This window comes from Arachis hypogaea, chromosome 10, assembly GCF_003086295.3.
Source record: "Arachis hypogaea cultivar Tifrunner chromosome 10, arahy.Tifrunner.gnm2.J5K5, whole genome shotgun sequence".
NCBI lineage: Eukaryota > Viridiplantae > Streptophyta > Magnoliopsida > Fabales > Fabaceae > Arachis > Arachis hypogaea.
This window is the reverse complement of record NC_092045.1, coordinates 106,056,849-106,345,206: the sequence shown is the minus strand read 5'-3', so window position 1 is coordinate 106,345,206 and position 288,358 is coordinate 106,056,849. Positions and strand designations below refer to the sequence as shown.

The window sequence follows — 288,358 nt, the reverse complement described above, 5'->3', positions numbered from 1 at the left end:
TTGAATATTTTGATTAATTTTTTATCAAAATCAATACAAAATTAATGATTAGTCACTTTGTAAAACATAATTCTTTTTTTATAGGTACAAAATTAGTTTTATTATTTTATAATTAGTTTTGTCAACGTTTGAATCATACTCTATTTGTAAAATTGTTACTCGAAATTCTAATTCTCTATCCATGATATTCATGGGAAAAAAAGAAATGATTTTGTTTGATATTATTTTTGTCAAAGCGAAGGTAATTGTATTACTTTAAAAAAGTGATACAAAGTTTAAAGTGAGACTAAAGAAATAGCAGCGAAATTCTCCCAATTGAAGCCATAAGTGGCTACCGTAATAACCAATAAACCAAAGAAAGGAAAATAGTAAAATACATTAAGAAATTAGGAAACTTGTCTTCTATTCATCTCCTAGCAGATCTTTCTTGATGAGTTCGAGATCTGTTGGACAGGGGTCTTTTCAGTTTCAAACACTTCTTTATTATGTGCTTTCCACAATACCTAATAAAGAGCAGTAAAAATGTTGAGGGCGTCATCACCTTCTCTCCCACTTCCAGCACCTAATAGTACCTGAGTCCACCATTCTACAAAGAAAAAATACTTTGCAGTGGCAGCACCAACTTCAGATCAACTGCTCCCCATACCTCTTGAGCCGGGCTGCACCATCGAAGGCAGTGGATGATGGTGTCCGGGCTAATCTGCATCTGCGACACAAAAGTGGAGTCGACTGAAAATGCTAGTAGATGAGACTTAGTACAGATAATCTTTCATGCACAGCTCTCCACAAAAAGATTTTTATCTTTGTTGGTAATTGTAAGCCTCAAATTTTTCTCCAGCATCTTGAGTTTTGCATGATTACAGGTACTTGATTGGTCATCCCATGCGCAAAGTCATACACAGCCACATATCTAAACACTACAGCATATTGCTTTTTGGAATTCAAGGCCCAAATCAGAGAGTCCTTGCTATTATTATTCAACTCTATAGAGAGGATGCGTGTACTTACTTCAGGGAAAAAGATTAATTGGATAAACTCTTTGTTCCATCTTCTTCCTGTGGCCAATAAGTCCTTTACTCTATTAATTGTTGAAAACATATTGTTGCTGGATTGATTGTTGAGACTAATATGAGGGCGGTAGCTAGAGTTCTTGCCAAACATTAACATCATCTCCTGATCCTATGCTCCACAACAAACTTTTTTCCACCATTTTTCTACCCTCTAAGAGACTTTGCTAGCCCCAAAAAGGGTTAGTTCCTTTGTCTACCGTCAAAGAAGACTTATACCTAAAATACTTATCCTTTAACATTTTGCTAAGTAGTGCATTAGGATTAATAGCCAATCTCGAAAATTATTTTTCAACCAGAGCCAAATTTTGTGCACGCAGGTCTTTAAAATCTAATCCTCCTTCTCTTTTGGGTCTTGTCATTTTGTCCCAACTAATTCATGACATTCTTCTCCTTTCAGTGCCTTTTTGGCCCCACCAGAATTGTGTTAAAATCCTGTGAATCACATCTACAAGTGAATAAGATAGCTTAAAACAGGATAGAGTATACACAGGAATTGCTTCTCTAATAGCCTTAATTAGGACATGTCTTTCCCCTACTGACAATAAATTTCTTTCAAGATTGTACCTTCTTTTGTATTTAGTCTTTGATAACTCCAAATGTGCATTTTTTTAGATCTTTATAGAGTTGATGGGAGGTCTAGGTATTTATCTTGGGCCCTTATATGGCTAATATTCAGAATTTTTGTTCATTGATTTCTAATGTGGAGCTGAGTGTTATGACTGAAGAAGACTGCTGACTTGCTTAAATTGATTTTTTGTCCACTAACCATCTTATAGTCATAGAGTAGAATCAAGATATTAGCACATGATTCTTTTTATGCTTTACAGAATAAAATGGAGTCATCTGCAAAGAGAAAGTAGTTAACAACCAGACTTTTTTTATGAATCTGAATTTTTTGAATAACCATGTTTTGCTCTATCTTATGTAGCAGAAAGAAAAGTTCTTTTGCACAAAAGAAAAAAAGATACGGTAATAGGAGATTTTCTTGACAGATATTTCTGGTTGGCCTAAAAAAAATCAAAAGATTGATCCTCCACAAGTACAGAATAAAAAACAGTAGAAATCAGTTATTTGATCCATGCTATTCATCTAGCATCAAAACCCATCCTCTCCATAGTGAATCATATAAAATACTACTTCACTCTATCATAGGCCTTATTCATATTTAATTTTAGAGCTATTTCATTTACCAAATCTGATATTTTGACTTAAGATAATACATGCACTCATAAACTATTAAATATTATCAAATATTAACCTTTAAAAAAAAAAAACACTTTAGTTAGTACTCACAATGTTATTCATAAATGATTGTAATCTATGAACAAATATTTTTTATATAATCTTATAAAAAGATTGATGAAAGACTTGAGAACTTGAATATTAATTTTACAAATACCATGTGTTTTTCTTTAAATTAAAGTAATAGATAACGTTGATATTTATAAATTATTATGTATTTTGTATAATATATATTATTTAATTTATTTTTAATATATATTTTATATTTTAATATATATTTTATAAAATAATAAATTTGAGACCGAATTTTTGTTTAAACCTAATATAGTTGCTAACTAATTATTAGCTCAATGTTTAAAAAAGGAAAACTAATATAGTTGCTAATAACTAATTATACTTAGTTATTAGCACAATATTTAAAAAAAAATAAAAAATTAACTTGATATTTTTGTTTACGTATCTGAAGGATTAATTCCATCTATATTTTCTTTCATAAAACAGAATTGAATATTGAATATCTTAAAATAAAGTGCTTTTAGTAAACGTAACTGACTTAAATAAAATATATTTATTCTTAAATCAATAAAAAAATCAAGATTATAGTTTATGATTAAATAATTATGTGGTAATTAAGAGTGCTTTATTTACTTTCTTAATTGAAACAAATTAATTTAAAGAAAGTTTTGAGTTGATTATATTAGTGGTTTTGGTTGAATCTGTTATCTGTGACCTAATTTGATTTTAAGTGAAATTCTAGAAATACAGATTCCTGGATCTTGTGGTGTAGAGAAGAATCTATAGATGTGGCTGTTTCTCGAATTCCCAACCTCACAACGCACTTATTCTAAAATCAGAAAACTGAATCATATCTTTCTTGAGGAACAAAAACAGTAGCTAACGACAGAAAGCTTATTCCATGTGAATTAATTATGTTCCAAATAAAGGATTCTTTAAAAAAAAATCATATTTTTAATAATATGCATTTTTAAAATATTTATATCTTTATATATTTTGTTAATCATACAAACTAAATAAATATACATATATATATATATTTACAATATAAACGAGATATTTTTATGATAAAATCTATATATAATTTATTATATTTTAAATTACATCGGTTTGGTTTTTTATTTTTTTATTTAATTCAATTTTATTAATATGATTGTAATTTAAATTGTATCGATTTTGATTTATTTTGTAATCAAATTCAATTCAAACTATTGTGATTTAAATTAAATAAAATTATGTTAGATTGAAAAATGACATAAATAACAAAATTTTTATTATTTATTTTGTTTATACTGTAAATAAGATATATATTATTTGTAATAACATGATATATATTAAATAAAAAACAAAAACAATATTAAAAACGTATATATGTAAAAACAAGTTCGTATTTATTTTTAATTGAACAAATACTTTAAACATATATTAGATCTATTAGTATTTCTTTTGGTGTAAGTAGAAGGTGAGATTGTAATTGCCTCAACTTTTATATCAATAATACTTATATACACTAAAAATGACATTATTTTACCACTTACTAAATATCATAGGCTGTTTGAAAAATTTATATAATTAAAATCTTTAAGAATTAGAATTAAGTTAATAAAATATTGAAGTTATTCTATACTTTTTGTGCAAGATAATAAAACCAAAATTAAATTTGTATAAATAGTATAGATCAGATAAAAAGAGACTCTTAGAGACAATAGCATATAATTTTAAAGTTATAAATTCAAGTCATATAAAAAATTACTAATTAATATATAATTATTAAGTTAGTTGTATACATTACAATTTTTAGCTGTAATTCTATTTCAGTCTTACGTTAACACAAGATACTTGTGAAAAACAAAAAAGCACACTATACTGTCATTTTATAAATAGTATAAGAAATTTAACGTAGATCATTTTACTTGAATTAGGATATGACTTCAAACTTTTTAAATATTTACAAAAATAGTGGTAAATTACTTATTAAATGAGTTTTTAGATTATAATAAAGAAAGATAAAGTTGGTCTAAATTAATTTGGATTGGTAAAGTTGCTAATTCACTCGTTCACTTAAATAAGTGTTACGGTCTTACGACTTCAAATATAATTGTGTATTAATTCATTAATCAACAACAAACTTTTAAATAAAATTTAAATTAGTCATAAATTTGTCCTTTGCACAGAAATTAGAAAAAAAGAAATCAAAGTTTGTCTTTAGAGAGAGATTATTCAAATCTATTTCTCACCAATGATACAAACTAATCTCCACATATCCTCAATCATTGAAACCAAACCTATAACTGAAACAAAAATCCAAGAAGTGAAAAAGAAAACATATCCAATATATATGATCTGTCTTCTCCAATCTCCACACATAGATTGCATCCTCTTGTGAGCTTCCTTCCTCCATTTGGTAGCTGCATCTCTCATATACCTCCTTACTTCTTTATTACATTATTGCATTTAATTTGCTTTTCATTGAAACGTTATTTGGTATGAATTATATTGTCTATCCAACAATAATCTTGTGGTGGATGTAACCTCATAATTTGGCATACTGTGTTTTTTTCTAAGTATTCCCACTTTCCATACAATGTGATCAAAGATTTCAGTCTTCTTATCATGACATCTATTATTTAATTAGCTAACACAATTCCACATTAAAAGAAAAATATATGTCATATTAAGCACTAAATAACAATAAATGATACCCACAATTCATTCATTTCAATTCTTACTGAGCTTGAACTTTTTTTTCTTTTTTTAATTTTAAAAAAATGAAATATATAATTAATTAATAATAATTATGTTTTATTCAGATATAAATAATTTTTGGTCTATGAATAATATTTTTTTTCATAAAAATAAGAAAATAACATAAGATTGCATTTTATTCCTTAGTTCCCCTATACAAATTTTTGCCGTTAAAATAAATGTTTAAATTAATATATTTAATTGAATTATCTAACTATTTATAATATTATGTTTACGGTAAAAATATTTTTATAGAAATAACCATCCCTATGCATCTTCTGTTTCCTTATTATTTAAGGATGATCTCACTAGTATAGCGCACCCTAAAATAACAGAAATGTTTGGTAACAAAAGAAAATCAGCTAAAAACAGCCATAATTTGTCTTATTTAATATTTATTAATTGTTGCGACAATTAATAAACGTTAAATAAAATAAGTTCTGGCTATTTTTTTTTCTCCCTAGCATTATCCTAAAATAAAATAGACCCTAGTTTCATTGTTGATAAAAATAAAGATTGAAAAAATATATAATTATGTTGATGGTATCATTTTTCTATATTAATATATGGCTTAGAAAAAAAAATTAGGATATACCAAAAAATGTTCCTCCTAGCTAGGGTTTGTTCTCTTATCATAACATTTGAAGAAAATGTGAATATCATTTTGTAGCTAAATAACAAATTAACGATGGAGGAAAATTCCAATTATTTTTAATTGAAAACATTAACAAGATCATCATTCGTTATAATTTCAATCTTCCCATTTCACTTTCGAAGGGATTGTTCTTTGGACAATCATTTCAAAGGAATTTATTAATCATGATTATGGTCACTTTAATAAGACTCTTTTTGGCCGTCCAATATATAATATTATAATCATCTGATAGGGTTTAATAATAAAAACAAGTATCACTTTAATAAGACTCTTTTGGGCCGTCTAATATATAATCATGTTATGAGGATTAATAATTAAACAAAAAATCTCCTGTCTTATCTTTCTTTTTTTTTTAAGAAATAAAACTTTTATTTGTTAAAAAGTCAAACGGTAGTTAGAGATCACATAAAAAAATATAAAACTTATATTTAACATAAAAGATAAATATTCATGAACTATTATTTGATAAGAAGCACAATATTTGATTTTAAAAAATTTTAATGAATAAAAGTAGACTCAAATTCAATTTTTTTATTCTAAATCTAGACGAATATGTTGTATCACAATAGAATAAATATGAATACTTTTCAATTAAATTTGTAACAATTTTCATGAACAATAAGTTTTTTTTGTATGATCTTTTTTTTTTTTTGCAAACAAGAGCTTCTAAGCCCTGACAAAAAAAAAATTACATTCCATAAAGATATTATATTCTATAACTATCAGCAACCAGATTTAATGTCACTTTTTCAGAAGGGTGCTCAAGCTAAGAAACACCTCTTCTTTATCTCTCTCCAATATGAGTTCGCTAAGGTGTAGGCTACTTTATTCGCCTCTCTCATTACATGAACCACCTTTACTCTCCAGTTCATTTCCATCATCTTTCGAATTCTACAAATAGGTCTAGTCAGTTCTGGATGAGTTTTCAAAGGATTTTTGATCAGGTTCACAGCCCCCTTTTGAATCTGTCTCCACTATAATATGCTTGATTCTTTTCCTCCACGCGATTTTCAATCCTATTTTAATAGCATAGATCTCTATTTCTATGGCCTTCTTCATCCCTAATTTTCTTGCAAATTCCCAAACCCATACTCCAACCTCATTCCTGAGCAACCCTCTAATACTTGTCGTGCCTCGGTTTTCTCTCGAAGTACCATCTGTGTTGAACTTAGTCCAATTTTGTGGTGGGACTTCCCACCCTATCAGTCTTGTAGATTTTTTACCAATCCTGATCTTTTTTTGTATTGCTCTGCTACACTTTTCATCTACCATTTTAATTTTTATCTTTTTCACTCTCTCCGGATCGTTTCTGTTTGAGTAGATATATTCATTTCTAAATTTTTAAATTGTCCATGCGATAATTATGAAGTAACTCTTTTAATCCATCCCATTAGTATTTTCAATCTCTTGTGAGAGGTTTAAATTTATCTAATCCTTTGCATCCAAAGTAAAAAATTGGTTTGTATATTGAATTTTGACTAGAAAAATCCAGATAGCTGACGCTGTTGAACAATCTTTTATAGCATGGAAAGTTGTTTCCTCTTCAGCATTACAACTCATACATAAGGTCCCTCTCGTCTAAACAGTAGTTTCACTGTGAGTTAAGAGGCTATTATGAACTACTTGCCAAATGAAGATTTAACTTATTGCATCCCTTTCTAGTCTCATATCTTCCTCCATACATGATTATTTTTATGATGTTGATTATCCAGACACTTGTAGGTATGCTTAATGGTGAATTTTCTATTTGGGTTTGGTCTCCAAATAATTCTGTCCATCCCATCCTCCCTAACAGAAGGGGCAACCCTCACAATCTTGTCAACTAAGTGGTTTGGGAGGAGGGTATCAAGTCTTCTAATGTCCCAATTTTTATTTCTGTCTAAACATTTGTTGACACTCCAACTATATTTGTCTTGTGTGATCATTGAAGAAGTCCAATTTTACAATTTTAGTCCATGTTCAAAATCCACTCATTTTTTCAAAATTTAGTTCTTCTTTCACCATACACATTGGAAGGACATGCATCATAGAATGACTCTTCTTCATAGTGCATTGGTGGAGGTTGTTGCCATGAGGATTGATCATACGCATATGACTCCTCCCACCTTTGAGTATCCCATCCTTAATACATCTCTTCATTGTAGCTCCCATTTCCTACAACATAATTGTAATCAAGCTCATTGCCAAAGTGAGAATCCATGATGAAAAGAGAAAATAAGAAATAAACCTAATAAGAAATAATGAAACAAAGTCCTAAAGCTAGCAAAAACTAACAAACAATCCAAAAATCAAGCTATTCATAATATTCACATATATACAATAACCAATAACACAACACCATTGCAATTCCCCGGCAACAGCGCCATTTTGATGATTAGATTTTTGACGGTTTAGAATTTCACAAATGAAGTCTCGTTGTAAAGTATAGTTTCTAAACCAACAATAATCCTTTCATGCAAAAATTTGTTTGTAACTAGTACAAACCCCTAAATTTATAAACCAAAGTATTGAACCTCGGGTCGTTCTCCCTAGGAATTACAATAAAGTGTCTTGTTATTGGTTATGAGTTATTTTGGGATTTTTGAGATTTTAGACAAGAAATATAAATGGCAAAGAAAATAAACTAACAACTAACAAAGCTCTTGACAAGATATGAGAACTAGAAGTCCTATCCTAGTTATCCTCCTCAATTGTGACAACAAATTGTCCATTGCTCCCACTTAGTTAACCTCTAACCATGGAGGAAAGTCAAGTGGATGAATCAATTTGATTCCTCAAGTCCTAATCAACTCCCAAGGGAAAGACTAGCTTTAGAGGCATTCAAATCAATTAGCAACTTCTAATTATCAATCAACAAAGGAATTAGATAACTCAAGAGTCACTAATCACTCAACCAAAGTCAAGAGGAACAAAATCTATACTAAAATCCAACCAAGCATTTCATCAAACACTTGGAAGGTACAAAAGAAAAGCAAAGCAAATTGACAACAAGAATAGAATCTAACAACAATTATTGCAAGGAATTAACAACAACAATCAAAAGAAACACAATTATTATGAATTACCTCAAATTGAATTGAAAGAAAATAGAAGGAACAAGAGTAGAACTACAACAAAGCATAGGAACAACATAAAGAAAATTACAACAAAATAATATAAAAAGAATGAATGTAACAACAAAGAATTGAGAAGTAGAAGAAAGCATGAATCTAAATCTAGATCTAAGAACTAAACCTAATCCTAATCCTAATTCTAGAGAGAAGTGAGAGCTTCTCTCTTTAAAACTAACTCTAAACTAATCCTAATGAGTGTGAAATGATCCAAAGTCCTTTTGCTCTTCAATTCTTGGCTTTAAATAGCATCTTTGGTGCCAAAGTTGGTTGGAATTCGGCCCCACAACTCCTGAGAATTCGCTGGAGGCGAATTCACTTAAAAATCAAGTATCAGCATCGACGCGTACGCGCATAGCACGTGTACGCGTCCATGGACCATTTCGCAAGGTGCGCGTAAGCGCCTGGTGTGCACGCGCGTCCATGGGCGAGTTCAATTCTTTGGCTTTTTATGATTTCTCCACTTTGCATTCTTTCCTCTTCACTCCTTTGATCCATTCCTATTCTTTTCAATCTGAAATCACTAACAAACACATCAAGGCATCTAGTGGAATCAAAGGAAGATTAAGATCATCAAGTTAAAGGCCTAAAAAGCATGTTTTCACATCTAAGCACAAATAAGGAGACAATCACAAAATCATAATAATTCATTGAATAAATATGGGTAAAATGTGTTAAAATCTCCTAAAATCAATACAAGATAAACCCTACAAATGGGGTTTATCAGGCTTTGAGATCCCCAATACTAAAAATGACTCTTTTAATATCTCCCGTATCTGGGCTCTTGAGGGAATTTATCACAACATCTTCATTGACCATGAGAAAGGATTTTGAACACTGAATTAGGCCTTTATAAACTCTTTCTTCATTGAAAAGCTCCTTAAAATACTGGACAGTCATCTGTTGCAAGTTATCTTGATGCTCCTCCTAACTACCATCTTCCTTTCGAAGACAGGAGATTTTATTCCTTCTCCTCCTAATTATGGTCTTAAGATGGTAGTACTTTGTATTTCTATCCCATCCTGGACCTATTTAGCTCTTGATTTTTGAACCCAAAGAGTCTCATCTTGTTGTAATGTTTTATCTAATTGTCTCTGTAGGTTCCTTTCCAATTCGTCCAATCTTCTATTTCTTCCATAAGACTTGCACCTTTAGATGCCTCCAATTCTAGTTTAGAGATGCTTCTTTCTCTTGAAAATATCTCCAAAGATCTCCTTCTTCCAAACATCTATTTCTTCCTTCATGGTTTTAATTTTTTGAAAAAATAGTTACCGTCTCCTTTTTAACTATTACAAAGCACCTTCTTAAAATCTTAATGTTGCATCTAAAATGATTCAAACTGGTACGGTCTGTTAGAAGGTTTATTCAAGATGCTCTCAGTATTCCCCAAGAGAGGATGGTGATCAGAATGGGCTCTAGTTAACACAGTGATTTTTACTTCTGAAAAAATCAGTTTTCAGTCCACATTGCACAGTCCCTTGTCCAGGTGCTCAAAAACTTCATCTCTGTCATCCCTCATAGCTCCCATCTAAGTAAATTTTGACATTTTAACTCTCATGTCAATAAAATTGCATTAAGAGATCCAACTAGCAAATTTTTGTCACTTTTTGCTATCCATTGGAACACCTCCTTTTTCCTCGATGGGACTAGTAATGGCATTAAAATCACCTATAACCATCCAAGGAGCATTAACATTCTTAGAAATATCCCTTAATTTCCTCCAACCTTCCTTCCTTTCAGATTCTCCTGGACTACTGTACACTATTGTAAGAAGCCACATCTGTTTATTCCTTTCTTCAACTGATGCATGGATAAATTGGTCCGTAAGATTGATGGGCCTTATGTAAATATCATTTCTATCCCACATAAGCCAAATTCATTCATTGAATCCTTTAGCCTCCACAATAATAGAATTATTGAAACCCAACGGTCTAATAACTCTATAGACCTACTCTCCTTCACATCTAGTCTCCTAAAGGGCTATTATATCGAGTCTATTGTTTCGAATATATTCTCTACAACTTCTATTAAAGGGACACCTAGCAGCGCCTCTAGAGTTCCACACAAAAATAATCATGGATAACAACGAATAAAGCAAGGAATCAAATTAAACCTGCATGTGGTCTCCCTCCTCTACGGAGTCAGCCCATCTTCCCTCTTCTTGCATATGTTTTTCTCCATTCATTTGTTTGATCTGCCAAATTTCATATTGACCCAATTCAGGCCCACAATCTCCTTCAGTGATTTCGATATCTAGTGGCTTTGGTTCTTGGGTCATTCTTTCCACAATAGGCTTTACTTCCATTTCTCCCACATTTCCTAAACCATTTCTTTTGTTATTCCTTATGGGACCCTCATCAATGATTAGTTGTATCCTGATATTATCCTTTCCCTCCACCTCTCTGCTTTCGTACGCCTTCCTCAGCCTCGTATCCCCATTCGCTTTCAGAGGTGTCTTTGACACACACTCATTGGTGTCTTGGGAGTTATTCCTACAATCACTTATTTGCATAACCATTTTTTCACGTTCTCGATGCATTTGGCTTCCTGTTAAAAATTTTCTTTTATATATTATGCATGTTCTTTCCTCCAATGTGGTTTGTTAGATCAACATTTTATTGGCGCTAATTTGGCGCGTCTTTTTCAGCCCCTCTAAGAGAATCAAATCTTGATCATCAAACATTGTCATCTTTCTTTTCCTCTTCAGTAGTAGTAATTATCTTCTTACCCCTCTTTGACTTCTGCATTATCATCCATTCTCCGTACAGTGGTGTTTGTTGCTTGGAGAGTTTGAGCTCTTTGATTTCTATCATCGTCAGCACCTGTATTTTCTTTCACTATCTGCTACTTCGCCCCTTCACATCTTTTGTGTGTTCACTTCTTCTGCAATTAAAGCATATAGTAGTATGAATGCCTTTATATTCAATGAACACATTCCTCCTTTTGATTCTGAACTTTGATCTAAGAGGTTTTGTGAGATCGATTTTGACACAGATCCTCGCAAATCTTCCTCTTGCCTGTTCTGCCATATTATAATCTATTTTTAGGGTCTTTCCAATCACCTCCCAGATAGTCTTCAAAATCCATCTATCATAGTATTCTATTGGCAAATCGGAAATCCTTACCCATGCAGTAATCTTGGTTAACTCCTCGACGTTAGGATTGAAATCTGGCCTCCACCTTTGAACTGCTAGGTAATGGTAAAAAATCATCCATGGTCCTTCTTTCAAAACCATCTCATAATCTTCTTTTGCTGTGAACCTTGCTAAGAAGAATTTATTTCCTACATCAATTAAGTTGATGGTTCCTTCCTTAGACCACAAACTATCCAGTCTCTTCTTCAATACACCATACCCAATTCTCCTCCCGAGCAACTTAACAATTAAGGTATGGCTCCAAAATTTATTTAGCATCTTCTGTTCCACTTTATTAATGATGAGGTTGGGATATCCATCTTCATCCCATATGATTTTTCTCTTTGACAGCATCCTTCTAGCTCTCCAATCCTCACTTTCTTGGACTTCGTCTTCTTTCTTGGAGTATTCAAATCCTGAGTCAGGGTCTGCCTCATCGTCTTCATCACTTAGTTTCCCTTCCTCATCCTTAGATTCCATGTCCTCCTCATATGTAAAGTCTAGGTCTTTAACCATGCTAGCATATGAATGCTTTGGGAGTTGTCCTCTTGTTCTATTCATCTCGTTGTTTGCTATTATTTTTTCTTGCGTTCTTCGCTACCATTCTCGTTAGCCTCCTTCACCTTTTCATTCTGTAGTTTACATTTGTTTTTTCTCAGGCTGTCTGCCGTCTCTGTAGAAGGTGGCTCCTCCACTCTTTCATCAGACGTGCTAGGAATCTCACTCAATATTCAGTTATGAATTTTTTTATTTTTAACACATTATAGAGTTGGAATGCTTGACATAACTATTTCTTATGATCTTTCTCTTAAACCTGTAAAAATTGTACTACCAAAATTATAATAGTAAAAAAAAAACCATTATCACCACAAAAAAAACCACCGGTGGATTATTTTGATCTAGAATAAAAAAATAAAATAAAAAAACTAAAAATAAAAAATCTAGATAGAGAAACCAAAACAGCAAAAATAAAAAAATAAGATAAAAAAAAACAGAAAATCAAAGACAAAAAATGAAGAAATAAAAGTGTATAAAAAATAGGTGGTAAAGAGGAGGTGGCTGAAGAGGTGACACGAGAGTGATGATGATGCAATTTGAAGTTAGTAAAGAAGTAAGCTAAAGCTAAGTTAGTGATCATTCTCAAAGAGAGTAGTTTTACTCACCATTATTCTCCAATCTTATCCTTCAACACTATTCTTTTGGGTGCCAAAAAAATAAAAATTCTCTAATAAAAATTTAAAAAAAAAATAAAAAAAAAACAGATAAAGCGAGATTTTTCACTTTAAGTAAAATAAAAAACATATAAAAAATATGAAATAATACTTGACAAAATAATTAAGAGACAAAATTAAAAGAATCAATTCCCCCTATTAACACAAGAAACTACAAAAACCCAAGATTATTTATAGCTGTAGTCTATCAGTCCATGCATGAGAAGATGAGATTGGTGGAATTGCTTTAGGTGAGCAAAATTGTTGCAATCCAAATTTAATTAACCTTGTATGGTGATGATACTGATTTGCACTTATTTTCGTAAGTGTGTGTATAAACTTAACAAAAATCCTAAATTAATTACTATTTTTTTTACTATAAATAATTCACATATGCTTTCAGCAAAAGAATTAACTACCAAAAATTAAAAGTTGTATAAACATACAAAAATAGGTACCACATTAAATTTGTACTATATATTTTAATTTGTATTTTGATTATAAATATAAATATAATTTTACTATATTATTTATAAAATTTGATAATAAACATGAATTGCGGTTGATAATATTCCTAATAAAATTTTATTGTAAACGTGAATTTAGTTTGATTTATTTAAAATTTGATTATATAAATGTGAATGTAAAATTAATCCATATGCTATTATATAGGTAATTAATTTCCAGTATCCTTATATTATGTGGCTGTAAATTTAATGTGTTATATTTGTGCTCACAAAAAAATATTTTAAGATTATTATAGTTAAACAGAAAATATTCACATTTTTAGTAACAATATAATCACTAAGAATTAAGTTTTAAAATGATTCTTAAGATTAACATCATGCATTAAAATATTTTTTAAAATTATAATTGTATTAATTATATCTTTAAAATTAATAAAAATATACTACGTTAGTGTCTTATCTATTTTTCATTAACAGCGTACTAATATAGTTTGACGACATAAAACGTTAATGACATATATTGCTTTATAGTTTAACCACGCATAATAATATGATGATAGATCGATTAGTGACATATGGCATAACGACATGAACGGTTGTGCCACTTGTCACAATACTATTTGGCTATGTGTCAGCTTGTGTCACATATTGCAACATTGTTCGTACATGTGTCATCTATTATGTCATTGTTATAAATGTACTAAATTGGTCTATCACTTTCCATTAAGTCACTCATTTTAGTATGTGAAATCGAATATCGTGCACTAAACTAGTCTCTTTACCAGTTCTTTTTAATTTTTTTTTATAAATTCAAAATTTTCAATATCTTTATATGCACTAATTTCAATTTTATTTTTTTACTATAAATGCTTTTATAAAATATTTTTGAAATTTTAATTTTAGTTATACAATTTTTTTATACAATAATTTAACACTGATACAAGACGTACCTGAAATCAGTTGTGTGTAAATGGGCAAGATAAAAGAGGTCAAAGATGGTAATAAGAGTGCTTAAAGTATCTTAAGATGGCGGTTGGGGTATGTACAAGGAACTCCAATACTTAAGTTAGCAAGAATTTAAGCTACTTTATATGAGAATTGGTTTGAGAAATATCTTAGTTTGTTGGGGGTATTTATGGGGAGAGATAATCATCTAAGTTGATAATATTATCTAAAGTGAGTTTGTAATTTTTTCTGTTATTGCATGAGATGTTAGTCCACGTTGCGTAGTTATCAGTATTAAATTATTATGGAAAAAATTTGTATAATTAAAACTAAAATTTTAAAAATATTTATCAAAAGTACTTGTATTTAAATATGTGAAAAAATAAAATTAAAACTAATGCATTCAAATTAAAGATATTTCGAATTTTGAATTTAAAAAAAAAAGAAAAAATAATAAAGGAACTAATTTGGTGCACTGACATTCAATTTCAGGAACTAAAATTAGTCATTTAGTACAAGTTCAAGTACCAATTTAGTATATCTATATAATAATGTTGACATAGTGGATGACACGTGGATAAATAATGTTGTGACACGTAATATAAGCGAACACATGGCTAAGTAACATTGTGACACGTGGCATAAATGTTTACGTCAACATGTCATATGTCACTGATCGACACATTATCATGTCATTACACATGGCCAAATTATGAAGTGACATGTGTTATTAATGATTCACATCAGCAAATTACATCAACACACTATCAAGTATTAACAGAAAATAAGTTAGAGACTATCGTAGCTGTAGCTCCTTAGTTCAAGTCAAACCTGAATTTTTCAGCATTGGTGAAGTTGAAAATTTACTCCTGTCCCGTGAGGACATCATTGAAAAGTTTCGACAATCCTCTTTTTCAATTGCACAAGCTAATCTTGCTTAATCAAATCCATCTGATTCAAGATTCAATTTTTGAAGCTTTGGAGGAAGAAGGGGTGACAGATTTGGAAGATTTTTTTGTGGAGGTCACATCTCACAAATTTTCCAGCATACTCTTCCCAACTCAAAAAGCTTCTCTTAATCTCCCAAATCCAACTCAACAACCTTGCTTTTACCTCAGAGTTACTTTGTAATTGGAGGTTGCTAGCTAACTCACTTTTTACTGACTCTAATCCTTCCTTAGAAACGGATTAGGACTTGTGAACCAGAATTAGTGTTACCCATTTTGTGACAGTAATGACACTCAAAATTCTTGTATCTTGACTTGGATTTACTCCTGCTTTTATTTCTACCCTTTTATCACTTTCTTGTTAAAATAAATATGTTGTTGTCACCGTAATGGCTAACGATGAGTTAACTTGGATTCGGATTATTATGAGCGAGAGTGATGTCTAACTTTTAAATTCTAATCTATAATAATTTAGTTGACGCAGGAATTTTGGTATGTTTTTCTTCTCCTTCCCCCTGTTGTGTTGCTGCTTCTGCTGCGTTTGAAGAAAAAAATGAGCTTTAAGCTAATTGTAGTATATTTTTGCTAATATTAGAAATGTAATTGACGCAATTATAATATTAAAAACAATTTTGATGTATGACACAAATCTCAAAATTATCTTAGAGTTTAACTCTACCTATTATTGTAACACCCTACCATATAGAGTCTTATACTTAAGTCATAATTCAGAGATGGCAAGATATTACGGCCTCTAAAATAAAAATTTAGTATGTATAGTAGTATGAATGATTGATTATAACTAGGAGCCTTTGTAGAAAAAGGGATAAACAAAAATCACAACTCAAAAGCGCAACACTCCGATCGATAATGTAACGAACAAGGATAAACCAACGCGAGATTATATATATACAAAGAATTGTCAAAAACAGGAATATCAAGACTCAAAATTCGGCTGCGAAGATAACCGGTCCGAGCATATAGCAGTATATACATATGATAAAATAAGGAAACCTCAAAGGAAACCCAAAGGGACACAAAATACAGAAAACTTATTCTCCAAAATCTCCTCTAAGAGAAGTCATCACAGTTTGTATTATTCAATGGAGATAAAAGTATCTAAACAAAACAGATAAACCAAAACAGAGTCCCGAGAACAAGGGATCTTCGCTAATCCAGAAGTCTTCAGCATGTCTCAGCGAGAAACCTCACGTCCTGCATCTGAAAATCACAAAATCCGCATGGGTGAGAACCAGAGGTTCCCAGCATGGTAACATCTTCCACATATATAATACATAATAATAGAGGAGAGCCGAAACCAATTCTAGAACTTCCTCCAGATAATTCAAAGCTTATAAACAAGCTAAACCATAAAGGGTATCTGACTAAAGATCCTTCAGTCTAACTAATACTTCCCTTTCCAATTCCTTCAGACCTCCCAACCACCAGCAGGAGTATAATATAGCAAACACAATTATTTCAAACAAGATATATACAAATAGGAACAGATAAGGCATTTAGACAACTAGCAAGTAATATGCAGTCAAATAAGCAGTCTCAAACAATTCACATAGTATGCATATGATGAATGCCTGTCCCTAATGGCTGATGATATCATCTGTCAGTTATAGAGCCAACCCGACAAGTCCTGGTAGCTAACCATTGGACTGTCCCTCTATCGCGCATCCCCAACTCGAGTTATACTCATCATAAACTTGATCATAATCATGATCTATATCCATCACCTTCACTGGTGAATATTTACGGGGGCAAGCTCATCTGGAGGCTTTCACAGTTCCCGACCACCCTTACGACATAGGGTCAAAAGAGCTTCGAGTCTCAACCTAGAGCACGTGGTGGCTAGCCACTGCTTCCTTCCAGGAAAACTCTCATCTCCAACAGTGGAAGTGCAACATTCACAATTCATTCAATAGCATATATGCATTTATACTTAGCCATAATCATGGCTCTGCCGTAACACGGCAATAATCTGGCCATCCGGCTCACAGTTAAATCCATAATCAGTCATCCGGCTCAATATTAAATCCATAACCAGCATCTCATTAACAATTACGGCCTTTCGGCCCAAGGCATAACAAGCACTTTCACCGCCATCCTCCGCCTCTCACATAATCATCTTTGATCCTCATTGATCATTCATTTTTCCCTTGCTTCACTCGCAAGTTACCACATCCCTTAGCTCCTTTTCTCATTGCTAGGTATATCATAATGATTTAAGACACAAGTGGTGAGATCGGAGGCTTTGAAGTATGAAATTTGGCTTTTAAAACTCAAAAATCAACTTTGGGATGAAAATAGGGCCACGCGTACGTGCACTCCACGCGCACGCGTGGATGGCCACAAAACTCATCGACGCGTAAGCGTCATGCATGCTAACGTGTGGATTGAAAAATAGCCAAGCTACCCGTAAGCGTCAGCCACGCGTACGCGTGGGTGCTCTCGTGCCCCAGGCACAAATCTGGCACAGTTCTGGCACAACTCTCTGGAAAATGGCTGGGCATTGGGTGCAGCACATCGGCGCGCTCGCGCACACCACGCGCACGCGTAGCTGGCGTTTTCTGAAAGAACGGCGCGTACGCGCCAAGTGCGCCTACGCGCGAGGGGTCATTCTGCTAAAAATTTTCTAAGTTAAAAGCTGCAGAATTCACAAATTCAACACCCAATCTTCCAACAGACACAACTTTCTCATTTTAAATCGTTTTTCACCCGTTCTTCGAACAGCATGGACATCCCGGATCTAATTTCATTTCTAAACAGATTTGGCACAAAACAGAGATCCGTAGTCCAAGTTATGTCCCGTAAAAGTATGCCCAAAAACCATGTTTTTCATACAAAACCACAAAGTGCCATTTTCAAACAAGCCATTTTCATCTCTTTTCAAAATCAATCAAAACATGCCAATTTCATCCCTTTTCATTGAAATCATTCAAAATATATCAAATTCAACATCAAGCCTCCTCAACTCACACATTGACACTTTACCACAATTCTCTAAAATCACTATCCCATCATTTAACCCACTTCACCCAAGTGGCTCAAACTCAAACACATTGACATATCATATACTCTTCCTCATGCCAATTTTCAACAACACCAATTCTATTAAATCATCATTGTACACAATCAATATCATACTCACCATCAACATGGTTCCACCCACAATTCAACCATAATCAATCATCAAGCTTATATCACAACATGCATATTTCTCATACATCATACCATCAAGGCATCAATAATCATCATCACATATATGACCACATCATATATCTCAATCATTCAAAAACATCAACCATTCAATGCCTATCTTAGGGCCTCTAGCCTAAGTATTTCCTACCATATTACGTATTAGATACGAGAAACCGAAATCATACCTTAGCCGATTTTCCAAGCTCAACTGGAGCACTTCCAAACCACTTTTCCTCAAGCTCTCAAGGTCTCAACACCTTCAAGAACATATTTTTGACCACCAAATCCCTTTTCAAGCTTTTCAATATCACTAATCAAGCTCCAATATTCACACATACACAACCTAAGCCACAATCATCATACCCATACACAACATCTCAATACCCAAACATCATAAAACAACAAATTACACTAGGATTGAGAATCTTACCACATCCAAGGTCTAAGGAGACAAGATTAACCTTCTCATTCAAGAGAGTTGGGTCCTATAACATCAAAGAGCCCAAAATCTTAACATTTTTGCTCATGAAACTCGAATTCAAAGCTGGAATTTCGAAGAGCAAAACGTAGCTTACCTCAAGATTAATTGTATGGGTTTTGTAGAGCTCTCCGCGGTGAATATGTGGCCGCAAACGGTGCGGCAATCGGAGCTCTAGATCAAAAGTTATGGTGGTTTGAAGATCAAGGGAGAGATAGAACTTGAGAGAGTGTTCTTCCCCCCTCCATCTCAATTTTCAGCGTGTGTGAGTGATAAGTGGGAAGAGAGAATGCTGAAAACTAGGGTTTTAGGGTTTAGTTATGTTGGGCTAAGGGCCCACTTTGGGTCCGGTTGGCCCGGTTTGGTCCGTTCGGTCTAATCTTGGTCCGAATTCTATAAAATTGGTGCCGAAATTCTCGTCTCAATCTCCTCTATCACATTTAGCCATAAAAATCACATTTTGGACTTTCTAGAATAAATTCTCATTTATGGGTTAATTAGCCGTTAATTAACCGGGTCTTACATTCTACCCACCTAATTGGGAATTTTGCCCACAAAATTCAAATGCAATTACCTGAGAATAAGTGCGGATAATCCGTTCGCATCTCCGACTCAAGTTCCCAAGTGTGTTCCTCAACACCGCCTCGACTCCAAGCCACTTTGACTAATGAAACCTCTTTTTCACGCAACCGTTTGATACTAGTATCATCAATTCTAACAGGAGCCACTGGAAGTGTCAAATCTTCTCTTAACTGAACGGATTCAGGTTCCAACACATCGCTAGCATCAGGGGTGTACTTCCAAAGCTGCGACACGTGAAATACGTCATGCAGGTTTGAAAGATGAGGTGGTAGAGCCATCCGATACGCCACCGGTCCGACCCTCTCCAGGATCTGAAATGGACCAATGTATCGAGGGTTCAACTTCTTGGCTTTAATCGCCCTACCTACTCCCGTGGTCGGAGTAACCTTAAGGAAAACATGGTCTCCTTCCTCAAATTCTAAGGGCTTTTGCCTCTGATCGGCGTAACTCTTTTGACGACTCTGCGCCGTAAGTATCCTATCTCAGATTTTCTTGACTTGTTCAGTGGTCTCAGCTATCATCTCCGGCCCAACAAGCCTTTCTCTCCAGCTTCATACCAACATAGTGGAGATTGACATTTCCTCCCATACAAGGCCTCATACGGAGCCATTCCGATGCTCGCATGGTAACTATTATTGTATGCAAACTCCACTAATGGCATATACCGATCCCAACTCGCCGGTTGGTCCAAGACACAAGCTCTCAACATATCCTCTAGTGTTTGGATCGTCCTCTCGGATTGACCATCTGTTTGAGGATGGTAAGCCGTGTTCAAGCTTAGTCGGGTTCCAAAAGCTTTCTAAAATGCACCCCAAAACCTTGAAGTGAAACGAGGATCTCTATCAGAGATTATAGTAGCAGGTACACCATGAAGTCTCACAATCTCCTTTATGTATAACCGTGCTAGCTCCTCAAGGGTGTAAGTCATACGAACGGGTAAAAAGTGAGCTGACTTCGTCAGTCGGTCCACAATCACCCAAATAGCATCAAAACCAGCCCTAGTCCTTGGCAATCCCGACACAAAGTCCATTGCAATACTTTCCCACTTCCATTGCGGAACCTCTGAAGGTTGTAACATCCCGGAAGGTCTTTGATGTTTAATCTTTACCTTTTGACAAGTTAAGCACTTTGAAACATATTCCGCCACATCATTCTTCATACCCGGCCACCAAAACGTCGCCTTTAAATCATGGTACATCTTAGTACTTCCCGGGTGAATGGAGAATCCACTTTTGTGTGCCTCCTTTAAGATATCCTGCCTCAAAGTGCCAACATCCGGCACAACGATTCTACCCTTGAATATCCATAACCCATCTTTTTCTTCTGACACTCTCCACTGTTTTTCTTGCTCAATGGCTGGTAACACCTTCGACAATGCGCCATCATCCTCACGAGCCTTCAGGAGTTCGGACTTAAAGTCACTCGAGATTTGTAATCGACTCAAACACAGAGTCCCAGACACTTCTTGAACACCAATTTTCAGGCTCTCAAACTCCTTGAGCAATTTTTCTTCTTGAAGTGTCATCCAAGCAGCATACAGCGACTTTCGACTCAACGCATCTGCTACTATGTTCGCCTTTCCCGGATGGTAATGCAACTCAAAGTCGTAGTCCTTCAGCAATTCCATCTACCTCATCTGCCTCATATTAAGCTCTTTCTGATCAAAGAGGTACTTCAAGCTCTTATGATCAGAGAAAACTTGGAACTTAACCCCATAGAGGTAATGCCTCCACACCTTCAAGGCAAACACAACCGCAGCAAGCTCCAAATCGTGCGTAGGATAATTAACTTCATGCGGTCTCAACTGCCGTGAGGCATACGCTACCACATTATGATGCTGCATCAGCACGCACCCTTTAATGAGGCATCACAGTACACCTCAAACGGCTCGTTCGGCTCAGGTAACACTAACACAGGTGCAGTTGTCAACTTTTTCTTCAATGCCTGAAAGCTCTCCTCGCACTCAGGAGTCCACACAAATGGAGTGTCTTTGCGGGTTAACTTTGTCATTGGCAAAGCTATCTGTGAAAAGCCCTTGATAAACCTTCGGTAATAGCCAGCTAAGCCCAGAAAACTCCTTATCTCCGTTACGGTGGTTGGTTGCTTCCAATCCATCACAGCCTCCAACTTAGTTGGATCTACGGCTATTCCCTTCTTACTCACCACGTGGCCCAAAACTTCACCTCACTCTTCCAAAACTCACACTTAGACAGTTTTGCATAGAGTTTTTTCTCCTTTAGAATCTGTAACACGGTCCTCAAGTGTTCCACATGCTCTTCTTCAGTCTTGGAATAAATCAGTATGTCATTAATGAAGACAACAACGAATTTATCCAGAAACGGATGGAAAACTCTATTCATGTAATCCATAAACACTGCAGGAGCGTTTGTCAATCCAAAAGACATTACAGTGTACTCGTAATGACCATAACGAGTCCTGAAAGCGGTCTTAGGGATATCCTCACCCCTCACCCTTATCTGGTGATAACCGGATCGCAAATCGATCTTGGAGAAAACTCCAGCTCCTTGTAACTGATCCATGAGATCATCAATTCTCGGCAATGGGTACTTATTCTTTATTATGACCATGTTCAGCTGCCTGTAATCCACATAGAGCCGCATACTCCCATCCTTCTTCTTTACCAGTAGCACTGGCGCACCCCACAGAGAGACACTTGGTCGTATAAAATTCTTACCCAACAAATCCTCCAACTGAAACTTTAGCTCGTCCATCTCTAACGGTGACATCCTATAAGGAGCACTTGAGATTGGTCCCGCCCCAGACACCAATTCAATAGCAAACTCGACCTCTCGGTTAGGTGGAAACTCGTCAATATCATCGGGAAACACTTCCAGAAACTCACACACAACCGGAATCTGTTCCAACCTTTGATCATCATTCGAAACACCCGCGGTTAACAACAGGATACCCAAACATTCGGTTCCGGAACAGTTTACCATCATCGAATTCAAGTAATAATTATTCACCACGACCGGCCCTTCTGTATCCTCCGGCATAAAGTACACCGACTTTGTAGAACAATCAAGCAGGACATGGTTCTCGGATAACCAGTCCAATCCCAAGATAAGATCAAGATCGATCATCGGCAAGCAGACTAAATTATGAACAAAATCGCGCTGCTTGAACCTAAAGGAAACTTTCGGGCATCCTAGCCTAGTTACCATAGCCTCATTGGTAGCATTATACACTTTTAGGTCATAACCTAAGGTTACAATCTTCAATCCTAACTCATGGGCTTTCTCAAATGCAATGAATGAATGCGATGCTCTCGAATCAAATAAAGCATTTAAAGTTTGACCAGCCATTTCACAGTTACCTCGAATGAGTGTCTCGGATCCCTCGGCACCTATAGCTGAGGTGGTGAACACCCGACCAGTTTGTTGTGCTTTCCCAGCACCATGTTTCTGCTTCTCCGGACAGCTTGCGGCTTTATGCCCCGCCTTTCCACAATTGTAGCATAAACCCCATCCGACCTTGCATGGTGCTCCCGGATGGTGACTCCCACACCTAGCACAAGCTTGCTCATTCTGTGGCTGCTTCCCAAACCTTTTTTCTTGGGAGTTGTTGTTGTTGGGCCTCCTAAAGGAACCTCCCCTCTTGAAAGGCGGACCTCTAGCTGCAAAGCTCTTCCCTCGATTCTGTATCCTTTGTGACTTCCTTTCTCAGTGGCTGCTCTCTTCACACACTCTTCAGCAACCCTACACTTGTTCACTAATTCGGAGAAAGTTCTGATCTCCATTGGTCCCACTGAGCTGAAGATATCGCTCCGGAGTCCTCTTTCATACTTAATACACTTTCATTCCTCAAACTCCACCGGAGTCCCTTGACACATACGAGAGAACCTGAACAGCTCTTCAAACCTGTCCGTATACTCAGATACGGACATGATACCCTGCTTCAGCTGCAGTAACTCAAGTTCCTTAGCCGTCCTGGCAGAAGTCGGAAAGTACTTCTTATAGAACTCCTCTTGGAAGACATTCCAGGTGATATAGTCATCACCCTGCTGCAGAAGACGTCAGATACCTTGCCACCAATGCGACGCTTCACCAGTGAGCAAATAGGTAGCGAACTCGACACGCTGTCCTTCAGGTACCACTTACGCTTGTAGTGCTCGCTCCATAGCCTGAAACCATGTATCAGCCTCTGTCGAACTAGTAGTTCCCTTGAACTTAGGTGGATTAACCTTCAAAAAGTTTGTCAGTGTCATCGGGCCCAGAACTCCACCTCCATCATTACCATGGTTGTTCATCTGTTGACTAAGAGCCTCAGCAGTGGCTTGCATAGCAGCTGCCATGTTCTCCAACGCAGTCATAAAGTTCACCAGGTCATTAGGGTTATTCTCCGGTGCACGAGCATTCGTACGACCTCTTCCACGGCCTCCACCGCATCCACGAGGCGCCATCTGGTCCCTATACACACCAAACAATCGATATTAAGTTGATCAGTTTCAATATCGGAAGTCTAGTGCTTCAAAGTCCCAAATGCATGCTCATGAACGTTTATGCCAATTATATCAAGCAGATATACTAGTAGCACATAACACACATACAGAGAATGCACAGAAGCATAGTCAGTTCGTCCCTCAGGCTCTACAGGAACGAACTGCTCTGATACCATAATGTAATACCCTACCATACAGAGTCTTATGCTTAAGTCATAATTCGGAGATGGCAAGGTATTACGACCTCTAAAATAAAAATTTAGTACGTATAGTAGTATGAATGATTGATTATAACTAGGAGCCTTTGTAGAAAAAAGGGTAAACAAAAATCGCAACTCAAAAGCGCAACACTCCGATCGATAACGTAACGAACAAGGATAAACCAACGCGAGATTATATATACAAAGGAGTGTCAAAAATAGGAATATCAAGACTCAAAATCTGGCTGCGAAGATAACCGGTCCGAGCATATAGCAATGTATACATATGATAAAATAAGGAAACCCAAAGGGACACAAAATACAGAAAATCTATTCTCCAAAATCTCCTCTAAGAGAAGTCATCACAGTTTGTATTATTCAATGGAAATAAAAGTATCTAAACAAAACAGATAAACTAAAACAGAGTCCCGAGAACAAGGGATCTTCGCTAGTCCAGAAGTCTCCAGCATGTCTCAGCGAGAAACCTCACGTCCTGCATCTGAAAACCACAAAATTCGCATGGGTGAGAACCAGAGGTTCCCAGCATGGTAACAACTTCCACATATATAATACATAATAATAGAGGAAAGCCGAAGGCAATCCTAGAACTTTCTCCAGATAATTCAAAGCTTATAAACAAGCTAAACCATAAAGGGTATCTGACTAAAGATCCTTCAGTCTAACTAATACTTTCCTTTCCAATTCCTTCAGACCTCCCAACCACCAGCAGGAGTATAATATAGCAAACACAATTATTTCAAACAAGAGATATACAAATAGGAACAGATAAGGCATTTAGACAACTAGCAAGTAATATGCAGTCAAATAAGCAGTCTCAAACAATTCACATAGTATGCATATGATGAATGCCTGTCCCTAATGACTGATGATATCATCTGTCGATTATAGAGCCAACCCGACAAGTCCTGGTAGCTAACCATTGGACTGTCCCTCTGTCGCGCATCCCCAACTCGAGTTATACTCATCATAAACTTGATCATAATCATGATCTATATCCATCACCTTCACTGGTGAATATTTACGGGGGCGAGCTCATCCGGGGCTTTCACAGTGCCCGGCCACCCTTACGACATAGGGTCAAAAGAGCTTCGAGTTGCAACCTGGAGCACGTGGTGGCTAGCCACTGCTTCCTTCCAGGGAAACTCTCATCTCTAACAGTGGAAGTGCAACATTTACAATTCATTCAACAACATATATGCATTTATACTTATCCATAATCATGGCTCCGCCGTAACACGGCAATAATCTAGCCATCCGGCTCACGGTTAAATCCATCACCAGCCATCCGGCTCACGGTTAAATCCATAACCAGCCATCTCATTAACAATTACGGCCTTTCGGCACATGGCATAACAACCACTTCCACCGCCATCCTCTGCCTCTCACATAATCATCTTTGATCCTCATTGATCATTCATTTTTCCCTTGCTTCACTCGCAAGTTACCACATCCCCTAGCTCCTTTTTCTCATTGCTAGGCATATCATAATGATTTAAGACACAAGTGGTGAGATCAGAGGCTTTGAAGTATGAAATTTGGCTTTTAAAACTTAAAAATCAACTTTGGGATGAAAACAGGGCCACGCGTACGCGCACTCCACGCGCACGCGTGGATGGCCACAAAACTCATCGACGCGTAAGCGTCATGCATGCTAACGCGTGGATTGAAAAATAGCCAAGTTACGCGTACGCATCAGCCACGCGTACGCGTGGGTGCTCTCGTGCCCCAGGCACAAATCTGGCACAGTTCTGGCACAACTCTCTGAAAAATGGCTGGACATTGGGTGCAGCACATCGGCGCACCCGCGCACACCACACGCACGCGTGGATGGCATTTTCTGAAAGAACGGCGCGTACGCGCCAAGTGCGTCTACGCGCGAGGGGTCATTCTGCTAAAAATTTTCTAAGTTAAAAGTTGCAGAATTCACAAATTCAACCCCCAATCTTCCAACGAACACAACTTTCTCATTTTAAATCGTTTTTCACCCGTTCTTCGAACAACATGGACATCCCGGATCCAATTTCATTTCTAAACAGATTTGGCACAAAACAGAGATCCGTAGTCCAAGTTATGTCCCATCAAAGTATGCCCAAAAATCATGTTTTTCATACAAAACCACAAAGTGCCATTTTCAAACAAGCCATTTTCATCTCTTTTCAAAATCAATCAAAACATGCCAATTTCATCCCTTTTCATTGAAATCATTCAAAATATATCAAATTCAACATCAAGCCTCCTTAACTCACATATTGACACTTTACCACAATTCACCAAAATCACTATCCCATCATTTTAACCCACTTCACCCAAGTGGCTCAAACTCAAACACATTGACATATCATATACTCTTCCTCATGCCAATTTTCAACAACTCTAATTCTATTAAATCATCATTGTATACAATCAATATCATACTCACCATCCACATGGTTCCACCCACAATTCAACCATAATCAATCATCAAGCATATATCACAACATGCATATTTCTCATACATCATACCATCAAGGCATCAATAATCATCATCACATATATGACCACATCATATATCTCAATCATTCAACAACATCAACCATTCAATGCCTATCTTAGGGCCTCTAGCCTAAGTATTTCCTACCATATTACGTATTAGATACGAGAAACCGAAACCATACCTTAGCCGATTTTCCAAGCTCAACCAGAGCACTTCCAAACCACTTTTCCTCAAGCTTTCAAGGCCTCAACACCTCCAAGAACAGATTTTTTACCGCCAAATCCTTTTTCAAGCTTTTCAATATCACTAATCAAGCTCCAATATTCACATATACACAACCTAAGCCACAATCATCATACCCAGACACAACATCTCAATACCCAAACATCATAAAACAATAAATTACACTAGGGTTGAGAATCTTACCACACCCAGGGTCCAAGGAGACAAGATTAACCTTCTTCTTCAAGAGAGTTGGGTCCTATAACATCAAAGAGCCCAAAATCTCAATATTTTTGCTCATGAAACTCGAATTCAAAGCTGGAAATTCGAAAAGAAAAACATGGCTTACTGACAAACCCCATTTTGAGGGTTTATCTTGTGCTAATTTCAAAGGGGTTTATCAATGATTTCACACACTTTCTGCATGAAAATACAAGGAATTGCATTCTTTTCCTAGTTTTGCCTCATGAATGAAAACATGCTTATTTTGCACTAAAATAGATACATTTCTAATCTTCTCTTGATGTCATTCGATGCCGTGACTTGTGTGTTAAGTGGTTTCAGGATATAGAGTAGGAATGGACAGGAAAAGAAAAGGAAGACGGGTGCAAAAGGAAGAAAGCATGAGAATGAGGCTTTGGAAATTTCCACATGGGCGCGTGCGCGCACCTGGCGCGCCCGCGCGGATGAGAGCAACGTGAAGCCGAGACCAAGAGCCAAGCCACGAGCCAGTTTGAGCGGCGGCTAAGCCAGGACCCTCAGGGATGCGCACGCGTACATCACGCCTCCGCGCACAATACAAGACGCCTCAACAGGCGCGTACGCGTACCTTGCGCGTGCGCGCCGATTTGCGAATGTGTTTTTTTTAAGAAATCACGTGACTTAAGCATAGAGTTAGTTGAGGATCCCACTTTTGGGAAAATGCTTTGGCGGGAAAAGGCTTAAGAGGACCAAGGGGGCAAGGGTAAAGGACACTTAGTTCATTTTCTAGTTTTGAGATATTTTTTGGGGGAGAGAGGAGAGAGGACTCAAGTTCTTACTAGGGTTCTTCTTCATCAAAATTCTGGATTTTTACCCATTCCTTGGTGAGATCCATTGCAACTTTCATTCCACTTTGTTCATGTAATAGGTTTTCTTTTCCAATTTCAAGTTGTAGTTGTAATTGTTAAAATTCCTTGGATCTAGGATTCAACTTTATGATTTTTGGATTCCATTGATGTTTTGAGATTTTGATCCTCATTATTGCTCCTTGACAATTGTTTGTTGTTAATTCCTTGTATTGCAATATCTTTAATTCTACTTTTCTCTTCATTTTACTATGACCTTCCTTCTTGCTCATTACGTGTTTGATAAAATGTCAACACTAGCTATGGAGTAGAATTTTTACACTTGACATAGGGTTTGGTCATTGGAATAAGTTGAATAGTTGTGTCAATGGTTGATTTGGAGTTAGGGATTGCCAATTGACTTGGAGTGCACTAAAGCTAGATTCCCATGAGGTGAAGCTGGAACTTGTGACTCAAGTTGATCGTTTTCATTTGATTTTCCTCTACACTTGGGGGATAACTAAATGGAGCAAGACCTAATTGTTGTCAACATTGAGTGGACTATAATGATAAGATTTATAATGCCAACCCTAAGTCAAGTCCTTTTGATAATTGATTGTTTGTTTCTCATTACTTTGCTAAGACCTTCAAAGAACTCAAACAAGGCTTACTAAATCAATAAGATGCACACTTTGGCAATTCCAAGGGAGAACGACTCGGGAGACTAGTACTCTCGGATATAGATTGTAGATTTGTTTGATGATGGATTTTGCGTTGGTTTAGACTATACTACGATTGATCACTTGATAAATTCTATACCGACAAAAATTCATTCGTCAAAATGGCGCTGTTGCCGGGGAATTTGCTTAGTGTGCCATGTTATTGTTTGGATTAAGCGTGTATATATGTACATAGTTGCACTTCATTGTAAATAATTCAAGTGACTAACCCCTCATTCGTTACAATGAATTTCATTTCTCCTTCATTGCATGACGCGTTCACAACCGAATCCGAGCTTAGTCCCTTTTGATCCAGAAATAGAACGGACTTTGTTTCATATTAGACAAGCTCGGAGGCGGCTTAAGCTTGGAAAAGGGGAAGAGGCTTTCACCACCTCAACCACCTTATTAGAAGTGAACATTGAACCGTCACTCAAAGAAGGCATTAATCCTACTTCCATCAATTTCACTAACAAATCTTCTTTTGTTCTAGGTACTAATACCATGGATGCTCCGAGGAGAGTTACCATCAAGGAAGCGGGTGCACCGGATTATGTTCTTCAACCCCTTCACGTAACTCACCCCAACTTGAATGCGAACTTCGAATTGAAGACCGCTTTGATCAACCTCCTACCCAAGTTTCATGGGCTTCCCGCACAAGACCCTATTCGACATCTCAAGGACTTCCATCGCATATGCTCGACTACTAGACGGGAAGGGTCCGATGAAGTTGCTATATGGTTGTTTGCTTTCCCTTTCTCTCTCGAGGACAAGGCTAAAGAATGGTTCTACACCCTCTCGAGTGAAGTTACCTCCGATTGGGACTTACTTAGAAGGGGATTCTTGGATAAATTCCTACCTCCGGAAAAGATGGATAGGCTAAGGAAGGAAATGTCTTGTATTGTGCAAGGTGAGACGGAACCACTCTATGAGTATTGGGAACGGTTTCGCAAACTACTAGATGCGTGCCCTAATCACATGATCGACACTCAAGTATTGCTTGGATACATATGTCAAGGGATGCGAGAGCAAGATAGAACCCTCTTGGACACTTCTAGCAATGGTTCTTTGTCCAAATATAAAACCGCGGAGGAGGCATGGCAACTTATTATTGACTTAGCCGAATCCAATCAACATATGAGGCGAAGAGTCAACCGTCCAAGGACCGTGAATGAGGTATCAACTAGTAGTGAAATCACCGCTCTAACTCAATCCTTGAATGAGATGACATCCATCTTGAAGCAACTCCAATTGAACCAACAACAACCACAACCTCAATCATACCAACAACAACACCCTCCACCACCTCAACAACACAACCAACAATTGGTCCCTCAAAGAGTATGTGGCATTTGCTCTTGCTACTCTCACTACACGGATGAGTGCCCAAGCCTTCAAGAAGACAATACCTTGGCGGCTACCCACAATTTCTATGACCGCCCCAATCAAGGGTACTACCAAGGCGGTAATCCTAACCAAGGGTACTCTTATCAAGGAGGAGGAAGCTACAACCAAGGAAGTGGACACAATAATCAAAATTGGAGAGACAACCATCAACAAGGGAATAGGGACAACAACAACAATGGAGGAGGTCAAAGATGGGGTAACAACTCACAAAACTTCTCACAAAACCGACCATACAATTCACAAAATCAACCATACAATCAACAAAACCCACAAAGAAACTACCAAGCATATCAACCACCACATCAAAGATCACCACCCAACCAATCACAAGCTCCTCAACTCACATACAACCACCACCTCCAACCAAGATGAAACACTCCGAACCATTATCCAAGGTCAAAAGGAACTACAAAACACACTTGCTTCCGGTCTCACCGGCCTCACCTCTACACTACAAGCTCTTCTTGCACGCATGGATACACCATCAACTCCCACTCCTCAACCCCCAATCCAAAGTGTCATTCCCTCTCAACCTCAACCAAATCCAAAGGGGGCATCAATGCCATCACCCTTAGATCCGGTACGCAACTAAAAGAGAAGGAAGCAAAGGACTCAAGCCCTATCACAACCACTCAAGAAGAGGAGGAAATAAATATAGAAGAAGTAGTGGAAGAGGAGACACCACAAGCCATAGTTGAGGATGAAGCCCAACCAACAAGGGAGACAACCAAGGCCAAAAGAACCTTGGAAGAAGAAGTTGCTCAACCACTTCCATTTCCAACACTTGCGAAGAAAGCTAAAAAGCGCATAGAACTCGACCCCAAAATGGTAGAAATGTTCAAGAAAGTTGAGGTAACCATCCCCCTCTTTGATGCTATCCATCAAGTTCCTAGATATGCCAAATTCCTCAAGGACTTATGCATACATAAGGATAGAATTCTTGAATTGGAAACCATCCCATTGGGAAGCTCTATTTCCGCGTTAATGGGAACACTGCCCGAGAAGTGTGATGATCCGGGCCCTTGTATGGTCACTTGCACAGTCAATGGAGTTCAATTTAGAGATTGTATGTGTGACCTCGGAGCATGTGTTAGCATCATGCCGCTCTCCGTCTACCGGGTATTGAAGTTGCCACCACTAAAAAGGTCGACGGCAAGATTCGTCCTAGCGGATAAAAGCATAATAACCGTAGCGGGTGTCGCGGAAGATGTGTTGGTGAACATAAAAGGGTTGGTGTTTCCGATTGACTTCTATGTCCTTGAAATGCCATCAAGCGAAACCGAGAGAGTATCGTCTATCCTACTTGGAAGACCATTCTTGAGAACTTCTAGATTTAAACTTGATGCTTACTCGGGGACCTACTCATTTGAAATAGATGGGAGAATTGTAAGCTTTAACCTAGAGGAAGTAATGAAGCATCCACCGGAGAACCACTCTTTATTTCGGTGTGATCCAATCGATAACATAGTGGCCGAAGTGCATCTAGCAAAGTTAGATGAGAAGTATATGGTTGAAGAAGCAAATGAAAAGTCAAGTGAACTAAATACCACACATCATACAAACCATCCGGAAACTCAAACTTCAAAGAATGACAAGAAGATGGAATTGAAGCCACTACCACCTCACTTAAGGTATTCATACCTTGATGAAGCCCAAGGGCTACCCGTGATAATTGCACAAGAGCTAACCCCTCAACAAGAAGAGAAATTGCTAAATGTATTGAGAAAAAACAAAAGGGCAATCGGGTGGAGTTTGGCGGATCTAGTGGGAATAAGCCCCAAAGTATGCGAGCACCGCATATTCCTTGAAGAAGGAGCAAGACCGGTCCGACAACCTCAAAGGAGACTTAATCCAACCATTCTTGAGGTGGTAAAGAAAGAAGTCACTAAGCTACTTGAAGCAAACATCATCTACCCTATCTCGGATAGCGAATGGGTAAGCCCGGTCCAAGTGGTGCCCAAAACGTCCGGAGTGACAACAATCAAAAACGAAAGTGGTGAACTTATAGCAACAAGAGTGCAAAATTCTTGGAGAGTATGCATAGACTACCAAAGATTGAACGCGGCCACAAGAAAAGATCACTTCCCATTACCATTTATTGATCAAATGCTTGATCGATTAGCCGGTAAATCATATTATTGTTTTCTTGATGGCTACTCCGGATACTTCCAAATTCATATTGCTCTAGAGGACCAAGAAAAAACCACATTTACTTGCCCCTTTGGGACGTATGCTTACAAGCGTATGCCATTTGGCCTATGCAATGCACCGGCAACGTTCCAAAGATGCATGATGAGCCTATTTGCGGACTTTCTAGAGCAATCAATGGAAGTTTTCATGGATGACTTTAGTGTGTATGGTGATTCATTTGAGCATTGTTTAGGTAACCTTGAAAAAGTCTTAGAGAGATGCACCAAAACAAACCTTGTCTTAAATTTTGAAAAATGTCATTTCATGGTCAAACAAGGCATTGTTTTGGGACACATAGTATCAAAGGAGGGCATCTCCGTAGATCCGGCAAAGATAAATGTCATATCCAGTTTACCTTACCCCTCCTCCGAGAGGGAAGTCCGTTCTTTTCTTGGACATGCAGGATTTTACCGGAGATTCATCAAAGACTTTAGCAAGGTGGCCTTACCTCTCTCTCGATTACTACAAAAAGACACCGAATTTGAGCTAAGCAAGGAATGTATGGAAGCATATGACAAACTCAAAGTAGCATTGACACAAGCTCCTATAGTGCGAGGCCCCAATTGGACTCAACCTTTTGAAATCATGTGTGATGCTTCGAACTATGCGATAGGAGCCGCGTTAGCACAACGCGAAGGTAAGATTCCCTATGTCATAGCTTATGCTTCCAAAACATTAGATGGAGCCCAATCCAACTACACTACTACCGAAAAGGAACTACTAGCTATTGTTTTTGCTTTGGACAAGTTCCGGGCCTATCTTCTTGGTTCCAAGGTTGTAGTGTACTCGGATCATGCGGCACTAAAGTACTTGTTGGCCAAAAAGGAATCAAAACCAAGATTAATTCGTTGGGTGCTTTTGTTACAAGAATTTGACTTGGAGATCAAAGATAGGAATGGTTCCCAAAACCTAGTGGCGGACCATTTAAGTCGCCTCGAACACACAAAAGGCGACACCACTCCTATCAATGACTCTTTTCCTTTGGATGCTTTGCACGCAATCTCGGAAGTGATTCCTTGGTATGCCCCAATCGCAAACTATTTGGTTTCACACACTTTCCCTCCTAATCTCGATAAAAACAAGAGGGATAAGCTGAAAAGCGAATCCAAATACTATATTTGGGATGACCCCTATTTGTGGAGGTGTGGAGCGGACCAAATAGTGCGACGGTGCATACCTCAAACCGAATTCCAAGCAATCTTGGATGCTTGCCATGCTTCCGAAGGAGGTGGTCACTATGGGCCCCAAAGAACGGCAAGAAAAGTCCTTGATTGCGGATTTTGGTGGCCAACTCTTCTCAAGGATGCGTCTCTCTATTGCAAATCTTGCCCCCAATGTATTAGGACTGGAGATATTTCCAAGAAGGACGAAATTCCCCAACAAAATATGCTTTTTTATGAAATCTTTGACGTATGGGGAATCGACTTCATGGGACCATTTCCAAAATCCAATGGCTTTCTCTACATCTTGTTAGCCGTCGATTATGTGTCAAAATGGGTGGAGGCAATCCCCACCCGAACGGATGACGCTAATGTTGTGTACTCTTTTGTGAGGAACAATATCATTTGCCGCTTTGGCGCCCCAAGGGCAATCATAAGTGACCAAGGATCACACTTTTGCAACAAAAAAATAGACGGCCTCATGAGAAAATATGGCATCATCCACAAAGTCGCCACGGCTTACCACCCTCAGACAAACGGCCAAGCTGAAGTCTCTAATCGGGAAATCAAGCATGTCTTAGAAAGAATTGTAAAGCCGAATAGGAAAGATTGGAGCATTAAACTCTCCGATGCACTTTGGGCCTATCGGACGGCTTACAAGACACCGATCGGCATGAGCCCCTTCCGGCTTGTATATGGTAAAGCATGCCACTTACCGGTGGAGATCGAACACAAAGCGTATTGGGCCGTAAAGGAGTGTAATATGAGCTTGGGTGGGGCCAGAGTAGAGAGAAAGCTTCAATTGGCGGAATTGAAATGTTTAAGATTAGAAGCTTACGACAACGCTAGGCTCTATAAGGAAAAATTGAAAGCCATCCATGACAAGAACATTAGGAGAAGAGAGTTTCAACCCGGTGACCTAGTTCTTCTCTACAATTCAAGGTTGAGATTACTACCCGAAAAGCTCAGATCAAGGTGGGATGGACCCTACCAAGTGGAGAAAGTAGAACCTTATGGGGTCTACCACTTGCGCCACCCAACAAGCCCGGACATCTTCAAGGTAAACGGGCACCGTCTCAAATTGTATCATGGTGAGCAAAGAAAGAACTCCAAGGAATTTGAAGTATTCCTCTTGAGGGATGCAACTCTTGAACAAGCACTATGAGCCACAGCAAGTCCAACTTAAGGACGTTAAACAAAAGTGCTAGGTGGGAGACACCCCACCATGGTAAGATCTTCCTTTGAGCTTTGTACATAGACACTTGACTTCATGTTTGTTAGATAGATTTTAATGTCGATTCCCCGTTTTTCTTTCTTGTTTTGTGTTAAATTCATTGATGGCTTACCGAGCAAAATGCCCTGTTATAGTGCTTAAGCAGCTGTTTGGAGGGGGGAAGTTGAAATATCAAAAGAGATGTAAACACATGCAAATTTAGGAAAAGCAACCCCTTCCGCGCGTGCGCGCACCTGGCGCGTACGCGCCCTTAAGGCACTCGACGATCACCCACGCGGACGCGCACCGTGCGCGGACGCGTGGATTGCGAATAACAGCCCTCCATACATTTACCCGAGACTTCCGCCCACACCATGCCAGGACCATGCCTGAAGCACATGAAGCTCGCGCGCGCGCACATGGCGCGTCCGCGCACTTGGGCGAAATCTGCCAATCGACGCGCAAGCGTACTGTGCGCGTCCGCGCCGATCGCCCTGCTGCACTCCTGGTACATATTCCAGAGAGTTAAGCCATTCTCAGGCCTATATCAAGCCACCAGCCCAAAACCTCTGCCGCGTGCGCGCACCTGGCGCGCACGCGTCCATTCACTGCGAGCACAAGATGCGCGCGCGCGCCATAGCCGCGCACGCGCCCTTTGATCCTGCACTCCTCTCTGAGCCATTTCACAGAGAGTTGAGCCCCCTCCAGGCCCTTCTCATGCTTGGGGCACAACCGCGTTGACGCGTACGCGCACTGTGCGCGCGCGCGCCAAAGGTCCTGAAGCAATCTCTGGTACTGCGTCCAGAGAGTTGTGCCACCCCTGTGCCTCCCTTGTGCCCCCAGCCCAAGCGCATGGACGCGCACGCGCAACACGCGCGCGCGCGCCCCTTTCTACCTCGCCTCCCTGCGCGAGCGCGCACTGCGCGCGCACGCGCGGATGATCGACGCCAATGTAAGAAGGGGCACACTCACCCCTTCACATTCACTTCACATTTTCTTCCCCCTCCCATACCTTCTACTACACATCCAACTTGAAAAAGGGGCACACCCCCCTTTCACCCTCATCCCTCCATTCCCTCTCCTACACTACCTTCTACCACTTACTACCTTCTCCACCACTCCCCATCAACCCACACCACAACCTCATCTCCCATTTTCTTCATCATTTCACAAGGTACTATACTAAGCCACCATTTCTTGTGATTTTTATTCATTTAGTCTCACCTTCTTTTAGTTAGCTTCTTTCTTCTTCTATTTTAGTTACCTCTTTAGGAATTTTTTGTTTTTGTTTTCTTTTTTCCTTTTTCCTCTCCCTCAAATTAACTCTTCATGGGCGTTTGGGTCTCCACTTCACTTGCATTAAGTAGATGAGCTGTGTTGCTTGCTTTTCTTACAATCACTGTGCACTGTCATCATTAATAGTGGATTGTGAATTACTACATTGCTTTCACCATCCTCTAATCACACACTACAAAAGGATGCACACCACGTGTTCGACGAAAGGCATACTTGACTTTTGAGCCCACTTTGACTAAATTGCCTCTCAACTTATCACTTAGGGCGCATCCCCATTTACTCCATTCCATCCAATCACATTTTTCCTAACTTGCTTTCCATTTGTGGTCCTTAAGGGTATGTGCTTCTCATGCTTCCTACTTGCATGCCTAAATTACCCTTACACCACACGAATATGATTTGCCTTGCTCTTCCCATGTTATCTTAGTTACATGTTGCAGCTGTCATGTGACAATGACACCCATATTCTACGGCATAACTTTTCATTGCATAATCGCATTTACTTCCACTTATTTGGATTTGATGTTTTCCCTTTCTTTACTCTCATAGGATGGTCATCAAAAAGAACAAAGGGAAAGCTCCCAAGAAGCCAACTTCCAATAAAGCGCACCACGACTTAACGGCCAAGCCACTCTTAAAGAAGACTAAGGGCCCCGTTGATGTTTTCGAGAAGGACAACCCTCCTAAGGATTCGAACAAGTTTCCCAACCGTTACTGCGAACTTGTTTACTCAAGAATGATCGAAAGGAATTATCATCCGGAACCCCTCCTAGTCCTACCGGCTCACCTCCATCCGATTGTGATGCCACACATTGACCGGAGGCAATGGAGGTTCCTCTTGAGGCAACCAAGGGAGGCCAATCTCTCATGGGTAGTGGAATTTTACTCCAACTACCACTCCCCCCTTCTCACATCAATATTTGTGCGCCGAAAGCAAGTGTCGGTCACAGTGGAAACCATCCAAGAAGTCCTTGGGATTGAACCATCATCGGATGTATATGACGCCTACGAAGAAGCCTTGGCTACATGCGATGACCGTGCATTCGATTGGAGCGCGATCCTCCGCGTCATTGCTTTACCCGACGCATATTGGATTCGGGGACCATAAAGCAAAGACCCAAGGGTTTAGATGTCCGCCACCTCACTCAAGAAGCCACGGCATGGGCCCAAATTCTAGCTCACTATGTGCTCCCAATTACACATGGGTCATCCATCACCGCCGAGTTGGCCTTATTGATATGGTGCATCTTAACCGAGAAGCCGGTCAACATTTCGCATGCCATCCGCCAATCCATGGGACGCATTCATGCCAAAGGCAATCTACCATTCCCCGCTTTGGTGACAGAATTGGTTGCAAAAGCCGGCGTCAACCGAGAGGCTAAAGATAGGAGAACCTCAATTCTGGTCGTTGGTGATATAATTCTGACCAAGAGATGCCTCAAGCCTCCGGAAGCCGCCAAGGACATCGGACTACCCACACCAACTCGCAACACCACCACTTCATCTACATCACAAAAATCGGCCGCCCAACGCCTTGAAGACCTTCACAAGAAATTGGACCGTTATGAGAGGCGCAACCAACGCCGTTATGCTCATGTGAAGAGACTTCTAAGCATAGTCACCCCACCTATGGAGGAACCCGATATCTCCACATCTACCGCAACTTCAAGCGGAGAAAGCGATGACATCGGAGATGTGGGACACTCGGAGCTCAACCACCCACTGCGCCTAACCTATAGCACGGAGGACCGTGCTAAGTTTTAAGTGTGGGGAGGTCGGCCGACCGATCTCCGTAGGTAACATCTGAATAAATCTGAATACATTAGGATAGGTTGCATGATTAGGTCTTAGTTGGCACCATTCGCATGATAAGTTTACTTGGTTGGAACAATGAAATTCTTTCTTAGAAAACCAATACTTTGGGGCAACCATGGGGCATTGCAAATTTTAAATGCTTTAATGCCAAAATTGCATGAAGAATTATATTTTGGAACATGGTTTTGAGCTAAGAACACAAGCAAGTGAGTTTTGAGCCTAATGGTATGGTTACATCTTATAACCACTTATTTTCCTTCTTGTGTGCACTATTCTTCTCCATGATTGCAATCTTTGATTTGTTTGATCCTTTATGTCCATTATTTTGTGCATACATGCATTTATGTGATTGAGGCCATCATTTCTTTAGCTCACTTATCCAAATAGCCAACCCTTTTATATTCCTTTGTTAGCCAATTTGAGCCTACGATTAACCCGCTTGTTCTTAATTTTAGCACACTACAAGCCTTAAAGCGGAAAACAATAAATATCCTTATTTGGATCTTTGATTAGCTTAGGCTAGTGTGAGTGAGAATCGTTCAAGTGTGAGAGCCTTGGGACATTGGGTGCATAAAAGGGTAGTTTTGTATTTTCTATTGAAAATGTTGGGAATTGGGTACATGCTCATGTATTGATCAAATGTATAGACCTTATGCATTGATGCTCTTGTATGAAGAAAGAAAAAAAATTGAGAAAGAGAAAAGAAAAATAATATGGAAAAAAAAATTTATAGAAAAAAAAAGAAAAAAAAGAAAGAGAAAAGCAATAAAGGGGACAAAATGCCCCAAAGTAAAGTTCAATTAAGATCAATGCATAAGTGTTGTGAAATGAATAGAAAATACATTAGTATGTGAAAAAGTGAGGAATGGGTAGTTAGATTAGCACTTAATTGTATAGGTCATTATATAGGTTAGGTGGAAAAGTTTAAGCTTATCAAAGATTCAAAATTCAAGCTCACTTAACCATATATGCATCCTACCTTAACCTTAACCCCATTACAACCTAAGGAGAAGACCTCATGATAGATGTATGCATGCATGAAATATATGTTGATTGTTAGAAGAAGAACAAATCTTGGAAAGCATGATTAGGGGAGAATTGAGAGAATCAACCCTAAACACTTGAGCGACCAGAGCGCAAACACTTCCGGTGAGGGTTCGATGCTCAATCCTTTGATCCCCGGCTCTCGCGAGCATTCCTCATGCAAGGTTGTATATATTGCATTTGATACTTAGAAATTGGCAAGTCCTATGCATTGACCATCATCGTGTCCCATGTGCTCGCATATGTCATAAGAAAGCTGATTTGTTCCTAACCAAGTAGATAACAGCACTAGTCGTAGTTGCATGCATATGAGTAGGTTGCATTTCGTGAGTCCTATGCGTTTGTGACCCCTCGGTCTTCTGTGTTTCTTTGCATTTTCCTAAGCATGAGGACATGCTAGAATCTAAGTGTGGGGAGGTTGACAAACCCCATTTTGAGGGTTTATCTTGTGCTAATTTCAAAGGGGTTTATCAATGATTTCACACACTTTCTGCATGAAAATACAAGGAATTGCATTCTTTTCCTAGTTTTGCCTCATGAATGAAAACATGCTTATTTTGCACTAAAATAGATACATTTCTAATCTTCTCTTGATGCCATTCGATGCCGTGACTTGTGTGTTAAGTGGTTTCAGGATATAGAGTAGGAATGGACAGGAAAAGAAAAGGAAGACGGGTGCAAAAGGAAGAAAGCATGAGAATGAGGCTTTGGAAATTTCCACATGGGCGCGTGCGCGCACTTGGCGCGCCCGCGCGGATGAGAGCAACGTGAAGCCGAGACCAAGAGCCAAGCCACGAGCCGGTTTGAGTGGCGGCTAAGCCAGGACCCTCAGGGATGCGCACGCGTACATCACGCCTCCGCGCACAATACAAGACGCCTCAACAGGCGCGTACGCGTACCTTGCGCGTGCGCACCGATTTGCGAATGTGTTTTTTTTAAGAAATCACGTGACTTAAGCATAGAGTTAGTTGAGGATCCCACTTTTGGGAAAATGCTTTGGCGGGAAAAGGCTTAAGAGGACCAAGGGGGCAAGGGTAAAGGACACTTAGTTCATTTTCTAGTTTTGAGATATTTTTTGGGGGAGAGAGGAGAGAGGACTCAAGTTCTTACTAGGGTTCTTCTTCATCAAAATTCTGGATTTTTACCCATTCCTTGGTGAGATCCATTGCAACTTTCATTCCACTTTGTTCATGTAATAGGTTTTCTTTTCTAATTTCAAGTTGTAGTTGTAATTGCTAAAATTCCTTGGATCTAGGATTCAACTTTATGATTTTTGGATTCCATTGATGTTTTGAGATTTTGATCCTCATTATTGCTCCTTGACAATTGTTTGTTGTTAATTCCTTGTATTGCAATATCTTTAATTCTACTTTTCTCTTCATTTTACTATGACCTTCCTTCTTGCTCATTACATGTTTGATAAAATGTCAACACTAGCTATGGAGTAGAATTTTTACACTTGGCATAGGGTTTGGTCATTGGAATAAGTTGAATAGTTGTGTCAATGGTTGATTTGGGGTTAGGGATTGCCAATTGACTTGGAGTGCACTAAAGCTAGATTCCCATGAGGTGAAGCTGGAACTTGTGACTCAAGTTGATCGTTTTCATTTGATTTTCCTCTACACTTGGGGGATAACTAAATGGAGCAAGACCTAATTGTTGTCAACATTGAGTGGACTATAATGATAAGATTTCTAATGCCAACCCTAAGTCAAGTCCTTTTGATAATTGATTGTTTGTTTCTCATTACTTTGCTAATACCTTCAAAGAACTCAAACAAGGCTTACTAAATCAATAAGATGCACACTTTGGCAATTCCAAGGGAGAACGACTCGGGAGACTAGTACTCTCGGATATAGATTGTAGATTTGTTTGATGATGGATTTTGCGTTGGTTTAGACTATACTACGATTGATCACTTGATAAATTCTATACCGACAAAAATTCATTCGTCACTTACCTCAAGATTAATTGTATGGGTTTTGTAGAGCTCTCCGCGGTGAACGCGTGGCCGCAAATAGTGTTGCAATCGGAGCCCTAGATCAAAAGTTATGGTGGTTTGAAGATCAAAAGAGAGATAGAACTTGAGAGAGTGTTCTTTCCCCCTCCATCTCAATTTTCAGCGTGTGTGAGTGATAAGTAAGGAGAGAGAATGCTGAAAACTAGGGTTTCAGGGTTTAGTTATGTTGGGCCAAGGGCCCACTTTGGGTCTGGTTGGCCCAGTTTGGCTCGTTCGGTCCAATCTTGGTCCGAATTCTATAAAATTGGTACCGAAATTCTCGTCTTAATCTCCTCTATCACATTTAGCCATAAAAATCACATTTTTGACTTTTTAGAATAAATTCTCATTTATGAGTTAATTAGCCATTAATTAACCGGGTCTTACAATTATTTTGTTTAAAATTCGCTGATATTTTATTTATTATTCTTGAATAAGACTTAAACTCTTAATTTATAAATTGAATCTAGATAATTTAATAGTAAGTAAAATATAAGTTGTCACGTTAGTTATCTAACTATGTATATGCTGGTTTTAACATAACCATCTAGCTATATTCTTAGAATTTGATGAACTTAGTTTTCTAATTCATATATAATTCCTTTTTTTAGGTGTCTTGTGTATTTTTTGGTGTCTTAATGCCTATATAAAATAGAACAAATTAAATTGTATATTTACAAACAACTATAACTTTTAATTTCGTGATAAAAACAAAAAAACAAAAAACACGATCCGATGCCTAGTATGTACTAAAACAAAAAAAAATAAAATGGAACTCAAATTCACGATAAATTAATCCTCGACTTTTCGAATTTGGGAATACCGTAGCAAATTAAAAAATAAAAAAATAAAAAACAAAATCACAGGTTTAATTAAATTTTCCAACCAAAATTGAAGAGAGATTATTAGCTTTGATTCAAACAGCATAAAACTCTATAAAATTATTTATAAAAAAATTATAAAAATTACAACTTACAATACCTCAGCTAGAGAAGGGACGTAGGGAGAACTATCGTTTTAAGAGAAAATGATTTTGAGTTGGGGAACAAAAACTATGCATCTAAGGTAGGTCCCAATTCGTTTTTTTTGGATCTAAATAATATTGTAAATAATATTGATAATAATATATGAGATGATTATGGGATTTTTTTATTCAAATTAAATAATTATATAATTTATCAATATACATAAACCGTAGAATAATTACTTAAATAAATAACGTACTACATTTTAACTATTCTGAGCTCAATATAAATATGAGCGTATCTCAAACTATGACGTGTGAAGAATTTAATATGTTCAGAATGCATCTGAGCGAGATATGTTGTAGGCCAAAAAATGGGTATTGAGTATCTAAAATGCGTTCAAAAGCTGATTTTGGTAACATCATCCGAGATACGGTCAAAACAGGAGTTAGGGTTACAGCATCCAAAATACGTGCAGATACAATTTCAAGTAAATTTTAAATTAGACCAAATACAAAAATAATTTAAAATTGATCTTTTTTAATAAAAATTAATTAAATTAATAAATAAAAATTAAATAAATATTATTTAAATAGTAATAAATTATACTAATTTTAAAAATATTAAAATTAGTAAATAATTAAATTTTGAATTGGTTCAGTGTTAATCCAATTCTACTCCAAACCGTTGACACCTAGAATTAAGGTAAAATTAATAACCACTTCTAATTCCAATCATCTGCTCCTCCAAACAAGTACACTTTTAATTCACGTTGGAAATGTCAGTCAGTCAGACAAAATTCGTCATGAACTGTGGATGACTCCAATTATTCATCATGATGGGTGATGATTGGATTTTTGACGGTTTAGAATTTCACTAATGAAATCTCGTTGTAAAGTATAGTCTCTAAACCAACAATAATCCTTTCATACAAAAATTTGTTTGTCACAAGTACAAACTCCTAAAATCTATAAACCGAAGTATTTAAACCTCGGGTCGTCTCTCAAAGGACTTGCAGGGTAGTGTTCTTGTTATTGGTTATGGACTTGTTTATTTTGGGATTTTGGATGAGAAATATGAATAGTAAATGGTAAGAAAACTTTATTAACAAAATGGTCTTGGCAAGGTTTGGTTGTCAAGGGTCTTCATCATTATCACTAGCCACAAGTATGGTAGTTGCAAGGATTAATCCCACTTAGTCATCCTTAAATCAATTAACAAAGGAAAGTCAAGTGAGTTATATCAATCCTAGTCCATAAATCCTAGCTTTCCACTAATTGGATTAATGAAGGCTAGAGTTAATGGCTATCAACTATCAATCAATTGGACACTAGTGACTCAAGAAATCCTAAGTTACCTTCTCAAGCCAAGAACATAGAATTCTACTCTAACATCCTCTCAAGCATTTCATCAAACACTTGGAGGGTAATGAAAGAAAGCATTTTTATTTGTAAGAATAAAAGGAATCAACAACTAACAATTACAAAGAATTAACAAAACAACAATCAACAACATCACAATCACATGAATTATCTCAAATTGCATTATTAAAAGAAAACAAAAGAACAAAAATATCTCAATTACAAAACCTAGAAACAAAATAAGAGAAATTACAACAAGAGGATAGGGATAGAAAGAAGAACCAAAGTGTAGCAATCATCAATTGAAGGTAGAAGTAGAAGGAGACTTGAATTAAACCTAGAACTACGAGATCCTAATCTAACCCTAATTCCTAATCCTAATTCTAGAGAGAAGAGAGAGCTTCTCTCTTTAACTCTAACTACTTCTAAAACTAAACTATGACTAATGATTAAAAGTATGTTGATTCCTCTTCAATCCTTGGCTTAAATAGCATCAGAAATGAGTTGGATTGGGCCCACAAGGCTTCTAAAATCGCTGGCCACGTATTGCATTAAGTGGGTCATGTGCCACCATCGGCGCGTCCGCGTACTGTGTGCGTGCGCGCCCCTATGCGCGATGCAACTATGGCAAATCTTATATCGTTTCGAAGCCCCCGGATGTTAGCTTTCCAACCCAACTATAACCGCATCATTTGGACATCTGTAGCTCAAGTTATAGTCGTTTAAGTGCCAAGAGGTCAGGCTTGACAGCTTTCCGGTTCCATCATTTCTTCATGAGTTCTCCAACTTTACATGCTTTTTCTTCATTCCCTTGATCCAATCTTTGCCTCCTAAATCTGAAATCACTTAACAAACATATCAAGGCATCTAATAGAATCAAGGTGAATTAAATTTATCTATTTTGAGTCCTAAAAAGCATGTTTTCACTCTTAAGCACAATTAAAGGAGAATATACAAAACCATGCTATTTCATTGAATAAATGTGGGTAAAAGGTTATAAAATCCCCTAAATCAAGCACAAGATAAACTTTACAAATGGGGTTTATCAACCTCCCCACACTTAAACCAAGCATGTCCCCATGCTTAAGCCAAGAGAGAAACAAAGGGTATCAACATTTATTCAATGTAAATAAACTATATGCAACCTAAACTATATGGAATTATCTAAATGGATGCAACTAAATGCAAAAATGGTTTTACCTACTTGGTTAAAAATAAATCATTCCTCCAAGGCATACATGCACAAGTAAGGCCAAGATCATATAACGATTCATGAGTCCTACCAATTGAAGTATAAACATGAAGTTCACATAGACTTGCAAGAAGAACGCTCGTGAAAGTTGGGAATCAAGGAATTGAGCATCGAACCCTCACCGGAAGTGTTTGCACTCTAGTCGCTCAAGTGTGTAGGGTCAATTCTCTCAATTCTCCCCTAATCATGCTTTCTAAGATTTGTTTTTCTTCTAACAATCAACATATATTTCATGCATGCATACAAATATCATGAGGTCTTTTCTTTAGGTTATAATGGGGCTAGGGTCAAGGTAGGGTGCATATTTGGTCAAGTGAGCTTAAAATTTGAATCTTTGATAAGCTTAAACTTTCCACCTAACCTATGACATCCTATACAATTAAATTCTAACCTAACTACCCATTCTTCACTTTTCCACATACTCATGCATTCTCTTTTTCATTTCACAACACATATGCATTGACTTTTATTTGAGCTTTACTTTGGGGCATTTTGTCCCCTTTTTTATTTCTTTCTTTTTCTTCTTTTTCTTTCTTTTTCTAAATTTTTTTTCTTTCCTTTTCCATATTATTTTTCTCTTTTTTTTCTTTTTCTTTTGTTTTTTTTTCTTTCTTCCTATATACAAGAGCATCAATGCATAAGGCTTTACAATTGATCAATACATGAGCATGTACCCAATTTCCAATAATTTCAATAAAGACACAAAACTACCCTTTTATTCACCCAATGTCCCAAGGTTCCCACACTTGAATGATACTCACACACACTAGCCTAAGCCAATCAAGGATCCAAATTAAGGACATTTATTGTTTTTCGCTTTAAGGCTTGTAATGTGCTAAATTAAGAACAAAGTGGGTTAATCATAGGCTCAAATTTGGCTAACAAAGGAAGATAAAAGGTAAGGCTATTTGGATAAGTGAGCTAAATGAAATGATGGCCTCAATCATATAAATGCATGAATACACAAAATAATGGACATAAAGAATCAAACAAATCAAAGATTACAATCATAGGAAGAGAATAATGCACACAAGAAGGACGATAAGTGGTTATAAGATGTAACCACACCATTAGGCTCGAATCTCGCAAGCTTGTGTTCTTAGCTCAAAAACCATGTTTCAAAATAAATTCTTTCAAGCAAGTTCCACAAATTTTCTTTTTCAAATTGGTAGGGTGCCCTAAAACAGTTTCTTGGAAAGAAAATCATCACCCTAACCAAGTAGTCCTAATAAGAAAGAAGTGGTAAAAATATGTACAAATTCTAACTAACATGCAACCTATCATGCAATGCAATAACTAATCTAACAAAGAAAACTAAGAATTGGTGTTGGACAAGGAAATTGTTACCCATGGAGATCGGTCAGACGACCTCCCCACACTTGAAGATTGCACCGTACTCGATGCATGCAAAGAAGAGCAAGGTGGACGGGTTGCTACAATTGATGAGCTTCTTCACAAGGTTGTGCGGAAGACTTGTTTGTTGCCCCATTTAAAAGCTTTTCCTTTCTCCCTCCTTGGTGGCCAACCTAAAAGGATAGAAAAGGAAAGGAATATTAAGCCTATGACAAAGATATCAAAGCAAATAGAACATAGGCGGGGGCTAATGCCAAATAAAGGTATGGTTCTCTACTACATGGTAGCTACAACATGTAGAGGAGGAAACAATAAGAGAAAATGGCATATCAATGATACTTGATGCAAGAGTAAGGTCAAAGCATGAAGAGCATGATGAGCATCAAGTTTGAACAGAGAGAGTGGGCCATGAAAGACAATATAAGGTCATAGCAATGCACAAAGAACACAAGTGCATAAAAGATTGAGCATTGATTTGAAGAAAAACATCACCCAACAATATGAAACAAGCCAAGAGGCACCAAAGTAATGCAAAGAATCCTCAACAATTGAGTAGGAAGATGCAACACCATTATTAAAATGTCTTAAAAAAAACGAAAACATGCTACAAAAACTAAATGAAAATGGGAAGAGTAGAAGTATGCGAATGTGATAAGCAAAAGAAAATGGAAGGGGAGAAAAAAAACTCTTTTTTTTTTTACCAACGCGTGTGCGTCATGCACGTTTACGCGTCAATGGGCAAATTGGTTGAAGGACGCGTACGCGCCAGGTACGCGCACGTGTGCGTCGAGTTAGGCCGGAGGCATAGTGTCGGCCCAAGTCTGGCACAGCTCTCGGGTAAAAGTACCGGGGGTGCAGATTGTGCAATCGACGCGCGCGCGCACAGTGTGCGTGCGCGTGCAATGCCAATTTAAGATCATGTGCGCATACGCGCCAGGTGCGCGCACGCGTGCACAGACTTGTGCCTTAGGCCTAATGTTCGCACAGTGCAGGCCTAACTCTCGGGTTTTTTGGCTGGGGTCGAATTTTTTTGCATCCACGCGTACGCGTACAGTGCGCGTCCGCGTGGATGGTGTTATGTTTTTCAAAATTTTTTCTAAGTTCTTACACCAATCCATGCCTTTCAATCCTCCAAACAGCTACCAAAACACCCTAGAACCTTATTCAATATACTATACTACTAAATAAACTCAATAAAACAATAAAAACAAGAAATTAAACTAATTCTACCAATATTTACAAAAGAGAAAATGAAAAGATTTTACCATGGTGGGGTGTCTCCCACCTAGCACTTTTGTTTATTGTCCTTAAGTTGGACTTATGGGGAGCTCCTCATCAAGGTGGCTTGTTCTTGTACTCATCTTGGAACTCCCAAGGATCTTTGCCTCTCAATTGGTTGACAGAATTTCCAACCATCTTCATCGAGCTTGGGTAGAGTTCTACCCAAGATATACGTTCCCATAGTTCTTCACATAGCGAACCGGGATCCTATATCTTATCTTCACACCCATCCGTGAGTTGAGTTTCATGATTTTTCCGTACGGGTGGTTGACAAAAGGGCGGTTGACACATAGAATTCTCTTTACTCCACCGATGCTTCCTTCTAGACCCATACAAAGTGATTCTTGTCCCAACATCATCCCTATACCTTAAAGCTTTGACCTTAGTGAGCTTTATACCAAATTTCCAACCACTACACAATTCTCTTTTTCCTTTAAGTCCACAAAGAGCTCTAAGTTGTCCATCCATTTCAATCAAACTATATTCAAGTGAGAAAGTAAAGCTTAGGGATAAGAATTTTACCCACTTGAATGTTGTGTTGGATGGTGACTTGGGGAGGGAGACCTCCCCACACTTAGACAATGCAAGGTCCACTTCTTTAGGCTCTTCTTTGGTTGTTTCCACCTCTTTGCGAGCTTCCTCAATTTCAACCTTTCCCCTTTTATCACATGGCTTGGTGTTGTCTTCAAGAACTTTGATTTCTTGCCTAATGGGAGGTGATTCAATTTTGGATAGAAATTCATTGATGAATAAATCCATTTCTTGGTCAACCTCTTCATATTCTTCAATTTCGATATACACCATGCCAACGTTTTCCTCTTGGTAGCTCTCTTTCTCATTGCTCACCAAGGGTATGGGAGGTTGTGCACACTCTTCTATAATTTCAACTCCATGTCCAATGGGAGAGGATTCGATTGTAGATAGAAATTCATCCATGATTGAATCCATCTCTTGATAAGCCTCTTCCAAGTCTTCAACTATGACATGCCTTGGAGGTTGCGCACCCTCTTCAACATCAATATCAAGCTTCTTGGAAGAGTTCTCCATGATGCTACATTCCCATGGACTTTCAACATCTCCTAAATCTTCAACCACTTCTTCCTTTTCTTCAATGATCATAGGCTCTTCCAAATGTTCTAACACAAAATTTGATTCCTCCTTCTCCACCGGATTTTCCAATTTCTCCTTCATGCTTTGCTCTTCTTTTAACCTTTCACATGTGGTCACGGAAGTACCTTGAGTCTTCAAACATTGGTAGGCTAAAGTATGCACCACCTTGGTCAAATTGGTCACAAACTCAAATGTATCCCGCTTCATGGCTTCTTGCCCTTGAAGTAACAAAGTGAGAGAATCGTTCATTGCGGCTTGGGGTGAGTAGGAAGGTTCATTATTTTGGAGAGAGGATTCATGGTAGGAAGATGGTTCCTCTTGATAAAATTGTGGAGATGGTGTGTATTGAGGTGGTTCTTGGGAGTAATCTTGATAGGGTTGTGATGGTCCTAAAGGTTCTTGCTCATAATGGTCATAAGAATATGGCATGGATGATTGGTCATATGGTGGATATGGATCATAGGAAGGTGCTTAATGTGGAAAGGCTTGTGAGTATGGTTGAGGTTCATGTTGAGGATAAGGTTCATAGGCGTATGGTGGTGGTTGATTATCATAAAAGGAATCACCACAGCCATTGAATTGACATGCATTAGGATGGTGATTATACCTATTAGTGTCCGGAGGTTGTTGCCAATAGGAGTGATCAATTCCTTGAGGCTCCTCCCATCTTTGATGGTTCCATCCATAATGAGTGTTATCATTGAAGTGCACATTTCCTACAACACAATTAGAACCAAACTCATAGCCGAAGTGAGAATTCATAGTGGAAAAACAAAATAAAACTAACAAAAACTAGAAAAACAAGCAAAAGACAATCCTATTCACACTATTCACATATGTACAATAACCAATAACATAACACCATTGCAACTCCCCGGCAACGGCGCCATTTTGATGATTGGATTTTTGACGGTTTAGAATTTCACTAATGAAATCTCGTTGTAAAGTATAGTCTCTAAACCAACAATAATCCCTTCATACAAAAATTTGTTTGTCACAAGTACAAACCCCTAAAATCTATAAACCGAAGTATTTAAACCTCGGGTCGTCTCTCAAAGGACTTGCAGGGTAGTGTTCTTGTTATTGGTTATGGACTTGTTTATTTTGGGGTTTTGGATGAGAAATATGAATAGTAAATGGTAAGAAAACTTTATTAACAAAATGGTCTTGGCAAGGTTTGGTTGTCAAGGGTCTTCATCATTATCACTAGCCACAAGTATGGTAGTTGCAAGGATTAATCCCACTTAGTCATCCTTAAATCAATTAACAAAGGAAAGTCAAGTGAGTTATATCAATCCTAGTCCATAAATCCTAGCTTTCCACTAATTGGATTAACGAAGGCTAGAGTTAATGGCTATCAACTATCAATCAATTGGACACTAGTGACTCAAGAAATCCTAAGTTACCTTCTCAAGCCAAGAACATAGAATTCTACTCTAACATCCTCTCAAGCATTTCATCAAACACTTGGAGGGTAATGAAAGAAAGCATTTTTATTTGTAAGAATAAAAGGAATCAACAACTAACAATTACAAAGAATTAACAAAACAACAATCAACAACATCACAATCACATGAATTATCTCAAATTGCATTATTAAAAGAAAACAAAAGAACAAAAATATCTCAATTACAAAACCTAGAAAAAAAATAAGAGAAATTACAACAAGAGGATAGGGATAGAAAGAAGAACCAAAGTGTAGCAATCATCAATTGAAGGTAGAAGTAGAAGGAGACTTGAATTAAACCTAGAACTACGAGATCCTAATCTAACCCTAATTCCTAGTCCTAATTCTAGAGAGAAGAGAGAGCTTCTCTCTCTAACTCTAACTACTTCTAAAACTAAATTATGACTAACGATTAAAAGTATGTTGATTCCTCTTCAATCCTTGGCTTAAATAGCATCAGAAATGAGTTGGATTGGACCCACAAGGCTTCTAAAATTGCTGGCCACGTATTGCATTAAGTGGGTCATGTGCCACCATCGGCGCGTCCGCGTACTGTGCGTGTGCGCGCTCCTATGCGCGATGCAACTATGGTAAATCTTATATCGTTTCGAATCCCCGAATGTTAGCTTTCCAACCCAACTGGAACCGCATCATTTGGACATCTGTAGCTCAAGTTATGATCGTTTAAGTGCCAAGAGGTCCGGCTTGACAGCTTTTCGGTTCCATCATTTCTTCATGAGTTCTCCAACTTTACATGCTTTTTCTTCATTCCCTTGATCCAGTCTTTGCCTCCTAAATCTGAAATCACTTAACAAACATATCAAGGCATCTAATAGAATCAAGGTGAATTAAATTTATCTATTTTGAGTCCTAAAAAGCATGTTTTCACTCTTAAGCACAATTAAAGGAGAATATACAAAACCATGCTATTTCATTGAATAAATGTGGGTAAAAGGTTATAAAATCTCCTAAATCAAGCACAAGATAAACCTTACAAATGGGGTTTATCAATGGGGCCTGCGGGTTTCTTCATCTTGTTGGGAGGAGGAAGCGCGTCCATGTCATCGTCAAATTTGCCGTTGTCATAGTCCTCATCATCCTCATTAAACTCGTCGTCTAATTCGTCATTCGTGAAATCCTCCTCGTCTTCAGGCATGACGAACTTAGTAGCCTTAGCAGCATATGGGTTCTGATGAAGGGGAAGCTTCATGTCCTTGAATTGAGGAAGCTTCAGATCTTGGAATCCTTTTATCTACTGAAGTTGCTGAAGCTGCTGTTGTAGCTGTTGTTGTCTCTGAATTTGTTGTTGTAGCTGTTGTTGCTGCTGTTAATGGGGATTTGGCCCTTGCTGACCAACACCATCACCACCACTACCACACCCTTGGGTGGATGCTGGTTGTTTCCTCCACCCTTTTGGTTTTGCTGACTTTTGTTGTTGTTTCCTCCTCCGTCACCGCACCTTTGGTGTAAATTTGCATTTTGTTGAAGTGGTTAGGGAGATGGCTGTTCTGATTTTGATTGTTGTTAGGCTTGGGTGCAGCACAGAGCTTGGCATATTTGCCTGATTTTGAAAGGTTCTTGATGAGAACGTTGGGGTCTACATTCTCTGAAACCGTCACCTTCCCCTGCTCTGCATCTATCTCAGTTGTAAACACCCTTGATAAATATCATTCAACCTCTCAGATTCATCAAATTTTTCTTTTTCCTCTTCTCAACTATAATAAATGAAAAAGCACAACATTTTCTTTTCTTTTATCTGAATCAGTGTGTAATTAGCATAAGAGAATAGCAATACCATCAATTTTCTGTAGGATTTTCTTTACTTTCTGCTTGCACCTATCACAGTGTATGTTCACTTTAAAAACACATTTATGCATGCACAAGCAATCCCAACAGCATACAACAACTTAAGATAGGTTTTAATTATGAAATAAAAACAAACGGCGGAACCAAAAGAAAAGGAAAAACTTTTACTTTATTAGAAATGTACAAACTACAAAGCAAATAAACCACACCAATTAACAAGTGCATAAATGCTTCTAAACTAATTGTTGAAATTTTCTTTTTGTAACAACAAAGACAGAGGCTTTGAACATGAACAAGTACCTGTATTTTCAAAAATTCTTCTTTACTACTCATTCTTTACACATCATGGCCCATCAAGTTTTGGCACACAGCAACATTCTCCACATTTCTCAACCTTGAATTTGAAAGCCATCGGCCAATCGTCGGATGTAGATCCTACCTTTGGGGGGGTCAAGGATTGCATAATGGAATCGCTCCTATAGAATTTCAGATTGGCTAATCTTTCCAGAGTAAAGAAGAAGTTGTGTTGAGTGCAAAGGATTATATCATCCGTTGTGGAGTTGAGTATAGGGTATTAGAGTCAGATCATTTTAAGTACCATGAGAGATGTAAGGAGTTTGGTAAAGGTTGTACGTGGTTGATTCACATCACACTTCGGCAATGAAAGAGTAACTAAAAGGTTAGAAGGTACAATGGACGTCACACTTGCTTGGCTACATCAATTTCAAGTGATCACCGGCAGCTTGATTATCATATCATTTGTGCGAGGATCTTCCTTTTGGTTAGAGCCAATGCTGCGATTATGATAAAGGTGTTGCAACAAGCTACAAAAGGAACCTATGGATTCAGGCCTACTTACAGGAAGATTTGGCTAGCAAAGCAGAAGGCAACAACACATATCTATGGTGATTGGAAAGAGTCTGATGGCGAGTTGCCCCATTGGATGCTTAGTGTGTAGTCCACCATGGAAGGAACCATTGCACTGTTGAATACTTCTCCGATTAGAGTTGGTGATCAGGTTGATGAATTTACCGTGTACTTTCATCGTCTTTTCTAGACATTTCTTCCTTGTGTTGAGGCATTTCGACATTACAAACTATTGGTTAAAATTACAATACTAGATCTACAACAAAATATAAGAACAACATAAAGGAAATTACAGTAAAAGAATAGAAGAAGATTGAATGTAACTACAAGGAATTGAGAAGATAGAAGTAGAAGAAGATGAATCTAAATCTAGATCTAAGAACTAAACCTAATCCTAATCCTAATTCTAGAGAGAAGTGAGAGCTTCTCTCTCTAGAAACTACTCCTAAAACTAACTATCTATCTAATTATCCCCTAATTAGTCTATGGATGTGAATGTGTGTCAATGTATATCAATCCCCTTCAATCTTTGGCTCTTATATGCATTTTGGCGCCAAAGTTGGTTGCTGAAAACCTTCCAAAATCGCCAGGCACGTGTTACATTAATGAAGTCATGTGCCACCATCGGCACGTGGGCGCACGGTACGCGTGCGCGTCCTTGGCCTGTTTCGTAATGTGCGCGCGAGCGCCTTGTGCGCGTACGCGTGCTTGGTCGAAATCAACTCTTTGGCTTTTTGTGCTTCTCTCCACTTGCATGCTTCCTTCCTTGCTTCCTTTGATCCATGCCTAGCCTATTTCAATCCTGTAATTACTAGCAAACACATCAAGGCATCTTATGGAATCAAAGAGAAATCAAAATAAGGATTGAAAAGCATGTTTTTACACTTAAGCACAAATATGGGAGAGATAACAAAACCATGCTAATTCATAGGCTAAATGTGACAAAAGGTTATCAAAAATACTCTAAATTCAATACCAAACAAACCGTCAAATTGGGGTTTGTCAAGCATCGATGGTACTCACTTGTATGGTAAGTATGGAGTTACTTTACTTTTGGCTATCGCACAAGATGGAAACTCGAATATATTTTCCATTGTGTTTGCACTTGTGGAAGGAAAAAATGCGGAGCCCTGGTCTTTTTTCTTGGCCAATCTGCGACAATACGTGACTCCACAAGAGAGTATTCTGGTGATCTCTGACAGACATAATGGCATCAAGACTGCATTGAAGGCACTTAATAGTGGTTGGCTACCTCCTCATGCATATCAAGCATTCTACATTCGTCATATTGCAGCTAATTTCTCCATCGGTTTCAAGGGGCAAGATGCAAAAAGGCTACTTGTGAATGCTACTTATGCAAAGACTGAGGCTAAGTTTGACTATTGGTTTGATATTTTGAGGACTAAAAATCTGGCTATATGTGATTAGGCAAACAAAATGGAATATGATAAGTGGACCTAGCACCAGGACAATGGCAGACGCTTCGGTCACATCACCACCAACATATCTAAGTGTGTTAATTCTGTTTTGAAGGGCACAAGGAATCTTCCAGTCACTTCATTGGTAAAGTCCACATACAGACAACTTGCAGAGCTGTTTGTGATTCGAGGACAGACGATAGAGGCGCAATTGGGGACGGGGCATCAGTTTTGCCAGGCGCTGGTGAAAGCAATAGAGCACAACTTGAGATATTCAAGATGCTTCATTGTCACTCTGTTTGGCAGGCATCAGTCTGAGTATACTGTGGTTGAGACGACTCCTACTACTAACTTCTCGCTGGGTACGTATCGAGTTTTTCTTAGGGATTATACCTCCGATTGTGGCTTCTTTCAAGCTCTCCATTACCCATGTTGCCATGCGATCGCGCTGTGTTCAGTCGCGATTGAACTGGGCTACATATGTTGATGATGTTTACAGCATGACCAAGGTGTTCAACGTACAATGGATAGGGTTTTCACGGCCTATCCAGAAGAACTTTGGCTGCTATATGACAGTCCAACTGTCATTCTTGATCCTAATATGAGACGTGCAAGAGAAAGGCGATCGAGGTTCACCAGAATTCGTAATACCATAGATGAGGTTGATCCTACTGGACCGAAGCGTTGTGGCCTCTACAGACAGCCCGAGCACACTCGCAGGAATTGCTCTAAAAGAGGCTCAATGGCCGGAGGTGATGCATAGATGTTAAGATGTCTTTCTTTTAGTTTGTGTTGTTCTTATTGTTGTCGTTTTATCTTTATTTGAGGTAGTATGAAATAGTGTACTGGTTTAAAAATCATGTAGGTAGCGTTTGGAAGAGAGACATAGACTGAGAGATTGAGACTGAGAGGCAGAGATTGAGAGACAACGATTGAAATAAATCTTAATATTGTGTTTGGTGTAAAGTAGGAGAAAGAGACTAAAATAAGAATGAAGCTCTAATTTAATTTTCACAAAGAGTAAAGTTGAAATTAATTAATTGAAATGGGGGTATTTTAGGTATAAAATGTTATTATAGTTTCAATCTCTGTCTCTGAAAATTTTAGTCTCCTGTGTCTCCATTTTTTGGAGGTACTGAAATACTGAACTTTTGGGGATAGAGACTGAATTTTAATACCAATCTCTGTGCCAGCAAATATGATATTGAGTCCCAGTCTCTCAGACTCCGTCCCAATACCTCAAAACAAACGCTACCGTATGGATTCATGTTTTGCTCTGTGGACTTGATCTTTTGGTTTTTCGTTAATTTGATTCCTTTTAGATAGAAAAGATGCAAAAAAAAGTGACCTAAAAGGTGTACATCTAAATGTAAATATAGAAGGCGTACACATAAATAAAAATAGTCATACAGATAAACATACATAAGCGGGATACATATAAACAAAAACACACATACAAATAAACATACATAAGCGGGATATTCCTGTTGGTGATCCAACGTGGGGAACCACTAGAAGATCCAAGACTATAGTAGCTAAAGAGGACCAGCCAAGTTGGTGACATTCTTATCGACAACTCGACACATGCATATATACAACCATGCCAACCCCAGCTGTAACTGCCCATCTCATCAAGCTTTACCACAAATGGCAACCACCGAAGGTGAATTCGATTTGCACTCTTGTCACGAAACAGTTGTGTGGATAGCAGCATCCTGATGTACGCACGTGTGTATATGCAAATAGTAACATCACTCACATCGGCTGGTAGCACCCTAAACCTCTCATGAAACCATGTGAAGTAGACTGTCATCTGCTTGACTTTAGTCGGTGGCGACAGCTCACCGAATAACTCTTGAAATCACTCACAAGCTGGTCTGCCATCCTCCATAAAGTATTCGAAGTCAGTGAGCCACCCACTCACAGTCTTCCCATCCACAGGCAACCCCAGCTGATGCGCCACATCCTGCAGCGTGATTGTGCACTCTCTGAACGACATGTGAAAGGTGTGCATCTCAGGACGCCACTTCTCAATGAATGCGCTCAGTCGCTCACCATAGGCTCATCCAACAAGAACCAATGACTGTTCAACCTAACCAAGTGATACAAGCCAGCGCTTTCTAAATAAGGTATGATCTTATCATGCAATGACATATTCTATTGTCTCCGAACGTTGTAAATATACCTACTTGGATGCATCATATAATAAAAATAACTACACTCTAATTAAATTCTTATACATACAATCCCAAACCATAAATTATTACTAAAAATGACCTAATCCGGTGCAAAAACCACATAGTTGTTATCTAACTAATCTTTTAGAAGTGAGAATAAAAAACATAAAAATTCTAATATATTAAAGCCTAATCAATAAATTACTCTTAAAAAAAATTCTAATCAAAATTCATATACACGAATGTGTGTTATCTATCCAATCTTTTAAATACGAAAAAACACCAAAAATATTACGTAACAAAAAAATTTAATTCCACTTACATATTTAATAATTGCGTAAAAGGTATTCTAATCCGGTGCAAAAACTACATAGCTATTATCCGACTAATCTTTTAGAAGTGATAATAAAAGACATAAAATTTCTAATATATTAAAGCCTAATCAATAAATTACCAATAAAAAAAATTCTAATCAAACTTCACGTACACGAATGTGTGTTATCTATCCCATCTTTTAAATGCACAAAATCTCCAAAAATATTACGTAACAAAAAAATTTTAATTCCACCTACATATTTAAACAGCTACAACTCTTATAGTTAAAAGAAAACAAACCTCTTCATTGATGCTTTCGGCGGCGGCATGTGCAACTCATTGAGCCGGTACAAACGATTTTCGTCCACCATGGTATGATCTCTCTAAATTTCCCAAATTCTCTCCCAGTCTCCTCCCTCTCTCAAACTACAATTTTCTCTCTCAAACCAAATGTTTCCTCTATAACAAATCAAGAATCCATTGTTGGCTATCGCAGTTTTAGCCAGCATACACGTAAACCGCTGCACCTTCCAGCAGATTAGGATAACCGCTACATGAATCGTTGGACCCTATAATGATTTATACATTGTTGGATTTCCTTCAAAAACTGTAACATTTGATAGCCATTTCTGCATGGCATAAAATGTAACATAATTCGTGCTACCTTGGTCCTTGGAGCAGATTACGGGCGAGTGTAGCAGTTTACATAAAATTAAAATAGGACAAAGATGTAATCTATTTTAGAAAGTTGCAATTGCGTAAATTCGAAACCAATTTGATTTATTTATATAACTAGTCCAAAAAATATTTTTATATTATTGTACCAATCATAATAGATAAAATATTTTTTTCATAAAACATAAATTACTTTTATTTTAAAAAAAAAATAAAAAATAATTGAAAAAAAAATTTAAATTCTGATCTTTTATGGTTTTTTGGGCAACACAGTTGTAGTCTGGTCTTCCCATTGATCCTAAACCCCAACACACGTTCGATCCCACCACCACTATCAATCATCATCATCATCATCGAAGACGTAGAACACACACATCGTAGAACTCACCAAATCCAAAACCTTGTTTTTCTGTCGTTCCTTCTCTTCTGTTTTCATCAGAATCCAACCATAGATCCCCATTTCATGTAAAAACGAAAAAAAAATCACTTTTTTTGTTTTGTTTTTTTCCATCTTCCAAACATGGCCTTCAGCAGCAGACGCAGTGGAAGCTGGGGCCAATCGATTCTTCCATCATCAAATCCAAAATCAAAAGTACCCAGAAAGCAAAGAAGAAGAGCACAGCTCAAAGATTTCATCTTTTCCAATTTCTTCACCATTGGTCTTGTTTTCTCCTTCGCCCTATTCCTCATAATCCTCCTCCGATTTGGGGTTCCCAAACCCATCACATCACACTTCAGGGGTCGTTCTTCTCGATACAGAAAACCCTTAAGCAGAAAACCGGTTCTTCTCAAAGGAAACAGCAATGTTAACTACACTGCCATGGCTGCAAGTGTTGATATCACTACCAAAGCTCTCTATGACAAGATTGAGTTCTTGGATGTTGATGGTGGCGCTTGGAAGCAAGGTTGGAGTGTTACTTATAAAGGGAATGAGTGGGATAATGAGAAACTGAAGGTTTTTGTTGTTCCTCATTCGCATAATGATCCTGGTTGGAAGCTCACTGTGGAGGAGTATTATGATCGCCAATCGCGGCATATACTTGATACCATTGTTGAAGCACTTAGAAAGGTGGCAAAGAAAAAGAAAAACTCTGATCCTTTTGTTTTATTTTATTTTTGTGTTCTTGTATTTCCATTGTTGCTTGGCTCTATAACATTATAGTATCGTTTGATGCATGTAATAGACACTACTTAGTAGGATAAAGTTTAGCTTATGTATAGTTGTTTGTTGCTTGTATTAAAATATAGGTTTAGAAGATGGTGAATTTTGATACACCGAAGGTATAAACTTTTTTGCATTCTCATATGAATATGATCATATTGTTGCTCTATGTGTGATTCTTGAGGTAACAATAAGTGATTAGGTGAACGTGTGAAAGTGGCAATGTTATGTTAACAAGCATTAGTCTAACCAGCAATTTCCGATTTTCAACAGCTTAGCTAGCTATATAGCATGTACTTACCAAAAAAGCGGTTATAGTGTTGTTGGTTGAATAAGTTTGACTTTTGGTTAATATGAAGTGATATGAACTATGTCTATGAATTACTATATTTTCTTGAATAATTTGGAGTGGCTGAATAAGTGTGTATCTAGAATTCTACTTGGAACTCCAAAACCCTGGTTTTGATGCTTCATGATGGGAAATGAAACATCGATGTATGTTGGTGTTCTGAGAGGGGGATTGATAAGGGCAAAATTTTGTTGATTGTAAGCCCCTCTATTCCATATATGGTTCTGTTTTCAGTTGACTCCTCCAGTTCGTGCTTGCTGTCATGCTGGCGCAGGGCTTTGGTCCTTACCATTGTTAACCATCTTTAGTCTTCAGTTTGAAAGGAACCTGAATTTTGAGATTGACTAGGTAATTTGGATATGCAGGATTCTCGCCGGAAGTTCATATGGGAAGAGATGTCATACTTAGAGAGATGGTGGAGGGATGCCTCGAATGAGATGAAGGAAGCATTCACCAATTTAGTAAATAACGGGCAACTAGAAATTGTTGGAGGTGGCTGGGTGATGAATGACGAGGTAATTTATTTTGATTTAACTCTGAATATAGCTTCATTCCTATCAATAAAGTGCATGCTCTAGAAACATTCCTGATTTCTTTTTTTATTAAATAGAAAAGGGAGCGTAATTCTCGATGGAATATTTAAGTTTAAATAATAATCTCTTTAAAAACTTCTCCATCGTTAAAGTCCTAACGTGGATTTTCAGAATCTAACTTTTTATGTTTATTCTCCTCTATGCAGGCGAATTCCCATTATTATGCTATAATTGAACAGGTATGCTGAAAGATTTATCTTCTTTATGCTTGCATATATGTGGTGTTGTATTGATGTATTTTTTTTCGTTGATCATTATTCATTATTTCAATAATAGGAACAGTCCAATATGCTTTCCTACTAACTTCTTATGCTTCCCCACTTTTTAGCTGATTCAGTTAAGTCACTGAGTAAATGGTTCTTTATTTAGGAATGCAACAAGTGATCTATTATATGCCTAAATATACTACTGATGATCAAATTTAAAGTCATTATGTTTCTCTTTTGTGCTTATTAATAATTTATTTGGGCATCATAATGTGATATGAAGTTTAATGAAATATATGTTTGAGATGTATCTTTTCCTCCTCAACCAAATAAGTTTTTATTGATGCTTTTAAATATTTTTACTATCAATCTTTTAACGAAGGTTTCTTTTTGTATTTTAGCAAAAATATTATCTTAGTTGGTGTTTTACCCACCCATTATTTGGATAAAACAGTCTTATATTTATTTTAAGATTCTATGGTCTGTGATGTATTTTCATAAGTTTTATCTATCAAAATGGCATCTAAGATATAGTGCTGTTGCAATTAGTAACGCTAAATAAGTTTCAACTCTTCCTAACCCAATAATACTGTGTATCTTGGTCATGTCAACTTATATAAATCTTAACTCTTTGCAATACAATCGAACTCAGTGTCAATGGAATACGTTTTCTATTTGGGTTTGTCGATGTACTTAGTACTCATTTATCAGAATAACTTGTTTCCATTGTTCAATCTGTCAATCATGTGATTTCATGTTCGTGTCAAACTACAACATTTAGCTCTAGAGATTTGTTATTCGATGCTGGTACTTAATCTTTGTAAAATTATGTATCAGGTGACAGAAGGCAATCTGTGGTTGAATGAAACCCTTGGATTCATTCCAAAAAATTCTTGGGCGATAGATCCATTTGGTTATTCAGCTACCATGGCATACCTTTTGCGTCGTATGGGTTTCGACAACATGCTTATCCAGAGGACCCATTACGAGCTGAAGAAAGAACTTGCATGGCATAAGAATTTAGAATACATATGGCGTCAGAGCTGGGATGCAGAGGAAACAACTGATATTTTTGTCCACATGATGCCCTTTTATTCATATGATATACCTCATACATGTGGCCCCGAGCCTGCAATTTGTTGTCAATTTGACTTTGCTCGCATGCCCGGTTTTCCTTATGAACAGTGCCCATGGAGAATAAATCCTGAGGAAACCACTCAGGATAATGTTCAGGAGAGAGCACTTAAGCTCCTGGATCAATATAAGAAAAAATCTACTTTGTACCGAACCAACACTCTTCTTATTCCTCTTGGTGATGATTTTCGCTATATTAATATTGAGGAAGCAGAAGCCCAATTCAGGAATTACCAAAGTTTATTTGATTATATTAATTCAAATCCCAGTCTGAATGCAGAGGCAAAATTCGGCACTTTGGATGATTACTTTCAAACCCTGCGTGAGGAGTCAGAGAGAATAAATTATACTGTTCGCGGTGAAATAGGGTCTAGTATAGTTGAAGGTTTTCCTTCTCTGTCAGGTGATTTTTTTACCTATGCTGATCGGGAAAAAGATTACTGGAGTGGTTATTATGTTTCACGGCCCTTCTTCAAGGCTGTGGATAGGGTACTAGAGCAGACACTTCGCGCCACAGAAATGATGGTAGCCCTAGTACTCGGAATATGTCATAGATCAAATTGTGAGAAACTGGGAACGGGGTTTTCATATAAGTTAACTGCGGCAAGAAGGAACTTGGCTCTTTTTCAGCATCATGATGGGGTAACTGGTACTGCTAAAGATCATGTGGTTATGGACTATGGTATGCGGATGCACACTTCATTACAGGACCTGCAGCTTTTTATGTCGAAGGCCATTGAGCCTCTTCTCGGTATCCGCTTTGAGAAATTAGATGTAACTCCGGCTCAGTTTGAGCCGTCATTGGTGAGAACTAAATATGATGCTCAGCCATTGCATAAAGTGATTGGTATTCGGGAGGGTGTTTACCAAACAGTGGTACTTTTCAATCCTTTGGAGCAAACCAGAGAAGAAGTTGTAATGGTGGTTGTTGACAGTCCTGATGTTACTGTAGTTGATTCTAACTGGAGTTGCATTCAAAGCCAAATTTCTCCGGATTTGCAGCATCATAATAGCAAGATCTTTACTGGGAAGCATCGACTTCACTGGGAGGTCTCCATTCCTGCAATGGGGTTGGAGACTTATTACATTTCGCATGGTTTTGATGGCTGTGCAAAGGCAGTGCCTGCAAAATTGAAAATTTCCTCCAAATCTGGTTCCGTTCCCTGTCTTACTCCGTACTCTTGCTCAGAAATACAAGGTGATGTGGCTGAAATTGAGAATCAGCATAAAAAACTTACCTTTGATGTGAGGAATGGTTTGTTGCAGAAGATATCCTTGAAACATGGTTCTCCAACTACTGTAAATGAGGAAATCGGTATGTATACTAGTTCGGGTGGAGCATACTTGTTCAAACCTAGGGGTCATGCTCAGTCTATTATCGAAGAAGGTGGACAATTGCTGATCTCAGAAGGCCCTTTGATGCAGGAAGTATACTCGTATCCGAAAACAGGTTGGGCGGATTCTCCCATTTCTCATAGCACTCGCCTATATAATGGAGAGAATACAGTCCAAGGGTTTGTTGTTGAAAAGGAATATCATGTGGAGATGAATAGCCATGCTTTCAATGATAGAGAGATGATAGTTAGATACAAAACAGATGTTGATAATAACAGGATATTTTATTCTGATTTGAATGGATTTCAGATGAGCCGACGGGAAACTTATGATAAGATCCCCTTGCAAGGCAATTTCTACCCTATGCCGTCTCTTGCATTCATTCAAGGATCCAGTGGCTCACGGTTTTCTGTCCATTCTCGGCAATCACTGGGTGCAGCAAGCCTTCAAGATGGATGGCTAGAGATAATGCTTGACCGTCGCCTGCCGAGAGATGATGGTCGTGGTCTCGGCCAAGGAGTGACGGATAACCGTGTGATGAATGTTGTCTTCCACATAACTTTGGAACGTAACGTTTCTGCCGTCACAAATTTGGGTTCCAGCTCTTTTGCTTTTAGCCCTTCTCTTTTCTCTCACCGAGCCGGTTCTCACTTGAACTATCCACTACATGCATTCATTTCCAAGAAGGCTCTGGACCTATCCGCGAAGCCACCACCTAGATCATTTTCTCCTCTGGCTGCTCCATTGCCATGCGATTTGCACATAGTAAACTTAAAGATTCCCAGGCCCCTAAAGTTTTTGCAGCAAACACCGGAAGGTTCTAGATTTTCCATAATTCTGCACAGGAGACATTGGGATTCTTCATACTGCCGGAAGGGAAGATCACAATGCACCAACCTGGCCGAAGACCCTGTGAACCTGTTCTCCATGTTCAAAGATCTTGCAGTCGTGAAGGTCAAAGCAACTTCCTTGAATCTTCTCCATGAGGACCCGGAAATAATGGGATTCACGGAGCAGTTTGGAGATCTTGCGCAAGAGGGGCACGTTGTCATGTCGCCCATGGAACTGCAAGCATACAAGTTGGATCTGCGGCCACCACTACAATAGAATCCTCATCACTAAGCCTTTTTGCCGCTGATTTAAGCCGAATTGCAAGGAATGGTAAGAATGAACTATTCTCAAACCGCTTTCTCATGTAACCATTGTGTTTAAGGCAGTGCAGGTGAAAACACAATTTAAGGTAAAATTCAAGGAAAGAGCAACGGATTCGGCCGAGGAAGTGTGACCGGAGACTTTTGTAGATTGCCTCTTAGTAACAATGTATGAGCTGATAGCACCTTGCGGCTTCTTGTTTGTTCAGTATGTTTCTGTAGCATTTATGTTTCTGTTTTCTTGAACTTAGTTTAAAACAAAAAGGGTGAATTTTGCTTTATTGGCTTGCATGTTATTGTAGAACACTTCTCTTAGAGGGAGGTTAGTGATACATGTACAGATCTAATACCTCTATGTATGCTAAAGCAGTTAGTTCTTTCTTTGGTTGTAGGCTCAAGAAGTTAGCAATGTTGAACATTGACATGATTGTAGTTTTTGACTCTTCATTCATGATGAGCACTATGAATGATGCTTGAACATTATGAATGATGTTCTGTTTAGAATTTCATTGCAACACAAATTGGTTGTAGCCACTAGCCACACAGCAACAAGTAGATTGAAATGCTTTAAAATACATGATGAAGACATTGAATTAAAATTATTCTATCCAAATGACATTGCAAGCTATAGAGCTAAATGATTATGCTTCTTGAACCTACAATATGTTTTTTCCCTTCAACAATCAAACACAGGTATCTCAATTGGATATGAATGGATTATACCAGACCATGCATTCCTTTCATTTGGATCAATGTCAGCAATGCATTTCCATGCTGCACTGTTACACTTGAATCCACTTCCAAATCCAATTTGCCAAACCCTATCTCCTTTCTTTACCTTTCCTTTTGCCTCCAAATAGCACAGTTCATACCATACAGAAGAAGATGAAGTGTTGCCGAATCTATACAACGCCATCCTAGACGCTTCTCCGTCTTCCTTCTGCAGCTTCAAACTCTCTTCTATGGCGTCAATAACCGATTTGCCCCCTGCATGAATGCAAAAATGCTGGAACGCCTTCCTGAAATTCGGTAGATAGATTTTTTTCTGGTCTCCTGATGGCAAGAGTTTTGTTTGAATTGCTGACCATACGTAGCGAAGCAGCTCCGAATATGGTAGGACAAGAGGGCCTAGCTCTCTCATGTTGGTCCTCAAAGCCGACCCAGCAACGCGAAGAAGCTCACGTGACAAGGAAACACCAACGACACCATCTTTATCAGGATCCTGGTACACAGATTTGTATGCTTTTTCGTCTGATCCTAAATGGGTTCTCACAAGATGTTGAAGTTCATACTTGGCGATTTTCTTGTCCTGTTTTCTGTTAGAAATTAAGATCGCTGCTCCCCCCATTCGGAATAACACGTTCGTCATAATCTTGGACTTCGATTTCCCTTGGTATCCATTCGGAGCTATAGCCTCCGTGGTTAGAACCAAAGCCAATGAGTTCTTATAAACTCTGAGAAGATCTTTCACCAAGCTTATCGACAATATTCCGGCGCTGCAGCCCATTCCGCTGAGGTTGAAACTCTTTATGTTGCTTCTGAGTCCAAATCTGTTAATGATCATGGATGGAATTGAGGGTGTGGGACAGAACAAGCTGCAATTTGAGACAAGGATATCAATGCTTTTGGGATGAACATTGTGCTTGGACAAAAGGTCTTTAACAATTTCGAAAAGAACCATTTCCATCTCTGCAACTCCATTCCTCAAAGAACAATTTGGTGGGATTTCATGAACTGGTGGTGGCATGCATGACTCATCTCCAATCCCTGATCTTTCCAACACTCTCATTTCAAAGTCTAAGATATCTTGGTCAAAGTTGCAAAATTCAGAGTGTTCTACGAAATGGGAGTGAGGAACTCTTAAATGATTAGGAGGTGAATAACAAACATAGTCAACAAGGTAGACACCATTGGATCTCAAATAAAAGAAAAGGGATATCAAAATTATTGATACAATTGCAAAGTATTGTGTCACATAGATTGAACCATCACATATGAGAGAAAAATATTTGCATACAAGAGTTTCCATGGTCATAATAAGCTTATAATAATTTTGTGTGTTTGATATATTATTACTTCAAATGTAAAGAACCACTTCATTTTAGTAAGTAAGAAAGAAGTTTTGTTTTGTTGTTATTCAAGAAAGTGGTTTCAAAATGCAACTACTCTTATCTCCTTAGTCTTTTCTCATGCAAATTGGCATCCCGTTTGCGTGACCTAAATTTCATACAGCAAAAAATAATCATAACATTCGTGTTGCATTCCATTTTCTAGGGAAATTGACCCTAATATGTGATAGTCACAATGTTTGTGTGACACTTTGAGCTAACCATATAACATTAAAAATGGAGTAAATGATAGAACTAACCTTAGTTGAGTTCGTATGGTTAAACCCTAAACACTAAATCATAAGTTCTAAATTTCAATTTTAAACCCTAAATTTTGTATTTGACAAAGTATTTGTGTATTTAACCCAAATCTTTGTGAAAATATTTGGATAATTATTTAAAAAATATGTAAAAAATACCAATGTCTCATTTTTTAATTTTTTTGAGAATATATATTTAATATCTAATAATCTTTATAACATTTTTAAATCTTTCAAAAATTTATTTGCCAACCGTATCTTTCGAGATAATTTTTTCCAGCAATATAAAGTTTTGTACTATTTTAATAACTTATTCATAATTTTATATATCGAAGTCTTCCATATTTCTCAAATATATATATATATATATATATATATATATATATATATATATATATATATATATCATGGCAACAAAAATAATTTTCTTTTTTATTAATTTCATAAAATGTATATTCAGAAAAACAAATATAATTAAATAACTTAATAAAAAAATTTAAACTATTAATACATCCAAATTAAACTCTAAAACTAAAGAAATCAACAAAGTTTATGGGATTGGAATTTTCTCATTGTTCTTAAGGGTAAACGTTATCCTATTCCTCATGCATCTAGGTTTTTCCTCTCCAATCTTTCTTTTGCATGTGCTTGAACTAACTCACTTTTTGTGACATATGCTCATAGATAAGATATGAGTGGTTTCGTATTTGTTCATTCGAATACTTGAAAAATCTTGATCATGTGAGCGGTGTTTATACCACACATACACCAAATAACATGAAAAACAAAACTTCCCCTGCTAATGCTTTCATCATAAATAAGATTTAACAAAAATCTAAAATTTTCTTCCTTAGTGTTTCGGACATGTCTATCTTCTCTTGTTAATTTTTTAAGTTGAATTAACTTCTCCATGCAATTGCCAAATCCCGTTGGTCCAAAGCTGCTAATATCTAGAAAGACCATTTCTATTACAACTTTTAATATTATTCTTCCTTTTTTTTATGTGTACATCAACTTTTACTATTCTACTATATGATTACTTTAGCACATATAATACAGTCTTTTGCTTTTCTAGGCACACACTTTAGCATAATCTTGTTATCCAAGTTTGTGCCGTGTGAGACCCACACGATACTGCAAAATAAATAAAAAATAAAATAAAAAACAAACTCTGTCAATTTAGGCTGCATTAGCAATTTAGCACACCATATTCATATGCAAAATTTGCTAAGCACACCCATCATCCTTCTAATTACTTGTGCCGATTGTGTCGCCAATGCCGCAAATATAGATTTATGCTGATTTTATAAGAAACCTAAATATCGTTAATTATATTACTATCATTATCATATGATACAGTCATTATAGGCTTCTCTAATAAGAAATCCTTCTGTGAGTTGGCACATGAAAAAGTAAACCCATATACTGGCCATCCTTCTTTTGCTGAAATCCACTATATCATGTCATGTGTGTGCCGATTCAATTCCAAACAAACCCCACCAATCCATTATCGTTAATTTCTCCTAGAAAATCATAACTCATAGGAAATTAAAAGGTTTAATATATGAATAAATTATATAATCTCAAGTAAGTCACAATTCACAAAACATTTCTTTCATGCTTGTCACAACATACTTGTTACCTAAAATACAATTAAAATTACAATATTATAAATTATATAATATATGCAAATATTAAAAAGAATTATACGTTAAATCTAAATCTATCTCATATTCTTATTAAATATTAGTTATTAGCAGTATACTATGTCATTAAATTACCAAAAAAAATCGTATTAACATGGTGAGACCCTCAGCAAAAAGTAGGGGAAAAAACAAACAAAAAATATTACATAATTTGATAACCAAATTCATAAAATAAAAAAATAAAATAATACTCTAAATAGTTAAATATCATTAAAATTGATATTAAAAGGGGTGCAAATTACGACCAACCCCATTGACATTTGCGAAAATTCCAATCAACTCCTGCCTATACGGAAACACCGACTTCCTACCGCTCTTTCCATCACGCTCCACCGACGCGCCGCCGTAACCGTCACCAGATCCCGCCTTCGCTGCCGCAACCTTGCTTGTCCTCTTGCTCGTAACTCCAAACACAAAATCACGCTTCTTATCAAGATCACTACCACTACCACCGTCACCGTTACCGTTACCACTGGTACTACCCCTATTCTTGTTACCCTTTCCATCGCTGTGGCTCCTAAGAAGAAGTTCTCGAATCTTCCACCGCTTCGAAGAAGAGGTGCCAGTGGAGTTGCTCTTCTTGTTATTCCTGTCCCTCGCAGCTACTTTCGCGTTATTTGGATTCCAAACGCAGTACGTTCCTTCTGGAACTCTTTCGAGACTGTTATCGTCGTCCACGACGCTGTCGTTTTCAGACGAACACGATTCCTCGAACATCAGCATCCTTAGAGGTAAACGACGCTGAATCGTTGTGGAAGCATCGTCGTAATTAACGGGAACGGGAGCCTCTTGTTGAGAATAAACCGAAGAAACGACGGCGTTGTTGATGTCGTTTCTTAAAGGAGCGCCGAAGAGAGGGTACATGTACAGAGGCCTGATCTGACCGTTGTAGAAAATGTCATCTGCGGAAATTGGCGAAGTGTTTTGTTCTCTTGAAACGAACGTGAACTCGAAGTCATCGTCGTCGTTTTGGTTGGCTTTGTCGTCGTTTTGGTGGCGGTGGTTGTCGTTTTCATTTTCCCAGGGCGGGAAGAGCGACTCGTCGTCGTCTTCGAGGACGGAAGCGGCGTCGTTTTGGTGAGGGTTTTGGCGGAGCTCGTTGATGACGCGGGCGGCGATATCGGCGAGAGTTTCGGAGGAGTAGCTGCTGAAGCTGGGAGATGGTGACACGTGTAAAGAAAAAGAAGAAGAAGAAGAAGAAGGTTCATGTTGTTGCATCATGGCAGGCACTTTTGCTTTGAAGAATGCGGTTCCGTTTTGGCTTTACCTTTCTTTTTTAACGCAGAGAGAGAAATAACGATGAAAAGAAGGAAGGAAAGAGCGAAGAAGAGTTTGGTTGAAATGAAGGAAAGTGTGTGGCGGTTGTGAAATGGGATATGTCATATATAGGGTGTGAATGTGAATGTGAATGGCAGGGGTTGTGGAACTTGCTTATTAGCTTAGATTTTTATTTTTTGGGAATTTTTTAAAATTTTTTAATTTTGTTTTTATGTGTATATGTATAAGACAGATTCTAAAACACTAACAAGAAAGATAACCAGTAGTTGAGTTCATAATTTACTAGTTAAGTGGTCTATATAAGTTTAGTTTAGAATATTTTATTCGCTTCTACTTTTTTTTATTGTACTATCTTTAATGATATTTTTTTTAAGTCTGTTAGGCAGTTATTATTATTTTTCTCAACAAATAACGAATATTTATAGAACATTTTAAAGTATTAATATCAAAATACAAAAACCAGTAACACAAAAGCAACAAAACAAGAATGTAGCAGGAAAAAAACTTCAAGTATCGTGTTTATTTTGATAAAGTCGTAAAAATGTGAAAAATATAATAATTTATGCATGAATATTTTTTTATTAATATGTAAGTATATGTAATTAGAATAATGTTACATATTTAAATTTTTTTATGAACTAAGCCTAATCAAATTTAACAATAAAATTTAGAATAATACTAATCATAACTAATTTTTATTATTAGACCAACTTTGTGTAAAATTAATAACTAAAAATTATTAGATAATTTGACAAATTTGATTATTTATTTACAATATAAAAAAGTTTGTTGTGTTAATTATTATTATTATTTCGTGTCAGTAATTTTAGTTATTAATTTCTCATTCTTAAAACACATCATAATCTTCCGCTAATTTTACCTACATGCTGAACTACTTAGTAAACTTGTCCTTAGAAAAACTATGCAAAGAAAAAGTGCACATGAAAGTAAGAGAAATTAGAGAATGGGACAGTGCCCAATTGGGTAAGACTGTGCTAAAGTTTGGTAATGTATGTGTGAGCCCATTAATTCACGCCTGCCGCCATCACTCACTCCTTCTTCCTCGATCTCACTAGTCATTATACACTTTTTATTTTTAGTTTAATCGGTCTGTCATTTTTATAATTTTATTAAATTTATACTTATATTTTTTAATTAAATTTGTATATAAAAAATATTAAAATTAATAAAATATTTTTCTTAAAAATATATAATCAAATATTTAATTAAATTTTTAATTATAAATATTTTTAATTTATAAAAAAATATTCTATTAAATCGAATATTCTTTACACTAATACAGATTTAATTAAAAAATTAAAAACAAAAATTTAATTGAAATTTTTTAAAAATTTAATTATAAATTTAATAAAATTATAAAAATTAATAGAATAATTAATTTTTAAAAAAAATTCTCATCTCAGTAGACCTTCAAAAGAAACTTTTTAAAATATATTATTATTATTATTATTATGCTGCGGGTGTGATGTGAACTAGTTTTTGCTTGCTTAATTGACACGTATCACGTGTTACGATCTTGACACGTGTGTGAAAAGCGTAGAAATACACAAAGGAAGGTTGGTAGTTCTGCAGTCGTTACCTGTATTTTTTTTTTCCTTTCTAGAACTACCAATGTATGATTCAATTTCTAGGTGATGGAAGAGACGAAGAGTGAAGAGTTTTTATGTGGGGGTTTTCATTCATTAAGCCTTTATTATATTATTATTATTATTATTATTTTTATTTATCTTATCTTATATATACTTTTCAAATTGGAAGTGCGAAACCAATGACATCAAATCATTGGGGGATCGTCGAAGCTTGATGATGAATTTGATGATGATGATTGATGAAGCATTAAGGATCAATCGCATACATGGCCCCACACCATTTGTTTATTCTTTCATCTATTGATTAATTAATTATTAATTATAATATATAAGATCTCGCCAACTTCTCTACATGACTTTTATCGTAGTTATCTAATTCGGTTCGGTTTGATCGGTCGAAACTCGAATAAAAAAACAAATTGAATCATCATTTAAATATTAAATAATTAATTTGATCAAATTTAATCAAATTTAATAAAAATTGATGAAAATTAACTAAAGAAAATATTCCAATCAAATTGACTAAGTTATTATTTATTTGCAATCGATGATTTTTTTATTAAAAATATTACGTGAATAAATTAAATTATATTTACAAACTAAACAAATATTAATTACAGTATATTTTTTATTTTTATAATTATAATTTTTATTTTTTTAATAAATATAAACTAATTGATAAGTTATTAAAATTTAAAAATAATAGTTAATCTAATATAAAATAAAACTAAAAATAAAAAAATTAAATTAAATTTTATATAATTATTTAATTATAATCGAATTAACTAATTCAATAATTTGTTAATCTAACTTGTCCGATTATGACAACTATGATTTTTATAATAGCTAAATCCCTCCTAAAAAGTAACATTAATAAGAAATCACTCTAACTAGTTGATTCCTTAACAAAATTGCAAGTATTTGATACCGCTGCGCAAACCATAATTCTTTTTATGATCTGATAATTTATTCATTTACAGTTATGAGAAATATATATACGAAAAGTAGTCCGGTGGTAATAAGTTTTGATTGTGCTGGATAATTGATCAAGGTACTTAGCTTGATCAAATGCATGTGATGATTGAGAAGGAAATAACAACAATTTTCTGATAAAAGAGTTTCGAATTCGGCATGCGAAATTACATGATTTTGTGTTTAAATTTGTTAGTTAATTTTTACTATCAATCAAAATGATTAGGCTAAATATGAAACCAGACAAGTATTTAATACATAAGTTATTAAACTTACCATAAAATCAGTTATTTCAAAAAATTAAAATAATAAAAAAAACCACATAAATAATTATATTTTTAGTAATTATTTTATATTAAAATTTTTTATTAATTTTTTAAAATAAAAATTAAATTCTAAATTTTTAAATTATAAAAATTTTAATATTATATTATAAAATTAATTATCCTAAAAATTAAATTGATAAAAAAATATATAAATAATCATATCTATAACCTATAAACTTGAAAAGGAAATATTGCTAAGTTGGATGAAATAGTGGCTAATGGATATGGGTTAGGGTGTTTGCGGTGCGGTTTGGTTCAATTTTAAAAAAAAATCATCCGATTCGAATGTTTAATTTATGTGTAGTGCGGTTTGGATTGGATGGATTTTTTTGAAAATCCAATCCGATTCAATTACAAGTGGTTTAGATCGGTTTGGATTTGCAGTTTTTTAAATAAAAATAAATAAATACATATAATAAGTTTCAATAACAAATTTTAAATAACCAACAATGACATAACAAGTCTTAACAATATTTTAAAAAGCCAACGATAACATAACAATAGAAATAAAATTATAGGTTAGTTAAAATAAATAAATAAATAATATTTTGAACATAAAATATTTATTAAATAATAATAATAGATAAATAATAGAAAAATGTATAACAAATTGAACATATTATAAATATAATTATAAATATAATAATATTATAGCACATTGTGCGATTTGGATTGGATTGGATCGGTTATGAAAAATAGATTTAAAATTCGATTCAATATAACGGTTTGCAAAAAATAAAATTAAATCAAATCCAAATAAATGCAGTTTTAATCGGTTTTTAATTTGAATTAAATTGAATGAGTAATTTAATTTAAATCGGTTTAGATTTAAATACCTCATGGCTATGAATAAAGGGCGGTGAAGTATCTAACCGGTTATTAAGTTATCAGTCTTGGCATTTGGCAATTGACATTATTTATAGGTAAACTACTAAAAATGTAGTTGAATTATTTTAATGCTAATAAAAAATATTATCAGATTTTATTATCAATAAAAATATTTAGTTACAAATAAAAACTTGCTCCGTTAACAAAGAAATATAATGTGGCTGCGCTCATTTAGTAGAGTTTCATTTTTTACACAAAAATTCATAATATTTTTATTAACAATAAAATAATTTGGGTAGATTTTCAGTGGTTTACTTTATTTATATTTTCTTCATTTTCCAAACCCCAAACATTGCGCTCAAAAGGCAGATGACATTCACGGATTTTGGGCAAGAAATTAAAGGGTAAGTAAGTAGTGGTAGACACATAATACATACGTGTGATTAACTACATTGCTCACTTTGCTTTCGTTGCTCACTCTTTTCATGCCACATACCACTCTTGATAATGACCATGTGCGTATGTATAAGGGTAGTAACACGTCACAATTACCATTAATCTGTGTTCACACTTAATAAAGATTCCAAACAAACATATTTTGTAAAGGTACATGTTATAATAATTTTATAAATAATATTGAAATTTAATTTTTATAATTACAAGGTTTTAGAGTTTGATTTTTGTATTTAGATTTTTAAAAATGAAAAAAATTAGTACACAGCAAAAGAAAAAAAATACATATTTATGGTACATAGTTTAAATAAAAAAAAAGTTTTTATAAACTAATTTAGATTGGTCAAGTAATTAACTCACTCCGTCATTGATTTATTCTAGTAAATATTAAGAGTTAAATCACTACAAGAGAGGTGTGAATTAGCAGCAGTTTTAAACCGCCGCAAAATAAAATGCCAGCGGTTAACCGAACCGCCATGAACATGAATGCTCGCTAAATCAAAATTTTGCGACACACCAATAGAAAACCGCTGCCAAATGAGACTGTCATGATTTGCTTCAAATTTACTAGTGATTTCCAAACCGTCGCAATTTGTTATGATATGTCCAAATTCTCGCACGTTTAGCGGCGGTTTGAAACCGCCGCTAAATGACACTATAGTTTTGGTTACAGTTACCGGCGGTTGCAAACCGCCGCTAGATGTAACAGATTTTGGAATCTTTGAACCCAAACAGAGGCAGTTTAAAATCGTTGCTAATTTAAGAGAAATTAAAAAAAATTTGGACAAATAATAAAAAACACACATAATTGGTTTAAAATACTATTTAATTATTTTTTTAATTTTTTATATTTTTTATTATTTTAAGAATGAAAATTTTCAAAATTAGAATCTAAACTTGTAGCAAAAACAAAATTGAAATATACGCAAAACAAAATAATATATCCATCAAAATACGAACAAAAAGAAATCTCTTTCAAAGAGTTGCTCAGTCTAATTCAATAAAATGTTTGCTTTAATGCAAAATATCTCCAATCCTAATATTCTATTTTTCACTCTATCATTCCACGAAATTCATCCCTGCAGTGATATATGGTGGCAGCTCCTCACCCTACCGTTGAAACAGATAAATCAGAGCACTCTCCATCGCCTTCATCTTTTTCTTCTCTGCTGCTGCCTCATCCTCCATTGCCTTCCTCTTCAACTTCTCGCCTTCCAGCTCTGCCTGCAGTCCAAGCATAGTTTCCTCTGAGTCTCCTCTAATTGGACTCCGTTGCCTGGCGCATGTGAATTTGGACCGAAGAGTTGACTAGGAGTCGGTCCAAAACCCACACCACGTATTCTACCCAGTTTATCTTTTTCGAAAACCTGAGCAATGAATCATTTTGATACAACACCCTAAATGACTCATTCTGTTGCTCAATTTCCTCAATTCTTTCCTACAGACACAAATTAGCAAATACAATAATTTTGTTGATGAGTTCATCTCATGTTAAGAACAAACCAAAAAATAACAACATAGGACACCAACCACTATAACTAGTTGTAAGGAATAAATGAAATTCAATTATTGAAATTCTACCCCAACTGTTTCTAAATTATATCGAAGTTCAAAAAATCTAAAAACATAACAGGTATATAATCTTGTCTTATATATATAGTAATTTATTGTTCAGTAATCCTGAGTATAATTCAAATCCACTACTCCATGAATTAATCTCTAATACGTCAAGTTAAAGAATAATGTGAGAAATCTAAAAAAAATCTTTACAAAAAATGATATGATAAATATTTCTATTTAATAACGTAAATTTTTAAAATAAATAATTTTATCGTATAAATTCTCTCTTCATAATATGAGTTTGAAGATATATAGTTAAGGGGCGTGAAAGACCTCATAAGTACAACTTGCAAGTTGCAAGTAAAGCAGGTTTAAGGATCGTTGACAATAATTTTTTGATATTTTGTGGAGAGATATAAAGAGTGGATTGTGCACAACGTGACAAGCTTTGCTTTCTTTTTGTTTTTGTTTATAAGCAATCATGTCAGTATTTTGCAACATACATGTAATTTTGTTAGTAAAAATTCTTAATTAAACAACAAAATTATTATTTATACACCAAAAAATTAACTAAATAATTATTAAACATATAGGGCCAATAAATTATCACTTGACAAACGTTTCAGCAGATATTCGTATACATTTCATCTTTCGCAGTTATGGCTTCAATTAACCATTTATAGAAAGGAAACGAATTTCTTATATTTCTTTCTTATTATGTTAGGTATGTTCGTAATTTATAGTATGGGTGGTATGCATAATTAGAAAGTAAAACTTTTTATGCATATACGAAATATATGTATATATATCACATCTTGGAATCCTAAATTTAAATTTTTTTTATAGAATATGTTTTTACCTTCTATTTGGGTGATGATTGGTAGCGCACTACAAGAGACACGCTGAATAGCGGTGGTTTTTTTAAGAATTTGCGGCAGTTTTTAACTGCTGCGAAACGAAATTTCAGCGGTTCCACAAGCGCGCCTATTAAGGGGTGGAGATTTGATTTTGCGGCGGTTTTGAAAAATCGCTGGCACAACCGTTGCAAATCAGATAATTGACTTTGCGGCAGTTGCAAAACCGCCGCTATTTTGACCAGTAGATTTAAAAAAAATCTGCGACAGTTTTAAATCGCCACAGATTTGAGTGGGTTTTTGTTTATAGATAAAGCTTCAGGAAGCTAATTGAGTATATAATAAGTTAACATTCAACTGAAGGAAACAAAAAGTGACACTAAAAAAACATAAATATCTCTATCATGGAAATATTCAGGTCAGTATCACAGGGAGGCCAAGTATGAATAACACTAACATAACCGTGTAACTCACATCCAACATCCATCAAAATACGATCTCCCTGTTTAATCTGCCAAATATGTGATAAAAATTGAACAATAAAAAATAAATACTAGGAGACAGCATTTGGTGATGATAACAAAATTAAGCTTTTGGTTATTTCCCAAATAGTGTATGACACTTGCATTCAGCCCACCACCAACGATAGGATTGAATCTGTTATGAAGTACAATATAGGACAAGAGAAAGCGTGCAATTAATCATTGATAAATGTGAAAGGTTCTTAAACTATCAATTAAAAACACAAAAGTAATCATAAATGAAAGAAATCCTTAAGCAGTTCATTAATTCAATAGAGAGGCATTCACTCCATTCGCTGTGCTCCTCTCATTTTGCATTCATATTCAATCTTTGCAGCTAGCATACCTTTAAAAGGGTATATTTTTGAATGCAGCATAGTCAACAAAAGGGCCTATTCAAGACAGATAAGAAAGGTTCAAAGTATCAATATTTTAGTGCTTCAAAAGAGAAAGACTTAAAGACTAGTTAGTACTCCCAATTCTCAAAAAGAGACTTGTGTACATCAGACAGATAGTACCTTTGAAGCTGTGCCTTGATAATGTCAACAAGATCGTGAGCTGTAACACTGAATAATAAGCAAATTTAGAAGCATAATCCATATATAGCATAAATCAACAGCTCAAAATTGCATCAATTCCAAGAGAGTGTAGATTATCTGATCTGCATGTCTACTAAAACACCGCCCCTTTCCAACCATAACCAAAATACTAGTGTGATATCTATTAAACAAATCTCAATTCTTTTCAATTGAATCTCAAAAACTAACGATTCAAAATGCCACCTAGATTAATTAATTACAAATACATGTAAAAAAAAATACAATACCATTTCAACAATTCAGTTGATACAGGAGAATATAAAATAGCAGGTATGTGCACAATAAGACTAAGCACTACACATGCATGTTATTCCATATTTTTATCTTATAAAGACTAAGCACTACACATGTATGTTATTCCATCACAGCCAAGCTCATATATACAATTCCTCTTTTATGGTTTTTATGTTAAAAAATAAAAAAAGCTAACATGTCTAGTGAGACAAACATATATGCACAAACCTTCTTTGTCAGAAACATAGACAGATAGAAAAATAGAACATGAAAAAGAACAACTTGAAGATAAATAAAAAAAGGGGTAAAAATTGAAAAAAATAGCTTTTCACTTAATAATGGCATAAGAGACAACAATTTAGCACCCTTAGGCCTCCAAACACGCACACATTTGAGAACAACTACTACAAGAACTTCATCAACAAAAAAGGGTCTCCTTCATTCTGTCTAAGAACTCTTCAATGGTGGATCCATTGACTCACTTGTTAAGGCCTATAGTCAGAATAATAAGGCCTTTGTTTCTGACTTTGTTACTGGAATGATTAAGATGGGAACATGCTGCCCTTAACTGGGTCAAAAGGTGAGATAAGGAAGAATTGCAGAAGAGTGAATTAGTTCATGAATTAAATTTATGAATAAAGACACATAAATTCATTTCTTGATGTGAACTTTGTGCCTCTGGAAATTGAGAAGCAGTTTAGTGAGTTTAAGCTGTTTAAGAGTCTAATTAAGTGAACACTAGTGATAATGCAAAACACCTTTACACACATTATTTGCACCATGTAATAATGCATAAATTAGAGAAGTACTATAAAAAGTTAATTCAAAACCTTTGGACGGTACAACAGCTTGAGGATTCAAAATCAGCCCATCCCCGCATTATGTCTTTGACTTCTAAATTGATTGAGGAGAGCTTGGGCCTAAACAAAGAAAATAATCTATCACCAGTGTTTGAAGAATTAGAAATGATATAAGGGGCAAATAAGAGATGAAACAGTAGAAAAGGAACCATACACAATCAATTCCTATAGGGTGCAAAGATCGATCAAGCAAACCAAAATTGATATGAACATCAAGCAATAAATACCATGAGAATCCTTAGGCACATGCAGTTTTGAAGATGATCCATGGCTGCCTCGATCCATTCATTTCTTAGGCAATAAATCAGAAGGCACAGCATTAGCTCAATAGAAATATATGCATATACTGTTCATATATGGTTACAATATAAAATAATATCAAACTACTCTATTCCTCTTTAACTTGAATTGCTTTAATAAGCAGATTTGAAATTTAATTCTTCCCTTCAATAGAATCTGAGTTTTTCTCTCATTGTTCCATATAGTGAAATGAACTTAGAAACTTTCGTGAATAAGAGCTTACAGCAACAAAATCTGCATGACCTTTACACTATTATTTGATACCAGTTTCAGTAACACAATTACCAGGCAGCAAAATTAAATTTGAAAAACAAACAAGACATAGCATCGATGAAACAAAGCAATTACTGGGTAAAAAAAAATGAGCAAAACCAATTTCAAAGTACATAGAAAGAAAGTTAGGAGAATAGTGGAACAAAATAGAAGCAGAACAGTTTCAAAAGAGGAAGAAGCAGAGTCACCAGTGAATCTGTCCTGGTTTCGGCGACGGCTGTAACTGGTGGCGGCGTGTGCGATGGCGACCTCCTCTCCCTATTCGGGTCCTCCCAGTGGCAACTCTATCAATGGCAGCAGCAGCAAACCCTAATGGCGACGGGAACAGGGTGCGACGGCGACGGCCTTGACCCCAATCGACGGCAGTGGCGGCAGCAACAGAGTAGGACGGTGCAAGAACGGACCTCCTCCTTCTCCCCCGCGTTCATCGTCTTCTGCTTCTCCTTCACTCTTCGTCGTTCGTCTCCTTCGTGAGCACGCGCACTCCCTCTCTTCGCGAACTCTCTCTCTCTCTTCGGCTTCAGTGGCGACGACAGCAAGCTTAGTGGTGGCGACGGTGGCAAGACGCAATGGTGAAGAGTGAAGACCCGCGATGAGGACGACGACGGTGCTAGCTTCGCGGTGAGCTGATGCGATCTCCCTCTCTCTTCGCGGTTCTTTCTCTTGCGGTTCTGGCTTTCTGACGGCGCGACAACGCGACGGCGGCCGAGAACCCAGCAGCGCCGGCCCGGCTCCTTCCTCCCTTCCCTCTGCTTCTGCGTTTTTCCCTCTTTTCTCTTTAGGTTTCTCTCTTTTTTTTTTATGATGTTGCTGAGTGTTGTTGTGTTTTTGGAAAGGGGGAGATTGAAATATCGCCAAAAAATGGTGGATTAGCTTCGATTCTTTAAAATTCGTGGCAAAACCATATTAAATAGCTGCTCTTCCAATTTTCACTACTAAAACTGCTGGAAAACCATTAGATAGCTGCGATTATGAAAACAGCTGCTAGTTGTTCGTCGCTATCTTCCGATTTTGTGGTAGTGGCGGTGTTTTTTTTCAATTCCGAGATTAAAAATAATGATTGTGATACCTATAAAAATTTATAGCTTTTACTTATGAAACATATTTATTAATGTGTCGACGTATTCGCATCATTCCGACACGTAATGGATACGACAAATGAGTGTATCGGTGTAACACGTCATTTTGTGTGGCAAAATTTTCGTAAAGCGATTACAAATCTGAAGCGAATCTGACTCGAATTGAACCTTTTATCGAATTATCCTGTGCTGCGATTTATTTTTTAGTCAATTTTTTTTATAAAATATGTTTTCTACTTTTTACTTAGGTGATGGTTGATGATGGTACTTTTTCTCAACTTCACGATTAAGAATGATGATTGCTATGCCTATAAAAATTTATACGCTCCACCTATGAAACACGAATTTATTAATATTGTTGGCGCATTTGCATCACCCCAATACGCAATGGATATGACAAATAAATGTATCGGTGTGACACGTCGTTTTGCGTTGCGAAATTTTTGTAAAGTGGTCACAAATTTAAAGTAAATCCAACCTAATAAGTTAGACTTTTTATCAAATCCTTCTATACTAGGACTGAATTTTTAACCAATTTTTTTAATTTTTAATTTTGAATAAATCTTTTAAAATTAAAACAAATTAAAATCTAAATTTAAATTAAAAAGAAATAAATCAAAACCTAAGATCTTTTTAGTGTCTTCGCCTTCTTTTAGTGGCTCAGGCATTCTCTGCGTTGTGGGTTATTGCGAGTGATATAGTGTGCATTTATAAATACGGAATACTAATAACAAATGGTAAATATTATCATGAAGATTTTATAATTATTTTCATTATCTTCATGTAAAGATATATTTTTTTAACCATTACACGTTTGTCTTTAATTTCACCTGTAACATCATGTAACTTGGGGTTAAGGTTCCCAACCACAAGAAACATCTTAAACATCATGCAGTGCAGTTGATTCACTTTGTTTTCTTCTTCGCCATTGAAATCCTTCCTTGTGTTCACAGTTATGTAACAATCTTGTTCAAACTTACCATCCTTCGATTAGTCATAAGCACCATTGAGATATAACTAGAAATTTTAATCAGGTGTCCCTTATTTGTTAGTCAACTTGAAATCGTCCAAAGCCACCAGTCCTAATAATAATAAATAAATATAGAGAATAAAGATCTTAACATTTCTTACACAAGCTGAAAATTTAGTTTCAGGGTTTGTTTATATGTTACAATTTTAAATAAATAACTAGCAACCCTCACATATTTACTACTCTTTAGCTCTAACATATCTTCACAGATTAAGGCAGCAATTAGCAGCTTCATTTAATGTTTTCAATGTTGGTCATCAAGACAAGTACTTTGGCACTACAAGAAAAAAAAAAAAATCATGTTGCCACACTATTTTTTTTTGTCACGCTTCAAAAATTTACGAGTCAAAGAAACAAACATTCTCATATGTGAATGAGAAGGTTAGTCAACGATTGCAAGATTAGAAACGAAATCTACTCTCAAGAGGCAATTCCTACGTATTCTTATACTTGTTTCAAATTGCCAAATACCCTACTTGAGGAACTACATGAATTGGTGATGAAATTTTCGTGAGGACAAAAACGATTAAACCTTTATTCTACAGTGATTTTTCTCTCATCTCATACACACATGCATTTTTATATAAAGATAATTTACTTTGATAAAATGAATGGTATTTAAAATTAGGAAAAGTCTAGGGAGCCAGCAATTTTTGTGATTGTTAGCCATCAACTAGCCATTAATGATGATTTGATGGTGTGAGATTGGTGTGAAATTTCATCCAATGGCTCACATTCCTCTGCTGGTTACATGCTGGCCAAAATTCAATAAAACTGCTGACCCCTAGCATTGCTCTTAAAATTATATAGATATTCTAATAGAAATAGGTCACACGTCTATTTTAATTTGAATTTATCTTATTCAATTTAGTATGAATCAATATTTTTTTGTTTTTCTTTAATAAATTTAATTATCCTATTTTAATTTACTAGATCTCATATTAAAACAAATTAATGTGATTCGATTTATGTGTAAATATATAAATTAAGTTATATTGATTCGATTTTTATAAATATGTTAAAAGTAAGGGTGTAATTTATTTTTATTTAAGATATTTGTATAATTTAAAATGACATTCATTTGTTTAAAGTAAATTACCCTTTATAGCAAGTTGGGTTACTTCGTATATCATACATGCATGCACAAGTGACAAAGGTCAATTGAGCATATATATATATATATATTTGGTACATGATGCATCATATAAAGATAATTAGAGTAGGATTTGAATCTTTTAAATTTTGAATTTTATTTTAGATGATAAAATATAATTTTTTATTATTTATTTCATAGGTAGAATCAAGAAAAAATATGAAAAAGAAACTATTTAAAAGTGAGAGATCACATTTTATTTTCTAAAGTAAAAATTCAAAATTTAGAGAATCCAAATTTATTAGAATGTCATCTCCAATCACAAATAATACAAGTTTTTGGCACATTTCTTAAAGAAAAATTTGAAGTCATATTATTTATGGGTATTTAATAGGAAGGAAATTAAATTAAATACTTTGGTTTGGGCAAGTTGAGAAGTAAAGTTGACTCATTACCAAGTATAAAGTATAAACACTTTCCGTTCACATATACATCTTTAGAATATTATTCATTCCAAAACATCTATTATCTAGAAGAATGATCATATAACTCATTTCTTAAATTTATATGCCATATTATGCACAAAATTAAGAGAAAATATGATTTTATCATTTTAACCTTTTAATTCACAAAATAACGAAAATAAAATATACTGAAAAAATTATAAGTCAAAATATTCAATAATGATTAGGGAAAAGGATGGGAACACGTCGTGGAAAACTAGAAATTGTGACGAATTCTGATGAAAGGTGAAATGATACCTAAAAACCATTTACTTTGACGTTTAAATTAAAAGAGTGTAAGAAATATTTAAGTGATTTAAGATTATAGGATCTACCTTATGGATGGTGCCATGGTGGGAGGCTTTTCGTAGCTTCTGACAACGCCAATTATGTCAGTTTCAAGTTCTTAGACAGATCATACAATTTTTTTTTTTTTTTTGAGCAACCAAATAAAAATAAAACATAAATTATAAAAAATAAAATGTTACACTCATTGGAACTCTTTTCTTATCTAGTCCTCTTTTTAGACTCCCTTCAATCCATTCTTTCAGTCTGCCTAGATTTTTGTTTGTGATAATTTATCTCATTATATCTTCAAAATTAAACACTTCATTTCGGGAAATTTTATTATTCCTACACTTCCAAACAATCCGCACTACCATAAGGAAAAAAAAAACCTACTCCTTCCTCAAATTTTTTAGTACTTTACATGATATTCAAAACCTCAAAAAACATATTTAGAGCTATCTCTGGCCACACCCATTTAACACCCTAGTCTTATAGTATATAACTCATAAGGTCTTTTACAAGTAAAAAAAGAGGATGGACAATTTCTATATTTTCTTCGCACAATAAATACTTCGTCATATCTACTTACAAAATTTCACACTCATTTAATACCCTAGTTTTATATATAACTCTATAAAGTTTTTTACAAGTAAAGAATAAATGATGGAGAGTTTCTATATTTTCTTCGCACAATAAATAAATCGCCATATCTTCTTACAAATTTTCATATCTTATAAGTTTTTTCTTTATATTTAATTTTTCCAAAATCACAAATTAGTTAGGAGCTTCACTCTAGGTGAAATCAAACTTTTTCATTCTAAATAGCTCATAAAAATTAGCAAATGATGCTATTAAAATTCTTATAAATAGAGGTATTAGTAATCAAATCCAACTGATCAGTCAAATCGAACCAAAATTTATAAAAACTGAAACTAAAATCAAAAAAATTATCTTTTTGGTGTTTTTTTTAGCAAAATCGATTGATTCAGTCTAATTTTAGGTTGACACTAAAACGAAATCGGACTAAAATAATATAAAATAATACTAATTTTACCAATTTATCTTGACCCCAAACTTCAAAATCCCTAGCTCCTTCACAAATCAATCACATTGATGCCTCACGTACTCACCTCTCCATGAATCAAATCTCTCACTCACTCTCTTCTCCCATTTGATCATATCGGTTGGTTTTGATCTAAATTCGAACTAAACCAAATTGATAACACTCCCTACCTATAAGTTATAACATTGATAGAGATATTATTGAGATTCAATAATCAAGTATATTAAAATTAAATTTTTGTTAAAATAAGTTATAGTACAAATTTAAAGAATTTTACTAGATAGACAATAAGTTTTAGAATTGACCCAATAAAATAAAAAAATATTCCACCTCTAAATTACTTCATAGATCTTAACGTTAGGATAACCATCTCCATACCTAGTGAATTGAACATCCAACCATTATTAACTATGTATGAGTAATTCGAATAAAAAAAAATAACCATCTAATTAAAAATAATGAACATAATCACCTGCATACCTATTGAATTGAACATCCGACATATCTATTGTTCACATTATTTAGTATTCTCGTTATCTACCTATACTTTTCCAAATTTAAATAAGTATATATAAGCCAATCTTACCATCGGTTTCTCTTTCTCTTATTATTATAAGGTTTAAGAACTTAATTAACATGTGAAAAACAAAAGGCTGGGAAAGTGGTTGTTTTGCATAAACTAATACGAAAATATCATAAGTTTGGTGAGAGGAAAACGTAGAGGTGGATAGCACTCTTATTGTTATGGCTTTACTATGCAGTGAGTGTGATGTAAACCACCAACACCAACATGGCCATTTTGTCATGTGCTTACGTGGCACAATATTACTGGCTGACAACTTCCATCATCCTCTTCGATAGGTCATTTTTGCCATGCCAACATGACATCAACCACACTCCTCGGAAATTAAAAAACTATATGTCGGAAGAATTATGATTACAGGGATTAATAAAAAAAATACCATCCTTATCTCTTATCTATTGGTCACGTTGAATTGAAATGGTAAAAGTAGTTGTGATGAATGAAATCCATGGAACTTTTCTAACAAGCTGCTTCTCAAAATTAATATAACTTCGCAACAAATCATGTTTTAGAGAATAATTGATCCATAATTAATATTAATGAAAAGCAAAACCCAACTATCATACTTATGGTATAAATTATGAATTATGATGATTGAAACACATATTATTTTTATTATTTTTTTAAATTAAATACTAATTTCATATCTAAAAAATTTTAGTATTAAAAATTGTTATCAATAAAATGATTCTTAAAAGATTTTAAAAATTGACGAATGTGTTTTTGATCTCGTTGGAACATATCTCCAACAAAAATAATACTAAAATAGCCACTATATTTTGATTATATGACACGTTTCTTAAATTACATATTGAATTTGATTTTTTAATTAATTTAATAATGATTCTAGGTGAAAATTTTTAAATTAGATTAATGTTTTTTTAAACCCTAAATTATGACTTTGCAACAGGAATTGCTCCAAAGGGATACACAAGAAGATGAATTCGGCTCGAACTCGTAGCAAATTTGCTCTAAGGAGAAGTTACCCATCAATAATGAAAGCTTTTAAAGAGAACGGTAATTCAGAGTGCGAAAACCTATGATCGAACATATTTTTGTCGTCTTCTAATTGTTTCGTTAAAGTCGAAGACCACTAACAATCCTAAAAGATGGTTTTTTCAATGCCCTATGTGAAAGGTAAATTTCGAATGATTGTTTATAACAAACAAAGAAAGGAACTTTTCCTCTTAATTCTATTCTTGTATTATTCTTTCATTATAAGAAAAATGTTGAGAACCATCAGATTTATCGTCAGAAAAACGAAAAAAATTCGACGGTATACTATTTATCATTGGAATTTATCCAACGGAATAAACCATACTGATGTCATCTATTCCAAGGTCAATGATGTCATCATCCATAACGACTGACCTAAGGGTGATTGGATCACCGGTATCAGCTACTATTTTCGAAAGACTTGGATCATTAATCTAATAAGGTTCCTGACCTCTATCCCATCAGACTCGATGCGGCCTCTTGGTTTAGCCTTAACCACAACCATCCAACTAAACTTGCATGAACCCAGATAAGACAAATATAATATCTGTCGTGCATTTTAGAATAAAAGAATCATAGTACCTACATTTTCTGGTTACATTAATTTTAGTAATATCGTAGTCCTTGTACTTTCGTGTTTCTTGTCGCGAACTTGGATCATACCATTCACATTTAAACACGCACACCTTGTATGTAATGTGACAAAAATACTCCAATTGAATTATATTGTGCAGCACATCAAATCAGTCAAAATGACTACCACAAACTTAAACACTGGTGTTATCTGTTTTTTTTTTTCAATCAACCACTATAAATAATGAAACCGATATCCATTAACATTATATCAGGTAGCTTGTGCACTAATTCATTGGGCCCCAACTATGTGCAACTAGTTTTCAATCTATTTTGTCAGTTAGATGCACGGTGTCATATTCTCTGAACCAATATAAAAAATTATTCAATGAAGTATCAGGATTTGTCTCTTGGAATAACCTATATGATAGAATGGGATAAAGAAATTTTGATTAGATTAAGAAGTTAGTATAAGACTAATTGCAATATTTACAAAGGCTCAATAAACTCATATGAGGTAGGGTAAAATCTGGTTACAATTAAGCAACACATACAGATTTGCGACATCGATTTTCTTCTTCTCTAACCAGTAGTCACTTTCAGCACCCATTGAAGCTCCTTTCGGAGCAAAGATTAGATATGTTATTCCACTTGACGAGGATTCTCTCCTTTCATCGTTCCTTTCAATTTTTGTTCTACGTGACTCAACTTGAGACTGAAAATAGAATGAGTAAAATGTGGATGTTTTCTTAGTTAGGAATGCTTTGTAGATGCCGCCCTCAATCCGAGCTCTATTATTCACGGTGTGCTTGAATGAACCAATCAACCTCTCAAACAAGTATATCCATCTAAATTGGATAGGCCCGCATAGTCTTGCTTCGTATGGTAGGTGAATTTTTAAGTGTTCCATAACGTCAAAAAATGATGAAGGAAATATCTTCTTTAACTTATAAAATATGATGGGAATGTTCTTGTCCAATAGCTATCCTTGAGCTCATTACAGTAGAGGTAAAGTGTGATACCCGAAGGTCCTAACCACTTAATCAGCCGACACTTATCATACGGACACTTAGATACCCCTTCAGATCTAAATGGTTCCATGCTGAAGACTTGCGCAACGAATGCGTCAACCCTCTCAAAGAATTCAGGTTTTAAAACCTCCCTCTATCATTATTCCTATCATACACCCATAGACGATGACTTGGAATCATATTGCAACACACACCGTAGAATTCAATCAACAGAACTTATTAAATTTTTTGGAAAATTCGGTAGAGCGTACCCTATAATTAGAATCTCCCGTCAAATATAATTATTATTTTCTCATAAACCAAATATGCTTTAAACAATTTAAACGATAATTTGGTAGAACTTCTCCTTAATTCAAATACATCCATTAAATAAATATAACAGTTTTTTGCAGAGAAAACAGCTGCAGGTATAAATTATAACATACACACATTTAATAAAACATCAAATCCTAACCTTTCTAGTGCGCAACACTTATAACTCTATAATTTTCCAGCAAACAAGAGTTTCAAGAAGGCACCACTACGTGACCTTCTCTCATTTCCATCCTAAAACTCTATTCTAGGAAAAGTAAGTCCAACATAAAATTTAAACAATTTATTATATTCACATATAGAAAACCAATATGAAATATTACTACACAGACTACAAAAAAGTAAATTTCAACTGATCTCAGAAAAAAATAGCACCATCCTAATAAAAAAGACAACTTATTAAATTCACAAGTTAAAACTAATTCAAAAACTAATTTAAAAGAATAAGTAAAACTTATTATTCCAATTAATTAAAATCTAATTCTAATTTCACCAAACTAACAACAAGCATCACAAAAATAAGCGACATAAGTTTAAAGCAAATGAAAAAAATTATTCACTATACTCAACTAAAATCTTCCAACAACTCAAGCACTCTTAATCTCACCATACTTAACCTACCCTAACATTATTTAATTTTTACTTATATTGAACTAATACAACAACTCCTAATCACACACTTCATTAAATAAATTTAACCACTAATCTAACAAAAATTCTAACAAAATGCTAAACTCACAAAATAATCTGAAAAATAAAATAACCATACTAACAATAAATCTGATGATAGTGGCTGTAGAATCTCTTTCACATGGAGGTGACAGAGGCGACAGTGACGACAATGTGAACAGCAACCGCGGCGGAGGATGCGATGGGGACAGCAACAGTAGCATCTACGACGACGTGCAGGGTGGTAACAGCGGGTGCACCAGGTGGTAGCGATGACAACGACATGCTCCCGACAGTCGCAATGATAACAACTTTAATGGAGAGGGAGAGAGAAGATGAGAAGAGAGAGAGAGAGAGTGAAAAGAGAGAGACAATGTTCGCATAAGTGAGAGGTAAGGGTTTCGCGTTTGAATTTTACCCTAATTTCACTGCCAGATTTACTGACGGATTAATCCGCTGGTAAATTATCAAAATGACGTGTTTTACTAAACCATGATATCGGCGAAATATACCGATGAAAAATCTGATGGTAACATTGGTGCGAGTGACTTACGTTTTTGTGTCATTAATTATCGTCGGATTTAGCGACCGAAAAGCTGTTCCGACGGTAATCTTTTCTAACGACGAATTTCTCCTCTTGTCCGTCAAAAAATCCAATACTAAATCCATCAGTAAAAGTCGACGCTAAATCCGACAATTCTCAGTGTTTCTGTTGTAGTGTTTCTCTAATCTATGAATGCATTGTCTCTAGGTAGAACGAACAACTGCGGTTCAAGTATTTTCAATGGTTAAATGAGATATAAGAGTATTCTAGGAAAAAAGAATTATCTTTTAAGAATATTAATGTAGTGGACAATGCAAATTTAAAAAAAAAAGGCAAAATCAGAGACAAATGTAGAAATATGTACATTAATCAGAAACAACACAATTATCATTCTCTTTATCTCCACATATCTCTACACTCGTCTCCAATTTTACCTTTTTTTGAATCTGCATTGTTACTACATTAATATTCTTAGAAGATTATTTTTCTTCTCTAGAATACTCTTATATCTCATTTAACCATTGAAAATACTTGTGTTGTTTCTGATTAAAGTTAATGCACACCATAAAAGGATTGAGGTGCTTTTAAATTTATTTGTACTATGATTGGATTAAGTGTGGCTATAAATCTGTTTTATTTGACTAAGTAGGTATATTATTATATGTTGAGGTTTAAAAATGACATTGTTGGAGTTTTGTATTGTAAAAAAAAAAGATGGTAGAGATACACTATATTTAATTATAAATAAATTAAACAATGTTGTCTTTAAATTTGTGAATGAATTGTGAGCAAACTAGATTAATTATAATATTACCTAAAAAATTAGTAATAACAGCAGGCAAAATAATAAAAAAGATAGATATCCAAATTTCATAATAATTCAAAAAAAAATAAAATTAATAATAAAAATTTGCAAATTAATCTACTAAACATTAGACTTGAGCATTAGTTCAAAGTTTCAAAACAATCCATGCAACTTTCGTAACAAACTGCTCCTCAAAATTGATATAACATCTCAACAAATCTTGTTTTAGAGAATAATTAATCCATAATTAATATTATTAAAAAGCAAAACCTATCTATCACACTTATGATATAAATTATTAATGACAATGATTGAAATACATTTTATTTTTATCTTTTTTATTTTTTATTGAAGATAGAGAGAGTTAAATTTGTAAATTTTTAGGTAAATATGAGAAGACTATAGCATTTGAATTATAATTTATTGATTTTTTTTTTGATAAATACTGAAATAATTATTAAATTAATTATTATATATGAGTTTTTAACAAATAATTAATTATTAAAATAATCAAATGAGAAAAAAAGTATTTATTTATTGGTAGAATATACTTTGATGATAAGTAAATACATTAAGATTTCCAATACAAATCACATGGCCTTTTAACAAAGATACCTATGCCTAGGTGCCTAGCCCTTCTTCAAATGTTTTTTACTTTTTCGAATAAGTACAAAGAGTACACAAAGTCTCAAATGGAGTATTCTATACAAGCACAATGCATTTTTGAATATTCACAAAATTACACTAATAATGGTTAGATTTAATTATTTCAGAGTAGTGGCATAAAATTTATTATGCCTATATTTTGTTCGATTTATGTTGGGTGCACCCAGAATATATTTAATTTTTGTAGAATTATATTTAAAAGATTAAATATTCGAGATATATGTGCCTTAAGTCATTATAGATTTTGATAAACAATATATTTAATTTATTTAAATATAAAAAAATCCAGTTGAAACTAGACTGCCAAGAAAATTTATATGATAGTCTCAAATAATATTATTTAAAAAATTAGTTGTGAATGATTGTGAATGAAAATTTGGTTACTTGTTATATATTTGAGGCAAAAAAAAACCCTTAATATAAAAACACGAGGTTTGTATAATATTTTATAATTTATTATACATTAAATAAAAATTAAATATTTAAATTTAAGAAAATAGTAAAAAATAATCTAATTAAAATTTTTTAATACATATAAAAAATTGATTATAAAATTTTTAATTATAAAAATAATTAAAAATTGAGTAAAATTTCTTACAAAATAACTAAGTCTAATTGTTCACTACATAATGCAATTATTTCCTAGTCAATGTGGTTTGTATCTATTTCTTCAGTCTGTTTTTGTTCATACAATTAAAAGACATATCATGTACCCACACCTCTCTCGCTAGCACTCTTCCATATAGTCCAAAATTTGATAGTAAGTATGGAGAAATGTTTTTGACTAAGACTCGTGTCCTTTAGGAAGTTCAGTGTACAAAGATTTAGTTATAGTTGCCACCGATATATATACTGGGTGAAAAAAAATTGTAAAAATCTTTGATCTATTTCAAATTATACAATCGAGTTTAGTCACAACAAAAAATTATACAACCGAGTTTCAAATTTTTTTTTTTTTGTCATGGGTTCATTTTTCAGAAATTAATTTAGAAATAGATATAAAAATGGTAAAATTCTGATAAATTGATATATAGCGTGTTATGCACAAATGTAAAGTTGTTAACGTAGAAATTACAAAACGCAAGTTACGTTTTAGGTGAGACGAAGACTAACAAAATGTAACATGCTAACATGCTGCAAAATGTAGCCTGCGAAACGTGTCTCGGTGTCTCTCATATGCACACAGGAGCAGTTGTTGACTAGCATTGGAGAAGCCAAAACGCAGGTTGCGTTTATCAGCCGTGCAGAGCAAAGCACAGTGTTTGGCAGCCTCCCAAACTGTATGATATGTGTCATGGAGAGTGGTGAATTCAGCTTATAAAAACCAAAATCAAAACACAGGAGAAGCAAGGGCGAAAAAGCTTTATCGTAGAAGAGTGAAACGAGAGTGAAGAAGCAAGAGTGAAGCAAGTGTGGTTGAAGAAAAAGTATATGGTGAAGGAAGAAAAAATGGTTCGTAATTTTACCAAATCAGAAGAACACATTATTAAATATCCGGATCGTTTTCAATGGGTAAATTTTTTTTATTTTATGATTAATAAATAAATATATTTATTTTTATTTTATATATTTATATTTTAACTAATCATTATTATTATTATTATTATTGTTATTGTTATTATTGTTTTTATTAGTGACATTGTTCTTGTTATTATTAATATTAGGATTAAGTCTCGAGAAAAAAATGTTATAATCTATGTTGTTAATTTTGTAAAATACTGTAGAAGACAATAATAATAAATTATTATTATTATTTTCTAATAATAAATAATATTGTTTTATATTTTTTGTATTATTTTATAAAAAATTTTATTTATTTTTAATAAATTATTATTAACTTTTATGTTAATAATCGTATTGTGTAATAAATTATAGGGCAAAAAACAGAAATAAGTTAAGGGAGCAAAAAAATTACATGAATCAGCCAAAATGAAAATTGCTTCACGAATCAGTCAAAGCACATTATTATGTAATTTGAACTACCTTGGTTTAAACTACAATAACAAATAAATCGAACCAACTTGGTTCGAACTACAACTAGCATAATTCGAACTAGTTTGGTTCGAATTACATACGTGAACCACTCCCCAAGTAATTCGAACCGAGTTGGTTCGAATTACTGTCAAATTGCATCAAAAAGTAATTCGAACCAGGTTGTTCGAATTACTCACAATTCGTTCCATACTAATTTCTGTTACTAGCATAGTTTCTGCCTCATGTCTTAATTTAACTCGTAGAGTTTGTTATTCCGGTGTGCATTCAAAATACATTTCGTTTAAAACTCCGGAAACAAAACATATTCATCAATTATGATCCCATTCACAGTACATCGCACTAACAAGTAACAAATTTTATCACTTACCAACTACAAGTAAGAAAACCGATAATACTGGAATCTAAACGCGAAATTGAAATAACAAAAGTACCAAAGCTAGCAATACACCTAATCATGTCCCCGTGTGTGCTCTGCTCCTCGGAGCTGTGGGCAACTCCGACGTGTGTGGCCGGGTTGCCGACAAAGCCCACATCTCTTTGGCCGGTTCGGGTCTGCCTCGTCCATATTGGTCCGTATCCGAGTGGACGTCGGACGACCCTCTCTTGCACGCCTCTTATTCGGGACTGGGATGACAGTCGGCCCGTCATATGGTGGCCAGAAACCCTCCGAAATGGGAGGTGTGAAACCCATCCGATACACACTGAAGACCGAATTAAGACGATACAGCTGGTGGACGTAAGGCTCCCATGTAAGCCATGAGTAGGCACAGCATGCCAGTGCGTGGGGACACGGGAAATGAAGTGCCTGGAAGTATCCGCAGTCACATGTCTGAGATGCAAGCGAGACTCTATAGCTACCCAATGAGAAAGAATCAGTAAGAGTCGTCTCTGCGACGGTGAACTCGGAGTTATCCCTGTCATACAAAGTCACCGTGAAGCACCTAGCCGTCTTCAAGTTGGCCTCTATACACTTCACCAAGTGCTGACTAAATTGTTGTCCGGTTCCCTGCTACGCCTCAGCTTCTCTCCTTTTGCGAACAAATAATTCGGCCAACCTTCCGTATGTTGCCTTCACTAGCGAGCACACAGGAAAGTTTCTGACACCCTTGAGGATTGAGTTCATACACTCAGAGATATTCTTAGTCATGTGTCCGAATCTACGCCCCTCATCACAATGCTGTGTCCATAATGAATACTCAATCCGGTTCACCCATTCACACATTGCCGGGTCATCAGACCCTCAGAATATCAAACCAGTAATGGAACTCGACCTCGGTCTTAGCGTACGCCGCATTCACAAGTAGCCTCCTTGCGTCTTTGCCCTTGAAGGTTAGGGCGAAATTTGCCGCTACATGTCGAATGCAGAATGCGCGGTATGCAGACGGAGGTAACCATCCTCCGTCAGGAGCCTCAAGCGCGGCCTTGATGCCGTTATGCCTGTCCAATATAACCAGCAGACCAGGCTGCGGTGTCACATGCTCACGCAGGTGGGAGAAAAAGAAGGCCCACGACTCAGCATTCTCACCCTCGACTAATGCGAATGCCACAGGGAGTATGTTGGAGTTCCCGTCCTGTGCAATCGCGACAAGCAACGTTCCCCATACTTGCCATAGAGATGGGTGCCGTCAATACTAACTAGGGGCTTGCAATGACGGAATGCCTCAATACACGGTGGAAACGTCCAGAATAGTCTATGAAAATAAGCTTGAGACTCGTCTAGCTGTGCACCTACACGAACAGGACTCGTCCTAAGGACTCCAACAGTACCAAGCATCGTCAACTGGAATCCTAACACCCACATTGGGAGCTCGTTGTACAACTCATTCCAGTCACCATAGATGAGGGCAACAGCCTTCTGCTTGGCCAACCAGACCCTCCTGTACGTCGGCCTAAACCCAAAGTGTGCGGCGGTGGCATTTAGGAGCACCTTGATGCTGACGGATGCATCATCCCTAACCATTGGCATAATAAATGCCGATATCACATGGTAATCTAAACTCCTGTGGTCGCTGGATATGGAGGTGGTGAGACACATATGCGGTCCGTTGTAGCGTTTGACTTCCCAAAGGCCCTTGCGCTATCAGAGACTCAGGCGAATCAACCATGTGCACCCATTCCCGAACTCAGAACACTTACCCACATACCGGCGATAGTCAGACTCCACGACCTTGTACTGTATCCCTCGACGGATGCTGTAAGTCTTCACACTTAACAGGGCCTCATCTTTATCCTGAAATTGCTGACCAACCTGAAACTCTGTCAGACCTGCAGACCCTTCACTATCTCTAGCGCCAAATCCAGCCGGCTGCCCAGGAACCACCTCCTGCCTCATGGCATCAAAGTCCAAAGAGAAAAAATATGGAGGGTACTGCTGTGTGCCAGAGCTAGAACCACCGCCCGCCCCAGCAGGCTCACTTGCTCCGACATCATCGCCACTGTCATCAGCAATCATATCCGACTCGACATCATCGTCCTCTGGATCATCCAAAAATTCATCTCCAACCCCAGCCGGTGCAGCACACTGTAAAGAGGTTCACGGAAATTCCCCTGTTCCGACCTCATCGCCTACACTGCCGTTGAGATCAACAGCGAACGAAGGGGAGGCAACAGGTTGGACGGGTGGCTCGTACGCAGGGACGGAGGAAGAAGCAACGGCAGGTCTGGAGCTAGAACCGGCTACCGTGGCTAAAGTGGTGGTATTCCGGTTCGAACCCCCCGAACTGGATACCACGTCAACTAATTTTGCCAACAGTTCTGGTGTCCTCACCTCTGGAAACTGCCGGCGACAATGGAACATGACCTGTAAGTCCTCATCACTCCCGATCGTGAAACAATCATACTTAACGGTTTCTTGGAACACCGTGATTGGAATGCGGTAGAAAAACTTCTTAACCTGTTTCACACCTTCGAGACCAAGTTTCAGCAGTACAGAGCTAACAAGGTCCTCATACCTCGTCGTAGGCCTGACGATCATACATAGAGGATCCTTATCAGTGAACTTCACACCGGAACGAGTTTTCCTCTTAATGGATCCTCTTGGGTGAACCAACACTACGAAACTCTCCTCAGTAGCCATCTTATCCCTCTAATGAGAGCAACTTACGTTCACACCATATATATACGGTTTGGTCCTAACTAATTCGAACCAGCCTGGTTCGAATTATTAATTACTAATTCGAACCTACTTGGTTAGAATTACTTTGGAAATCTTCCACTATATAATTTGAACTCATCTAGTTCGAATTATGTATGTTTTGAGTTCGAACCAACCTGGTTGAAATTAGTTGAATTTTGCCAAGTAATTCGAGTTGATTCGGTTCGAATTATATACAAATGCAATTCGAACTAAGCTAGTTCGAATTGTATAGAGAAGTGCTTTGGTTGATTGATGAATCAATTTTTAACTTAGCGGATTCACATAATATCTGGCTACCCTTGGCTTATATATATTTTTTGCCCTAAATTATAATAATGATACTGTTTAGAAATTTTTTATTATTTTTAATAATTTAGTATTAATTTTTATATGATTAACATTTCTGTGTAATAAATTAAAATAAAAAATATTGTTTAACAATATTTTTATTAATTCATAATAATTTATTATTAGCTCTTACGATAATAATAATAATATAATACTGTATAGTTAATTAAAATAAAGAAAACTGTTTAATAATTTTATTATTATTATTATTGTTATCATGAGTAACGTCATTATTATTATTATTACTTGCATTATTGTTGTTATTATTATTATTATTATATCGTTATTATATTGTAATTATTATTGTTATTAGTATTATTAGTAACCTTGTTATAATAATTACTACCATGAGTAACGTCGTTGTGATTATTTTAATTATTATATTCTTTTTTGCAGGTTATTAGAAATTTGTTGCCCAAAAAATTAGATCCGTCAAAGACTTTTAACGAGGTAGCTGCAACATTACTAGTACTTACTGGGTTTCAACACGTTTCGTGAGTAGACGAAATGAGAGGCCATTCGGCACTCCTGAGTGCCTTGGTGGAACGATGGAGGCCAGAAACCCACACATTTCATCTTCTAGTCGGTGAAGTGACAGTGATGCTAGAAGATGTGACTTATATTCTTGGCCTCCCGGTTAATGGAGAGCCTGTTACGGGTAGATCAGATAGCAGTCACCAGTTTTTGGTAGAGAAATGCTAGCATGTTTTGGTCAGGAGTCTGGTCCGCAAGATCACGTATTGGGTAAGGTTAATATGGCATGGGTCCGGTGGTGCAAAGACATCTAGCCGTGTGATACGCAGGAGTCTGTTGAGCGGTATGTCCGAACTCACATTTTCTACATGCTCGGAATGGTTGTGTTTTCGGATAAGTCGACCACTTCATTGAACTTAAAGTTTCTGCCTCTACTTCAGAATTTTCACTGGATTTTAGGATACAGTTGGGGAGCAGCCAGTCTAGCACACTTATACAGATCGTTGTATCGTGCATCCCGATTCAACTGTAAAGAGATGGATGGGCCACTCATACTACTATTTGTGTGGGCATGGGAGCGTATGCCGTTCCTGGCGCCTATTCCCCGCGATCACCTCGTCGATGTTGGGGTTCCACTTGCGCGACGGTATTCTTTTTAGCTGTTTTTATTATTGTTGTTGTTGTTGTTGTTAATATTATTATTATTATTATTATTATTGCTGTTGTTGTTCTTATTGCAATTGCTTTAATTTTGTTTAGGTGGAGTCATTGGGGCCGGAATACAAGATACATACGGAAGCCTACTGCACATTTTAGGCGAGGACTCGATGACATGGGAGTCGACGATGTAAGTTTTAACAATTTATCTTAAGCTGCTTATTTAGAATAATAATTTTACTTATCGGCATCGTGGGTACTTATGTGCAATTTATATGGCGGTCGTATATGGGAGTGGGGGTTCCAGGTGACCTCGCTGTCCATTTGTTTATGTGCTCCACACATTCATCATTACTGTCATTCGAGTGTGTAGAGTGGCACTCGACAGACCGAGTTAGACGATAGTTCGGTCTACAACAACTTTCACCAGGACCGGCATTCGACCTTGGTCGTGATCATTGCAGGCGGTTGATGGGTCCACAGAACCATGATTGGGGAGAGAGGATACTACGACTGGTATACATAGTAGTGTGGGGGTCACCTGTGACTGTCAGATAGAGCTGCAGGTGGCGAGGCTGACGTGAATGAACCACAGGAACAACAGGAAGAACCAGCTGGACCTCAGGAGCAGAATCCCCCTGATGAGCAGAAATTCCAGGCACCGGCCTATGACCAAGGGTTTCAGGTATCTCTCCCCCTAAGAGATACAGATCATCCATTTCCAGAGCTGCATGCGCCTACTGCTTCTCATCAGTCAGTTGGTCGTCGCGCCACATTAGGTCATTTAAGTGACTTCGACATGGATTGATCAACGGGCCATGTAGATCATCCCCGTCCCTCCGCACCACCTCGCACAGAGTTGTTTGATTTGAATGAATACCCACTGCAGGAAGAGGGACAGTTGGGACATGACGTTCAGCACTGGTATGAATATGGTGGAGCGAGTGCTCAGGGATGAGTGATTCCAGTTTGTACGACACTGGTGGTGCGAGTTGGCCTAATGTCTTCTGATGGTGGCGGTGGAATGGACCATGGAGTGTCTCAGGGTCATCCTTATAATTACAGACACAGATTGCGCCACCAGATAAATACGTGCCTTCGTTGTTTTTGAAGAAGGCACCGAGGAAGTAGATCATTGTAGTTTATGTTGTACTCTTTGAGTTTAGCTTCGTTTTCAGTGTTGTAGAATGATTTGTACTCGTATTCTTATTCTATACTTGGCTTTGTTCTCGTATAACTCTGTTTAAGATTAACCTGTTGCACTTTTAATCTACATATTTATTTATTATTCATTATTTAACGCATACATAACTAAACTATGCAATAACATAGAAAGCATACACACTAATCTAAAATAGATAATGAAGTTACATAAAAAGTTACATAAAAGAGCAACCACTATTGACCTCCAGTGAAACTTGGACCAGCGCACTGAGGACATCGGCTACGGCTATGTCCCTTCCATCCACACATAGTATACCGGCGAGGACCATGCATGTCTCACGAATCCATCTCATTCAAGTAGCGGGTTGACTTCGGTCTTCCTTTTGTCGTGCGCCTCAATGTCCAATTGTGGATCACCTTAGCTCCTTCATATCTATCCCACGTAGATGGGTCACCCATCGAAACAAACTCGCCTCTGTACACCTTGCAAATTTCAGACATCTTGTACACGTCATGCACATATACTTGCCAATCAAGATGCCGGTTAGTGCAACATGCAAGAACGTGGCAACATGGGAGTCGCTCGACCTGGAAATGGCCAAAGTCGCAGTGTCATTGTGCAAGGTTGACAGTGTAAATAGAACTATCTTGCATTTCGTGAACCTCAAACATCTCGTTGCGCCTGTCGATCCGATTGATGACAATATTTCCTGCACGTCGAAAGCTTTCTTCAACTCGTTTGGTAGCAAATTTTGAATACGTGAATTCATTGCGGACACGCTCATGAGCCTCGGCGCTCTTCCGGGTAAACAATTCATTTAGCCGATAGAAAGTAGACCTAACAATGGCAGTCATAGGGAGATTGCGTGCACCATTCAGGACAGAATTTATGCACTCTACCAAGTTTGTCATCATGTCTCCAACGATGACCCCCGTCGAATGCCAACACCCATCTCTGAACACCGATCTCATCGCACCATTGAGTATATACCTCACCCTACTCTTTAAGCCATTGGTAGTTTTTGTTGTACTCATGTTCTGTCCTAGAATAGCCTGTTGGACAAACCATTGAATCATAAGCAAATGCCAGGAAATTACTATGAATAAGACCACAACAGCGAAATCAAATACCTGTGTTAACTACGAGTTTATGCAAATACGGAGCTTTAAACCTCTTTAAGAAGTTGGATCCGATGTGTATGATGCAGAACATGTGCCACGCTCTTGGTGGTGACAATGCACCGTTACTGCGAGCTATTGCTGCGTCAATAGAGTTATGGTGGTCAAAAATAATGCCCACGCCATCAATGGTAACAACATATCTCCGCAAATTGGTTAGAAAAAACTCCCACGTGTCTGCCGTCTCACCCTCGGCTATCACAAATGTAATGGGCACAATGTTTTGGTTCTCATCTTGTGCAACAGCAACTAGAAGTGCACCTTTATATTTTTCGTACAGGTGTGTGCCATCAACCTGCACTAGTGGCTTGCAGTGTCTGAATGCTACTATACACGGATAGAAGCTCCATAAAACACGATGGAGAACTTTGACACTTTGAACCTCCTCACTTATAGTAAATGGGGAGCGTCTTTATTTGAACACGAGACTTTGGCATCTTCGCAGTCATTGCCTTCAACCATACTGGCAGAGTCTGGTAAAAAACTTTTCAATCACCGAAAACTTTTGCGATGGCTTTCTGCTTTGCCAACCAAGCCTTGCGGTAACTAACAGTGTAGTTGGACCTGGATTGGACTTCTGCAATAATAGACTTCACCTTCATCGACGGGTCTGCTTCGACTAACGGCCTAATAGCATCTGCAATTGTTTCTGAGTCCAACTTGGCATGATCTTGTGAAATCGAACCCATGGTGCACGTGTGTTTGCCATTGTATCTTCTAATCTCCCAACAACCTTTCTTTCGAATCAAGCTAGCTCGGATAAGCCAATCGCACCCATCACCATAACCCTTGCATTTCGCATAGAATTTTTGCAGCTCAAACTCATACACAGTGTAATCAACTCCTCTAGAGATAGTCTAGCTTTTGATTGCATATATCACTGACTTTCTAGAGCCAAACTCCATTCTGACACTAAATTCACCATCTTCCGCCGTAACGTTGCCTTCACCTACGACATGCGCACCATCATCAGTCAAACAAGGCAAATAAAATAGACACTAATGGTTACTTGAATTAATAATGGTAACATACCCATATTCGCATACTCAGAAAATTCCGGGGCATGCATGACTTCAAGATCCAAAGTCCTCATAAAAGAGGGAACACCAAAGGGGTGCCGGCTTACAATCGAATCCGCTTCATTTTGCACAACTGGATTGCCCGCCAGGTTTCTGTCATCGTTTTCATCATCAACTTCATAGTTGGCTTCGAACTCCTCTTTGCTGTCGTTGTTATCTTCTTCCCAAAATATATCCCCGAACTCGTTAACATTAACCTCCTCGCCAACCGCGTCCAACCCGGAATGCTATTCAAATTCAACGTACAGCGCTATTATCGGCACGTAAAATCGGGTTTGTTGATAAATACAGAACATCTGATGTACTTGCGTCGTCAGTGATGGACATTATTTGAAACTGTATCAGTCCACCAAATACTTGTACAGAATTACTATATAAAATTTTGCTCACCCTTTTCAAAATGTGACTCTGTATGTTATCACAAAGACCATTTTGCAACTCTACAAAACTCATGGTGCATCAGTGCATGGAATAGCAAATTACAACGGACATTCACAAATAAAAATCACTCCTTCGTGTGTGCTTGATATAGTTTCACCGCCATAATACACTCGCAAGTTGATAATACCTTCCATAACTTCAACCTCACTTAACTCGAATTTTTTGACACAACTAACTGCCAAAAAAATTCAGAACTATAACACATATGTGCAAGAAAGAAGAATAGCAGGAGTAGAAGTGAGGTGAAGTGAGGCCTCCGAATGAATCTGCTTCGTATTCATAGGCAAGACCCTTGATTAAAATATTTTTTAAAACAAAACGTAACCTACGTTTTTAAACTTTCGAAAAAATATTTCAGACACGATAAAAACGCAACCTGCGTTTTGTTTCTCCAAAAACAAAAAGCTGATACAACCAAAAATGCAAGCTGCGTTTTGTTGTTTAAAAACAACATGAAGTCTTACCCCATCCACTAAACGCAGGCTGCGTTTGGACTGAAACGAAATAAAATTTTTTTTGCAAAACTTTTATAAAAACTAAAATGCAGGTTGAGTTTGTTTAATTTGCCCATAAAAAAATTTTTAAAAAAAGAGTAAAACGTAGGTTGCGTTTTGGACTGATACGATAGCAGTAAAATTTTTTTCCCTATACCCATTTTATTGCACCATACCAATATTTTTTCCATAAAAAAATGGTTATTTTTTCCCCTTAATTGTTTGCTTTTCTGATTTGGGAGTTTAAACACTTAAGAATTTAAAAATGATATACCTTTCTTAGTTTCCTTTTTTTTTCTTGTACAACTTTCGACCTTTTTTTTTCGGTCATGAACCTTTCTTAGTTTCTTACTTCCTGAACACCCCCCCCCCCCCCAAACACCAAAAACTTCCATTTTTTTTGTGAGGCCTAATAGCCTCTCAAAGAGTTTTCGGTCATTAACTTTCAATGGTCTTCTGAAGCCTCTCTTAAGATTTGGTCACCTAAGAGGTGGTAGGCCTAAAACAAATGAAAAGAAAAAAATTGATACTTGGGGCTACAGAAAGCGTCATCAATTTGGTCCACTCCTTAAAAGCCCACAAAAGCTTTGGTTTTTGCCATACTTTTGAGTTTTGACTTCTCTTTTGAAAATTACTGTTGCTTACAGAATTTATTCAATTTATCATAGTTCTTGAAAAAGAAAAAATAAAGCTAACGTTGAATTTGGTCTCTAAAAATTTAATGAATTTGATCCTTAAAAAATATCAATACAAGTCAAATTGATTTTTTTCGATAATTTTCTGCTAACATATTGTTAAGAGTCACATACTCACATGACACGTTATAAACCTAACATGTGAAAAACTTTCTCTCACACATTAACAGTTATAAGTGATACGTCAAGGGAAAATTAACGAAAAGATCACCTTGACTAACGATACTGCATTGGTATCTTTTACAAATCAAATTGATTTAGATGTGATTTTTTAGAATTCCAAATAAAGATTTTGGTGAATTTTTGGTGACTAAAAAGATGAAAAAAAAAAAGGAATAGCTATCTTAAAAGGAGAAAGGAGAGTCCCTAAAAAAAATAGTACATAAGTTATCTCAAGATTCAAGTCATTTAAATAATCAATCTGCTATCATTCAACATATTTTGCCAAATTTTTTATTGTTGTTTACAGTATCTCCTAATATGACAGATTAAGGATTAATCTATCTACTGTTGAACAATAAATTGCTGCATACACAAATTGAAATTCGAATTTTTTATATTTGTTTAAGCGAACAAGTGAATTGATACTTGACCAACTAAAGTTTTATTTTTTGCCACTTTATATGCTGCTGAGGTTGTCAACCTTTGCACCCGTTTTTTTTTTTTTTGTATTAAAACGAGATTGAAGCCAAAAAATCAATAACTACAATATTTCATTCATCCTCAATAATTTGCTTAAGACTCCTAGAAGGACTATCAACAAAATGGTATCCTTGGTGAGCATTGAGGGCCTCTTTATTCCCCCATGTCCAATTCCACCAATAAGTTACCATGAAAAAAGTTATCCATATTACTCGTTTGGTATAGACAAGTCCATTATTCGATCCGATCCAAACATCAAAGGAAGTTTTATAAAAAATATTATTTAGACCGTATCCTTGCAACAACTTTAGAATAGTAACCAACAAACCACAAACACTTAAAATAAAAAGAGACACACACACACCCCTTCAACCAAAAAAAGCAGAGTTGTTAACTTCAAACCAATCATCATCCTAGCCTAGCTACTTAATTATTGGGTCACGGATTTAAGTTTAAGAAGCGAGTGAATGAGTGATGCATGAACCAAATTTAATTAAATAAATATGTAAGACACCATGGTTCGTGATTGCTTAGGGTCCCAATGCCCTGTTGGAAGAGAAACTAAGCCCCTGTTCAGGAAATATTAAATATTAAGAAATAAAATGAATATAAAAACCATCCGTAGCTATCAGATTATTCAGATACAGATAGAAATTTACCCAATGAAAACAAAATCCAACAAATAATGCAACAAGTGATTGTTTTTGGGGTCATAACAAGTGAGTTGATCAATAAAAATTGATTGGACTCGGCCACTTGGGCTACGTTTTTTTACAAAAGACAAATTATTAAGATACATACACAAAAATACAAAATTATAAACATGAATAGAAAACGATATTATGTCTTTCATATGAAAAAAGATAAATAAAAACCATACAAAAACACTGATCGAAAACATAACTTTTTTATTGTTATTATTAATTTTTATAATTATATTTTTTATCATTTTATTTCTTATTTTAATTTTTATATAAAAATAAAATAAATTAGATATTTTATATTCAATTTATTATCAAACAAAAAATTAAATATTATTTTCTATATTTTTATTTTTTATGTCATATTTTTAATATTTTACTTTATTCTGTTCTCAAAATCAAGCATAGCTTTGGTGAACTTTAGCAATCGTGAAAATGTTAGTTTAATTTGGCAAAAACTGAGACAAGTATTAGAAATGAAGACAAGACAGCGCAACAAAGAGCATCCCCCTTGAATAGCAGAAAAATCATAAGCAAAATGCAAAGCACCAAATTAAAACGCCGAAAAGGGTGAGATTAGTCCACAGGAATTATTGCATTTCCTCTTGCAACTTGCAACAATCCATCCATTTGCTACCAATCCGGTTGGCTTCTATGTCCCCTGGATTTTATTTTATTTTTTTAAATCTTATTATAAAAAATCTCCTTAATTCTATGACAGATAGAAAAATTATATATTATTTTTACTTTGCCACCTTTAGTTTTTACATATTTTTAATTTATTAAAAGATGATTGTTTTTTAATGTTAGACCAGATAAAAGAGAACAATAGAAAAATGATTTGTATATATTCAAGCTGTATAAAATAATAACAATATAAAAAGATATTTATAAATATTAAGAAAATCGAAATAATAAAAACATAATACTCTATAATAAATATTCAAATATGCTAAATATAATAAAAACTAATTAATCCTAATATATTATAACATTTAAAACTCATACAAAATATTTGAGTAAATATAACAAACTTTATGTCAAATAATAATTTCTTCCGTCACCAAAGCCTTAATATATATATTTCTGGAATTCTTAAACATATAAATCATAGAACAAAATCATCCCTCGGAATAAAGATCAACAAATTTGTTCTTCATCGTTTGTAAAAGTAAAACATAAAAAAATAAAAAAGTGACAATAATTTTCCTATGTATAAGCAATGTTCAATAATCCAATTTCTTGAAAAAATGGGGAACAAATTGTTTGATAAAATAAAAGAGAGTAAATTGATTTTCAAATTTTGAAATTTATTTTGTCCAATACTATTAACTAAATAAAATTTTTTGAATTTTTCTTACAAAGTAATCACAAGAGAGCACAAAGTGTAACCCATAATCAGTCAATTAATTAGTCCATGACTCCTAACTAAGCAAATTAAATGAACCAATCAAGTTGCTAGTTGCCACTTGTGAAAATTGAAAATCAATCAATTTCATGACAGAACAAAATTTGTATTTACATTCTATTTTTCTAAAAGAGGGTACACTGAATCAAGTCATGTGTGTAACTTGCAAGTTGCAACCAGAAATGAAAAGAAAGAAAAAAAAAGTGATTCTTTTCTCAAAATAAAACATGAGTCTGGCTTCTAATTAAGACTCTTTAACTGTTATACATATAAAGCTCAGTGTAAGGTTAATGGTTATTATGAAGTTAGGTACATGCCTCCAACCAATATTGGAGAATTCATTCATAGCATAAAAAACACAATTCCTAAACAAGTTGCTACCTAGTTGTCATGTTGCAATGTTTGGACTTTTGGAAAGATCTTGCATGTTTTTCTCTGGAAAATTAAGAAAAATTCATTTAGTTAGATAAAATAGAAGAGAAAAAAAAATTAAGATTAAGAAAAGATATTTGCATATTCATTAAGCACATTTAACATATATGTAGTAACGAAATATTAGAAGTCATGCACTTAATATAATTTTCAAGTATTGTACTTTGTAAATGAAAATATAAAAATACGTGCTCAATGTAATCTAAAACAATAGAAATATAAAATATCACTATCGGCTTTTTTTCGATTTTATATTTTGAAAATATAGTATTATTTTTTATATCAATATAATTAAATTTTTTCTTTTAGAAGAATCATTTACATTGAGAAAATAATAACTAATCATCATTATTAAATTTAGTAAATCTTGCTACTATAATGTAAAGATGATTAAAGCGTTGTTTTTTTTTTCACCTTACATACCCATCGTTTTGTTTTAAAAAGGTACAATCCCCCTTTTTCTATATATGTTAATAAATAATTATTCAAAAATATATGTCTTATATAATTATATAATCAATTTTTTTCTAATATTAGGTGTATATAAAAAATTAGCTACTAAATCAGTTATTAATATATAATACATATTGAAATATAAAATACATATTCAAAATAAGTTAAACAATATATATATATATATATATATATATATATATATATATATATATTTATTTATTTATTTATTTATTTATACACAAATAATTTGTTATGTGCACATAACATTTTTATTTTTTATTTTTCCAATTAGTGCGATTGCTATAAGAGAAAACCAACTTTAGAAAAAAAATACTAATAAATAAATAATATTCTTTTGAATATCAAATAATTTACATAATAAAATTGATATTATTTAGATTTTGCATTTAATAAGAAACTCTTAAGTTGATAATTGGATGACAAAAGTTTTACTTCGCAAATACTAAAAATAAATTTCTCAAATTTAAACAAATTACTTTAAGATGTAACTCAAAATTCACCTCTCTAAAATTTTGAGATTTATCTTGAAATTATATACTACTTGCAGAATAACTTAATTAACTTAAAAATGACACTAATAAGATAATTGAGTTTAACAAAGTAACTTATTTTTGTGAGATTAACTTAATAAATTACATATTAATAGATTTAAATTTGATAAAATAATTTTTATATATATTAATTTAAAATAGTTAAGTCAAATTCAATAAACTAATAGTGAAGTCAATTTAAATTTCAATGGAGCACTTACTCCCTAAGTTATATATGGTATCACTTATTTATTTTTCATTTAAATTTGTGGATAAGCAAAATTGATTAAGAAGAAAGAAGAAAAAACTATTACAAAACCGAGAAAGAAAGTAATCAAAATAAAATCCTTAATAAGTTAGTACCTTGGCTTTGTAAGATTTGATTACTGCAATTAACAACTTATCTCCAGCTATACGTCTCACTTTTTGTATTAATTCATGCCTTGAAATCTTATTATCCTACAAAAAGGAGAGGGACAAGCAAATAATGAATAATGTTCAATTTCAAACCCATAAAATGCAAAGGTAAATCACTAAATTAGAAGCACTTACTTTGTGATCTTTGTAGAGCATTGAAATGATGGCAATATCATTTGGTGGCAAATTTTTGGAAAGCACAGAAATCAAAGATGGGAATGGCATCCAAGGTGATGATGGCTGCAATGGCTGCTCTTCACTCTTCTCACTAACTGCAAAAGTAAATGAAAATATGAACAATCACAATTCCAAAACATAAAACTAGTGTTTTTGTTGAAAATGAAATTATTTAGTGTGTTGCAACACGCAATCTATGTGTTACACATGTGTCATCATTCTAACAATACGCAAAGTGTATGTTGGAAATATGTCAACACTTTAGCCAACACGCAAGATTCGTGTGGATACTTTTTTTGCGCATCCGCAACACTTCAAATATTAATATTAAACCAAAACACTATCTTCATCTTCGTATTAAAAATAATTTCTGAAATTATTCATTCATTATACATAAAAGGAGAATTTCTTTGGGACAGAGTGAAAATTTTACTCAATTTTAAAAGATATATGCATTGCACATAATTTTTTTAATTTTTTTTCATCTTACAAAAAAGATATTCACTTTTTACCAAAATTTCACTCTTCAACGTAGCTTTATCTACGCAGAAGGCATGATACATTGTGTTTCACTCATATCTCAACCAAAAGAAATTTTTATATATTCCAAAATTTAATATGAACATAAGATAATATATTTAAAGGAAAAAAATTAAAAAACTTACAAAGAGGGTCATAAAAAATCCAAACCTTTGAAAGAGGGAAGTTTGTAGCTTATAAGATATGCTGGCAAGACATGAGTGTTGATTCGGCTACTCCAAATGATGTAATTCTTAGGATCCGAGAAACTATCGACTCCAGAATCATAGTCTTCAGAAGAAGGATTGCATTGCTGCTTATTATTACAAGGATCAACAATAAGTTCACTCCTTCCCAGAATAACTCGGCATAGCAACAAGTGCCTCACCCCATCTTTATCTGCAACACATCTTTTCACACTGCACAAGGCAAGAAAAAAAAAGGTACAAATTTATTAAAATGTTATTCAATGATTTAATAATTTACAAAAAATATTGGATCAAAATATCAAATATATCAAATATCAAATTATCTAATGATTTATAATATTATTTTTATATAAAAATATCGTTATAAAAAGTATTATATACATAAAAAATTAATTATTAAATCAACTAATATATATTTTATATAAATAAATAATTTAATAATTAATTTTTAATATACACATCAAACGATATTTTCATGTTTAGTTATTTGTTCAGTAATTTTTCAACGTTCAAAAAGATTCATTGATTATTTGTAACAGTTAATATTGGAAAAATAATTATTATGCTCTTCAACAATAAAATTCCAAAACGAAAAAGACTTTCAAGATAAGCCTGAGATAGAAACGTGACTAAATCATATTCTTGTATATGCTTCTAGAAATTTTTTTAAAAAGATTATTTGTTACTACTTACTAAAAATAGCTAGAAAATATCTATCCTTAGCTTATGCATATACAAGAACTTGCTTTGGCACAAAAAAAAAAAAAAATCTTGAAAAGAATATAAATGACGCCTTGTTTTTTTAATCTATAAAATATCAAACTCAAAACAGAGTAATACAAAAGTCATATAAATAAGCCAAACCTTTTAATGTCTATGAATTTAGTGTAGAAATTTGTCGAACTTAACTTTTATAAAAACTTTTAAATATTTAAAAATCATTTATTTTACATTTTTTTTAAAATTAAATATTAATTTTTATTTTTTTAATAAATTAGACAATTATATATACACATCATAACATGTACCAAGTGAAAACTCATATACAATATTTTAAGTAAAATTAATAACTAAAAATAATTAAAAATCGTTAAATAAAAATTTAATTAAATTATTTAAATTATTTATTTTTCAATTATTAAATTCACTAAAATTGATTGCTCCTAAATTTTCACCATAAATAAATCCAACACATTGGTAGCTAGCTATGCTTTCATGAGACAAAGTAATATCTATCTTTTTTTTTTTATATAATTTTATGTTTAGTTACCTTTGTAGAGGAGAATGATCTGCAGAGAAAATGATTGTTTGACCATGGCGGTGGCCAAAACCGTTAGAAACAATATCCCTCACGTCATTTTCACCGAGCGTTCCAAACCAACCATACTTCACATTTGCATTCCCACCACGCAACTTCGCCACCGCTCTTTCCCACACTTTAAAGCTCTGCACCTTCGCATGCGCCGCCACGCTCCCACACGCGTTCCGGTGAACCGCCACAACCTCACCGACGCCGCCAAGACCCTTCAGGAACCTCGTCTTTATGAGTCCGTAAACCGCCTCATGTTCTTCGAGCTTAACAAAGCCTCCGATGACATTCTTGTTTTCTCTAACCTCACCAATAATTCTTCTTCTATCGGCACCAGAAATTGAGCTTTCGCAATCGGAGATAACGCACGATGTGTCTTCTTCTCCATTGCTGCTGCTGCTGCTTCCGCCGCCATTGTCCCAATCTGAGTCGGTGGATGAGGAAGAATCTACGCTAAGAGGTGATGAAGTTACAAGGTTCATAGCTTAATGGTAGAATAAGAAAGATGTAATTTAGGAATGATTGGTCAATTCAAATAGGAATTAGAAAAGAAGAAATTGCGTATACATTTTTGGGAGATGAAGAAAACTTGGGTTGAAAGAAGAGAAGAGTGCAAGGTATCCAATAATTGAGATGAGAGATCTAATTAAGTGTGCGTCTTATGTTTGTTTTAAAATAAAGTGGTATGGTGTATGATGATAGTTTTTAATTTAAGGCGAAAAGGGAAATTAGGATCTGAGTTACGGGAATGAAGAAGAGAAGGGATATATATGTGAGAATGAGAATGCTTAAAAAGGAGAAAGAAGAATGAGAAGGTTTATGCAATGGGCGGTGAAGAGTGTGGAGAAGGAGGGCGCTCCCTGTTTTGTTGAAGGGAAGCAATATACATGCAACTGACAAGCCTGTTGGTTTTGGAATCTGGGTTTCCCACTCCCTATGGGACATTGTTTATATTATTATTGCTCTGCCTATTATTTATTTATTTATTTATTTATTCTTATCCTTGTAGTGCACACAAGTTTTTTTTTTCTTAGATCATTATTATTTTGTTTTAACATTTTTTATTTTAAATCTCCTTTTCTATTTTTGAATTTATTGAAAAACTGATATATTCAAATATTTATGATAAAATATATTAATTTTCAATTAATTTAATAATTTAAAAATTTTATTTACAATACTATAAGTTAATCTTATCCTTTTACCTGAAAGAAATAAGTATTTATTATTATAAAAAAATTTCGACATGAATAATTTTTAGTATTTTTAATCATTATTTAATTAGTATAAATATTAAATTATTTTTGATAAATAAAATATTTATGTATATAAAAAATATAAATATAAATTATACTAATTTATAGTGTAAAATTTTGATAAATATAAATATAATTATATATTTATTATATATAAAATATTTATAAATATAAATATGAATATAAATTATTATTGACTAAATATTAATGATAAAAAATAAAAATATTTATTGAATAGGTACTATTGTTATTAAATATTAATTTTCTTTTACTGATAATTCTAGTAATTTAGGTTGAAGGAGTAAATAAAAAAGTGAATATAAGAAAAAACGTGATTAAAAATTTTTTTATATATCTAAAATTAATTATTTTTTAATTACAATTAGATACTTTAAGTCCTGCTATTTATGTATGTATGTAGACTGTAGTAGTGTGCAAATAAATGAGTTCAATTATTCGTTAAATTACTACTTTGGAAGTTGGATTGGGTGGTGAGAATTGAGCCACGGTTATACTTATGAGTGGTAACAATTTGCACCTAGGTTTGGCTTTGGATCCCAATAAGGAAAGTATGAAACCAGGAGTCACTATAGCAGTCTAGTTTTCACAAATCTACCACAAACAGTGTTCTGCGGAAAATTGGGACATTGTACTATTATTTCCTCTTTTATTTCATTATATTTATTTTCTTTTTACCTTCTGTTGGGACTTCGCTTGGGATTTGTTTTTAATATTTCTATTTTTTATATTATTAAAAAAATTTAAATTTTTGTAAAAAAATTTACACTATTATTCAATTAGAAAAAATTAAATTTGATAACAAAGTTTATACAATTATTTATTTAAATTTATGTGTTTGAATAATTCTTTTAATAGACACATTTAATATTATTTTTACTAATATAATAATATATAACTAATAATTTATGTCAAAGAATTTACACACTGTACAAAAAATATTAAACTTTAAAAAATATACTAATGTAAACATTATTTTTCTTATTAAAAATGGTAATCTAGCTATGATTTAGATAAAGTTATTATTTTATATATAAAAAATATACAAATATAAATTAATTATTTATTATTTATTTAATTTTATATTTTTACCCTCATCTTATTTTTTTCTTTCCAATATGCTCCATTCTTGTACGGTTGTAACCATAAGTCACCCACTTTCATCCTATTCCCCGAAATGCAACCATTGCTTTGTCAACCACTACCACCACTGTTACTCCATAAAAAGCTAAGAGATTTTTAAAATGTAGGTTCATTTTTTGAGTGAAATGCAATCTCGGAGTATTGAAAAAGGCTTAGGGAGGAAAGACTTAGGCTGTGTTTGATTTAGCTTTTAAGTGACGAATATATATTTTAATTTTTTTTTAATTTTTAAATTTTTGTTTGACTCTTTTTTTTTAAATATAAATGTGATTTTATGTTTTAATTTCGATTTGTCTAAAATAATAAATTGTAACTTTTTTCATTTAATAATTAACGTTGGAAAAAATGATAGAAAAAAATTATTTTTTCTGTTAACTTTATCATTCAGTCTAACATGTAAGAATAGACATAAGGAATAATTATAAAAATTCTTATATTTAATTCTTTTCATGATCATAATTTATAAGTAAATATTTTAATTTTTTTATAATATCATTTTTAATACCTTTTATTAAGTTTTGATATTCTTTTTAATCAATTTTTATATATTTTTTATTTATATTATGGATGTTGTTATTTGTGTTTTTTTTATTTTTTAAATATTTTCTAACGTATATTGTTACTTTTTATTATAGAATATTTAGTATTTATTGTTCATATAACTTTTTTAATTATTTTTATTAATATAAATATCTTTTTTTATGAAACTTTTTTTGTATTTTCTTTTTTGAATTTGTATAATTTTTATTGTGGGTTCTTGAATTAGGGTGCATTTTGTTTATCATTGTTAATTATTTTATAATATGAATTATTGATTAAAGAAAGACCAAATTAAATTAAAAAATAGTATTAAAAAAAGAATACTAAAAACTTATGACAAAAAGTATTAAATTTTAATATATAAATTTAAAATTTTTTCAAAAAAATTACAGCCAAAAGAGTTAAAAAAAGTTATTTTAAGTAATATAAATTCATATTTTTTAAATAATTTTTATCTAAACGTGATTTTAAATAATGTAATTCAAACATCATTTATTTTATTATAATATATTCTCATATAAAAATTGTCGAATATAAATCACGGTAATAGTAACTTACGTTTTATCAAAGTTAAATTTAAAAAATAATTTAATACAAATTTTTATTTAAAAACTTTAATCTAAACACACATTGAAACATACAAACTCTGGTGGCGTGGATGATGACACGGTGGTGGAGGGTGGCAATGTCCTCTGTCTCTCTTTATTCCTATGTAAAACGAGGTTGATGATGGTGGCAAGTGGTGGTGGCAAAGGTGGTCACTATTGCTAAAAGATGAGGAACAAGAAGAGGATGTTCACATAATTCATTCACTAGTTTACTTTTTAATTTTCCCTGGTAAAAGTCTGTACATAAATGCGGGCGAGAGACCGTTTTTTTCGTAAATTTGATGTTTTTGAATTATAAATTATAGGAATAAGTATTGTTTTGGTCCCTAACTTTAAGGGTTAGAATCGAAACCGTTCCTAACGTAATTTTGGATTTAAAATCATCCTTAACATGTTTTTTTATATTAAAATCGTCTTTTTTAATAAAATTTTTAATTTTATTCCTAAAATATCCCTATTTTAATAAAAAATTTATAAATTTTTTTTTTAAAAAAAAAGAAAAGAACGCGTTTGAGGGGGAAGGAAACACGTTTGGAGGGAGGGGGGCGAAAGGAAACGCGAAGGGGGGAGGGGAGGGAGAGGGGAAAGGGGAAAGGAAGATGGGGAATGGGAAGGGGAAGGGGAAGGGGGGAGGGGACGGTGCCGGCGAAGCTTGGAGCTGCCGTCGCCGTCGCCGGAAGAAAGAAGAAAGGAGAGGGGCTGCGACGGGGAGAAGAGAAGAGGGGAAAGAGAGAGGGAGCGCCGGTGGAAGGGAGGACCGTTCATGCATGCTTCTACCGCCGTGGAGTGCGTTGCCGGGAAGAGGAGCCCGACGCGAGGAGGGCGACGCGCGAAAGAGAGAGAGAGGGGGGTCTGAGGCTAAGATGGTCCGCGCACGCTCCGTCACCGGTCCGTGGGTGATGAATGGCCGAGGAGAGAGAGGGATCTGAGGGTGGAGTGCGTCGCCGGTCCTCGCATGTTCCGTCGCCGCCGCTGGTGATGGGTGGCCGAGGAGAGAGAGGGATCTAAGGGTGGAGTGTGTCGCCAGTCCTCGCACTCTCCATCGCCGCCGCTGGTGATGGGTGGCCAAGCGCCAGTGGTTCTACATCTGCTTCTTCTTCTGCTTCGGCTTTTGCATCTGCATCTTCTTCTGCTTGAGTTTCTGTTTCTAATTCTATGACTACCTCTGCTTCTGCTTTTGTGATTGCTTATACTTCTGATTTTGATTTGTTATTTTTTGATTTGGTTGTTAAATTTGTTGAATTTTGGTTGATTTGTTGAATTTTTTATTTTTGGATTTGTTAAATTTGTGTTGATTTTATTGATGTTGTTTTTCTTGATGGTGGAGGTAAAGGTGCTGGTAGTGGTGGTGGTGGTGGAGGTAAAGGTGCTGATGGTAGTGGAGGGCATTTTTGTCCAAAAAAAATTAAAATGACGATTTTAATACGAAAAAACACGTTAAAGATGATTTTAAATCCAAAATTACATTGGGGACGGTTTCGATTCTGACACTCAACATTAAAGATCAAAACAATACTTATCCCTAAATTATATTATCAAAATAGATATCTACTTATTGTTGATTTGTGCTAAAATATATGATGCAAATTTTGAAATAACCTATTTAAAATAGTGAAATAGGTGATATTTGATTTATGTACTAAATCAACATAATATTTTTAAATAATTTCACTTTTAGTCTTACATAACATAAGAAATTTAAGTCAACATATAACTTGGTAAATATAAATATAAAATATTTCAATTTATTGAATATTCTTTAATATCTTACCTGGTTAAAATAAAAAAATATTTTAATTAAGGGTAAAGTACTAAATTGGTCCTTTACGTTTGGACGTAATCCTGTTTTGGTCCTTAAAGTTTAATGTGTCCTATTTGAATTCAAAAAAAAATTTATTTAGCTTTAACGTAGTTCCACTATGAGGTTAAAGTTAAATAATTAATGAAATATCCTACATGACAGTAGTACAAGAACAAAATCGCTAATATGGAGAACAGGTATAAGTTCTAAAGGTACAAAATCAACCGTGAATACATCAATATATTTATTTATCATTCTTCTTACAATTTAAATGAAATATTTCTATAGAACTAAAAAGAATGATAAATAAATGTATTGATGCATATACGATATTGACTTTGTGTCTCTGAAGTTTGTACTTGTTTTTTAAATTATCGACCTTATTTTTATACTATTTTTTTTATTGTTGGGTTACAAACTCGACCCGAAAAGGGAGAAAAGACACTAAACAAATCCTACATCTCAGTCATATTTTCTTCGGCATTGCCATCAAGAATAATGATCAAGAATAGGACAATACCATTAATATAAAACTCTCCGAAATATAAAAAAATCACACCTAATACAAGGATTAACACCAAATAAAGAAAAGTTTTCCAACTAAATACTAGAGCTACCATAACTCTTGCAATGATGTCTCCACCTTTTATACTGCTGTTATGGAGGACATTCTATTAATTATTTAACTTTGACCTTACGGTGAGACTACATTAAAATTAAATAATTTTTTTTTTGGATTCAAATAGGACACTTTAAAACTTAAAAACTAAAATAAGATTATACCCAAACGAAGGGGACTAATTTAATACTTTACCTTTTAATTAAACATAATCTCGGGTCATGTTTTTATTCTGAACAAAAAATTATCATTAGTAAAATATGATAATATTTCATATTTTTTTAAATAAGTAAATGTTAAACAAAATTTAAGATATATTAATATCTAATATTTGAAAACCATATTGCCTTCTGATTTTCAGTGGAGATTCAAATATTTTTAAAAATTTTATGGTAAATCACATTATTTATTGTAATAGAACTGTTAGAATTATAATGAGATATTATAATTTTTAATCAATTTTGAGTTATTTATGTATAAAAACTGGTTAATTTAAAAATAAGCCAAGATAATTTAAAAATTGTCCTTGACTTTTTTTTTTTAATGATCATTGTATATGATAGCATGATAACATTGTCTATATTGCAACTTGAAAGATAATTTTGCATATGAAGGAGTTATTTTCATTTTAGGAATGAAGACCTTTCTACCTTCATTGTTTTTGATAAAATTTTGGCTTCAATAATTTTGTTTTAAAGTATTGTGACGCTAATTTAGTTTTATTGTAAAGTCTAGCTGAATGATTAATATTTTAAATTAGGATAATTGAACAACTTTTTTTAAATGATAGCTCATGATGGTTATTGTGACGCTAATTTAGTTCCATTGTATAGTCTAGCCAAATGATTAATATTTTAAATTAGCATAATTAGACAATTTTTTTAAATGACAGCTTATGGTTTGACAACTCAAAATTTTATTGTTGTCAAGAATTTTAGTGTGTATTTTTAATTTATTTTTATTCAAAGATAACCTGTAATCAGAATAAAGTTAGTGCATTCTAGACAAAATAAAAAATATAATTCTTTAAAAATTAATTTATTATTAAAAATTATCAGGTAAATTAAATTTATTTATTATTATTATTTATTTTTGTTATGGACTGAACGAATAAGTTAGTATAGACCAGAAAAATGAAAAAAAAAATTAAGCTCTTCCATTACTTTATATTGCTCATCTAGTGTCTTTAAACATCTTCACCGTTGATTGGCAGGACTCCCACGATCGTTTTGGCCGACGACAAATTTGAAGGCTTTTGAATTTATTCCCTTTTGTCTTTGTCATAAATGATCTTTCAAGTCCAAAAAAATCATTGTCATCGAAGAGGGAGACGCTTGTTCATCCGCTGCTTGCTAGGTAACTCTAAGTACAAAATCGATCCTGGAGGAAGAACTTCTGTTTCTATAAAAACGCTCATGGTTAACCGACTCCATTAGACCTCCACTGGCAATAAAGAAATACCTCGATTCACTAGGTACCTTTCGCTATCCTCTCCCAAATTAGAGCAGTTGTTAAGAAACCTAGTTTAATGTGTTAGAGTCTCTCCTTAACTTCACTATGATTTTTTTGATGAAGGAGTCATGCTCCAAATTCTCTCCAATTTTATGCATTATTTATTTTAATTCTAAAATTCAGTTGTTTTTTTTTGTATAAAAATATTTTTAATATTTATATATATATATTTTTTTTGTTTTGGACTTCAGCCCACTATTTAAAATATGTAAAAAAATTTTAAAATTTATAAAAAAAATTAACTTGATTAACAGATTATTTTTTTAAATTCAGACCATTTAAATAAAATATAATAAATTAACAAAGTATGTAGCTATACTTAACCAAAAGTATTTAAATATGAGCCATGTAATCATTAACCTGTTTAACACTATTAATAGTTAGAGTTAAAATTGTCCTACTTTATAGGTGATCTGAATTTGCATACGTGCGGGCTAGAATCTAAATTTTTATACTTAATGTAACTAGTTCAAAATAACCACATTAAATTTTAATATATTTGAGATTGCAATTTAATTTTTATTTTTAGAGATTAATACTGAAGTTGAACTATAATAGTTATTTCTTCAATTATAATATAAGTCAATTGAATTTTGTGTTGTGATTTATTGATTTTTTTTTTATAGATTTTAGAGTAAAGCTGACGAGTTTCATACTTTTTAATATTTTGCATTAAGACAAAAATAATTTAGAATATAAATTGCTATTATAATAACTGAAAATATACCTTAATCAATGATATACTTTATTTTCATTTTCTATCTGTATTTTAAAAAATTTATAGTTATAATATTAAACAATTAAAAAGTAGATGCAATTAATACTTAATATATAGGTGATTGAAATGTATAAACATAAAATTATATTTAAATGGTAAATAAAATAAAACTATTTAAATAACATGAAAAAAACACAATTTACTATATAGTATAAAAAAAATGGTTAATCACATTATCACAATAATACAAATTTTTTAATTTTATAACTATTGAAATATTTATAAAAGTCCTGTTGATCTAATTTATTTAAGGATATTATTCGGATGCATTTTGAATAATTAATATTATATGTTAGAGTATATAATTGAAAGAAAATTTGTGCTGTTTGATATGCGATTGCAGTATCTATTAAAACTTAAAAGTAAAATGTCTTGGTCTTAAACATGATGTTTAACTTGGTAATATTATAATGTGTTTAATGAAGATTTTTTTTGTCGTAAATAATTCAGTTAAATTAAAAATGACAAAAGTATAAGAACTAACTTTATATGCAGTTAAATAGTTAATTTTTAAAAAAATTTGATTTTAAAATTTTAAAAATTATTTTTGCACTAAACAATATACGCTCTTTCATTTTTCTTCATTTTTTTTCCTTTTTTTCTGCGTCTCTTTCCTAGATTTTAGAAATATCTTTTGTTTTATAGGTTTTGGATTTTTCTTTTCATGTTTAGGATGTTTCTTTTTTTTTTAGATTTTTTTATAATTCTTTCTAATAGTTTTAAATATTTTTTTATTTAGTTTTTAGATTTTTTTTTATATTTTAAAAAATAACATTCAAAACTTAATAAAAAAATATCTAAAATCATAAAAAAAGAACATCTAAAATTTATAAAAAAATATTAAAATTATTGAAAAGAACATCTAAAATCATAGAAAAAAATATTTAAAACTTTTAAAATTAAATTCTGAAATTCAAAGATATTATTTGTTTTCATTTACTTTCCAAAAAAATATCTAAAATATCTAAGATTAAACATCTGAGTTATAAAAAAAATCTGAATTGATGCTTTCGATTTTAATAATTTGTTTTTATTTATTTTTAGTTGTATATTACAAAAAAATGTAATAGCCCAGACCATCCGCTAGTACGATATTGCCCGCTTTGGCACACAAAATCTCACGGTTTTGCCTTTGACAATAGGGATGCTAGCCGAAGCCCTCCTCCCACACTCATTCGTTAAAACGCGTCATGCTAGAGAGAGGTATCCACACCCTTATAAGGTATGCTTCGTTTCCCTCTCCAACCGATGTGGGCCTTACAATCCACTCCCCTAAGGGAGTCCAGCGTCCTCGCTGGCACATCGAGCACAGACCACCCGCTAACACGATATTGTCCGCTTTGGCACACAAGGCCTCACGGTTTTGCCTTTGACGATAGGGATGCTAGTTGAAGCCCCCCATACTCACTCATCAAAACGCGTCATGGTAGGGAGAGGTATCCACACCTTTATAAGACATGCTTCGTTCCCCTCTCCAACCGATGTAGCCTTACAATCCACCCACTAAGGGAGCCCAGCGCCCTCGCTGGCACATCGATCCGGGTTCTGCCTCTGATACCATCTGTAATAGCCCAGACCACCCGTTAACACGATATTGTCCGCTTTTACACATAAGACCTCACGACATTCACTCATCAAAACGCGTCATACTAGGGAGTGGTATCCACACCCTTATAAGGCATACTTCGTTCTCCTCTACAACCGATGTAGGCCTTACAAAAAATATCTAAAACCTCTAAAATTTAAACATCTGTATTATAAAAAAAATCTGAATTGATTCCTTCGATTTTAATAATTTGCTTTTATTTATTTTTAATTATATATTACAAAAAATATCTAAAACCTCTAAAATTTAAACATCTAAAATCTAAATAATTTAAAATTTAATAATTTATTTTCATTTACTTTTAATAATTTGAGTACATTTTGAATAATTAACATTATATGTAGAGCATATAATTGAAAGAGAATTTGTTTTGTTTGATATGCAATTGTGACATCTATTAAAATTTAGAAGTAAAATGTCTTGATCCTAAGCATGATGTTTAATTTGATAATAGTATAATATGTTCAATGAAGATTTTTTTATTTTTATTTTTTGTTTTTTTTTAAATGATTCAGCTAAATTGAAAGTAGGAAAGTATAGAAACTAATTTTATATGGAGTCAAATAGTCATTTTTTTTAAAAATTGATTTTAAAATTCTAAAAATTAGTTTATGCTAAAAAAATATACGTTCTCCTATTTTTCTTTATCTCTTTTCTCGTTTTTCTTCACATCTCTTCTATAGATTTCATACATATTTTTTATAATACCCTAATATTTTTAAACTAAATTTAAGTTTTATTTAAATTTATTGACTGTTGATATTAAAAATTTATGATATTTTTCAAAAAATACAATCTTTATATAATATAATTTATATATATAAAAAATAGTAGATAGATAATTTTTATTAGTATCGTTACTAGTTGAAAAATTATAAGTAAATCTAGAGATATTAACATGAAAATTGGTGTATTAAACTATAAAAGCAAAAACAATGACAAACTTTACTCGTATTAAATAATCACAAAAAAAATCATAATCACAATTGTAGTCACTCAATAAAGATAAAACTAACAACACACACAGAAAATTTCAATTCTCTCGATTTGTATAACTATGACTAAAACAATCGACTATTTTCCCTCCTTAATATGAATTTGGGTCAGCGCTTAACGTTTCGTATCTACGTTCTTGATATCTTACTCATAATAGTGCACTGGTCTTTTCACTTTTCAGCTCAATCGACCAGTGTATTACTTCGTATTGCGTCGTTCTTGAAGGTGGTACAGAAAGAGGGGTGAAAAACAAAAAATTTTCAATAGTTTATGTATATGGTGTCATCGTATCCATCCCCAACCACTCCGAGTTTTAAAATAAAAACAATGATGAAGCAATGTTGTTCAATTATTATTTTCAATAGTCTTTATTAGTTGGAGTGATGTAATTTTTAGATGCTTCTCATTTACTTATATTATGACACATGTGATGTAATTTTTAGATGTTTCACATTTACTTATATTATGACACATGTGACTCATGACTGAATGCCTGTAACATTAAATCATACATACTGCAAACACATGAACCTTCACTTGGCTTTTCTTGACATTCTTCTAACTTCTCTTTACATGAAAAGAAAACAATCTTTTAGTGACCAAAAAACTCTTATGCAATACATGAAACATATTTTAACTTTTCTTAAGCATACTTTTAACTTTAACTTTGAAATGTATTGAGCTCAAACCAAAAAAAAAAAAAAAATAGGAGTTCTCTTTTCTTATCAAAGGTTCTTATCCAAAAAATTTTGGTGATCACCTTTCCTTATCGAAGAATCATTTCGATTGATCACATTCTCTTATTGAAGGATCATGTTGATATCTTGTCTTTGGAGGTCACCTTCCCTTACCAAAGAATCATTTCCTCAATTCTTTAATGCACATAAGATGGTTATTATAATGCTTAGTGTGTATGCAACAAAAAGATATTATTATATAAAATTGATGGGAGTCTCCTTTCCTTACCGAAGATCTTATTCCAATAGTTTGCCAATCACCTTCCTTTACCGAAGGATAATCTCGTTTCGATTACCTTTCCTTACTGAAGGATCATTTCAATTATCTTGTCTTTATGGGTCACTTTCCCTTATCGAATGATCATTCTCTCAGTTCTTTAATACATATAAAATGGTTATTATAATGCATAATGTGTATGAAATAGAAAGACATTATATTATGACATGCAATGCTAATATCTATATTAAAAAATATTTAAGAAATGACATATAAAAAAGTAGTATAAAACTCTTACCTTCAGTGAAATTTGTAGAAATTCTATATATATTCCAATGCAAATAGATATGATTCGTTAGCAAAGAGAGTTTTGTTCCACGGCTAGACTTTGCATATTCCAAAATTTGCATAGTTCAGAGAGGATATCTTCTCCAACAATATATGAGTGAAATTTGTGAATAGTTTGGTGAAGGGCTTAGAGTGAGAGTAAGAAAGTGAGAAGAAATAATGTTTTTTTATAATGAAGTGGAGAAAGTATATGAATGACAATTTATAAAGATAATAGAAGATAGAGAAGATAGGTTAACTAGAACGTTTTATATATATAAAAAAGAGAATATAATGAGAAAAAAAGGACTCAAATAGCTAGGGATGACAACGGGTCCCATGGGGGTAGAGACATGCCCCCTGCCCCCTGCCTCCAAAAACCCTCCCTGTTCTCGCTCCGTCCCCGTGACGGGTAACAGGGACTCCGTACCCGTCGGATATTCAGATATCCACGGGTTTGGAGGAAACGAATGAGCAAAAATAAATAAATAAATAAATAAAAAGAAATAAAAATTCAGTTAACAATGACATGCAAATAAACTCACTATTATAATTCAATGTTCCAATTTTACAGTAAGAATGCAAATCCTAAATTTAGTTTCATAGTAACAAAATCTAACTCTACACCAAAATTTGTCAATTAATAGAATTCAAACCCTAAACTTAAACTCAATTTCATATTAACAGAATTCAAAATTTAATCTCAATTTTATAGCAATTTTATCAAATAAAAATCAAAACATATATATTCTCAATTAATAGAAAGTCAGGAACATCCAATTTATTGTAAGGTGGCTGGCTACGAAACAGAGTCGTCGTCAGTTTTGTTGAGCAGAAACGATACAGAGTTCTTGTGGAGCAGAAGCGTTGTCGAAGTAGAGTTGCCATCAACGACGCAGATCTGAGGTGGCCCGAAGCTATGAGCAACAAGTAATGAGTGACGCCGTGAGAGGAAGACAGTGAATGGCGGCTGCGACGGAGGAAGGTCAGGAACGACGACGTGAGGGACTCAAAGGGAGGAGGCCGGCGACACAGTGAGAAGGAAGATTGGAAGAAGGATTGAAGGAGGAGGTGGCGAGGTGCTGGAGAGATTGAGTGAGAGAGAGGCTCGTGCTCGTACTCATGTGATAATGAGGGAAGTGAGAAGAAAGGCGTAGAGACTGGGATTTGGGGTAGGGTCTCAACATATATATAAGGATATATTTGTAATTTTAAATTTACGGGTACCCATGGGGTGGGTGCCTCTCTCTCCGCCTCGCCCCATTTATTATACGGGTACCCGTACCCGCCCTCCACGGGAAAAAAATACTCCCCAAATCTGTTTCCCGATGAATAAATTTCCACAGATATCCGCCCAATCGAGAAAGATTGCCATTCCTACAAATAGCTCTTAGATATGTACAGATTGTGTTAGGAAAATCTAACTCGCGTTTAGGTGAAATCTCTAATCTGAATTTTTATTTTGCAAGCTTTATAAAGTTTTCTACGTTTAGAATTTTGAAAGAGCTATTAGACGCAAATTTATAGAAAATTGAGTTCGCTCTAAAACGAACCTTAAAAAAAATCAATCGGAAAACCACAGTTTGAGATATTCACGAAATACTGTTAGTATGAACTTGTAATAGATTTATCTACCTAATTTAATTTGAATTTGATTTTGCACTAAACTTAAGGAATAAAGCTAGTTTCTTATCTTTTCATGTAACTAAAGATCATTCAAATCGAATAAATATAGAATTAATTATGACTATATCTTAAAATGTTATTTATTATCGGTTAGAAATTTGCTAAAACTAGTATTTTCATATTTTCAAATTTTAAATTAAATATGCTAATTTTTTAAGTGCATTATCTTCTAATATTTTATTATAAAGTTAAAATTCAAATTATTATAAATTTAATTAATTAAGTAATAAATATAATTAAAAAAACTGAGATGTTATATTTTTATAGGTTTTGGATGTTTTTTTTTAGATTTTTTTATGATTCTTTCTAATAGTTTTAGATATTTTTTATTTAATTTTCAAATGTTTTTTCTTATGTTTTGAAAAATAACATAAAAAATTTAATAGAAAAATATCTAAAATCGTAAAAAAATAAAAATCTAAAATCTATCAAAAAATCCAAATCATTGAAAAGAACATCTAAACTCATAAAAAAGCATCTAAAACCTTTAAAATTTAAACATTTGAAATCTAAAAGTATTATTTGTTTTTATTTACTCCCAAAAAAAATCTAAAATCTCTAAAATTTAAACATTTGAGGTATAAAAAATATCTGAATTGATGCCTTTGATTTTGATAATTTACTTTTATTTACTTTGAATTATAGATTACAGGAAAAATATCTCAAACTTCTAAAATTTAAATATCTAAAATCTAGATAATTTAAAATTTAATAATTTATTTTCATTTACTTTAAATAATTTGGCTGCATTTTGAATAATTAACATTATATGTTAGAGCATATAATTGAAAGAGAATTTGTGTTGTTTGATATGCGATCTATTAAAACTAGTAAAATGTCTTGGTCTTAAGCATGATGTTTAACTTGATAACAGTATAATATGTTCAATGAAGAATTTTTTGTTGTAAATAATTCAGTTAAATTGAAAGTGAAAAAGTATAAGAACTAACTCTATGGACAGTGAAATAGTCAATTTTTTTAAAAGAATTTGATTTTAAAATTTTAAAAATTTGTTTTACACTAAAAGAATATACGCTCTCCTACTTCCCTTTACATCTCTTTTCTATTCCCTCCACATCTCTTTCTTAGGTTTGGACGTGTATTTTTTTTTAGGTTTTAGATGTTTTTTTTAGATTTTTTTAAAGAATATTTTTAATAATTTTAAATATTTCTTTTACTTAATTTTCAGATGTTTTTTTCTTATATTTTAAAAAATAACATTCAAAACTTAACAAAAATATATCTAAAATGATAGAAAAAGAACATCTAAAACTTATCAAAAAATACCTAAAATCGTTGAAAAAAACATTTAAAATCATAAAAAATATCTAAATTCTTTAAAATTTAAACGTATGAAATCTAAAAGTATTATTTGTTTTCATTTACTTCTAAAAAAACATTTAAAACCTCTAAAATTTAAACACGAGGTATAAAAAATATCCGAATTGATACATTCGATTTTAATAACTTGTTTTTATTTACTTTTAATTCTACGTTATAAGAAAAATATTTGAAACTTCTAAAATTTAAAGTAATACTTTTTTTATCATAATTAAAATTTTTTATTGTGTTCATATTTTGAAGCTTTTTTTGGTTAGATTTTGAAAGTTCTTTTACAATTATTTTAGATATTTCTTTTTATTAAGTTTCGAATATTTCTTTTTGTTAGGTTGTAAATTTTTTTGGTTATATTTTAAATGTTTTTTTTCTTTGATTTTGGAAATTTCTTTTTTCAGATTTTAGAAGTGTCTTTTCAATTGATTTTAGATGATTTTTTTAATTTATTTACAGCCCAGCTGGCTTTTATTAACTGATACCCGTTAGTTCAGTACAAGTTTAGATTTCGTTCTAATTTTGCTATCTACTTTAGCTGTTAGAGGGTTACATTTTTTTTCGAATTTCTTAATACGTACAATATATATTTATGAACTTAACGTTCGAGTCTAAGAAGACGTTAACTTTTTTTGCCACAACACAATCATTGTATTTATTTAACCTATATATATAAATAGAGATAATTACACTTCTCTCTCAATAAATATTGCTTTTTCTTCCCTATACATTATTGACGGAAAGAAGCCGGAACAAAAACTTGCTCTTGAACGTAGCAGATCATCAGACCTTCTACGTTGTAAGTAAACATGAAACGACAATGATTGTATTACAGAATACAAGAAAATATTTTACAACTCACCCCAAAATCTTTAATCAAGTCCAAAATAATGAAGTATTACATAATACAAGAAAACGGAATATGCAATTTGTGGATGGAGAGAACAAAAGAATGGCCGCCTGTACAAGATAACAAAGAGGGGTTGCCATGGACTCCATTATAAGTTATAACCAAGATCCCCATCCAGGAAACATTTGGCACAATCTTTCAGGATCTATTGCATCTTGAATCAATTGTTGCACCTGCAATATAAATACCAGAATCACATGTATATTGCATTTCTCAGCCAAGGTTTATGCTATCAATGGTTGAAGTCTGTAATTGGAGAATAATGACAGCTTAAGATTTTTTATTTTGTTTTATTTATTTTCATTTTTTAATCCAAGACAACTGGTTACCTGAATAATTTAATCCAGTAAGATGGATTTACCTGTTTGCTAATGTAAAAATAATGTGCAACTTGTTTATAGTTACCGGCTGAATACTTAATCCAAGCCCTAACAGTTAACTTGCATTTTGACAGGTTTATGTTTTAGACCAGTTGCAGAAAGTCATGTATGTAAAGGAATTGAGAAAATATATTTGTTAACCAACTACCTGTCCATGGATACTTCGCATTTCGCCTTCTTCATACCCATCTAGCTTTTGCTTGACACGCAGAAGTGCGCGTGCAGCATCCTTATTTCCTTCGTACTCATTTTGAGGTTCCTCCAAACTTGTATCCAAATCATCATCCATTTCCTGTGGAGAAAAGAGAGAATAGCATTGTGAAAATAGCCAGCCACAAGGTTAAAAATCCAAAAACCATATAAAAATTTAATGGTCATTATAAAGGAAAAGGTGAAGGTTAAAAATTCTGCTTAAATTCCGATTTTTATGATGAGCATTGATTTTATCTCAGCTAGCCACCCAAACTAGGCTGCCCTCATATAAACCCTCAATATTGGGATGTTGGATGCTGGATGAATAAAGAAAAATAACATTGATGGTTTAACATACCTTTTGACGCTGCAAAGCTTTCAGTGGAGACAAAGCCCATTTATAAAGAGGATCGTGTATAAAAACCTGAAGAGGACAATCATATTTTATGAAGAAAAATATAGAACAAATCAAATTCATACTAAACAATTGAGTGAAGTATGATTACCTCCACAATTGTCAGCAATGCTTCTTTGTTATTCCGCATAACAGACAGTGTTTCCTCGCAACATCTTCGGAAAACTCCCTCTACTCCAGTTACACCCATTCCATCAATTAGGTCTCTTGTAAGCCTGAATGGAACCTGCCAGAAGTTACAGGAGAATATAAAAATCTAGATGGTGATGGAATAAGTGCATGCCTCAAGGTCAAATTGAAGACGTACCTGCTCTGGTGTCTTGAGCATCAAGCCTTGCTCAAAAGCAACACCAAGATCTATGTGAACTACCTCAGCAGTGGCTTGATCAATTAAAATATTCATTGCATGCCGATCTCCAAGGCCAACTATGTAACCAACCTGAAATATGAATTAACTACTAAATAGACCAAGTAATTGTAGGGGGATTTTGGTAATATTTCAGATAACTCACATTCCAGCTAAACAATGCTTAAAACTAAGAGTTATTTCGAACATGGGTTGCAAGGTTTGACTGAAACAAGAACCAAACCAGATTGCAGTTAAACTTATTTTTGGAAACCTATTTAGCAGTTTAAAAGATTAGACCTACTGAACAGGTTAAAAATAACGTGAACCAATTTTGATATGGTTTCAGAAGTCTAAGACTAGCTATTCTGTTCACATCCTCCAGTGACTCATGAGGCCATGTATAGCCCACTAGTTTGCAAAGGTTGGCCCACTTTGCAGCTACCACGAGCATCTCATTGATTTGAAGAACAAGATCACCTCTGCTATCATGCTTTTCATTGTCCTGCAAAACCGCACAAGGCCTGGAGATGGTGGTGCTGCAAGGTTAAGATAGAAGCAGCACCAGTGGCAACTATGGTGAGTATGGCAGCAGATGAGGTGGTGGTACTCGTAACCATGGGGGGATAATGGTCCTGACTAATCGAGGTTCACTGTCATTTTTTTTATTTGTTATCTGAATTGGATTAAAGAACAAAATTCAATGTGTTTTAATTTTCTTTGAAAAATTGTTTCTTAAGGTTTAGTTTTAGATTGGGTTTGGTTTGCAAGGTTTTTCTAAGACTTAATATTGAATAAAAACAAAAGTGGAATAAATAGCAGAGTAGGATAACAAAGACGGGCAATTAAGTATCATAAAGTACTCAATTTGAATTTTTTTTTAATCATTTTAGAGGTCAAAACCAATGGCTACATGTTTGCTTTCCAACATGGGAGGTAAAAATAGCACATGAAACCTAATGATGTATCATAAAGTACTCTCTTTGAATTTATCATTTTATTTGTGTCAGTGTGTGTGTTAGAAATAAGGAAGATATCATTTACAAGAAGATATCAATACCTGCTTTATTTCTAGAAGTGTGTAATGAGTGCTTTAGTTTATCTTGATTAATGACAACCTAATACTTAGATATGATATCTTGGGGCAATGTCAAGCACTAGGATGGTCCAAACAATGAAATAGGCATGCTTGAAAAGTAAAGTTCAGTTCACCTACCATGGAGCTAGCAGCTACACTTCGAGTGTAAGCAAGCCTCTTCTCAAACCACTCAGCTGGCTGCAAAAACCTCTCCAAGAAGAAGTAATGCATAACGGGCCTGCACAGCAACATCATTAAGCTATGAAGTTGTTATGCCACCTAGGTCATTTTAAAGAGAAGCATTGGCGGGGAAAAACCTGAAATTCCTGCAGACTTCCTCGAATGCTTTGCGTTTGTCCCTTTCCTATAAAAACAAGACACATTATGTTCAATATATCAGAGAATGAAAGCAATTGTTTATATCATTTATGCTCTCGTAAATTCAAATATACATTCAGTGTTTAGAAGTTTACATAAAACATACTTAACCATATTAAGCATAATTAAACTGTGCATACAATCTATTTTGCCTAAATTTCAATAAAACTCAGAATCCTCCAATTCTATTTTGTCAATGATCTCATCAATTAATTATGTTCAAGATTAAATCAGTAATATTCTGAAAAACTAGACAGAACAAAACATCTTGTAAGAATTTAAAGAAAAGTTCGAACATCAGAGCTTTGCAACATATAAAAGATTATCAAATGGCTATTTTTCATTTATTATTTTGGAGTTCCCTCTACCACACTCCCTTTTTTTTGTTTTCTCTATTTACTGTTTGAATCAGCAATATGCCTCGGCATAATTCAAGAAATATTTCTACACTCATTGAGAAATAACTTAAAATGTTATTTGCTTACATTTGCCATGTGCTCTCGACATTTGAGGAATGGCCAATCCCCTATTCCATAGCGACCATGAGCACCTCCATTTCTCATACTGAATTCAAGGAGGACCAGTAACTTTAAAAACGAACAGAATAAGAAATTTCGTGTTGGAAAAAAAAAAAAAGAAAAGAAACAACTGTCTTACTGACCTCCCTATGAGATATTCTCCAAGAGGAAGAGTTCCATTAACCCACTCAAGAACGCCAGCACTTGGAGTAAAAGGAACAACCTATTTGCATCAAAATTAGTAATTGCCAACCATTTTAAGAATTCAGTCTCCTGTCCCTTAAAAATCAATAGACACAAACTTAGGTAAACAATAAATTCATTTTCCACCATGAAAATAAAATTTGCACATAAGATGAAAAGATATTGTAAGCATTTCATTTGCCAGCAAAATATACCCTCTAAAGCATGTCATATAATTTATCTATATTGGATACATTATCGAAAATAACGAGATGAAAATCATAATGAATCACTAGTTTTTCTAAGATTTGGTTTGGATGAAGTCCAGCTGGGTTCAAACCAGTTTTTATTAACATCCCTGCTTAAAATTGTTAACTAACAGCATGGATGCATTCAATAAACTAATAAAAAACTTTCAAAAATAATAATTAAATGAATTTTGAAAATTTACTTTCAGAGAAGCAACTCTTACTGCTCAAAAAGTTATTATTATTATTATTATTATTATTATTATTATTATTATAAAATCCATATACAAATAAAGACTAATATTTAGGTAGAGCCGGCTACTGATGCCATGCCATAGTGCCTTGTCATAGATTGTATCTATGTTCAATTTACCCATAGTTAAATCTCTTTTAATGTTTTCTAGAGTCTCCATTTATCTGTGGCTACCAACTCACATCTTAAATCTACACAAACCTAAAAAGTGATTTTTCTAAATCATCAATGGCCACTTAACATACACACACCTAAAAGAAAGCACTCAATGCAGTTTACACACCAGTATTAATAAATTCTCTGCCAAACACGAACATTAGAGACCAAGAACTTTATAAAAGCATTAAAATACCTTGTAGGTCCGTACTCCTAGCCTTCTTTTCCTAGTATCTTGATGATTCCTAAGAAATGTGTTGACCAAACTGAAGAACTGTTCCATTACCTATCAAGAATTCAGATGTTAGCCAAAAGACCCAGCTAATGTATGGCATCAGGGTTTTGAACAAAAATAATCCAAATCAGAAAGGTAAGAAATCTATATTGTTAACCTTAAGATGATACTTTAATCTAATATCATACTGACAATTAAGAATTAACAGAAAATAGAAAACGTATTAATAAAGCATATTTCTCAAATATGCTTTCTTGGGAATTGACTTGAAAGATTGAAAATAAAATTATTCCAACACAATTTCAACAGAAGCTAAAAAGATAGGAGACAATAAGAGCTCAGAACTCGTACAGCATCTTGTCTTAGGTCGTCATTTCCAGATTTTGCAAGTTGGCGATATCGGCAACCATCAGAACCAAGGCATTCAACCACTTTTGGAGCATTTATACCATTCATTACCCTGTACGCCAGACCAACATCAACTAGGTTTAAGCATTAAGTATTGCATGTGTGCTAGGAGCAATTCGTCACCAACGGCTATAAATGAAGGAGACATACATAACTGAATCCACCAATCCTTTGAAATAAGGAAAAGATCCTTCAGGATATTGACAACTACGATCAACTGAAATGGTAGCCGTCACAACAGGTACCTGAAAGTGCAAAGTTAAAAGAAAAAGAAAAAGAAAAAGAAAAGGAGAAGAAACACGAATAAGTTTAGCATATTAAATAGTTTTGAAAGGACGATATAGCAAACTAATTAGATATATGTATAGCATGTTAGCAAAGCATATGTGAACATGCACATGAAAACTTCAGTCATTAACATCAACCAGAAAATGTCATTATCACATAGGAATTTAGAAGCTATACTCACAAGTTCAAGTGCTGGGAGATTACGTAAATCCCTTGGTAGTGTCACCCTTTTATTGGTATCCTGCAAAATTAATCCAATAAAAAGGTTTAGAAAAATAAGGATGTGGGGTTTACTTGGAAAGCAAATCATTGAAACTGATGTGAGATAAATTTACAATCACTAGTCACAATAAGAACGGATACTAAATATAGATATCTTGTCTCTTGTTTTCTAAGAAAAAAAATGACGACCACCTCTCTCTTTGTTTCCATCTCAGCAAGCCTGATATAAATCTCCACCATTTGCTTCATCTGTGATTGCGACAGTTTTAGTTAATTGATTGAGAATTACACCTAACAACTAAAAACATACTAAAAGTAGACCAACAAAAAACTTATCATGTTACCTGACATATGATAGCTCCATGATAAGATGACAACTCATTGAGAAGATTTTCTGCTGCTAGCTTTTTGTCCATATCCACCACAAAAGAACTTCTGCTACGCTGTTTGTCCTTGATACGGTCTCCATTTGCCAGAGCTAGAAGCTAAGATATAACCAGAAAAATAGAAATGAACTTTGGTATCAATCTGGTTATCAATCTTAGAACCAGTACAGAAAGACAAACATCCAGATAAGTGGAAAACAAAATTGAGATAAAATATAAAATTTCGCATTAAAAACATATAACCAGAGAGTAATGTAGATTGTGTTCCTCAACCACAGAAGAATATGAACAAATTTTTACTAGTGCAAACCAAATAAAAAATATAATTCAAATGGCATGCAACACAACTGTCTGATAGAAGATAAAAGGAAGTGTTACATACTTGAAGTATTGTATGGTATGGATGATCCAAGGCCATTTTCTTCACAAGAGAAACTAAAGCAAACTGCCATAGTCCATGTTTACATGAAGTAAAAGAAAGGAAAACAAGCAAAAAAAAAAAAAAGAAAAGAAAATATCTAAAGGAAGCTTTTAGAACTGATGAACCAAACCTGGAAACTAAGAGGTCCTTGTCCATCTTTTGAGCTACCCATTCTAGAGGCAATCTGGTACACCAGAGGTATAAATTTGAAAGATTGAACCTACAAAAATTCAAATACAATAAAGATCAAACCCAAAAACTCAGTTTTTTTTTTTAATTTCTGTTTTTTTTTTTATTTTGTTTTTTGGTTGTAATTTTTGGATAACCGAATATTCAGTCTTAAATAAATAAATAATAATAGAAAAGGAAGAGTACAATGGTAACGAAGTCAGATTACTTGATTGAATGCTATATAGCATACCTCATAAATTGCGCTAAGCATGCTATTTACAACATTCTTCTTCATAAATAATAAAACAAAAGCTAAGAATACAATGTTAAATAAGTCAGATTACTTGATAGGATGCTATATAGCATACCTCATCAATAGCGCTAAGCATGCTATTTACAACATTTTTCCGAGATGGAAGACTAAACCACAGGGAAATTAATCGAAACACCTGAAAAACATAGAATTCCAATCATCTTGCAGCTCAATAGTGTCTAGTGTACAAACATGAATCAACTAATAGCAAAAGAAACTAAGAATCTATTCCATACCGCTCTCACATCATACTTATCACCTATAACTAAACAACGTTTGTACCCGTCCAAAGCCAGACTAAGAAAATTATCCCGGTCATCCTGCGACGTTGAAAGGCAGAGGAAAAGTTAATAAATCAGTTATGGGGTTAGCAGTGTAATTATAAAAATAGAGTTTACCTATCAATTTGAAAAATAAAAGAAATGGCTTATTTATTCTGAAAGTTCCTATAGTTTTCCTAAATCTTTAAATTAAGTCCCTATAGTTGAAAAGTTTGTAACCAAGTTCATATGTTGTGAAAAAAAAAATGACCAGGCTTAAACATTTCTAATTAAGTCACTATGTTGTACAAATATTTTTCAATCAACTCCCTACAGTTCAAAAATTTTGTGATCAAATCCTTATATTGTACCAAATTGTTTCTTTTTTTTTTTTGAAGATTACCAAACTATTTATCCCATCCAGAATAGGGTTTGATTATAGTCTAAAGACATAAGGACTTGATAGAAAAGTGTTTCTACATTTCAGGAGTTGATTAGAAATGTTGAAAATATAAGGACCTAATTTAAAATTTTTGTACAATACGGAGATTTGAATGAAATATAGGGATCAAGTAATTTAACCAAAAAGTTCAAAATGAGAGATGTGGGTTATTTTAATATTAAATTCATCATAGGTAGTGGTTAATCAAATATATCACAAAACCTGTAATTTCTGGGCCTCTTCCTTGTCCATTGCTACTTGTTTTTGCAGTTCTTGGATTTTGCTGGAGTAGTCGGTTCTCTCCCCCTAAGTAATGTACTTAAGTTAGAGCATCAGACAACCAACCAGGAGAAAAAAGAATTATGAAAGATCTGTAATCACCTTGGTTGAATTCCTTAATCGTTTTATGAGTGCTTCCAACTCTATTGTCTGCAAAATGAGAAATATCATGATCATACAAATTATCATCAAATTCCAATTATAATTGATACAGTAAAGTATGCTCTTTATCCCTTTACATTTACAAGGAATTTTAAAGATATCCCAAATATTTAATTTGTACCAATTTTAACCTAAACATTTGAAATACGTTTTAATACTACCCCTATGCATCAACTCCTCGGTTAATGACAGTTTAGTTAGGTAATTTTGAAACATAAATCAAACATTGAGGACAAAAATGATAACAGGTATTCGAGTTGGTGACAATTTTAATCCATATTAATAAACATAGTTAAGGTGTAATGGTAGAATTGAACCTTATTGCAAACATTTTGGTTAAAATTGATATAAATTAAACGTTACGGATATCTTTTAAACTTCTGGCAAACATTAGGGATAAAAATGCATACTTTACCCTAATTGATATTATCTGATTGTTGTAAGTGTAGTAGTTGGGATAAGTTAATTAGGAACCTTGTGCTTCCTTAGGCGCATTGCCGCTTGCCACTCACTGGAGTTAAGTCGCTCTTCATGACTCCTAAATAGAGCATCAGCATAGTGTGCAAGATGAAAATGAGTTTGACATTTCCTTTCCATAGCCTTCTTATCTGTAGTATTCACATCATCGGCTATAGAGACTGCAGGTTTCAAATACTTCTCCAAAATTGTTCTTGAGCTGTAATTTTATTTCAAAAAAAAAGGAACTTAATGAACCAGAAACAAAAAGAATTAAGATAATATTGAGATGTTTCAAAGAAGAAAGGTCATAGTCATATAACTTGCTAGATCTAGTTTCTGCCAGCCACTTCCCAATCAACCGACATACATTTGAAGCTTCCTCATCAGAATGGTAACTTTGTGATATATACATTGAAAGGTTGATAGCCATCTCATATTGACCTTGAGCACGCAGAAGCTTTGCTTCTTCAAGCTTCCATCCAGAATACAATACTTAACATATAATTGACAAGTTTGACAATAGTAATACTAAGGATGTGTTTGGTTTGTGTTTTCATTTTCAGTGTTTTTTGTTTTTAGGATTTTGTGAAGAAAAAGAGAACAAGAAAAACAATAAAATCCTGTTTTCTGTTTTCACCTGTTTTCTCTTTTTCTTTCACAAGATTTTGATAGCAGAAAATACTGAAAATGAAAAAAGAAAATTAAAACACAAACCAAACACACCGTAATTGTCTAACTACCACCAACTCAAGGGCGGAAACAGCAACTACTAACCCTTCCCAGCCAATATAAGGACGGATTTTGCTCCTTCACTTCAACGGAAAGGAACTTAAACTCATGTAGAGCAGCAGCTGATTGAGAGAACCTAGATCCCTGAAAAATGAGTAACATATTAGCCTATAACAAAATGTGAACGAATCATGATTCCATGATAATTATTAAGGTAATCTCCTGAAAGCTCAATATGGTAGCTGGAGAATCAATGATTTAGTTGTAGAATAGCGTCTCATGCAACAACCCTTGAGCTTAAACTATCAACAAACATTGCAAGAGAAGTTTTTGTGCTGAAATTAAACTTTAGAATCAGGTGGAACACAATGATCAAATCCCTAAACAGTTGGTCAAATACCATGTCAAGGACCACATATCTAAAAAGAAAAAGTTAATAGAGTAAAATCACACTGCTTCTATCTGTTTAGGAGTTTTTTAATGAAAAAAATGCTGCTTAGTTAAAATATCAGTGTTAAATGTTTTAACATAATTTAGATATTTTATTAAAAAAAATAAAACAAAAGCAAACCCTCAAGGGAAGTTGGCATAGTGCTTTTGCTAGAAAACAAATCTCCCAAAGGTTTAAGCTGTAGGCTCAAAAATAATGCACAGAAGAATGGGGACCAGAAACAAACATTAAACATGCTTAGGGTAAACCAACTCTACCAAAAGCTAAAGCTGTTAGCAAAAGCATATTTATGAATGATTTTCATCTAATATTTTCTTGTAAAATAGGAAGAATAGCTTATATTGAGGAGAGGAAAGAAAATTCTGCATCAAAATATCATTATTGTTAAACTTAAATAAATGCAGACCCACCTAAAATCTGTAACAGTGATTGAGGTTTTAAGTGTACCTTACGAAGAGTGGAGGCGGACTGAAGTAGGTGTTGCAACATACAATCGCTACAACTTAAAATTTGAAGTAGAACTCGACGAAATGCTATGAAAGGTTCAAGCAAATTCATATGAAGTTGCATCCGTTGCACAATTGAGTGCCAATCCATATCCATCCGTGACAGCTAGTTGACAATGAAAAAATAATAATGCATCAAAATCAATGAATAGACAATCAGAAAGGAACAAATAGCTGCCAGAATTCTAAAATTTTTCTGCCAGGCAGACTAATGCACCAAATACCTTTTCAATTGAAGGTATCACAGGCTCAAAAGTTACATTTTGCTTCTGTATACTAATCATTGTGCTATTATCTTGCCATCGTAAATCCCAAGCCATGCCAATATGATGAAGCATCTGCCAATGACCGTTTTTTTAGAAGAGTGGAGGAGTGGGGAGAGCAGAAGGAGAATACTATTGAGAGAAGAATGGTTGAAGATGGCAGGACAAGAAATCTATCAAACAATAAGCAAAAGCAGAAACAAACAATAAAACATCTATAAAGCACAACTGTCCAATCCTATCTCACACAATAACCTTGTCAAGAATTACCAACATAAGTGCAAGAAAAATGTTACTTCAAATATTGCCATATATGGCACCTTACAACAAAAAGAGGCAGCAGGGTACACCACCTACATTGCAAAAATGCATAATAAAGTGTTCCATAAAAAGTTAGTCAGTGAGTAAAGCAATACATATCTATAAGGAGAAATAGGCTCATCTGACCCTTGAACCTAGAAAACGGCAATGATAATTCTTGGATCAAGCACACTAGCCCAAATAAATGTTCTGGCTTCTAACTTTAAACGGAAACTTTGTACTTCCAAATTGTTTATCAAGGTGAAAGAGGATATATATAACGAATAAGTTATGAGTTGCAGATGAGATTTGCATGTCAGGAATCCAGGTGGATCAAAAGATCACTATTTATTTAGCCTAGAAACCTAAAAGGACCATAATTCAAGAAGGACTCCTATCATTTTGGTTGCATAAAAAGCGAGTCCCAAGAATAACTATAGTTCTCCACACCAAAAACCCAGATAAGGAGAAAAACAACAAATGTATAAGCATAAGATATTTTGTTGAGTCAAACAGTTCTTGATAGAAATTTAGAAAACTATAACAGCAACAACAACAGCAACAACAACAACAACAAAGCCTTATCCCACTAGGTGAGATTGGCTATATGGAACAAACAACACCATTACGCCCTATCATGTATCATGTCTATAGTGAGATTGTTGAATTCAAAATGTAACTGTAACAAACATAAGAAAGGGATTCAAATTCATTCTATCCTATGAAGCATCAGTAAACACATGGAAAGACTTGCTTAAAACATTTGCAGGAAACAAACACAGTCCAGACCGTGTTCAGAGCATCTACAAAGATTATTTTTTCATATTCTGGTTAAGAAAGGTTTAGTCATGTGACAATGACTGTCTTAGGGTAATAGGGTGTGTCTAGCATGTCCGGAGATATATATTCCATCACGTTTGACGAGTGTCATCAAGTGCGAGTGACTGACACATGGAAATGGCAACTTAATGGATTGTCAGAGCTTCTTAGATTATATCCCATCATGCACTCCAAACACCTTCCAAGGTATTTTCCATACACATGCTCACATTTGCATCTGAATAGTGAAATCTACCAATACAACTGGACCTAAATGAACCTGATCTTGAGTGACTCTACCCTCCATAACTGAATCATACCCCCCCCCCTCCAAAAAACCCCCAAAAAAAAAAAAACACACACACACGAAAATCGTGGATATATAATTTCATCTCAGCTGTGAGCTCTTCACACCATACTATAACAAGTCTTCAGTGGTTGCCATGATGATATTGATATACACCAACGTTGCAAGGTATATACAAAATGCATTCAAAACAGAGCTAGAAAACATAGATGTAGTTGTGATAAAAATCAAGGATCTATGTAAGGTATAAATAAGTACCTGAAGTTTAATGATGGTTAGGTGAACATACTCGGTGCTCTCCTCACTTGCATGAGAAATATTCCACACAAGTGCCTATAAGATGTAAAATGTTAGTAACTGCATGGAGTCCACAAGCACAACAACAATAAAGGAAATAAATATCACCTGCTTTGAATCCCTCAGTCTTTTTTGAAAATCACTCAAATCACCCTCTTGGAGTGCCCTTAAACAACTGAATAAAAGAATAATTAGACGAGCTTTTCAAGAATTAGAACAACACATTCTGGATTAAAATAACATAGGCATAAATCTTAACCATATTACCTGTGCAAATTTTCATTAAAATGGTCATGTTTGATATCATCAGTTAAAGGAGGAAAGGATCCAACACAAGGTAAAGAGAAATCCCAGTTCCCAGCACGCCAGGCGGATTCATACTGCAATTCAGCAAACTCTAAATCATGCTGAAGCTGGTCTTTGCTTGATGTCAACCCTTGGCAATACAAGTCAAGTACATGTGTACAGCCTATCTGCTGCAATGATTTAATTAACCCTTTATACGGTCTGCTCTGCTGCATCTCATATGCGTCCGAGGCAAATGGCAATGGATTTGCTGCTCCAGTTTGTTCCAGTGACAATCTCGTAGAATTGTCATTCTTCCGCCCTGACACACCTGATCGCACTTGCAAGTCATAATACTCAAGAGCCTTTCCCCAGTTCCCCTCATGCTCAAACATGATTATTTGAGAAGTCAACTATTATTTACATCAGCCCATGTAAAATACAAGAGAGAAATCAGGGTCACACAACCAAAATATATTAACAGTGAAAAATTAAAAAATGGTCTAAATCCACTTCCAAATAAGATACCTAAATGAATGATTTTATTTGCCAGTTGTTCAACATCCATGTGATGATTGGATGACAATAATCAGGGAATGAAGGTGTTAAAAATTGCAACAATCTCAGCTCCGTATGGATTTTGTTGTTCAAATGCTTTGTATAGTGCAAATAATATCTATAGGTGTAGTGTTGAATTACGATTCTACTGTAGTTGTACACTAATTGTTCTTATTCTCAATGTCATTTTGTCCCCAAGAAAACCTTTAAAAGGTATTGACTAATAGTCTTAGAGACCAAGTGGTCAGAAGATCGATTTGATCCATGAAACCTCCATTCTTATGACTCAATCATAATTTAAGAACCCAGAACCCAGATCGAGAGGGCCTGAGTTTCTGTTACCATTCATGCCTGGTTTGTGTAGTTATATCTATTAGGCATACAATTCGGTATTTACTTTACAGCTGTAGCTAGTGCAAAGAAGTCTTAGAGAAAAAAAAAAAAAAAAAGACATCAGTATAAAAGCAGATTCATTTAGTCAGGCAATTAAATCAGAAGATCCATGTTAAATATCAAATAACCATTTCTAGGTCTTCTTGTTACTTAACAATATATTATTCACCAAGCTAAGAGATGCAACTACAAAATCAAAAGATGATGCTGGCTTACCTTGTGAGATTGAAGAATTCCATATAAGCTATCTGGTTCATTAATTCTTGTGACGGCGGAGACAAGTATCTCAATATGATCTGGCAACTGATGTGCACAAAGCAATCAGCGAGAAACATGTAAAATAGTCGCAAGCATGATTATGGTGTGTGTGCACCCCATTCATCAAAATGTTCAGTACAACTTACCATTTCATTATGAGAGAAATCTGGGCCTCCAACTGTCATACCTTTAAAGTGCTCTTCACACCAATGCTCCACATACATGACTGAAGTAAAATATGATCCACAAGTCTAAAAAGGAAACAAACACAACCAAATTCACAGAAAGAAGATAAAACAAGAGAAAAAGAAGAAGAGATTAATGGACTCTAAGTGGAAAATGGAAACAGTTAAAGAAAGAGAAATAAAGTACAGAAAATTTTCCACTTACGATTGCCGACTTGGCAACAAGTAGATAATCAATAGACAGCCAAAACACCTAGGAAGATAAAACAAAATAATAAATCATGTCAACTTCAACCAGAAAAACTATGCACTGTTTTAAAAAGATCAAAATAACAAAGAGGATGATACTTTCTCCCATGAGGATACGGATTTTGCTAGTGCACTTGAACCAGCACCAGATTCTCTTGCCTTCGCTGGGGTAGACCGGGTTTTTGAGGTGTAACTTGAAGGTTTAGAATTCTGCACAAAATCCATGGTTATCATAGTTGCACATCCTGCTCCCACTATTTTTGCCAAAAAATAAAGCAAGTAATTGAAAACAATTGACATATTCAGTATTCTTAACTTGGTTTATGATCCTTAAGGTCCGTTGGAATATCTACAAATTATCTTTTGAATAGAATAGCAACAACAACAAAGCCTTGTCGCACAGTGCAACAATATCATGCATGAAAAACTCTGACTATGAACTACAAAAGAAACTGGAAACAAATGATAATTCAAATGGATTATAACAAAGTAGTTCCAATTTATGATCTAATCATACTTCTATCCTCTAATATTTTATATTTACCTTGGATGTTTCACGCCTCGATGGCAAAGAAGATCTTTCTTGGACATGACATATACGAAGTTCATTAAGGCAATTCAACACCACTTGAATAGATTTGACCAACTTATTCGACTCAGTAAATATATGGTCCTTCAACTGCAAACTCAACAATTAAATATCAATATATTTCTAGAAAGCATAAGCTATTTGTTCTTTAAGTTGAAAATACACATATTTTAGCAACATAGATAGCAGTATAATAATGCAGTGAGTTGATAAAATAAAACCTACACCCAGACCATATCAATATAAAATAACACGAATAACTCAATCAACTGTTGTTAAAAAAAGAAAAAGGATATCCAAAATTTCCAGTTTCCAGCTCTAGAATACAACCTGGAGGGAGATTAGCTTATGAAGATCAATCTCCAGATCCTTCCTTGCAGCAATATTGACAAAAATACTTGGCAAAAGAAGCTCAGCAACCTCAGCTTTGGAAAAAACAATATCTTGACACAATCTGGAAGTACAATGAGCTAGGAAATTAGTGTGTGAAAAAAGGAATAGAGAAAGTAAAATTATTCCTTGTTGCTAACAAATAATGGCCTTTTCATTCACAACATTTAAGTATCTCAGTAAGACCACACCAGCATACCTTAGTATGACGTCGTTGCAGTAGATGATAAGTGAATATACCAATGGACAAATCCACATCTCAAAAGATTTACCACGTGTTTCCCATACTGTAGACTTTTCCAAGGAAGCTGCTTCAACTGATAAAATGAAAGGAAACACGGTATACTAAACATGGAATGGGGAGAAATGAGAAACCTATTATTGAGTGGGAATTAGTAATTGGACTTCACTTACATAACCTATATTGGTTCAGGTTATACTGATTCATATAGTATACTAAATGTTTATTAAAATATCAAAGATCTAGGAAGGAAAGGATAAGAGAAAGTGGAGACTATTATACCATGAATATTGATGTGTTATGCCATGATGCAAATTAAAAAGGCACTAACCAGAATAAAAGAACTAGCCTCTATTTATTTACAGTAACACTAAACTCTTAATCCCCATTAAAAACGGTAACAAATTACTGAAATAAAGGAAATAATGTCCCGACACAAAATAAAGACATAATAACAAAAACATGAGAAATTATTTAGATAATACATGACAAAATCTTACAAAAGTTTAGGCATGTCACAAACTACTTAAAAAAGGTAGACTTTATAAAGCTAACTCAAAGTTGCATGAACTGAGCAAAGAGCCTTTGCAAGAAAGATTGTTGACCAAGTATCTATCGACAGGTGAGGACAGAAATAATTAGCTATTTCTCTACAACTGCCAAAGTAGCATTTGAAAGCCTCAAAAAGAAGGGGGAAAAACAACCCAATTGTCGTGTTGATAGGATAAAAAGTTGCTGTTGATCAATAACTGACATTTACAATTACATTTATGTAAGAGATGCGCAAAAATCAAGATACCTTTTGACTTCCTTTCCAGGTCCATAAGGAAGTTTTCCACAAACTCAATATTAACACCTTTGGAGTGCACCTGCTTTAGTACACAATGGACGAGGACATGTTACAAACTGCATCATAAGTAATAACAAGATGTTGCAGACTCGGTAATCTAGACAGTTATATCTAACTGTGTTCTATGGATATAAGTTTCGAAAAAACTGCCCACTGTTGAAAATAATAAAATGTGTTAAATTTGTAAGTCATGTTAGAGACCCAAACCCAAGAGCAAGCTAGTAATCCCAAACAAAGTGTAAGCAAGGAAGAAGGGAGTTGGGGGGGGGGGGGTTAGGGCCCAAATTGTCAGTGGAGATAAATTATGAGGAGCTTATGCTGAGTCGGCGGAGGGCGGGCAACATGAGGCATGGAGATTGGAGAGTTTGTTAGCAGAGCTTATAATCATGTAAATAGGTACATTAAAAAATAATAACAATTACAATTACAATCTACAATGACTAAAATGATCCAGCAATCTAGAAAAGAAATAACAGAATAAAAGCATTACCTCAATCAATGTTCTTTGATACGAATCAAATGACTGTAAAGCACTTTGGCCTCTTTCAGTTGAAAGTATTCCCTACAGATAAATCCAAACAGTTAATATATACAAAGAATGGAATGCAATGTTTGTAATTAACTAAATGAAAAATGATGCAAGTCCAAACCAAATGACCATATTATACTTTGTAAATTATAATACATTTTAGAATGCTAAACATCAACGAACTAACTTTCATGCGAACAATACAACAGAAGAACTCCACAGACGGCTTGCCAAATTGAAAGGAAGACTTGACAATTAAGGACAGGAGTAACATTAGTTCCAATTGCAAGTTAGAAGCACTTACACGAAGGGTTTGTGAAGCCATGTCAACAATTTTCACAGAATCATCCATCAGATACTTCTTTAGAAATTTCAGAACCACCACCAAAAGTTCTTTGGACACGGATGTGTCTATGCTTGAACTCGTATCCACAGCACAGCTGATATCAATAGATTTACCAACTCGAACATGACTAGTCTCGCCAGGAAGATGGAAAACAACAGAGTATGGGTCCCCTGCACCAACCTGCAGCAGTGCATCCTCAATGAAGATTCCATACATGAGGAAATGCCAACTTGACATGTGATAACACAACTAAAAGCAGTGACAAACCAAGACCAGACTTCAAAAGGGGCAAGGGTTAGCATGAGAATTTAATTACAATAATATGTTTGAGTAATTACAGTTTAGAAAATTCAGAATATACTAATTATTTTTAACATATTATATCCAAGTATTTCTCCTCATACAGTAATTTTTTTGGCAGAATATACTGAAATATTACTAGATAAGTGGGGATACATAAGAGGATAAAGTATAAAATTCATTTCTGTGCCATCAATTAATAGTTTAAGGTTTTGGAACAGTTGATTCAAAATTTAATATCATAGCTACCATGAGATCTAAGAGTTTAATTCCTAATATTCTTATTCCTCTAATTAAAAGATGAATTTCAGTATAAGATTAGTAAGCACATCCTTTTTCCATGCTTTCATGCCTGAGTACCTTTTACATAAAGGGGGTGTCAAGGAGAAAGATAATATTCACAAGTCTTAATATCTAAAGCTGTAAATAGCATTAGTACATCATAAAAACAAAATTAGTAAGCAGTGGCATATTGAACGAGAAATAATGATGACATGATAAGCTGAAGGGTGTTATAGGTAAAGGAAAAGGGAAAGAGAAGAACATGCAACTCCAAGCACATGCCCAGATAATATTTTAAGAGTTATAAGACTAGATTTAATAAGAATGATACCCTAGAAACGAAATCAGACACCAATTCTCTAACGCCATTTGCATCATTTGAGCCACAAATGTTAACAAGTGTCCAGACTGCATGCACTATTTCGTGATCACCATGCCAGTATGTTTCTTCAGAATCATTTTCTCTCCCTCCTCTCAGAACGGTTTCTCTTATCAATAGCTTCTTGTGCAATGCCTGGAGACTGCAAGAAGAAACAGGGTTCATGAAGCAAGCACCTCCAGAAAATTTGAGGAAGTAATTAGAAAATAAATTGCAGAATACAATACAGTTCAAGAGAGATTTCTTTTTCTAATTATTTTATTTACTTATATTCAATATATAACCATTCATTACACCAAAAGTGGTTTCATCACAACTTATCCACCATTATCGAAAAAGGAAATCACCTTGACAAAAGTATCCTCGGAGGAAGGTAGCAAGATCTCTTTACAAACTGAAAATGAACAATGCATTAGATAACACTCTACAGAAACTAATCACGTTGAAATTTGATGCTTTACATCTACAAAGATGCAAGGGAGAACATTATCTATGTACCTTCAATAAATGGTCGCGTATAGAGTAATTGTGGCATAATTTTTCATGGAACATCCTTATATCATGAAAGACTTTTAATTCTGGAAATGGCTCCAACTCCTGCAAGAAATTTAACATCGTGCATTCACAAAATCACTATAGCATATCCTTAAGAGAACAAAATAGCTGACCGCAAATACTCACTTTGACATAATCATGCATAGATGGATCTGAATCCACTGTTAACAGACGGAGCAGAGATAGCACTTGTGATGTGTTGCTATCAGACAATTCTTTTCTGTTAGGAGTGCAACATGCCACCAACTTTGAAACAAGAAACTGAAAATAACACAAACAACTAATCACCTATTTAACCAATAAAAAATAAAGGCTAAAACATTAGAGAGAGAGAGAGAGAGAGGGTGAGCAGAGGGGGGGTGTTGGAATATATACCTGGAGCTGTTCACCAAGCATATTGGTGATATCAGAAGATGGAGTATCTTTAAACCGCAGCAACAATGCAGAAAGTATCCGACAACATTGATCTTGTAAAGCATGACATCCAATCAACGGCCCGATCAAATTAAAAAGATAACTGCATCATATCAAAATTTAGGCAAAGCAAATGGCAATAATACACATATAAACTTCTAAATCTATTAGCAGTTGAGAATGACAAGAGCAAAATAAGCAGCTAATTCGAGACAAAATAAATACTTAGTAAATAAATAAGCCATAGTTAAAAATAAAATAAGCAAAAATAGTCTGTAAATTATAACAATTTGATAACAAATGTTCATTTGCTGACGGAAAATTGCATGCATGAAATCTACAATCTCATTAGGAAACCTCGTATATTAAAAAATACAACAACAAAACCGTATCCAATTAGGTAGGATCAACTACAAGGATCAAATAACGTATCATGTAAAACCGTTCACACAGAGATCTTGCTCTACCTCTAGCAACTAGCATATTTTCCGTTTGATCTACCCTTCTCACTAGATTCTCTACCGACCTTCTCCACACATGTCCAAACCACCGTCCACAAAATTCCACCATCTTTTCACATTAGGTACTACTTCAACCCTTTTTTTTCCGTATCTTCATTTCTTATTTTATCCATATGCGTATGACCACTAATCCATTGAAGCATCCTCATTTTGGCTACACTAAACTTTTGTTCATGCCCCCCCTGGTTGTCAACACTCCGTTCAACACAACATAGCTGGTCTAATGATAGCACGATAAGATTTATACTTACATAATAGTGCATATAGGTCAAAATTTAAGGATCTATGTGGATATTGTACGTTCAAATGTACACAACCAAAATCTCAGATGCTTTAGCATCTATTTGGTGTAAACGTCAAAATCTTTATAGAGAACTTTTCCCTCTCTGACATGTTGAGAGATTGGAGAGATTTATAATTTTCTTTTTTTGCTTTCGTATAGGGGAACCCTATCCACCATCCTCCCAAAAAATATCCTTGGGCATTTTCTTTTCCTCATCTTAATGAAATTCTTATTTAATCCCCAAAAGAAGATGTTCACAATAAAAATTTTAACAATAATTTTGCACAAATTTAAGAAAATAGGACTAAAGTGCAGGAGCATTGAAGGAAGTTTTCTAGAAAATTCCCTACATTAAAAAAAAATTAATAAATTAAGCTTACTTGGAAGTACTTAGAACAGCAATTCTCTCGCCAAGGATACCAATGAGCACTTCAATTCCAGCCAACCGATGACACTTATGCCTGTAATGGGATGCTGCTGCAATTTTATAATGAATTTCAACCAGAAACTGCCAATTAAAAAAAAAAATGATCAAAACACCAAGCAAATAACAAAATAGAATGATGACTAGGTAAAGGATATCTAAATGTAGTCAACTTTTATGCCACCAAAAAGTTACCATGAAAGCTCTATCAGGGCGAAAAATGTTGATCTTGTCAACAACAGCAGAATTGGTATGCTTATCATCCCTACATATCAATATAATTAGATATTACATCTGAAGATATAAACTCCAACTTCAAACAAGAAAAAACATTGAGGCAGAAGAAAACCCACATGTTCAGAAATCCATCAACAACTGTTCGAATTGCAAACGACACTGTTTCCCTTGAAAAGAAAGGGACTACAGGGTCGGATGAACAAGAGGACAAGGATAAAATACAGCTCACAATAGAAACCTGAGTTTAACAAGCAGGATGAAGTATTAACCTACAAGAATCTGCTTAAGCAAGTTCAATCAATATTGATAAACAAAGTGTTACTATTAGATATAAATGTGAATGGATAGTATTTAAGTCCAACTGTAAATTAAAACCAGTCAGGGTATTTGTAAACTACAAAGTTAAACTGATATCAACAACTAACATCTTGCAAGTTTACAAAAGGTCCTCGCTGATGTGAAAAATTGAAATCAAAAGCAGATCATTAGGTGTCCACTAGCTTCACAGAAAATAACTTAATGGAAAAAGCTTCAAATAGAAAAATTCCTGAAACACAGCTTTTTTAGGGGGATCAAGTAATAAAGTATGACGACACAATTTCTGAAAAGCAATTTTAGCTACAGGTATGTTCCGACAGATTATTTTGATGTAAAAACATTATTTTACAAACTTATGCATTTTCTGTTGTTTTTAATCAGGAAGAAAAGCTAGCCACCACACATCTGAATATCTGATCAAGAAAATATTTTCCTTTGAATGGTGTACCATACAGAGGAGAATAGTCTACAGAAATATTACTTTCTTCTAAAAAACAAACCCTAAAGTGGAGAGTAGCGGACCATATGTCTCTTTATGAGTTTGTCCCGTTCAGTCTCGGAAATCTGAGCAAAATGAAGAAGGGAACTTTGAAGCACAACTGTTCCCTTCTCTGACCCAGGTTGCTTACTGCTGCGCAGAGCCATACAGATTGAAAATACTGAAGCAAAGTGGTCCTTTACTAGAACTGACAATGGTTGACATGTAACCTGCAAAAAGAAATTTTGATAGAGAACAATATAAGGTTAAGGGTAATACACAATGTTGTGCACTGTGATACACAATGAAAGATAATAACTTTTTCGTCATTCCATAATGGTAATATTAAAAGCTTAAGGGTCCTTTATTGTGAAAACCTATTACTCTATTTTATTAGAAACTGAAAATCATAAGCTTCTATATAAGTATAAATATAGCATCAATGTGAAGTGATCATACCTTGGCCACCCAGTTGAGGTCAGAATTGCTCTCATGAAGAAGCAAGACAGGAATAAGCCACTGACAACAATACTTAAGGAAATGACCAGGTTCTGCATCTGGTACAAATAGATGCCTTGTCTGTAGAACAGTCATGTTATCAGTTTATTCATGGGAAAGGACAAAGATTGTCAGAATACACACAGTATGTCACTGTCCAAATAAAGAAGTTGATTATATAAAAGGTTATATATTTCAATTCTGGCATATCAAAAAGCTTATCTAACAAAAATGAATATGATAAATAATATAAAATAAAAAGTTGAGCAAGAATCATCCTTGGCAAGTAATAAGTAAAAAACAATTACACAGCACAACAAAAACAATATGAAAGTCAGTGAAACAGTAAGTAACCAGAATTTTATAGTCCACCATTGAATTTTTGAAACTCCAGAGCTTCCCATGGTATGATCACATGCTACACCAAGGTTCGCATCTAATGAGGTTATGAGTCCAGAGGAGCATGTTATACCTTAATTTGTTGAACATATGAAGCTAATTGAGCTTCTAGATTGATTGGCCGAAGTGAAAGATTGAAGTATGTTGGTAACAGTCCCCAACTTCAGAAAATTGTTCTCCATCTTTTTTCCAATCAACTTACCAACAATATTTTCATGACTACTCAATGCATCAAATAGAAATCTAGAATTAACAATCCATGGATTTTTCCGCCTTGAATTATCAGAAAAATTTAACAAGGTCACTATATATCGAGTAGCATAAAAAAAACATCCTTATGAATAACAGGCTTTCTTGCTTTGTGCTTACCAAGTAATAGAAAATTCATATGGATTAAAGTATACAGGGAGATAAAAATACCTCGACAAGCGCAACTATGCTTACACCACAGGCAACCCAGCAAAAGAGGATTGATCCCAGAAGCTCCTCCAAGTACTGCATAAAAGATATTCAAAGTCAAAGAAACCATTGAGCATTCATGACCTTTCTTAATCCTAAATGCACAACGATACAATTTTTGATAGAACAACTCTTGGTGCAATTCTTGGCTCCCTTCCTCTTCTGTAAACCAATGAAGCCAGTTCAACAAGAAGTCAAGAAACAACCAAAGTTGCTAGAACATATTCAACAGTCACCATGCATTCAATGGATATGAACGTCAATTCCCTTTACAGAGAAAATGAGAAGAAATATACCAGAAGATATGAGTACAAGTTAACCTTATTGAAAAGATCACCAGTTACCTTCATTCTACTTGCGTATTGGAGCTCTCTCGAAAGATTGTCAAGTACAGCACAGACCAATTCCCTAAACACAACTGCTGATAATTACCAAACAAAAGTAATGATTTTAAAATCAGAAGAAAAGATAATTTTACCTATGATATGGATCAATGGCAGAAACCACACATATCACGAACACAGCCTGCATGTGCCACCAAGAACCACCAAATAACCAAAGGGCTCTTTATAATGCAAATGAACATACTCGCATAACATAATGAATCATAACAGTATCCTCCTCAATAAAGTGTATTGAGCAGAATCAGAAATGGAGGAGGGGAGCATTGCTAAACAAAAAGGAAGTCCCAAACATTATCCATCATACTCGCACCAAAATATCTATATACAAGATTCAGCACCATGTAAGGGGGCTCCTAAAAGGTAAAAAGAAAAGGAACAAAAGCACAGGAAACAAGTGTATACCTCCAATTCAATCTTGTCGCTATGTAAAGCAATATGCATCAGAGTAATCAAAACAGTTTCCATTAAAGGTTGAGGTTGGGGACCAGCAGCTAGCACCTCATTGGCAGTGACAACTTTTGCTTTAGAGTAAACTATGAAATGAACTCCAAAATTTAAACTGAAAACAAACACATGATGATAATAAATACAAATATCCTTGTACAAAGATTTTGTTGCAGAAAGAATGGGGAAAGAAGATGAAGGTCCAATAAAATGGAAAATGTAAAAGCTTGGCCTTGCTAATATTTTTAACATTAAATTAATCCTTCTCAATACTAAATGCAACCATGTTAATCCCTTGATTGTGCATAATCACAATCAATAAATCAATCCCTAAATAAGGAAAGCATACTCACAATCACTCAATCAGACAAACAAGGACAAATTTGATGACATTGTACAAAAGATGCTGCTAACTTTATTACGGACTAAAGTGACCAGATCAATATTTTTGGAGGATGCAAAAAAATCTTTTACTCAAATAAGTGCTAAAAGTCTACAACAGAGTAGTAACAAACAACTACCACAGTTTCAAGAAATCCATAAGTATGATAATGTAAGCAAAAAAATCTTTTACTCAAATAAGTGCTAAAAGTCTACAACAGAGTAGTAACAAACAACTACCACAGTTTCAAGAAATCCATAAGTATGATAATGTAACCCAAGAACCAAGGACTAGCAATAAAACAATCAACACAGAAAAGAATTCAAAAGGAAAGGGAAAATGGGAGGAACGGGAGACATGTTCATTTAAAGTGAAACCCACCAAATGTCTTGGAAAAGCTCTTCATGACCATCCCAGGTTTGAAAAAGAACACAAATTCTCCTCGACAGGACTAACCGAACTCGAAAATCCGTATCTTTGAGCATCAAAAGCAACGGATCTATCATAGTCTGCCAAAATAGGAAAATAAAATAAGGCATTGATAAGCCTTTGAACCAGAACAGTCATATAAGTCCATTTCAAAAACTATGACAACTACTCCCTCCAGTCCTAAATAATTGCCTATTTTCTTAATTTTACTTGGGCCAAAATTATTCTTAGATTAGGAAATTTACTTCAATATTACTTGACTGTTTCACTAAAAACCTTATTAAATGAAGAAGAGAAATCAGAAGAGAAAATAAGTATAAAAGGGAGACTCCTTAAGGGCAACTTTGTACATCCACTTAAATTTATCGGAAGAGAGAATAAGTATAAAAACCTTATTCAGTCATTTTCTTAATCCATGAACTTAATTAAAATAGGAGTAAATGAGAGAAAGATATACTAAAATAGATGCAACAAACAAAATTTTGAAAAGTGCAACCAACTTCATAGTTAACAATAAAAGACAAGATATCAGCAACCAAGTAATCCAATCTGCCAGTGTAATATAAACCCCTTCATATAGAGGTCATATGATACATTTACCACAAACATGCCCAACACATCGACCAGCCCATTTCTTCAAGTCATATGAATTACCTGGGCGCAATTACCAGGATTTTTTTATTTGTTAAGTTATTTTCCTTTTCCTTATCATGCTTCTAAGACAAAAGCTGTCTCATGAAGGAGTTTTCACAAGATATGTGCCAAAAATCACCTGACCAATTTGAGGACTAAGCGAAATGAGATTGCAGATGCAATGAATCAACTTAACCCGGCCAAACCAATCAAGATTAACTTCTGAAAGTTTATGCACCAAATTTCCTAGCGACATAAAGCACTGCATTAACAAATCAATAGCTACTTAGTATAAGAATATCAGATCCTGATATATAAATCATCACAAAAAGGGATGTTTTAAAAAGAAATGTACGACTACTACACTATTGATAACCTAGCCCTGCCATAAGAATATAAAAGTCAGGAATCTCGCAAGGTATAATAAACTCAATAAGTCACAGAAACACAAAACACATCTGCGTACTAGCTTGCAATGTAACTTCATTCCACAACTTCTACACAACATTTAAGAAAAGTACAAACTCAGATTTTCCATGAAATTGCATTGCATTACTTAGAGCGCGCGCATGTGTGTGTGAGACAGAGAGAGAGAGGGAGGATCCATTGACACCAAGTGTAAGGCTAAAATCTTACATTCAATATTCATCATTTGTTTTAGCAAGATCTAATGATTATAACAAAATAAACAAAGAATCAGCTTAATCTCTCATTTTAAAATCCATTTTTCAATTCTTCCCTGATTCATGTAGAAGAAAAAAAGATTCCTTATTTTTGTCTTCCATCTCTGCTTTCCAGTCTTGTTTCTCATCCGCTCTTTGACCCCGTCTCCAACCCCACCCCCCCCCCGGGGGCAAAAAAAATGTGTGTTGTGGTCACTAGTGACTGTTGCGGTGCCTTAAAAAGTGTTGTTAAAAATTAAAATAACGCCTTTTAATTTAAAAATTAAAAGAAAAAAGGGTTACCAAAATATAAAAGAACGTGACTTTAATTTTAACAACACTTGTATAACTAACATAGCCTATATATATATATGAATTTAATTTTAATGCACTGTCAGTGTAAAATAGTTTTACACGTACATCCAATTACGTAATGTCACATCAGCAAAAATAACTACCTTTCACATTGACTGCGTAAATAATCATCTAAAAAAATGAATGTGATTGCACGACTGTATAAAGTATTTTACACTGTCAGTGCATCAAAATATATATATTATGCTCTTTATCTCTAGCTCAAGTTTCCAACAATAGTCTACTTTTGCCTCAACTATTATTTCCATTCGTGTGCAAATAACATTTACCAAAGATCTGATTATATCATTCCAACCTCCATAAATATATGGCCACTCTTCTATATGTGGCAAAGTGCATCATTGTTGACCATGATTTATTTGAAAATTTGCTTTATGTTTCTTTCTTGTCCTTTTTTTTTCTATTGCAAATTAAGACGACAACAACAACAACAAAGCTATATTCCACTGGGTAGGATCGGCTGCATGGATCAAATGATGCCATTGTGCCCTATCATGTATCATGTCTACAGTGAAATTGTTGACACGTAGATTTTCTTTAATCACCTCATGTATGGTCTTTTTAGATCTTCTTCTACCATTTTCCATCTATCCATCTTCCATCTCATCCACTCTCCTAACCGGGTACTTTGCTAATTTTCTTCCCACATGTCCAAACCACCTAAAACAAGATCCTACAACAGGCGCTACTCCTACTTTCTCTCTAATATCTTCATTCCTTATTTTGTGGATACATGTGTGGCCGCTCATCCATCGGAGTATCCTTATCTCTGCTACAATTAACTTATATTCATGCTCATCCTTTGCCGCCCAACAATTTTTTCCATATAATATAGACGATCTAATAGCAATGCGATGTTTTAGAGATACTTTTTTTGTCACATATAAAACCAGACGCATTCTGCCACTTTGAGCAACCCGCTTATATCTGATATTTTACTCCTTCCTCAATTTTTTCATTATCCTGTATGATACACCCAGTGTACTTAAAATACTTTACTTGCGATTAGGATGCTTTCTCCAATTTTCACTTCTGTATTCTTGTTTTCCCCCTCGCCTACCAAACTTACATTCCATATATACCGTCAAAACTGCGGCTTATGCTTAAACCATACCTCTCTAAACAATAAGTCTACGATCTATAATTCTACAGTGCCTACAAAGACTTTTAGTTCTTCCTCCCTGATCGGCTGATCCTTTTCAGTTCAATAGCTTGTGTAGTTGACTGCTTTAACGTTGTATTGAAAATACCCTTTAAAAAGTGAACAAGAACTAAGAGAGATACATGAGGGTAGAATTGAATAGTTAGTAGGAGAGGAATGAACTAAAAAGTAACCGGTGAAACTGAGAAAAATCAAGAAATAATTGAACAAGAATTTAAATGTTAGAGGAACCAAGAGGTTTTTGGTTTTATTATCCATTAAATCTTTCTAAAATAAATGGTGAGGATTGAGTGTAAGTTATTATACTTACACTCGGAGTCAATGGATCCCTCTTATATATCATCAATTAAAAAATATTCTGTAATATTTACTGCATAAAGATCATTCCCTCAATCCAAATTTTCTGGAATTTGAAGATACCTCTTCAGCCTTGGCTCCCACCAGATGTAGGCCACATTTGTCCTTATCAACACCATCCCAGGAAGATAAGGTAGCCAATAAAGCATGGATAGAAATCAATATGTCTCCACAAGTGAGCTTAAGTCTAACTTGCTCCTCAAAGATATTATTCATTGCATTGACCTGCAAAATAAAAGTGCAGATGAAACAATCAGTGGCAGCTATCCTGTATGAAACAATTATTTACAATACAGACCATGTCATTTTCATACCAAATCTGGAAACGTTGTGGCCTTGGACCAATGAGGATGTTGACAAAGATGGTACAATATTTTCCCACGCACCTGAGTTTAAAATGGGTTTAAAAAACATAAATATGAAGTAGATATCCATTGAATTAATAAATTCCACAATATCAATTATATAGTGCCTAAATTTTATAAACCTTGTATTTTATAGCATTTAAAGTCTACCTTCGGATCACATTCTTTATCCACTAATTTGAAGAGTACATCCCATGTAAGAGCATGAGTAGCAGAGAAGAAATATGAAATAATTAATATCATGCCCATTTTCCACTTCTCTACAGAAGACCACACATCACTGCCTATTTTCTTCTGAACTGCTAAATTATCCATGTCTGTGGAATCATCATTAACATCTAATTCCACATCCACAATTCTACTTTTACTGCTGTCATATAGGCAGGAACTTTGAATACCATCAGTAGCTATATCTTGTGTGACTGTCTGAGACTGAAGGTTAATCACATGCTGAGCATAACCTTCATATAGATCAACAAATGCATTCAATAATCTCTCAACAGATTGAATTACATCACCAAATGGGGCAACTTCCAACAAATTTAGATCCCTCCATTCTTTAAATATTGGAGTGGAGAGAAAACTATGAACAGCAACAGCAAGAGAACTTGTTTCATCACAAGCAGGATCACAAATTAAGCAACTATAAGACCGTTCATCATGATATTTTTGAATGATTCCAACAGCAATATCAAGCATCTCTTGCAGGCATTTGTATAATTTTGAAAGGAATAAAACATTTATTTTCCTGAAAGAATACAAAAGCACATGTAAGAAAACAAAAACCAGTTGGCAAACTGTCGGCAAATATCACGCGAAAAATAATTGTCGTGTGAGTGAATGCACATGTGCGACAATATGGTATTATTTTAAACCATACAGTTGTTTATTTTGGAATAATTTAGCTGGTTAAAATATTTAAAACATATCGATATGTTCTATGCTAAAATTCTCACATGTCAAATACAGGATATTTGAACTTGCGAACCAACTAAGCTCACAAATCCCTAATGGCACATATTTTGAACACAGCAGGAGCCCTGGCGAAACCACCAGAAATATTATAATCTCAAATTGCTAATGGCTAATATTGTGGCTAACACCTTTTATCAAAATAATATATTGAGGCCGACTCCAAGTCTCTCTGAATTAATACTATCAATTCAGAGCATAACAAGACATTAAATAATACAATGACACAAAGGTATAAAAAATAAGTAATATAATATCGATAGGCTTTTGCCATTTCATTCACCCTAAAATACTGCAAAGGGTAACACCATCAGGAAGGTAAAAAAGACAGCAAAACATGTTCACCGATATACATCCATTATGTATAACATAACACCAGTATCAAAAGTACATTAAAAAAAAGGATTATAAAAAATAAACCAAAGGTGACAAACCTTGTGAAAAAAGAACCGTAAAGGACATTAGACAAGAGAGAACATATCAAGAAAATATCAGGTAACTGCCTCTCATTGCTATCCTCTGTCACAAAAACTCCAAGAATAGCTTTCTCCATCTCGTGCATCAGCTGATCACTTATTTCACGAGGGACACGTACACAGGGAGAACTTTGAAATCGAGAGCCCTGGAAAACTTTTCCTTGTGTTAAAATCATGGAAGATAAAAAAAAAAATACAAGCTTCTTTAGATGAAGACCTACCACATCAACTTTAGAAACTTTGTCGGTTTTTGTGAGAGCTTCCATAGAGCAATCCAAAAAGTCAAGGAGAACTTGGTGTTTAGGATCTTCTAACTAGAACCAAAATCAAAATCAGATTTCAATCTAAGAAAAACCACTAGAACCAAAAACTACCCAGGAGTAGGAGACACTAAGTTGTACCTTATGATAATCATCTAGAGTTTCAGAGGTATTGCAAATGCTGTAAACAAGAGGAAATTCTTTAGAGTATTGAATAAGAGGAATACAACCTGCACAAAGTGCATACATAGCACTAGGCAGCAAAAAGACAATCCGCTCATCCAATGTTGAATATCCCTGCATAACAACAAACAGAAAACTGAAACTAAAGTAGAAGAACATTAGGCACTCCCTGCATTTTTAGGATGTGCCATCCAGCAATATTGCCAACTAATAGAAAAGAAAGAACTCAGAGATATATATTAATTACTGAGCTTAGCACAGATGAGTTCTTACATACAATGAGGAGATAGCTTGTGATGGAAGCTATAACAAAGAGCTTATGGCAGCTGTAACTAACTCACAGCTGTCCTATCCTAGCTGGCTCTGCTGTTCTAAGTTCTAACTAACTCCTACTTCTTTATACTTTACTAGCTTACTCTATTACCAACAGATATTACAGAATATATAACAGGAGATTTACAATATTTTGTTCAAAACAATTTAAGGCAAACACACCTTCAAATTAAGATCACTCAAAATTGATCTCAAAAGGTTCTTCCTCAAATGTAAACTATCTCGCAAATCAGCCTGCACAATACGGAGACAATATATTAAATATGAAAGTGGTTCAATGTAGCAAACTTATCATTTTTACCAATGAAAACCTGAAATTCACCCACATGTACAACATATAAAAACCATTGCAAAACTGTCTTTATTATGTGCCAATATATATAATGCCATGTAAAGAATAAGGATATACAAGAAGACATAAAAAGGTGTAGAATGAAGACTTAAATGGTTGCTTATATTTCACTTGCATAAATGCTAAGCATATATTGCAAAAATTTATCTTTGTAAGGAAAATAAAATTTAATTTAGACACTGATAATTACAAACAACGAAGATGAGGAATAATCCTAAATCAATGTGACACTTTCCAATCCCTTGACACATCATTTTAGTGTAACTCTGAGAAATAGCGGTTAGCTTTACACGAGATAGAGGTCCACCAAATCTTATCTCAAATAAGCCCTATGTAATAAAAGTTTCCATAAAAAATGAGATTTTAGTTCCAACCAAAGACCATATCATTACATAGATTCCATGTTGCCATAAAGTTTGACCTCTTTCTTATTTTACAAAACAAGCTAAACTTCAAGAACTGACTGAAATCAGCAGCAGTTCTTGTAGAAACAATTATTTTCAAATTAAATTCTACAAAATAAATTGCATGCTCAAAAACTACAAGGCTTCTCCCATCTTATATAAACATCATTTTAAGATAACGACTAGTCAAACATCAATTATATATATATATATATATATATATATATATATATATATATATATATATATTATTACAAAAAAAGTATATGACGCTTCACTGTCAACTTACATGAGAATTTTTCTTTGAAAAGTAGCATGAGAAGAAATACAATATGGGTCTGCATTAAAAGTAAATCAAGAGATAATAAGAATTAATGATGCAATAATTATATATCAAGTATGAAAAAAAAAACCATATTCATAAAAGAACTGAAAAAAAAGGACAAGAGTGAATGGCTAATTCGGAATACTAGAGAGGCTCACATGACCCATCTTCAATGAAAAGCTTCATATACACTGCTTATTCAACTTCATAAAATTCAACAAAGATGTTCTACCGGATACAAACCTTTTAATGCATAAAACTAGTTTCTTTTTTCTCATTTGTCATTGCCACCACAATTGTTTATTTCAATTTCTATCGTCATATTCATAAATATGGGATAGTCTCACACATTATAACAAAGAAATGTTAGTCACAAAACTGTAGCATTTATGCTGAGTTTCAAATTAGTATCTTGAGCAGAGTAATTACCTAGCTTAAAGAAAAGGACAGTCTGGTGCACAAGTAATTACCCAGCTTACAGTGGGTTTTATTTTTTGTATTTAAGCAATTATTGTATCAATGAGCTCATGGATACTCCTATGATATATTGACCTGGCAACCCAATTTCAGTCAGTGCCACCTTTCTAAATAATCATGAACATAGTATCAGGGAGTTATCCAGAACCACGGTAATATGAGCACCTAAGCTCCAAGTCGCTTTTTGGATACATAATGTATCATGTATACTGAATTAACCTACAGCCTTCAATGATAAATCTTTATTTTACAGTCTCAAAACTACAGTTTTCATTTCATCTGATCATTCAACGTAGAAAGGCACTTACATTGAAGTTGGTCTTTTAAATAACTGAAGATCCCATACATCTTGTGGTACAACGCATGTATTTATCATATCCTGGATAAAAGCATGTGAGATAGAGATTTCTCATGAATTAACAAGAAGCTTGATTCTGTGAAATCTACAACTCACACTTGATGTTATATAACTAAGCAGCACCAACGCAGCATCGACCTGCATCAATGTGATCATTCAAAATCTAAAATGACAACATACAAAAACTATAAAATAAATTTCCACTTTACCAATAAGAGAACAACATTAAAATAAAGGGTAAGTATACTTTTTGTCCCTAACATTTTTGAAAAGTTTCGAAATACCGTTAACGTTTAATTTGATTCAATTTTATCAGTAACGTTTGAAATGAGTTTTAATTTTACCTTTTATCTTAAATTTTTGTCAATTAATTTTTTTGCGAAAACTATAGAGGGATCAAGCTCATGAACCATATCATGAAGTTATGAGAAAGAATTATAAAATAGAGGGTGAGACAAGAGACACAAAAAACAGAGAACCAATTTGGTTTTATGCCAGGTATATCCACCACTGAAGCTACATACTTGTTAAGAAGGATGATGGAGAAGTATCGCAGTAATAAAAAAGATCTATATATGGTGTTTATTGATTTGGAAAAGCATACGATAGGGTGCCAAGAGAAGACTTATGGAATATTTTAGAAAGGAAGAGAGTAAAGATCGCATATAATCGTGCAATTAAAGACATGTATGATCGGGCTACAACTAGAGTGAAGACTCAAGGTGGTGTGACAAAGGAATTTTCTATTGGTATAGGATTACACCAGGAATCATCTTTAAGTCCATATATTTTCACATTAGTCTTCGAAGTACTCGCAGAGCATATCCAAGAGCATGTGCTATGGTGCATGCTTTTAGCCAATGATATCGTCCTTACGAGAGAGTCAAGGGAAGACCTAAATAAGAAGATGCACTTCTTGAGAGAAGCTCTAGAAGTGTATGGTCTGCGAATAAGCCGTAGCCAGGTGGAATATATGGAATGTAAATTCGACTACCGAAGGAAAAACCTTAATAAAGAGGTGAAGAATGGAGAAAACACCCTACGAAAAGTTAAAATTTTAAATATCTTGGATGCATCATACAGCATAATGGAGAGATTAAACATGATGTAGATAATAGGATCCAAGCAGGTTGGTCAAAATGACAGAGTGCGTCTAGTTTCATATATGACAAAAAAGTGCCTTTAAAACTCAAAAGTAAAATCTATCGGACTGCTATCAGACCGGCTATGCTTTATGCTACAGAGTGTTGGGCGGCCAAAGGGAGCACGAACATAAGTTAAGTATAGTAGAGATGAAGATGTTGATATGGATGAGTGGTCATCCGCGATTGAATAGAATAAGAAACAAAGATATAAGAGAAAGAGTTAGAGTAGCACCTATTGTGAAAAAAATAGTAAAATCGCGTCTCAGGTGGTTTGGACATGTGAGAAAAAGACCGACAGAGCACCCAGGCAATAGGGTGGATGAGATGGAAGATGGACAAGGGGTGAAAGGGAAGAAAGACCTAGGAAGATCATCCATGAGATGGTCAAACGAGATCTACATGTAAACGGTCTCTCTAGACATGATACATGATAGAACTCAATAGCATCGTTTGATCCATGTAGCCAACCCCATCTAGTGGGGGACAAGGCTCTGTTGTTGTTGTTTGTATACCTTTAATTAATCACATTATCATTATCAACATCATCTCATCCTTCCTTATTTCCCATCTCAGCAACCTTTCCACTTCCATCATCAACATCATCACCCATTATTCCATTACTCATCCCACAACCACCACACCTGCCTCACTCCACCTCCATTATCAATATCATCATGTCATCCTCACCACTGCACCTTGCCACCACCTCCAATGCCCGTCACAAACTCGCCCCACCTCCATCATCTTCTCATGTCTCTGGCACCACACCCCCCTCATCCTCCCGCCATTGCCACTCACCTCCACCATTCCCACAACAGCAACAACACGCCCATTAAATCCACCTCTCACCCCAGCTGCCCTCTCTCTAACAGTGAGGTGGGGGAGATGCAGAATGATGCAAGGATAAAGATGCAGGTTGAGGATGAGAGGTGGTGGATAAGTGTTGTAGATGTGAAGATGCAACGGGAGTATGATGATGCAGTGTGTGAATGTTGAGAGACCTGTCTTGAGGTGCAGGGCTCAATGCAGAAGCAGTAGTAAGAGGAAAAAAGATAAGACACATTATGATTTGGAAGGAGGATGAGGATGATGATGAGGAATGCTCCTTGTAGGGAAACTCATACTCATGAAATGTTATATCCTTTGAAATAAAAACCTGCCATTAGCATCCAAACAATTGACCACTTTGTATGATTGGTTGTATACTAAAACGGTATTCTAAGAGGAACAAAATGCATATTTATTTTTGTTATATGGTCTTAAATAGGGGTAAGAAGCGCCCCCAAAAACCTTAAGAGCATAATAATAGGTTTCGTATGAAATAAACACTCAAAGGGGGATGAGAAGCTAAGATTAGAGGGGGTAGCCTATTGCATGCTTATAATAATAAGATTTTACAATCGATTACATGTGCAGTTTTTCATCATTTTTTGTGCATATACATGTATTTTTAGTTCATCCGCCATTTCCTGCAACACCATATGCCATTATCCAATGGTGGATTTTTGGCTCTTTACCGTAAGCCGCCATCCGCAATCAAAAGCAATTCTTTAGTGGTGTGATTCTCCTAAAAATCTTCCTAGACAGATGCTAAACTAAAAATGAGAAAAAGAACTTTAACTAAAGTATCCCAAAGTACTGAGCTTCTTCCTCCATCTCTAACTACTACGCTACCTTTCATCTAGTCTACACAAGTTACTATTGCTTCCGCAGGCCTTTTCAACACATCTCAACTATTTAAGTGAAATTTCACCATTTTGGAATAGTGCTACATCAACTTTTTCCCTCGTACTCATTCCTAATCCTTTCATGTCTGGTGTATCCACTCATCCAGGACACCAACTCATCTTTGCATTTATCATTTTTTCTTGTAGGTATTTTCCTTTTTTGGGTGCAATTCTTGGTGTCTTACTGCCCAATAATCAGTATAATACCCTAAAATATGATGAACTCTATAACTAGAGTGGTAAGTTTATCATAGATAACATCTGTGAAATATTGATTACCCAGTTACAGAGATTAGAAATGCAAAATTTACAGGCTGTTTCTAACGGTAGCCAAGGACCTACATTACCCTTGCCAGAAATTAATAGATTCATGAGAAGAGACAGGAAGTGCATGCAATTATGATGTAGCTAGCTAAAATGATTTATGAGGCTATCAATGGAACAAATATAGGGTGAAATTCCCTTTTGAAAAAAAAAATACAGGGTGAAATGAATAAATATGTAATTATGCTGGTCAGGTTGTGTACATAGAGTCAGAATACAGGAGGCAGATATATTGAAAATATCTACATATAACAAGAACTTCAACCATTAAAATCTTGAGCCAGATTATGTCAACAAAACTTACAAGAGGGCTTATGTTGCTGAAAATTGGCAATGCATGCACTAAAGTACTCCATATTAGTTGCCAACCACTGATGAACTGCAAAAATTCATTTGACCAACTTAATGTATGATTCAGTAAGAAAACGTAAAAGCAACAAAGATAGTGACAAGTGACAACAGTCTACGACAGGCTTAAAAATTATCTTTGATGATAAAAATGTTAGAACTAAGTGATTGCTAAATAATGTCTCTTTCTTTAATGCTTTAGTACAAACTTTAAATGAAAGGTTATTCAAAACTTTCAATCGGTGAAATTCAGACATGGAAGGTAAATGTCAATACTGTATATTGTTGTCACCTTAATATTCAGTAACTTTTCTCAACATTGCTTGGCTTATTGAATGTTGTAACCCATTCACCAAAATATATCGCCAGATTATTAAATGCACACTGAACACCTACCATTTCTCTTCCAATTTCTCCTCCAGAACTTAAGAATAACAATGAATGAGGAGGATAAGGTATCCTCATAACCAACAAATAAAGGAAAAAATAACAGAGGATTGAAGGGCATATTAATCCTCAAGATAGGCAACACTATTTTCACACATGATCATCCATTATCAATGCCAACTATTATTGTCATGCTGAGACTGGGTATTAGAATTTAGAGGCATCAGCGCAGGATAAATCAAAAAGGACCGGTGAGACTATGTTTTCATGTTTATGTGTGTGCGCATGCATGAGAGAGAGAGAGAGAGAGAGAGAGAGAGAGAGAGAGAGAGAGAGAGAGAGACCTCATTTAATTTAGAAGATGGCACTGATGATATCACCATCATTGAATCTGGAAGAAACAGAACAGATGAAAGTTCCTGCAAACTCCTTCAGAAGCAAGAGGAAAATCAGGGCCCACATATCAACTCCACTAGAACAGAATGACATATCTGTTTATAATATATTAAAACAGCCCAAGGTAGCCTATAGATGCATTGTTATGAAAGATTACAACTGTCACAAATAACAAATAACAACATAAATATGTGTACACCTAAATGTATATTTCTAATTCTAGAACACCCATTTACATTCATAGTATAACTATTCTAAAGAAATCGAGTTTTTGTTTTTGTGGTCTTATTGTATTTTATTCTTCTTTCCAAAAACAAATGAACGCTCATAGCTTGATCCTGTGCAATTAATACGTTGGTCAAAGATTTTTTAGTATCCATGACCATCGCCAAAATTTACTATGCAAAATAGCCAGATTGAAACGGCGGAAAAAGATCCTAATAAAAAAAGGCAAAAAATCCAACAAGCAACAACAGAAACAAATGAATCAGCAAATAGTAGTAGCAAAGAAAAAGTAGAAGACAATCAACAATGCAAACTTCATGACGAGCAAACATTACTCCAAACATTCAAGTGGAGGAAAACAAAACAAACATCACCAACAAGTAGCAACGCTGCAAAAAGGAAGACACCAAAAGCAAAAAAAAATAATAATAATAAGTAGAAAACTATATTGAGCAACTTTAGTTGATTTACTACTTAAGACATTATAACCGTTGACAATTTTAAATGTATTCAGACATGATTAAACAAAAAATTCAATAATACATTATTTATCGCATTATTCAATTAAATTCTTTGTATAAATATACACTATTTTATTTAAATAATATTAGAAAATCTAATAAAGAAAAACTATCATAAGAAAATCATAATTCAAATTCTCCGCACATCACGCGGATCAAAATCTAGTTTGATATCAAAAAGAAATGAATAAAACTAGAGATTATTATCAAGTAAAAACATGTAAAGAACAACAGGACAACGCCAACTTATTCACATGCATATGATAAGATCAACAAAAAACCAAAGCATACCGCAGCGTCCATAACAAACCATCATAGGCACGCTCCACATTGGCACAATTCACAATCCTGCAATATTATCTCAACTTTATTAAGTAAACAGTGACCATGACCATTCTTTCCTACAGAGATACGGCATGCATAAACAAATATTCAATTTAAATTTCAAACCATTAGCAAGATAACTGAGTGTTCAAAATAATACATCTTAACCAGTAAATTGTCGAGAATAAATTCTCCCAAAGTATGCGCAAAATTACAACACTTTATATATTAAAATGGGAAGAATATCACCAAGAGCATGGAGATACTCCCAAGCTAATATAACTCTTCATAAATACAGAGGGGGTATATAAAAAATAAAAAATAAAATAGTGTAACAAAGGAAACAGCATGATAGAGAAGTTTGTGAATGAAACATGTCATGCTTTCAATCTTGAAAAGTGTATGTTTAAAAAATATATAAAGAAAAGAGAGGGCAATACTGCCAGGAACAATACTGTCCAAACATTTCAATGCAATTCCTTTTGAGTAGGAAAATATAAAACTCTTTAGAATAATGCAAATATGAGGGAGCTAATATTCCACCTGAAACAAATGACTGAAGCAACTATTACTATGTCTACCTTGTGAATCCCGAATTACCTGTCAAAGGTCATCCATATGCCTTCAAACCAGTAGAGAAAAAGATCTTTGCGAATGCAACTATGGTAATTTCGAATAAGAGAACAAAATGCAGCATTCCTGTGCAGCAAATATCCTCCATCAATTACCATCATGATAATTAATTTAAACAGGGACATGGATGGGTGTATTTATCTACATCAGTTATTAATTTTCACTTTCCTTGTGATGATGCCTTTTTTATTCTGTAATCTCTTACATTCTATCTGTCTATCCAGCAGGGGGAAATTTTGCGTAATTACCTCTGTCATGAAACCGTCTCTTGTAAAATCTTAAAGTATAGTAGAAATACATGAATCATTTATATTTAACACGTCTCCTCATACAAGAGCATCTTTTAGGCTTAAAACATGAACAGTGCAGAAAGCCATCTTATGTCATACTAAAATTATTTTCATTATTATTTATTTAAAAGAATGGGGGCAGCAGGATCAAACTCTAGACCCTTTTAGTCATAGAGGCTCTAGTATCATATCATAAAACTTAAGTTGTCAAGTAAAAGCTTGTATCTAACAACCTCTATCTACACTTCACATTCTACTAACATATATAAGTTAATAAAAGTATAAATTTACAGAGAATAATTAAATACATAGTCAAACAATCATCATATTCATGTTCTATTTCTTGGGGACAAAATAGAAAATGAGTTTCACAGTGCACCCGACAACTATGCTTATAAATTACCATAGCCATTTGCCTTTCATGAGTGCCTCCCTCATAATCCCAGCAGCAGGTTCCCTCTTTACCCGTTTTTCACTAGAAGATTCTCTAGTTGTATTAAGGCAAGCCTGATCAACAAATCGGGTTAGCAAAAAATAAGCAAATTCTTATAGCAAAAAAGACAAAAAAAAAAAAATACTGCATTTACTAAATCAACTAACATAAAAATGTAATATGCTCAATTTATACACAAACACTATATGCAAATTATATATGTCGATAACTCTACATAATACGCAGAAATGGTATCATTCTAAAAACAAGAAAGATCATGGTAACAAATATTCAAGAACATTGTGGCAAGAAAAACATAAATGTTACCAAGGAGAAAAGAGGGCAAGTTTAACTGATGAAAATAAAACAACCACCAAAATAGAAATAGAAATATAAATAATAACAGGAAAAAGACAGCAACACTGCTCAGCTTCTCCACAAATAAAAATGAATATCAACCACAAAATAAAATATGGAGGTTTAAAAAAAAAGCACCAGAGAACTCCACAAGGACAATACCATCCCAAAAAATGTCATTTAACATATAGGGTGCCTTCTTCAATCAAACACAGAAGCACTGCTACTAAAAGACACAATGCTAGAATACTATGGCCTCATCTTTATTGAAACATCTAGAACAAAGGACAAGAAACTGCTCCACAGCAAACCCAGTATTCATTAACCACACTAGACACACTCAAGAAAAGAAAGCATAATTAAAACAGCTGTGTTTTATCTTACTAATTATATCAGATAAAAAATAATTTGCAGAGTATGGGTAACGATGACTGAGTTTACAGTAACTACCCGATAAAATATAACTGCAGCAAGTTCCACCAAGCCACAATGTGAACTAGTCAAAGCTCCAAGTTTATCATCTTTATTTCCATCTCCCCTGGTCAGAAAGCTCATTGTGATCTACCAGAAAAACCAGGCATCAATTATACAAGATATGAACATCAGAATTTGGAAACACTCACCTAGGCATTGAAGTACAAGACATGCTACCCTGATCAAGATCCTTACAAATCACATCCAAAAGTTGTTCCACCAGTAAACAACTATCAGCAGCACCCCTCATCAAATTTAATTGTATCCTTGAATACAATATAAGTGAATCCTGTAACAGACATTGGGTTTAAAAAATAAAAAATAAAAAATAAAAAATAAAAACAATTTATAAGTTTAATACGGTATTTTGCATTTAAATACAATGGTAAGATACCTTAAGCACTCGATCATGTGTTGTCAGCCAACAGCGAAACACGAACTGCTGTATAGCATTATGAATCTCTAACAACTGACAGCCCAAATTTGGACCATCATTTAACAAATATGTATTAATACACTCAACAAGCTTGCGTGATATCTTTCCCTCTTCCCTAAAGAAAGAAACCAAGATACGACATTGTATCCAGATGAACAGAAAATAATAGTAGAGACAGAGTTAAAATAAAATGGAAGCAACTTAAGAGTACCTGATCAACAAACAGATCCTAACAAATCCCTTAACAAGGTCTTCTCTTATACTATCAGGATAGTCTCCAGGAGGATTTTCCAAAAGAGAATGAAGCGTCAATATATAGCGGAAGACCTCCTCCTTGGAAGTATAATGACTAATATTTTTCACATTCAAGCTTGCTTCAACCTTCTCAATGTACAGAAACACCAAGTCTTGCCAAAAAAAAAACAAAGAAAACAAACAATAAATGAATATAGAAGATTAAAATGATCATGTTGACGAGATGCAAAGATAACGCATGCCTCAATTACAGACACTTACTGCAGTAAATCCGTTTCTTCATTTGAAGACTATAATCGCCAACTGCCAGAAGATGTCGAAGGATAATTCCATACTCTGACTGGAAGCTTGGAACATTACTCAGGACTTCCCAAACATGGTTAAAAAGTGGTTTAACCACAGATGACAATGGCAGAGTTTTTCCTAAAAACAGAGGAAAACAAGTAACTAAGGAGATGGAAACCTGGAAGGTGCTTCAAATATAAAATTTTTAAGATAGATTTACCATAATGGTAGCAATAGATATTAAGAAAACAATTAAAAAACAATAGACCATCAAAAGTATCAACACTCATTAAATGAGAAATCATACACAGATTTTCTTTTTTATAAACTAGAAAACAAAGGACCATATTGAGTAAATGCACCTTTTAAATGAGCAATCATACTCCAGCGATAAGGCAGTAATCAAATTCTTACCAGAAGAATACTACACAACAAATCCTTAAAATGATTAATTTTAGACTTCAACAAATCTATGCATTAAAAGAAACCACAATATTGTACAACAAGACGAATAGTAAAAACTCAACAAAGATTTCTTGAGTTCTTGCAATCTTGCATTTTACATTGTTTTGAGAGATGGCCAGCATTAAATGCAGAGAAATTTCCTAGTCCTTTTATTTTGGAGTGAACAAATTTCTTAGAAGCAATGATGACTCGGTAGTCTTCCACTCGTTACAACCTTAAATATCACCAGAAAATAGTTTTTGACACCCCTACTATATTTAGACTTTTGAAGATAATATGAAGTTTTGAACACTCCCATTATCAACATTGCTACTTTTTTCCCCGCATCTTCATTTCATGTTCTGAAACTCCGAAGATAATGGTAGAGGTATTTAAAACCAATAGCCAACAAAGTTAAGGAGTATAGAGACAGATGGAAAAAGCCAGCTTCTAAGAGGCTCATTGATCAAAGCATGACAACTTTACAAAATTAGTTCCCACTAAAAACCATCTCAAGGGATGGAAGTGAAAAATATAAAACAGCGAAGCAATATAATATAAGCAAGTTTTAGGAAAAGGCAGTATAAATTTACTCAATGTCTTAAATCTTTAAAAAACAATGATGAATAAAATTAAATTAGAGAGAGAGAGAGAGAGAGAGAGAGAGAGAGAGAGAGAGAGAGAGGATCTCATAAGGTGGTTATGATTTGAAGTTTACTTATACTAATAGCTCGTTAGTATATAAAAATGGATCTCTTACAAACTCTAAATCCTAATATATATAAAAATGGATCTCTTACAATTGCCTTGTTTATTTGTTCTTCTTTGAGAGTTTACCTGTCTTCTAGCCACACTAGGTTCTCATCAAAGGGGGAGGGGAACTAAGCTTGTTACCAACTAAACTAAACTTACCTGAATATTTTGCTTCTTCAGCTCGTTGTACAACAACTCTAAGAGTCTTTGCATATATTATCTTTGGATTTCTCCGCTTACTTGACGATATTTCCGATGATGCACATTGAATAAGTAAAGATATGAGAAAGGGCCATGTTTCAGCTGCCAATATAAAATTTAAAAAAATAAAAAGAAGAATTCCATAAGATTACAACTTAGATTCAATAATATTATATGTATAGCATCAAAATGCAAGTAATAATGAACTTACAGTGAGGAACTTCATCAGGTCTAAGTTTTGTAGTATTCAATCCAATAAATTTGCAGAAGTTATATGATCTTTCCCCTTCTAACCAAGTATTTAACAACTTGATCCCTTCCTGACAATGTTTGACACAACAACACTCATGATAAATCCGAGTAAATAATGGATCATTCTGGGAGAATGTGCACATAAAAAGAAATCCAATGGTGAATATAGTGTAGCTGGATCAATTTCAAAACACAGCATGATATCGTAAAATGAATAAATGAAATGTATCACAATTTCTATCCAGACAAAACAGGCTGCTAGTTATCCCTGAATTTACTGATTTCAGCAACCAGGAACAAAGAACATCAAATCATTGCACACGTGTAATATTAATATAAGTCATTTAGTCCAGAGTATCAGACTTTTTTTACCAGTTGAACAGAACATGAGAGGCAAAACATAAATAAATATAACTTTTGATTTAATGATCCAACACTACTCTGCTCTAAACGTTCGTTTCTCTTTTTCTTAGGTTGACAACACAAACAATAATTCCAAAAAGTAAAAAAGGATGATATTCACTCGGAAGAGTTTTTATATACATTATTGTTTCTCATTTAACTCAATACTCACATTCTTTTATAGGCATTATTGTTTCTCACGTTAACTACAGTTTTAAACAAATAGCTGAACTGTTGAACTCTAAATCAACCAGCGAATCACTCTTTTAGTTTACTCTAACTAGCATATAAGGATTCTCGTGATCTCATCATAGCATCAAAGTTGCTTACTCCGGTTCAATTTACTATAAGCTCGTCAAAATCCATTGCAGTCAAAGCAACATTAATCTAAACACTAAACTCATCGCCTCATGCACAACATTAACAGCAAACACACTAACTTCCTTCTTTTTCTTTTAGTTTCTTTTTTCAATTTTTAATCCAAATCAGATTCGAGACATTTCTTCAAACACAAAAATTTCACCAAATGATGTGTTTCGAACAGCGATTAAAAGAGGTTTGATAAAAAAGAAATCAAGTTACTTCGCGAGCTTTGGCTTTATCGGAAGTGAGCTTGAACACAATTTCTTGAACATCTCTGGAAGTGACTATTGTCGCCATTGTCGCGGAGCACTGTGAAGGTTTAATGGAGTGCTCATGCAGAGAATCGAAGCTGATCGAAGAGGTTTTCGCAGTGAAATGGGGAAGCTAGGGTTTCGGAACTTGGAGAGGAGGGTTTAATGTTATTTTTTATGGCGGGAAAGCGAACGGTTTTAGCGTTTTTGTCTCCGAAGAAGCAAGTGAATTCTGAACATAAGATGACGGAAACTTGGAAATGCATAATTTTGGCAGCGTTTATGCTAAATTCGCTTAGAAGTAAAAATGAGTCAGAGAGTGTGATTATAAATTTAGAACTCTGGAAAGGGTATCATTAACACTTTGTTTGGATGGATGATGAAAAATGAGAAGAAAGAAAATGGGAGGAAAGAAAATAAAAGAAAAGAAAATAAAAAGAAAAGTTAATTTTTTTTTATGTTGTTTGGATGAAGAGAAAATAGATGGAAAGAAAATGAAAAAAAACTTTTCTTTTATTTGGATGAAAGGAAAAATAGGAAAAGAGAAAATCATAAAGAAGTGAAATTATATAAATACCCTTCCTTATATTATATATAAATTATAATATACTAATGTATTTAAATTATTTCTAAAATAAAAAAAAGTGATCCCAATTACATTTAAGAATTTTAAAGTGTTATCTTTATTAACAATAATATTTTTTTGAATTTATCCTTTTCTGTTGTCGTTGAATGTCATAAATAAAAATTAGTATCATTCTTTTTAAATACATATAAATAAATAATTTTTTAAAAGAATAATAAAAACTACTCATACTCTACATCATTAATCTCCTTAATCATATTTAAGAAAAAGTTCCACTAAATTATATTTACAAAATAAAATATTATCAAAAGTGACTAGCATTTCTTTCTTACTACGTGTGACAAAAAACCATATACAATTTCTATAAACATATAACAAAACGTAAAAAACGTAACAACGACCAGGACTCTAAAATAGTACCATTTTATCACCACACAACACTTTTCAAAAGGTTCATTCTTCATGGTCAGAGTAATCAGCATAGGTCTACGTCCAAAAAATCAATTGTACATAGCTTGAGTCATCTGTACCCATCTACTTCAAAAAAATAAAGTTTTTTCGAGTTAAAGATATTAACACATGATGAATTTCTAGTTGTCTTCTGTACTCATTGGTCCCAAACATTTTCAAGTTTTAGGATTCCTGCACGAGCATATACAACAAAGACAAATTAACACAAAGATCAGAGTTGATTATGATAATTTGTTTTATTGATATCTTTCTATTCAAACAACCAATCAATCTCAAAGTATCAGCAAAAACTGATTTCCAACCATGTGTTAATATAAATAAAACAGAAAATGATCTCTTGTTCAAATATATGAAGATATAGTCATACTTTACGACAATAAAAAACACATAATCAATTGTTAAATGCAATAACCTCAAATTAACCAGAGATTAAGCGCATATAAAAATTTTACCTGTAATGGTGAATGTTTTCTGGAAGTACCATATCTCCTAAGCGAACACCAGCAGCAGTCATGAAATGAAAAAGTGCATCCAGTCGCATTTCAGGTGGGATCCCAAAAACTTGGCGTTTTTTTTGCTCATTTTCACATAAAAACTGATAACATTGCATCCGAAATGAACCTACTAGACCCAATTCAGTCAACATATTCCATACATCTGATTCACTGTAAATTTGAGGCCTACTTTGTTGCATAATAGCTAATCCTTTTTCAGCAATCGCGACTTGTCTTTCAATTAATGAGATTTGTTTTTCGGCGATTGAAACTTGCCTCTCAGCTACAGAAGCTTGTCTCTCAGCTGATTCAACCTGCCTCTGAGCCACGTCATGTAGCTTGCTAGACAGATAACTACCCTCTTTTACAGCATCGGCCATGGTAGTAATTCCCAAAGCAACTTTTTCATACTGTGCCTCCAAAAAATCATTCATAGGAGACTTACGCTTTGTACCTCTCGAAGTTGAATTCCCTCCTACTTGATTTGGCTGACCATGAGGAGCACCTGGTGAATCTAAAGTAACAGAAAATGTTGGGATATCATGTCCCGTATTCACATCTATGTCAGAAAATCCAATATTTTCAAAAGAGTCATTCAAGTCAATGGGATCTCTATCAAGTTGTTGAATCCTTTCTCGTGAAGTAGCAGCCCCTTTACCAGTAGCTCTATCAGCTCCGAACAACTCCTTCAAAATATCATAATGCTTAATTTGTATTTTTCTCCATTTTTCTGCTTGAGGTTTCTCCTACATAAAAAAATGTTAAAATTGTTTTGTGACTCACTTCATCACTGATATAAGTAATAAAAAAGTATAAGATACCTTAATAAAGTCTTGCCACACTTCTTCTTCAGCTTCAAACTTTCTAGTTACAGGATTCCATGCAAATCCACTTAAGTGATGAAATAAGTCATACGCTTCAGCAAAATGATTTTTCAGTGTCTTCATTCTATTCTTGATGTGGTTCTTCGTTATGTGTGGACCTATAGCTATACTCAAAGTCTTCACAACATTGGCATATGCTTCAGTTGTCCACGAGCCATCGTGTCTATTACCTTTCAATGCTTCTTCTGCTAGCGCATTTAACAGAGCTTCATCCATCTCATCAGACCATCTTAAGTTGTCTTTAGAAGGTTGAGTTGCTTCTATTTTATTTCCTTTATTTGGCATTATTTAACCTGTAACATTTTCTTAAAAAATCCAATAAACAACTTTGACAATAAACTACACATATATATACATATTCAAATATATTAAATGTATAATCACTCATAATGTTTGATACACATTCCACATTTCAACCGCAATGTTATCTTGTAATAATGCTGCATGCCTATATTCCTCATCACGTTGTTGAATTGGTTGTGATCTATCTATATTGCGTTCTTGTAGCAATTCTCTATCAACCTCATCAATTATAGATTGATCAACATCAACACCCATCAAAAAGTTATGCAGTATACAACATGCTAAAAAAATATCTCTCATAGTTTCAAATGAATAATATGGTTCAGTGTCGCCAGCTATAATTGGGAATCTTTTCTTTAGAACTCCAAAACATCTTTCAATGACATTTCTTAACGAAGAATGTCGGTGGTTGAATAGTTCTTTAGGATTTTGTGGCTCACGTAGTGAATACTCTTTCAGGTGATACCGAACACTTCTATATGGTGTAAGTATCCCAGGCTTCAGCATGAATCCAGCATCGCCTAGATAAAATTTTTCTACAACAGTTGCATACAAAAATTAAAGTATAACACACTATGACTATAAATTTAACTTTATATAGCTGATTTCGTAAATTATATAAGCACAGACCTTCGGGAATTCGAAGTGAATATTCCCTACTTAAAGCATCTTTCAATATTCTTGAGTCAGAGGCAGTTCCTTCCCAACCGGACAAGACATAAGTGAATTTCATATCAAAACCACAGACCGCTAAAACATTTTGTGTTGGGTGATCTTTTCGTTTGCGAAAACGAGGGGCATCCACCCTTGGTACCTTCACACGACTATGAGTTCCATCTATGGCTCCAATGCAATCCTTTTTTGGGAAAGTATATTGACTTATTAACATAACAGTATTATAATTATTTCATTGACAATTATATAAATGTGAGTAAGTAAATCAAAAGAGTTAGTACCTTAAAAAACGGATAGAATCGACTATTATTAAGTATTTCATAAGGAACTTCCTCACCAGATGGTTGCCTGAAGAAGTCTCCCTCTAACGATAGAATAGCATGTAAGACATTGTGAAAGTGACGATTAATTGTCTCTCCTAACCGGTGGAAGAAGAAAGACATGGTTCTAGTTTTCACATTATGCCCTATAATATGTAAGAATTTAGCGACTTGCTCTTCAACCGTAGAACGAGTTGAATCTTTTACTCTACCAGTTCCTCTTAATTTCTGACACAACTGCCTAAATGCTTCAGGGCCCATACGTATGACATCTCGGCACTTTTCAGACTCCAGTAACTGTGTCATTAATTGAGTACGTCTAAGTTCTCTTTCTAAATTGTCGTCATTAATTTGCCTAGGCCTATGTTGTGATATTAATTCCAAAAGATACAACTGATGCACTGCAACACAAGAAAGAGATGTGACACAGATATGTTGTCTATTTTCTAACTCTTCCCTGACACGAGTTGGTATTTGTATTGGATCAGGACGATATAGGTCAGTAGAAGTGATTTGACCTACTTGAAATTCTGGATCATATATGACATTTGTTCTATCTTCGAGATTTGCATCTTCGATATTTTCATTATCCATCTATGAAAATATAAGGTTTAGGGTGGAGATATCAATAGAGAAAGTAACTAGAAAGTCACATATGTTATTACATTTTAACAATTCATTTATCGAAATATAAAAAATAATTGAAAATAAAATTTTATATAACACTATGGTGTCATGTTATAAACACGAAAATACCTTGATATGAAGCACTTATTTTCAGCTCCTAAATGTCAAACTTGATTTCAAAACTGGCTGCCATAAACAATAAAAACAAACTGTAAATGACATGATATATTAATAAATACCTTGGTTTAACACCAAAATCCAATAAAAAAAACATAAAAACATAAGTTACGAGTAAAAATTGGATGAGACCAAAGAAGGAAATTATTCCACAGTAATAACTGATAATATGTTCATATTCTTTATGCCTGTTTATTCATTTCTATACTAAAAAAAAAGAAACTAAAAAGAAAAGGAATAAGTTGTCCCATTAATGATTGTAATAATTAGGTGCATGTATCACAACACCTATAAATAAAATCTAAACAGGTGGATCTACTTAATAAGTGATGGACTTTTAAGTAAACTATACTCATAACATTGATTCAGTTCACCTTACTGTTGGTTGTAATTTAAGCATATAATAAACAAATCAAATCAATGAAAAAAAAAAGAAAAAAATTAACAAAAAAATTAAGAAATCAAACATGTAAAAATATTATGATAACTGATAAGCATATGTACATATTCTATACACTCTGTAATTGCTTTCTCTATATTAAAAATATTATACGTTCTTATGTCTTAAAGTTTTTTGAATTATTAAGATAGAGATTCTTCTTATGGCATATATAATAAATAGACAAATTATAAGGAGTTGATTTTTATGATATATCCAATTTAATATCTAATATCTAAAATAATTGTAATTGTCGTGGTTTACCCACTACCAATCTTTGATTAAATTAATTTAATTTCGATTCATGTTAATTTTCTAAAGATATGCAATGGGAGTTTTTTCAAATTTTTTTTAATTCTACAAAAAGAATCATCTATAAAGCAAGTACCTAGTGAACTAAGCAAATGATGCATGAACTAAAGAAGAGGTTGTGAAATCTCTCCCTTTATGAATGATATATCGGATAGCTAATGTTGATGATATTTACATGAAAAGAAAGTAAAAAAGAAAAACAAAAGCTGGCTTATGTCTTTCAAAAAATTGCTTCATGCTAACCTACAAAGAATTGTGTTTAAAATGCATGCTCAAATTAATTGAATGATTTAATTGGTCAAAGCTCCAAGTTTAATTAGTAGATTGATTTAGAATTACATTATATGCATTAGGAGCTTAATCTTTTTTATACTCTCTATTTTCTAATATGTTGTTTTCACAAATCACAATGTTTTTTTTTTTGATTTTTTAGTAAATTTTCCTAAATACAAGTGCCTGATTATCTAGTGTATAATTGATCATTGATGAAGACTTAAGAGGTAAGTTTCTGGCATTTTTTACTTGTTGGTCACACACACTTTCGATTTTTTTTATCGTACAGTTTTTTTTTATTTTTTCATATATTTTTTATTCTATTTAAAAAAATTAATTTTCATATACTATCAGTATAAAATAATTTTACATACAAAAAATAGACCAAGATAGGAAGAAAAGGAGACATTTGTCCCCACAAAAAATTTAAAAAAATACTAGATTATTTATCCATTTTAGTTTTCAAAGAATTTCGAACCAGACACTTTAGTCTTCAATTAAAATTAATTACTCGATTGGTTCCTAACAAACTCCGTCAGTCCTTTGCTCCGTTAATTCTAACAGAGGACAAATAGTTCCGGACAACTCTAACAAGGGACAAAATGGTCCCTAACCTCTCCGTTAATTCTAATAGAGGACAAATAGTTCCGGACAACTCTAACAAGGGACAAAATGGTCCCTAACCTCCTCTGTTTGGAAACAATACTATTCTCCTCCAATTTCCATCCTATTTCGCATAACACTAACAGCTTAACACTGTAACTTCAAGCTACACAATGCACACTCTGCAACTTCAATGTTCACAAGAAGAAAAATTCTCAACTCACTACCAAAAATAAGGGGTTTAGCCACGAAAAAATCTGTGGCTAAACACCAAAAAAACTGTGACAATTATGCTTTTGCAACAAATGAACATCCGTGGCTAAAGAAGGCGACGCATTTTTAATTAGCCATGTTTTTTACTCCAATAGCCACAGTTAACATCCATGGAGACATTTTGTTAGTCACAATTTTAGCACATTTAGACACACTCTTTTATGTGGCAAAATAAAAAGATGCATGCCACACTTTACCCGTGACAAAATTGACCAGACCGGACTTTTTTGTCACACTTTTTTCCGTAGCTAATGATAAAAGTTAAATTAAAAAAAATATCATAATAAAAATGCTCTTTAATATAAAATTACATCATATAATATTAAAAAAATTAATCACATTCCTATACGTATTATCCATAGTATAAAAATATAAAATTAACAAATACTTAGTATTGAAAAGCAAATATCCTAGATTAATGGATTTAATGTTAAAAAAATATTCAAATAAAACTATTACAAAAAAATATCAAACTTTGCTAAAATGATACAGAAAACTGAAATCTTGAAAGTACCAAAATATTGAATTTATCAAGCTCTTCATTTCTGGTTACACAAACAATATTTCCAAGTAAATAGCAAAAAATACACATAACTTTCGCCACTAAATTATACACCAGTGAATTATACACCCCGTCGACACTCCAATTGCTTTGTGTACTCCAATAAAATATGCTAAGTAAAATAGAAATCAAGAATTAAGCTAAAAAATTAATAGGCAATGATTTGACTCCTTCGAAAATGATAAAAAAAATTAAAGTACAATACTTACTTCTCGGATGTAATTTGCAGCTGCTTTGCGGCCTTCGGTTGTCAGTTGCATAACATCTTTCAAAATGCTAATTGGTAATTTAGAATCTATCTACAACCAATAGCAAAAGAAAGAATGCACATTGGAATAATAAAAAATGTCTAAAATTAACTTTTATTGTTGACTAAAAGAAATATAAAAGACAAAATGATGCCATGAAAATCTTCTTCGCGATTTGGGTTTACCGATAGAATCCGATTCAACCGATTTTACTTGCTTCTTTGGCGACTCAAACTGCAAATCATGGTCCCCTGCCCTTTTACAAAATGTCCGGTGTGATTGAGCTAAATGGATTTACTCTAAAGGTTAGCTGGCTTAATCTGAGTGCAGGAGCTAAGAAATTACGATATAGAGAAATTGAAAAAAATGTTATTAACGAAATAGATTGGCTGTATGTTATCAAACTTGAATTAATTGCAGGAGCTAACAAACAGGGATTTGGGAAATAGTGGGAGGATGTTATTGTTAAGACCGAATGAGTAGGCTGTTAAAAAAAAGTTGCGCTTAACATTACCGCTTAAAATTTCATTTATTTTATTATAGATGTTAATTTGAATTTTGTTTAGTGAAGTAACTATAACTTTTTAATTTAGAATAAAATTTAATTTTAATAAAAAATATCAAATTGTAAAATTTATAATTTTAAACTATATTTCAAAAATTTTATATATTAATTAGAATTTAAAATTTTTATTCGATGAATTTAAAAAAAATGGCATCAATCAAAATTAAAATAGATAAACTTAAAACTTAAGAATTTGATATCTTTAAATTGAAAAAAAAAACTTTTGTACATAGTTAAAAATTAAACTTCCATAAAATTAATTTTAATTTATTTTTTAAATTAAATTAATAAAATATAGGTATAAAACTAATGTTATGAATTTTAAAAGTTAGAATTCTATTTATTAATGTTGCCATAAATTAATAGTGAGTAATTAAATAATGAGTAATTAAATTAGTTATTATTTCAATCAATCATAGTTAGTATTTTTTACTTTCTAAAATTACTTAGAACTCTTTTATCAAAGATAAATATATACTCTTTTTGTACCTTTTTGGTATTCTTTTTATAATTTTAACATTCATTTTAAATTGAATCATTTTATTTCATCACCAAAGTTTCTAAACTAATGCATACGATAAAATTGGGCGCCGAAACTGCATTTGACCAAAAAGAACACGCACAAAAATATGTAACAACTAAAAAATATAAATATTGAAATTGTATGTATATAATTTAGTCTTTTGTTACATTACAATCTGATTTTTATACAAGTAATGAATAACACAATCACATTAAAAAACTACTGTTAAATCAAAAAGGAGAAATTAATCAAATTAGCGCATATAAAAAAATTACATGATTTAAAAATATGGCCGAATTTAAGAATCATACGAAGTGAGAAAATTGCACATCATCAACAACATCTAAAATCAAACCATTAGCATACTTTAATTTTCCGTGGCAGCACTCAAAAGGAGGGAGAAGAAACCAACAATTGAAGAATTGGAAAAGGCTACACCCGATAAATCGAATTTATCTTAGGTTAGGTATTAAATTTGGAAAAAGTATAAATTGCATAAAAATATTGAGAGGAATAGAGGAAAAAATCAAATTAAGCACAGAATTTAGAAGTGAAAATCGTTCGATTTTGCCACAATGATCAATGAGTCCGTGGTCATTGAGAGAACTCATCTCAAGTTAGCCATAAACAAATAAAATCGTCAAAAATTTTCACAAAATTTGGCCACGGAAATAGAAGACGTTGCAAGTGATTACCACGATCATATAAATTTGCCACTATTTTTAGTTCATGGGTATCTTCCCGTTGGTAATGTCCGTGTTTCTGGTAGTAAGTTGTTCTCAACCAATTCATACTCAGGAAGCTAATGACTATGTCTCTCAAGTACTTATCATCTTCAATGGATCCCATGAATTTAGATAGCAAGTCTGATTTGTTAAGATCCGTTGACGTCGGTGCCATCTCCCTCCTCATCTGCCCTATCATCTCCATGACCACATTGTCCATTACTCCGATCGCTTCATTCAACTTCTTCTCCAAACCAATGTTCAGTAATTGCTTCAGTTTTCATATGAGCGGCAACGGTGACATTACTTGTTGTACTGATAGTTTGGATGCAAGGTCGAAACTATCTGCTAACTTGGACTCTGAGAAAAAATGAATGAAGCACTCGGGTCCATTCCAAATGAGAATTTGTGTATGATGTTGTACGAGAATCTTATCATGATGTCCTAATGTCCAACAATCTATAATGCTTACCGCAGAATGGAGAAAAGTGTGTCCTTAGGGTAGTTGTGGAACTTGGTTTAACGATGTGGTGGATGTTGTTGGGGTTGGAGAAGATGCTATTATCAAGGACGTAGAGGTGGATGCTTATGGTGGGTGAAGTGCGGAGAGGGTGGGTGTACCAGTCATAGAGATTTATGAATTGTGTGGTTCATGACATGTTGAGATAGGTGCGATACCGTGGCAGTTACACCATGGCTTGATCTTGGAGTTGAAGAGGAGGAAGAAAAAAATGGAAAAAGAAGACTGTGAAGGTAAAGAAGGAGAGTATAAATGTTAGGATTATGCGAGATATGATGAAAATTGGAGAAGAATAGTGTTGTTTTCGAACAAAGGGGTTAGGGATCATTTTATCCCGGTTAGAGTTGTCAGTGACTATTTTGTCTTCCGTTAGAGTTGATGGGGCCAAGGACCTAAGTGTCTAACGAAATTAAATGTTAGGGACCAATCGAGTAATTAATTTTAGTTGGAGATTAAAGTGTCTGATCTCAAATTCTTTGAGGATCAAAATGGATAAATACTCTAATAATTAATATATAGATGTACATAGTTGTCCCTTTATTATATATGTTTATTCCTAAAATAAAATATAAATTATTTTCTTGTATTTTATGTTAAAAATTATTTTGTTAAACTTAACTTACAATAATAATTATCTTGTTAAATTTGATTTAGTATAAAAATTAGAAATAAATAAATCAACTTATAAAAATAGTAATAATTAATTTTATGATACTAACTAATTAGATGATATTTAAATTGAAATTTAATTTTTTAATTAAATAGAACTCAAATTATTAGTGTTTTTTTAGAAAGTTATTTAAGATAAAAAAGTGTATTATCTATATAATAATATATTGTATTAATATTCTTTATTAAAATAGTCTCGATTATAATAATTATTTTATTTAAAATTTTATTTATATCACAAATATTATAATAAGTCAATTTCACAATTGAATAGAAGATAATAATTAGTTAAAATTTTAAAAATTTATAAAAAAATAATATTTAGCCATGTTAAAAATAAAAAAATCATTATAAATTATCTTTTTATTTTTTTGAATACTATAATGTGTATATAACATTATTTTTTCATCATTTTAAATACTATAATAAGTATGTGTATAAGTGTCTACGTGTGTAGTTCTAATTTTTTTAATACATATAGATAGTTCTAATTTAAAATTTTAAATATATCTAAACTAACTTAGGGCTTATTTGGGTGAGTTTCTAAGAAATTTTTTTTTAAGTTATATTTTTTTTAAAGATCTTGTAGAAAAGTAAAAGTAATTTTATATTTGGATATTTCATACAAGAAGATCTTTTTATCTATCAATATATTTGGGTATAACAATATTAAAGTACTTTTTTGTTTATTTATTACATGAAAAACAATTTTTTAAGGAAAAAAAGATCTTTTAAAAAAAGATGTAAATTACAACTTCTCAAAAAAAAATATTTTCTAATGCTTTTACTTTTATTACTAGAAATTTGCACTAAAAAATAAAAAAATATTTTTTATTAAGATAATGGCGCCCAAACAAGCATTTAGGTTGGTTGAGTGGTTATCTCGTTCATTGAGTTAAATAAGTATTGGAAATTTGAATTTCACCTCATTTATGTAGCAATTCATTGACCAATGATAGATTCTTAATAGAGCTCAGATCCAGGACAAATTAGTTCTTGACTGGTTTGGTATTGTGGGAAACAAAAAAATATATATCTATACTAAAGGGATTTCAAGTTCTTCACTTGTGCAATGAGAAATAATACTGAGAACAGAATTTGTAGCACATACGAAGAGTAAATACCCATAATAGTCCCTGAGATTCATGCAATTACTCATAGTAATCCCTAAGATTTTGATTTCCCTATTGTAGTCCTCCAGATAGAGCTCCGAGCACTCAAACTAGTCCCTGGCCATATTTCAGGTGATAACTCATCACCGGAGCGCTGACGTGGCCTAGGATTGCCACGTGGGACATGTCCAAAACGACGTCATTTTGGGTTTGGTGCCCTTGGAAGCCAAAAACGACGCCGTGTAGGTGTTACTTAATATGAAAAACAGTTTTCTCCACCAACACAAACACTTCGTCTCTTCTTCTTCCACCCTCTGAGTTCTTCTTCATCTCCCCAACAATGGCGTAGCCGTAGGGTTGTATGTGCTGGGTTAACAAAAATTTGAGAGAAGAAGTCATCTGATCAGAAGTTGTTGTTGCTCTTCCCTTCCCTTCCTTCACCACAAAGACGAGGTTCTGACGTTGTGATCGGACTCAAGGTAACTTTTTTTTATTATTTTGCATTTTGAATACAATGTTGGTTGATGATAGCATTGGTCAGTGTTGTTGAAGTTCTGGAGTTTTGGTGTCATTGTAGTGTCTAGGGTTTGAATCTTGGTTGGGGTTTGTGGGGTTGCTGTAATACCCGAATGAAACAGGAAAGAAACAGGGAGAAGTATGGAGGTTTGGAAAAAAATGTTTTATTGTGGTGATTATTTTTCCTTTTTAATGCATGAGTAGGCTTTCAAATTCTCCCTATGTATTGTAAAAATTTTAAATTTCTTGCAGATGGAGAAGTTGGACATCATGTTTCATCATGGGGGTGACTTCAAAAAAATGCAGAAGGAATTATGATATATTCTCCAGACAATAAGGCCTGTTTAGGTGATCTAGACACTGATACTCTGGATGTGTTCTACATACGGAACTACCATAAGGAGCTTGGGTACAATGACATTAAACAGTGCTGGTGGCATGTTCCTGGAAAATGTTTGGAGAAGGGGTTGAGAAATGTAAACAGTGACAAAGAGATAAGAGAGATGGTGAATTGTGCTAGGACAAATGAGGGATTGATTGATATATATTTCGAGCATACAGTGTCAGTGCCGGAGGTGTTAGAGGGAGATAACACAGTTGTGTACTTGGATGATCATGGTGGAGAGGGATGTAATGCAGGTACAGATACTGATGTGAGTCCCCCGGTTACAGAGACTCATGCAATCATAGTTGCTCCTCCTATCCCTAAGGTTGTACCCAACACTTCTTGCAAATCCAGTCCCAAAAAAAAAAAAAAAACAGAACATCTCCACGGCAATCACAACCATCACACTACAAAACTGCCAATCCTTCCAAGACAACCAAACCTGTGAAGAAGACCAACTCCCCAAAAGTCACCAAGCCCACCAAGCCCACCAAGCTCACGAAGCCCACCAAGCTCACCAAGCCTACCAAAATCAGCCAGCCCACGAAATCCAGTCAGAACACCAAATCAGATAGGAGCAAGAAGCAGAAACTGTCCAAGAGACCAAGTATTTCCAGGAGACCCTGTACACGGTCTGCTGCTAGAGGATTTACTAGCAAAGTGTTTAACAATGAAGTTCCCTTTGATTTATCTTCTGACTCCTCTGATAGTGAAGAGGATAGCATGTTCAAGCCAGGTCCGGATGAGGGTAGTTCCTCTAATTCTGAGGCTACAGGGAATGATCCTAAAACTGGGAGTAGGATTAGGAGAAACATGACACATGCTACGGCGGGTAAGAGAAATATTAGTCCACTAGGTAAAGGGAAGGAGAAGATATTACATGAAGACGATGGTTTGGTGGAGGAGGTGAGCGACGTTGAGGTTGACCTTGGGTTTGTGGGTTGTGTTCATGAAGGGGTTTGTGTGAATAAACAGCCAGAAGACTTCTGTCACAGATGGCTGACCATGGACTCATACAAGGAAACTTATAACCACCACATTAATCCAATTCTGGTTCAACCACTGTGGAAAAAAGCAGAGGACTGTAACAGGCCACATGCCCCTAAAATCAAGACAAAACCTGAAAAACTAAAGATGAAGAGGAGGATGGATGCGGACGAGAAGAGTGCTTTTGGAACTAAGAAGCCTAAAGTTGACCCAAAACTCTCAGGCAACACTGCAGATGGTGTACACCTAAAGAGACAGCTGAGTGCCTTTACATGCAGTTACTGTGGTGATAAGGGGCATACAAAGAGAGGCTGCAAAAAGAAAAGAGATGCTGATGCTGCTACTGCTGCTGCTGCAGCAGCAGCCGCTGCCGCTGCCACCGAGGCAGCTGAGAAGAAGAAAAATGATGAAGTTCATACTGTGCCTGAGAAGCCGGTTCAGCAGCCCCAAGACGTTTCTGGCCAAGCAGATTTGGGAAGCAATCCCCAGGAGATCGAATTAACTCAGCCTTCTGCTTCTGAGCAAGAGGATTCTGGAATGGTAACTAAAATTTTACATATGAGTATGTTGTTATTTCCATGCATAAATAATAGTTAACGCCACTTATTTCTCCTATAGGATCCTGCACCGAAAAGACCTTCCAAGCTGTCACCACGAAGACGATCCTCTAATCAGCCAACCGCACCAACAGTGAATCCCTTGCAGGGTGCATCTTCAGCAACATCTTCAAAGTTTGCCAACTTGATGCAGTTCATCCCAACGCCAGGATTTAGGCCCCCAAGAAAGAAGAATTGAATACTTTAGATATATGTACTTAGGAGTTTCTGTTTTGTGTTTTGTTATTAGTCTTTTCCATCGTATAATGACTACATGGTGAACTGTGATGCAAAGGCCTTTTTGGTATGCCTTGACCTTGCTTTTGATGAAACTACAGATAGCAGCAACATGGTTTCTAGGCTGCCTTTTACAGTCAACTTTTGTTGTTTCTTGATAGACAATGGAATTTATGTTAATATACTATGCTATGTGGTTTACCATTCAAGAAGCAGTTTCTTTATTTTTTTTCATACACAATGGAATTTAAATTAACAACAATTTCAGAGTTAATAACACTTTTCATTCCATCAAGAAGCAGATTTTTACAAATGTTGATAACAAGAAACCCAAAACCACCAATTCATTCATCATTTACAATACAGGATCACCAACAACACTGTCAATACACACACACCTAACACTAACAACTGGGTCATCACTTTTTGCATCTGGACATCCTCCTCCAACCTTCGAAGCCTCCAATCAACGTTGATCTTCACTTCATCACCACACGATTCTGACTTTTCAACCTGTTCCTCATTCACAGAATCTGCTCACACAAAAAGCCCGCACCATCTCTTCCCACTTGTCTGCAACCAATAAAGGATCAAAGTTTAGAGAGGAACTGCACAAGAATAGTCAGGGGAGTCATAACAACACAAGAACAGTCAGGGGAGGAGAATAACAGCAACACAAGTGATTACTCTAACCTACATTATAATTGGGGCAGCCATATAACGGTTTATTCGGATTCGAATCTGTGCCAGACCATCTGAGAACTGGCCTACAGCCACAGCCGCACCATTCTGGCAGGACCGATCTTCTGCTCTTCGTTTGCGTTCTACTCCGGTTCCAGCTAGATGGGGAACGAACAGAGCTTCCACCTGCAGTGCTACCTCCACCCATCATTGACATGAGTAGCAGCCCCGGATGAGAGTGCATGAACAGGAACAAGTGTATGGAAGAGGAAGAAGAAGAGGTGAACAAGACGAAGAAGGGAGGTGTATGAGAATTTGGGGATTTAGGGTTAATTATACTATGAGGGACCAATCTGGGTAAAAATTGGAACTTAACCAGCTCAGCTAGCCGTTGGCAGCAGTCCAGCGTGGCAATCCTAGGCCACGTCAGCGCTCCGGTGATGAGTCATCACCTGAAATATGGCCAGGGACTAGTTTGAGTGCTCGGAGCTCTATCTGGAGGACTACAATAGGGAAATCAAAATCTTAGGGATTACTATGAGTAATTGCGTGAATCTCAGGGACTACTATGGGTATTTACTCCACATACAAATTAGAGAGAAAGAGATGAAGACTTGTGTTTAGAACTGAATATTAACTTTGCATTGTATTGAAACTGAACTAAGGAACCAGTAGCATGTACAAGGCATATATATACATAGTGTTTTTTACCCTGCTGCACTACTCTGCAGACTGCAGAAACTAATATTTAACTAACTCAATTCTAACTAACCAAACTGATCTTTACCCAAATAACTAATCTTGAACATTCTCTTCTTGAATCTTGACATTAGACTTTGTACTCCTAATATCCCCCCTTAAACTCAAGTGAGGCCTTGAACACACTCGAAGTTTGGGTTTCAGCCTGTCAAAAGTACTAGCAGACAAAGGTTTAGTCAAGATATCTATAATTTGATCTGTCCCTGGGATGTGAACAATGTGAAGAGAATTTGTCTGAAGCTTGTCTCGAATAATTTGCACATCCAATTGGAAGTGTTTAGCGCAATTATGCAGCACGGGATTAGCTGTTAACAAAACAGTGCTCATGTTATCATAGTATATGGTTGGTGATGTCTTTAAAGAAATCTTTAACTCTGCCAACATATTCTGCAGCCACTCCAATTCTGCTTGGCAAGCAGCAAGGCTCCTAAATTCTGCCTCTGTGGAAGACCTACTTATGGTAGGTTGTTTCTGAAAGAGCCTAGCAGCGGAAACAACACAAATATCCAACACAAGAACAATATGGAAGCACTCACAACACAATATGGCAGCAACTATAACAAGCAAATATAGCAAGTAAAGCAATAACAAGAACATACCGAGATTTTAACGTGGAAAACTCCCTCAATGTGAGAGGTAAAAACCACGGGTCATCCAGATCAATAAAATAGCTCCACTATAATCAAATGAGGTACAAAAATAAAAAGCAAGAAGATAAAATATACCCAAAAAAATAGAGCTACTATCGAAGCCAATTTCTCCCTCTGCAAAGTTCAATTAAAATCTCCACCGTTCAGAATGAAGAAAAAAACGTGAAGAATCTACAGTTCAAATTTCACGTCGATCCAACGGTGAAATAATGAAAAGCTGCCGTTCCAAGATTGCTACTCTATGTAAAAACGAAAAACCTAATTTCTCTATTGCGAAGCCAATTTCTCTCACTGAAAATCTCCAATTAACATCCCCACCAATCAGAATGAAGAGCAAGATGATACGAACACGGAGTTTAAATTTCAAGCCGATCCAACGGTAAACAACTGAGAAACTGCCATTTGAAATTTACTGCTTTGGGCAAAAACGAAAATTCTACTTTCCCCCTTCTCTTTCTCTCATTGGTGGCTACTCTCTCTAACTCACAATGACCCCAAAATCTGAATTAGGGTTGTGATACTAGGGTGTAAGAATACACTCCAAAATGTTGGGCTTGCACCTCACAAAGGAGAAAAAAAAACCCAACAGTTTCTGCATGGCCAAGACACAATATTAGTCCTAAGAAAACACAAAAACCACTTACTGACCTCCTGTCTTCAAGATCTGCAGCTCAATCCGAGTCTGAGAAACCGTACAATTTATTGTCACAGCACTTCTGAATCAACAATCCATGATCCTTGGTTCTTTGAAGATACCGAAGTACCCTTTTTGCTGCTTTCCAGTGAGCCAGCAATGGAGAATGCCTGAGTTGACTAATTTTAGTGACTGCATATGATATATCTGGGCGTATGATGGTCAAATACTGCAAGGAACCTGCTACTGTTCCATATAGTTTAGGATCTTCAAAACTTTCTGAACTTGTAGACATTAATTAAATGGAAGAAACCATTGGTGTTGGCATAGGACTAGCCTCACCCATGCCAATTTTAGATAAAAGATCATGAATATACTTTGTTTGTGATAGATGCAAATTTTCAGAATCAGTTTTGTGAACTTCTATGCCTAAGAAATAATTTAACTCACCAAGATCTTTTAAGAAAAGACTTTATCAAGAGAGTGTATCATAGAATCCACTTCATAAGCATCAATGCCAGTGATGATAATATTATCTACATAACACAAGATATATATAGCAGAATTTGAAGTATTCCTAACAAATAAAGAAGTATCAAATTTTGTACTTTGAAAACCAAAAGATGTTAGAGTCGTGCTAAGTTTATTGAAGGGGCTTGTTTTAAGCCATATAATTATTTATTTAGTTTACATACATGTGCAGAAGAGGATTGTTCAAAACCAATTGGTTGCTTCATATATATGGTGTGATGCAAATCTCCAGTAAGAAATGCATTATTGAAATCAAACTGTCTTAAAATCTAGTTTTTAGACACTGCAATGCTTAATATTAAACGAATTGTAGTAGGTCTAATGACTGGATTGAATACTTGCTCAAAATCAAAACCTTCCTCTTGATGGAAGCCTTGGGTAACAAGTCTAGCTTTATACTTTTGTATAGAGTCATCCAGGTGCCTTTTGATTGTAAATATCTATTTACAACCTATAATCTTACCTCGGTAGGCTTTGGAACTATAGCCAAGTGTTGGTCCTCATTAAAGCTTGGTATTCCTCTTCCATAGCTTTCTGCCAAAGAGGAATTTTGAGGGCAAATGATGCTGATTTTGGACGATGTTCATCAAATTCTGAGTTTTGAAGGATTGTGGTAAAAGTTTTGGGTTTTAAACTGTTGGTTTTTGATCTAGTAATCATGGGATGGACATTAGTTGGAGAATTTTTAGTTTTGATATGAGAAATATCAGAATTATCAATAGGAGAAAGTGGAATTTCTATATCTGAAATAGGTAAAATTGGTGGATTTTGCTGAGGGACAAAGTTTGAGGATGAAGGATCACTTATTTTGATGTTATTAGGTAGAGAAGAGGAAGGATTGGTGGCAGGTTCTAAATGGCTTGAGCTAGAGGGCATAGTTGATGATGTAGGGGCAGAATGCTTCAGAGGAAGACTATATGAAGCAAATAATGGTGAGTAATCATAATGTGGTACATCAAAAACAGATTTGTTATTGGTTGAATTATTAGTAAAGATTTGTAGATATGGAAAATCATTTTCATCGAATAAGACATGTCTATAAATATAAATTTTGCCATTGGAGGACAGACATTTGTATCCTTTAAAATCAGGTGAATATCCTATAAAAACACACTTACGATATCTATGTTCAAGTTTGTTCATAGTGTATGGTTTTAACCAGGGATAGCAAGCACTTCCAAAGATTCTCAGTATAGTATAATCTGGTTTGTGTGAAAAGATTAACTCATATGGTGATCTGTTATTCAAGGTTTTAGTTGGAATTCTATTAACAAGGAAAGGGGCAGTAATCACAGCTTCATCCTAGTAAATTAAAGGCATGGAAGCTGTAGAAAGCATAGGTAGACTCATTTCCACTAAATGTCTAATGCTTTCTTTCAGCCAATCTATTTTGTTCTAATGTATATGGGCAAGAAAACCTATGATGAATGCCTTCCTGTATCAAGAAATTAGTGAATTCATTGGAAGTATATTCAGTTCCTTTATCAGATTGTAGTTCTTTGATTTTGCAATTAGTTAAATTTTCTATGTAGGACTTATACTGTGTAAAAGCTCTAAATAGTGTTAGCAAATAAGTGCAAGTAAATTGAGTGTATGCATCTATGAAAATGGCACTATCTATAACCTAAATGAGATGTAAGAGGTGCAGGTCCCCATACATCAGAATGCACAAGTTGTAATGATGTATGATAGTGTTAGAATCAGAAAAGGGAAATTTATGCATTTTTGCATTAGCACAGTTTTCGCAAATATTGGCTGAGAAAATGGATTCATTTTTATTAAGATCAAAGGGAATACTACATTGAGAAAGAACTTGTCAAACAGTATTAGTGGCTGAGTGTCCAAGTCTCTTATGCCATAAGTCAAAGGAAGAACAAAGAGTAGTATGTAAAGTTGGAGTCATGTTTTAAAGATGCTGGTTTGGGTACAGTAATGTTGATAAACTTGTATAATCCACCATTCTTATAACCATGCAGAAGAATCTTATGAGTGTATTCACATTTCACAACACAGTAAAATGTATGAAATTGAAAATAAACCTTGTTGTCTTCAGCAAATTTTCTGAAACACTTAACAAGTTCTTTGTAATTTCAGGACTGTGTATGAGTTTTTGTAAAGAAAACCATTTATTTGAATCAAAAGAATAAAGCAAAGAACTACCAATATGTTGTATAGAGATACCTGCACTATTTTCAATTTGCACTTGATCAGGTCCATTGGAATCTGATCCAAAGAGCATATTAGAAGAATTTGGTGTCACATGATATGATGTACCAGAATCCGGGTACCATGATGAATCTGTGATGGTTGATGGAACAGCAACATATGCAGAAGGATTGTGAAAAGAATTTGCTGGTGGAGGAGGTGTAGGTGCTGAAGAATTGCTAAATGAAGGTACAGATGAAGAATCTTGAGAAAAATTATTGTTTCTAATGAGTTGAGATTGTGATGGGGAGGAATTTTTTGGTTGAACCTATGAAAACAGTGCCAAGCTATGTGGCCAATTCTTCTACATACTTGGCATTGTGGTCTTGGTGATGAATAAAAGCCTCTACCTCCTCTTGAGAATCTTTCTCCATTTCTTCCTCTTCTACCACTGTTACCTCTATTAAAATTGGGAATAGCTGGAAATGAATTATGAGCTAAATTTGCTTGAATCAAATTTGGTTGAGATCTTTAGTATTTTTCTAACATATCATCATTTGTGAGAATAAGAGTTTCAACTTCACATAGTGTGTACAATTCTGGTTTGAAAGTGATTGTTATATGAAGCATCAAGAATAGCTTCAATCTGTTTTGTTGGCTTAAGAGGTTTTCCCAAAGCTGCTAAAGAATCTGCAATAGTCTTGATTTTAGAGATGTATTCTTTTGCTGTCAAACCGTGTTTCTTGGTCATCTTCAACTGTTCTTTCAGCTGTTTAATTCTGAATTTAGTGGATTCTGCAAAGTAGTTTTCAATTTTCTCCCAAATCTGATAAGAGAAAGTGCACCCTACCATTTCTGGGGTAAAAGTAGAATCCATAGAAGCCAGCAGCCAAGAAATCAAATTCTGATCATCTTGAACCCATTGCTTGTATTGAGGAGATTCAATACCAGCTAATTAATCATCAGCTGCAGAAAATTGTTGAGAAATCCTTTCTTTAAACAAGTGATCTTCCAGAAGCTGACCTCAAATGGCAGCAAGTACCTGTTGTTGCCAAGTTCTATGATTATTCTCTCCCAGCTTGTCTTGAATTGGATTGAATAGTCTCTGATTGAAGAATTGTTGAAAAATCTGATTGTTATTATTGTTGTTCTTGTTGTTGACAGCCACATTGTGTGATGTGACTGAATCATTTGAAGGAGAAGCCATGGATATTTATCCTAAGTTCTTGATACCATAAAAGGGATTTCAAGTTCTTCACTTGTGCAGTGAGAAACAATACTTAGAACAGAATTTGTAGCACAGACGAATTAGAGAAAAAGAGATGAAGACTTGTGTTTAGAACTGAATATTAACTCTGCATTGTATTGAAACTGAACTAAGGAACCAGTATCACATACAAGACATATAAATATACAGAGTGTTTTTAGTTTTTACCCTGCTGCACTACTTCTGCAGAAACTAAAATTTAACTAACTGAGTTCTAACTAACCAAACTGATCATTCACTTTTTAATTTAGATATGGAAGGGGAAATGGTGTAAGATGCAGTTATGGAGTGTATAGGTATTTTACTGGTGTCAAGAACAAAAATTGAACCGTCCGATTTTTGGGTACACAAATGGGAGAGTCAGATTTGTATTAAAACTTAACAAAATTTGGGGTACACAAATCGGAGAGTCAGATTTGTATTAAAACTTAACAAAATTTGGGGTACACAAATGAGATACTCTAATTTGTGTACCCAAAATTTTTTTAATTTTTTGAGAGTGTGATTACTTTCGTCAAAATTTAAATTTTCTTTCCCATACTAATAGGACTATTAGTAGGCTTTATTTTTTTTTACAAAGAAATCCGATGGTCCAATTTTTTCATCCCTTGTTTCAGAAAAAACTGTCCTACATTCATGTCTAGCACCCACATTCTCCACAACAATGCTCAACAACATGCTTCTCATATCCAAAAAAATGTGCCCTGATCTTTACCCTAATAAATAATCTTGAACATTTTTTTCTTGAATCTTAGACATCAGACTTTGTACTCCTAATATATACCTAAACATTATTTTGCATATTTTTGCTCCACTAATAAGTTTTATTTAGGTCCTCATTGCTTACATGTGTATCTAATTATAAAATATTATATTAGTAAAAATAATTATCTTTTATATTTATCTCATAAACGGTTATCTAAATCCTAAGTATTTTATATTGTTAGTGCATTAAAATTAAATCTTTTAAATAATGTAAGGTGAGAATTCATAATTTATAATATAAAAAAAATTAAAAAAAAATCTAATTAAAACTAGAGTGCTGAGTGATGACCACAAATAAATAAATAATTGAGATTTAATTGTTTTCAGAGTCCGATATCATTTTGCTCGATTTTTTAATTGAGTCTGGTACTATGGTACTTTAAAACTTATATGAAGTATTTAACTATTTATAATGTAAATAATTATTTGTATATTTAGATATTTACTAATATTCCAAACTCACCTTTGATATAAAAGCAAGCATGGCCCTGTTTAAGTGTATCACAACCAGATATGTGTCCAGCCCAAAGTGGGGGAGAAAAAGAAAAGAAAAAAGAAAGTATCCTAAGTCCTAACCCTGTCTTTATATGTTATACAATCCATCGCATTCAACTTGTTATTGAGAAATACATCAAGCTCTATGTTAAAGACAGAGCAAATGAGCTAGCTTGATCTAAATGTATGATGTATTTTGTAATATCAGTCAGAGATAAATGTTTAAATTTTTCTGGGCTGCACAAGAGGAAGAGCCAAGACTGCACTTTTAATCAATTTAAAATGTTGCACTGAACATGGATTATTAGGTAGGTAAAGATTTCAGATTTTTGATAACTTATGGTCGATTTATCATTAAATTAAAAATGAAGTGAATAATCTTTTGTTTCAGTCAGAATTTTTTTTTTATTTTTTGGTTAGGTGGATTGAGCAACCCCCAATGTTAGTTACAACATACACCTACACACTTCTCACATACTTTTTGAGCTAAGACTCATTGGCTCAAGATTTCTTTTTAAGACAATTCTTTTAACCAGTTTTTGGTATTCAACTATTCATACAGGGTTCAAGCCCATCAGTTAAGAAACAATATAACAATACAACTTTTTGTTTACGTCCAAACAAAAAATACTTTGTTGGTAAAATAAAAGGGGGGGGGGGGGGGGGGGAATTTGTATGCCTTCATGATGAGCCATTCGGATTCAAGAGTGACATTTCAGAGAGAAAAAAAAAAAAGAAAGAGTGACAACCAAGGAATCCGCAATAGACAAAATTCGCAATAGACAATACGAGTGAGTGTATATATTGAAACAATCTATTTTTTTTAAATATATATTGTTGGATTATATAAGATTTCTGATTTGAAGGTAGTATTATGGAAATAAATGAAGTAAAATAAATTAAAAGAAGAGATTAAGGATAGATAAAAAATAATAATGAAAAATAAGTATCGAGACTTTTATTAATGTCATAAGAGGATGAATAAGTTCTTTTAAAGTGAATACCGGTTAATTAAAATTTATTATTGAGTGTTTTACTAAAAAACATTCGAATGCTGATTTTATAAATTCTTTTATTTGAATTTGATGAACAAAATGAAGAACAATAAAAAGAATTAGAGAAGAGCAAATGATATTCTCTTTGAAAGAAGTAGGTTGAAGTCCTTTTATAATTTGAGTAAAGTATCGTTTTTGTCTCAACGTTTAGAGTAAATCCCAAAATTGTTCCTAACGTTTAAATCGTTTTATTTAAGTTCCTAACGTTTTAAAATTGGCTCAATGTTATCCTGCCGTTAGGGATCTGTTAACAGAATTAACGGCGAGACAAAATTGAAACGATTTTAAAATGTTAGGGACTTAAATATGACGAAAATATTAGAGACAAAAACGATAAATAGAAATAAATTTTAATTTTATCCTTCAATAATATCAATTTTTTACGGTACATAATTATTCAGTAAATTACACTTAATCACGTTACTTTCATTCTAAATAAATTTATTTTTTTATAATTTTACTCTTAAAGATTTTTACTCATTATGAAATGTTTGTAGAATGACTAGTACATAAATTTGCGAAAAAAAATAATACATATACAATAAAGTATAAATTATATCTTTTATCTTTAATGTATGTATCGAAAATTTTTAATGTTTAATTTAGTTAAACTTTATTTTTAATAATTTTAATCTTTTCTTCAATATTTTAATTTTTTATGACAAATAATTATTTAATTTATTTTTTAATTTTGTTCTTAATTAAAAATAAATTCACTTAAAAAATATAATTAAGAATAAAATTAAAAAAATAATTAAATAATTATCTACCGTAAAAATTTAATATTATTAAAGAATAAAATTAAAAATAAAATTTAACTAAATTAAATGTTAAAGAATTTCGATACATTAGAGACAAAATGTACAAATTTATACTTTATTATATATGTATTTTTTTTTTGCAAGTTTATGTACTAGTCATTCTACAAACATTTTATGATGAGTAAAAATTGTTAAGAGTAAAATTATAAAAAAAAATAAATTTATTTAGAATGAATCTAATGTGATTACTTAGATGTAATTTAAAAATAATTAAATAACTATGTATAGTAAAAAATTGATATTATTGAAGGATAAAATTAAAATTTATTTCTATGTATTATTTATTGTCCCTAACGTTTTCCTTCTATAGGATGATTTAAACGTTAAGAACAACTTTAGGACTTATCGTAAATGTTGGAGACAAAACAATACTTTACTCTTTATAATTTCAACCCATTTTGAGAGAAAAGTATATATATTGTCTAATGGTTACAATGTCATATTCAACTTATCTCTTATTCCAAGGCTTTTACTAAATAGGATAATTGGTAGAAGATATTTTTGGATGTTTTCATTATTTTAAGTCTTTTTAATTAAAAATAGGTATAAGAAGGAAGTTTATCTCCACAAGTTAAGATAGCAGTTCTGACACTGCTTTGGATGTTCGTGGCAAAGATGTGTACAAATAAAATGGTGCTCATGGCATATGACATTAGTAAATGAATATTTAATTTAGTTTATTTCTAATTAGATACATTTTTTACATTTCAAATTCAATCAATCCACTTCCTCTAATTTAGTTCATATTTAAAGAAATATTCAACTTTTTAAAGTGTTTTTTTTAGTTTCATTCTTTTGACCTAATACCTTTAGAAAGAACTTTATTCTTTTCTAACCATATTTTGGATTATCTTAAAATTATTTATACGCAATAAATTTGTATTTTTTGTGTACAATCAATTTTATTTAAATTTAAGTATGTTGCACGTTGTCGTATATAAGTTTGATGAAATGAAGTTATTGACAATGCTAAATTGCAAATTATGTATTCAGATTTTATATTTGAATTTCGTGGAGTTTGTAGCTAAAAAAAAGTTATAATTTTTTAACTATTATTGACTAATTCATCATTCACAAAATTAACAAATAAAATTATTTGGCATTATCGAAGGATTAAATATGTTGTTATCGCCTCAAAAAATTGGTTTTATGATTCGAACTAGCGACATATATTATAAAATTAAAAGTATATCCCTAAATTCAATCACTAATTAGTGACTGATTTAAAATATTATTGCTAATTGTTAGTAACACTATTTTTATCGTTAGATAATATTTATCACAAATTTCATTACTAACAACGATATTTGTTATTTAATCCGTGAAAATTAAGTCTGTTGCAAAAATTTGTCGATAATATAAAAAATACTAGGTGTGAAGTGGAGAGCATTCTAACTATTGATAAGTCACATAAAACTTGTTTAAAACAAAACAAATGTCAAAATAACTAAGAATAGGAGGACAAAAGTAAAGCTCTTAAGAGCTAGAAGAAGAACAAACAAAAAAAACAAGAAAAAAAAAGAGAATATGAGACAAGAAGAAAGCAAAGAGTAGATTGAGAAGAAAAAGCGAAAAATAGATTAAAAAATGACGATATAAAAATAAAATAAAAAATGAGAAGATGTCATTGTAAGTGAAGAAAGATCAGTATTAAATATAATAATAAATAATTTTTTTTAAATTTTAATTTAAAATTAACGTTATAATAAAAAATACTAAATTCAAATCCTAAATAATATAAATTACAAAACTATTATACATTTCATATATATTTAATTGACTATATTATATATATTGTTACGTTGGGTAACCGGAGATTAATGGGCTGGACTCGTTAGGTTGGCCCAATCGTCTGAGGAAGGAAGCCTTCGAGCGGGTTCGCGTCTCTGAGGCCTCTGTCCGACTTGTGAGCGTGAGAGAATTGGGGGGGGGGGATACCTGCAAAGACACTCCGATGCCTAAGTCAGCAAGGGTGTGAGCAGGTCTAAAGAGTATTGGGACATAGAGATACATGAGGGGTGTCAGTGTATTTATAGTGGTAAACCAATAACCACCGTTTGAGTAGTTCCATCTTTTAAGGTGGATAACAGTCCCTTTATCTTAGGGAGGTAGCGATATGGCTCCTGGAAGTGGGTTGAGAGATTTTAGGGGCAGTTTTTATCTGCCAGCTAATCTCTGCTTCCGACTTCATTAGAGCAAGTCGTGGGGAGCACCGACTTCTTAGGGGAAGGTCGGTGTACTATGAGGCTCAACCATGTGGGTTGGGCCTGTCGTTTGGACCTGGGCCTTAACGTTGGGCCAGGATATGAACAGTGTCCCTACTCGAGCCCAATTTTTTTAAAGAGTTGGGGTCGAGTATTATAACTCGGGACCGTAGCCGACCTGATAGGAAACTGGTGCACGAAATTGCAATCACACTTTTGCAATTCCGCACAACTAACCAGCAAGTGCACTGGGTCGTCCAAGTAATACCTTACGTGAGTAAGGGTCGATCCCACAGAGATTGTCGGCTTGAAGCAAGCTATGGTTATCTTGTAACTCTTAGTCATGATATAAATAATTATCAGGGTTGATTGTAAAAAGTAAAAGAACATGAAATAAATACTTGTTTTGCAGTAATGGAGAACAGGTTGAGGTTTTGGAGATGCTCTATCTTCTGAATCTCTGCTTTCCTACTGTCTTTTTCTTCAAGCACGCAAGACTCCTTCCATGGCAAGCTATATGTAGGGTTTCACTGTTGTCAATGGCTACCTCCCATCCTCTCAGTGAAAATGTTCAACGCACTCTGTCACAGCACGGCTAATCATCTGTCGGTTCTCAATCAGGTTGGAATAGAATCCAGTGATTCTTTTGCGTCTGTCACTAACGCCCAGCCCTCAGGAGTTTGAAGCTCGTCACAGTCATTCAATCCTTGAATCCTACTCAGAATACCACAGACAAGGTTTAGACATTCCGGATTCTCTTGAATGCCGCCATCAATTCTAGCTTATACCACGAAGATTCTGATTAAGGAATCCAAGAGATATTCACTCAATCTAAGGTAGAACGGAGGTGGTTGTCAGGCACACGTTCATAGGTAAGAATGATGATGAGTGTCACGGATCATCACATTCATCAAGTTGAGAAACAAGTGATATCTTAGAATAGAAGCAAGCGTGATTGAATGAAAAATAGTAGTAATTGCATTAATCCATCAAGACACAGCAGAGCTCCTCACCCCCAACCATGGGGTTTAGAGACTCATGCCGTAGAAGATACAATAAGAAATGTGTAATGTGTCATTCGGTAAAGATACAATGTCAAAAGATCCTATTAATAGTGAACTGGTAACCTAGGGTATACATAAATGAGTAAATAACGTAAAAATCTACTTCCGGGGTCCACTTGGTGTGTGCTTGGGCTGAGCATTGAAGCTTTCATGTGTAGAGACTTTTTCTGGAGTTAAACGCCAGCTTTTATGCCAGTTTGGGCGTTTAACTCCAATTTTTGTGCCAGTTCCGGCGTTAAACGCCGGGAATTCTGAAGCTGATTTGCAACGCCGGTTTGGGCCATCAAATCTCGGGCAAAGTATGGACTATTATACATTGCTGGAAATCCCAGGATGTCTACTTTCCAAAGCAATTAAGAGCGCGCCAATTGGACTTCTGTAGCTCCAGAAAATCCACTTCGAGTGCAGGGAGGTCAGAATCCAACAGCATCTGTAGTCCTTTTCAGCCTCTGAATCAGATTTTTGCTCAGGTCCCTCAATTTCAGCCAGAAAATACCTAAAATCACAGAAGAACACACAAACTCATAGTAAAGCCCAGAAAAGTGGATTTTAACTAAAAACTAATAAAAATGTAATAAAAACTAACTAAAATATACTAAAAACATACTAAAAACAATGCCAAAAAGCGTATAAATTATCCGCTCATCACAACACCAAACTTAAATTATTGCTTGTCCCCAAGCAACTGAAAATCAAAATAGAATAAAAAGAAGAGAATATACTATAGACTCCAAAATATCAAAGAAACTTAGCTCCAATTAGATGAGCGGGACTAGTAGCTTTTTGCTTCTGAACAGTTTTGGCATCTCACTTTATTCTTTGAAGTTTAGAATGATTGGCATCTATAGGAAGTCAGAACTCAGATAGTGTTATTGATTCTCCTAGTTAAGTATGATGATTCTTGAACATAGCTACTTTATGAGTCTTGGCTGTGGCCCAAAGCACTTTGTCTTCCAGTATTACCACCGGATACATATATGCCACAGACACATACTTGGGTGAACCTTTTCAGATTGTGACTCAGCTTTGCTAAAGTCCCCAATTAGAGGTGTCCAGGGTTCTTAAGCACACTCTTTTTGCCTTGGATCACAACTTTATTATTATATTTTTTTCTCTCTTTTTTTTCGTTTTTTTTTGTATTCACTGCTTTTTCTTGCTTCAAGAATCAATTTGATGATTTTTCAGATCCTCAATAACATTTCTCCTTTTCCATCATTCTTTCAAGAGCCAACAATTTTAACATTCTTAAAACAACAAATTCAAAAGACATATGCACTGTTCAAGCATTCATTCAGAAAACAAATAGTATTGTCACCACATCAAACTAATTCAACTAGTTTCAAAGATGAATTCGAAATCCTGTACTTCTTGTTCTTTTGTGATTAAAGCATTTTTCATTTAAGAGAGGTGATGGATTCATAGGACATTCATAGCTTTAAGACATGAACCTTATATTTTATTAATCATGAATTAAGGACAAGACTCAAAAATAGATATAAGATAAGACTAATAGTAATAGAAAACAAAAATTTAAATAGACTCCTAATGATAGAGGTTATCACAGAGTTAGGACTCAACAACCTTGATTTTGAGAAGTGGATGCTCCCTCAACTTGTGGGGTATTTGACCCTTCAAGGGAGAGCTTTTGGCGCTTCAACTCTTGTAGCTCACGCCCCTGCTTCTCTTGTTCCTTCAGAAATTTGCAGAGCATGCAGTTTTGATTCTGCTGTTCTTCCTTAATTTGTTCCATAGCTTCTTGCAGCTTGGCAACAGATGCTTCTAGACGAGTCCAGTAGTCAATTTCAGGAAGTTCAGGGAGGAACTCCTGCGCCCTCCTTTTGATAGAGTTATCTTGCATTTGTCCTTCCATTGACCTCTTGGTGATTGGGTGCTCAATTGGGATGAATTCATCTACTCCCATCTTCACCCCAGCATCTTTACATAGCAAAGAGATTAAGCTTGGGTAAGCCAGTTTGGCTTCAGTGGAGTTCTTGTTTGCAATTGTGTAAATCTCACAAGCAATCAGATGATGAATCTCCACTTCTTTTCCCAGCATAATACAATGAATCATCACTGCTCGCTTGATAGTAACCTCAGAACGGTTACTAGTGGGCAAGATAGAACGCCCTATGAAGTCCAACCAGCCTCTTGCAACTGGTTTGAGATCTCCCCTCTTGAGTTGGTTTGGGACACCTTTTGAATTGGTCATCCACTTGGTTTCAGGGAGGCATATGTCCTCTAGAACTTGATCCAACCCTTTATCTACTCTCACCATTCTCCTATTAAAGGATTCAGGATCATCTTGTAGTTGAGGTAATTTGAAGACCTCTCTTATTTTATCCAGATGGAAGTAAATAATTCTCCCTCTGACCATGGTTCTGTAGGTATGAAAAGCGGTTCCAGTCATTCTCTGCTTATTTGTCAGCCACATATTTGAGTAGAATTCCTGAACCATATTTCTCCCAACCTTTGTCTCAGGGTTAGTTAGAATTTCCCATCCTCTGTTTCGAATTTGCTCTTGGATCTCCGGATATTCATCTTCTTTCAGATCAAATTTAACTTCCGGGATCACTGACCTTAGACCCATTATTTTGTGGTAATAGTCTGCATGTTCTTTGGTTAAAAACTTCTCTTGACTCCAAAGGTCTTTTGGAGCATTCTCTTTCTTGCCTCTTGAGTTGGTTTGTTTTCCTTTGGGGGCCATGATCTTGATGAGTCTTAACTTGGTGATCACGGAAAAACACACCAAACTTAGAGGTTTGCTTGTCCTCAAGCAAAAGAAAGGAAAGAGGAGAGAGAGAGGAGGAGAGGAAATTCGAATGGTGGGGAAGGGAGGTGTGGCCGAACATATATTTATAAGGAAGGGAGAGAGAGTTCGAAAATTTTGAAGGATATTTGAGAAGATATGGGAAGAAATTGAGAGATATTTGAGTTTTTTGAAGATTTGGAAAGGATTTGAAAGAGATTTGAAGAATGATTTTAAATTTGAAAATTTGAAGGTAAATGATGAAAGTTTGAAATGTATTATTGTAGAAAATTATGGATTAAAACAGGAAAGTTTGAAAAAATTTTAAGTGGAAAGCAAAATCTCTGTCTCCCACCTTTCTGGCGTTTAACGCCCAAATGTTGGCCAATTTGGGCGTTTAACGCCCAGCCAGGGGCGTTAAACGCCAGAAACCCCTTCATCACTGGGCGTTTTGCTAAACGCCCAGGATGCTGCACACCTGGCGTTAAACGCCCAGAATGGTGCCCATTCTGGCGTTTAACGCCCAAAGTACCCCTTACTGGTGTTTTTTTGCCAGCAAGCTCCTTTTCTCTGCTTTTTGCACTGAATCCTTCTGTAACTCTGTGAATTCCTTCAATTTTGATGATTGCCCTTTGAGAATATGTATCAAACTTTGATTAAACAAAACAGATAACCTGCTAATGACTGGGTTACCTCCCAGCAAGCGCTTCTTTAATGTCTTTAGCTGGACCTTCACTGAGAATCATTCAAGCCTCAGTTTTGAGCATTCTTGCTCAAAATTGCTTTCAAGATAATGCTTGATCCTCTGTCCATTAACAATGACTTTTTGTCAGAATCAGTATCCTGAAACTCAATATATATCCATATGGTGACACTCCTGTAATCACATACAGACCCCTCCACCAGGATTTAAGTTTTCCTGGGAACAGTCTGAGCCTAGAGTTGAAGAGCAGAACTTTTTGTCCTGGCTCAAAGACTCTGGATGACAACTTCTTGTCATGCCACTTCTTTGCCTTTTCCTTATAAATTTTGGCATTTTCAAAGGCACTGAGTCTAAATTCATCTAGCTCATTTAGCTGGAGCAATCTTTTTTTACCAGCTAACTTAGCGTCCAGGTTTAGGAATCTGGTTGCCCAGTAGGCTTTATGTTCCAGTTCCACGGACAGATGACAGGCCTTGCCATACACAAGTTGGTATGGAGAGGTTCCTATTGGAGTCTTGAATGCTGTTCTGTATGCCCACAGAGCATCATCCAAGCTCTTTGCCCAATCCTTTCTACGGGCAATTACAGTCCGTTCTAGGATTCTTTTTAGCTCTCTGTTAGAGACTTCAGCTTGCCCATTTGTCTGTGGATGATATGGGGTTGCCACTTTGTGGCTAATTCCATATCGGACCATAGCAGAGTACAGCTGTTTATTGCAGAAATGAGTGCCCCCATCACTGATTAGTACTCTGGGAACACCAAACCTGCTGAAGATGTGTTTCTAGAGGAATTTCAACACGGTCTTAGTATCATTAGTGGGTGTAGCAATTGCTTCTACCCATTTAGATACGTAGTCCACTGCCACCAAAATGTAAGTGTTTGAGTATGATGGTGGGAACGGACCCATAAAGTCAATACCCCATACATCAAACAATTCAATCTCTAGGATCCCTTGTTGAGGCATGGCATATCCATGAGGCAAGTTACCTGCTCTTTGGCAACTGTCACAGTTACGCACAAACTCTCGGGCGTCTCTATAGAGAGTGGGCCAGTAGAAGCCACATTGGAGGACCTTAGTGGCTGTTCGCTCACTTCCGAAATGTCCCCCATACTGTGATCCATGGCAATGCCACAGGATCCTTTGTGCTTCCTCTCTGGGTACACATCTGCGGATCATTCCGTTTGCACATCTCTTAAAGAGATATGGCTCATCCCATAGGTAGTACTTGGCATCTAAAATTAATTTCTTTCTTTGCACCCTGCTGTACTCCTGGGGTATGAACCTCACAGCTTTGTAATTTGCAATATCTGCAAACCATGGAGCTTTCTGAATGGCAAAACGTTGCTCATCTGGGAAAGTCTCAGAGATCTCAGTAGAAGGGAGGGACACCCCAGCTACTGGTTCTATTCGGGACAGATGATCAGCTACTTGGTTCTCTGTCCCTTTTCTGTCTCTTATTTTTATATCAAACTCTTGCAGAAGCAACACCCATCTTTTGAGCCTGGGTTTTGAATCCTGCTTTGTGAGTAAGTACTTAAGAGCAGCATGATCAGTGTACACAATCACCTTTGATCCCACTAGATAGGATCTAAACTTGTCAATGGCATAGACCACTGCAAGTAACTCTTTTTCTGTGGTTGTGTAATTCTTCTGTGCATCATTTAGAACACGGCTGGCATAATAAATGACGTGCAGAAGCTTGTTATGCCTCTGTCCCAACACTGCACCAATGGCATGGTCACTGGGATCACACATTAATTCGAATGGTAATGTCCAGTCTGGTGCAGAGATGACTGGTGCTGTGACCAGCTTGGCTTTCAGGGTCTCTAATGCCTGCAGACACTGTGTGTCAAACACAAATGGTGTGTCAGCAGCTAGCAGGTTGCTCAGAGGTTTTGCAATTTTCGAAAAATCCTTTATAAACCTTCTGTAGAATCTGCATGCCCCAGAAAGCTTCTGATTGCCTTAACATTGGCAGGTGGTGGTAATTTTTCAATTACCTCTACCTTTGCCTTGTCCACCTCTATTCTCTTGCTTGAAATTTTGTGCCCAAGGACAATTCCTTCAGTCACCATAAAGTGACATTTCTCCCAGTTTAAAACCAGGTTAGTCTCTTGGCACCTTTTCAGAACAAGTGCTAGGTGGTTAAGACAGGAGCTGAATGAGTCTCCATATACTGAGAAGTCATCCATGAAAACTTCCAGGAATTTTTCCACCATATCAGAGAAGATGGATAGCATGCATCTCTGAAAAGTTGCAGGAGCATTACACAGACCAAAAGGCATTCTCCTGTAAGCAAACACGCCAGAAGGGCAAGTGAATGCTGTTTTCTCTTGGTCCTGAGGATCTACTGCAATTTGGTTGTAACCTGAATAGCCATCCAAAAAGCAGTAATAATCATGACCAGCTAGTCTTTCTAGCATTTGGTCTATGAATGGTAAAGGAAAATGATCCTTTCTGGTGGCTGTATTGAGCCTTCTGTAGTCAATACACATACGCCACCCTGTAACTGTTCTTGTAGGAACCAGTTCATTTTTTTCATTATGAACCACTGTCATGCCTCCCTTCTTGGGGACAACTTGGACAGGGCTCACCCAAGGGCTATCAGAAATAGGATAAATAATCACAGCCTCTAGTAATTTAGTGACCTCTTTCTGCACCACCTCCTCCATGGCTAGATTTAGCCACCTTTGTGGTTGAACCACTGGTTTGGCATTATCCTCCAATAGGATCTTGTGCATGCATTTTGCTGGGCTAATGCCCTTAAGATCACTCATGGACCACCCAAGAGCTATGTTGTGTGTCCTTAGCACTGCAATCAATGCTTCCTCTTCCTGTGGATTTAAAGCAGAGCTTATGATCACTGGAAAAGTGTCACCCTCTCCCAGAAATGCATACTTCAGGGATGGTGGTAGTGGTTTGAGCTCAGGTTTGGGAGGCTTATCCTCTTCCTGAGGAATTTTCAAAAATTCTTTTGTTTCCTCTGGTTCCTCCTGATCACGCTGAACATCCTTGAAGATGTCCTCTAGTTCTGATTCTAGACTTTCAGTCATATTGATCTCTTCCACCAAAGAGTCAATAATGTCAGCGCTCATGCAGTCATTTGATGTGTCTGGATGCTGCATAGCTTTGACAGCATTCAACTTGAACTCATCCTCATTGACTCTCAGGGTTACTTCCCTTTTTTGTACATCAATAAGAGTTCGTCCAGTTGCTAGAAAAGGTCTTCCTAGGATGAGAGTTGCACTCTTGTGCTCCTCCATTTCCAGCACTACAAAGTCAGTTGGAAAGGCGAATGACCCAACCTTGACAATCATGTCCTCAATTATGCCTGATGGATATTTAATGGAGCCATCAGCAAGTTGGAGACATATCCAGGTTGGTTTGACTTCTTCAGTCAACCCAAGCTTTCTGATAGTGGATGCAGGTATTAGATTGATACTTGCTCCAAGGTCACACAGGGCTGTCTTGGTGCAAGCACCTTCTAATGTGCATGGTATCATAAAGCTTCCTGGATCTTGAAGCTTTTCTGGTAAGCTTTTCAGAATGACTGCACTGCATTCTTCAGTGAGAAACACTTTTACAGTTTCTCTCCAATCCTTCTTATGACTTAAGATCTCTTTCATGAACTTAGCATAAGAAGGTATTTGCTCAAGTGCCTCTGCAAACAGAATCTTTATTTCAAGAGTCCTTAGATAGTCTGCAAAGCGGGCAAATTGCTTATCCTGTTCCACTTGGCAGAGTTTCTGAGGATAAAGCATCTTGCCTTTATATTCTTCAACCTTAGTTGCTGCAGGTTTATTCCTTACAGAAGTGGTTGGAGAAGCCTTTTTAGAGGGGTTACTATCAGCACTCTCAGGTGTCTGATTCCTCATTGGCGTTTGAACGCCAGGATTGGGTGAAGAATGGGCGTTTAACGCCAAATTTTCCCCCTTTTTTGGCGTTTGAACCCCAGAACTAGGCAGGGAATGGGCGTTTAACGCCAGCTTTTCCCCCCTTTCTGGCGTTTGAACGCCAGGAGTATTCCTCTCTGGGCTCTTACTGTCCTCAGAGAGATTTTGAGCAGTGGTTTGGTTATCCTCTGTCAACTGTTCCTTTCTTGGCTTTTTGCTACTTTGAGCAGTGTTATTCAATGTCTTCCCACTTCTCAGTTGAACTGCTTGGCATTCTTCTGTTATCTGTTTAGATAACTGCTGTTTTGTTTGATTCAACTGTGATTCTATGTTCTTGTTGGTAATTTTTGTTTCTTGGAGCATCTCTTGATTCTGTCAACTGTTTTGTCATCAGGAGTAATTGCTGATTGAGCTCAACAATCTGTTCTTGAGGATTAGGATTAGTAGCTACTGCCATAGCTTCCTCTTTTGTAGAGGGCTCACTACTAGAATACAAATGTTGATTTCTAGCAACAGTATCTATCAGTTCTTGAGCCTCTTCAATCGTCTTCCTCATATGAATAGATCCACCAGCTGAGTGGTCTAGAGACATCTGAGCTTTTTCTGTAAGCCCATAGTAAAAGATGTCTAACTGTACCCACTCTGAAAACTATCAGAGGGGCATTTTCTTAGCATACCTCTATACCTCTCCCAGGCATTATAAAGGGATTCATTATCCTCTTGTTTAAAGCCTTGGATGTCCAGCCTTAGCTGTGTCATCCTTTTTGGAGGGTAAAATTGATTCAGGAATTTGTCTGATAACTGTCTCCATGTTTTTATGCTTGCTGTGGGTTGGTTATTCAACCACCTCTTAGCTTGATCTTTTATAGCAAATGGAAACAATAATAATTCCTGATCCACCTCTTTATCACGTACTGTGTCAGCAATTTGTAAGAATTATGCCAGAAACTCAGTAGGTTCTTCATGTGAAAGACCGAAATACTGGCAATTTTGCTGCACCATGATAATGAGTTGAGGATTTAGCTCAAAGCTGCTTGCTTTAATGGGAGGTATACAGATGCTACTCCCATATGCAGCTGTAATGGGGTTAGCATATGACCCCAGAGTCCTTCTGGACTGCTCAATTCCACTTAGGTCCAAGATGAAGAAAGGGAATATGATAATGATTCACAAGTAAAATAAAATATTATATATATATATATATATTTTGAATGTAATCGAAAATAATAAAATAAAACAAATGGAAAATAAAATCAAATTTCGAAAACTAAAAGAAAATAAGATCAAAGCAAATTGAAAAGATACGATTGAAAATTATTTTGAAAAAGATTTGATTGATATTTTTTTTTGAAATGAGGAAAGAGAAACACAACAAAATGACACCAAACTTAAAATTTTTAGAAAATCAAACACAAATTTTCGAAAATTTTAAAGGAAAACACAAAGAAGACACCAAACTTAGAATTTTTAAGGATCAAGGAAGGACTAAGAACATGCAAATTCGAAAAATTAAAAGAAAGCAAAGACATGCGGTTGACACCAAACTTAAAATATGAAACTAAACTCAAATAAAAGACTCTAAGCCAACAAAAATAAAACAGTCCTAATCTAAGCAACAAGATAAACCGTCAGTTGTCCAAACTCGAACAATCCCCGGCAACGGCGCCAAAAACTTGGTGCACGAAATTGCAATCACACTTTTGCAATTCCGCACAACTAACCAACAAGTGCACTGGGTCGTCCAAGTAATACCTTACGTGAGTAAGGGTCGATCCCACGGAGATTGTCGGCTTGAAGCAAGCTATGGTTATCTTGTAACTCTTAGTCAGGATATAAATAATTATCAGGGTTGATTGTAAAAAGTAAAAGAACATGAAATAAGTACTTGTTTTGCAGTAATGGAGAACAGGTTGAGGTTTTGGAGATGCTCTATCTTCTGAATCTCTGCTTTCCTACTATCTTCTTCTTCAAGCACGCAAGACTCATTCCATGGCAAGCTGTATGTAGGGTTTCACCGTTGTCAATGGCTACCTCCCATCCTCTCAGTGAAAATGCTCAACGCACTCTGTCACAGCACGGCTAATCATCTGTCGGTTCTCAATCAGGTTGGAATAGAATCCAGTGATTCTTTTGCGTCTGTCACTAACGCCCAGCCCTCAGGAGTTTGAAGCTCGTCACAGTCATTCAATCCTTGAATCCTACTCAGAATACCACAGACAAGGTTTAGACCTTCCGGATTCTCTTGAATGCTGCCATCAATTCTAGCTTATACCACGAAGATTCTGATTAAGGAATCCAAGAGATATTCACTCAATCTAAGGTAGAACGGAGGTGGTTGTCAGACACACGTTCATAGGTGAGAATGATGATGAGTGTCACGGATCATCACATTCATCAAGTTGAGAAACAAGTGATATCTTAGAATAGAAGCAAGCGTGATTGAATGAAAAACAGTAGTAATTGCATTAATCCATCAAGACACAGCAGAGCTCCTCACCCCCAACCATGGGGTTTAGAGACTCATGCCATAGAAGATACAATAAGAAATGTGTAATGTGTCATTCGGTAAAGATACAATGTCAAAAGATCCTATTAATAGTGAACTGGTAACCTAGGGTATACAGAAATGAGTAAATGACGTAAAAATCCACTTCCGGGGTCCACTTGGTGTGTGCTTGGGCTGAGCATTGAAGCTTTCATGTGTAGAGACTTTTTCTGGAGTTAAACGCCAGCTTTTATGCCAGTTTGGGCGTTTAACTCCAATTTTTGTGCCAGTTCCGGCGTTAAACGCCGGGAATTCTGAAGCTGATTTGCAACGCCGGTTTAGGCCATCAAATCTCGGGCAAAGTATGAACTATTATACATTGCTGGAAAGCCCAAGATGTCTACTTTCCAACGCAATTGAGAGCGCGCCAATTGAGCTTCTGTAGCTCCAGAAAATCTACTTCGAGTGCAGGAAGGTCAGAATCCAACAGAATCTGCAGTCCTTTTCAGCCTCTGAATCAGATTTTTGCTCAGGTCCCTCAATTTCAGCCAGAAAATACCTAAAATCACAGAAGAACTCACAAACTCATAGTAAAACCCAGAAAAGTGGATTTTAACTAAAAACTAATAAAAATGTAATAAAAACTAACTAAAATATACTAAAAACATACTTAATGCCAAAAAGGGTATAAATTATCCGCTCATCAGGAAACGACGTGATTTTTTGGAACCGACGTGTTTTTTAAAAAGCTTTCAACTGTCGTGTCTAATCAAACGTCGCGTCTCTTAGGGGTTTGAGTATTTATACGCGAGGGCGGGTTACATTGGTAACGGTGCAACTCTTAAATGGCTTGCGTCGTTTTACCTTTACGCCCCTAACGTGTTTATAAATACTTTTCCCTCTCTTCGCTTGTTTTGTTTCTGAAAACTTTTCTGCCTGAACCCTTTGTTGATCGAAAGAAGAAAGCTCCTTCCTTTTCAAGTGCTGTTGCTTCTATCTTTCTGCGAGAAAAAATGTCAGTTTCTTTTCTTACTCTTCCTTTATAGAGTTACATGTTTTGTTCTGTAGAGTGTGGATGGTAGTTTTGGTGTTTTTCTGTTTAGTTTTGAGAGAGTTGCTTCGAACCTTTAGAGACCCTACTTTTTAACCCTTTCTTTTTCCTTTGTAGGTTTTTCTAAAAAATCAAAATGTCTTCTGTTGAAACTCTTGCTCAATGGGTGGATGTTACAGTTTTAGGGGAAGAACCCCTTGTTGATACTGACTTCATCACCAACCTCCGCACTCATCATAGGCTTTGTACTTCTGATGAGGATGAGCTAAAATATGAACTGATTGCCCCGGGTCTGAAAGACCGGGTTTGTTTTGGGAGGGCTTCTGAGGCAGCCCCTCATTTTTTCTATATGTATGAGAGTATGATTACCTGTCTAGGCGTTTTTCTCCCTTTTTCTGACTTTGAGATAGATGTTTTAGGTCACTGTTGTGTTGCTCCTACCCAACTCCACCCCAACTCTTGGGGTTTTTTGAAAATTTACCAATTTATCAGCCATGTTTTAGACTTTTCGACTTCTTTGAAGATTTTATTTTATCTCTTTCATATGACTAAACCCTTCAGTGGGCAACATAATAAACAGCAGTGGGTGTCTTTTCGGGCCATACAAGATCGGAGAGTTTTTACCCTTTTTGATGAATCCTTCCATGACTTCAAAAACTTCTTTTTCAAAGTTCAATCTGTAGAGGGTCACCACCCTTTTTCCTTGATCAAAATTCTTCTCCTCGCTTTCCCCTGTATTGGTTGGAGGTTTCTCCTTGTGAAAAATACGGTTTGGATTATTTGGATGAGGTGGAGGCAGCCGTTGTGGGGTTTCTCCGAGAAGTATGGGGGAGAGCCCCCTACCTGGATACAAAAAAGTTTCTCCAGGGGTCTCCGACCTTTATCCAGGCTCAACTAGGTAGCTTTTGTTTATTTTATCATATTTTCTAACTTGATATTTGCACGACTATTTCTTCCGACTTGTTTTACTGACTTTAGCTACCTAATTGTTCTTGTAGAAATGGCGAAGAAGAATTTTCGGGAGTCTTACCAGAGAGTTCAGGAGGCCAAAGCAAGATTCCACGCCAGAGTCGGCGGTGCCAGGGCAGCTGGTCCCTCTCTTCCTTCCCCTCCCCCTTCTTCTCACAACTTGGGGACCCCTATTCGTCCTATTGTTATTTCTTCCTCAGCCTCTTCTCTGCCGACCCCTCCTTCCCGACCTTCTCCTGAGCCAGAAAAGAAGAAGCGCAAGACTTTAGAGTCCAACTCTTCCTTTGAAGGTGAGGCCAAGGTGGATGCGCCTCAGTTTGTTCGGGAGCATATCTATCCTTATACTCGTATAAGTATGAATGATGCTTCTGTTCGAAGCCACCTAACTATTCTGGCTCAGGAGAGTATCAGGGCGGCGGGAATGTGCACAAAGTTTCTTGATATTTTTGAGAAGACTCCCCTCAACTCTTTGGGTTCATCCCTCAGGGTTGAGGAGCTAGAGGGAAGGATTCTTTTGTATCAGGAGGCTGAGAAGAGCCTGAAGGAGGTGGTCGCCAAGCTGAGAGAAGAGAGGGACAACCTCCGGAAGGAGAAGGAGAAGTTGATGGGCCGGTGCTCTATGGCGGAGGGTTTACAGGAGAAGGCGGAGCAGAGCTATTCGAGCTTGTTCCAGGACCTTGTGCAGGTTAAAAGAGATCTGGTGAGAGCTCGGAACGCTTATACGGATCTGGAGGATTCCATTACTGAGAGATCCATGGAGGCGTGGAGGGTCTTTAAGGAGCAGGTCAGGGTTATTGCTCCCGACGTGGACCTCTCCCCTTTGGATCCTGATAAGGTCGTGATCGACGGGGCCATTGTTTCTCTTCCCCGACCTGTGTCCAAGTCTGAGTTGAAGACTCGGGGCCAGAGAATAATAGAGTCTCCTCCCCGACCAGATGATGCTCCGAGTTCTTCCAAGGCTCCTGAGACTTTTCCTCCATCTCTTATGGATGTTTCTCTCCCTGACTCTGGTGGTGCTCCAACTACTCTTTCTGGTTCTGGTGGTGACGTCCTTCCAATTTGAAAAAATTATCTTTGGCTATATGGGGCCCGGCCTGGGGGTCTCCCCTTTTTTAAACTATTTATTTTTATGTTGTGGTGGTATGTTGCTGACACTTTCTTGGCCTTTTATGGCCATAAACAAAATGATTAAAAATACCCTTCTTTGGACAAGGGTTTAGGTTATTTTGCTTGTTGTGTGCATGCCTTTTCTGCTTAGGTTTCGAAAAAACTCTTTTGATCTTTGTTTTTGAAAACCTTTTTGCTTGGCTGGCTATCCCTTCTTCTAAGTTTTTCTTAAATTTCTCTTGAAGACTTGGGACAGCCTTTTCCTTAGTGCCTTCTATAGATTTTGCGATCTCTTTTCAGTATTCCCTGTACTCAATTTTTTGATTTATTGAGTTCTTATAACTTAGGTTATTTTTGCGATATATTTCTTTATTTCTCGGTTTTTTCCGACTTGTTGGTCGGATAATTTCCGAGTTTATCAACGATTATCTCTTATAACCTCTTTACACCGACTTGTACCTCGTCGTTTTATCCTGACGACCATCTAGGTCAGTTCATGGGATTTTCACGCTTTGTCGAGCTTAAGTCGGCGCGTTTCATTGAAATAAAGAAAGCGAGAAGGAATTTATAAGAGATATTTGTAAAAGATCTTTATTTATTTGCAAAGGTACTTTATCACTTCTAAGGGTTTTGGGCTATTTTTGACCCCTTAATCTCTACTGTAATGCCTCGTTAAAAACCCCTCTTCAGAAAAAACCCCTTTCCTTTGGGAAAAAATCATGAAGTTGGGAAAAGAGTACATCAGGGAGTAGAGTTCGCTTTTAACTGTAGTACCTTTTCATATTACAAGCATGCCACGACCTAGGTAGCTCGGTGCCGTTTATGTCGGTCACCTTGTAATAACCTTTTCCTAAGACCTCACTAGTCTTGTATGGTCCCTTCCAATTAGCAGCGAGCTTTCCTTCCCCAGACTTGTTGACTCCTATGTCGTTCCTGATTAAAACCATGTCGTCTGGGGCGAAGCTCCTTCGAATGACTTTTTGGTTGTATCTGGTGGTCATCTTTTGTTTCAATGCTGCTTCTCTAATATGGGCTCGTTCTCGGACTTCAGGGAGTAGCTCAAGTTCTTCTTTGTGTCCCTTTGTATTTCCAACCTCGTCGTAGAAGCTCACCCTTGGGCTTTGCTCATTGATTTCAACCGGTATCATGACTTCTATGCCATAAGCAAGTCGGAAGGGTGTTTCTTCTGTGGCAGACTGAGGTGTGGTCTGATAAGCCCAAAGTACTTGTGGAAGTTCCTCGGCCCAGGCTCCCTTTGCGTCCTGTAACCTTTTCTTCAACCCTGCCAGTATGACCTTGTTTGCTGCCTCGGCTTGTCCATTTGCTTGTGGATGTTCCACCGATGTAAACTGATGTTTGATTTTCATGCTAGCTACCAGGTTTTTGAAGGTTGAGTCGGTGAACTGAGTGCCATTATTAGTGGTGATGGAGTGGGGTACCCCATACCTGGTGATAATGTTCTTGTAGAGAAACTTCCGACTTCTCTGAGCGGTGATGGTGGCCAATGGTTCTGCTTCTATCCACTTTGTGAAGTAATCCACTCCCACTATTAGATATTTTACTTGCCCCGGCGCTTGGGAGAATGGTCCTAGCAAGTCCAATCCCCATTTTGCGAAAGGCCATGGGGAAGTTATACTAATGAGTTCCTCGGGAGGGGCTACATGGAAGTTTGCATGCATTTGGCATGGTTGGCACTTTTTCACAAATTCCGTAGAATCTTTTTGTAAGGTCGGCCAGTAGAATCCAGCTCGGACTACCTTTCTAGCTAACGACCTTGCTCCAAGATGATTCCCGCAGATTCCATTGTGCACCTCCTCTAGCACCTCGGTTGTCTTTGAGGTCGGGAAGCACTTTAGTAGTGGTGTTGATATCCCTCTTTTATAAAGGATATTTTTCACCATCATGTAGTTTTGTGCTTTCCTCCGGATTTTCTTGGCCTCTTTTTCCTCTTTGGGGAGGATGTCGAATTTCAGGTATTCGACTAAGGGCTTCATCCACCCGAGGTCTAACCCGGTGATTTCAAAGACGTCTTGAACAGTCTCCGTTTTGGCCACAGAGGGTTCAGGGAGAGTTTCTTGGATCAGGCTTCTGTTGTTCCCTTCTGGTTTGGTATTTGCTAGCTTGGAGAGGGCGTCTGCCCTGCTATTGAGGTCCCAAGTTATATGCTTCACCTCAGTCTCCTCAAAGCGCCTAAGGTGCTTCAAGGTTTTGTCCAAGTACTTTTTCATGTTGGGATCTTTGGCCTGATACTCTCCGTTTATTTGGGAGGTCACCACCTGAGAGTCGCTGAATATCATTACTTTGGTTGCACTGACTTCTTCTGCCAACTTTAACCCTGCAATCAATGCTTCATATTCTGCCTGATTGTTGGAAGCTGGGAACTCAAACTTGAGGGAAACTTCAATTTGCGTTCCCCCTTCGCTGACCAGTATTATGCCTGCCCCGCTTCCAACTTTATTGGAGGACCCATCTACCTACAACTCCTATGTAGTGGATTTCTCCTCTTCATCTCCGGCGTATTCTGCTAGGAAGTCGGTGAGGCATTGAGCTTTTATTGCCGTTCGGGATTCGTATTTCTGGTCAAACTCGAAGAGCTCTATTGCCCATTGAACTATTCTGCCCGCAATGTCTTTCTTCTGGAGGATCTGCTTCATGGGCTGGTTCGTTCGGACCTTTATCGTGTGCGCTTGGAAATACGGTCGTAATCGGCGTGAGGCTACTACTAAGGAGCATGCAAACTTTTCAAGTTTTTGATACTTTAGTTATGGGCCTTGTAGAACTTTGCTGGTGAAGTACACAGGATGCTGTCCGACTTCATCTTTCTGTATTAGAGCTGATGCTATAGCTCTGTCTGCTACTGACAGGTATAGGACGAGCTCTTCCCCGACTATGGGTCGGATCAGAATTGGAGGCTGGCTCAAGAACCTTTTAAACTCCTAGAAAGCTTCTTCGCATTCCAGAGTCCATTCGAACTGGCATCATTTTCTTAGTAGGGAGAATAGTGGAAGGGATCTTAGTGCCGATCCCGCTGGGAATCTGGAAAGGACGGCGAGCCTTCCATTTAATTGTTGGACCTCCTTTAGACAAGTTGGACTTTTCATTTCTAGGATAGCTTTGCACTTATTGGGGTTTGCTTTGATTCCCCTTTGTGTTAGCATGAACCCTATAAACTTTCCCGCCTCCACCGCGAAGGTACATTTTGTGGGATTTAGTCTCATCCCATGCAACCTTATGATGTTGAAAACTTGCGAGACGTCTGTTAAGAGGTCGGTTTCCTCCTTGGTTTTTAGCAGCATGTCATCTACGTAGACCTCCATTAAGTTCCGGAGGTGTGGAGCGAAAACTTTGTTCATCAACCTTTGATATGTGGCCCCAGTATTTTTTAGTCCAAAAGGTATTACCACATAGCAGTAGTTTGCTCTAGGTGTGATGAATGAATTTTTTTCCTCATCCAACTTGTACATTGGGATTTGGTTATATCCCGAGTAAGCATCCATAAACGACAAGTACTGATACCCTGAGCTTGCATCTACTAGGGTGTCAATACTGGGAAGTGGATATGGGTCTTTAGGGCACGCTTTATTCAGGTCGGTGTAGTCGACACACATCCTCCACTTGCCGTTTTTCTTTTTGACTAGCACTACATTTGCTAGCCATGCCGGATACTTGACCTCTCGGATGAAGTCGGCCTCCAAGAGGGCTTGCACCTGCTCCTCCACTACCTGAGCTCGTTCTGTTCCGAGCTTGCACCTGCGCTGCTGTACGGGTCGTGATCCGGGGTGTACTGAAAGCTTGTGGGACATGAGCTAAGGGTCTATCCCTAGCATGTCGGAAGCTTTCCATGCAAAGAGGTCGAAATTATCTCACAGAAGCTTTATCACCCTTTGTTTCAGATCTTCGTCTAGGCTGGCCCTTATGTTGGTATTTTTTCCTTCCTCTTTTCCGATTTGAACTTCTTCAGTTCTTTCCCCCGGCTGTGGCCGCAGCTCTTCTTTAGCTTTTATTCCCCCGAGCTCTATGGTATGAACTTCCTTGCTCTTTCCTCGGAGGTTCAAGCTTTCATTGTAGCATTTTCTTGCTAACTTCTGGTCTTCCCATACCGTTGCTATTCCCTTAGGTGTTGGGAACTTCATGCAAAGGTGAGGGGTTGACACCACTGCTCCGAGCCGATTTAGCGTAGTCCTGCCGATCAAGACGTTATACGCCGATCCGACATTGATGACGATAAAGTCGATGCTCAAAGTTTTGGAATTTTCCCCCTTTCCGAAGGTAGTGTAGAGGGGGATGTATCCCAGTGGCCTAACTGGCATATCTCCTAGCCCATACAGGGTGTCCGGATAAGCTTTTAGCTCCCTTTCATCTAACCCTAACTTGTCGAATGCAGGCTTAAAGAGTATATCAGCCGAACTTCCTTGGTCTACCAAGGTCCTGTGGAGGTTGGCATTTGCCAAGATCATGGTTATCACCACCGGGTCGTCATGCCCGGGCATGATCCCTTGTCCATCCTCTTTGGTGAATGAGATGATTGGGAGATCGGGGGATTCATTCCCGACTTGGTATACTCGCTTTATGTGTCATTTGCGAGATGATTTAGTGAGTCCTCCTCCTATGAATCCTCCAGAGATCATATGTATATGCCTCTCGGGGGTTTGTGGTGGTGAGTCTCTTCTGTCCTCGTCATCTCGCTTTCTTTTCCCATGATTGTCCGACCTTTTCATGAGATATCTATCAAGTCGGCCTTCCTTGGCCAACCTTTCTATCACATTTTTAAGGTCGTAGCAATCATTTGTTGAGTGGCCATACATCTTATGGTACTCACAGTAGTCGTCGCAGCTTCCTCCCTTTTTGTTTTTGATGGGTCTATGGGGCGGCAACCTTTCAGTATTACAGATTTCTCTGTATACGTCCACTAGGGAAACCTTTAGAGGAGTATAGGAGTGATATCTTCTCGGCCTGTCAGGACCGACCTCCTCTTTTTTCTTGGGTTCCTTTCTTTTTCTTTTACAGAGTGAGGGGATCCTTGTCGCCAGCTTGGCTCCCGTAATCTGGCATTTTCCTCCATGTTGATATACTTTTCTGCTCTCTCTTGTACATCACTCAAGGAAGTGGGGTGCCTTTTTGATATGGACTGGGAGAAGGGGCCCTCTCTAAGTCCATTTACTAGCCCCATGATAACTGCCTCTGTGGGCAGGTCTTGAATCTTCAAGCACGCTTTGTTGAACCTTTTCATGTAGTCTCGTAGAGGTTCTCCGACCTCCTGTTTAACTCCCAGGAGACTTGGTGCGTGCTTTACTTTATCCTTCTGGATGGAGAACCTCATTAAGAACTTTCTCGATAGGTCCTCAAAGCTGGTAACCGACCTTGGGGGGAGGCTATCGAACCATTTCATCGCTGCTTTCGACAGGGTGGTCGGGAAAGCTTTGCAGCGAGTCGCATCAGAAGCATCAGCCAGATACATCCGACTTTTGAAATTGCTTAAATGATGCTTCGGATCTGTGGTTCCGTCATAGAGGTTCATATCAGGGCTTTTAAAGTTCCTTGGAACTTTTTCCCTCATTATGTCCTTATTGAACGGGTCTTCTCCCTCCAGGGGCGACTCTTTTCTGTCGCCACGAGAGTTCCGACTTCTAAGGGAAGATTCGAGCTTCAAGAGTTTTTCTTCCAACTCTTTTCGTCGCTCTATCTCTTCCCTGAGATTTCGCTCTGCCTCTCGTTGTCGTTCTAATTCCTGTTCCAGTTGTTCCAAACGACCTTGGTGACCGTGGACCAGCCCCATTAGCTCGGTTGCATGGGGCGGCCCTTCCTTTCCGGATTCTCGTCCTTCCGAGGAATTTACCTTTGGGTTCTTAAGCCCAGATGTACCTTCTCTATGTTGGTCGTTGGTTCCTTGGTAAAAGGTCAGGTCCGCGTCATTGTTTCCAGTATCTGGATTTTCTTGTTCGGAATCAGACGCGGTATGACCATCTTCTGGTGAGTTGTCCACCATTACTGGTTGATCTCTCGGGTCCCCAGCAACGGCGCCAATATTACGTTGGGTAACCGGAAATTAATGGGCTGGACTCGTTAGGTTGGCCCAATCGTCTGAGGAAGGAAGCCTTCGAGCGGGTTCGCGTCTCTGGGGCCTCTGCCCGACTTGTGAGCGTGAGAGAATGGGGGGTGGTACCTGCAAAGACACTTCGATGCCTAAGTCAGCAAGGGTGTGAGCAGGTCTAAAGAGTATTGGGACTTAGAGATACCTGAGGGGTGTCAGTATATTTATAGTGGTGAACCAATAACCACCGTTGGAGTAGTTCCACCTTTTAAGGTGGATAACCGTCCCTTTATCTTACGGAGGTTGCGATATGGCTCCTGGAAGTGGGTTGAGAGATTTTAGGGACAGTTTTTATCTGCCAGCTAATCTCTGTTTCCGACTTCATTAGAGCAAGTCGTGGGGAGACTGGGGAGCACCGACTTCTTAGGGGAAGGTCGGTGTACTGTGAGGTTCAACCATGTGGGTTGGGCCTGTCGTTTGGACCTGGGTCTTAACGTTGGGCCAGGGTATGAACATATATATATTAAAATCATCTACTAAAATCAGTCATTCAAATATACATTAAAAATAAATTAAACTACATATGTGTTTATATACAAATATATTAATAGCTGATTTTAATGATAAATTTTAGTATGCAAATAATATTTTTAATATTTGATATAATATTTAAATTGTTTAGCATGTAACATGCTTTTCACTTTATAAACTAATATTTGGAAGGAAAAGTATAGGTAAACAATAAAAATATTAAATAATATAAATAATAGATATATTGGATGTTCATTTTATTAGTGTACAAATAGTTATTTTAATATTAAAATTTAGAGGGTTAATTTGGAGATGTGGTGTATTTTTATTTGATTGGTGGTTATTCATATTGTTCAACAAAGTCATTATAAATAATGTTAGATATGTTGGGCCAACCGTAGGGAACTCTCAACAATCAGGGAGATTCGGAGAGGAATCAAGTGAGAGAACATAAGATGAGATGACGCCATATCCAATTCAAAACCTTAAGGTGTCAAGTTAATGGGTCTCTTATCTTATAAATTCATCACTCTTTCATACTTTCTTTGATGTGGAACTAACTTCAACACTCTTCACACTTGCAATACTAACAAGATATTCACAATTTCCCATGCAACACTTATTCAATATATATGAGAGTCAATGTTAGCATACAAAGCGGGGACATGAAGATGATGATGGCAAGCTAACAAGAGGGGAAAAATCTTAAAAGAGGGTTAGGGACACACAGTGTCGGTTGCTGAGTAGCTTAGTGGGTCCTCAAGGGTGCATATCTCAGAAAAACTGTAACACAAACACTGATGATTATCAGCATCATTCTCGCTGACCTATACTATATTGCTAGCTACAGAACAAACTATATATAGGAACAAAAAGCAACACACCAACAATAATATATAATGCACACAAGGTTCAAAGTGAATAGAGACTTTGTCATATAACATTTGACTAGTTTAATTTGACTTGAAAAAATTATTGTAAAATAGCAAGAGTTTCTTAATAAAAGTTGTTTAAAATAGCATAACATATATAAACTGATGTCAAAAAATTTATACAAAATTTTGGCCTTTCTAAAATGTATATTCTACGTTGATAAAGATATTGTTATGCACATGTACCCCACCCATATAGATTCGTTTTGATGAAGGAATGAAAACAAAGAAAAAGGCCACGGAACTGGGAATTTGCTTTTGCTTCGGAGATCAGATCTCTTCCTCATTTGCCTCTTCGCCGCACTCTCCGTTGGCAGTGTCGCGCATGCGCATGCTTTTATTTACGTAATAACCACAAGTTTGGATTTTGCTAAGTAGACAATGACTTTTGTAAACAATGTGATCAATAGATTCTAAAATTAATTTAATAAAGTAAAAAAAATACTTCACTCCCAAATTATCTCATAAATCTTACCATTAGAATAACTATCTGTACACATAGTAAAATTGAACATCCAGTTATTATTAACTGTGTATGAGAAAATCGAATCAAAAGAAATAACCATCTAATTAAAAATAATGAATATAATCATCTGCATACTTATTGAATTGAACATCCGACATATTCATTGTTCATATTGTTTAGTATTTTCATTATCTACCTATATTTTTCTTAAGCAATATACAATGGAATTCAATTATGCTCCCAATTATTAATATAAAATATATATTAAAATATAAAATATACATTTAAAATAAAAAGTTAACCATAAAAAATATTTTCAAAATATTCAAAAGCGGATAATAATAACATCTACTTTTATTATCGACAAAAATACCCTTCAATAATTAAAAAACGTACACGAAATACTCAATCTTTAAGGAAGACATTCTCTGTTAATAGAAATGTCTAATGTGACAAACAGAGAGACACATGTGGCAAACAGAGAGGAATAACTCGCAACCTATTCCCAAATTTCCAAATTTCTTAACCCTAATATCCAATTTCCTCTCGTCTTCTTCTCTCTTTTCTGATGTCTCACAATACATAACTTTACGCCTTACCCTCTTTACTGTCGCTTTGAATCCATGGCTGCCGCCTTCCGGTCTTCAACCTTGAGCTGTCTCACCTTCGTCATCTCGTATTGTCCAGCCTCCGTCAACCTCACGCCGTGTCACCTTTGTTAGCTCGTGCCCTCCACCGTTGCATTGCGTCTCCTTCGCCTCACCTCCATTCCTTTTTCTTTCCTTTGTTACTTTGCCTCACCACTATTGCATTGCTCTGCATCATTTGCTACCTTACCTCTGTTTTGCTGCTACTCATCATCAGCCATTTCGCATTATTTCTCGATTTGCTACTACTCACTGCTCCTCTGCTCATTCTTCACATTTGTGTTTTTGAATTTTCTAAATTTCTAATTGTTTTGAGTTTAGAGTTTTTTATTTTTTGGTTGTGATTTTCTGTTGTTTTTTTAGTGTTTGGTTTCTGTCTGAGCTGCCCCTACCTTATTAACCACCTCTCAATTTCTACCACTAACTCTTTCCTCAGAATTTTCATTTAGATCATCGTTGTCACCACCTGAAGCATTTCTTGAAAATAAGAGAAGTGTTGGAGATGGTGACAGAGTGAGTTGGACGGTAAGGGAGAGGAGATATCAGAGAAGACTGAAAAAGATGAGAGGAAATTAGGGATTAGAGTTAAGAAATTGGAAAATTTAGGAATGAGTTGACATTTAGGCATCTCCGTTTGCCACATCAGACATTTTCGTTAACGGAGAACGTATTTCTTGACGACTAGATATTTCATGCACGTTTTTTAATTATTGAAAGGTATTTTTGTCGATAATAAAGGTGGAAGCTATTATTGTCAGCGTTTGAATAATTCCGGGGTGTTTCTGGTAGTTAACCCAAAAATAAATTAAACAATACATGTATTTATATACAATACACAATAACTAATTTTGATAACTAATTTTGATATCCAAATAATATTTTTGTTTAAAATTTCAACGAGAAGTTATATTGGTTAGATAATATAATTATTTGGCTGTGTCTCTCATAGCCGCACTTGTCGTGGCTAGCGGTGACTATGCAGTCAACGTCAAATGAAATGCAGACACATGAAAAATTTGTTAGTTTCCTTAAATTTTATGGGGAGTGATTTGCAAATTGGTGAAGTTTTGAAGAGTATGTTTGTCATCTGGTAGGATGACTTTCATGGAGAGAGAAAGTTGCCTGTGATCGCCGAGAAAGGTTGACCTGTGTGGATGACATTGTAGAAGGAAGTTAGTGTTGCAGGTTGGATGTTGCAAGGTGCAGTAGGGAGAGGTTGAAGAAGCGTGACTCTTTTTGTTGATTCTTTATCGCTGTAGATGGGGATAGATTTTTCTATTTTTTTTATGAAAAGAGGTTGTAAGGCTTTTGCTTCATTGGTTTACTATGCAAGCATTTGTTTCATGTCCATATCTATAGAAGACATAGACACGAGTATACATGTATATTGTTTGGTTACGTTGTCGAGACATTGATTTTTGAAAGGCACGGTGGCACACAAACATATATAAAATACATGTATTTGTTGTCCTTCAAAAAAGATGAGACACTAAGACAAATTTTTACTCTTTTATTCCTGGTTATTTTTTAAAATACCAGTTTTATCACTAACCCTAACTCCACTTTTTCTTTTCCTTCGTCACTCTATGTTCTTAGATGTTCTACCCTCCTCCTCATCTCTCCTTCTTTCTCCATATTTCCTTTGCCACTTCCTTTGTCTCCGCCACTGCCACTGCCGCCATCGCCGTTGCACCCTTCTCTCTTCATCTTTCGCTTCTCACTCTCCATCACTCGTTTAGATTTGTCGTCTCTGCTCCAATTTGGTTTAGATCCGTCGCGCCTCCTCCTTCTTTGTCCAGATTTGCTGCCTTCTCTCTCTCTCTCTCTCTCTCTGTGGCACCATCGTCTCTCTCCATCTTTATTGTCAGTGTGTGCTAGCAACAACAATTGGGGATGGAAAAGATAAAATTTGTTGGATCCTTAATAAAAGTGGTTTGTATGAAGTGAGTACTGGATACCGTGTGGCTTATGGGTTCTCGCATCCTCCCATTGAATTTTACCTAGAGATTATGAGACAACGAAATTTGTGGCGAGAACTGTGGAAGTTGAAAATCCTAGCGAAGATTAATATTTTTTTCTAGAGGGGCTTTCATGAAAAGGTTCCAGTGCTACAAAAGCTTCATCATCGCATCCTATCAATTCAACCCATACCTGTCGAATATGCTTACAATTCTCAAAAATAATCAATCATTACATCTTCCATTGTGAGAAATCAAAAGAGATTTGGTCAAAAATGGGCTTACCGGCTGCTAAAAGGGGCACCGAAGACTCTGATTTCTATGTTGAGTAGAACTTGAGAATGGGAGTCTTGCGTATCCAACCCAATAGCTCTTCTCAAATGATGATGATGGTGATTTTGAGCTAGTCCTTATGGAAGGCTAGGAATAGGTTCATCTTTGATAATGTATCAACTAGTGTGAAAGAGATAATGGTATCAACTTTAAAGCTGCAGAAGAAGTTTCAATAAATTCTCAATTCCTAATTGATGAGCACTTCACTTTCTTTTATTTCTTTTATTAGATTATTATATGATGTTATTTCTATAGTAAAACGTTGGAAGTCTCTCGTTTCTTTTGTTTGTTCTATATATGAACACCTATATATATTTCTTTCATTTCATGAATAGAATTATTTAATTTAAAAAAAATAAAAATAAAAAAGTATTTTTATAATATAATATTAAAAAATGTATTAAAAATTTAATTATTTATATGCTTCATTTTATCAGGTTAAGTTTTATGAAGAAGTTGTTTCATATAACACGTTAAACGTGTAATTGTTAGCTAATTAATTAAGCAAGCTTTTGTTATTATATATAGGCCGATCGAAATCATTGTTTTATTATGAAACTTTATTATTAAACATATATATTATATTACATTACTTGATAAGATTTAGGATAAAATTACATACACTAATTTTTTTGCGTAATCACCAAGATTTTGAGTTGAGAACAGCGGTACAATCATATATTATTGTAGTATTATTATTAGTAGTGAAGGCCTGAGTAATCAGTGGAGAAAACACTAGCTACTTTGGAAATTAAAAAAAGTCTAATTATATTTTAATTAAATGGATTAGCTATAGCTAGTCTTCTGATCATGAGTAGTCCTGTGAATTTCATCAAATTCCTTGAGAGGTTATATAAGTTTAATTTGGGTTATTAATCTATATTTTTATTGAAAAGAAAAATTCAAAGACTAACAATTTTATTTTATATTATCAGTATTTTTTGTTAATAGCTCAATATTTTTTGTTTAACCATTCAACAATATATTTTTAGTTAATATTTAAAAAAATTATAAATAAATAATTCTTAACCAGCTAATTTTAAATAACTATAATTAATAATAATTAATTTTATATTTTTTAAAAATTAATTACTAATTAATAACAATTAATTAGTATGGAGTGCAGTTTAAAAACATTTGTTAGTTTGTTGTTCGCTAAATCCCTATTAATTACTTAACGGAATTATACTTTAAAATACTACTCACTAACTACTATCTACAAATAACAAATTACATAGATCATATAATATTATTAATTTTTATATCAAGTAACTAGCTCTAGACAAAATAAAAATTTAAAAATTAAAATGAGAAATATACAAATTTTTTTATTTTAGTATATCAGTGGTTAATAAATTACTTACATACAATATAGTATTATTAAAATTAGTTAAATAAGTAGCTCAATTTTTGCAGAAGTTACCACAATTTTTTTTTGTGACTGTAACTAAAAAAGAAAAAGAAAAAGAAAAGACAAAAAACAATACAGAACAAGAACCCTAAAACAACTATGACATCATATTCTAAAGAATAAGCAATTGAAAATCCTCCTACGGCACCAACCATTCAGTATGGTAAATACCTTTTTTGATAGCATATTTGGTCTAGGAGTCAGCCACACAATTTGCTGTTCTCTAAATCAACACTAACTCTGTCCTCCACAGACGTTGAGTAATGTTACGAATCTATACAAGCAAGGACCTTACCTCGCTGCTAGTATGAGCAGAAAAATCTCTCAACAAAAAGAAGGCCTCAAGGCAATTAGTCTCACAGCAAACATCTTTAAAATCAGCCTCTCAAACCAACAATAATCCTCTCCAAATAGCAAATAGTTTACCCTAAAAAATACTGAAAAGGAGAATAATACCAGCACAACTTGTCTTCCACACACCGTTTCAATCTCAGATAACACAACTGAAGCCAACAGCACCATCAACATCAAATTTGCTAGCATCACAATTGACTGTGACAAAGCCATGGGCAGGGGGGATCCAGTTCAAAATCAAGGGAGACATGCAGGAAGTTTGGTGCAAGGTAAAAATCTTGTGTAACTCGTTCTCAGAGGCATAGATTAGAGAAATCACCTTATCCGGATCCCAAAGATCCAAAGGATTGAAAATAGCATTTTTTTTCTCTTCCTCTATATCCACCAAAGAGCAGATAAGAAGCGATAAGCATTACGATTCTTATCTCTCAAAATCCAAATTAATAATTCAAGATTCACCTGATCATAATTCAACCTTTGCCAAATATTGCGAGACATAGGACAATCACGAAGGCAGTGAAGCACAGTTTCAGGGTTAGAGTTGCACCGAGGACAAAGATCCGAAAAGGTAAGGCCTCTCCGAAAAAGAAAGGAAGCAGTAGGTAACCCTTTGTGGAAAGAAAGCCAGACCAACAATTTATACTTTTCAGGAATCTTTAGGTGCCAAAGCCACAACAAATTGCTTTGATAATCCCAATTCAAGTTCCTCTTGCACAACCAATAATAGTCCCATTTTGAGGTGTAAACCTTTGAAGAGGATGCATTCCAAGATCAACCAGTGCTACTTCTAGAATCATAGTGCAAACCTTATTCAAATTCCAAGTACCATTCTCCCATGCATAAATCCTGAAGTTTTAGTTCAATATTCGAGATGTGGACAAAGGAAAAAATGTCCACAAGGGGCCTTCAAATCTCCAACCATCATACTAGAAAGATTGGTGTGGAGGACCAGTACTCCAGGAATAGCCATCTTGCAAGACTTGGAAGGCTTTATAAATACTCTTCCAAAAAAGGAAAGCGTTATTTGAAAAAGGGAAAGCTTTTACCTCCCTATTCGAAAGGTATTTATATGTGACAAGTTGAATCCAAAGTTTCTTCGGTGAGTTGTGAAGGTGCCAAATGTGCTTACCCAGAAGGGCAATATTAGACCATCAAGGATCCCTTACTCCAAGACCACCATATTGCTTAGGGGTGATTACCATCTTCCAATTAATAAAACTCATCCCTCTCCTATCAACATGCCCTTTTCAGAGGAATCTGCGCATCATGGAAGAGATGTCATTACAAACACCCACTGGAAAGAGAGACACTTGCATGTTATAAATAGACATAGATGAGGCCACTGAGTTGATTGATGCGTGAGCATCTTTTCTATCTTTTCCTAGTAAATTTGCATGGATTTTGTTGAGTTTAATCAAGAATTAATTATATTTTAGCCACTATCGATGCTATTTTGAGTTTTGTGCAATACTATTTATTTTAGGTAGCATTCGGCTAGATTTGATAGAGTTTCTGCAGCACAAGAATCAAAGGAAATGGCTGCGAGGAGCGATGCGCACGCGTATCTGACGCGTGCGCGTGAATTGGAGGTATCCATGGCGACACGTGCGCGTGACTAACGCGCATGCGAGAATTGAAGATTTGCTCAGTGACGCGTACGCGTGACCGACGCATCTGCGTGACTTGCGAAGAAGACCATCGATGCGTACGCGTGACATGCGCCACGTGTAGAAAAATGCAGAAAAATGCTGGGGGCGATTTCTAGGCTGTTTTGACCCAGTTTCCAGCCCAGAAAACACAGATTAGAAGTTGCAGAATGGATAAAGCAAGTGGTCCCCACCCATCAGCTGAAGACTTGTTAATTAATTCAAATTTTAAATTAAAATCTTATTTTTAGGAAAAGATATTATTTTTAATTATAGATAATTAGATTTTAAATTTATTGGGATTAGTTATAAATAGGAATTTAGATGTCATCAGATTGGAACGCTGTACATTTTACCAGAATCCTAGTTTTCTTCTCTGAACCATGTGTAACTAATCCTTCATTATTAAGGTTAGGAGCTTTGTCTATTTGTATGGATTGATTCGTTTGATCTTTCTAATTTAATCCATGTTTTGATTTATATTTCAATAATTGTTTTCGTTCTTTATTTTATGAATTTGGGTGAAACGGAAGTATGACCCATGTTCTAATTGAGTTCTTATAAAACTTTGAAAAGCTCTTTACTTGAACAACAGCTTGAAAACATATTATCCTGAATTTCTAATTGTTTGTATTTAACGGGATACGTGACATATAATCCCCTTATTTTTAGATAATTAGGATTCTTGTGGCATATAAACTGGAATGTGATCATCACCCTCTAATCGAAATTAATTGACCAAGGAATTGGCAGTTAATGAATTTTAGAGGAGACTAGGAAGGCCTAAGGAATTAGGGTCTAGTCACATATTGTTTGCCATGAATTAAATCTTGCATAATTAAATTAGTTAGTAAGAAAAGTCAATCCGAAAAAATAGATAACTCTGAAACCTTAACTGTTTTCTCTATATTTTATTCCCAACTCATTGCTGCTTGCTTTCTGAAATTCTTAATTTACTGTTTAATGCTCTTTGAACATTCAAACACTCTTTTTTGTTTGTCTAACTAAGCCAATCACTTAACCATTGTTGCTTAGTCCATGAATCCTTGTGGGATCGACCCTTACTCACGTAAGGTCTTACTTGGTATGACCCGGTGCACTTACCGGTTAGTTTGTGGGTAAGTTCTTCCTCCCAGCAGATTTTGTGATTTTTGACACGGGAGAAGATGAGAATGCCTTTATAATTCTAGGAAGACCATTCCTAGCCATGGGAAGAGCTCTAATTGATGTAGAAGTGGGTGAATTAGTGCTTAGAGTGCATAATGAGCAACTGGTCTTTCATGTCTTCAAAGATATACATTCAATAGGTGAAGAAGAGAGGTGCATGCAGACTGAGCTTATTGGATCAACCCTTCAAAAAACCCCCTGATGATACACAACAGAATCTGCAGCTCAAACCTCCCTTGGCAACAATCAATAAAATTTCTCCTAACATCAAACCTAAGTTTGGTGTTAGGAATGCATCATCTACCAAGGAGGAGGTTCCCAAAAAGAAGAAAGTACCTAGAGGATGGAGAAACAAAAAGATCCCCACTGAAGGTTTCTCCCCAGGAATGAAGGTGGTGTTGACCAGCAATCCAGCATGGGTTTATACAGTAATCAGAATACTCTCTCTGGAGCATATTGAGCTACGTTATGGAGATACAGGAAAGAAGTTCAAAGTAAGGGGTGAAGAGCTGAGCCCCTATAATCCTCCTCCTTAGAGGAGCTGACCGTCAAGCTAGTGACGATAAAGAAGCGCTTGTCGGGAGGCAACCCGATAATTTCGTATCCTTAGCTATTTTTATTTTTCGTAGTAGTAGTTTTCTTATTTATTTTATTTTTATTGAGTTCTTACTAATTTTCTGATCATGCAGCTATGTTATTCCAGGAACCGAACACCTCAAGCTAAAAAAAAAGTGCACACGACGCGCAAGCGTCACTGACGCGAACGCGTCAATCATGTGTGCGTGAAAAACAAACTTGACAGAGAGTTGCGCGGGAGTGGCGCTGGACCCATGCTTGGCGCACAAACATGATCGCGCGTACGCGTACTCCATGTGTGCGCGTCATTTGCAATTATCGCCATCCACGCGTACGCGTCATTGACGCGTACGCGTGACCTGCAAAATCGACGTAAAGGAGCGTTTGGGCAGAGAATTGTGCTACCTTGGGGGCAGGAAGCGTGCTAGAGGCACAAATTTACTCACGCGTATGCGTCCCTGACACGTGCGCGTCATTTACAAAAATGGTTCTCCACGCGTGCGCGTGCATGACGCGCACGCGTCGCATGAAATTATTGGTTCCCAAGCCACGCGAACAGAGAGTTGTGCGTGCACGCGGCTGGCTTCGCGCGAATTGCATAAAACCCATGGCACGCGGACGCGTGCCTAGCGCTACTGCGTCATTAAGAAAATTCGCGACCCACGCGTACGCGTGCTGCACGCGTACGTGTCGGCGTCGCCTACGCCGCACAACTGCACTTGTTCGCTGCACAGTTTTCGCTTTTCTTTCTCTCTCTCCCACTCCTAATTCTCTCTTGTTTTTTTATCTTTATATTTTTCGTTCCTCTCACTATTTGTTTTTATTTTCAGTTCTTCTTTGCTTGAGGACAAGCAAACCTTTAAGTTTGGTATTGACGCTGCGCTTATGGGTTTTCTGGCATAAAAAAGAAGCGAATCATCTTCACGGAGGAGCACGACCTGAAGAATAAAGCGACTGCTAGGATAACTAAGGTGGTTAAGTTCCTTTCATTTTTTCCTCCCCTCTTTTTTTTATGTTCTGGTTTCCTGTTATTTTTCTTTGTTTGTTGCATGATCCTTTATTAGTTAGAATCCTAGGACTAGTTTAATTTTCTCCTAATTAATTTAATTCTAAAAAGATGTCTCATGTATTACTCATTAAACTTGAATTCAAATAAAAAATACAGAAGTGATGTATTACATGAGAAATTGAGTTAATTTTAAGAGTAGTCTTATTTACTTAAAGGTGGTGGTCTTTTCTGTGATTTTTGAATGCATGATATGAACAGTGCATATTTGAATTTGAATCAAGGAATGTTGATGTATAAGAAACAGGAATTTAGAGAATTATTATGACTTCTCTGAAATAAACAAAAATTTAATCCTTGAAGCAAAAGAAACAGCAAAAGAAAAATAAATAAATAAATAATAAAAGTAAGGTCCAAGGCTTTGAGCATCAATGACTAGGGAGGTCAGACATGATTAAAAGCTCAAAGAGTTTTTTCCCTAGTCATATGCTTGTGGTGTGATTGTGTCAAGTAATCCTTGAGACAGAACACTTAGAGTCGAGATCAAGTGTGTTTAACAGAGTATGCCAAAGGCTTTGAGCACCACTGTCTGGGAGTAACTGAAAGAAAAAATCAGGACTCAAAGAGAGTCCCCCAGTTAAGTGCTTGTGGTGTTTCTGTGTCAAGTAATCCTTGGGACAAAACATTTAAAGTCACGACTAGGCTCAAGGTGCAAAGCACCAAAGAAAAATAAATTAAACTAAATTTTGTTGTGTTCAAGGATTAAACTAAAATATAAAGATCAGAGAATTCATAATATTATCCGGATTCTAATTCCGAATGACAATGACATCCTCCTGATTCAAAGGAGAGTGAGATGCCAAACCTATCCAGGATTACAGTTATAAAACCCACTATAAAAAGAGACATGAGTTTAATCGAACTCTCATTCTCATGCAAATTCACATCCTAAGCCCATGTTAGTTTTGGTTGCTTGAGGACAAGCAATAGTTCAAATTTGGTGTTGTGATGCGTGAGCATCTTTTCTATCTTTTCCTAGTGAATTTGCATGGATTTTGTTGAGTTTAATCAAGAATTAATTATATTTTAGCCACTATGGATGCTATTCTGAGTTTTGTACAATATTGTTTATTTTAGGTAGCATTCGGCTAGATTTGATGGAGTTTCTGCAGCACGAGAATAAAGAAAATGGCTGCGAGGAGCGACGCGCACGCGTGCTTGACGCATGCGCATGAATTGGAGGTATCCATGGCGACGCGTGCGCATGACTGACGCGCACGCGTGAATTAAAGATTTGCTCAGTGACGCGTACGCGTGACCGACGCGTCCGCGTGACTTGCGAAGAAGACCATCGACGCGTACACGTGACTGACGTGTACGCGTGACATGTGCCACGTGCAGAAAAACGCAGAAAAATGCTAGGGGCGATTTCTGGGCTGTTTTGACCCAGTTTCCAGCCTAGAAAACACAGATTAGAAGCTGCAGAATGAATAAAGCAAGTGGTCCCCACCCATCAGCTGAAGACTTGTTAATTAATTCAAATTTTAAATTCAAGTCTTATTTTTAGGAAAAGATGTTATTTTTAATTGTAGATAATTAGATTTTAAATTTATTAGGATTAGTTATAAATAGGAATTTAGATGCCATCAGATTGGAACACTGTACATTTTACCAGAATCCTAGTTTTCTTCTCTGTACCATGAGCAACTAATCTTTCATTGTTAAGGTTAGGAGCTCTATCTATTTGTATGGATTGATTCGTTTGATCTTTCTAATTTAATCCATGTTTTGATTTATATTTCAATAATTGTTTTCGTTCTTTATTTTATGTATTTGGGTGGAACAGAAGTATGACCCATATTCTAATTGAGTTCTTATAAAACTTGGAAAAGCTCTTTACTTGAACAACAGCTTGAAAACATATTATCCTGAATTTCTAATTGTTTGTATTTAACAGGATACGTGACATATAATCCCCTTATTTTTAGATAATTAGGATTCATGTGGCATATAAACTGGAATTTGATCATCACCCTCTAATCGAAATTAATTGACCAAGGAATTGGCAGTTAATGAATTTTAGAGGAGACTAGGAAGGTCTAAGGAATTAGGGTCTAGTAACATATAGTTTGTCATGAATTAAATCTTGCATAATTGAATTAGTTAGTAAGAAAAGTCAATCCGAAAAAATAGATAACTTTGAAACCTTAACTGTTTTCTCTATATTTTATTCCCAACTCATTGCTGCTTGCTTTCTGAAATTCTTAATTTACTGTTTAATGCTCTTTGAACATTCAAACACTCTTTTTTGTTTGTCTAACTAAGCCAATCACTTAACCATTGTTGCTTAGTCCATCAATCCTCATGGGATCGACCCTTACTCACGTAAGGTATTACTTGGTACGACCCGGTGCACTTGCCAGTTAGTTTGTGGGTTATAAAATACCGCACCATTGATGAGACACAATCTACCCGCTTTGTTAAGGAGACTGCCTTTCCAGCCAGCAAAACGCCCTCTAATCTTGTCCAGGATATTATTAAAAGTAGCCCTGGTCGTCCTCGAATGACTCAAATTCACACCAAGATACCGCCCCAAGTCTTAGGTGAACCGGATGGAAGATACCCTAGTGAACAAATCTTTTCTTCTATTGGTGACATTCTTGGATCACAAAGCTTTAGAGTTTTCAAGGTTGATCTTCATGCCTGAGGCTTTACAAAAGTTGCTAAGAGTGTTCATCACAACTTGCACTTGAGCTTTTTTTGCTTTACAAAGCAACATCAGATCATTAGCGAGCATAAGGTGCGATATTCTCGAGCCACCTCTAGAAATAGCTACCGGATCCCAACACATTTTTCACTAACTTGGAAATATAACAGGCAAGCTGCTCCATACAAATGACAAATAAGTATGGGGACATGGGGTCACCCTGACAGAGCCCTCTATTAGGAGAAAAATTGTCGAGTTTAGAACCATTCCAAATGATGGATAGAGAAGAGGCTTTGACACAAGACATAATAAACCTAACCGAGGGGGCAGGATAACCAAAACTCATCAGGGAATGCTCAAGAAACCGCCAGTCAACTCTATCATACACTTTTTCTAAATCAATATTGAAAGCCAGCGTACCTTTTTTTGACTTCGCATGCTTCATAAAATGCAGTACTTCTTGGGCAATAATGACATTATCCGAAGTATCCCTTCCTGGGATAAAACCACCCTGGAGGGGGCCAATTATCTCTTTCAAGAAGGGTCATAAGCGATTAACAAACACCTTCGTAATGACTTTGTATACCACATTACATAGGCTAATAGGACTGAAATCTTTCATAAACGTAGGCGGTTCTATCTTAGGGATCAAAATAATAAGAGTCTCCATAAGTTTTAGGTTAAAGTATCCACCCGCAAAGGCTATTCTAACCAGATGCCAGATATCCGCTCCAATAATATCCCAATATTCCTTTGAAAAAAGGCTTGAAAGCCATCTGGCCTTGGAGCCTTAAAGGAGTTCATGCCAAAGACAGCCGCTTTGACCTCGGAGAAAGAAACTGGAGTAGTGAGATTCTCACGGGCATTTGGGCTAAGAGTCAGAAGAGGAACATCACCCATGCAGTACAAATCAATATCTTTCACAGAGCAAAAAAGGTTCTTGAAAAAAGAAACAGCTTTAACTTGAGGAACAAAAGAGTTAAAGGACCACGTACTGTCACCCACAAACAGCCCCTTAATTTTGTTGTTCTTCCTCCTAATCACTGATTGTAAGTGAAAAAATTTTGTATTACGGTCTCCAAATTTAACCCATTGTTCTCGAGATTTCTGAAACCAAAAAAGCTCTTCTTGCAGGAGAATACGATTATAGTCATCATTAAGCTCCTTTTCTTTAACCCTAAAGGAAAGAATATCAACCTCTTCTAGACGCCTCTGAATCTTACTAATATATCTCTCAAGCTCCTTTTTCTTAGCAAAGATATTACCGACTACCTTCAAATTAAATTCCAAAGAATCATCCTGAACATGTTGCAGCTTAGAGGAAAAGCAAGAAGACTTGGGATGCCAAGCTTCCTTAATAACATTCTTATACATGGGATGAGTTGACCAAGCTGCTTGAAATCTAAAGAGACGATTTGCTTTGTTTTGAGGGCAGCCATTACAACGAATAAGAGTCGGGTAGTGGTTAGAATGAAGTCTATTAAGAATCTCTAAATAAGCCTCGAAAAAAAAAGTCTAGCCATTTCGCATTGTGCAAGACACGATCAAGCTTCTTAGCATTGTCTTTATGGTGTTGAATACGTCTATACCAGGAAAATCTCCTTTTGATTATTTGCGGCTCTAGTAAATTGCAGTCATCCAGAATAGAGGCAAACCGCTCAACACGTTGGGGATAAAAGAGAGCACCCTTCACCTCTTCTAGTCTAAGAACCTTGTTGAAATCCCCAAAAACAAGCCAAGGGCCATCAATCTGGCTTGCTAGCTTGCTTAAATGATTCCAAAGACAAGATCTCCTACCAACTTAAGGGCTAGCATACACAACACTGCAAAACCACTCAGAAGAACTGGAGCTAATAGCCACATTTATACATTGTTCAAACTGATCAATCACTCTACACTTTAGACTAGGATTAGAGGAAAAAAACTAAATTTCACCTATGTCCCCTACGACTTCCACAACACCAAAAGCATGAAAACCTAGATTTTTCCAAAAATATTTTAAATTGAAAAAAAATAGAATGCGTTTCAACTAAAATGAAAAAGGAGGGATTAAATTTTCTAACCAATTACTTGCAGTGAACTCGTGCCACCTTGTTGGAGGCACCTCTAATATTCCACATAATAAGGTTGTAGCAATCCATAACAAATAAACAAAAGTAATGGCACGGAGACAGCAACATCTAAGTCGCCATGGGGGCTTGAGATGTGATATCTTTTGTTGAGGAAGCCTCACCTTGGCCATGCTGAGAAATGCCTGCTTTGACTCTCTCATTTGCCCCTTCCGGAGATGATTAGAGTGAAGCTGGCCGGAACCTTTTATGAACAGACTTCAGTGCGGGAGTTTGCTGCTATGGGTTCAAAGGCCCTTGGCTCTTTGATGAAGTGGCAATCTGGGAAGAGAATTGAACTTTTACCTGACCCGGAGTTCTCTTTTTTCGAACATTAATTGATGGAGATCCAAACCCATTTCTTTATTCATTTGCTTAGTATGATTCAGTTTGGGCCCGTGACCCTGTTAGCCCAATTTCTTTTTTCCCTTCCTCATAACAGTGGTCCATTCCTCCCTTGTGCTAACACCATGGTTCGGTGCCGCCACTTGTTCTTGGTGCTTGTAAGTTTTAGTGCCATGGCCAAAGCATGAGCAACTCTCACAAATCAAATCGAGACTCTCATACTCAACCTCATATTCATAGCTATCAACCAAGAGTTTCTTGATCACTGGGAGTTCGAGATTGATTTGAACGCAGGCTCGTGCATATTTTTCTCGTTCTGCTGATTTTGCAACTTTGATTGGGACTCCTATAGCAGTTGCAATGCGCAACATCGCCTCCTCCTAGTAGCACTAGATCGGAAGAGCGACAATGCGGATCCACACCATTGTTGATCCAAAGGAAAGTTCGCTCGGTCGAAAATCTTGGGTTCATGGCTTGACAGCAAGATAGTGCCCAATGATCATCCACGGGCCATCGAGAAGCACCTTGTCTCTGTCCTCTAAAAGATTAAATTTCACCATAAAATACTCAAAGTCCACATCTAAGAGATCATATCCTCCCTTGAGCCTCCACACTGATCTAAGCTTATGGGACAAGGAAGTATAATTGAAGTATTTGTCCAACACTTTGATAGAGAGATATTCTTGCCTCCTCTGAAAAGGTCACACTGAATTCTCACCTTGTATGTCACACACCACCGCCATTTTCTCCCCTACTAGAGATTCGGAGACTACGAAGCCCTTGGTCTCCTTGGCACCCACCACTTTGTCGCGGAAAAAAATATTTCCTAGAACATTGCCGTTACTTTGGTGGAAACCCTTCAAGACGCTTCCATTCTCCGAACATTTTTCATTGTTGCTCGCGTACTTTTCGCCAACCGCACTTCTTGCATTGCTCTCTCCCTTGAAGGCGTAAACCTTCCCCGAAACCCCGCTCTGTCGCTCTCAACGTTGCCTACGCTTGCACCTTCACACCTGCTCACTCCTCTCTCTACGCTCTCTCCCATTTTCTTATGGAAGAAGTTACCATAATATAACTTCCTCAACTAATATATAAGACTTTCATAATTATTTATTTTACTTTTTTGATTATTCACGGTAACTTTCATTCTGGTAAGTTAAGGACAATTCATTGTAGTACTGAGTACCATTTAAAGATTTGTTACTAACCAATGGATTGTTGAATGTACATGGTGAGATTCGAACCTCCAACATTTATTTAAATAGGTTAATGAGTTAACTACTAGACCAACTCAATTTAGTTTTATTTATTTTACTTATAAAAAATAATTAGCCGACCAACATGAATTTTGGATACGACTAATTACTACTTAATTTTTATCATTTTCTTAATTAAACGCCGGATTTAATTATACATATTATTCATGCTTAAAACAGGACCAGACAAATATTTGGACCATATATCTTGCTTTTGAACTATGCAGATTCTTTCACACTAGTCCCAAGAGATGTACTTCTCTAGTTCTCCTTGACATATAATAAATTATTGCTATGCTAGCAAAATTAACACTGCAATCCGGAGCTATTTAAATTATGGGGTGCCATTCATAATTTGGTGCTTTATGATTTGATTTTGTAATGGATATTTGATAATTATATATATGTGGGACTTAATTAGTTTAGCTTTCTTTCATTAAAATAAATTGGTATTTGATCTTCTTATTGTGATTACTGATTAGCATCATTAGTGTGTAAATGTGGAAGAGAAACTTTGGGAAAGATTATAGAACATAGATAGAAAAGAAACTCTCATGATGGTGGGGCTTGATACCTTGAGTTGGTCCTAATTAAAGACCCAGTAAATAATTGACAGCACCCATAACGAGGTATATAATAAGTGCTAGAATTATTTATTTATTTATTTATTTTTACCTAAAATTTTAATACTATATTATGAAATTATTCATCTTAAAAATTTAAATTGATAAAAAAAATAACATACATTAATAGTTATATCTCTAACAAATAATTTTATAACATAATATTAAAATTTCTATGACTAAAAGGTCTAGAATTTGTTTTTAATTAGACTCAAAACAAAAAATAGCATAAAATAAATTTAAAAAGATTCTGTACAAAAATTTAAATAAATTCAAAAGAAATTTTTATTTAAAAAAAGCGTAAAAAATATAACAATTTGTATACCCTTTTTTATCCATTTAACCTTTAAAAAAAATCATTTTACTATATATATATATATGCAAGGTCGACCTAGCACATTTGGAGTTTAATTATATATAGTAAACCAAATATTTTTAGGATAATATTATTTTAGTTTTTCATGTTTGAGTTAATAAGTCTTAATTTTTTTAGTGTTTAAAATATTTTATTTTATTTTCTGTTCTAAATTAAAAAAAATATTTCAAAAATAATATTTTTTATTATTATCCTATTATTTTATTCTCAAATCACTATAACTATTATTATGATTACTATAATTTTCTCATTTCTTAAAAAAATATGATAATGGTTGAAAGTATATTTTTTTTCAAAAATAAAAGAGTTTTAAATAGAAGAATAAAATAGGATGCAATAATGTATTGAAAAAATAAAACGTTTTAAATATTAAAAATAAAAATTAAGACTTAACTAAAGAAATACTTTAAAGTACTACTTGCATTAGTTTTACCAGCTAGCTATTATTAGCTTTAGCTATATATATAATTAATCATCCAAATTAATTAAACTATCATATTTCGCATTGATATTATTTCAATATTCCAAATATGATTTGCACTTTAATTAATATTTGATTCTTACACATTGAATATTCAATTAACCCTCACTTTTGAATATTTGAATAACATAATTATTCTATATATACCCTCTTAACAAAAATAGAAAAGGAACAAAAAGAAAAAAAAAACAAGAAGATGAGAAGTATCTAATTCTGACTAGGAGAAAAAATTACATTTTTCTATTCATAAAATCATCCAAAAAAAATTTCCGCTTTAAAATGTTTATGAGAAAAACTCCAGCTTTTAATTTTGTTTGGTGTTACTTGGCCTTTCCTGAATTGAACTTTCATTTGATTTCTTTAAGAAAAAGAAATTAACAGAATAAAGATAATTAAAGAAGATCAAAAAGAAAAGCAAACTCAGGTGTGGAAAGTAAAAAATAAACATATACATACATAGCTTGAGAATGAAGTTTGTGTTTCTTCAAATTTTTATTTTTTTACTGTTTTTATCTCAAATAAAGGAGATAGTTATTATTGCTCACTTAGGCTATTGTTTGTTTTTTTAGACTAAGATTGAATTGAAATATTATTTTTAATAATTAGAGATTAAAACTAAAATTTAAAAATTTCAAATTTCTTTCCAAATGCATCGTTATCTATTACAATAGATATCTCTACCAATGTACAAAGGCATGTACATTGTGTACATAACACATGTGAATATAACAAGTCACATGTAACTAAATCTTAACTAATTAAATAGATCCAATTATGTGTTATTAATCACTAAGCTTTCAAAAATTTGACAAGCAGAAAATTGTAATACAAAAAGCCAAGAACACATGAAGAATTTGTAATATAAACATACCCACAGAACTCTTTAGCTCTGCATGCACATGTGATGATGGGTTCGATTTAATATATATTATATAGTAGTATATGGAGTAGTAAAGATCATTTGATGTCACTTTTTTTTATTTGGGGACACAAATATACTAAAAGTCAATTATTAATAATAAATTATTTATATATAAAATCATTTAGATAGGTTTATAAATTATTTTTTTTAATTTTAAATTTATGAAAAAAAAGTTTTTATTATTCTTCTCTTAAAATAAATATTTTTAGAATTAAAAAAATCAAACACAAAATAACTTATTTATAAGTTATTTTTAATATAAATATATATATACACTAAAAGTCAATTATTAATAATAAATTATTTATATATAGAATCATTTAGATAGGTTCATAAGTTATTTTTTAACTTTTAATTTATAAAATTTTTTTATCAATCTTTTCTTAAAATAAATATTTTTAAAACTAAAAAAATCAAATACAAAATAATTTATTTATAAATTATTTTTAATATAAATATTTATTATTTAAACTATTTTTTTAAAAGAACTTAATCAAACTGTTTATCTAAACTAGTCCATAATTAATAATTATAAATTATTTATATAAATTATATATATATATATTAAAAATATGTAAAACAAAATATATACTATTTTTTTTGTATTTACATAATATTATATATACTGATTTTACACTAATTTATCATTATTTTATTTGTATATATTATGTCATATTTCTTTTCTTACCTCCAAACTGAGAGAGCAAAATAAAATAGCAGAGCCACATAATAGTTTGAGAGTAATGCTAGGAATTTTTCTTTTTCAGAAAACATTCATTAACTTTTTTAAAATTATTTTGTTTATCTTAAATTTTGAACTTTTATTCCTAAACTCTAAATCCTCAAAAAAATAAGAATTTTTAGAATTATAAAAAAAATAATTTATATTGATTAACTAAAAATTAATTCTTTATATATTTTTTTGTAGTTTAAAAACCTTAAGCATATATATAAATATCATTAATTACACATGTTATCATGGTGGAATAAGGGGGCCAGCGTGGCCATGGTCGCCCGTTTCAAAAAAAAACTTTTAATTATATAATAATTATAACATAAAATATTATTTATTTTTATTAATTTTTAAAATAAGATTAAGTACTCATTTTTATTTTATGTAAACAAAAATTTTTTAAAATTAAAATTAACGTAAAAAATATATTTTACTAAAAATTATTAAAAATATACTTTTTTTTTAATATCTTCAATTCGTTAAATACATAAAAATTTTAAAATTTTATTATTATTATACTTTTAAAAAGTATTTTTAGAATAAATTCATCATAACAAAAAAACTAAAGCTAAAAATATTGTAGATTTAACATTAATTAGAGGTGGCAAATCCATCCCGTCTTGTTCCGCCGCTAGTCCGTCTCATTCCGTTGGTAGGCTAAGTCCGCCAAATTTTTTTTATTAATTGTTTATATTTTTATTAATAAATTATTAATATTAAATAATATATATAATTTCTAAAGACATAAAAAAATTATAATTTCTAAATTCATAAACATTAAAATTTTTATAATTTTAAATATGTAATAAACATAATTATCAACCAAATTTTTAAAAAAAATAATAAAATAAACATTGTCCAAAATATATAATTAAACATTTTTAAATTTCTAATAAAATATATAACATAATCTAAAATATAACTTAGAACATCTTCAATTACAAAAAAAAGCGATGGGCCCGCCGGAGAAATCTCCCACCTTGCCGAAATCCACTCAAGCCTGCGGATTAGGCGGTGTGGGTGACGGTTTCAAATTTTCAATCCGATCCATCTTTTTTAGCGAGTTACGCGAGTCGACTCAACGGGTTTAGATCCGGTTGTCATTCCTATAATTAACATTCTAGTTCCGACCCTACATGTTATGAATCCATTTATCGATATATATATATATATATATATATATATATATATATATATATATATATATATATATATATATATATATATATATATAAAAGGATAAAATTTTAAATATTTTAGTCATAAAAATTGTATTATGAAATATTTTTTTTTAATTTAAGTTGACAAAAAATATATAAATATTTATATTTCTAATCGTTTACTTTATTCTTTTCTTTATATCTATATTTATTTAACAAATATAAGGAAAAATTTGATTGTAAAATAAAAATATGATAACATTTTTTATATATCAATTTAATGTGTGATAATACACATACAAATTATCATCATTATATACTTTCTATCTTGATTTTCATTCTTAATTAATCATACATAAAATGTGAAATCAATTTTCAAAAGGAGGCCAAAAAATAAAATTCAGGGGGTCAAAGTAGAAAAATAAATTAGATACTTTATTAACATTTTAAGAGTGCATTTGAAAAACCTGTGATTTTCATTTACTTAAAGGTTATTTTTTTTATGTTTTGGTAGTAAAAAATTATACAAATTTCAAATCTAATGAGAATTCAATTCTCATGTTTGAGGCTAAATAAAAAAATTAGATCAAAATGATTGATTTCTAATTCTATTCTCATGAATTGTAACACTTCCAAAATCATCCTCACTAAAAAAAATTAATATACCAAAATTATCCCACTAATTATCTTCTCCATTCAACACAACAACATCATTATGACCATCATGGCTGACATAATCATCATCCACCCTCATAATCATCAATCAAGGTTATAGGAAGTTTTTCCTTGTATAGAATTGTGTAACAAATAAAATTAAATCAACAATTAACACAGCAAAAATGGCAATAATGGTTTTTGAAAAGGAAAGAACAGTGAGGGCAATGGGGATGTGGGTGGATGTAGGGCTAAATGATGGTGGTTGAAGGTACTATTGGTGGACAGTGGAGGTTAGAGATTGAGGGACTAAGAATGACATTTAAAAGAGAATTAATAGTGTTAGTAGAAAGATAAAATAGCAAACACATTTTACATATTCTATTTCAATTTTATTCTTACATATTTTATTTTAGTTCAATTCTTTTTGTTCCAAATCAAAAGATTATCGAGTAAATGTCTTTTTCGATTTCTAACCATTTGCCCGATGAACTTTTTACCATCTAAAAAAATCTAAAAACCCAAATCGGTGTTATCTACTTTGATATATGTACGTTCCAGTCCCTATCTACTTTGAGTAAATGCCCTTTTCGGTCCCTAACCAAAAACTGGAATATACATATATCAAAATAAATAGGGACTGATTTGAGTTTTTAGATTTTTTAAGGAGTGAAAAGTCTATCGAACAAATAATTAGGGACCAAAAAGGTATTTACTCAAGATTATCTCAAGAATTACATTTAATTCAATTCCCTCAAAAAATTTATTCAATTCTAACTTATCAAAACTTTTCAGGCACACCCAAAAGAGGCCCCCTTCCTCTCTAAGTAGCTCTATCCTTGGTATCATCACTATTTTATTGGCTAATAATCTTTATTAACTTTCAATAATATCTAGGTAAGTATAGTTAAATACTTGCCAAAAAATAAATATAAAATAGATATATATCTTCATAATCTTGGCTTATGTAAAGTAGATCTGAAAGATATAGATGCTATAAAAAGAGATACAAACCTTTGGATTTGTTGCTATTACTATAAAGAAATGTGTATATACACACTCTATTAAATTCTTTGTGTTTTTTGTTTTTTCTCTTTTTTTCCGGCCGCTTTATGTAGTAGCCATATCTTTAACTTTAGGATAACAGTTAAGGATTTTAAAGAGAAAACTTTTAGGTAAATAATTTTTTTTAAAAAGAATTTCAGTACTTCATACAAGCATATACATATATCTATTTACAGCTTTGAAAATTCTATTAAATTAAAAAACCTCAATTGAAATTTTGTATTATTTATATATTTATATATTCTTCAATTCAAAAAAATTGTAGAAATAGAAATAATATAGCTGCTAGCTAGTGTCGGACAACAAAAATAATTATAATAAAATATTTATTGTACGATGTATAAAGTCATGATATTCTAAAGATAAAAAAAAATATAGACACCTAAATTTTAGTTTGTTAATAATAATATTAGCAACTTTTAGAGTTTAGTTTTATAGCTTAAAACTTAGAATTAAGAGTTTATGATTTAAAGTCTAGAATTTAAGATAATTAACAAAATAATTTTTAAAATTAACTGGCTGAAAAAATATTGATTCTCTAATATATTATTTAAGTATATAAAGAATCAATTTTTAACTAATCAATATTAGCTAATTTTATTTTAGAATTTATAATTTAGAATCTATATTAAAATTTTATAATTTAATGTTTAAAATTTAGTATAAATAATTTAAAAAAATTAACTGAGATTGATTAAAAATTAGTTTCCTAGCATTACTTATTCTTAGATATATATTTTGCTATCTCTCCTTTTGATGATGTTTGATTAGGGGAAAAAAACCTACTCATCATTGCAATAATTGGGGTTTCAGTTCTAAGTTGTACTGTTTCTTCTTCTTCTTCTTTAAAAGTGAACCTTTACCAACAACCAAGAATTGAATCACTACCCAATGTATGAATGAATGGTGATAATTGCATTAAGTGCTCCTCATGCATTTTGGATCAATCTATATCTCTGAATGTGCTTTTTTCATTGGCTCCAAAAACATAATACAGAAACAAATAACAAGTAACAATGCAATGCAAGTACCTAGAAGGGAACACAGATACTGAATAGCAATCATAACATGCTTATGATTGAAATAATTATAATCCAAGTCTTTGTGCTAAAGCAGGGAGCTAGGAAAACGACCACACACCCTATGAAAAAAGCAAGGGACATGAAGAAGGACATTATTATTATTTTTTTATTTATTTTCTTATTTCAAATGTGATACATATATTATCGCAAATCTCATATTTTAAAAAAAAAATATAATATCTTAAAGGTATTTTTCACCTGCCTCTTAACCTTATTTTTACGTTGAATTAAATTATAGTATCAAAATTTATTTAATGGGAAAGTATAGGGAGCCAATGACTTAAGCGTACAATGTGTATAATGGAAGTTTAGGAAGTATTAGAAATATAATTATTAGTGTTACATTGTCCTATCAGGTTACGCTTTTGGGATGAGTGGTTTCATGATATGATATTAGAGTTCCAGATCCGAAAAGTCAGGAATTCGATTTTTGGTGAACCCCAAAATCAACTTAAGTTTTTGGGATGAGTGGTTTTATGACATGAAATATTTATTTATCTTGGTATATTATTCTAGATAGTATAGATGATGTTTATTTTATTAATTTATTCATGGACCCAAGATTAATCTCACCCCTCTTACAAATGTATCCCTTTATCAGTAGAATCTAATATAACTGAATATAAATCCAATCTATTAAACAAAAGATCGGAAAAAAAATAACACAATATCTATTTGACATTTATTTTCAGATAAAAATTTACATGTAATTTTTTTACATAAATTTAACAAATAAAAATTTTAATTAAATATATAAAATTATTTAATAATTTTTAACTATTAATTTTATAAACAAATAACTGTGCATAAATCTCTATCTTACTATTTGTCCTGGATTCGAAATAGTTTTTTAGCCTTAAATTTAAAAAATGAGATTAATTTATGGATAAGATTTAATTTTGGGTTAAATAGGGTTTATATGGAAATAATTTTTTTATTTTTTTTAATATTTAAAAAAATAAAATGTGATATTTTACTTTTAATTCTATAAATAAAATAAAAAATAAATAAAAAATAATAAAAAATGAAATTAAGTAATAGACACTATCCAATTTTTTTCTACCAAAAAAATCCACTCCAGGTTTATACATTCCATTCAGGTTATGTTAACGTGGACACACATCTCACGAGTCACTTTATTCACCTGACAGACATAGCACGTACTTTGGGGGGGGTCCTCTATATGTGTTAGTGTTGGGGTGTGTTCATCACGCCAACCATATCCGTATTGTTACTTAGATTTTTATATCAAAATCAATAATATTTCGAGGCTTTATTTATCATCATGTGTTTAGATACATATTTATTAAGATTATAAAATAATTTTTCATTAAAAATATAAAAATTTTAAGTTAATATATTTATTAAATAAAAATATTTAAAATTTTTATTAATAGTAAATTGATTATGTATCTTTAATTAAACTTATATTTTAATATAATATATATAAATATTTTAATTATTATTTTTATATAATATTATAATATTATTTTTTAAAAAATTTAAACTAATAAAAAAATTATATAAATAATTATATCTTTTAACCCATTTTTTAAATTTACTTATATTTTTTTCATAAATTTTTTATTTATTTTATATTTAATTTTTTTGAAATACAACAAAATTTAAATTTAAATATTTTAATTATAAAAATTTAAATACAATATTATGATATTATTTATTTTAAATTTAAATTAATAAAAAGAAATTCATTATCTTTACATTATTATTATTAGAAAAATATTAAAAAATTATTAAAATTTATTATTTTTTGTTATTAGTTAGTTATTAATATTTAAAATATGAGATAAAATATATTGATAAATTATTAGACTAAAAAAATTATACTAAAAAATTAAATTAATGACTAAATAATAGCAATTCTAGTGGCCTCCTAGCATTTCTAATATTGTTATTCGCTACCTCACTCACCTTAGTTTCTTTCTACTCACTGGATATATGTAAAGATAGCATCTTAGTTTCTCTTTCGGGTATCACCCTTCTTCTCATTAAATGCTTTTTCAGTTTATTCGCCCTTGTTTTCAAATACCAATACTTCTACCAACCCGCCTTCTATTACTTGAGGAATAAGGAATATTATTTCAAAGTTTGAATTTTAACCATGCTAAACTAATTTCATTTAATTTCCAATAATCAAGAGATCTCTATTAGAGAATATACGAGGAGGAATACTATATATGAAGATATTATTCTCCACGTAATGCAATTAATTACGTGCTCTTCAAATACATTACTATACGATATTTAACCGCTATATACAAACAAGAGTGCTTATAAAATTTCCAAATTTGAAAGTGGAATAGAAAATGGAAGAGGCAATATAAGGAATAGATTTAGGTTTGTATAGGGAGTGATGAGCAGTATCTAGAAAAAGAAATAAAGAGGGCACATGAGAAGCATGAAGGAGCATGTCATGAGATGGAATATATCCCTTGCTTGTGGGAGGAGGTTGAGTGGGTCCAAATAATAATAACAATCCAAGTAGTACTCTCTTCTCTTCTTTGGGTATGTGTTCTTTATCGGGGACCCAAATATTCTCGTTTCTAAGCTTGTGTCACATCAAGTACAAACCATAGTGACGTTCTTCTCTCTAACCTATTATTTTGTGAACCAAATCTATATCTAGTACTACCACATGATCACATCAACGGTTATAAATTCTCCCAACTCAGCAAACCCCACTTCTCACCCTGCATAAATAGATTTGCTCCACATGATCCAGATAAGCCAAAACTGTGAAACATTATTATTTACATTAAAAAATCGAGTAAAATAACAATTTCATCTTCGAGAACTTTGAATTCGGATAAATTTATCTTAAAAAATGTATTAATTAGATCTTTACAATAATAAATAGTAGACATATATGTAAATCTTTTTATTAATAAATAGTATAACACGTAATGGTGTCAATATATTTTTATTATCTATAATAATGCATGTTTTTATTATAGTTACATGAGTATAAAAAAATGTAATTTGTAGATAATAAAATATTTATTATTTTTTAAATTTTCATATAATTGTTATTAATTATTCTTTATTTATCATAAATTTTATCGAAATAATTAAAATTTCATTTCAACAAAAATTATTAATTTTTTATAAATAAATACATCACCCAGTACATATAAATATTACTGTTAAATTTTATGAAATAAATTAATAAAAAATATCACATATCTATCATTTACTATAAAAAAGATTAAATTGATAATTTCTTTTAAAAATTAATTAATCTAAAATTAAAATTTTTAAGAATTTAATTTTCACTGTACTCTTTAAAAAATCGATGTATTAGACATATATTTTAATATCTTTTGTTCATTGATCACACTAAAAAAAATAATCAAAACCGGCTAATCCACATTTTAGTATTTAAAAATGGATGGGAATATTATAAAATTATGGCATCTTTTGTTTTAAAGTTGACTATATATTATATTTAACTTTTAGGGTAAAAAATATATATATGTTTATAAAAGTACAATAGATATACATTAAAATTAATTATTAAAATTAGTTATTAATATTATTAAACACACATTAAAATATAAAATATATATTAAAATTAAATTAAATTAAACTATACATATATTTATATACGAATATATAATAATTAATTTTTAATATGTACATAATATTTTTTATAAAAATTTAATAACTCAAAATATTATACAATATATAACAACTTAATTATTTATTAGCTTATAATTATATTGTTTATTTAGTGTTTACTTTTTTTTATGTACATTTTTCTTCATTTAAAGGAAATATCCAAAACTCTGAAACAAATAACAGGAATTAATAAAGAAATTTATGTTACAAGGTTAGTAATAACGACATATAATAAATATATTTTTCTTTTAAAACTAATTAACAAAGCACATTCTTTTCTAATATCTTCTTATAAAAAAATTAATTTTAAATAACTAAAAAATGATTAACCACCTCAATTTTGTTGTTGTCTATGATGCACGGACACTGGCACGGACACGGAACACGCAAATTTTAAAATTTTATAAGACACGGGAACACGCATACATATAAAATGTAAAATATTTTTTAGATAAAACTTAATGATATTTTGATATTTTATTGATATTAAAATATAAATTAATTTTTTAATTATTTTTAATTATCTTATTTTAATTATATCAAGTATTTAAAATATTTTTTTGTTTTAATAAATAATAATATATATTATATCTAAATTTATTTCAAGAATATATGTTAAAAATAAGATTGGATACGCTGACACGTGATGGTATTTAGGTCTGTCCAAGCGTATTTGGTGAAGAATTTTTTATTTTATATTAGGACATGTTTTGGACACAACAAACACACATGTCGAACGAATATGATGAGTGTCGTGTCTGAAATATGTCCAACATGCGAACACGATAATTTAGCGAAATGTCCGTGTTTCATAGATTGTTGTGATCACTTGTGAGGGACCTAGAGAATTATTAGTAAAAATATTATTTATTTGCATGTTATAAATAGTTACTATATATTTATAAAAAAATTATTTATATACTAAAATTAATTATTAAAATTAGTCATTAATATATATATTTAATTTATTTTTAATATATATTTTATATTAATAATTAATTTTAATAACTAATTTTAATATATATATATATTATAATTGATATATTTATATATAAATATATATAATTTAATTTATTTTTAAATTATATTTAAAATTTTAATATATATTTTAAACGGATAGAGGCGCTTGATTGAGATATTAGGCATTAGGGACAGAAAGAGGCCCACCATTGTTGTCACCGACGGGGCTTTCACACTGTTACCTTCATATCCTTCCCTCTCACCTTTTTCTTCCTTCTTATTCACATCACCACACCACACACAAACTCATCTTCTCACACTTCCATTCCATTCCTTACACTCCTCTTCATTCTTCATCACCTCCGATCCCTCCTTAATTAATGTAGTAATAATATATATGCACTATTCTCCCATGAAAATCATCCCTCTCATACAAGATCAACAACGTAACCCAAGAGCCCTTCTTTAATTTATTTATTATTATGGCTTTTTCTTCTCTGCACATCTGCATGGACTCACCAGATCACTGGTTCCAGGTACGCCATTCATCTCCAAAAATGATGTTTTTGTACTAATTTTTCTATACACCTTCCATTCATCTCTCATTTTTTAATTATCAATCCCCGGATGCTATACGAAAGACTTGTACATAGGTTGCATATAACATTCCTCTTAATATATACAAACACGTAGTCAACAATTACATCTTCGCTTTAATTTCTTTATTTTTGAGAAAAAACACAGTTAATTTTCTTGTATAGTATGCCTCTTGAGAGGTAAAAACTAAAAATTCACGTGATAAATTATAAATTTTACATAAAAATAACTGCATTTTAATTTGAAAAAATTTCAAAGTGAATGCCGGAAAAAAGAAAATGCCAGGGAAAAGAAAAAGACAGATTATTATTTCTTTTCTTTTGTTAATTACTTGGACATTATCATTATATCAGGGAACAGTTCACGACGAGGTCTCCGGCGGCAGCGGCAGCGGTGGCATGGATTCTTCTGGCTCGCCATTATCCTCCTCCGGCGACATTATGAAATGCTCGGCAAGGCCAATGAAGGAGAGAAGAATGAGACCCCCACACGACCAAGCCCTCAAGTGCCCCCGCTGCGATTCAACCCACACCAAATTCTGTTACTACAACAACTACAGCCTCTCTCAGCCCCGCTACTTCTGCAAGACCTGCAGAAGGTACTGGACTAAGGGCGGCACCCTCCGCAACATCCCCGTCGGCGGCGGCTGCCGGAAAAACAAGAAACTCTCCTCCAATTCCAAGAAACACCACCAATCCAACAACAACAATAACAATGACAACCAATCACATTCTTATTCTACTTGCCCTAAAGATCTTCAGCTTTCTTTCCCCGATGTCCAATTTTCTCACCTCAGTAACATTATTCTTGGTGGTAACGTTAACCCTAATCATAGTAGCTTCATGGAGAGCAAGTTCCACGTTGGCATGCTTGAGAACAATCTTGTTAGGCCAATCGATTTCATGGAGAGCAAGCTTGAAGGCATAATTGGGAGCGGTATTAATAGTTCTAGAAGCTTTGATTTCTTTGGGAATAATAATAGTAATGGTGGCGGCGACGACAACAGCAATAACAACATCAACATGATGATGCTTGGTATGGCTAATAATGTTGGCTTGGGACCTAACAATTTTCATGCACTTAATTGCTCTCCAATTGCATCATTTGGCGGCATGTCATCACTTAATGGCGGCGGTTGCGGCAACAACAGTGTCAACAACGTTGGTAATAGTTATATTATGGATTCTTCATCTTCATGCCATGAGAGAATGATGCTGACATATGATGATGATAATAATAATGCCACGATTGATGTAAAGCCAAACCCTAAGCTTCTTTCCCTTGAATGGCAGGATCATGGTTGTTCTGATGCAGGAAAAGACTCATTTGGGTACCTCCATAGTCATGGATCATGGTCTGGCATGATCAACGGCTATGGTTCCTCCACAACAAACCCTTTGGTTTAATAATCTATGTATTTATCACTTTATCATGAAAAAGATAGAGTATGATTTTCACTTTTAGTATAAATCATACTGTATTATATAATGATAAAATGATAAATATATATAAAAAATAGTCTTTTTATGAATAGGATCAAATTGCTAAGCTTCGTTATAGACTTAATTGAGCTTGGTTAATTTGATGAAAGGTGCTAGTCAGTCAACAAATTAAAGTGAGGGTGTGAATGAGAAGGTTGAGAGTCCAAATAGACTGCCTTGGATGCGTTGCCTTTTGATTTGATTAATATATATATATAGTATAAGGATTCGTGTCTTTGTGTGCGACACGTCATGGAAGCTTTAGGATCTTATGTGATGTAACATCGAGGAAGATATGGTTGTAGTAATCTTTATACACTATAGTGCTCTATAAATATATGATGTAATGATATAATCTATGCCATCTTTATGAATGAAGACCCTTTGTCTCTATGCTATTGGGGTGGTGTCTATTGATTTGTTTATTGTCCATTAATTTTGTTTCTATGTGCCTGCCGCCATGGACCCAATTTTAACTTTGTATGTAATGTGTAAAGGACAAAAAATTGTTTCTACATGACCGTTGGATCGGTGAGGAAAGAAGCTGAACCAACATGAGATTAATAAAATGACATTAGGGGCATTCCGAGAATCGAACTCGGGACCTCTCGCACCCAAAGCGAGAATCATACCACTAGACCAAATGCCCTCTTTTTTTATTGGGAGCGCTCCGTTATTTAACAAATTTACATTTCTATTTTATTTTGTACACGCGAATTTTTTTTTTGGTCATGATTTTGTACACGCGATTTAACGTGTAAATTTTATTTTTGGTATTCATTATCTGTTTAGTTTTGGTCTCATTTTTTTTTATCGAACTTGTTTTCGGTCTCTTAAGGCCCAAATCATGCTTGGTTATACCATGAGAACTGAATAGGCCTGTACTGTAATAAATTCTAAAATACTTTATAGGAAAAGAGGACACACGCACAAGTACCAAGAGATGGTACAACAAATCCAGCAAACAAGCAATAGCAATTTAGCTGTGGTAATGGAGACAAGGGCGAATTTTTGTATTGACAAAGTTTAAGTATTTAATTAGTAAAAAAAATTAAGTAATTTTATATTATTAAATATAATTTTACATTATTAAAAATATTAATAATAACTAATTGATAATTATAAATTATAAAAATTGCTAATTCCTAATACTTCTTTTTTGTATTTTTTGATCCCATCTTGATCTAAAATAATTCACATAGAATTTTCTTTGTTTTATTTGTGGGTAAATAAAAAGTTGGATAAGAGCGAGTATCCATCTTGTCCCTAAACCTTAAGATCGAACACTTTAATTTTTTAATTTTTAAAATACATAAAACTCTCTCAAGTTTAATTTTGACAGATAAATTAATCTCTGGTCTTATTTTACATAACTCTCTAAGTTCAACTTCAGCAGATAAATTAGTCTCTGATCTTATTTTTTTGTCATTGACAAATAAAAAATACTGACATAAAGACTTGAACTAGCACACATAGTAGTCAGCGGTCCTCATGAGACAAATTAATCTTTGTAGTATATAGGTCATTCAAACAACCCAAACCTCTCTTTTGTCACCCACCTCTTCTTCAACGTCTCTTCCTTTCGCACTAAACTCGCTTTCTTTGCACACCTCCCAATCCCTCACCTTCTCAGACATCAACTCCCTCGCTATTAGAGCCTCCCACGCCTCGGAATATCCAAAAATGATGTCGTTCTCTTCCTCTCCCTAAACACTATCTACTACCCTATCTGCTTCTTCGCTGTCACTGTCCTTGGCACCATTGCCTCCATCGTCAACCCCTCCTACACCGTCTTCAGTCTCCAAACAACTCAAATACTACAACTCAAAACTCATCTTAACTGTGCCGGACCAATGGAAAAAAGTGAAGACCTTCCATCTCCCCACAGTTTTTCTCGATTTGCATCCCACCATCCACATGTCACCATCATTACAAGAAAAACGTTGAGTACCGTCGAATTTAGAGTCAATTTGTACCGGCGGATTTATCGATAGATTTTTTTACGGAGAGGAAAAATTCGCAGCCATAAAAAGGTACTGTCAGAAGAGATTTTCCATTTCTAAAGTCGATGGTAATTATTGGCACACAAATATAACTCGCCAGCGCCAATGTTACCATTGGATTTTCTGTCCGTATATTCCGCCGGTATCGGTTTCGATGATTTACATTTTCTGACGTATAATTGGGTTAAATTCAAACGCAAAATCCTTCCCCCTCACTTGTGCTAATGCTCTCTTTCTCTCTCTCTTCTCGTCTTCTCTCTCTCGCCGTCGAACTGTTACCGTCGCCACTGCCAGGAGCTTGTCGTCGTCGTCATTGCCTCTTAGACTACCTATTGGAGCCGTCGCTGCACGTCGTTGTCGATCCTGTTGCTGATGCTGTCCCCGTCGCATCCTCCCTCGTGGTTGCCGTTCATGTTGCCGTCGCTGCCGTCTCTGTTATCACCATGTTAAAGAGACCCTGCAGCCACTATCATCATATTTATTGTTGGTATGGTTAATTTATTTTTACATATTTATTTGTGACTTTAGCATTTTGTTATGATTTTTTGTTAAATCAGAGGTTAAATTTATTTAATGAAGTGTGTGATTAGAATTTTTTTATATTAATTTAATGGATGTAAAAATTAAATATTATTAGAATAGGTTAAGAATGCTTGAATTGTTGAAAGATTTTAGTTGAGTTTAGTGAATGATTTTTTTTCAATTTCATTAAATTTATGTCGCTTATTTTTATCATGCCTCTTATTAGTTTAGTGAAATTAGAATTAGATTTTAATTAACTGAAATAGTGAGTTTAACTTATTCTTTTAAATTACTTTTTGAATTAGTTTCACCTTGTAAATTTAATACATTGTCCTTTTAAGCCTCATTGAGTGTACTTTACTAAGATGTATTTGTTAATTTTCTTCTACTAGATCTTCCATGAGCATGCCACCGGAAGCTGTTGATTTGGTGTCAAGACTACTTCAATACTCCCCTATCCTGCGGTGCACAGCAGTAAGTATATGATTCTGCAAGTTTGTTGGGCATATTTATGGTTTCTAACCACTAATGATACAGTAGCTTTTTTCATCTTCCAAGTTTGTATATAATTTGTGTGCTTTTTCTTTTTCCTCTTCAATCTGGTGCAGTTAGATGCCTTGACTCATCCTTTCTTTGATGAGCTTCGTGACCCAAACACTCGCTTGCCAAATGGCCACTTCCTTCCACCACTAGTTAATTTCAAATCTCATGGTATGGCTATTTTGTTTGTGTATATGTGACAGTTTTTTTCATTGTCATTAAGGCTGCGTTTGTTTACAGAAATAGGACACTGAGACAGGGACACTGAGACAAAAAATCATGTTTGACAGAAGAGACATGGACAGAGACAATGTGTCCAGAGACACTGAATTAGTGTATTTTGTGTCCATTCTGACAGAAAAGACACGGAGACACTAACAAGGGACACAACTTATTTTTATTTTTTCTTTCATTATTCTTGTTAATTTTTCATAATTATATTTTTTATTATTATATTTTTCATCTCAAATTTTTTAAATGAAAAAAATGAAAACAAATTGAATTTTCATAATTTATTCTAGTTTATCACCAAACAGAATACAAGAACATAAAATTTTGTGTCTGTCTTGTCCTGTTCTCAGTGTCTTGTCCTGTCCTATTTTTAGAAATAAACGCAGCCTAATATATCTTCTGTCTGACATTTTCTGATGTTACTATCACATTATCAGAACTGAAGGGAGTCCCCGTTGAAACCTTGGTGAAATTAGTTCCCGAGCATGCAAGGAAGCAGTGCCCGTTTCTTGGCTTGTGATATGATGTCATGAAAATGTAACAAAACTCTAAGTGTTGTTTCAATATGAATACCTCGCTTTTCCTCTATTTATAATGTGATATTTGTTGCTACCTGTGTTGTTGGTTGGCTGGTTGCCATGTAAAAGTAGAGATATATGTCTAGTACTTATATATGTTACCCAACCTCAACGGGGGTATTCACAATGCCCTGTTTCGTGTATCAAAAGCTGATTGCAACATGCAATAGAAGACAAAAAATGTTTGCAATTATCTTAATGATGTATTTGTTGAGACAGCGATGGGTTGTTGGCTAGTTTAGTTCTTGGTTGTAGCGTGGTAGTTGGAAGTTTTGATGGCCTTATTATATCTCTGCATCTTTATTTTTCCACCTCCTTTTCCTTTGTGTTGGTAATCTGTGGTGGAACGACATTGGACTTGGTCACCATGGTTGTCTATCATTGCTGTATTGGGTGTATTCAAATTCATACATGTAATTGCATTGTTCCTTCGTTAATCTAGCAGACAAATACTGACAAAAAAATATTGTTAGATGATTTGCAAATCTTTAAAAAAAATGATTAAAGGAGAATTAAGTAATTAAACCCTAAACACTGAGCGAATAGAGTGAATACACATCTGTTGAGGGGTTCGATCGCTCAATCTTATGTTCTTATCTCTTATATTGTATCTTCTTGCAAGTTGTTTGTTAATTTTAAAAATCTCAATTCAATTCTTTGGATATTGATCATAGTGCATTGACTCTTAGCCTTGGCCCTAAGACTTTCTTGGGATTGATTGGAATTTCATGGTTTGTTTCTACCAAATTTCAGTAGAGTCGATATTAACGGAACAATAACGGTGCTATTCACTTTGAGATCAGTTGGAGTTCGCTTTTTTTTTTGTTGTTTGTGCAGTAATATTCCAGGTTGTTTTTTTTAATCTCTGAATATAATTAATTCTTTAAATTTTTTTGTTAGACTTACTTTTTCTATGATAGAGTTTTAGAACGGAAGTAGGAGAAGGTCGCGTAATGACGCCTTCTCGAAACCCTTATTTGTTGGAAAATTGTGGACCTATAAGGGGTTGCACATTAGAACGGTCAGTATTTGATATTTTATTGAATGCGTGTATGTTATAATTTATGTCTACAGCTGTTTTCTCTGTGAAACTGTTATATTTATTTGATGGATGTCTCTGAATTAAGGAGAAGTTTTGTCGATTTATCATTTAAAGTGTTTAAACATGTTTGGTTTGTCAGAAAATAATAATTGTATTTGGCGGGAGATTCTAATTATAGGGTACGCTCTGCCTAATTTTCTAAGAAAATTAATAATTTATATTGTTTGTTGAATTCTAAGGTGTGTGTTTCAATATGATTCCAAGGCATCGTCTATGAATGTATGATAGGGATAACAATGGCCGGAGTTCTAAAATCCTGAATTCTTTGACGGGGTTGACACGTTTATTGCGTATGTCTTCAGCATGAAACCGTTTAGGTATAAAGGGGTATCTAGGTGTCCGTGTCAAAAGTATTAGCTGACTAAGTGGTTAGGACTTGCGGACATAACGCTTCACCTCTACCGTAACGGATTTAAGGATGGGTATTAGATGTGAACGAAACACGAAGAAGTGGACGAGCAGAAAATTAACCGGTCTGCCTCGAATTTGAATAGGTTTGATGGTCGATCAATGAGGGATCGAGTGGTGAGAGAATTGAACATGGAAGAAATGACTTGGGAGGGTAACCAAGAGAGATACAACGAGATGGTGTTTGATACAATAAGGGTTACAAAATTGGAAGAGGCTGAACAAGAGTCTAACCCGATGGCAAAGAGATTTTATCATCTGTCAGAATTTGTTGTGAAACCTTTGTTCGATGGGTGCATTCATTTGAAGTTGTCTGCATGTGTTAGAATAATGAGTATTAAGTCGGAGTCAAATCAAACCCAAGAATTTTTTGATTAGTGGATCACACTTTGCAACGAACTGGTACTTGTCGGGACTACAGACATCCCCCGCAACCACTTCAAAGCAAAGAAGTTAATTTCAAATTGGGTCTAAATTCGGTGAAAATTGATTATCGTTTGAATGATTGTATGATGTATTACAAGAGGGATGCAAACCTAACCGAATATAGATTTTGTAGATCACCGAGGTTCTAAGTCAAGAGAACAAATTGGTAAACGCCGATTAAAGAAAGTTTCAATGAAACAGATGTACTACTTGCCCTTAATCTGTAGGCTGAAACGATTGTTTGCATCGATGAGTGTGGACCTTCATATGACCTGGCATGGTAACAACAAGAGAGATGATGGGATCATGGCGTATCCATTACACGGAGAAGCTTGGAAGCATTTTGATCGAGTCCATCCTACATTTGTGAGCAAGCCTAGAAAATGTTAGACTAGTTTTGTGCTCTGACGGTTTTGCACCAGATTCTAATTTCGATAACGCGTACTTTTGTTGGTCTGTAGTCGTGACACCTTATAACTTGAGTTCCAAACTATGCATGAAAGGCCCATACATGTTCTTAACTTGTATCATACCTGGTCTTAGCAATTTAAAGACCAAAATAGATGTCTTCTTGTAGCCCTTGGTGGATGAGTTAAAGGAGTTATGGATCCATTGTATAGAAACGTATGATATTTCGATGAAGGCAAACTTCCAAATGCATGCTGCATTGATGTAGACCATTAACAACTTTTCTGCATATGGGATGTTGTCAAGTTAGTCCACTTAGAGCAGAATGGCATGTCCCATTTTTATGGAGGATACAAAGGCATTTTTGTTGACGAATGGCGGTAAGAATTCGTGGTTTGATTGCCATCGAAGATTCCTCGACATGGATCATCCTTTTTGGTGCAACAAGCACTCGTTCAAAAAGAATAAAACTGAACAGCAAGAGACACTTGTGAGGTTGGTTGGTAGGCAAGTTTGGCATCGTGTTAATAGAATCCCAAGGATCGTCGATAACGAGGCAGGTTTGAGACCTCCAGGATATAGCAGGAAGCATAATTGGACTAAACAGAGTATATTTTAGAAGTTGCCTTATTGAAAAGACAACTTAGTTCGACATTGTCTTGATGTGATGCATATTGAAAAAAACATGTTTGATAATATCATGCACACAGTAATGGACGATGAGTGAACAAAGGATAATGATAAGGCTAGGTTAGACTTGGTGGATATTTGTAGGCGGTCGAGGCTGAACTTAAAGAGGCTTGATAACGGGCAGTGGGCTAAACCAAAGGTGATATTCGCTCTAATGAAGGACTAAAGGAAAAATATTTGTAAGTGGATTAGAAGATTAAGGTTTCCTGATGGTTATGCCTCTAACTTGAGCATGTGTGCAAACGTCTCACAGGGTAGGCTTGCTGGGTTGAAGAGTCATGATTGTCATGTCTTCATAGAGTCTTTGCTTCTTGTCGCATTCACAGAACTTCCAACCAACATCTGAAAATATCTCACGGAAATAAGTTATGTGTTACGAAACTTAACATTAATGATCACATAGTCATGGACAATAATATTTTAATCATACTTTGTAAGTTAGAGAGGATATTTCCTCCATCCTTTTTTGACGTTATAGAACACTTAGTAATCTACCTACCGTATGAAGCAATACTATGTGGGCTAGTCCAATTTAGGTGGATGTACCTATTTAGGAGGATGATTTCTTCATTCAAGTGCATCATGAAAAACAGAGCTCGGATTGAGGGCAGCATCTGCGAAGCATTCCAAGCTAAGGTAACATCCGCATTTTGCTTATTCTATTTTTAGCCTCATGTTAAGTCACGTAGAACAAAGGTTGCAAGGAACAATGAGAGGGGAGAATCCTCGTCAAGTGGAACAACATACCCAATCTTTTCTCCTGAAGGAGGTGCAATGGAAGCGGGCAGTGACTACTGGTTAGAGCAGAAAAAAATTGATGTCGCATATTTGCATGTGTTGCTTAACTGTGACCAGATTTTACTTTATCTCATGTGAGTTTTTTAAGTCTTCGTAAATATTGCATTCTATAAGATACTAAATTCTTAATCTAATCAAAATTTCTTTATCCTATTCTATCATATAGGTTTTTTCCAGAGGCAAATCCTGATACCTCATTAAACAATTTTTTACATTGGTATAAAGAATACATCAGCGTGCATCTAACTGACACAACAGATTTGGAACTAGTTGCACTTAGTTGGGACCAAATGAATAAGGACACTAGCTACCCGATATACAATGTTAATGGATAATATTGGTTTCATTATTTACATTGGTCGATTGAAAAGGAAACAGATAACAATGGAGTTTGGATTCGTGGGGATTCAAGCAGTGGTCATTCTGATTGATTTGGTGTATTGCACAACATAATTCAATTATAGTATTTCTGTCGCACTACGTACAAGGTGTGTATTTAAATGTGAATGGGACGATCCAAGTTTACGACAAGGAACATGAAAGCACAAGGACTATAATATCACTGAAGTTAATGTAACCAGGAAATATAGGCACTACGATCCTTTTATTCTACCTCAAAATGCACGACAGGTATACTATTTGCCTTATTTGGATTCATGCAAGTCTAGTTGGGTGGTTGTGGTTAAGACCAAGGTTTTGAAAACCGGATCGGTCATCAAACCGCTCTAGTCACTGGTTCATTGGTCTAACCGGTTCAATCGGTAGTTCAACCAGAAAAACCGTTTTAGAATAAAATAATATATAAATTATAAATAAACATCCAAAAATATCTTCCAAATTTAAAACACTACACAAAAAATCATCAACCAAAAAGGATTTCAGATTAACCAGATTAACTTTGTGATAAAGTACCAGAAATTTAATGGATTTCAGACTAATAACATTTATTTTTTCATCTTTATAAATGATATTAAATTCCGTATACATATACTATATATGGGTTTATTTTTTATTTTTTGGACCGAGTATTAGAAGCATTAATTATCACACACTGCACTCTTTCCCGCTACTGTTTATTGAGCTTAGCCAATAGTACTCTCAAGTTTCAATTCGTCTACCAATTAGCAGTGATTTTCTAATAAAAAGTCAAAAACCAATTAGTTGTTTTTGGTCTTTCATCATGTATGTATGTTAATTAACAGGGACAAAGCAAGATTCTGAATAACAAAATTGTTAGCACAAAAATTAATAAAGATTAATAAAGATAAACATAAGACTGATTATAATGAACAAGTAATAATTTCACAATTTTAACATGGCCTGAAGTGATTTTACTGGATGATCATGAACAAACTCCACTAAAAAACAAGATGAAAAACCAAAAAGAAAGGAAAATTTGGAATGCTAGAACACTGTAATTGCTATTAAGAAAATCAATATAGTAACAATGTTATTGAGTTTGCACATATATGTTCAAGACTCATCCCAAGACTCCTTTTTAACAAAACTAATCTCAATTGATATACCAGATATATATTTCCTATAACTAACAAAACTTAATTTTACTAAGTGATTTCACTATCTTTTGTACTCTTTATCAAGTATAAATTAACTAATTTAGTTAATACACAGCTCCAAACACAGCAAGTAATCTACTTCACACACTCCTCAATAACAGTGAACTATGCTTCATAAACAACTCAAATTGTCAAAATCAAATTTCAAGAAATGCATAATTTATCAAGCATGGCAAAACTAAGTTCTCAAACAAAATTTTAATTGAACACAAAATCACAACATAACAGAGCACAAAATATAGCAGAGTATATCACAACAGCATTGAGCAAAGCTAATCAATAATCAATTAAATATTCAATAATCAATCAACCATTCAATAATCAATATAATATCTGAACGAAAAATAAAAACAAAAAGAAAAACAAGCATTAGCAGTGAGCAGAGAAGCCATTGCCTTTTTCGATCTGAGCAATCTGGGCAGAGATTGAGGAAAAGTGGTTCAGCACGACGGACGATGGTGACCAGGCGACAAGCATGATGACGGACAGTGGCAGAAGCGTGGCTGAGCAGAGGTACACCAGACAACAGACACGGAGAACGAGAAAGAAACTGTGATTGGTGAATGAGGAGAGGAGTTGGAGACTTGGATCACGACGACGACGACCAGACAAGGACAGAAGCTCCTGAGCGCGACGGATGGCAGTGGAAGCTATTGTAAGCTAGGGTTTCTTTTTGGGGGAAGATAGCTTCGTTTAAGAGAGTGAGAGTTGAGAGGAGTTGGAGTGAACAGAGGTTGGAGAGCTCAAGAATGACGATGGCGCGACGGATGGCGGCAGTGTCTCCTTCCTTGCAGCGGCGGTGGAGGCTACTGCTAGGGTTTTGTTTTTTGTTTGAAAGTGAGTTTGAGAGGAGGAGGAGACTGAACGCCGAACGCTTTCCTTTTTGTTTTTATCCAAAACCCAAAACGGCACCGTTTCAGCAAAACCGGCCGGGTTTCGGTTCGGTCTGACCGGCCGGTTCTTGGCCGGTTCAACAGTTTTTAGACGGTTTTTAAATTAACGGTTTTATAAGTTAAACCAAACCGTAATGAGTTTCGGTTAGCGATTTAACCGGTCGGACCGGCCGGTCCAGTCCAGTTTTTAGAACCTTGGTTAAGACTAAGCCAAGATGCCGCATTGAGTTTGATGATAGGACAAAGTGTCAGGAACCTTACCAGATTGAAGACCCAACTCCTTCAAAAATGGTGGTTGCTATATCGGTGAGCCAATTACCCTTAGGTCGGCAGTTCTGGATGATGACATCATTGACCTTGGAATAGATGACAACGCACTACCACCAGAGGACGACGATCTTCAAGAAGCAGACGGGTTGATAGCGACGAAGAAGATGAAGACGAGTTTAATGAACAGAAAAATACCTTGGAAGGGGAGGATGGTGAACCAAAGGAAGGAGATGATGAATCTGAATTGGGTTAATATAATTAGGGTTTTATGATATGTATTTATTTACCAAACTTTGAGAAGAATATAATATAATTAGCATTGTTTCAAATATTTCAATTATCATCATTCCATATTTTTAATTTGTATGTTTGATATTTTACCTCAGGTTTAAAACACTGTTTCAATTATTAATTATTAGAGTACATTATAGATGGACGAAAAAAAATTATGAAAAAATAAAAAAGACTAAAGTCAGAATATACCATGGTAACAGCCCAGTCAATTTTTCAAAAAAAAAACAAAAAATATTTCCGTCGGTATTACCGTCAGAATTTGATGATAGTAAGATGGCGTGGAGACGTATGATATGGCGCCAACGTTATTGTTGAAAAATTTTCAACGGTAACGTTCAACGGATTCCATTTTCTTAATAACCATATTCCATCACTAAATCCAATAAAAGTTACCATCAGACGCAAAAATTCGACGGTAGTATGTTACCGACGAGGTTCATTTCGTCGAATAAATACTGATGCAGAATCCAACGGTAACTATTGTACTTTCAGATTTTATTCATTTTTTCGATGGTAATTCCAATGGTATTGAGTGTTTTTCTTGTAGTTCATCGCAACCGGCCTCCAAGATCATGAGCTTCAATGATTTAGTGAAACTCATCGGTGTTGAAGCAGAGCTTCCGAAGACTAGCGTTAAGTAGAGTAAGATGGTGACACTGCTGTATTCCTCCGGAACAATGGGGTTGAGCAAGGGTGTTGTATGTTCTGACACACCGGAACTTCATCACTGTGGCGACGATGATATACATGGACAATGAGATAGCAAGGAAGATGCATGACATGTTCCTATGTTTGCTTCCAATGTTTCACATGTTCGGGCTGGCGGTGACCCTGTACGCGCAACCGCAACGTGGGAACGTGTGGGTTTGCTTGAAAAGGTTCGAGTTGAATGCGTTGTTTAGAAGCATCAAAAAGTAAGGAACTAATTTCAATAATTTGTCTTTTTTCCACATGGACAGTCATATATGTTAGTCCAGGTCTCCATGTTAGTATTTTTTGTTTGTCATTGACAAAAAAATAAGCATATAAGATTATGGACTAATTTGTCTACCAGAGTTAAACCTGGGGGAATTTTTTGTGTATTTCAAAAGTTGGGGGTTAAAGTGTCCGACTGTCCGATCTTGAAAACCTCAAAGACTGATTTAGGTAATTACTCATAAAATTAAATTTCAAAATTTATATAACCATCATCACATACATCTTTTAAAATAAAATAAAAATTTAAATATAATATAATATAATATTATTAATTATTTTACTAATTATATTATATATATACCGGGAGTAGGACGCAAGCATTACCTAAACCTAATCCCATCTTATCCCTGCCCAATGTTCTGTCTTGCTAAAAATTCGTCCACACTAAAGTGGATAAGGAACAAGTTGAGTACCCGTGAATTCGGATAATATTACCATTCTTTTAGTATCTAACACAAAAATAAATAAATAAATAAATAAATAAATAAAAATCTAGCATCTATATATGTTTTTCTACTTTAAAAAATATATTTGTACTATTTTTGTGTATATTTTTTACGTATACAAAAGAAAAGTATATAAAAAAAATTATGCATATCATATTTCTTTTCTAAATATGACACTTATAGTTGATTTATGCTGGCAATGAGCTCAAAATAAAGAGGCTGGAATAGATGTCTAAATGTGCCACTGAGGTATGGATCGGATACACATGAATAGGGAAGAGAAACTTTTTCAATCATACATTAAAATTTGTTTTTTGTTGTAAAAAAAAGTTCACTTAGCTAGGAATTCTTACATGATATGAAAGTAAAATTAGTCATTTGTTCTGTTTGATTTATTCAGCATCTACTATATGACTATATCAGTATAATGGCCCTTTATATTATGTAGCATGGTTAGTTTCTTTTCAAATTTTAAATATTTGAAATAATATAAAAATTTATTATACAGAGCAAATCGTTAAAAAATACTAAAAAATTATCAGAATTTATTATTTTTACTCAATAATTAATTATTAATATTTAAAAGTATAAATTAAAAATTTATTTTTAAATTATTAAACTAAAAATATTAAACTGATGACTAAAAATATTGACAAAAAAATAAAGGGTTAAGTATGATTTTGGTCCCAAAGGTATAGTTCGAAAATTTTTTTCGTCTCCAACCTTTTTTTGCATACAAAATCGTCCCTAAAGTTGAACTTGGTTTTAAAATCATCCTTTCTTTAGGGACAAAAATCGTACGGAAATGACAGCAAAAGCGGAGACAGAGGTGGATCGTAGACAGCTTCTTCTTCTTCTTTCCTTCTCCCTCTGCAGGAGCAAAAACATTTTCTTTCTCTTATTTTTTCTTTTTTATTTTATTTTATTATTATTTTTGTTATGGATAATTTGGTCCAAAATTTTAAGATTTAAGTAAAAAAGACGATTTTAAAATCTGGTTTTAAACCTTAGGGACAATTTTTTATGCAAAAAAAGGTTTAAAACAAAAAAAAATTCGGTCTATATCTTAGGGACCAAAATCGTACTTAACCCAAAAATAAATTGTACTAATCCCTGAACTTTTTCAATAGATAAGAGCAATGCTACATACCAGCAAATATTATCATTTTTTACTAATACTTAGCCAGCAATAATTTGTACTCATATTTACAAACGTTTTTGCACACAAAAAATATACAATTTATACCTATATTTATTAAAATTTTGCACACATAAATCAATATAATTTGTCTCATATTTTTTAGAGTTTGCACACATAAATTAATAAAATTTATTTGTTAAAAATAATTTAATATTTATATTTGACTAAAATTACTAAAAATTGTTCGCTCCAAAATTTTGTCACAGGTAATTTTTAGGGGTGTTCACGGGTTCGGGTAATCCGATTACCCATCTAAACCCGAACCGAACTAATTAAATTAGTTTTGGAACCAATGAATAATCGGGTAGAACCCGAACTGAATCGATGACTCTCTTTGTCAATTGATTCGGGAAATAGTTCTAAGGGTGTAGAATCCGAACTAACCCATTAACCCAAACTCTTTATTAATTAAATTAAAAAAATAAATTAAAAATATACATATAACTTTTAGCGAGACCTAACCTTAAAAGTATTACCGCCTCACCTACCTTATTTATCGTATTTCTCTCTCAAAAAACCCTAACAGAAGAATTCCCACCATTACTCACTCAGTCACCCTAGCAAATTGACATCGGAAGGTTGAGGATAAGCCAACAACGTCATTTTTATCTCCAATCTGTCAATGTTGTCTTTGTAAATATCGTCTTCGCCGACAGCGTCATCTTCTCTCCAGCAACGTCGCCGTCGTCTACTCGTCAACAAGACAACATTGTCTCCACTGATTATGGCATCGTTTTTATTTAATTTTTACTCTATTAATTTTTTATTAAAATTTTCAATTCTTAGTTCTTGTTAAAAATTGTGTTCGTTACAAATTTTATATAATTTTTATTGATTTTACATATTTACTATATTTATAGAATTTTTAAAATATTTTTTTTTAATTTTTTTTATAGATTCTTATTTTATCAAATAATAGTTACTCAAATCGAATCAATTTATTTTTAATCAATTTAGTTTAATTCAAAGGGAGATGCTTCTATAAAGTTTATAAAACGTTTTTTCGTAAAGACATTTGCGTGTCCCATTATTATTGGACTTATTAATAAATCGATTATTTTTTAGTTTCTTAATAAATTAAAATCAAATCGGTTTTTTTATAACAATAACAATAAACTCAAACTTTTTTAGAAATTTAATTGTATTTTTAAATTTTTAAAAATTTAAATATCTGTAAAATAAAAAATCAGAAATATATTTATCTTTTTATCAAAAAATTTTAAATATATTCAATTTAGATTGTATAATTCAATTGGATCAAATCGGATATAATAATTATCGGATATAATAATTATAATACAGACAATTGAATTTATTATTATTGTTATAATAAATCGATTTTGTTCTAATTTATTAAAATAATAAATTATTAACCAATTTAATAAAAATATCCAATAATAATATGAGACATGTAAACCTCTAAAAAAAGACATTTATACGGTCTTTATTAAATAATTCGAATACATAACAAAATGCAAAACCGAACCAACTCGATACATGAACATCCTTATTATTTTGTTTAGAGCACCTGAAAAAAGAAAATTCCTTTGTCCATCATGCTAACGTGGCACTACGCCCTTTGCTTTCTTCATCTTCCATGGTATCAGACAGGGGTCTCCCTCTTGTCTCAGGTAAGAACACCCCAAATACACCACTACAACAAATCACCAACCCAAAAACTCCATAACAAACAAACTTGTTCTTCCTACCTTCACCCACCACCACCGGACTAATCGACCCACCCAACACCAGCGCTTGTCTCGCCATCGACAACGCCGAGTTTCTCACGCAAGTCGGAAACAGCTCCGTCGTGTAGATCAGATACACGTTAAACGCCGTGCAAGCACTAAAGAACGATATCAATTCAAACCAAATTTCCATCTGACTCCACACCTTACCTTCGATGCTCGACAACACACTGAATACTCCACTCACAACTGTGAAAACAAGAAGCGCGTTTCTTCTCTTGAACTTATCGATAAGCAAGAAAGTCAACAGAGAAGACGGAAGCTCCGATAACGCGTTAAGCGTGACACTGAGATAAAGGTTGAAGGACAAGTTTCCAAGCCCTAACGGCATACCGTAATACACCAATCCAATTCCGAATCCGGAAGCCATAACCGTCCATAACCTTCTAGAAGACCATTTCTTTTGCAACAGAATCTTCAAAGCGCAATACAGATCGGTATTGTTCATGGTTAGATCCGGATCCACATTGCTTGGGAATATTCCGTTGACTGCGAGGTTAACGTTACTCTGAGTGATTGAAGAGATGCATTTCAACGTCTCTGCTGCTTCTTCTTTTCTTCCTTTCACTAGAAGCCATCTTGGGGACTCGCGAACGAAGAACTTGACAATCACGCAATAGAAAATGGCTGGAATTGAAGTCCACATGTAAAGGTTTCGCCATGAAGAGTTTCTGTTAGCGTAAGCCATTGCAGGAAGGGACAAGAACCCGATGGTGAAGCAAAAGAATCCAACTACACTTATTTGCCCGCGCCACCGGTTACCTACGAGCTCAGAAGTTAGAACGAGAGCCGAGGTGCCGATGGTGGCGCGGGCAAATCCGCAGAGAAATTTGAACAGAGAGTATACCCAAATATTTATAGAGAATGCGGCGAGTAGCGAAGAGAGGGACATGAAAAGGCACGAAAATAAGAGCATGTTCTTGCGACCTAGCGAGGAATCAGCCAGCGTGGCAAGAACAATGCCACCGACTAAGCATCCAAGAAAGAACAAAGAAGCCGGAAGGCTTGTGACGAAGGAGTTTTCGCATTCCAAGCCCCATTCGGATATAATGGAGGCTCTTCCGCTGCTGACGTGGTCGTCCTTTTCGGTGCAGTTCAGTGATGGTTGTGCATCGGTGAAGACGCTGATGAATGTTTGTTGAGCATCAAAGACCCAAGCAAAGGAGACAAGAACTGCTTGCAGGAATTGGGACCAAGTGAATTCTCCAATGCATTTCTCAACCGTTGAAGCAAGAGAAGGAAGGTGTTTTTCTGATAATAATAACGGAGGTGGTTCTGTAAGAGAAGAATCAGAATCAGTTGGTTGAGAGAGAAGAGGGGTTGACTCAGCCATAGATATGCATTTATATTCGAATAAATGTTGTTGCATATTATATATGGATGTGTGTTAAGATTTAAGGCTTTATAAAGGAAAGAAATCTTAGACAGTAATTAGTTTCTAGCAAGATAGATGAGATATAGTATTACTATTTAGATCTAACCATTTATTAACCATTACAATTTGAACATATGGCGTTTTTTTTAAATAAATAAAATAAATTTGATGAAAGTAAAAAATTATCTAAATTATGAATATAATAATTGCAGTCATGAAATTATGGAAAGTCAAATCTATTTATGCTGCAATTTATAAGTTTTGTTAACTTATTAATAATTAAAAATATTAGGTGACTAATATTTTTTTATATTTACTTTTTGAGTTGATATTTTTCAACTTCTCATTTTTTTTACTGAAAACTATTGATTTTTTAAGATTCTTCTTAATAAATTACTATAAAACACAACTATATATATATATATAACCATTATTTTTAATGGTAAAAAATTATTTTTAATTATTAATTTTAATTACAGTATTATTATTATTATTATTATTATTATTATTATTATTATTATTATTATTATTATTATTATTATTATTTGTTATGCTAACGTATAATTTATAGTTAAATTAAACTAAATCAATTTTATATGATAGTACAGCTTGTGTTATATTTGCTAGTGCATATCAAGCCAATGTTATGCTCTGTCATTCTAATACTAACAAATGATTGAAAAGGTGGGTCAGTAAACTTTTGGCAAAGGAAAATTATCATCTTGTGTTCGGTTGGTATTTTGCATCCATCATATTCCTAGTTCATAATTATCCGAAATCATAATTATCGGCAAATGGTTGTGGACATCCTTGAGGATGAACATGATCGGAGAGTAAAATAACCATACGATTCTATCACCAATAATATGATTTCAGGGACTACTTTGAGTTGTCATTTCATAAAAAATTGCACGTAGTTCGCCGAACAGAGCAAAAATAATACCTATGGGCGATTGATCAGATTTGCTAACCGGCAGAAAGCAAAGAAACTAGCAACGCCTTTGTTTTAAAATAAGACGGTTAGAATTAATTATTAATTTTTTAAAATAATTATTTATTAAAACATATTATTATACCAAAAAATTAATTATTAAAGTACTTGTTTAAACAATGACCCACAAATTTAGCCAAATTCATAGAAATAAAATTGAATCAACACTATAGATAATATTTAATTCTATGCTACTATCTACCCAACCATATAAAGGTCGAATACGACTTACATGAGCCTAATCCTACTTATTTAAATAAGTAACTAACTTCTACAATCTCTCCTACTCATTTAAATAGGAGATCTCAATAATCTTCCTACCAAAAAGGAGTAACTAACCTACCATCAAAGGTGAAGCTACTTAAAAAGTAGCTACTCAGATATTTTTGGAACTCTAATCTACATAAAAACCTACCTAACATCTTTGCTAACTTAAGGATCGGAGTCTTGCAGGTACCACCTCGCACCTTCACCAAGACATCGGACAGCGACACCTCATCACAAGGAAACATCGGACACAACCCCAAAAGGAGCTTGGACCTCATGTTTACGTCTAAATAACAGTTTTAGGTAACATTCACAACATTGACGCCATTACCAGGGACCTTGTAATCAATACCGTATGATGACAGATGACATTTCAGAAAATGGACACACGACTTCTGACTCAGAGACCTATGAAAAAGAACAACACAACGATGATTGTGCATTCGTCATACCTCTCGACCTGACAAAGGGAAAGGCATTACTGGTGATACACATCCTACAAATCAAGTAGGACAAAGAATAAGCTCAGAAGTCCATCAATCGGGAGGATCGAGAAAAAGAGATCCTACTGAACTCATGGGATTGGTTCACGGACATCAAGGTTAGTCAGATAAGAGAGAATGACAATGTGAATTGGAACGAGCTCCACAAAGGGAGATATGACGACGAAGAGAAATCGAAGAAAAATTCGAGAAGCTGGAATCCGACCTTAAAGGTAGGAGAGCACGAGCCGATTGAACGAAAACGCCCTTAGGAGGTAAAGATCCATTCATAGAAAAAATCATGCGAGCTAAAGTTTTCAAAAACTTTAAAAGTCCAGATATGTACATCTACGAAGGAACCACCAATCCGAGACATCATTTGAGTAATTTCAAAAGTTGCATGTATTTGGCAGGTGCATCAAATGCAACGCACTGTAAAACTTATCCGGCAATGAAGTAGTTCGACAGTTTATCATCCAAATCGGTCACCTACTTCGACGATTTGGCGAGAAATATTCTTACCCAATTCTCCATCCAGAAAGACAAGATCAAGCATGCCTCAAGTCTCTTGGGTGTAAAACAAGAGGTCGGGAAATCTTTGCGAGCTTATATGGAAAGGTTCATCAAAGTGTGCATGGAGATTCCAAACTTACCTATCGAAGTAGTCATTATGGGGTTAGTCAATGGCCTCAGAGAAGTCCCATTCTCGCAATTCATATCAAAGAGACACCCAATATCTTTATATGAGGTCGAAGACCAGACGAAGAAATATATCAATATGGAAGAAACGACAAGACTAAGGGAACCCATATCAGGACAGAACAGGTAGTATCAAGTCCGGTGTAAGAAAAAAAATAAAAGAAAAAAGTAGAGTACAACTCAGAGAAACCTCAAAGATACCATTCTTATATCCCGCTACGGGTCTTCCTTGTCGTCGTGTACAGAGAAATCTGCCACACTGAAAGATATCACCTCCTAGATATACTAAAAGCAAGAAAGGTGAAAATCGGTCAGAGTATTGCAAATACCACAAGATATATGGTCATTCCACCAACTATTGCTATGCTTTAAAGAATGTCATTGAACAACTGGCGATAGAAGGTCGGTTGGATAGATATCTTGCTGAGAGGCCGGACGATCACAACAAAAGGAAAAGAGATGAAGATCGGGATAGGCGAGACCAACCTCAACGAACTCCTAAAAGGCACGTTCACATGAATGTTGGAGGGTTCGCAGGAGGGGGATAATAAAATCCTCCCTGAAGAGGCATCTAAAAGAAGTATACCAAGTCGCGAAGATGCTGAAATACCCGACCTACCTACAGTCACCTTCACCAAAGAAGATGCACGAGGAGTGATGCTCAAGCACGACGACCCGATAGTAATCACGAGGATCATCGCCAATGCAAATCTTCATAGAACCTTGATAGATCAAGGGAGTTTGACAGACATCTTGTTCAAACTAGCTTTTGACAAGCTGGGCCTAGAGAAAAATGACTTAAGAGCGTACCCATATACCCTCTTCGGTCTAGGAGATACTCATATCCGACCTCTCAGGTTCATCCTTCTCTACACAACCTTTGGCAAGGGCACAAAAGTAAGAACATCAAGCATAGACTACATTGTGGTAAATGTGGCGTCTAGTTACATCGCCTTTATAGATCAAACAATATTTAACTGACTTGCGACAGTAGTTTCAACTCCTATCTCTGTATAAAGTTTCTACTCCTTAAGGAATAGCAACTGTGAGGGGAGATCAGAAACTAGCAAGGAGGTGTTATAATGAAATTCTGAACCTATGGGGATGTGCAAAAGGAAAAGAGGTCAATACCACAGAGTTCGGAGGTGTGTCTGAATCAGAAAGGAATTGAGACCCCAACCTAAAAGGAAAATTAAAGAGGTTCAAATCGGGGATGAGGTAAAAAAGATGACAAATGTGGGGACCAATCTAGAAGAACAGCTAAAACAAGAACTTATTAAGCACCTATGAAAAAATTCCGACCTCTTCACCTAAAAAGCCTCAAACATGCCTAGAATCCATCCCCACGTCATGAGCCACAAGCTTGCCTTTTAGTTGTCCAGAAGAAACAACGAAAACTCAGAGTTCCAAAAGAGCCAAAGTCATAGAAGAACAATTACATGCGCTGTTAGAAGTTGCGTTCGTAAGGGAAGTAAAATACCCATTATGGCTCGCTAATATGGTACTCATGAAGAAACAGAACAAGAAATGGAGGATGTGCATCGACTATATTGATCTTAACAAAGCTTGTCCCAAGGACCTTTACCCTCTGATAAAGCCATATTTTATGATGATTTTTTAGTTGAAAATAGTGGAATTTATTAACTTATCTCGCACTTATTTGTTGAAAATGCATACTGGTGCGGTGTTTTTAACCATAACTAACCGATAAGTGCACCGGGTTGTACCAAATAATACCTCAGGTGAGTGAGGGTCGATCCCACGAGGATTGATGGATCAAGCAACAATGAATGAGTGATTGGCTTAGTTAGGCAAGCAAAAAAGGGTTTTGAGATATTCAAAAGATTTAAATTTTATAATATCAGAAGGCAGGCACGCAAGTAAATAAGTTGAAAATAAAATATTGGAGAAATAGTTAAGGCTTCAGAGTTATCTATTTTTTCGGATTGATTTTTCTTACTAACTAGTTTAATCATGCAAGATTTAATTCATGGAAAACTATATGTGCCTAGACCCTAATTCCTTAGACCTTCTTAGTCTCCTCTAAAATTCATTAACTGTCAATTCCTTGGTCAATTAAATCCAATTAGAAGGTGATGATCAAATTCCAATTTATATGCCACAAGAATCCTAATTATCCAAAAATAAAGGGATTATATGTCACGTATCCCGTTAAATACAAACAATTAGAAATTTAGGATAATATGTTTTCAAGCTATTGTTCAAGTAAAAAGCTTTTCCAAGTTTTACAAGAACTCAAATAGAAAGAGGGTCATACTTCCGTTCCACCCAAATTCATAAAATAAAGAACGAAAACAATTATTGAAATATAAATCAAAACATAAATTAAATTAGAAAGAGCAAAAGAATCAATCCATACAAATAGACAGAGCTCCTAACCTTAACAATGGAGGATTAGTTACTCATGGAATGCGGAATGTAAATTTGTATAGAATTTCCTAATGGAATCCCCCTAATGGAACCTCCTAATAGAAGAGAAGTCTCCCCTTTTTATAATTAATTCTAATTAATTTAAAATCTAATATCTAAAATTAAGATAATATCTTTTCCTATTTTCAAATTCAAATTTGAATTTAAATCAGAATTAATTAACTACTCTGCCTCTTGTAACGTGGGGACTACTTGGCTTCACTGAATCTGCGCCTAACATGGGTGCTAAAATGGGGCCCAGAAATCACCCACCAGTGTTTTCTGCATTTCTGCAAGTAGCGTATGTCACGCGTACGTGTGAGTCAGGCGTACGCGTCACTGGTCTTTTTCGCAAGTCACGCGCACGCGTCGTTGAGCAAATCTTCAAATCACGCGTACGCGTCAGTCACGCACACGCATCGCCATGGAAAGCTCCAAAACACGCGTACGCATCAGTCACGCGTACGCGTCGCTCTTCGCTGCCATCTCCTTTGATTCTTGTGCTGCAGAAACTCCATCAAATTTTGCCGAATACTACTTAAAATAAACAAAATTGCAAAAGACTCAAAGTAGCATTCATATTGGCTAAAAGATAATTAATTCTTTATTAAATTCAACAAATTAGATGCAAATTCACTAGGAAAAGATAGGAAAGATGCTCACGCATCACATACTTTTGTGAATTCTCTCCTAATTGTGTTTAATTGTTAAAAAAATACTTTTTGGACTTGTAAATTGTCAAATTAATTTCACTTTTATTCCATTCGATGCCTTGATATGTTTATTTTAGTGATTTAAGATTTAGAAGGCAAGGGTGGCTTGAAAATATGGAAGAAAAGCATCTAAAAGTGGATAATTCATGAAGAAATGGAGTTTTGCAAAACTGCTAATCGTCCATATGCATGGTTCATGCGCACACATCATTCCAGTCTTGTACCTAACTTAAAATGGCACGTGACTCGTAATTTCTATCCCATTTTAGGCCCAATTCAAGTCATTTTTGAAGTATTTGAAGTAAGAATTCGAGGGGATCAACGAAGTAGTCTTAATTTAGTTTTTTTTATCATGTTTTAGTGAAATTCTAAATAGAGAAACTCTAACTTCTCTCTAGAATTCTAGGGTTCTAGTTTAATTGCTCTCTAGTTTTAGGTTTTAATCTTGTTTTAGTTTAGTTTTCTTTACATTATCTTGCTCTACCATCTTAGTTTACTAGGTTTCTCTTGTTAGTTTCTTATTTCTTTGCTATTTTTAGTTTATTAATAATTGTTGAATTCTCATTTTTTTAATACAATTTGATGTTTCTATATATGCTTTATTGATGGTTACTTGAGTTGTTATTATTTTTTTCTTGCATTGGGCAGTCATAGATTTTATTAATTCATGCAATTTATGATGCTTTTCTTTTATGCCTACCAAGTGTTTGATAAAATATCTTTTCTAATTATAGAGTATTAGGTTTTCATTCTTGGCTTGAGTGGGAACTTGGGTGACCTTGAGTCACTAATGTCCAAGTTGATTGATAATTTAGAGATTTTAGTTAATCTTGTTTCTATTGACGCTAATCTTTTACTAACTCAATTAGTAAGTTGGTTACGACTTATGGATTAGGATTAATTAAGCCTAATTGACTTCCCTCAATTTATAGAGGTTGACGAATTGGGTTTGCTCTTTGAAATGATCATGCTGTGGTTAGTGGCAAAGATATTGATCCCTAACCCTCAACTTAGCCAAGATCTTTTTAGCACTTGAATTTGATTTATTTTACTAGTTAATTGCCTCAATTATCTGTAGTTTAATATCTCTTGATATTTAGTTATTACTTGCTTCTTTAAATTCTTGTTATTTATATTTCTTGTTTATTGCGCTCAAAATTCCGATCTTTCATAGATTTGATTACAATTCCTAAGGAAAACGACCTGGAATTAAACTCCTGATTATTGATTTGAACTTGTGACATTTTTACGAAACTTTAGAGAGCGTTAAATTTTGATTTAGAGCTACAACGAATTATGAGCCTTAAACTTGTGAAAATTTCTAAACCGGTGTTTAGCGCTTGTCACCCTCTTTCCAGTATTGATGCTCTGGTAAATTTAGTTTTGGGCTATAAATACCTATCCTTTATAGATACATACTCAGGATATAATTAATTTCTAAAGTACAAGCCGGATCAGGAGAAAACATCCTTCATTACTCCTAGGGCAAACTACCGCTATGTAGTAATACCCTTTGGGTTAGAAAATTGATGGAGGTCGATGTAGACGACATGCTTGTCAAGACCAAGGAGGAAGTTAGTCTATTGTCTGACCTTGTGAAAGTTTTTACACAATAAGGCAGCACGAGATGAGATTAAATCCTACAAAATGCACATTTGTAGTGGAAGTAAAAAAGTTCTTAAGATTCATGCTCACTCAAAGAGACATTGAAACCAACCCAGACAAATGTAGAGCCATCATGGAGATAAAAAGCCTGACCTGTCTAAAGAAAGTTCAACAGCTAAATGACAGACTGGTAGCCTTGTCCAAATTCTTGGCGGGATTGACCTTGAAATCCCTACCCTTATTTGCAATCTTCAAGAAAGGACATCAATTCCAGTGGACTCAAGGATGTGAACAAATATTTTAAGACTTCAAGAACTTCTTAAGCCAACCTCCAATTTTTACTCGATCTGAAGAAGAAGAAGAGTTCGTGCTATACCTAGCCATCACAAATAAGGCTATAGCCTCGTTCCTCATCTGAGAAGATAAGGAGGGGCAACGACCTGTCTACTTAAGCAAAGCATTACAGAGGGTAGAATTAAATTATCAATGAATAGAAAAATTCACCTACACCCTCGTTTTTGCTTCCAAAAGAGTATGACTTTATTTTCAGGTCAACACCATTAAAGTCCAAACTAATCAATCCATGAAGTAATTCTCCAAAAGATGGATATTGCAGGACAGATGTTGTAATGGGCTATGGAATTGTCCGAGTTCAATATAAAGTATAAAGCTTGAACAACCATTAAGTCATAATGCCTGGCCGACTTTTTAGCTGAATACACAGGAGAACTACAAGGAAGCTCTAGAACCTGGCATCTATATGTGTACGACTCATCAAATAAAGCTAGTAGTGGAGCAGAAATCATTCTTGAGAATGAAGGAGGAACTCTGGTGTAGCTTTCACTAAAATTCGAGTTTTCAGCCTCTAACAACAAAGCAAAATATGAAGCCATGCTCACGGGCTTGAGACTTGCCAAAGAGGTCGGGGCATCGAAATTCATAATGTTTAGTAATTTTCAAGTGATAACCTCTCAAATAAATGGGAATTACCAAACCAAAGATCCTAACATGAAGAGGTACTTGGAGAAAACACTAGAATAGTTAACCCAATTCCAAGAAGTAGAGGTCAGACATATAACTTAGGAGCTCAACTACCAAGTAGATGCCCTTTCCAAACTGGCCAGTACCAAACCAAGGGACAATAACAGAAGTTTGGTCCAGGAACTCTCCACACACCATCAGTGGCTAAAGATGTCGACAAGTCGGATGCGCTAATGATCTCCAATCTAAATTTGGGTTGGATGACTCCTATCATCGAATATCTCAAATTTGATATTCTTCCTAAAAAAGAAAGGGAGGCAAGGAGACCTTTAAGGGAGGTGCAGAACTGCACTCTGGTTCACAATGTCCTCTATAGAAGAGAAATATCTACTCTCTTATTAAAGTGTGTTTCGGTCTTTAAGACTGAAGAGGTCCTAAAAGAAATCCACGCTGGCATTTGTGAAAATCATCTAGGAGTAAGGTCACTAACTCAGAAGGTGTTATGAGCCGGTTTTTATTGGCCGACCTTATAGAGAGAAGTGGCGGACTTCGTTAAGAAGTGCCCACCCTGTCAAATGCATACCAACTTCCATGTGGCGCCACCAAAAAAGCTCATCAGCATTACTTTGCCATGGCCTTTCGCAAAATAGCATGGGTATAAGAGCTCCCCCAAGTTCTATAGGCATATCAGAAAACCCCCCATTCTACAATGAGAATCTCCGTTCCGACTTGCTTATGGAATAGAAATTATGATCCCCATAGAAGTCAACAGAGAAAGTCCATGGGTGAGATTCTATAATGAAGTAAGAAACATCCAAGCTAAAAAGAAGAGCTCAACCTCCTTCTAGAAGTCTAGGAACAAGCTCGGATAAGAGAGGAAGCGTTGAAACAAAAGATGTCTACAAGGTACAATAAGAAAGTCATTAGAAGAAACTTCGTAACAAATGACCTTGTCCTTATCAAGATTGACATCGGGGTAGAGAAATTGGACAAAGGAAAATTGGCTGCAAATTAGAAAGGACATTACAAGATTATTGAAGTATTGGAAAAAGGTTACTACAAAGTATTCGACCTACAACGGAACAAGCACCCTAAGTCTTGGCACGCATGCAACAGAGGTACTACAGCTAGAAAGCGAACATTGCTCCTTGGTGTACTCTTTTTTCCGACTTCACAGTTTTTTTTTACTAAAAAGGATTTTTCTGAGCGGGGTTTTAATAAGGCATCATAGTAAGGGCTAGGAGTTAAAATAGGAAAACTCTTAGTAGCAAATAGCAAATGGACTTGTAAATCATTTTTCATTAATGATATTCTTTATATTCCATTTTCTATGATTATTTATTCTATTATATGCACCAATTTAAACTCGACAAAATGCGAAAATTATTGTCCAATCTTAGTGGTCGGCAAGATATAGCGACGAGGTTTAAATTGGTGTAAGAAGTTATATAAGCAGATCGTGGTCCGACCTTATCAAGCCAATTGTACAAAAACAAGTTGGCAAAAGAGCCAAGCCTACAACAAATCACAAAAGTAATTTGATAAAACAAATATGACTGTCCTCTCAAGGATGGCATGAACATAATTGAGTCTTAAAATTAAGATAACAAATCTTAGCCCAAACTTATAACAATTTGAAACAAATTGAAAAAAGGAGGGTGATTTAAATAAGTGTCCTACCTTGCTAAGTCGACACAGCAAAACAAGTGATCAAACCTGATAGAATAGTTCGACCAAACGAGTTGAAGAGAGAGTCCAAAATAACTTGTAAAAACTTTTATAGTGAAAAAAAGAACCAATCTCACATGATTGGAGCTATTAACAAATTATAAAACTACAATATTTTCCCAATTCTTCAGAAAAGGCTAGAGCAACCGAGCTATGTAGAAAATGTCTTGCAAAAACAACATCTCAAATTTCTAAAACGTTTGTTATAAAGTGATACTTGAAAACACAAAAAAAGCAAACAATACTACTGCTACTTAATGCAAGTCAAAGCTATAAATACTTATAAAACTACAAAAATAAGTGTAAAAAAGCAAGGACTAAAATATTCAAAATCCCAAAATAGGGCAACAAGTATTCAAACAACTCAAACTGTTACAAAAAAGGTATTCAAAGACCCACAAGTCGGGCCAACAATTACAAAGTAAAACTAAGAGGGATGATCTTTCTCTTCTATGGCTACGTCGGGCTGGGGGACTTCCTTAGCTTGAGCAGGAGAATGCTAGAGGGCTTTATTGGCACGAGGATCAGAAGTCTTCAAGTCCTCGAAAGAAGTAGCCTCAGCCTCGAGAGAAACTATCTTCCCATCTACCATGATCTAATCCGGGTCGACAAGAGAGAGGTCCACCTCGAGAGCAAGAAGTCAGAACTGGGCCTTCTTGTTCTCAACCATTTGGCCCATATCATCAGCTATATTAAGCTCTAAGTCTTCATGGTTCTATTTAAGCTGTTCCAACTCCTCTTGAAGCTCTAATTTCTCACCAAAGACTCAAGTATAGCTCTTTTCAATTTTCTCCTTCAAACTTTCAGTCATGGCACAAGCTACTTGAGAGCTTCATTTTTATTTAAGGCCTGAGACTTTCGACCTCAAGGTCATTTGCTCAGCCTCCAATTCTAACTTGGACTCTGTCAGCCTCACCACTTCAGCCCTTAGATCGGTCAATTTTCTCTGTGTAGCACAAAAAGGAATCTTCATAATGCTCTTCAACAAAGAGGTGCAAACCCCTGTTGTTCGAATTTCACATCTAGCAAGCACTTCCAGATGCCTTTCCACTGATATGTCATCCATAGCAATTGAGATATGAGCCAAGATATGCTCCTCACTAAAGCCAACAGCATCAAACGCAGAGTCGTTAGCACTCCTGAACTTGGAAGGGGGTGACTTACGCTTTTGGGGGTTGTTGAATTCAATATCTGCTTTCGGAGGCTCGTGGAAACTGGGAACAGAGGGAACCACTCGCGCCTCAACTTCCTTGATAGGAGGGGAAAGTGAGTTCTTGACCGACTTGGAGGGAGAAGAATTTGATTGAGGAGAGGAAGTACCCAACTTCTCGGTCTCAAGATGCTAGGCAAGTCAGGAGAATACATTCTTCTTGGCTACCCTCAGCTTTGCAAGAGAATTACTACTACTGGTCATTTTTTGCCACAAAAATAAAGGGAAAAACATCTTCAGAATGCAACAATAAAAACTTATCTACAAAATAAACAGATAACTACCTAGCTCGGTCTGAACATAACTTGGCTTGGCTACCAACAATTTTTGGCATCCGGGTGAGGAGATCGGCCCTAACAATCCTGGAAAAAAGGCGACTGTACACTGCTCCACCTCGTCCAGATCCTCCAAGTTATACTTAACGACATTCGAGGTTTCCTCCCAATAAAGACAAAACATATACTCTCCCCTCTCGTTTTGATAAAAAGGTCGGACATCTCTCACAGGCCAGACCTTAAAAAAGTAGTGTTCTTAAGATCATGAAAAGAGTCTTCAAAAATAAATAAAAAAACTTTCCGACCTTGGAAACCTCGGAAAGAAGCCCATTGTTGTTTCTTTGAGCTAAAAGGTTTGGTACGTTGAAAAGGATAAAAGAAGACTTTGATAGAGGCGGAGTTATTAAGATCCCGATATATCAACTGATAAACCTTCATAAAGCCCTAAGAGTTCGGGTGAAGCTGGCAAGGAGCGACCTTCGAATCCAGATGGACGTCCATTTTGGTAAAAGGCATAGAGATTACTGATATAGTCAAAAAGCCCTCATACATAAACAAAAAGTGCTCTTATAACCTATTAAAACGAGCATAGAAAATTCTCTCTAGACGGGGTCAGGGGCCTCTAAAGTGTACTTCTCCTCATCCTCCCAACTTCTACAAATCCTATATTAAAGTTGAAATTTTTCTAAATATTCCCTATGAACTACGGGCATGGCTAACAAAACAAAACTAGCAACCCAGTCTAACTCAACAAGAACGTTAAAAGGCATTATGTGAACTATTGAACGAGACATAAAGAGTTATACTTACAAAAACAACAAAATGAAGCCATGTCACTACAAAAACTCACAAATTACAAGTCGGGAACAACAGTACAATATTCAAAGAAATTGGATTATTATCATGAAGAACAGATCCAAATCTCCTAGTACCAATCAAAACAAGGATGGGAAATTTAACATATTCTACTCGAACATGAAATGACGTCATTATTCAAGAAGAAAATGGCACCATTTGGGGACAAGGTAAAGCTCCAGAACTCAACATAAACCCAGAATCTACAAATTTTACGAGTTTCTACAACAACATAAAAGTCCACAACAAATGGATAATTCACAAAAATAATAAACAAGAAAATCCACTACTACAAGAGCAGCCAAAAGTTACAAACGGCAACATGCAAGAAAAAACAATAGCAAGAAACCATATTCTCGAAGGGGTCGTTTTCCACAAAAAGCATCAAGACAATATTATTAGCTTCACCCATCATGAAACATAATCCAAACATGACAATAATAAATAAAAAAGAAAGAAAAACCAACCTTGATGAAGAATAGAAGAAGCGCGTGCAACAGCAATACAAACGGACAATCCTAAAACGTCCTAAGCAACGCGAACGAAGATTCAAAACAGAATTTTAAGATAGAGAAATCTTAGAAAAAGATCAATGAAAATGGAGTCACAGGGAAGAAGAAGAAAGTCTTGAGAGAAAAGAAGTAAATTCTCAAAAGTTGAAGTGAAAAGGGAGAAAAAGAAAGAGGATTGTGTGTATATAGTCACTAGGGGAAAAGCGGTAACTTTACCCCCCATTTAATGACACGCACGGTTACGAACGTAACCGAAAAGACGCGCGAACGGTTACGGAAAGACATAACATTCATATTCAAAAACACGCCGAGTATCCGACGTGTTCTCCAAAGAAGACTGTAAACCCGACTTGACTGAATAAAAGCTACAAGAGATCAAGATCGACTTAGACATGCTTGAAGCCAACCTAAAGTAGGGGCATTGTTCATACCCTGACCCGCAAACATAGCCAGGTCCAAAGAGATAAAGCCCAATTAACACTACAGATAATATTCAGTTCTACGCTACCATCTACCTGGCCATACAGAGGTCGGACACGGCAACATGGGGCTATCCCTATTTAACCAAATAAGTAACTAACCCCTATAATTTCTCCTACTTATCGAGAGAAGAGATCTCAACAACCTCCCTACCAAAAGGAGTAACCAACCTATCATCAAAAGTGGAGCTACTTAAAAAGTGGTTATTAATTCTACATCTACATATAAATATCCTGACACTCTTAGGTATTCTTGGAATTCCAATCTACATAAAAACCTAACATTCTTACTAACTTAGACATTTGAATCCCTTGCAAGTACCATCAACCACCTTCACTAAGACGTCAAACGACGGCACCTCATCACAAGGAAATGTCGAACACAATCCCAAAAGGAGCTTTGACCTCACGTTCAAGTCCAAATCACAGTTTTAGGTAACCCGTAAAACACTACTCATCATGTATTTGTAATTTGTATGCATTTATACATATTGATTTACATAATTTTTTAACTAAATAGTAGTTCCAAATTTGTAATAAACTAATAATAGAATAATCAAACTTATTTAAATTAGTACAATAACTTTTTTTGAGATATCAAATATGTATTTTTATACACATTGACTGATTAAAAGTTATTTTTTGTACATCCGTGACAATTATTATTTATTTAGTTTTAATTTAATATATTTATTAAAATAAGTAGATGATTATTAATAATAAAAGATGTTTTGTGAATATTAATTTATCTTAAAATTAGTCAACATCTATTTGTGTATATCTATATTATTTTATTTTTTATTTCTAACAGAATAATTAATTATTGAAATAATCAAATTTTTTTATAAATATATAACATCAATTACCATTGTTGTATTTTACTTTATAAATATAAATTTGATTTAATTATATTACTTATAAAAGTTGATAATAAATATGAATGAGGTAATTTCATATTTCTATATACAAATAATTAATTGATAGGTTAAATCTAATATTCATGTAACATAATTGAATAATAATTAGAGAAAAATTTAAAGGCCGACAATTTTAGTTTATATTGGTAATCACTTTTAGCTAGTAATTCAATTTTTTAGCCTAACAGTCCAATTCCATGTTTTCATCCTACACTTTTAAATATTAATGACTAACTACAGTTCAAAAACAATAAATTATGCTAGTTTTATAACATTACCCTAATAATTATTAATTTGGTATAAATATAAAAAATGTCAGGAATAGTTCCATCAAGAACCACGCAAGTTGAACCTAATCTCATTTGGCATTTAAAACTAGTGTAGCTGCCGAAGCAATGCATGGAAAATTTTAACACTAGAGTATAAATTTATTTTTTTACTTTTTACATATTTATATTTGCTTTATAAAAGTTAAAATGGTTAGAAAAAAAGTAGACATATACCACGAATGCAAATATTATCTTATTCATCTAAAGTTTGAGGCAGGCTAATATACAAGGTTTAATATAACAATTGGTACCTCAATTATTCAAAATTTAATTATAAAAAAAAGGATTATAAATAGTTAAATACTAGTGCATTGTGCACAAATACAAAAATAGTTTTTTTTTTTTTTCTTTAAAAGAAAAAAGAATTGATTCACCATCTTTTCCCAGAAATTTGTTAGAGATTCCTTCCATCCAAGGAAAACTTCAACTAGCAGGCTCATACTTGCAAATACAGTCATATATGTTCCCTTTTAACAACTTTTCAGCCAATCTCTGATTTTTCACCATTGCAAGCTGCCAAAGACATTCAAAGAAAGTGGAAGAAATTAATGTGATCAACCACTTAAAACAATTCTCCAGAGTTCATATAATAATGTTATGATATGATATGTGAAACATCATGGTTTACAAAACCAGGCTTAAAAAAATGAGTGTAACACATAATGAATAAGGATTAAATTAGAATACAAAACAACAAAACCTTAAACTGATTATGAAAACAAAAAGAAAAAAGGTGCCAAATTGAAATTGGCCTAAGCGCAAAATAATAGCAGTAAACAATCTGATCTTACCTTCAAAGCATCACACTTAAATCGAGCATTGAGGTTAGTATGGAGAGCTCTACCCATCCCTTCCAAGATTATCTGCACGAATCAAAAGCTTAATTAGAACATCGTTATTCTTAAAGCGACGAAAGTGTTATCAATTAAGCTGAACAAGTCCCCCACCAAATCGGCATCTTTGGCTGCAGCAGCCAACTCGGAACTGACTTGTCGTAAGTCTATACACGGACTACCACACCCGTTCTCAACAACCATCAACGGAACAGAAGATGATTTTCCTTTAGAGCTGCGTGAGCTGTTAATCATTGCATCCACAAGCAAGCCTCCAGCTTCGGCAGCACGCCTTAGAGTATCGCAGTGCTGTATAATAGAAATTTAGTTTCGCCAAAGGATACCATAAGTGAATGTCATACTACCAGCTTTTCATTCCAATCAAAGGAGATCTACATTACCAGGAAAGAAATTACATCTATTCCTATTCCAATTCCAGTCTAGTTTATTTGGATTTAACCTACAATCTACACATTGGGTCATAGAGAAACAAAGAAATTATCTAATCAAAAGGAGTAGTGAAGCTCCCATTAGATGCACAGCATTAGAGGAAGTGCAGTTCTCATAAAACACATGCATAAGGAAAAAAAACAAACAAAAAAGTATTTGCAAGAAGATTCCCTACAAAGGATTTAGAAAGCATTGTATTTTCTATTGAAGGGAACAAAACAAAAAAAAGTAACTGAACTACAAAAAGATTTAGATATGAGCATTCAAAGTGAGTGTTCGGAAAACTATACAAACCTTGGCAGCTTCGGCTACAATATCAGGAAGCTCCATTGCAGTCACATCATTTAAAGCGGGAAGGGAGTTTGCCACAAGAACCACCTAATAGAACACATCCAATGTTTACCATCATAACATAAAATTTCTAGCCAATGTGCATAGTGAATGTATAGAAGGAAAACTAACACACCAAACATAAATTTAATTGATTTGCAAAATCACAACGCACAGAAGAAAACACAGGAAAATTTCTGGGATATGGCATATCTATTTCGCTAGCTACCCAATAGGTGTTGACAATATTACGTGTAACAACTCTAGCAAAACAAAACATTATAACCACATATGAAATTCAATGAATTTATGATGAGAGTTTAACACCAAAGGTAGAATACAACCATATATATGGTCCAACACAGTTACAGTAATTTTTTTTTTCTGAAATACCAAACACAAACTCACTTCAGTTCCACGACGGAGGAGCTCCCTTGCCAGGGGAAGCATCCCTAGAACAATGTCAGCACCTGAATTGTCTACAAAAAGCAAAGCTCTTTTGTGAGGGGGCTTTTTCTTGTCCCCGGTTCCTAACATTCTCTCTTTGAAGAGATCAAAATCATCCACCTATATCACAAAAATGTTAACAATCAACTTTTTAACAGTGTGATTGAATTCAGAAAATGAGTACGCTGAACAATGAGTATGTTTCTCAACATACCCGCCAAGGTCTCTGCATTTTATTGCGACTCATTCTGTAAATTTCAATAATAGTTCCTTTATGATAGAGATCCACACATGCACGAGATCCCCAATCAAAAATATTCGCGGCAAGAACACCTTCAATCAGAGTAAGCAGCCTTGTTTCCTGAAACAAAGGATGGATGCAATTGCATGCAATGTTACAGAAGTTAGGGTGGCCTATGTGTTTACAGAACCACAGAACCACGGAGACTACGTACTGAGACTAAAGCATCTCAATTAAGCTATTCACTACTAATGCACAAAAAATCATTTTCCTTAGAAAAGCGTAACACATGACAAATAAATTATGACTCCACTCAAACAAAGTACACTCAAGTATCATAGCATTTAGTTGAGCATACCTCATCCATACTATCAATCTCCATCAACAAGTCAGGTAAAACAGCAAGTGATGCCTCGTTTTCCCTGTTGTAAACATACAGAGGAAAATAATGTTAGAAGAATATAACACAAATTTATGTTTACATTGCAAGAAGGAATCTCTGTTTTCAAAAAGAAAGTTCATAGATTAAAACAAAGTAACAATACATTGTCATGGGTTTTGGCCGTGGCAACAACTTCTCTGACCATGTGTATAAGGTAGTCTAAGTTTGTTGACAAGAAAACAAGACAGGAAAACCTTGGTTTTACGCTATATGAAGAAAGAAAGCATAGTTACCTCTGTTTTATACTTCTATAGGCATCAACAAACTGGAACTCTCTCAAGCACTCTTCCCTCATTTCCAATAAATTGGCTAGGCCTAATTTCCCATATGCAGCAGGCTCCTCCATCAACCTATTGAATTGGTGTGTTAGTTTATTGAAGAGAAGAAAACAAAAGCCAAGTAAAAAGAATAAGCAAATAGATGCCAAATTTTCAATAATGGTACCAAACCATCAAAACAGAATAGGAATGTCAGTATTACCGTGCCAAGTGGGCAGAAAATGCTCGAGCAAATGCATCACCCCTTCGTTTGGCATCATCTGTTCTGCCTTCACTTGCTACAGCCTATCATATTTTAATCAAGAACTTACAAGCATATACTGCCAAGAAAGAAGTTTCACACAATTTGTTTTGAAAATTTACTTCAACCAAGATGGACAACACAATATACCCAAACAATAAAACAAATAAACCAAGGCTCTGATGCACCCCACTGTATGTTCTTCACAAGAACAATAAGCATTTATATTATGTGGTCCAACCACTGGAAAAGAAAAATATGAAAGCTAAAGTATAAATGAGAATGTTTATCATTAACATTGCAATTAGTCAATAAATTCAGAGACACAGACCAGAAAAAGCTTTTTATTGTGACGTATGTTTTAAATTTCCTTTCATCTTTTCTCTTCTTTTGTATTCGTACTTTTTCATATGTATGTATGCATGCATGTATTAACATTAGTGAAAATTGATTATCAGTTTGATTATTGTAAGAAATGTCTATACACAGGTAGAACCTAGTGGCTCTTTTTCGAGACAACATGATTACCTTGTCCACAAGATCTGGCAAGTGCTCTGACAAAATAGTGAACCAATATCTACATCAGTTGTAAATTTCATGTTAGCCATAAAAGCATAAAAAACTATGAATCATGGATCAAGTGTGAAACGATGGTCAGTTACTTACTCTAATTCACTGGGATCTGCAAGATCAATTGTATTAGGCTCATACCTGTACAAACACAATTCAATATCTGTTAAAACATTAAAAGAATACTATTACGACGACACCAGCCTTTGCCTTGTTAGGTTGGGTCAACTATGATCCATATTATACAGCTTCAGCAATATCTTTTATGTCATCTGTCAATTTCTTGACAAAATTTTCCTTTTTATGTAGGTTTGGGACCCACTATATAAAGATTTGCAATAAATGGAGGGGACAAAACAATAACATATAACCACCTTAGAATAAGCACTTTGAAGTAGCAAAAAGATTCAGTGATGAATGACCAATCATTCCATAGTCAATATATATTAAACATGCATATCATCTAAGAGCAGTGGTTTATAAAGTGGAGGATCAAATCTTGATTATTGGGTCTTTCAAGTATGGCAAGAACAAAATTATTTACAAAGATTTCATAAACAAGATTTGTTTCCTTACAATAACCACTAAATCTATGTGTATTGGTTCATGCATGCACTGCGTGTACACACACACACACACAACTCTCCATAGGTATCACAAACAATTGAAATCAACAAAAAAAATATGGGCAGCCCATCAGCCACCTCATTCAGCAATCAAGCTTACGTTTTTGGGTCTTCTAACAATGGGAACACATCCAAAGTGGGGACAAGATGGAGAACACCAACATTCAAAGCACTTGCATCGGACCGTAGAGAACTTCCTCTTGATAGTGGAACATCAAAACCACCAAGTCCAGTAGTTCCAGCAGCTGGTGTCATTGGAACAGGCGCAGTGATCTCAGTTCCCTTCCGCAAAAACTTCTCCATCCACGAAATCTGTGTTGGAAAGTCAGAGTTAGATAATGTAACAATGATAGAAGTAGAGGTCTGAAAACAGAACTCTATTTATCAAACAAATATTACAATAGATGAAGCGATCCGTAAAAGGTTAAAAACTGAAAGCAGTACAAGTAACTGTTTTGACTAGAAAACCAAAGGGAATCATTGCCACGAATATCCAGTCACTCCCAATTCACTATAAAATTCTTCACTCCCAATCAGAATAGAATCCTGTCCCTCAGCACCCAACAACCAAATATGCTATGTCTCTTATCCGCTAATCTAAACATGAGATTTGCAAGAAACTATAAAATCCATCAATTCAAACTAACAATTAAGTCTTAGCAGACATACACTTTTGCTTCTTCAAGCATATTCAGCTTCCCCTCTATTCATTCTAATCAAAAGTTTGTAAATACCTACAAGTGTACTTTAAGAAGTATATATAATAAAAAGTTTAAATCATGACATCAGAAATTCACAATAGCTAATCAAAGAAAATAAATTAACTTAAATTAGCATACCCACCACAGCAACCAGAAATATGTAGCAACTTAATAAGATTCAATGATAATATACACTTGTATGTAGGAGCCCTCCTTTTTTTTAAAAGGGTTCAACTTGATAGCAGTGTTTACAAATAGTGATAATGCTTCCCCAGTTAACTACCTTTACTTCTCTTTCATAATTTTGCATCCTATTTAAATGCTTTCATTTAATCATTTCTAGCTTCCATCCTTTCAATCTTCAGTAATTATTCTGGTTGATAGGCAACTATTGCAACTAAGTTGAATATGATTCCAAGGGATGACATGAAAAATTATTCCAGAGAATCTTATTAGTGGAGTCACTTTATCAAATTTTATTATTGTAATTTGTGATTTCCAAAGATAGCTCTCTGACACGTAAAATGGGACCCTTTTATGGTAATGGAATTTATGCCCCCATGGCAACACATTCTTATTAAATAGATTTCTTCATAGCTGAAAAGTTAAGCAAACTTGCAGAAGCAGTTAAAGCTCATATCCACTTATCTCAACCAAGGAAGCAGTACAAACCAAATATTTTGAATTTCTATCACTTGCCTTCTCATTCAAATCTCCAAGCGGTGGGCCATGAATCTTGCCTCCTGTATATGGAGCGCCCATTGGGAACCTTTCGACTAACTGATGCACCATGAGGTCATCTAAACCATGTTTTTCATAACTCATAAATGCACCTAAAGCTCCCAAGAAACCTTCGTGTCGCAAGAACATTGCTTGTGCTTCCCCTTTGGACCTAAATGACAAATTATAAAAGTTAAAAGACAAGAAAGTAATCTAATTTAAAAAGGGAAAGAACAATTCTAGTCAAGTGAATTCGTCCTGCACTTTACATACCAGAACTGAACTGCAAAAGAAATAGTGTCCATGGTATAGGCATGGCCCCTTATAAAAAATCCTCCAAAAAAGATACGTTTTAACCCAAATCGCAATGCATTCAAGTAGGATATCTACACAGAAGGAAGAATAAAACAAGATTGGTCAGGTAATTGCTGGAAGAACATATAGCAGAGTAAAACATGAAAAATACCGAAGGCATATTCTAGACAGAAAGCACAACCCAGAACTAGTTCATATCATCTTCATGTACTCAAAGTGCATTCGAATTGCAATCTTTCCATTAGATTGCGTTTGGATCAAACGAAACAATTCTTAGCCAATACTAAGGAGGATAATAGATTTGAAATTCAACCTGTTATCACTTAGATCTTAAAAAGAAATTTGAAATGGCTAAAGAACTACTATAACTTATATCAAGTGTCAACTAAAATTAAGAACGATACTATAAAGAACGAAAAACAGAAGGGAGGGGGGAACCCTTAAAAGTACTACGTCATCTTTAAGCTCTCCACCTTAGGATAAGCTTTTAGGAAAGTTTTACTTGATATGGTATTGGAGTTATGATCAAGTACTCAAGCGTTTGAATCTTGCCATCAATCAAGCCCATAAGGCTTTTGCATAAGCAGGCATGTTAGATATATAAATCAATCGACCTTTGCCTAGCAACTTAATGTTTTAGGATAGTCGGTCTTTGATGCATATAAAGTTGAATACAACAATATTCAATCAGCTGAATATAGAACCTCACATTCTTATCTCCATTTTAAAAAACTGTGCCTCAAGATTTCAGAGGAGAAGATAAGAACTAGTGTAAATTTTAACCACTGGTTTCAATATCTGCATATTTCTTACATATGACAGCTAGATTTATGTATAAATATAAAGAAAAGGATAAACATAACATTATCAGTTCACCTGGCCAATATTGTATGATATCATCCTCAGAAGAGAGAGCGATATATCTTCGGGTCTGTAGTCTTCAAGCTCCTTTTTTTCGGATATAGTTTTTCCAAAGCTTGATGCAATAGTGGAAGCTGATAGGCCAATCTACAATCATTTAAAACCAGGAAATACTCGGCCATGTGATTGATAAAAGAAAAGATCAAATTATTCATATCTACAAGATCCGCAATATTAGACCAGAATAACATTTCTTTTTCTTTCCAATACAATGAATGTTTATATGGAAATAGAAGCAGCTGCAAAAGTTACCTTAGAATAGTCCAATCCACCATAAATGTCCCCAACAAGCATATCAATAGTTCTATTATCTCCTTTCTGACTTAACTCAAGCAACTCGTCAAAGCTGGAATTTATTGCAACAAACACCTTGTCGATAGTGAATATATAGAAGATCAAAATCATAGTCTCAAAAGAAAAAAGACCTCTTGCACTTTGTTAACAGTCTTCCCAAGCCCCAATAAGTACCGCCACCAACATTTGTCCCACTAACTCTCTCAAATTTCCCATCTCCATCAACCTGTGTCAACACACATTGGAAGTATAGATCACAACCTACTCGCCCTAATCAAACATAACCCAAAGAGTCAGAAGTTAAATAAAAATAGGAACAAGACAAAATGTACCTTACCTTGATCATACTAACACCAGATCCAATGTTGACTAGTAGATAAGGAAACAAGTCATTAGGGTCAATTTGAACAAACTCTTTCTGCCCTTCCATGTGTGTGAAAGCTTCATGCCGAATTGCCTACTAAGAAGTGTTAGAACTTCTGATCAGAAATAAAAAATTGGCCATGTAAAAGAAAAACTATAAATCAGTTAGCAAGAACGAAGTAATAGCAAAGAATGCACCTGTCACACTCCAAATTAAAAGGCTACAGCTTGTTCCCTTATGGCAGAAAGAATGGTATGACTAAAAGAAACCAACTCAGAAAGTTTCTTAAAAAGAAAATTCATATTATTGATTTGAAATTCTGAATGCATGAGGAGTAAGTGCCTATTCATGTAATTCTTTTTTTTTTTTTACTTTTATCAATAGGGAAAATAAGTTCTAATAGAAGACAAGAGTTCCTATTCATACTTACGATAACATCTACAACAAAAGATAATGCAACATGTGTAGAATCATACATATGTATCAACTCAAGGTGCAATGCATCCATCCTATGGAGCTAAACTAAAGAAGACACATGCAAATTGCAAAACAATTTAAAACTAGGATCCACCTTTAGCAAGAAATTTGCTCCAGCAACAAGACAATCCATTTCATCTTCTTTGTCCAGACTAACTCCAAGTCTTTCTTTGAAAAGGTCAGTATACTTGTATGCTCCACCACCAGTAGCCTTTGTCACAAAATTGGAGAATTAATATAGTACTTTAATAGCAAGACCACAGAAAGAAGCAAAAGAAGTGCTGCCAAATTTCTTAAATCCATGGTTTTGCAGAACAGACACTGTTTATGAGCAATACTACAAGCAACAAATAAAACCAATGGAAACATCCATGATTTTTGTTTTCCAATACAAGGGAAAAATAACACAGTCATCATTTTACAATCACCACAAGTGATAAATAAATTACAAACAATAATTTTAAGATATACCCACTGTGCGTTTTACACACACCCACTCTATAAAGAACAACCGTCCAAATATGTTAAAAATAAAATAGCAGACTCAGAGGCACCTTAATTATTGCATTCCCATCAGTTGCACCATCAGCGTACGGTGATTCTGCCCCTATAAGCCAGACAAATCAATAATTCATTAAGCCTTAGAAGTGTTGAGTGAAGTTGAATGAATGGTATCAAAATTACAAAATAATATTGCATGCATAATAATATCTTAGAAAAGAAATGTGGTAGAGAAGAGACTAATACAAGTATTGTAGTGAATAAGACTATACCGCCACGATGAAGTTGCTTTGAATTAATGAAATCTAAGCACTCATTAATCTTTCTTGTCTCAAACTTCACAAAGTGAAGCCTCCCACCAAGAATAGGGAAGCTTCTCCTATTACCATTAGAAAGTCCAAGTCTCTCCTTCACACTCCTCTTCCTTTTATCATCAGTTGATTGGTCTTCATGTCTTGAGAAATATACCAACTTTATCAGTGATCCTGCCCACATATTTGAACAAGCTCAAGCTTTAGACATAGTTCATATGCAACCAAACTTTCCTTTCTTAAAATTAACTATGTAAAATAGAATTGACCAAATCATAAGTCATTGACTATGAAGCAAAAGTTTGGAAATCCCTTAAAGGAAAAAAGGTCAACAAGCTGCTATGGGTACCATCACAGGATCCAATAAAGTTTGTTTTATTTCCCACAGTGGAGAGCTCAATTAACAACACAAAATTCCCAGAGGAAAGGAACAAGACCAGGCTAAAAAGTGTAACATAAAACATGAAGAAAATAGAGTAAAGAACCCTTTTAGGAAGAAATAAAGGAAGCCCCTAATTTACTGTTTTCATATTAGAAGAGTAAGCATAAAATGCACTGTAACTTCTCCCTGAAAATGAGAAACCATAAAAAAAACTGCATGCAATGAATGTAACAAAATAAAATTGTGGGTAGAGAGTAGAAAGGGGTAAGCAACCTCACATCACCAACACCGCCATTAAATCATTAACAATGCAGAAACAAGAACAAACCATAGCATAATCAATCAATACCTCCAATGTCAAGAGCAAGGTGAGACAAATCATCAGACTGATTTGGCAACAAAATAGTTGGATACTTCTCTTCTACATTCCCTTGAATCTCGGCTTTGCTAACATCAAGTTGAGGCCTTGAACCTGACCTCTTGATTGAGCTCCCAGCAGAAGGAGACATATCACCCCCTTGACCTCCCTCTTCCTTGTCCTTCTCCAAAAGCCTGTTGTGTACACTCTTCTTGTTGCTGCTGCTGTTCTTATTAGCTTCAGCACTTTCTTGGTCAATTCCAAGAGCTTGAGGTTTTTCTGATAAGCCAGCCATTTAACTTTATATATCCCCCTAAACTCCCAAACTCCCTCCCTAACCCTTACCTAACTGCTTCCCTTCAAAGGCTATACTTTGGTCACTGGTCCAACCTACACTCAAACAAACAACAAACACATGTTTTTTATCCATTCATTCTTCATGGTGAAAAATAATAATCAATAAATGAGCAAATTACAATATTACTTATTCACTACGGAAACATTAACATAAGATGATCGCATTCATTTGAGGGTTTGTCATTGACCAATGGATAAAATTCTAAATAAACTGACCACTCGACCAATCCACAATCCAAGATGTTACACAAAAGGTAGCTTGTACTTGTACACCTAAAATAATCCAATGACAAAAGGACAGCAGAAAACACATTCAATTCTACAAAAATTGTCCGTGGAATTCTTATCTAAACTAAAAGGTGGGCATTGAATGGCCCTAAGTCCCTAACCTAAAACGCCGTAGAAACGGGTGTCGAATTAAGTTAACAATTTTTATTTGTTGTACGAAAAATATAGGCTTGGGAGTGAGATCATATAGAGACATAGACCAACCCCATGATAATTAAAGGTCTGAGTTAGACATAAAAACCACGGTGAATGAATGAAAAGGACGTGAGGGAAGAGGTGAAGACATAAACTAAACTACGAACAAAAAGAGAATAATATCAAATGAAAACGATAAATTACCTGAGAAGTGCGGTGTGTGAAGATGGAAGAAGTGAGAGGTTATGTTTTTGTATTCGGTGGCTTCTTGATTGTTGGTGGTGAGTGTTGGAGGCGGCGCGCGTGCTGACACGGGTTTTGATCAGATTTGATTTGGAATCAGAGCTGTGTTAAACTCACGGACATTTACCATGTACGCGCCGCGGTAGCGCGTGGTGCTTCTTTGATTGCGACTTTTTCTCGGCTCTGTTCTCGTGCGTGACCAAATTATTGTACTCGTAACTTCTGTAGCTTGTAAGAATCTAATAAGAAGAAAATGGATAATTCGGACCAAAATCAATAAGAGAAGAAAGAGAAAATACAGGGAGCTAATGGAATGTTTGTACAATATGTATAATAGAGATTTAAAAAATATTAGAGATATAATCATTAATGTTACTTTTTTCTATCAGTTAAAATTTTTGGGATGAGTGGTATCATGACATAGTATAAAATTTTTAAGTCTGAAAGGTCAAGAGTTCGATTTTTAGTGAATTTGAAAATCAGTTCAAATTTTTTGGACGAGGACCTGAGATATTTATTAAATCATTGGTTTTAAAAGAAAAATAAGTATAATAATTCGTCTTATGTATATGATGAGATTAAAATTATAATTTTAAGTTGTTTTGTTAAAATTTATTTGAATTATAATAATTTAATTAATAAAAAATAACATATTATGTATTGTTCATTTTTTTTATTTAGTATTAAGTATATTAATTTTAAAATAGTTATTAATTAATTTTAGTAATTTATTTTTTTTAATAAATCAGACATATATACTCAATATAACCATAAATAACTTAGTAATATTTTTTATCAATAAATTTTTATATGTTATTTTACCGTGAAGTAAAAACATATCAAAATCAACTTAAAATGAACAATAAATTATTAGAAAATTCTAATGTACAAAATTCTCTAATAAATAATAAATAATTTAAAACAACTAATATTTATTTAATACACCATAGGTTAATATTAAGAGTATTTTCTAAAAAGGTATATTCGTAAAATAGATATAATATGATTACAAATATAATAAAATTAAACTACCATTTCTACTCACGAAAGTTGAAAACGCTGACATATCTACCCATAGAAAAAGGAAATTACCATTTGTACCCATGAAATATGGGTTTCGCACAACAAAATTATCCAAACACTAAAAAATTACCTAAAATTCCTAAATTACCCTTATCTTCACCATCACTTTTCTAATTTCTAATCACACCACCACCCCCTTCACCCAACTACCTTTCTAACCTTAACCCTCTTCACCCAGCCACCCCCTTTTTCTTTCTAATCTCAAATTCCACCATCACCCCCTTCACCCAACCACCTTTCTAACCCTAACCTTCTTCACCTAGCCACCTTTCTAACTCTAACCCTCTTCACCCAACTACCACCCCCCTTTTCCTTTCTAATCTCAAATTTCACTACCACCCCCTTCACTCAACCACCTTTCTAACCTAACCCTCTTCACCCAGCCACCACCCCCTTTTCCTCCAAAACTCACACACGGAGACATCACACACACCCCACCTGAGGAAGAAGAAGAGAAGAGAAGGGGACGGAGACCGCACTGGCAATGTGGGAACCCGTCGCCGTTGTTGAGAGAGCCCAAAGAGGAAGAAGAACACTTTGTCTTCTCATTCTCTTGGCATCACTGCTCTCTTCTCCTCCTAGCGATGCGTCTTCATCATCTCCTTCTAGTGTCGCCAAAGTCAAATTCGTGTTCTATGTTATTTGCAACGAAAATGGTGATTTGAAATATGAGAAATTGTCATTTTTTTGGGAATGTTCTAAGAAATTAGGGTTTTATTTTGAATCTGTGCATGTTCTATTCTTCAATTTGATTTGAGTTTGTTTTTTTTTTTTGTGATTTTAAAGAGGACAATGGTTGAGTTATGTTGATGTTCAAGAGGTGAGAGAGAAAAAGTGAGTAAGTGAGTGATAGAGAGAGAGAGAGAGTAGGAAAGAAGATGATGCTACAGTAATGGTGATTTAGGTGCTGCAGATAGTGAGTGAGGGTGGGTGCCTCAGAGAAAAGAAGGGGGTAATTTGGGGATTTTATGTAATTATTTAGAGTTTGGATAATTTTGCTTGTGAAAGTCAATCTTTATGGGTATAAATGGTTATTTTTATCTTTTATGGGTAGATATGTCAACGTTTTCAACTTTTATGGATAGAAATGGTAGTTTACTCTATTAAATTTTACAAATTGGAGAATAAGTATATATTCGGTTGTTTGGTGATCACACGAATAATTGAATAATTAAGTTGTAAATTGATCTCACAGTGTGCACCTTATTTTTTTCATTTCTAAATAAAAGCAAGAACGAAGTCAAATAAGTAATAATATATAATGCAAAAGATAAAATATTTTGTATATATATATATATATATATATATATATATATATAATTGTTACAAAACAAAATCTCATTGTGAAATATTAAAATTTTACATATATTCCAAATCATGAAGATCAACCACAATGTAATGGTCACTTTTTCCTATTTTTTATCATGATATAAGCTTTTCTTTTTCGGTTAAGAGTCCAATAACATCCAATTAAAAAAAAATTAAAAGTATCAAATTAAGGACAAATAAAGGAATAACATAATAAATACTTATAAATATTTTAAGAAATTTTACCAATTTATTTTATATTAAACGATAAAACTAACAATATATTAATAAAATAATATACCTTAAAAAATCGTAATACAATTTTAAACATTTGCATAATTTAAAACCACTAATATTTATTTAATATACTATATGCTAATA

At 34.6% G+C, this 288,358-nt stretch overlaps 13 protein-coding genes, 3 long non-coding RNA genes and 1 other non-coding gene across 33 annotated transcripts; 4 read left to right on the top strand and 13 right to left on the bottom strand.

Moving 5' to 3' along the window:
• Positions 1-11,674: 11,674 nt before the first annotated feature.
• On the bottom strand, positions 11,675-12,487 carry LOC140175743 (uncharacterized). Its single transcript, XM_072204291.1, has one exon. It carries the CDS (start codon positions 12,485-12,487, stop codon positions 11,675-11,677), a length of 813 nt encoding a protein of 270 aa, XP_072060392.1.
• A 44,878-nt stretch (positions 12,488-57,365) lies between these two features.
• On the top strand, positions 57,366-63,556 carry LOC112716315 (alpha-mannosidase 2). The gene is made up of 4 exons (XM_025768201.3): positions 57,366-58,174; positions 58,982-59,131; positions 59,356-59,388; positions 60,253-63,556. The coding sequence occupies exons 1-4, from the start codon at positions 57,626-57,628 to the stop codon at positions 62,989-62,991; spliced, it is 3,471 nt and encodes a 1,156-aa protein (XP_025623986.1). The 5' UTR covers positions 57,366-57,625; the 3' UTR covers positions 62,992-63,556.
• LOC112716316 (3-ketoacyl-CoA synthase 7-like) lies at positions 63,519-65,174 on the bottom strand. Its single transcript, XM_025768202.3, has one exon. The coding sequence runs from the start codon at positions 65,068-65,070 to the stop codon at positions 63,712-63,714; it is 1,359 nt and encodes a 452-aa protein (XP_025623987.1). The 5' UTR covers positions 65,071-65,174; the 3' UTR covers positions 63,519-63,711.
• A 2,001-nt stretch (positions 65,175-67,175) lies between these two features.
• LOC112716314 (uncharacterized) lies at positions 67,176-68,833 on the bottom strand. The gene has a single exon (XM_025768200.3). The coding sequence runs from the start codon at positions 68,328-68,330 to the stop codon at positions 67,332-67,334; it is 999 nt and encodes a 332-aa protein (XP_025623985.1). The 5' UTR covers positions 68,331-68,833; the 3' UTR covers positions 67,176-67,331.
• Positions 68,834-75,374: 6,541 nt separating this feature from the next.
• LOC112718343 (uncharacterized) lies at positions 75,375-78,716 on the bottom strand. 5 transcript variants are annotated; one of them, XR_011866881.1, is made up of 5 exons: positions 77,432-78,716; positions 77,175-77,264; positions 76,030-76,077; positions 75,800-75,903; positions 75,375-75,647 (listed from the first exon to the last, which is right to left on the bottom strand). It is a non-coding gene; the product is annotated as an uncharacterized lncRNA (long non-coding RNA). The 5 variants fall into 5 exon arrangements; XR_003160772.3 differs by lacking the exon at positions 75,375-75,647 and having other exon boundaries at positions 75,656-75,903; positions 77,359-77,495; positions 77,966-78,716; XR_003160773.3 differs by lacking the exon at positions 75,375-75,647 and having other exon boundaries at positions 75,656-75,903; positions 77,432-77,495; positions 77,966-78,715.
• Positions 78,717-91,455: 12,739 nt separating this feature from the next.
• Positions 91,456-92,229, bottom strand: LOC114924553 (uncharacterized). Its single transcript, XM_029289421.1, has 2 exons — positions 92,063-92,229; positions 91,456-91,921 (listed from the first exon to the last, which is right to left on the bottom strand). The coding sequence occupies exons 1-2, from the start codon at positions 92,227-92,229 to the stop codon at positions 91,456-91,458; spliced, it is 633 nt and encodes a 210-aa protein (XP_029145254.1).
• A 2,769-nt stretch (positions 92,230-94,998) lies between these two features.
• On the top strand, positions 94,999-95,836 carry LOC140175742 (protein MAINTENANCE OF MERISTEMS-like). The gene is made up of 3 exons (XM_072204290.1): positions 94,999-95,149; positions 95,425-95,611; positions 95,725-95,836. Exons 1-3 carry the CDS (start codon positions 94,999-95,001, stop codon positions 95,834-95,836), a joined length of 450 nt encoding a protein of 149 aa, XP_072060391.1.
• Positions 95,837-96,878: 1,042 nt separating this feature from the next.
• LOC140175892 (uncharacterized) lies at positions 96,879-100,331 on the bottom strand. The gene is made up of 3 exons (XR_011866878.1): positions 98,998-100,331; positions 97,918-98,914; positions 96,879-97,839 (listed from the first exon to the last, which is right to left on the bottom strand). It is a non-coding gene; the product is annotated as an uncharacterized lncRNA (long non-coding RNA).
• A 1,219-nt stretch (positions 100,332-101,550) lies between these two features.
• Positions 101,551-108,711, bottom strand: LOC112716313 (probable inactive poly [ADP-ribose] polymerase SRO5). 2 transcript variants are annotated; one of them, XM_025768199.3, is made up of 5 exons: positions 107,457-108,711; positions 106,149-106,396; positions 105,417-105,553; positions 105,228-105,323; positions 101,551-101,885 (listed from the first exon to the last, which is right to left on the bottom strand). In XM_025768199.3, the coding sequence occupies exons 1-5, from the start codon at positions 107,975-107,977 to the stop codon at positions 101,847-101,849; spliced, it is 1,041 nt and encodes a 346-aa protein (XP_025623984.1). In that variant the 5' UTR covers positions 107,978-108,711; the 3' UTR covers positions 101,551-101,846. The 2 variants fall into 2 exon arrangements, with proteins under 2 accessions (XP_025623984.1, XP_025623983.1); XM_025768198.3 differs by lacking the exon at positions 101,551-101,885 and adding an exon at positions 103,487-103,860.
• A 14,587-nt stretch (positions 108,712-123,298) lies between these two features.
• LOC112716311 (serine/threonine-protein kinase ATM) lies at positions 123,299-166,774 on the bottom strand. 8 transcript variants are annotated; one of them, XR_003812090.2, is made up of 78 exons: positions 166,414-166,774; positions 165,389-165,497; positions 165,136-165,279; positions 163,756-163,917; positions 163,451-163,646; positions 163,198-163,354; positions 162,953-163,092; positions 162,780-162,867; positions 161,943-162,046; positions 161,217-161,315; positions 160,584-160,640; positions 159,495-159,579; positions 158,720-158,794; positions 155,316-155,357; positions 155,170-155,240; positions 154,349-154,397; positions 153,466-153,537; positions 152,929-153,084; positions 152,749-152,841; positions 152,486-152,673; positions 151,230-151,827; positions 151,029-151,100; positions 150,778-150,939; positions 148,298-148,420; positions 147,478-147,605; positions 146,673-146,829; positions 146,345-146,391; positions 146,211-146,274; positions 145,828-145,902; positions 144,970-145,089; positions 144,555-144,740; positions 143,831-143,952; positions 143,673-143,742; positions 143,434-143,561; positions 142,211-142,352; positions 141,962-142,096; positions 141,779-141,877; positions 141,628-141,674; positions 141,233-141,422; positions 140,278-140,499; positions 139,935-140,006; positions 139,394-139,466; positions 138,553-138,670; positions 138,294-138,417; positions 137,919-138,053; positions 137,474-137,584; positions 137,331-137,378; positions 137,087-137,191; positions 136,899-136,985; positions 135,714-136,144; positions 135,555-135,621; positions 135,408-135,482; positions 133,685-133,798; positions 133,402-133,566; positions 132,549-132,647; positions 132,095-132,246; positions 131,790-131,991; positions 131,256-131,303; positions 131,097-131,180; positions 130,409-130,492; positions 130,228-130,308; positions 129,819-129,908; positions 129,650-129,712; positions 129,226-129,366; positions 129,074-129,130; positions 128,841-128,900; positions 128,522-128,616; positions 128,315-128,423; positions 127,925-128,014; positions 127,032-127,167; positions 126,856-126,934; positions 126,310-126,356; positions 126,131-126,230; positions 124,876-125,007; positions 124,660-124,794; positions 124,512-124,577; positions 124,110-124,253; positions 123,299-123,754 (listed from the first exon to the last, which is right to left on the bottom strand). XR_003812090.2 is itself a non-coding variant. In XM_025768193.3 (78 exons), exons 1-78 carry the CDS (start codon positions 166,489-166,491, stop codon positions 123,677-123,679), a joined length of 9,093 nt encoding a protein of 3,030 aa, XP_025623978.1. In that variant the 5' UTR covers positions 166,492-166,774; the 3' UTR covers positions 123,299-123,676. The 8 variants fall into 8 exon arrangements, 5 of the variants coding, with proteins under 5 accessions (XP_025623978.1, XP_025623980.1, XP_025623979.1 ...); XR_003812091.2 differs by having other exon boundaries at positions 127,925-128,002; XR_011866877.1 differs by having other exon boundaries at positions 139,394-139,463.
• Positions 166,775-169,264: 2,490 nt separating this feature from the next.
• Positions 169,265-170,772, bottom strand: LOC112717898 (uncharacterized). Its single transcript, XM_025769821.1, has 3 exons — positions 170,140-170,772; positions 169,814-170,039; positions 169,265-169,719 (listed from the first exon to the last, which is right to left on the bottom strand). Exons 1-3 carry the CDS (start codon positions 170,770-170,772, stop codon positions 169,265-169,267), a joined length of 1,314 nt encoding a protein of 437 aa, XP_025625606.1.
• A 56,248-nt stretch (positions 170,773-227,020) lies between these two features.
• LOC114924552 (uncharacterized) lies at positions 227,021-227,692 on the bottom strand. The gene has a single exon (XM_029289420.1). The coding sequence runs from the start codon at positions 227,690-227,692 to the stop codon at positions 227,021-227,023; it is 672 nt and encodes a 223-aa protein (XP_029145253.1).
• Positions 227,693-241,936: 14,244 nt separating this feature from the next.
• Positions 241,937-244,193, top strand: LOC112716310 (dof zinc finger protein DOF5.6). Of its 2 annotated transcripts, XM_025768192.3 has the most exons (3): positions 242,031-242,258; positions 242,673-243,483; positions 243,612-244,193. In XM_025768192.3, the coding sequence occupies exons 1-3, from the start codon at positions 242,205-242,207 to the stop codon at positions 243,626-243,628; spliced, it is 882 nt and encodes a 293-aa protein (XP_025623977.1). In that variant the 5' UTR covers positions 242,031-242,204; the 3' UTR covers positions 243,629-244,193. The 2 variants fall into 2 exon arrangements, with proteins under 2 accessions (XP_025623976.1, XP_025623977.1); XM_025768191.3 differs by having other exon boundaries at positions 241,937-242,258; positions 242,673-244,193.
• Positions 244,194-244,377: 184 nt separating this feature from the next.
• On the bottom strand, positions 244,378-244,449 carry TRNAP-UGG (transfer RNA proline (anticodon UGG)). Its single transcript has one exon. It is a non-coding gene; the product is annotated as a tRNA-Pro (tRNA).
• Positions 244,450-246,691: 2,242 nt separating this feature from the next.
• On the top strand, positions 246,692-247,963 carry LOC112718342 (uncharacterized). The gene is made up of 3 exons (XR_011866352.1): positions 246,692-246,799; positions 246,934-247,036; positions 247,534-247,963. It is a non-coding gene; the product is annotated as an uncharacterized lncRNA (long non-coding RNA).
• A 10,620-nt stretch (positions 247,964-258,583) lies between these two features.
• On the bottom strand, positions 258,584-260,353 carry LOC112716309 (organic cation/carnitine transporter 3). The gene has a single exon (XM_025768190.3). It carries the CDS (start codon positions 260,280-260,282, stop codon positions 258,720-258,722), a length of 1,563 nt encoding a protein of 520 aa, XP_025623975.1. The 5' UTR covers positions 260,283-260,353; the 3' UTR covers positions 258,584-258,719.
• A 14,579-nt stretch (positions 260,354-274,932) lies between these two features.
• On the bottom strand, positions 274,933-285,885 carry LOC112716308 (pantothenate kinase 2). Of its 4 annotated transcripts, none has more exons than XM_025768188.3 (23): positions 285,548-285,885; positions 284,555-284,953; positions 283,785-283,997; positions 283,566-283,618; positions 283,106-283,222; positions 282,508-282,627; positions 282,302-282,396; positions 282,129-282,222; positions 281,832-281,963; positions 280,914-281,026; positions 280,620-280,812; positions 279,320-279,531; positions 278,690-278,734; positions 278,552-278,600; positions 277,985-278,067; positions 277,738-277,854; positions 277,421-277,484; positions 277,036-277,182; positions 276,783-276,941; positions 276,339-276,422; positions 275,709-275,903; positions 275,553-275,624; positions 274,933-275,274 (listed from the first exon to the last, which is right to left on the bottom strand). In XM_025768188.3, exons 2-23 carry the CDS (start codon positions 284,856-284,858, stop codon positions 275,185-275,187), a joined length of 2,751 nt encoding a protein of 916 aa, XP_025623973.1. In that variant the 5' UTR covers positions 284,859-284,953; positions 285,548-285,885; the 3' UTR covers positions 274,933-275,184. The 4 variants fall into 4 exon arrangements, with proteins under 4 accessions (XP_025623973.1, XP_072061438.1, XP_025623974.1 ...); XM_072205337.1 differs by lacking the exon at positions 285,548-285,885 and adding an exon at positions 285,137-285,545; XM_025768189.3 differs by lacking the exon at positions 285,548-285,885 and adding an exon at positions 285,048-285,540.
• Between the last annotated feature and the right edge of the window lie 2,473 nt (positions 285,886-288,358).

Bases quoted from the DNA above. Each gene is read 5' to 3' on its own strand.
- LOC112716308 (XM_025768188.3), bottom strand. From the start codon at position 284,858: ATGGCTGGCTTATCAGAAAAACCTCAAGCTCTTGGAATTGACCAAGAA. The intron at 283,998-284,554 runs GTATTGATTGAT...ATATGTGGGCAG, and splicing joins CCTTGCTCTTGACATTGGAG to GATCACTGATAAAGTTGGTA. The intron at 282,223-282,301 runs GTCTTTTTTCTT...AATAAATTCCAG, and splicing joins CTGTTAACAAAGTGCAAGAG to CTTTGACGAGTTGCTTGAGT.
- LOC114924553 (XM_029289421.1), bottom strand. From the start codon at position 92,229: ATGTGTGAATGGGTGAACCGGATTGAGTATTCATTATGGACACAGCAT. The intron at 91,922-92,062 runs GTTGGCCGAATT...TTTGTATGACAG, and splicing joins GTGAAGGCAACATACGGAAG to GGATAACTCCGAGTTCACCG.
- LOC112716310 (XM_025768191.3), top strand. From the start codon at position 242,205: ATGGCTTTTTCTTCTCTGCACATCTGCATGGACTCACCAGATCACTGG. The intron at 242,259-242,672 runs GTACGCCATTCA...TCATTATATCAG, and splicing joins CACCAGATCACTGGTTCCAG to GGAACAGTTCACGACGAGGT.
- LOC112716314 (XM_025768200.3), bottom strand. From the start codon at position 68,330: ATGATGCAACAACATGAACCTTCTTCTTCTTCTTCTTCTTTTTCTTTA.
- LOC112716316 (XM_025768202.3), bottom strand. From the start codon at position 65,070: ATGACCATGGAAACTCTTGTATGCAAATATTTTTCTCTCATATGTGAT.
- LOC112716313 (XM_025768198.3), bottom strand. From the start codon at position 107,977: ATGAACCTTGTAACTTCATCACCTCTTAGCGTAGATTCTTCCTCATCC. The intron at 106,397-107,456 runs GTAACTAAACAT...TGCCTTGTGCAG, and splicing joins GATCATTCTCCTCTACAAAG to TGTGAAAAGATGTGTTGCAG. The intron at 105,554-106,148 runs GTTTGGATTTTT...TTACTTTTGCAG, and splicing joins CAAACTTCCCTCTTTCAAAG to TTAGTGAGAAGAGTGAAGAG.
- LOC114924552 (XM_029289420.1), bottom strand. From the start codon at position 227,692: ATGTATAAGAATGTTATTAAGGAAGCTTGGCATCCCAAGTCTTCTTGC.
- LOC112716311 (XM_025768193.3), bottom strand. From the start codon at position 166,491: ATGGCGACAATAGTCACTTCCAGAGATGTTCAAGAAATTGTGTTCAAG. The intron at 137,379-137,473 runs GTATCATCCTCT...TTATCTTCCTAG, and splicing joins CCGTATCCTCATGGGAGAAA to GTGTTTTGGCTGTCTATTGA. The intron at 136,986-137,086 runs GTAAGTTGTACT...TGTGCACATCAG, and splicing joins ATTTCTCTCATAATGAAATG to TTGCCAGATCATATTGAGAT.
- LOC112716309 (XM_025768190.3), bottom strand. From the start codon at position 260,282: ATGCAACAACATTTATTCGAATATAAATGCATATCTATGGCTGAGTCA.
- LOC140175743 (XM_072204291.1), bottom strand. From the start codon at position 12,487: ATGGTTAAAGACCTAGACTTTACATATGAGGAGGACATGGAATCTAAG.
- LOC140175742 (XM_072204290.1), top strand. From the start codon at position 94,999: ATGAGAGGCCATTCGGCACTCCTGAGTGCCTTGGTGGAACGATGGAGG. The intron at 95,150-95,424 runs GTAGATCAGATA...ACTGGATTTTAG, and splicing joins TAATGGAGAGCCTGTTACGG to GATACAGTTGGGGAGCAGCC. The intron at 95,612-95,724 runs GTATTCTTTTTA...AATTTTGTTTAG, and splicing joins GGGGTTCCACTTGCGCGACG to GTGGAGTCATTGGGGCCGGA.
- LOC112717898 (XM_025769821.1), bottom strand. From the start codon at position 170,772: ATGGATAATGAAAATATCGAAGATGCAAATCTCGAAGATAGAACAAAT. The intron at 170,040-170,139 runs GTACTAACTCTT...TTCCCAAAAAAG, and splicing joins GATTCTATCCGTTTTTTAAG to GATTGCATTGGAGCCATAGA. The intron at 169,720-169,813 runs GTCTGTGCTTAT...CAACTGTTGTAG, and splicing joins TTCACTTCGAATTCCCGAAG to AAAAATTTTATCTAGGCGAT.
- LOC112716315 (XM_025768201.3), top strand. From the start codon at position 57,626: ATGGCCTTCAGCAGCAGACGCAGTGGAAGCTGGGGCCAATCGATTCTT. The intron at 58,175-58,981 runs GTGGCAAAGAAA...TTGGATATGCAG, and splicing joins TTGTTGAAGCACTTAGAAAG to GATTCTCGCCGGAAGTTCAT. The intron at 59,389-60,252 runs GTATGCTGAAAG...ATTATGTATCAG, and splicing joins ATTATGCTATAATTGAACAG to GTGACAGAAGGCAATCTGTG.